Source organism: Cupressus sempervirens, chromosome 8 (genome assembly GCF_028749045.1).
Source record: "Cupressus sempervirens isolate cs-2001-9-10 chromosome 8, ASM2874904v1, whole genome shotgun sequence".
NCBI classification, from domain to species: Eukaryota; Viridiplantae; Streptophyta; class Pinopsida; order Cupressales; family Cupressaceae; genus Cupressus; species Cupressus sempervirens.
The window spans coordinates 168,721,200-169,009,557 of record NC_143125.1 but is presented as its reverse complement, the minus strand read 5'-3'; the positions used below and the strand labels follow the sequence as shown (position 1 = coordinate 169,009,557).

General features: G+C 36.0%; 2 protein-coding genes across 3 annotated transcripts; one reads left to right on the top strand and one right to left on the bottom strand.

Annotated features, from left to right (window-relative positions):
• Window positions 1-47,758: 47,758 nt before the first annotated feature.
• Window positions 47,759-280,863, bottom strand: TTN1 (ARM repeat superfamily protein). 2 transcript variants are annotated; one of them, XM_089797137.1, is made up of 17 exons: window positions 280,558-280,863; window positions 279,357-279,910; window positions 260,548-260,650; window positions 259,722-259,898; window positions 222,771-222,953; window positions 219,977-220,093; window positions 219,521-219,625; window positions 218,786-218,956; window positions 218,440-218,655; window positions 205,035-205,233; window positions 172,937-173,142; window positions 172,465-172,692; window positions 171,798-172,361; window positions 142,186-142,455; window positions 114,531-114,578; window positions 48,619-48,804; window positions 47,759-48,429 (listed from the first exon to the last, which is right to left on the bottom strand). In XM_089797137.1, exons 1-17 carry the CDS (start codon window positions 280,741-280,743, stop codon window positions 48,139-48,141), a joined length of 3,804 nt encoding a protein of 1,267 aa, XP_089653263.1. In that variant the 5' UTR covers window positions 280,744-280,863; the 3' UTR covers window positions 47,759-48,138. The 2 variants fall into 2 exon arrangements, with proteins under 2 accessions (XP_089653263.1, XP_089653264.1); XM_089797138.1 differs by having other exon boundaries at window positions 142,207-142,455; window positions 280,558-280,835.
• On the top strand, window positions 102,671-103,780 carry LOC149542088 (uncharacterized). Its single transcript, XM_089797139.1, has 3 exons — window positions 102,671-102,992; window positions 103,102-103,289; window positions 103,386-103,780. The coding sequence occupies exons 1-3, from the start codon at window positions 102,769-102,771 to the stop codon at window positions 103,775-103,777; spliced, it is 804 nt and encodes a 267-aa protein (XP_089653265.1). The 5' UTR covers window positions 102,671-102,768; the 3' UTR covers window positions 103,778-103,780.
• Window positions 280,864-288,358: the final 7,495 nt, after the last annotated feature.

Below are 288,358 nucleotides of genomic sequence, written 5' to 3'. Positions count from 1 at the left end.
CGAGCCCCTAGTGACTATTACTTGGGAGAAGAAATAGTGGTCTTTCTAATAGTGACTATTGTTTGGTTTGCACAACAATGCCCACAACTTTATTCTTGATTGGCATGATTGGAAAACATATAATTTATTTTTGGCAGGGAACTGCATATTTTGATCACTCCAATTAAAAATATTCTACTATAGAATTTGAATTTTAACTCAGAGTCACACACTCACATCCTTGAGATTGAAGAGGTTGAAGAGGCTCTAGCCATCCTACTAGAAATGACGTTGGAGGTAAAGGACATGCATCTTTCCTTAAAATGTGCAAATATTTCTCTTCTAACATTTCATCCATTAGCTTTAAAAGCTTTTTGCTATCATTGCTTAAATAAAGGTTGTCTTGATTTGTCATAATGGGTTGATAAAATAGATGACTTGCTAGTGAGAGACCATCGTGGTGGGCATGAAGTGTAGAGCATGGACATGGCAGATGAAGATGATGATGATGTTATACGAAGCCTCGCCATGAAGGATGAAGGTAATAATCATCTTTATACTAGTAGTTTGGGGAGCTCATACTTGAAGGCTGTCAACCTTAGAAGACTATAGTTGTAATCAAATTATCTTAAAATTGAGTATTTGGAATCTTTATCATTTCTTATGTCATAAGAGACATATTGAATATACATTTGTCATGAATTCATATGTTTGATTGTGAGGTTGAATTGAATCCCATCATTGCTACACATATCAATGTTTGACACTTTTGTGTGACAAGGAGCTCATCTCTTACTAACTTAGTTTGATGTTAGGCTAAGAAGATCCCTTGATGTTTAAATGATTCTTTGTGAATGAGTGCATTTGAGTATGGTTTGGGAAGTTTGATCATTCCCTATCAATTGTTGGCAATACATTCCATATGAATATTATCTATTTAAAGATGTTGACTTCTTATCATTATATCCATGATGATTAAAATTCTTGTGAAATATGATGTTAAGGAATGCATAAGAAATAAAATTAACACAAACTAATGATTGAAAAACTACCACCAGTTAAGTCAACATGAATCATTGGATTTGATAGAGGTACAAACAATAAAAATTGAGCCTTAAAAATATAGTTAGACATTGCAAAGAGGACTCCTCTACAGATCATGTTGAGCTCATAGAAGACTAATTTAAATCTAGGCTAGGGTCACTAAGCTTAGACCTCATAGCAGTGCAATATAGTGTTGCACTCCAAACCTTTACATAATAAGTTGTAGTACAACTTGATGTTGGCAGAAACCTTAAATCTCTTAGATGAAAAAGTTTCTTATGCTCGCATGGTAGTAGACCTATAATCTTGGGAATAATAGATTTGGTGGTGTAGAGGATTAGATTTTCTATATTTAATGTCTGGAGAGATACCTTATAAGACATCACAAGAGTTGAAGCACATTCAGTATTTGGGAATGGATATTGATTGTATTTGGAGGTCTGCATTGCCATGTTATCGTGGAGATCACAACTTGTATTGTTTATGCCTCAAATGGAACTTCCAAATAATAAGCAATGACTCTATGTTGGAGTTTGGAAGAGATCAAACACCAATGACAAACTTCCACATTGAGGTGTGGTAGAAGTATGTAAGGCACAATGAATCTACAGTGAGTAGATCTTAGTTGACTCCATAATGAATGCAAAGGAAAAACTATGTAGAACTATTCACTATGGTTACTATGAGAACATCACATCAAAGGTGAAGGTGCAAGTTATTTGAAGGACTACAAATAGTTGCTTGTTATGGAATGAATTACTTATGTTGAATCCAAGAAGGCATCTAGAAAGAGATCAAATTTATCTAATGCATTTTTAAAATAAGGTCAAAATCAAGAGATGGAGGTGTTATTTTCACAAGGTGTTTTGCCCTTATTAAAAGGAAAAATGACTCCATTCTTGGATCAATATATCTCCCATGATCATGTAAGCAAAGTAAGCTTCTATGAAAGAGTGAGTAACTAAAGGATCTACTTCAGTTGACATCAAAAGATCTTGAACATTTTTCTTTAGAGGGATTAGCTAGAGGAGTTGACTTCAAGGACCTTGGTCTCAAAGGAGTAGACCATGAAGAGATAGATTCTTTTGTGATCAAGAAATGGTAGTAGTCAAAGGACTATAATTCATGAGATGAAGTGAAAGGTCTTCATGTGAATGCATAAACCATAAATAAAAACCTAGAATGCTATTCCTTAATACTGAAGCATGAGAGACCAATATTCTCATCAAGCTAGAGTGGAGTTGGTGCATTTCTTTGAGACAAGCTTGAACTTTTAGAAAATGAAGTCCTTAATGAGAGGGAGTCTCATTGATTTCTTGAGATATACCTTAGTACATTCTTTTCTGAGAAAAAATTGATGTATGAGCTCTTGCATTACACTCTTCTCTATGAGAAATAATTTTGATGTGAAAATCCTTATTTCACCTTTTGGGAGTAGCTTTGGTACATCGACCCTCTGATATGGCTCATGGTGGATGTCATGTGTGACACCATGACAACACCACATGAGAAAATCTGTGATGACTTCATGCAAACTTTTGATGTCATGTGAATGGCTCCATGGCCCTAATGTACATTATTGAAAGGTGATGATTTTTTTTATAATATACACTTGTAATCAACATTGTAAGGTGACAAATTTTACAGTATTCACTATCATGATGAAAATAATGCTAACTTGATATTCATGGAAATGTCTTGTTATATTTCTTAGACAAATTCATCAATACCATGCTAACTTGGTATCTTTTTTATATCAATGTGGTCTTAATGAGATCATCATAATGGAAATTATGTGGTGTAATGTCTGTGGACATGCCATGACATGTTATGGTAGACATCATGTGACTTGGTGTCAATACGCATACTAAAATTAGGATATACAAATATCATGCTAACTAGATATTGTGTATACTCCTCGATATAACATGTTGGGTGATATCTAAACCTATTCATACTTTGTTATCTTCCCCATCTAAGAGGAAGTGTTGAAGAAATATACCGCCGTTCACAATTCAAATAAATTTCAATTAACAAAATATATGTGTTTGTGTGTACATGCATATCAGTTCACCATGTGAACTAATATACATTCACACACATACACATTTATATGATATGTTGTGTTATTAAACTCTGAGATATTTCCTTGAAACTAATCTGATCAAATCAAGTATGAATATTTGATTATCTTTCTCTTAAAATCAGGTTGCAAATTCCTAATTATTTTAATCTTGAATGCATTTATATGGATCAAGAAAATGATCCTATTTAATCATCATATCAAGAGGCTAAATGATTATCTTATTGCACATTAACATGCCTAATAATCACAGTGATTACTAGTTCACTTGGTGTATGATCACACCCGATCATAATTGGATCATTTGAATTAGTTAATTTTAGACATTGTGTCTCTTCAATGAAACTCTTCACCGAATTATCATGTATGTTCATGATTAAGCCACTTTGGTACTATATTTATGTTGGCCAATTGTAAGAGGAAAGACATCAAAATTGATAAATGATTACATCTCTGCATGTTGGGAGATCAAGATCATTGATCAAATTGTATTCAGACTTAACTAATAGATTTCAGTATTGATTTCATTCATATCCATTATGTTTTGATTATCATCTGCAAGATAAATATAGATTAGTATTCCCTAAATTTGCAAATAGCCATTGCTATTATAGTCTGATCGTAAGTTTAATTAACAAAAAATAACCAGTTCTTCAAACCCCAAGGGTTAACAACAATTGTTAAACAAAAAATAGATAGTTAGATAGCAACTAAAAGTTTTCACCTCCACCCATCCTCCTAGAGAGGAGAGTGGTAGTCCATTCTTCCTTGAGGAACTTAAAGACATCATTCTAACAGTCATTCATATCCAACTTTTCTCCATCAACCCACTCCTATAGAAGATAGAGAGTCAATAAGAAAACATGGATCACCTTCATTGCAAACTTTTAGGTGATCTGCAAATGCTTCCTCAACCCAACAAACTCCATTCTCAACTCATTAGCACTATCATCCAGCTTCGTAAGATGCCTGTCGAAACTTCCCACCAATCCACCATAATTTATAGTGTTATTCATGCCAACTACCTCCTTATCATTAATCTACATGGGGGAGTTTCTAGTGGGGGTGAGGACATGGGTTTGGGTAGGTAAAAATGTAGGCAATGGGGATAGAGAATGAGGGGTCACTTTAATGACCTACAGGGGGGAATCATCCTTGCAACAAGAGGAATGCATTATTTGAGGTGTCTTCAGAATCTTTAAAGCTAGTAGTATTGGCCTTTTTAAATTTTTTCTTGCATCTTTCCTTAGCCAACCTATTATACCTATGGACATTAGGAGTCTTGACATAGTCATCAAAGTCAACACTATAAATGGTTTTTTTTCCTTTTTTGAGGGGCCCAGACATAGAAGGGGAAGTAAAAAGCCTTTTTTTCTTGGTGTCACTTGATTCTAGAGGGGAAGGGGTTTTTCCTTTGCATGTGGTTCTTGGGTAATTTTCCTTGTTGGTAGCAACCCTAGATTTCTTGTATCTTGGGAGGAACCAGTAGGGACATACTCAATTTGGGGCATAAGTTGGTCATAAACATCAATAGTGGGACATAACACACAATAGAAATTGTAGAGTCTAAAGATTAACACTTGGTGCAAGCTAACATAATCTTTATCAACTTCCTTAAATTCCCTAATATACCCAACATTTATTTCAAGAGAATGTAGTAGAAAGAAAGGAATCAAAATGAGATCATGAATCCTTAAATGATTTAGGAACAAGAGTTGGTAAAATAAAAGATATTAAACTTACCCTCCAAAGTAAAATACTTCATGATAATGTAGCACATGTGCTTCTAGTTTCTCAAGAGCACCTTATGATTGTAACCTCCCTATTTTTTCATTGGTTATTCATTGGGGACACAAAAAAATGATTGAGGCCATCAAGTTCTAAAGTCTTTCTTCTTCTTTTTTCAATTTTTGAACTGGTGTGGAAACCCTAGTAGCTTTGGCAATGATGTCTTTATTGATTTCAAAGACAATACCATTAATGGTCACTCTTTTCTTGTTCTAAGAAGAGACAAACTAGCAAGACACTGACTCATTATATCTCAAAGATATACTCTCCATCAAGGGAAAAAGCCCCCTTTTCATAAACATGCATAATTGCAACATTGTTCTTTAGGTCGCCCTCAATCTTTTTGGGTTTGATTATGAGTTTAGCAACTCCCAAGGTAGAAATCCTTAGATGAAAAACAAGCTTAACCCATAAAATAATAGAGGAACAATTAAAATTGTGAGGCTTTTTATGTTTAGTTTTAAAATCATCTCTAACATGTTGTCTTAACTCATCATAATTGCAAACATAATTATCTATACATTCTAGACTCTTCTTCTCCTTCCTATACACATGAGATACACCATTCAAAAAGGTGGAGGCTTTCTTATTAATCTCATGATCATTTATTTTAAAATATATTTTCTTAGTAATGTTGCTAAAGAATTTATAATTGAAGTGACACTTAAAAGGCTTGTGAATAATTGAGAACTTTTTTGTTAAAATCTGATTGAAAAGATCGTTGTTGAAGAAGGCAGATTGTTGATAAAGAATGTTTTCAATCATTGTTTTGTCACTGATGTCAAACCTACTATTTTTTGGAATGACAATTGCTTATAAGATCCAAGTACTATCACTTAGTTGATTGATGAAGAGGATTTAATCAATAAGATGTAACAAAAGCACCTAAGGGAAAGGTTGAGTTATGGTTTTGTAATGAAGTACAAGGATCAGTTAAGACAATGGTAAAATGATTTATTAATAATACTCTTGAAGATACAGAGGTTATATGCACTTAGAAACTCTAGAAGAATAATGTTTAACAAAGGTATCTGCAAAGCTTGACTAAATTCATTAATGGGTGTTGAGCAAGTTAGTTCATGTTGAGCAGATTATCAATAAGTGCTGAGAAAATGTAAAATCTAGTGTGTGTCGAGTGAAATAGAAGGTGTCAAGCAAGTTTAGGTGCCGAGCTAGATAGAATGTAATAGGTGTCGAGCATCAGTAAAACTTAGTTTATGCCAAGTAAGTCCATAATAGGTGTCAAGTAACACAGTATGTGTCGAGCATCAAAAAGTCAACAATGTCAAGCTACTACATTATTTGAAAAGTCAAAGATTTGCTAGATTTGAGCCGACAAGTTTGTTACCTTGAATTTTGTGAACTAGATAGAAGATAAGGATGCTGAGCTAGTGGCACAGAATTCTAGGTTAATAATTTTAGGTGAATACAGGTGGATTCTACATGATGTTTCTAGAAGAAACAAGATAAGGGGTAGATACATCATATCTTAACTAATCCATTCGAGAAAAAAAATAAGAGTGGGAAAATTAGAGTAGGAAAAGTATTCCAGACTTCTATTGAAGGAGTTATTGGTCAAGAAGCAAGAGTGGTTGGTTTGAAAGAGCATGTGGTGTCAAGGAGAAGACATTGAAAGGGATGAACAAAGTATAGAGACTTTGCTTTGATAGGTGACCACGGAGGTGATTTCATTGGCACAACGAGCATGGAGATTCAAGGAGACAAAGCTTGAAAGGAGGACAAGCAGTTAGAGTTGCAGAGACTAAAAGCCAGGCAATTTTGTGAACTGAATTGAGATCTAAAATCTGCAAGTTATGTTATGAGTTATATCATAGAAAAAGCCCTTATTGTTACTCTCTAGAAATTATATCAGTTAGGGAAAAATCCTATGGACTTAGGCTAGTTTAACAACCATTTCGTAAATCCTTTAATAGAGTGACATTCCAAGCGAATGTTCTAAAGTCCTTTAACCAGGCCCACTTCTAACAGGGTGGTTGAAATCCTTTAACCAGGTCACATTTAACAATATCTTTTGTAGCCTTTAGTAGGGTAGGCCTTTTACAGGGCATCACTTCAAAAGAGTGAATTGAGTAGCATGTTATTGGTAGTTTTTTCCAAATTGGGTTTCCACATAAATCATTGTGTTATGTGTTGATCTTTCATGTCTTATTCCTGCATGTTGATTTTTCAGTAACTTGCTAAGAAGAATGTTTAGCTTGGATGCATGGTTAGTTTAAATGGGCTCACTATACTTAGTGAAGATATTTTATTAGGACATTGGGACCTTGAAAAACTGATTCACCCCCCTCTCAATTATTCTAAAGCATTTCTAACAATTGGTATCAAAGCCATCTAGTGATTTAGTTTAAAGGTTCTAGAAGTAGAACGATCAAGATGTCCAAGAGAGAAGTTCCCAAGCTCAACAGAGATAACTTTGTTGCATGGAAAAGTTTAATGGAGTTGCACCTTGGCTCAATAGGTGATCATGCGCAAACCTCAATTGAAGTGGAACATGTTGATCCAACAGGTGTCCCTATTACAGAAGATATGAAGAAAAAGAAGGAGCACAATTAGGCAATGCTAGAGATTGCCTCTACCCTCAACTATGATGAATTTCATGACATCAAGGGATGTACCTCTACATTCAAGATGTGGAAAGCCTTGTCTGATATTTATGGAGGAAATCAAAATGTCCAAAGAGAAAAAAGAGAAAATCTTAGAGGAAAGTTTGATGACATGGGAATGGAGGAAGGTGAGAACATTGCTCAATATAACTCTAGAATAAAGGAAGTAGTAAGTGCAATAAGAAGTTTGGGTGGTCATTTAGATGATGAAATTGTTAATAGAAAATTCTTAAGAACCTTTCTCCCCATATATGATATTAGAATATCATCCATCAAAGAGTTGAGATGCATACCAGGAAACAAACTAACTCTTGAAGGTATAGTGGGAAGACTTACTGCATTTGAGTTATCCAACTATGACAACTATAGACGTGAGAATCTTAAATCTACTTTCAAGGCCAAGTTGTTATTGAAAGACACTGAAGAGGTGAAATCAAAAAAGAAGAAAAGAAAGATAAAATATGTATCCAGTGACAGCATCATAGATGAAGAAGACGTGGAACAATTGAAAGCATTGCAGGTGAGAAGATTTCACAGAAGCAAAGGTAAATTCAAAGGTAAGCTACTTATCATTTGTTTTAATTACAATGAAATGGGACATATTGCTACAAGGTGTACACAGAAGAAGAACTATAGAGAAGGTAACAAGTACAAAAATAGAAGAGAAGATAGCAGAGATTACAAAGAAAAAGGCAAAAAATGCTACATTGTTGAAGAAGAGGATTATGATGAAAATGATGATGAGGTAGTCTATGTAGCCATGAAGGATGATTAGATGAAGATGAGGCAACAACACTAGTAACTTGTGTAAACAAAAATGACAGATGGATCATAGATAGTGGGTGCTCACATCACATGATAGGAGACAAAAGTAAGTTTGTTACTTTTACTTAGTATGATAGAAATAGTGTTAGATTTAGAAATGATGCTTCATGTCTAATCAAAAGAAAAAGTTCCATTAAGCTTACAGAGAAAATTTCATGTGATAATGCATATTATGTTGAAGGATTGAACTACAATCTGTTGAGTGTGTCATAGTTAAGAAATGTAGGATGCAAAGTAGAATTTGAAAACAAAACTACCAAAATCTATGACACTGATGGAAAATTGATAGGAAAATGAGACCAAATTAAGAGTAATATGTTTTACCTAGATATAGGATGCAGCATGTCTTATTGTAAGATTTGATGATGTGTTGCTATGGGATAAAAGGTTATGTCATGTCAATTTTGATAATCTGATTAGTATCAACAAAATGAAGAAAGTCAGAGGATTGTCTAAACTAAAGAAGCTTGACAATACAATCTATAAATAGTGTCAGCTAGGAAAGATGACCAAGTCAAGTTTCAAGAGCAAAACTTATACTTCCAAAGAAGTACTAGAGTTAGTCCATACTAATTTATGTGGCCCAATAGAAGTGCAAAGCTACAAAGGAGATAGATATATAATCTTTTTTTATTGATGATTACTCTAGGATGATGACTATCATGTTCTTAAAGGAAAAATCTGATGCATTTCAAATGTTTAAGTGGTATTTGGCCAGGGTTGAGAAAGAAATAGTGAATAGTCTAAAATGCCTAAGATCAGACAGAGGATGAGAGTTCACAACAAAATAATTTGAGCTTTTTGAAATGATAAAGGAATTAAGAACAAACATCAGCACCTAGAACTCCCCCATAGAATGGAATTGCAGAAAGGAGGAATAGATCAGTGATAGACTGTGCCTGAACATTAATAATGGAAAAGAATGTTGCTCTAAAGTACTAGATAGAAGTTGTAAGTACAACTATTTACACCCTAAATTGAGTAAAAATCAAGAAAGGTACAAATGCAACAACACCTTTTGAACTATGGTATGGTCACTCACCCAATGTCAAACATTTCAAAGTAGTGCTATATTCTTAAAGATACTAGAAATGGCAAGTTTGATGCAAAGAGTGATGAAGGCATATTCTTTGGATACTCCACTAGAAATAAAGCATATAAGTGTTTAAATACTAACACTAACAAAATTTTGGAGGGTGCAAATGTAAACTTTGATGAGCATATAAAAGTTCAAGTTGATGAATCCAAGAAACTAGAAGAGTGCAGATCTTTTGTATACTTCTATGAAGGAATGCCTACTAAAGAAGAAGCTGCCAATCAAGTTGTGAATCAACAACAAGTTTTAGTATCTACTGAGTCACAACTAGTTAATGTCAAACTGCATTCATAAGTCAAGTTACAAAATGAAGATAATGTCCATTCTAATTCTAAAATCAATACACATGAAAGAGATGATGAGCTACCTGAAAGAGTTGTGCACAATGACTCTGAAGCTAAAAGATTGAACGTGGAAACAAGGAAAGAACCAAGGCTATCCAAGTATGTGAGAAGACATCACCCTGCTAAACAAATCATTGGTGACAAGGAAGCCGGACCGATGACTAGGAATAGACTAAGAAGTGAATCACATTTGTTAAGAAAGATTGAACCCAAAATAGTGAAAGATGCACTACTAGATGACAATTGGTGTAAAGCTATGGAAGAGGAGATTGATCAAATAGAGAAGAATAAAACCTGGACTTTAGTTCCAAGACCTACTGATAAGAATGTAATTGGTACCAAGTGGGTATTTAGGAACAAGCTAGATGAGAATGGTGAGATCACAAGAAATAAAGCCAGACTAATTTGTAAAGGTTATGCACAAGAAGAAGGACTGGACTATGGGGAAACATTTGCCCCTATTGCAAGGACAGAAGAAGTAAGAACCCTACTTGCATATGCTGCTTACAAAGGTTTTAAAGTCAACCAAATGGATGTCAAGTCTACTTTTCTGAATGGTATACAGAAAGAGGAAGTCTATATAGAACAACCAAAGGGATTTGTTGATGACAATAACAACGATATGGTTTGCAAACTGCATAAAGCACTCTATGGTTTGAAACAAGTGCCTAGAGCATGGTATGAGAGACTTCACAAATATCTTGTGAAGATAGGATTTGAGATAGCAGATGACAACAACAACATGTACATAAAGGTAGAAAAAGGTAAAGACATTTTGATATCTAAAATCTTTTTTGATGATATAATATTTAGAGAAAAAGATGCCCTGTGCAAAGATTTTGTTGATTAGATGAAACATGAGTTTGAGATGTCAATGTTTGGGGAAATCAAATTCTTTATTGAATTACAAGTACATCAACTAAAACATGGCATATTTGTGACTCAATCAAAATATATCAAGGAGATTCTCAAAACATTTTTCTTAGAGAATTCAAAACTAGTCAGTACACCAATGGTAACAGGACATAAGTTATCCAAGAATGATGAGTCAATTGAAGTAAATCAAACAATGTACAAATCAATAATTGGAAAGTTACAATATGTTGTACACAATAGACCAGACATTGCATTATTTGTTGGAATAGTGGCAAGATTTTTTGCAAACCTAAGAGAAAATCATCTTATGGCAGTAACAAGAATAATAAGGTACCTAAAAAGAATAGATGACTTTGGTTTATACTAAAAGATGATTGAATGCCTACATTGATGCAGCTTGGGGAGGTAATATAGATGATAGAAAAAGCACCAGTGGAGGAGCAATTTTCCTAGGTAAAAGATTAGTCACTTGGACTAGCAAAAAGCAAAGTTTTACCTCACAGTCCATAGCTGAAGTTGAGTATGTTGCTGCTGCTATCAACTACACCAATATTGTATGGATCAAGCACATGTTGAAAGGTATGAAGGAAGAGATAATTGAACCTATGATACTCTATTTTGATAACACAAGTGCCATAAACATATCAAAGAATCCTATGATGCATGCTAAAACAAAGCACATTGCAATTATGTATCACTATATAAGAGAACTGGTGGAAGACAAACAAGTGAAGATGGATATGTCAACTCAAAGGAATAAATTGTTAACATCTTCACAAAACCATTACCTAAAGATGCATTTTGAGCATCTTAGAGGTAAGTTAGGGGTGATACCCCTATCTAAGGCTGCTTAAGTAATAGCAAGACAACCCTGCATTAAATGAAGTTGATTGTTGAAATGATATAAATTGATGCACAGGATACTTACTTTAGGTTTTTCCTGAAGTAATTAAAATACTGAAACTCCAAATAAGTCGCAAGTAAGGTGACAAAGGGAGAAATTGGAGTTCCTAAAAATGCTATACTTGCATGATAAGATGCTGAAATAATGTCTTTGGCATTGTTGTCAAAGAGGGAGAAATAGAAAAATTGATCAAAGTGGAAAGCTACAGAAAAGAGGGAGAAATAGCAGAAACTGATCAAATCTATAGGATCAAATGTGTAAAGGGAAATAGCAGCTAAGAGAAAGAAAACAACACAAACAAGAATCAATCAGGATGACAAGATCAGAGAGGGAGTAGAACAAAAAGGAGAAGACAGTGTATCAGCAAAAGAAAGATCCCTAATACTTTGAAAGAGGGAGTTATTTACAGAATTCAGAGGGAGTCATAAGAAATTCAAAGTTACTGATAGAATGAACAATTTTGGATACAAAGTTTTCTTTTTGGCATTTGACTTACTATTTTGACCTAGTTAGCATTTTAATAACTTGGTTGATCAGTTTGGTTTGCCATCAATGCCAAAGAGGGAGATTGTTGAAATCTAATTGAAAAGATCATTGTTGAAGAAGGAAGATTAAAGGAAGATTGTTGATAAAGAATGTTTTTGATCATTGTTTTATCAATAATGTCAAACCTGCTATTTGTTGGAATGATAATTGCTTATAAGATCCAAGTACTATCACTTAGTTGATTGATGAGGAGAATTTAATCAATAAGATGTAACAAAAGCAGCTAAGGAAAAGGTTGGATTATGGTTTTGTAATGAAGTACAAGGACTAGTTAAGAAAATGGTAAAATAATGTATTGATAATACACTTGAAGATACAAAGGTTGGCTGCACTTAGAAACTCTAGAAGAATAAGTTGTAACAAAGCTGTCTGCAAAGCTTAACTAAATTCATTAGTGGGTGCCGAGCAAGTTAGTTCATGTCGAGCAGATTATTAGTAAGTTTCAAGAAAATGTAAAATCTAGTGTGTGCCGAGTGAAACAAAAGGTGTCGAGCAAGTTCAAATGTCGAGCTAGACAAAATGTAATAGGTGTCGAGCATTAGTAAAACTTAGTTGATGCCAAGTGAATCCATAGTAGGTATTGAGTAACACAGTATGTGTCGAGCATCAGAAAAGTCAGTAGTGTCGAGTAGCTACATTATTTGAAAAGTCAAAGATTTGCCATATCTAAGCCAACAAGTTTGTTACCATGAATTTTTTGAACCAGATGGAAGACAAGGATGTTGAACTGGTGGCACATAATTCTAGGTTAACTATTTTTAGGCAAATACAAGTGGATTCTACATGATGTTTCTAGAAGAAGCAAGATAAGGGGTAGATACATTGTATCTTACCTAATACATTCGAACCAAAAATAAGAGTGGGAAGATTAGAGTAGGAAAAGTATTAGTCAAGAAGCAAGAGTGGTCGGTTGGAGAGAGTGTGTGGTGTCAAGGAGAAGACATCGAAAGGGATGAATAGAGTATAGAGACTCTTCTTTGATAGGTGACCATAGAGGTGATTGCATTGGCACAATGAGCATGGAGACTCAAGGAGACAAAGCTTGAAAGGAGGACAAGCTATCAAAGTTGCAAAGACTGGAAGCCAAGCAATTTTGTGAATAGAATTGAGATATGAAATCTACAAGTTATGTTGTGAGTTATATCAAACCAAAAGCCCTTATTGTTACTCTCTAGCATTTGTATCAGTTAGGGAAAAATCCTATGGACTTAGGTTGGTTTAATAGCCATTTTGTAAATCCTTTAACAAGGTGACATTCCAAGTGAATGTTCTAAAGTCCTTTAACCAAGCCCACTTCTAATAGGGTGGTTGAAATCATTTAACTAGGTCACATTTAATAGTGTATTTTGTAGCTTTTAATAAGGCAAGCCTTTCACAGGGCATCACTTCAGAAGAGTGAGAATTGAGTAGCATGTTACTGGTGATTTTTTCCAAATTGGGTTTTCACGTAAATCACTATGTTATTTGTTGATCTTTCATGTCTTATTCATGCATGTTGATTTTTCAATAACTTTCTAAGAAGAATGTTTAGCTTGGATGCATGGTTAGTTTAAATGGGCTCACTATGCTTAGTGAAAAAGTTTTATAAGGACATTTGGACCTTGAATAACTGATTCACCCCCACTCTTAGTTATTCTAAAGCATTTCTAACACTTTTCTTTATAAGGAATAATCCATGCCATCATTGTTAGGCTCCACATGTACCATGTGATCCCCAAATTTGACCAATAATCACATTTTTCGCAATCCAACTCAAATTCCTAGGCAAACATATAAAATCAAGGAGCATGTGTCCATGAGATGTGTATACATGTTTTCATGCACAATTGACATAAGTGTGGATGTGTTCCTCTCACTTAAGGAGGCTCCTAGTATTCTTTGGTAGCTAATCAACAACTCTCCAATTCAACAAACTATCTTACAAAACCCCCACTGTAGCCAAGGATTCAACAACCTCATTTCCTTCACGATATATGATGAATATTATATCCATTTAAACAAAGAAGTTGCAAAAATCAGAGAGTATAGCTTTCACCCACCAATCCTCCTAGTTTTATTCTTAAAAACTTCCACAATAATCTTGGAGTCACCTTTGATCTCCAAATGAGCGATACCAATATACGATCCAAAATTAATACCCCAAAGAAAGGCAATGTCGTCAACCTGGTTGACAATATACTCCCTAAGGGGGCTAGCATAGGAAAAAATTAGCAACCCCTAACTATTCCTTTGGACTCCTCCCCCAACTCAACCTTTGTTATTGACAACACCATCAAAGTTTAATTATGACTAACCAGGGGGTGGGGAAGTCCATAAAGCCATCTCTCTAGTAGCCATTTTGGTATTGTAGAAACCAGAGATGAGCTCCCAATTTTGAGAAATGCAAATTTCTTCCATACATGGGGGGTTGGGGGGTGGCAGGGCTTTTCTAGCTACAGGTAGCAATGTTTTCCTAGACTAGCTTTAGACTAATGAGGAGGGTCGCATATGAAAAAAAATTCACCTCTAAAAATATAATTATTCCTTTCTTTCTAGATGCCCCAATAGACATGGGTAGGGACCGCATTCCAAAGAATTTGGACCAGGGGGTGGCTACAAGTGCTCTTTCAATGAATAAACTATCTGATATCTGCATTAAGAGCTCAATTGAGGTTGGATTTTATGAGGACATGGTGTGAGATGGAGGTTGTGAACTCATAATGGATAAAAAAGGTGGTTGGTGTTTTCCTCATCCTTCTTCCACATAATACCCTTGTTAGCAAAGTTAAATCCTCTCCTGCAAAGGTTGTCCAGAGTAAGGATTTTCTCGTACATCAACGTCCAACAAAAGAAGTTGATTTTTGGGTCAAAACTTTAAACCAATCAATTGGGTCTCTGATAGAGGTGATGGTCATATCAAATGTCAATTTGACCGAGAAGCTACCAATTTGAGTGAGGGAGTGTAAGATCTTATCATTTTGGTCAAAAATTGGGTAAGATTCTACCACCTCCCTAACTTATGTAATCAACCACTCTGTGTCCAATAGTAGGGGTTGGAATTTGTGTGCCTCAGTACTCAACAATTCCAACCAAGTATCCTTCCATAATCTATTATGTGTACCATTTCTAAGTTGTCACCTTAAGCCTTTCCTAAGAAGTGCCTTGCATTTGAGAATGTTGCTCCAAATTTTGGAACCCTGTGGTTGACTTCCTTCCACGAAATTTACATTGAAAGGATCCCAGTTAAGGTATTTGGCACACATAATATTGCACCAATCTTCCTTACCATCAATGAATTTTTAGGTAATTTTTCATATAAGGGCTTTATAAAGGATTTATTTTCCATAATCCCTATCTACCATACTTTTTTGGAGAGCACATTGTATCCTAGTTAAGAAGAGAAAGTTTCATAATTTCCTCTGCACTATCCCAAAGGAAATTCCACTATATCTTTTCTAATATTTCTTCCATGACACCAAAGATTTTAAAATGTGATTGGAAGTAGACCAATATACTCTATAAGTAGGAACAAAGGAGTTGCAATTGCGAGGCCTCACCAAGACCCATCATAGCATAGTTGTTTATTTGCATTTCAGATACTTTATATTTTGAGACCTTGTTATATGTTGGATTATTTTGGATTGATATTCAGACTATTCGATACTACGGGACACTTTATTTTATGGTGATTATTTATGATGTTAGAACTTATTGATGATGCTTGATGATTATTTACATTTATGTACTTGGTTGGTGATTTTATTAATGGGTAGGAAAGTATGTTTTAATGCAAATATCAAATGGATTATATATGTGAAAATCATGATATGTTGTAAAATAGTCATATCATGTTTAGTTTGATTATGTTAGTATTATGTATGCTCAATAGCTTAGAAATAGAATATGTTATTTGAAATTTAATTGGTAAATAGTTTATGTTTGATTAAGTTATGAGTATAGATCTGATTTAGGATTTATATATGCATACGATTTATTTATCTTGGACTACCGATATGTGGTTTGAGTGTGCAGGAAATAACCATGATAAAATGGAGAACCAAGACTGTACCTTTGTATTAACTAAGAATGCCAAGGTTAAATCTAAAGAAGAGATCTTAACCTCGTCATTATGTATTTTACTTTGTGAATGTAATAAGAATGAGTGTTTAAGATTAGATTCTTTTTTGTGAAAATTGATTTGCCACTCGTAATGTTAAATGTATATTTTATAGTGTCACTTGACACTTGTGTTTTTATTTGTTTAAGTGGCAAGTCAGGTTGAGATATTGGCAAAAGACACCCAACCTTATTCCTAATTAGTTAGAAATGTTTAAGCTTTTATCCCCTTAGATAAAAATATCTTATGAAGGCTTTTGTTAGAATAAATTCGGATTTTAAGTTTAAGGTGACTTTAGAGGGCTTTATTAGAGTCGCAAGGTGTTCTTTTGGTCAAATTAAGTTACCTACATGTTAGTACTATATGTTAGGACTTTAATTTTGAATTTACTTTAGTTTAAATCACTTTTCTAATCTTTTTAAAATCCCATTCTTCAAGTATTATGAAAATGAGAAGAAATCTTACCCAACTTCTCTCTTTATGTTTAGAGAGTTGGAGTTCATATAAAATAGGGAAACTTAGGTGGAGTTAAAGTGTTTTTTTATCTTTCATGATGGAGAAAAAGAAGGAGTTTAGTTTCTTATTAAAGGGAAATTTAAAAATAGAGTTTTCATTCACCCACTCTCTAGTTTTAGAGATTTTTCTTTTTTTTTTGAAAATTTGATCAAGAAAGGATAGAGAGCTCTTCTCAATTTTCCATAGCTTGGAGAAAGGTTGGAGCTTTTGCCATGTTTTATGAATTTTCTATTGTATTATATTATTGAACAAAATTTATGTAAATTTGGCTACAAATGCATATTTGTATTTTTCATGTTGTATTGTTGGGTGTGAATGAATTTCTATTGTTTTTCTTTTTTCTTTCTCTTTGATTTTGAGAGTATGATGTTATGGGTGTGAAAAGAAATTACTCACCCTTGGGAGGGAAGAAGTGGCCTTCGGATGAAGGGGTTAGTTGGGCCTTTCCCTTGAGTGCGGAGTCTCTTCCCTAGAAGGAAGAGGGATATGCACATAGTATGGGTTGCATGTGCCAATACAATATTGTTATGCACTTTGGGGGTGATAAGGGGAGAAATTTTGTGAGAGTTGGTAATTAATCTGTATGCCTTGTGAAGGTAGATTTGGTTTTATGTATTTGACTTCTCCTCGGGGTTTTAGGCACACCTTCACCCATTATGTTGGTTGCTATGGTAACCTATTGTGTAAGCTCAAAAAGGGTGTTAAATATTGTATCATGTAATTACTGTTTTATGTGGTTGTGCTTGAATTTTACCCGATTGGTCTTTTTTTTCCAAGCTCGGTGGGTGGCCTAGGTTGGGAGGTGAGCTCTCCATAGTTTTTTGTTGTTTTCTATAGGTTTTCTAAATGGATTCTTGTTGAAGAAAAGCTTGGAAGATTTCATTTTCTGTTGGAGATTTCAAGATGATTTATTATGGATATTTGTAAAAGTGTTGTACTGTAAAAGATCACATGTAGATCTTCATTTATGTCATTTAAATTTGTTGTAAAGATCCAATCGGGATTATTTGAAGAGACATTTCAATGTTGTGAATACATTTAACTTTAAATATTTCCTTGAATATGATTAAGAGTAATTGAAATTTGTAGCAATAATCTATTAATGATTTGATATGATTTCTTAAAATGTTTCAAAAAATTAGAATTGAATAGTATGTGTGTGTCTATTCAAAAATTGGGCATGACAGTAGTTTTCCCACATTATTGAGGATCTTACCCTTCCACCCCATGAGTTTATTTTGGGTTCATTATAGGATACTATTCCAAAATTTCACTTTCACATCTTTGACCATGAGAGGTAAGCCCAAGTAAGTGGAGGGGAGGACATCAGACTGAAAACCAAGAATCTTGATCACCTTGATCTAGATCTCAATAGTAGTGTTGAAGAAGAAGATTATGCTTTTATGGAAGTTGATACATTTTCCTAGAAGCTTGAGCATATCTATCCGGAAGCTATTTCCATTCTTTTTTGGTTCCACCATAGAAGATTACCAAAGAAGTTGTCATCCACAAATTGTTGGAGAATTGAGGGTGGGAGGGTTGAGGCTAGTCTGATTGCTTTGATTATCCTTTGATCAGCAAGGCTTTGCATGTTCCTACCTAACACCTTAGCAACCATAATGAACAAGTATGAGGATAAGGGGTCCCCTTGTCATAACCCTTTTCTCATGGGGAAGAAAACACCAAGGGATCCATTAACAATAATAGAAAACTTAACAATTTAAATACATTCCTTTATCATTTTCATGAAATTTTCAGAAAAGCCCAATCTAGACAAGACTTTGTGCAAGAAGATCCAACTCATTTTATCATAAGTTTTTGAAATATCAAGTTTAAGAGTTGTACTTGCATTTTTATCTTCTATTTGTGGAGGGGGAAAAGCCCTTTTGGTTATGACTTACAACTTTCTCAAGAAGTGGTTTGACCCTGTTCACCATCACTTTGACTAGGATCTTGTAGAAAGTGTTGTAGAGGCTAATAAGTCTACAGTCATCTGTGGTGGTAGGATTATTGTGTTTAGCGACAAGAATGATATAAATTACATTGTGTTGTCATAGAAGCTTTCCCATTCTAATAAAGTCTATGATTTCTCTGGTGACATCAACCTCGATAATGTCCCAATATTTTTAGTAGAAAGTAGTGGGAAGCCATCTGAGATTGGAGCCTTGTAGGCTCCCATGGAGAACACGGCCTTCTTCATCCCCTCATCAAAAACTCAAGTTAAAATTTTGGCATTATCACCATCAATGATGGCATTGGGGAGGTGGTTTATTAAGGTCTCCTATAGGGTTAGGTTGTCACCCTCATTGTCAAGTAAATGGTGTTCATTTTTTATTTTATCGCCCACCATATTAACCAAAGAATCAATAGTGTTCTTGTCTTATGATTAGTATTTGATCTATAGAAGAAAGAGGAGTTGTGATTCCCCTTCGTTGAGCCATTGAACATGGTATCTTTGCTTCCAATAGACTTCCTCGTTGGCTATGAGTTGCTTCCACTTTTTATGTAATTTTCCTCCTTGTTTTGAATATCAATAGGATGGTTTCCATTGGCCATCTATTTCAGAAGATTGTCCAAGGTGATAGATAATTCGTTCTTTTAAGTCAATATGTCCCCAAAGTTTCTTTTTCTCCATCCCCTAACCTCTTTTTTGAAAATGTCCAGCTTCATGTCAACCTTGTACGTGGTTGTCCTAGTAGCTAGAGTGGACCACTACCTTTGGATCATTTATTTAAAAGTGATGTGAGATGCCCACATGATCTCAAATCTAAAAGGGGGTAGCCCTTGCTTAGGGGAGTACAACCATTTAAGGAGCGAAGGGTTATGGTCAGAGGTCATCCTGAGTAGGGAGATTAGGGAGGTGGAGTAGGTAGTATGCCAAGCTTGGAAGAGTTATCATTGATTCATAAGCTATAGTTTTAGAGTTATCATTGTTTTATAAACTAGAGTTTTACTTACATTTTATAGGCAACAAATATACTTTGATGAACTTTACTTGTAATGAGTTCTATTAGCTAGAGTTTTAGTTACATTTTCTAGGGAACAAAACAACATTTTATAAGCTACATTTTTAGTTACATATTCTTACATTTACTCTATCATTATTTTATAAGCTATAGGTTTAGTTAAATTTTATAGGGAACAAATGAACTTCAATGATATTTATTTGCAATGAGGTTTATGATCTAGAGTTTTATTTTGTTTCCATTGTTTTCATTTTATCCAAAAATCTCAAAAAAATTATTATGTCAAATCAGGCCACATGTGGAGTCATTGTCCCTATGGTATTCCTTCATTTTTCCATGGTTAGTATGTGTCAAAATTATGAATTTTAATTATTTTTAGTACAAAAACAAGCAATTGAACATCGAGTTTCCTGTCTTGAAATGGCCATTCATTCATTCAAGTTTTGATGGTTTTATGTTCTCAAAGCCTCTAGTTGTCTTCCAACTTTGTCCTACATTTCAAATTTTCAAAATCAAATGCCTGAGCCAAAAATTATGAAACATTAATCAAATCCTCCAAAACACATATTTTCAATCAATTCATTAACCCAAAAAGTTAAAAAGGTTAATGAATCATTAAAAAATATGAACAATTTAATGATTCATTAACCTCATTTCTGATTGTTAATTAAAATATAACTAATATGATTAATATATGTTTGTAAAATGCATTAAACCTTCTCAATTAAGCAATTCATCCAATATGTATTTTAAAGAGGTTCATCAACCTTTCTTTAAAATTATAACTATCTTTAAAAACTTTCACCCAAATGCAAAATAGAAGGCATAGTCATTTTCCATGCCTATGCTACATATCTATACCATAACAAAATGGAATTTCAAAACAAGAGCATAGGTAGTGATCGTAGGCAATACCATGAATACAAGGACACCCAAAATGGGCTTGGCAAGGCATTTTAAAAATATGTTGATTGGTTGATGGAATGTTAAGACTAAAAAAACCCATGAAGCCCTTCAATGGAACTTGATCCCAATGTTTGCAATCAATTATTTGATGTACGATGTGTAATTGTGGAGGAGGCTATAAAAACTTTGTTGTGGAAATATTTTTCCATGCAGAGCTGAAATTCCTAGCCGTTGCCATCATCCATATTTCCAGCAAAGCGTTGGAAAATAAAATTATTTTTCATGTTGCTGATAATAACCATGGCATTGTAGTGGGCATATCAGATCAAAGTATGTGATGTGTAAATTCATTGAAGAGCTTGCAAAAGGAAAATCATTATATGTTTAACAGAAACCCTCAAAGAAACACCATATTTGGAGAGGTCATAGGCTACACATAGATGTTGTACGAGACTTATTTGATAGAATGTCACTTGTCAATAAAGTAATGAAATTGCATACGAGGTGCATGACAAGTGTAAATGATTAAATGCTCACTTCATCTCAAGTAGAAAGGTAAAAAACAAAGCACATAAACTAGCAATGGTGTCTATCTTTGCTTGATAAGCTAGAGTTTCAATTGCTCTAGAGAACAAATAAACTTGATGATATTTCCTTGTTTGATAAACTAGAGTTCTACCTACATTTTTCAAGCTTGAGTTCTATTGTTCTATCAAGATTTGTTTTATCCACTTTTGTATGAGTTCTAGGTGCTTCAATTTTGTTTGAGTTCTAGTTTTTTTAGGGAACAAATAAACTTGATGATCTTCACTTACGATGATATGTCCTTTTTCAATAAGCTAGAGTTCTAGCTACATCTTATAAGCTTGAGTTCTTGTGCTCTATCAAGCTTTATTTTATCTAGTATTTTTTTTAATAAATTAGAGATATAGCTACATTTTCTTTATCCAATTTTGTTAAACAAAGCTTTGTTTAATAAGGTAGAGTTCAAGAAACATTTTCTCTATCAAGCTTTACTGTAATGTAGAATTTTATTTATATTTTATGTAGGGAACAAATAAGCTTGATGACATTTACCAGCAATAGTATGTCTTTTTTAGTTACATTTTCTTAGGGAACAAATAAACTTAATGATCTTCACTAGCAATGGTCTATCTTTGTTCTAGTTTTATAAGCTAGATCCTAGTTCTCTTTGTTCTCATTTTATAAGCTAGAGTCCTAGTTTCTCTAGGGAACTAATAAACTTGATGATCTATACTTTTAATGTGTCTTTGTTTACAAGTCTTTGTTTTATAAGCTCTAGAGTTGTTCTTGATAATTTTTACTTGCAACTGTAAAGCTTTGTTTTATAAGCTAGAGTTCTAGTTGCACTTTCCTTGTTTTATAAGCTAGAGTTCTACTTGCTCTTTTTTTAATAAGTTAGAATTACTATGGAAAAAAATAAGCTTGATGATTTTTACTTGCAATGGTTAAGCTCTATTTCACAATCCATGTTTCTAGTTGTTTATAAAGCTTTTTCTTATAAGCTAGAGTTATAATACTCTATCAAGACTTATTTTATAAGCTAGAGTTCTAGCTGGTCCAAGGAACAAATATACTCGATGATCTTTACTAGCACATGTTTGTGTTTGTTTTATAAGATATAACTTCTCTAAGGAACAAATAAACTTGATGATCTTTACTTGTAATAGTCATGTTTTGTTTTATAAGCTAGAGTTCTAGTGCCCTATCAACCTTTATTTTATAAGCTAGAGTTCAAATTCCTCTAGGGAACATTTATAAACTTGATGATTTTGGGAACAAATAAACTTGATGTTATTTACTTGCAATAACCAGGCTTTGTTTTATAAGCTAGGGTTCTAGTGATCTATCATGCTTTTCTTAATAAGCTAGAGTTCTAGAATTGCTCTAGGTAACATTTCTAAACTTGATGATTTTTACTTGCAATGGTTTGAATTTGTTCCTATTTTCACTCTATCAATCTAGTTTGGAGGTGAATATAGATCCTCCTGAGATGTCACTAGATTCATTTTTAGGTGACATTTTTTCCATATTTGCAAAAGAAAAAATGTGATGATTGCATCCTTTGACACAATCTCGAGAAAAATGACCGTATTTGTCAAGTTCATAACATTTAATGTGAGAGTAACCCTCCTTTTATTTAGGAGCTAAATAAAAATTGTTGTCTCTATTCCTCTTGAAATTTCCTTTTCTTTTGAATGTATGAGTAGAAAGAACATAAGTTTCTTCATTATGAGAGTTGTTTTCATTCCTTCCTGATATCAACCTAGATTCCACTTGAATGTAATCAAATCTAAGAAAATCAAGCTTGGGAATTTCATAGCTTCCACAAATGCTTTAAATGAATGACTCCCATGATTGAGGGAGACCATTCATTGCCAACATAACTAGATGCCTATCTTCAACTATGTCTCCAATGACATATAGCTGATCTTTTAGCTCAACAATCTTCACAAAGTAGGAAATGTCTAACTCTCTTGTAGCCATTTTCATATAATGAGTTGTGTTAAGGAATGAACTTTTCTAGTATTGTTGATTGCATATAGATCTTGAAGAGACTTGAACATTATTCTGGCTGTCCTTATATTAGATCTAATTTACACAAGATGATCATTTATATAATCTATCAAAAAAAATCTAGCCTTAATATCATTCTTCTTCAATTGAGTTTTCTAACCCTCATCTGTTCGTTTAGGCACCTGAGGCTCTACATATCTTAGAATATCATTTACTTATAATGCAATGAGAATTCTGAATTTCCAAGATGTAAAGTTTGATGAGTCATGAAACCTATCCTCAATCTTGTGACAATTCATCATCTTAGATGATGAGAAAAAAAAAATTGAACAAGAAGAAAATAACACTTTACTGACTTTGAATGAATCTAATCTTGGGTTTGATTGAGCCTACTCTGATACCATGTTGATTTTAACTCAAGAAATAAGAAATGTAGTGAACATAAGAAAACAATAATTACACTAGAAAACCCTCCAACTTGAGAAAAAAAACCCAACCACATAAAAATAGTCTCCTTATTGATAGAAGTTCTCATTACAATGCATATCAGAACTAGATCACTTAAGCAATAATCTGACCATATTAAATGTAGTATATCGACAACACTAAATGCAATATATCAACTCTATAGATAAATAATACTTTAAAAATGAACAATACTAATAAACATTATGATTGTTTAAAAACACACGAACGATCTTCAACAAAATGATAATATCATGATGAATATTAAACTATAATATAATAAACATGGAGTTCTTAGAAAACAACCACCTCTACATGCTTTGTCTATCATGGAAAATGAATTGCCAACAATTACGAAGTAGTTGGTTTTTCAGATACTAGAACTGTAAAACTCTTCATAGTCTTCAATCATTCATCACCAAGGGGCATGACTCTCCAAATTTCTTGAGTCGTTCATAAAAAATAAAAGCTTCTTTGTAGTCTAAAGCCACCCGACCTCAATGAAAGTATAAGAGTTAACAACAACAGAGAATGGGAATAAACATTTACATAGCATCAAAATCAAATTAAAAAACAAGGAAAGATCAAAGCTAAATAGTAGAAGCAACCATCGCAGGTATGAAGAATATTTCCTGAAACTACATGTCACCAACAATGCTTTTTTTTGTTTCACAAGACTTCAAAACCTTCCTCTACTACCAAGTGATGTACTCCTAGGTGGAAGATTAGATTAAGGATTACTTTATAATGTAGCATGTTAGCGTGCACCAGCATTTTTAAACTTCCAAATCAACCCCATCAAGTAAATCTCTGGTTGGTTTGTTTTGCTGATTATGATGTTGTAAAATATGACTTGTGATAAGATAGTGTTTGGAGGAAGCACTGAACCTAAATCCTAAACCTCAAAGTTCAAAAGGTCAAGTTCAAATGTTCAAAGTTTGAGATATAGTTCAGAAATACATTGCACTTGGTTCAGAATCAAACTTAAAATTTAATTTCTGACTTCCAGTTTCAAAACCCACCTCCATTCCCAACTTCATGAGCATGGGTTATCAATTCAAATAATGAGATCATCAAGTATAGAGGTTCATGCACCAGTAATGGTTCAAGGAGGCTCTATATTTCAAAGTTCAAATTTGGAAATTCAAAGTCTATAATTCAAGAGGGAAGATGAATAGGTTTAAGTTAGAAAATTTGGAGGCATACCTTTACAACTTCAAAGTTCAAGGTACAAGATTCATCATTCCAAAAGTTCAGTTCAAATTTGGAGTTTGAAGTTCAGGTTTCAGAATTGAAGTTCATAGGTTCTTATTATGCTCCTATGAGTGGCTATTACAAAATCCTAAAATAGGTCAGAAGGCCATGAAAGTATGGAGGTCTTTAAGGATGGGCCAATAAATTCTATTTTATGTTCGAACTACCCATTATCAAGTTCAGAGTTGAAGTATAATCCATTGGTTTAGATGTGAAAACCCATATCAAGGAATCAAGATCAACTAGTAAAGTTGATCGGTTTGAAAGAGTCCTAATGATTTGCAATATCAGAGAATGACCATGAATCAAAAACCATACTTGATAAAATTTGAAATGGTGCATTCAAATTATTTTACCAAATGCCAAGCACAACATGTAGACCCATGCATAATGTATGAATTGAAATGTATCTTGGTATGGAATTGATCCCAACATCAATAGTCACTGCATCATTGAGAAAAGTTTTTTGACAAGTAGAGAATTGGGAAATGTGGTCACAATTTAAAGCTAGAGGTTGTCTCGGTAGGTGGTTATTTCCACAAATAAAGAAATACTCTCTCAGCCATGAGAAGATGACTAATATATTCCCTATTATTGATGTCAGTTTTATACCACATAACATATTTGCAATTGAATATCTAATACGAAGTACCAAACACAAAATTCCTCTCTTGAAAATTTAATGCACATGGGAAATGAGAATAACTCCAATGTTCCTTGCACCTGTGGATACTCACTCAGTTTATCAATGTGATTTGCTAGTAATCACGTAGGCAACCTTACACTAATTGTTGAGGATGTGATGCAGAAGCATCCTGGGTTTCCTTGTAATCCTGCACCTTTGTTCTTTCTGCTAGTTGCTACCGAGTTCTAGTTTCCAGTTGCTACCGAGTTCCAGTAGCTTTAGTCACTACCAAGTCCCAGTTTCTAGTTGCTACTGAGTTCTAGTTGCTATTGAGTTCTAGTTGCTACTGAGTTCCAGTTACTAGTTGCTACCGAGTTCCAATTGCTACCGAGTTCTAGTTGCTAGTTGCTATCGAGTTCGTAGTTGAGTTCCAGTTGCTACTGAGTTCATAGTTGTTGTTGTGTAATCCCTTTGGATGTCGAGCTCCTATGGATGCTGAGTGCCAATTTTGGAAAGCTTTCTTTTTCTGAGTAATCTGTGTCTGGTTCCTGTTTGGGCTGGGCTTCTCTATGTTCTAGAATGTTCTATAAACTGTTTTGGCAAGTATAAATAAGATGTTTAGGCTTAGAGTTAGGGCAGATTTTGGGAAAGAAAGAACAGGATATGAGTCTGGAAATGCGAATTTGAAGCTAGATCGTGGATCTGGAAGTTGTATTTTATATCTGGTCGTAACCCAGAAGGCCTTACAACTAGGCATGTATGCCGAATATTTGATGAATCAATAAAAGATATCTTGTTCTCTCTCCTTAGTGTTGTATTTTTGTTGTGTTTTTCGCTATGTTAACTCTTGCAGGGTGGTTAAGATAGTTGGGTGAGCCTTTGGACCTAGTTATTCCTCCTCTTGCCTGTGTCAGTTGGTATCAGAGCTTGAGGTTCATCCTTGTAGACATTGGGTCATGTAGAACCATATTTTGGATTTGGTTGTAGGGTGGCAGAGCTGCGAATTTGACCTATAACTTGCAGAGGGTTACGATCTTGTAGGAACCTTATTTGTAAAGATGGTTTGTGGTAGAGGAAATAATGTTGATAATGCTATATTGGATCAGTTGAGACAATTTGCAACCAGATTAGATGTTGTGGAGATAGCCTAGAGGAGAGGAGCAAATCTTGATGATGTAAGTGATGATGACGCAACAACACCAAACCCTAATCAAGAACCTGAAGAAGACCAAGATGAAGCAAGATTGTTGAGGGTATTGTCTAGAGAAAATTCAAAGACTTTTGTAGAAGTTGTTCCTTATGATGGAAAATTGGACACCACTATTGTGTTGGATTGGATCTCTGATATGGAGAAGTTCTTTGAGTATGAAAATACTCCTGATAATAGAAAGGTGAAGATTGCAGTCACTAGGTTGAAAGGTCATGCATCACTATGGTGGGAGCACTTGCAAACTGATAGACAAAGGAGAGGAAAGATGAAGATCAAAACTTGGCCAAAGATGGTGAACAAGGTAAAGAACAAATTCCTTCCTGTTGATTACCAAGTTAGCTTGTTGAGAAAGATGCAAAATTTGAAGCAAAAAGACATGATTGTGAAAGAGTATACTAAGGAATTCTATAGACTGGACATCAGATCTGGACATGTGGATGATGATGTTGAGAAAATTGAAAGGTACATTAATAGATTGAGATCTGGAATACAAGATGAAATAAGTTTTCTGAAGCTGGAAAGTGTAGAAGAAGCATATCAATATGCCTTGAAAGTTGAGGAGATCTTGACAAAGAAGCTTGAACAAAGACAAAGAGGTAGAGGTGGCAGATTCCAGAGAGGCAGAGGTAGAGCTTATGGTGAAGGTGACTGATTTGAAAGTTCTGTGTAGGATAAAGGCAAATCTGAATGGAAGAATGATGGCAATGGCAAGACCGAATGGAAAAGTGGTAATTCTTATCGAGGAGGCACTAGTTCTTATCAAGGAAGAGGTAATTTCTATTGTAGAGGTGGATTTCATGGTAATTGTTTTAGATGTGGTAAAGAGGGACATAGATCTTTTGAATGTAGATCCTCTAAAAGTAGGCAAGGTAACAGAAATGTTGCGATTTAAGAAGATGATGAGGGTTCACCAAGTGGACCTAAGGATGGAGAAAATTTGATGGTGAGAAGAACCTTATGTAACAAGGGAAGTGATGAGGAACCTGTTTTAAGGAGAAGTCTTTTCAAGACAAGATGTAAGATGGTTGGAAAATGCTACAAAGTGATCATTGACAGTGGAAGTTCTACAAATCTAGCATCAGAAGAGCTGGTTATGAAGTTGCAGTTGCAGAGGCTGAAACATCCCAAACCTTATCATGTTTCATGGATCAAAGATGAGCATAAGATATTGGTAAGTAAGCAATGCCTTGTGAAGTTCAAAATTGGACATTACTTTGATGAAGTCTTGTGTGATATTATGTCCATGGATTGTTGTCATATTTTGTTGGGTAGACCTTGGCAATATGATAGATATGTTGTACATGATAGAAGATTGAATCAATATACGATTTGGGTAAATGGGAAGAAACAAACATTGTTGCCTTTGATCGAAAGTCGAAATGAGGTTAATTGTACTGCTATAAAAATTTGCATGGTTAATGGGAAACAATTTGAAAAGGAAGTGAAGAAGAATCAAGTTTGTTTTTTTATAATTCCAAGAAAATCGAGTTTTGTCAACGGAGACCGAGTGCAAGAAAATAATGTTAACCAAGTGCCAGCCAGTGGTGACCAAGTGACAGATGGTAGTATTGACTAAGTGCCACGAGAAATTGCAAAGTTGTTGAATGAGTATAAAGGCATTATTGTTGAAGATATTCCTAATGGTTTACCTCCTATAAGAAGTATAATTCATTGTATGGATCTGATTCCTGGAGCTAGTTTGCCAAACAAAGCACCATATAGATTGACACCTTCAGAGAATGAAGAACTTAACAAACAAGTGCATGAATTGTTGCAGAAAGGATTGATCAGAGAAAGCTTGAGTCCATGTGTTGTACCTGCTGTATTAGCACCTAAAAAGAATGGAGAATGGAGAATGTGTACTGATTCCAGAGCCATTAACAAGATAACAGTGAAATATAGGTTTCTTATGCCAAGGATGGATGACATAATGGATTGTTTGAGTGGAGCAAAGTATTTTACCAAGATTGATTTGAAGAGTGGCTATCATCATATCAGAATTAGAGAAGGTGATGAATGAAAGACTGCTTTCAAGACAAAAGATGGTTTGTAATGGTTGGTTATGCCTTTTGCTTTGACTAATGCACCTAGTACTTTCATGAGGTTGATGAATGAAGTTCTAAAAAGATTCTTGGGTAAGTTTGTGATAGTTAATTTGGATGATATTCTGATATTCAGCAAGACTAAGGAAGAACATCTTGAGCATATTAGACAAGTATTGCAGAGGTTGAAAGAAGAAAAGTTGTTGATTAATCTGAAAAAGTGTTCTTTTATGCAAGAGGAGATTGTGTATTTGGGATTTGTGATTGCAGCTGATGGATTAAGGATGGATCTCGAGAAGGTTAAAGCAATTTTGGAATGGCCTAAACCTGAGAATGTGGGTGAGGTAAGATCATTTCATGGTTTGGTTGGTTTTTACAAAAAGTTTATAAAGAATTCCAGTGTTGTTTGTAATGCTATGACTGAAACAATGAGGGGAGATAAAAAGGAATTCAAGTGGACACATGGAGCTGATAAGAGTTTTGAGACTTTGAAAGAAAAGGTTGTTGAATTACCTGTATTGGATTTACCTAATTTCAACAAAGTATTTCAAGTTGAATGTGATACAAGTGGTAATGCAATAGGAGCTGTATTAAGTCAAGAAGGTAAGCCTATTGCTTTCTTTAGTGAAAATTTGAATGATGTTAAAATAAAATATTATGTGTATGATCAAGAGTTTTATGCTATTGTTCAAACATTGAAGAAGTGGAGACATTATTTGATGCCTAAGGAATTTGTGTTGTATACTGATCATAAAGCTTTACAATACTTGGGAAGTCAACATAAATTAAATCAAAGACATATGAAGTGGGTTGAGTATTTGCAGAATTTTACATTTGTGATCAAGCATAAGAGTGGAGTTACTAACAAAGTTGTTGATGCATTGAGTAGAAGGCATTCTTTGTTGACTAAAATGAAGGTTGAAGTTCTTGGTTTTGATGAGATGAAAGAGTTATATGATGCTGATCCTGATTTTTCTAAGGTGTGGAGAGAGTGCAAAGCACCAAATCTGACAAATCATATAAGTAAGTATGATGAGTATTTCATTCAAGAAGGTATGTTGTTCAAAGATATTCAGTTGTGTATTCCTAGAAGTCCTATAAGGTTGAATTTGATTAAGGAAAAGCATAGTGGTGGATTAGCTGGACATTTTGGAATTGATAAGACATTGAGTTTGCTAAAAGAGAAATATTATTGGCCACAAATGTTTAAGGATGTTCAGAAATTTGTAAAGAGTTGTGGAGTTTGTCAAGTTGCAAGGGGAGTGAGTCAAAATACTCGTTTGTATACACCTATTACTGTTCCTAAGAAACCTTGGATTGACATTAGTATGGATTTTGTTCTTGGATTGCCTAAAATAGTGAAGGCGTATGATTCTATATTTGTTGTAGTGGACAGATTTTCTAAGATAGCTCATTTCATACCATGTAAAAAGACATCAAATGCTGAGCATGTTGCTGAAATTTTCTTTAAAGAGATTGTGAGATTGCATGGATTACCAAGAAGTATTATTTCAGACAAAGATAGTAAGTTTGTTGGTTATTTTTGGAAGACTTTGTGGAAGAAGATGGGTACTGAGCTGAAGTTCAGTTCTACATTCCATCCACAAACAGATGGATAGATAGAGGTTGTGAATAGAAGCTTGGGTAATTTGCAGAGATATTTAGTTGGGAATAAGCTGAGTAATTGGGAAATGGTATTGGCACAAGTTGAATTTGCATATAACAATTCTGTGAATAGGAGTACAAGGAAGACACCTTTTAAGATTGTTACTGGAATACATCCTAGAGGTATATTAGATTTGAGAGATGTTGCTAGTGAAGAAAAGAGAAGTGTTGCAGGAGAAGAATTTGTTGTTTTCATGGAATCTTTACATAAGGAAGTGAAGTTGAGGTTGGAACAAAGCAATCAAAATTATAAGGAGAATGTTGATCAGTCTAGAAGACACCATGATTTTCAAGTTGGTGATGAGGTGATGGTTCATCTAAAGAAAGGAAGATTCCCAGTTGGAACATATAGCAAGCTAAAGATGAAGAAATTTGGACCTTGTAAGATCCTGAAGAAGTTTGACAATGGTAATGCTTATGAAGTTGAGTTGCCTAATGACATGGATATATCTCCTATATTCAATATTGCTAATTTGTATAAGTATCATTAGTCAAATGATGAATTTTTTGTACCTGATGATTATCCTAAGAAGAAAATTGAAGAGGTTGAATAGATACTGGATCAAAGAGTTGGTAAAAGTACAAGAGGAAAAGACTACTACAAATATTTGGTGAAGTGGAAGAATAGACTAGTTGAAGATGCTACATGGATTTCTCAATCTAAGTTGGATTCAGCTTAGGTTGTGACACTTGCATGATTCAGGAAAATTATTTTCTCCAACCATGGTTGTCTAATGCAGGAGCATCCTAGGTTTCCTTGTAATCCTACACTTTTGTTCTTTCTGCTAGTTGCTACTGAGTTCCAGTTTCCAGTTGCTATCGAGTTCCGGTAGCTTTAGTCACTACCGAGTTTCAGTTTCTAGTTGCTACTGAGTTCTAGTTGCTACTGAGTTTCAGTTGCTAGTTGCTACCGAGTTCCAGTTGATAGTTTCTACCGAGTTCTAGTTTCCAGTTATTACCGAGTTCCAGTAACTTTAGTTGCTACCGAGTTCCAGTTTCTAGTTGCTACCAAGTTTCAATTGCTACCGAGTTCTAGTTGCTACTAAGTTCGTAATTGATTTCCAGTTGCTACCGAGTTCATAGTTGTTGTCGTGTAATCCCTTTGGATGCCGAGCTTGCATGGATGTCGAGTGCCAGCTTTGGAAAGCTTTCTTTTACCGAGTAATCTATGTCTGGTTGTTGTTTGGGCCGACTTTTCTCGCATTTAATTTTGGTATAGCTAGTTATATTTGCTGAGAGCCAACTTGTGGCTTCTCTATGTTCTAGAATATTCTATAAACTATTTTGGCAAGTACAGATAGGATGTTTAGGCTTAGAGTTAGGGCAGATTTTGGGAGAGTTTAGAAAGAATAGGATATGAGTCTGGAAATGCAAATTTGAAGCTAGATCGTGGATCTAGAAGTTGTATTTTATATCTGGCCGTAACCCAGAAGGCCTTACAGCTGGGCATGTATGCTAAATATTTGATGAATCAATAAAAGATATCTTGTTCTCTCTCTTTGGTGTTGTATTTGTGTTGTGTTTTCCACTGTGTTAACTCTTGCAAGGTGGTTTGGATAGCTGGGTGAGCCCTTGGCCCTAGTTATTCCTCCTCTTGCCTATGTCAAGATGACTTGGACTTTAGTGAGATGATGGAGATGGTGATTTGATGTGAATGCTAGATGATGTTGGTGGGAAAGTGATGGTGGTGGAGGGTGAATGGTTCTTATGACTAGTATCTTTCTAACTCTCTTCTTCTAAATTCTAAGTCCTAAACTACTTGCTATCCTCTCCTACTCCTATGGATGGAAGATTAGCAAATGGAATGGGATTGAATCTAATGAAAGTTAACTAGTGGCTCCATCTCCATAGGTTCAATGATTCAAAAGAAAATAAACTAGTTTACCACACAAGGCTTCCCAACAAACCACTAGGATGCTAGTGACCTAGTATTGATCCCTATCAAACATCTACTAATGCTACCATGCAACTATCCATCTACTTTACTCTTACTTAACAACTTGAAATGCAACCAACTTTAACAACTTGAAAGGAAATTTTACTCTTATTTGGAAGTAGAAACCCTGCAATAATACCAAAGGCTCTTAATCACCATGCAAGTCACAACAATGAGAAAGAAATAGTGAATTTTGGCATTATCTTTGCAACAATTTGCTCTAACCATTACAAATGAGAGCAAATGGCCTTATATAGAGGCCAAAATGTACAATCGACGGTAAAGATAAAGAGGCAAAACTAACGATCCAAATTGAATCCTAAAACCCCTAATTAGGGTTGCCACCGCATCAGCCGATGAGAAGATGCCACCTTGTCGACGAACCAATAAAAAAAGTGGAAAAGTGGCAACCAATGAGAAGGCACCAAAATGGTGGCCAATCAAAATTAGACACTTGTCATATCCTAGAAGAAAGAGAAATTGCCACTTGGGCTTATATCAAATAATCTTCTAATATAAATCTCCCTTCTTTTTTCATTCTTTTAGCTAAGGCGATGAACCTAGCTAGCCTTTCGTTAACTTCTTCCATGGAAGGATGAGGTGTATGCTTTATCTTGAGCTTAACCAATCTCACCATGCCGCTTGCTGCCTGTAGTGTCTTCTCATGGTCATTCTCATACTCTTGCAAATCCAATAAATGCATTGAGGGAAGAAAGGGTGCCCAAATGTTTCTTCTTGAATATAGCAACCTTTCCTAACTCATCCAATCTTAATCCAAGTCTTGTCTCATCAATGTCCTCTTCTCTGATGTCCTCAAAATCAAGTGCCACCCCAACATCGCTCATCATGGTTGAAATGGAAGTGTCGACGCTTGGGCTATGTTTTGCAACTGCCTTCTATATCTCCTCAAGTGTTCTCAATCTAGTAGTCAAGGTAGAAAACCAAGATTCAACCATACTCAATCCCCTCTCATCAACCAACTTCGCCCTCTTCAAATATGCCTCTAGAAGCCCTATGAACGCTTGTAGCCTAGGAATAGCCAAATCCTTGACTAGAAGGAAATCCTTCCACTTCTCTTCAAATATTCTGAACTTGTTTCTAATCATCACAAATAACCAAAATGTCGAGATGAAGGAAGGCAAGAAATTTTGCCCATCTTGGATTGTATCATGGATCCAATCCCTGACTTCATGTAGCTGAGCTGATATTTCTTCTAGGTTGCTCCCACTGTCTTGAGGAGGGCTACTTGGTGCAACTATTGGATAGGTTGGCAATCTCTCCAATATTTGTTCTGAGACTCCAACTTTATGATCCTTTTATTTTCCTTCCTCAACCTTTCTCTGATTGAATCTATACCCTCCTGGATCTCTTCACATTCTGTATCATTTGTGTTTCTTCCCAAGTTGTGTTCCACTGTCTCATATTCCTAGGCCACAATCTCATACACTACCTTATTGACTGTTGGTATAGCAATCTAAACCTTTCGGTGACCATCATTGTTGCTCCTAATTACCTTTGCCACCGTCTTCACTATTTGTTTATGGTTCTCACTATCACCCTTTTTTATTAATCCTTGGATGTCTTCCATTGTTTGGGTAGTTACTACCTCACCTCTTGGCTTAAGCATTTTCCTTAACCATAGTGGTGCGATGCATCTCCCTAAATCTGGATTTGGTTTGACTAACAAAGCATCACCAATAGCCTCAGGCACCTGACTTATTTCCTCAATAGCAATCGGCCCATCTTCTTCTCCACTAGTAACTGCCATGTTATCTCCTTGTTGGTTTTCTGAAAAAGGGGAGTACTTGGTGCTCTCAGTGTAACCACTTGATTCTGAATTAGAGCTCACTCTACTGCAACCCCTTTATCACTTTAATTGACCTCTTGGCTTCTAGCCTCAATTATGTTTTCTCTTGATGGTGCTATGTGTTGTCTCTTGGCTGGAGGTCCTGGATGTTCTTTGCTCTTCTCAACCTCCAAAGCTCTTTTCTTGCTTCTAATTGTTTCCTATTACCGACTACTTCCTCTGTCCTTCTATCCGACTAATTCTACTGGACCTTTTTTTGGCTTCATCTTCTCATAAGTAAGGGGAATCCTTTGACTCTATAGCTTCCTTAATCTTTCATTATACCATAACTCAGTATGCAAATCAACTGCTCTTGTAACTGCCTCCAAGGAGGGATCTTGATGGTCATCTCAATCTACTAGATTCAATTATGTTCCTTCTACTATATTATAATCTTCTCTCAACACATTTCCATCATCCTCTAGTTGATCAAGAATATCAAGGCCTCTCCATTTGATATCTCTCATCATGTTCACTGACAACCTTGACAAGGCTAGCATTCTCACATGAAAGTCATCCTTAGCATTGGCCCAAAAGTTCTCTATAGTGGGAACATGTTTAAATACATTTTCATGAGATACCTTGATAAGACCATTAGGATCGAATCCTTGCCTTTCTCTATACCATCCTAGATGATACCATTCCAATTCCTTCTCTACAGCTGCAAAGGCGACCCGATTGGAGCAACTATCATTGCCAAGTCTGAATGAGAAGGTAATCAATGTCTTACCTTTTTTTCTCATTATTCTGTCATAGTGCTGAAGTTGCCTAGACAATTCCATCAAAACTACCTTTTCGGGTGGGTATCTTGGAAGCCTCTTGGGACAAATTGTACTCCCTGCTACTCTAATGTATGTGAATTGCAAAAATTGAATGAACCAACTCTCATACTTCTTTGTCTTTGCTTCTGCTTCCAATGAGAGTCTCTTTGTAGGTGTCCCTTGTAATACCCTTATTATCTTCATGGTGAAGGCATCACAAAACATCTTATAATCCTTGGTGTTGTGCAAATGAAGTTGTGGATAGAATTCATGCACCAAATATTGCCCTAGTCCATTACCAACTTCTCCTAAGGCCTTAAGTCCCAGACTCTTTTACAATCTAGCAATTAGGTAAAATGGATAGGATCCCATTTAGAATTGTTTTTGGTTTTGTACAGTTCGAAGTTGCAACTCTAGGTTCTCGCTTATGATCCTAGCCCAATCAAATCTTCTTTTTCCTTTTTCAATTTCATCAATAAAGAAGTACATCCAATTTTTGAATTGCATACCTTAAGCTAGGCCCATGATCTGGCTGAGAAGCACAATGAGATCTTGATATTCTGATTTGAAGTCTACCATTATAAGCCTTGATGATATGGTTACACGTTTCTTTCCCTCGTGTAGCCAATCTTATTTTAGATGTGTGAAATAAGCTTCCTAGTTATCCTGAAATGATTTATCTACCTGATCCATCATCACCACTGTCATGCTCTTGTATTAGGGAATGTTGAATGCTACTTCAATCGCTTGTCCCCCAATATTGGCCAACATCCTCTTCCCTTCATCAAAAATGATGGATTTACTGATTAGATAAAACTTGGATGCGCACTCCATAACCAATTCTAGACAAGGCAATGTAGGAGGAAAAGTTGTTGTGTATACAATTTCACTCCTGTATATCTTCTTTGTCAAGGGGGATTGTCCTTCCTTTAGTCTGTCCTTTACCTGTAGCATATTTATTGTTCCAACATTAGTATCAATTATTTGCCTCATATTTTAGAAGAAAGTTGTTTTGGGCATCATATCCTCTTTGTCTTTCTTAGTTTTTGTTCCCTTGGGGTTCTTGCTTGCACTAACATCTACCATCTTAAACACTTATTTCTGTCTATTCGTTCTAAGTGATACGGACTACCCTTATCGATCTCCAACCTTCTTTCTATCGATGGATTCTACACTTAATTATGACTTGCCAAATGCCCTATCACCACACTTATCAATCTTCAATCTTCTTCCTAGGTGTGGGACTACCACTTATTTCTACCTTGCCTTTGCCTTAGGATGGACTACACTTATATCTCCCTCTCCAATACCTAGGGTGGTCTACCTTATTTCTGTCTCTTTGAATGTCCTATCATGGATTCTAAACTTATCAATCTCCAAACTTCAACCTATGATGGGATGATGAAGTGGTAGATGATGAATGCAAGAATAACCAAGGGAAACAATATCTAAACAAGAACGAAAGAGAGAAATCAGCTTAAGGACCCCTTTCAACTCTAAATGATTTGAAGTTACCTTTACTAATAGCCGGGTTTTCTTTTTAGAATTTAGGATTAGACTTAAAGAATTTCAAGTCCCTTGCAAATCTTGAGGTCCTAGCTAGAAAAAATCAGAATTTAGTGCTCTCAAAATTGTCCACCATTTTTTCAAAATCAGACCTTTATCACGTGTTTCTTCCTCCAAGGAAAATCATCCAAGCTTGGGAGAAAATTGTAGCCCCTCAACAAAAATCAGAATTTGCAAAAATCGCCTAGCAAAGAGAAGTTTCAGATCTGCCCTAGAGAAGCTGCCATGCATGAGAATTTTTCCCTAGGAAAATCGCCAAAATGAGGGTGCTTAAATATGATGGATCTTGTTGCCTTTGGATACTGAAAATTGCCAAGAAAAAGTGTAGATCTACCTTCTAAAAATTGCGGAACATGGGGAAGAAGCTCCAAACTATCTTTAAAAAATTGCCAACAAAATGCTAATCTACCCTAGCTAGAAAAAAATGCCCAAAAGGATGCCAATTTGCCTTAGAAAAAATCGCTCAAAGAGGAGAAAATATGCCCCTAACAAAAATTGCCCAAGCACCAAAGAGGAGTGAGGAATGAATAAATAAGGGGGAAGAGTTTCCTCTTATACCCCACTTGCCTCTCCCTTCCTAGCTGGCCGATTGGGACCTTGGGAGCAAACATAAATTAATTAGAACACAAAACTGGCCCCTTGATTAAATGCTTAGCCTAAAATTAACTTTGCCAAGATGAAATTTACTTTTTTAAATTGTCAATTAGACCAAAATTGCAAAAAGAAAGTAAATAATGCCTTGGAGATGCTAAATGTTTCCATTTAATGATGATTTAGCAATTAAGATGTCATTAAAATCGGATTTTGGGTAGCGAAAAGCCTTTTTTTCAATATTAAATTACCAATTTCATTAAAGGATTAAAAATTTCCAAGGCAATTTTAATCCATTTAAAGCAATTTTTTTGCAATTCAACTCAAATTGATTTTGCCAAGTAATTTACTTTTTTTGACGAAAATAAAATCATTTCTAAACTATAAAATTGATTTTGCAATTTAATTTCATCTTCACAGAAGAAATTTTTTTCTCACCAAAGAAATTCAAGATTTTCCAGAAATCTAAATCTAACGAAAATTCATTTTTTGAAAAATTATTTAAATTTACACAAATATATCGAAATTTTCAAAAGAAATCATCTAAGTACAAAATCTACAATTTTATCTTGCCAAGTGTTGCTCTTTCAAATTTTGTCGGCCTAAAGATGAAATTGGTTGTTATGGAAAATCAAATTGAAACCGAGTGAAAATAAGTCTAACCTTCCCCTTTCTACCCTGAAGGTGTCCAAAACTTTAAAGTTTTCAAAAATAAATCGAATCAAAATTTTGGGACAACTCAAAAAAAAAACTCCAAGGCAATTATAAAAAAGGGATCCCTAATGTTTTAGGGCAATGGTGTGAAAACCTCACAACACCTACTTGATGATCAATATAGATAAATGGCCACAACACACATCGAGATACATAAAAAATTCAATGACATAAATGGTGTTTGTTTAATGAGACAGGGTCCAGGCAAACTATTCGACATCATGCATGTTGTTCATTTGCTCGGTAGATTGCATGTCTTGGAAGATCAAGCCACAGATAATTAATACAGTCGCGTTTCAAATTTATTTGACCTGGAGATAATCCATATTGTTGAGTGCTCATGGTGTTTGTGTATGTATAAGAGCCAGCGGAGTGTGTCCTGTGTTATATATGAATAATGCAAACTTGATTGAATGCCACAGGTGGCAGCATAGAGCATTTTCTCAAATCTCCATTCCCCTCCATATCTTTAAAAGATCCAATTTTCAAGCACAATGATCATATGGAAAAGAACCCAGGGAGTTCATGCAAACTAGTTGATGAAATGTGCCGAACACTAGTCGATTGGAAAGTTCCTCGTACAAATTCAATGGCCTCTGTCGGCATGAGCACGAACCCAGAAAGTTCGAAAGGATTTGATGAAGCACTAGTCGCAATTGAAAGATAAGAATGTTGAGTCACGAACTGATGGAATCTCATGAATGACGAATTTCGGGTTCCTAAGATGCTAATGGTGGAGAATGAAAGCAGACCATATGACAAAATGTCCACGCAGTGAAGGGAACGCATACAGAGGAAACGTGTCGAGCCAAGGACCTTCATTCGGATAAAACAAGAGGTGAACAATGATGTCTTATACAGATGGCCCCAATCACCTCAATGTGAAATATAATCATTATATGTGTAGAGGTATGTGTGAAGCCGTCAAGGAAAGAAAGAAAAATGGGAATTATCTTGACCAAAACCCACAAACCGTTTGACAGAATGCCAATCCATAAAACCATATTATTGGCAAGTTTTTGGGTTCCATTTCATGAGAGCCCCCGTGAAAGTAGCGGCATTGAATCATTGTATTTATGATTGGTGGCAAGCCCAAGCCATAATTAGAGGGTGAAGATATCAAATATTAAAGGGGCGGGATCTCAAAGGTAACTCCGATCGAATGCAAGATAATCGGCCAAGTATCATCCTCAGTAGGCCACTCCAAATACTACGCCATCTTTGAAGACATAAAACGGTGGCAATTAACATTTGATAAGATAAAAGAGTCCGAATAGATCATTAGATATGAGAAACATAAGGCATCGAATTGGCTCCCAATCATGTGACTCGGTTGTTATTACCTATCAATTAAAAAGCAGAAGTTATTACGACACATCACAGATTACTTATCACAAGTGTCTAATCGGTATTTGATTGTGTATCAAATTTAGAGTTTCCTTCCCATATAAAGAACATCATCCACAATCCATTGGAGTGAGGAATATGAATCACCAGGAATAGAAAAGAAGTAAATACTCGACCATATTACCAAAAGAATTGACTCCAAAGAATCAATTATGTCAGCAACCGAAAGGCCATGGTCAAAGAAGATGTTAAATAGGAAATTCAATGAAGCAAAAAAGGTTCTTCTTTTCTATGGGAGACAGAGAGCTGGAGTAGGGGAGGAAACTTTATTTTTTATGCATTTTCATTATGCATGTTAAGAGTTCGAGTTTTTGTAATAGATTAGCATAGGTTGTGAGCAAAGAAAAATCTGAGCATTCTTATTTGTGATGTTCGAGACAACAAGGGTTTTATTCTAAACCAAAGCATTTAGCTATTTCTCCTCTGATTATAATCAGTCAAAGTATTGTTGTATTTGGTTTTGGGCATCATCTTCCATATTGTGTTAAGTAATGGATGGGTTGTAGATCGGAGTATTTGTAGACATTCCTATTATAGGAATTGAGATTATTTAGCTTTCTTTTTCATTTCATTTTGCACTGCATTTGCATAAGTAGTGTTCATATTGCATTACCAATGTCAGAGAGTCATAGGAAATGTGAGTTCCTAGAGTTGGCTAGGTTTAGAACTAAATTTACTGCCTGAGTTAGTTCTGTCTAGAGCTAGCTTGGTTTTCCTCTTCTATTCTCAAGTTAAGAATGTACCCAGTTAGTTTAGAAATAAAACAAAATTCATTGAGTATCATTCATAAGGGAGTTGTACCTTTCAATTCAGTGGAAATCTATCAACCGTATGATAGATCATCCAACTATAGGTATCAAATTGTTTCTCAGAGATTCGGGCATTTAAGAGTTAAATTGAAAAGAACAATTTGTTTACCAACATAGCCCAACACTCAAATCTAGTCACACAACAAAAACTAAAAAAATAATACAATTAACAATAAAATTTACTTATTCACAAAAATTACAATAATCCACTCATTTAAATTTCTCTCTCGAAGCATTACAATCAATCAACTACGGTAGATTCATAACTGACCCCCCTGCTCCACAAACACCTCAATTCACATATAAACTCTATCCTCCTCATGAGTGTCACTTTAATCTTCATTCTCTTTCTACTTACCTTATATGCACAAAAATTTGACATTCTTAAGGAGTCTAAAACTAACAAGATCTTCTATGTGATGACAACCTAAGGTCCTGGGAACAAATGAGGTCTTTATATGATATCCTTGTTTCTCATTAAAAAAAAAATATTTAATGCTTGTAAAAGGTTTAGATACCTTATTTCCTAGTGAAAGGATTATAGTTTCAAACCTAGTCAATAGGATTAGGTGGAAAGATGGCTCTAAACTTCAAAGAAGTTTCTAAACTTCAAAGAAGTTTCTCTCAAGAACATATACTTGATGCTTATTGAAAGGTGCTCAATAGGCTCAAGCAAACCTAGAATCTTAACTGGTCTCAAATCATGTAGTCCTATAAGTTGACGCCTACCTAGAAAAACTTTGTTGAACCCAAAAAAAAAAACATCTATTTTGGTTGGCTTCTTATTCTTTAAAAGCTTGTTGCTAATCATGTGCTTCCTATCTATGGTTCACCCACTACTGAGTGATGCTTGTAATATGCTTAGTACTTCATTGTTTTCTTGCATTTGCTATCCATGTTTGGTCTTTGTTCTTTGGGTAACCAATTAAGTGAGACCATGTGGTAAAGCAATCCATAATTTAATCTTCCACCTGGTACTGTATCACTTGGTTTTAGAGGAAGAATTTGAAGCCCTGAAAAAAATTGAGTATAACGGAACAAGTTTTGACTCTCGAAAATAAGATATCATCTAGCATTGAGTTGTTGGGCACAACTTATTAAGGAAGCAATTGTATTTGACATTAAGTGGCTTCGAGGATTACAAATGTGAAATGTGGGTTTGAATGTTGATCAAACTCATTAGCTATTTGGCATGCCTAGAGGTAGTCTGATCCATATTTGTTACTTGTTCTTTGAGAAACCAGATAAGTGGGGCAAAAAGATTAGCTTTTCATTGCATGAAATTATGTCTAGTTATATTGATGTTTTTAGTTAGCCGATAGGCTATTATAGGTGGGCATTTCAGCCTAAACCTGTCCGTTCAAACAACATGCCATTCATTGTTTTGATCTCTATTGGAAACCACTCATCGAGCAATAAATGTAGATCTATGTGCAATCTTATACAACACCGACTGAATCTATGTTAGCTGGATAGATCCAAACTAATCTTTTCATGATCGATAAAATCTTTAGATGGATTGTGTTTTAGGAAGATATTTATGATGGTTTAAGTGTGTATTGGCAACATCGAACAGATTTTCTTCTGCCTACACCCTCTATCTATTTTGTGATGTTCAAAATAGCCCTGTGGTTGCAGAGGCTCCAAATGCTCTATAATGTTGAGAAATGTGTTGGTGTCTTAGAAGAAAATGGCTTGAAGCAAGAGAAAATTCCAGAGATCATGAGGACCATATCAACACATCTGATTTCAAGATGTGAGGATGCGAGTATAAGATTCTTACATTTGGTTTCAACCCTTGCTTCCCCTTTCCTTTTGCATTCTCGCCCTGTCCTACCTCTTCTTCTTCTTCACTACGCTGTTTTTTGGAATTTTCTTCCTCCTTATCAACGGGCTTTCTTAATGGGGTGACTAGAAGAGATGGAATGTGATTTATGGCATTATTGCAATTGGAAGGAACAAGCAGAGGAGAGGAGAAGATGTTCAAGGAAGCAACAAGAAGCATTTTTGCTCGTTGCACTAATAGCTCTTTGTTTCAGTCCATACCCTGCTCTACTTACATACCTCTACTATTTGCACAAATGAGAATAGTAAATGTTTCCTACTCTGGCACAAAGCCTGCAACCTTCATTTCTTTAAACACTTGGGACAATGTTACATGCATTCCATTTGTCATATTTGTGAATTAAGAGGTTTATTTATTGGTGGTGTATTTGTGTTTGTGCATTAAGAGGTACTGTTGGTGCAAGTTGAAGAGAAGAGTTGTCCTTGGCACACATCCTTCTTTCACTATTGTCGGGTTTCAACCACCATAAGCATGAATACCAGAGGCTTGTATTTATTGTTAGAAGAAATACCAACATTCAATGTTGAGTGTGAACTTGGCAATGGTATCATATTGAATGTGAACTTCTATCTTGGACATTGAGAAATGGCTTGGAGTTTCTACATGACAAAGTCCTTTCCTTAGTGGTTGGCACTCTTATTGCTATCATAGTGTGATCGGTATTTTCAAACTACATATATTATATTAAAGAAAGAGTTCATATTCCAATTTTATGTCCATTGTATTAAGCTTTTAGACATTTTCAATTTTAGACTTGTTATTATTGAAGATAGCTTTGTATTCTATTATTGTTGAGTGAACAATGTACTTCATATTAAATTACCTTGATTGGTATCTCTACAATGAGTCAATATATTGAGGATAGAAAAATATTCTAGAATACAAAAAGTTGTTTGTCATAATTCTTAAGAGGATAAATATGAAAATTTTAGTAGATGCTCTATTATTTTTTAGATTGTGTTTTTTAGATTGCAAATCACATATTCCATTACCACCAAATCTCTATTTTTTATTACACAAAAAACACCTAAGATGCTCTATTATTTTTTAGATTGCAGAGCACAAATTCCATTACCACCAAATTTCTAACTTTTATTACATAAAAAACACCTTAAATTCAATGCTATTAACTTATATTTTTTTTAAACAACTCCAACTCCTAACCTACGTAGGAAGAAATTCAAGTTTTCTAACACTAACAATAGTCTACATTCTTCGAGTAGAATAAAAATGCCAATTGCTACATGCTCAATCACTTTGAAATATGGTAATAACAATGTAAAGACTATATGACTCAAAATAGTAATGAAACAATTTTTTCATTCATGTACCTATTAGTCACACTTTATATTTTTGATAGACATCTTGAATTACACTCAATGATCTACAATCAGAAAGAAAGGTGTGATAAAAACACTCCCTAAAAGACAATTATGTACAATACTGAAAATGTGATATTTTGAAATGTGTAGATCATCATGGCAATCAGATAATGATAAAACAACATATGAAAGCTTCGTGTATTTTCCCCCGATCAAGATAGTCTCTCTTGGAGAGTACTGATGACTTTTAAATTAGTTGTTTGTATATTGGTTTCCAAATGTGACTAGTAAATCAAATTTAACATAATTACATTTGCCCTTTATTCGACAGATCTGATATGAAATTAAATGAAAATAATGTAATAGTGAAGGTTCATTTGACAAAGTTTCTACTTTTAGGGAGGGGGTTTCTACGTTAAAAAGGGAAAAACATATCTAAGGCATCAAAGTTTTTGGCCCCATGGAAACATGCCTTATGAAGGGATGCAAAAAATATCGAAGGATTCAAGCCACTGAAGATATGCGACAAATAAAAGAAGCTCAAAGATTAAAAGATGTTTCCAAATCTCTGGGTGTGTGCCTAGAGAACATGTCTTTGTAAGGGGATGCAGAGAAATGTGCTTACCCAAAGGAGAACACGATCTCATTTGGCTTTAAGATAACCCAAATTTTGTGGGATTGTTGACCATAAAAGCATTGAGCTAGTAATTTCAATTCCATTACATATATAAATGTATTGTCTATGCCTATTGGGAAAATTGATTGAAATTCACTAAACAACTTTGATGTTTCCTTGGGAATAGTTGAGTTGGAGAGGAAAACATTGTTCTTTACCAAGATTAAGAAATCATTTTTGGTGGTTGGAACTTCCCTTTAGGTATATGCTACTTTGGTAGTGTATCCTTGCTTCATTTATCTTGCGAGTTGAAAAGATATTACAGCCCTAGTTAATTTCTAAACATAAAAGTTAAAAGTACTTATAACATTGACAAATAAGTATGACTTGAGTACCACTAAGATTAATAGGCATGTTTTGTGGCTTCATTATAATAATAAACAACTATTGTATTCATTCATATAACATAGTAGCCTGTAGTATTTTCTTTCAATTTCTCAATATGTGATGGCCGAAAGCAAGGATTCAAATATAGTTGGCAATAATTTGGGAATCAAATTGGCTATAATGTACAATATAAATAAGGGGTTAATTTCATTGGTCAAAACCTTCATAATCTTTATAATATTGTCACAAGAGTTGAAAGCCCTCTTATTTTAAAGGGTTAACAACCATAGTGATTTAGCTATAAATTAGATGATCATGCATCCTCACATCAATACAACCAATACAATCAAATTAGCTTGTTGCTCTTGTATTAGAGATGGAGCAAGTTTCAACTTAACTAAGTTTCAAGAGGTTAATATTTAGTAGTGTAGGCATGATAAGAATTGGTAGAGATTTGAGCATAACCACAAGGGTTCTATAAGATGAAACTCAAGGGAAAGACACGAAGCCATGCAAAATGGGCACAACATACTCCAGCTGAGAAAACATACAACCATCTAATTTAAACCCATCATTTTTTTCTATTCGCATACCTCTTGCACCTCCTTTGGGTGCAAGTGCTAGTTATGATTTGAACAAATCTTAGCTTATGTTTACTAATGAAGTCTTGTGCATTCTAGGACAAGAGGAGGACTCTTACAAAGTTCAACAGTGAACTCTCCTTTCTATTAGATTTTAAATTTCAATTGCTATGGAGATTTTCAAATATAGATTTGTGATTCTACTTAAGAATTAACACTAGTTTGTAAATCAGAGATCAAGCCATCTTGCATCTTCCAGCAAGGCAAGGGCGAATTGAATGAAGAACTCAAGTTGCTAAATATGTATTTGGAGGGGAAGAAGATAACCAAACTCGACCCTGCAAAGTTGTTAAAGATCCTAAAGATCTTTATGATTTTGTCCTAGTATGATTGTGGCAATTGTTGACAATTATTATTGTGACAAGGTAGAGTGTAGTGACGAAATAATAAGAGGTAGGGATTACATGTCACATAATATTAGGATATGGTACTACAATTGATGCAATGAGAGCTTTTGATCTTTTTGCTTTATGATCTCGACGAAAAGAGTGTAGTGACAAAATAATAGGAGGTAGGAATTAGATGTCACATAATATTAGGATATGGTACTACAATTGATGCAATGAGAGCTTTTGAACTTTTTGCTTTATGATCTTGGTGGTGTGCTTGTGTGTGCATGTGTGTTTGTGTGTGTGCATGCGTGTGTGTGTGTGTGTGCGTGCGTGGGCATGTGTGTGTGTGTTTGTGTGTCTGTTTGTCTCTCTGTGTGTGCACACGCGCATGTGTGGGTGTGTGCGCACGTGTGTGTGCGCATGTGCATGTGAGTGTGCACGTGCATGTGTGTGCGTGTGCGTGTGTGCGTTGACCATTACTTTCTACCTGATGAAATAGTTCTATCTCAGAATTTTGTTCCAATTGCTGATCACTACACTCTACTTGGGGCGATGACTTCATAGAACATATCTCCAATTCTATAAACCACATTCAAATTATTTTTGAACGCCAGCAGTTTCCTTGGAGAAGCAAAATTCCACCAAATTGATCTATTGAGCACATAGAAAGGAAGAGAAACTACCACAAGTTCACAACCTCAACCAAATGTTCTAACCTCAAATTGTCCAAAGATGATGTCTTGGATATCAACTCAATACTAGTGTTTAAATTTTTTGGCCTTGATAATGCTAAATTGTTTCTAATCAATACCTTCTAGGGCTCATCACCCTCTGAGGCCTTAAAGACCCACTTCAAAGCCAGGGCTTGCCCTTGAATCCTTAGATCCTCGAGTTCGAACCACCTTTTCATGTTCCCCTTATCATCCAACTGCAAAAACTCCCTTGACATTTTCAGAAGTTTCTCAAATTGCACATTAGCAAATAGCCATGTAGAGGAATGATATACAACATGAGATGTAATAACCTTTTGAACCACCTGCAAGAGACAAAAGGTGGGTCTGGCATCTGGTGTGTTTCCTCTCAATCTTACAAGAAAGCCAATATCACATGTTTTTCAAAGGATAGATTGCAAAGAGAATAACCAAGCACCTTACAACCTTAATAGAAGCATTCTATTGCCACCCCTTGGCTACCAACTAATTAGGAGGGTTTATAGACCAAGTAATATCAAAATTAGCCTCAATGAATAAAGAAGTATTGCCAACAAATTAGGCATTTCGGAGCTGCCCTTGGTTAGGATGAATAATGCCCTTGATAGGTGGAACAATCAAGTTAGATCTCAAGATAAAGTGCAAGGCATCAGCAATGATAATAAAAAGGGATGAAGCAATAAGACAACCTTGATGGATGGATCTTTGCAAGAATATAGGATCAGGAAGCTCACCATTCACATCTAATTGTGTGTAAGAATCAGTTAAAAGAAATTTTATACGTTTGCAGAACTTATGAGAAAACCCAAAGGCTATCAACATATCTAGAATAAAGGGTCATTCAATTTTATTATATGCCTTTTCAGAGATTAAGAGAACCATGGCTACATTTTGTTTATCATGTTTGAACTAATTCATCACCTCCCAACAAGTGATTAGATTCTCAAGGATATATCCCCCTTCTATGAAACCAGTCCGAGTAACAGAAACTATCCTCCCAAAAATTTGAGCAAACTATGAGCTAGGATTTAGGCAAGAATTTTGTAAGAAATATGGAAAAAAGTAATAGGCCTCAGCCAATAGAGAAATTCAAAAATATCATGTAATGAATAGTTTGTGAGAGGAAGTTCATTTAATATGTCCTAATTAAAAGTTTTAGCACTGGCTATGCTCTATAGACAGAATGCACCAAAAGTTTTTTTAACAAATCTTCAGATCTCTGAAAACAGTGATTTTTTTTTTCTCAATTTTTTTGCTGTTTTTTATTACAAATCATGAAGAACAAATGCAGAAAATTTCAACAAAATCTGTTGTATTTTTTATTTCTTCAATTTTGGTCAAAGGTGCATTTTGTCTAGAGGATAGCTGTGTCCAAAAAATTTAAGGTTCTTCACTGATGCAAATAACATCATAACTAGATTCAGCTATGTTCCAATTCTCCCCTGAGACCCTGCTTTAGGAAATAATTAGATCAAAGGCAACAAATCACATAGACAACTAACAGTGTTGTTCACAAATTAGTTGTATTAAAGTAAAAATAGCTTAAGCATCATGTTTGTCAAAGAAAAAGTACATATGACAACTCTAAAAATCTTGAATCAAGAAAGTCCATCCACCCCTAAAATGTATGACATTACATAAACCAATGTAAGTGGAAGATGCATTGGACTTGGACAAAAGTTGAAGAGAATAAAAGCGTGGTATGCCCAGTTTTGAAGGAGAAAGAAAGTTCAGTTCACAGTTTTGTATCTCCATGCACAAGTAAACTGGTGGCTTAGAAGCAATTAATTCCGATGTGCATAAACCGCAAAAACACTTTTATGTGCCATGTAAATGAAAACAGAATTATGAGAGCAATGTTTAAGGAATAAATCATGAAAACTTGTAGTCCACGAAATAAAAGGTAAATAATCATTTCCCAACTTCTTGATCAATACAAACAAAGCACAAGGTGCATATTTAGTGACAAATTTTGTTAAGTGTTTTGAGTTGGGGTACAATCAATATTTAGTAGGAGAATCTGCAGGATGCTTCCAGCATGCAGCATGTTGGTAATAGCAGGTACGAGACTGACAAAACAAAAAGGGTGAATGGAAGGTTGAACTGAGAGACAGAGAAACAGGGCAAAAAGGCGCATGATCTCCTGCAAATGAAACAATTCTCAACAGTAGACAAACATGCAAATCAAATTTGGTGTCCGGGGATGAAAATTGCTGATGCATATATATCATAACAGTTGTGTTTTGGAAACACTTGAGTGATTCAATAATTTGAATCAATCAAAGATGCATAGGATGCATTTTCATCAGATTTTTCTGCCTTCTGTTTTGAAACCCATTTATCTGATTTGTGAGATGCAAATTGTGCAGAGGGAACTTTAAGATTAAAAATGTCAAAAACTTTAAGCTTTTGTACGTTGGTTTCCTCTCTAGGGCCTTCCCAGCAAGTCTCACTAATCAACTCAAGAGCTTTATTCATTCCATCATCATCCAGCAGTTGCTCGCCCAGTTGCATAAGTAAAAGATACACCTGATCTGCACATGCCTTCCTTACCTACAATGAAGACATAACCCAGAAGAACACTGTCATCTAGAACTTCAATAGAGGCTAGCTGCAACGAGAGAGTAAAAAACTTGAAAGGATAGATTTGAAAATGAAATAAATATTCTACAGCTGCACAAGTCGTACCCTACAAACTGTTAATAGAGACATTATATAATAGCATAGAGAGATATCACACACCTTAGGGTAAGGATGACTAAGAAATAAGAAAAAATGAGGTAGTGCTTCATTCCGTATTGACTCTTGCATTGTACAGAGATGCCCAAGCACATTAACTCCAGTGAGTAGCTTTGATACATCCTTTGATCCCTTAAGTTCAATTTTAAGAGAATTTAGAATCCCTAAACCAAAGCTTTGTGCATATTCCTGCATCACCATTACATAGTTCGCTTAGTTACTGATACCAGAGCAATATATAAATATGAATTTCAGTAACAAAGAGGAGAATCTACGTTGCATAGTCAAAGATTTTGTCAAACACATGCAAGATAGTGGAAATATGCTCCTGTTGTAAGCAAAGCTAACATATTAAAATTAAAGGTTTAGATAGCATAGTTGAAAAGATGCATTTTGATTTAACCTTGTTTGTTACTTGGCATTCTACATTGTAATTGGCTATAATATAAAAATCTAGGTTGCGTAGTAAAAGATTTTGTCAAATACATATATGATACTTGTAATGTGCTCATACATCCTGTTTCAGGCAAAGCTAGTGTCCACAATTGAAGGTTTGGAGAACACAGTTGAAAAGATGCATTAAACCTTGCTTGGAATTTTGCATTCTGCATTGCAGCTGGTTACAAGCTTAATTACAATTCTGGTTATTTTTGTGTTCACTAATTTCATTTAGAAGGGAAGGCAACGCTCTACAAGGTCAAAACCAAATACTATTTAGTCTACAGTGACAAGCAACAGGTCACACTCTACAAGGTCAAAGCCAAATACTATTTAGTCTAGGACGAAAACCAAAACAAGTATGTTTGCACCTCCACTAGTCCCTAACTTCATCACCTCAAGCCCAGTATGTGGTAAAACAATGAAGAAAAGAGGAAGGAAATCTCTGAATGAGCTCAGGAAATTAGATGGGGCTGCTGATAACAAAACAAAACTTCCTTACACTTTTTCAGGCTGGGAAGGGAGGTCCTTCCCACAGCCCAATGACACTCATTGCATGGAATGTTAAGGGCTTAAACACCCCTAAAAACATCCCTTGTTAAAGTGGAATATAAATATAATAGACTCTGAAATTATCTTGATACAAGAAACCAGGCTAATTGACAAAGTGACGAATAAGAGAATTGGCTTATGGAAAGTAGAAAGTATATATGGTGAAGGTGCTCCAAGAGGTTTGGCAGTGTTATGGAACCCCAGGAAAACTGCTTTCGAGTTAAACATTAAGAGATCTAATTGGATACATGGATGGGTACAAAGTATTAAGACTTTCTTATGTTTCTACTTAATTAATGTATATGGTCAATTAGTACAACCAGCAAAAAGGATCTCTGGATTGAAATTGGTTCTAAAAATTTCATGGAGATAGAAAATATATATTAGGTAAAGACTTTAATGCAATCCTAGATATAAGTGGGGGTATACATAGAGAGTCACAATCACTAAAGGATTTTAGAAATTGGACAATCAGCAACAAATCTGATGGATATCAAAATGAACAATGGTACCCTCACAAGGACCAACAGAAGGGAAGTATTAGTAACATCAAAGAAAAATTAGATATACAGATACTTATTTTTCAGGGAGACCTTGGTTCCTTCAAAAACACACTATCATATTCTATACTAGCAATTTCTGTCTCTGATCATTTCCCAATTACATTTAGACATTACGGAAGACTATAAGCCACCCAGGAACTCTTTCAAATTTGAAAATATGTGGTTTCGGGATTAAAAAAATTCTAAGTTAATTAGAACAATGGTGGAATGAGGTATGCTTTTAAGGAACAAAAATGTTCCTTGTAGATAAATTGAAATTTCTAAAATTAAAAAATTTAAACTGGAATAAGGAACACTTTAAGAATACATTTGAAGATAAAACGAATGTGAAATTAACATGCAAGAATTAAATGAGTAAATAATCAGGAAAGGTATGTACAAGGATAATTATTTTAAAAAGAAAGAACTACTTCAGAAACATGAGGAACTGGTAACCAAACATGATTTTTTTGGAAACAAAATTCTAGAGAAACTTTGCACTCTAACAGTAATAGAAATTTAAAAAATCATAATAGTCTTAAATATAGAAGAAATATTAATAGGATATTAATAATAAAGAACGAAAGAGGAGATGTTATTGAAAATCGTTAAGACCTTCCATCTGAATTTGTTAACTTTTATCGGGATGCCTTAAGACAATTAGGAATATTTTGATCTCCACACTCAAAGGCAGTTGTTAAATAACATCCATAAACTTATCACGGATGATGAAAACAAGATCCTTTGTAGTAAATTACCTTTGAAAGAAGTCAAAACAGCATTCTTGAAACTTCACTCAGATAAAGCACCTGGTCCTAATGGTTTTCAAGTTTTCAGGCTGGTTTCTTTAAAAAAATTGCTGGTATTTTTTAGATAGTGAACTATGGGAGACAGTGAGAAACACTAAAACGTCAGGAGATCGTCTAAAGGAAATCAATAACACATTTCTTACCCTCATTCCCCAAAATACTAACTCTGGAGAATTAGGTGATTTTAGGCCAATTGATTTATGAAACGCAATTTATAAAGTCCTTTCTAAAGCATTGGCCAACAACATTAAGAAATTATTGCCTCACATTATCTCAGAAGAACAGACACGATTCATTCCAGATAGATCAATCTTTGTCATAATGCAAGAAATTATACATTCAGTCCAAACTCCAAAGTATAAAAGACCCAAGCATGCTAATCAAGTTAGATATTCAAAAAGCTAATGATAAAGTGGACTGGCGCTAATGTTTAAATATCTTGAAGCCTTTGATTTCTCCAAACAATAGATCAAATCTTATTTTTAATTGTATCTCCTCTTCTAATACTTCTTTGGTGATCAATGGTACACTTGAAGGTTTTTTTTTGATATATCTAGGGGTTTGGGACAAGGGGACCCCACATTCCTTTTCCATTTTATTATATTGGTTCAAACTTCAACACCAATCTTAGGTATTAAGTTACCAAAGGAGTTCCCAATCTCACGCATCAACAATTTTCTGACGACATTTTACTTTCAGGAAAAAGTGCTATCACAGAAGCTATACATTACAAGGATATCTTAAATAAATAAATGAAAGCTTCAGGAAAAAAGGCTTAATGCTGGAAAATCTGAAGTTTTATTTTTCTGAATACAGACTCCAAGCTTGAGGATAAGACATGTCAGATTTTAGGCATCAAGAAAGGAAAATTCCCTTGTAGATACTTAGGAATGCCCCTTGACAAAGAGAATATAGCTTCTAAACTTTGGGATCCCATCTCAAAGAAGATGGATCCAAAAATAGAGATCTGGAAAGGAAAATGTCTATCAAATGTAAGAAGGGAAACCATGCTCAAATCGGTCTTATGTGGCATTCCAACCTATCCAATGTCTTGTTTGCCCCTTACACAAGGTGCTCAAACCAAATTGGTAAAAAAACTAAGACTATTTTTCTGGTAAAGTGTATCAGAAAACAAAAAGATGGTTTTAATTAAATGGGACAAGATATGTAGACCACTTGAAGCAGAAGGGTTGGGTGTGAAGAACATGAAATGGCAAAGTTTGGCCTTAGGAGCCGAATTGGTAGCGAATATTTATCAGGAACGTAACACGAAAAGGGTAAAGATCCTCATTAAGTACTCCAAAGACAACGATTCCATTAACATCTTCAGAACAAACAATCCACCTAAAGGCTCTAGAGCATCAAGCTTCATTTTAGAATGCAGGGCTATCATTAGAGACAGGCTTATTTGGGATATGCGTTCAGGAGAATCAGCACTCTTTTGAGAAGATTCCTGAGGAGGTTATGAACCTTTAGTGATATCCCCTAGAACCAAAGAAGTTTTGACCTAGCTATGGGGAAAAAAGTTGAATGAATCTAGAGAGCTACCCTCAGGGCATCCTATCCTAGGGTGGAAATGGAAGTCCTTAGAAGATATTCCATTATCTGCAAATGAGAAGGAAGAATTGACTGAGATTCTGAAACCTAGATAAATAACCATTAAAAATACAGTAGACGAACTTATCTCGGTAGGTTCTAACACTGGGAGATACAATGCTAAAGATGGATACAAAGAATTAGTTAAATCCCAACAATAGGCAAGAGGTGGATCTCCCTCTCAATCTATGTTGGGATAAGGTTTGTCTCCCAAAAGCAGGCATTTTTTTATGGGCAGCCCTGCAGAAAAGGATCCTCGCTGCATAATGGTTTAGAAAAGTTGGTTTTGAAGGCCCTTCAAGATGTCCCTTATGTGAAAAGCACTAAGAGACAGTAGGTCATATCTTATTAAATTGCCCATATGCTTTTAAATCTTGGCAGTGTTTGAGCAAAACACTAAAGTGGAAATCTGCTATGGCCAATAATTTTGTTGATCACTTAAAAGCATGGCCATCAATCAATAAAAAGAGCTTATACAACATCATCTCGAAAATAGGACCATCAAAACTAGTATGGGAACTCTTGCAAGAAATAAATAGAAGATTATTTTAGGACAAAAGATGAAGAGGAAATGCTTGGAATATAAAACTGCGGCAAGTATAATTAAAATAGTTAGCAACAGACTAAGGAATATGAATCATATTGAAGGTAATTTTTCATATTGAAATAGCATTGTTAGAAAGGAAGGTTTGGTTTAATTTATCCCCCACAATTTGGAAAGGATGGCAAGAAAAGGAGGAAAGATAGAGAGACATGTATATTTGCTAGCTCCTTAGTATGGCTGGTTCAAACTTAACTTTGATGGGGCATTTAGGGGAAACCCTAGAAAATCAGGTATTGGATGTCTAATTCATAGGTGGATGGCAACATGTGTGGCAGAATGGCTAAACCAACAGGGATAACATCATACAATATTGTAGAAGTTGATGCTTCAATAGAGGGATTATTATTTTGTAAAGATTTGTGGCATATAACGTTTTTTAACTAAGATCATTTTTTGCAAATGTAGTAACACTGCCATCATATTGGTGTCTTCCAAATGCAAAATTAAATGTCATATAAGTATGAGAACATGTCTCTATATGGTAATTTATAAGTTAATCATCATTAAACAATATATATAAGAGTTTGTCTAACTGATGATTAACTAATGACCATAGAAGAATTATCTCTAGGTCCATTCAATCCAACTAAAGCTACAACATTAACACTCCTTCTTAGCTAGGGAGGATTGTTATAGAACACATTATGTTCTCAAGCATATAGAGAGATATCCTCTCAATATGATACTCTTCAAATGACATATTTAAGGATATCAACATATATCTATCAACTTAGGTGTTATATTTCGATATCATCTGAAGCATGAATCAACAAGAAATATCAATCACAGTTATATTATCTTGATATGTGCACTGACATCATTTTAATGATGCCTACCAAAAGAATATGCTATATCCTAGAAGGATATGAGTTATCTGATTTCCTGCTCTCCGGGACAACAACTTAATGTAGTCTATCAAATTAGTAGTAATCGAGGTGTTGTGATCACTATCATGACAAGTACCATGACTTCTAGCACAATCAAGGACAACAACTTAATGTAGTCTATCATGATAAATTCGTAATCATGATTTCCGGCACTCCGAGACAACAACTTAATGTAGTTTATCATGATAATAGGTCAAGCTATTGGTAAGATCGTCACCTTTCATGACATAATCCACATATGCAAAATAGTAACTCATATGATATCCACCATGAACAAAGTCAGAGGGTAGATAAACATAGCTACTCCTAGAGAGTGGAACAAGGGTTTTCACCTCAGACTTCTCTCCCACAGAAGAGAGTACATTACAAAGAATTTCACTTCAAACTTCTCCCTTATAGAGAAGAGATCATTAACAAGGGATCGCACCTCAAAATTCTCCCTCTAAACAATGATCCTGGGAAGTCATTTCCTCTAGTTGAAGCTATCTTCGCCTGTCAAACTTTTGAATTTGATATCAATCTTCCGACTTTCTAGTGATAAATGTTATTTCCTCATGATGTACATAGGGGTAGGCCCATCAAAATCATGCGGTTGGACACATGTATATTTAGACTCCCTCTAAGTATCAATATTTTGAGCTCCTACGTTGCTTTTGAAGAACTGTCAAACTCCCTCTTTATATAGAAAAACACTCATAATCTCAATCATCAAGGATATTTTCTTCAAGAGCCTTACTTTGTCCAACGTGATCATTAGATGACTAATGAATTTCAGATCTCAACTTCTTTAGAGCTACTATCATAAGATTAGGTCTACACAATATTTGGTAGCATGTGTAAGGTACCAACCTTCTTTTCCTGCAGTAACATCCTCGAACATAAAGGAAAAGATCAAGGAAAATAACTCTTATAGTATGTATCGTACTATACAATTACAACTAAGTGAGACTACAATGAACAGATAAATGTAATATTCAAAGATAATAAATACTTATCTACACATCAACATCCTTGATATAAATGCTCCAATGAAGGTCCATATGCATCAAATCAGAAAATGGCTCCATATATAAGCATTTGTCAAACAATGGGAATGGAACATTGGTCCCCCCCCCGCCCCTCCCCCCCCCGCCACATAGTAAAATTCCCACATACTCCAATTTATAGAATTTTTAGTCCAATGAGAGAAAATCATGACATTATTTTCTTCTTGCCTCTTCAATGTTTGTTAGTCTACGAACCCACCAACAAGGATGCATGCCCTTTCAATTTCATACAAGCATGATTCACTTTCTTCAAAATTAAAGTTCCTCTCAATTTCAAAAATCTAATCCAAGAACTTCCAATATAATTTGGAGGATCAAAACAAGGTCGCGTATTGACTTTGGCTATGGTTTGAACGGATCTTTCTTCTCCTTGGTTGATCCTAGATGTTATTAGTTCTTCCACTAAGGATGTAATGTCCTGTATTGGGACAACTTAGCATTTGACCTAGTTTCTTTATTTTACAAGTTGATTCTTTCTTTTTGTTCAATATTTATTGGTAATATTTTACCAATCTCATTTCATTGTATCATGTCCTTTGACAATGTTCTACATATACACCAATGTCTTTTCTTACTTTGAAATAGAATAGAGGATGCTACCTTATCTCATATGTACATAAGTACTTGCTTAAAATAGCCATAGAAATATACTATCATTTTCTTCATTATATGTATTTGTAAACTTAAAAAGATCATGAACAATTCCTAGCGCTGCCCTAGCCTTCACTTCTTTAACTTTCTTCAATATCACTTCTAGTAAACGCTTCCTTTGACCTCAAACCACTATTGACCACATCTTGTCTCCAATTCAGCTTTAGACATTTCCTTTAATAGTCAATTAGTTACAATTTATTGAAAGTCATCAAAGTTTTGGTCTCCTCAACATTGAAACTACCTAGGCTACAAACTGAAATCTGTGCTATGATTCATATTTTCTATGCTTGATCTTTTTCGCTTCTCTTGTGACATCCTACTTGTTGGAAAAATACCAATGAAGATGAAATCTGTGAACTCTATCAGCCATTTTGAACTCTAACCTTGTCATTGCTTGCAAGTTTTGGAGCTCTCTTCCTAATAGAAGCTTGTCCTAACATCAATCATATTTTGTAGTTTTGTCTTAGAGGTCTATGTAGGTTTGCATGACATCTCTTGTTGTGTGGCATCTCCAGTGAGAATGGACTCTTTATACGTGACTAAAGTATTTCACAATGTATATTTAAGTCATTCAATTCCTTCTGCAAAGTTTATAACCCATATGAGAACACAAGAAAAAAGTCTTCCATTGCTTCTTATAAGTCTACAAATAGATATCTTTATTTGGCCAAAATCATTGCTTGTCTTTTATTGGACCACATTATCGCCATATAGTGACGTACAGAGGTTTCCAATGTCATTTGTCTCTTATTTAGATGGCTTCTCTTACATACACTAAAATGTTATTATCATGGCCTTAAGCTTCATATTGAGGCTGGCAAATACAAACCACTATGTATTTTTTTGCTTTAAATCATTTCCCCATGTTGTCCTCAATTTTGGCTTCAGAAAATTGGGGCAACCCTACCCAATTTTCTCATGGATTTATAGGTGCATCCTCTTGTTTTAACGCCTTGATGAGGCATCATGAAAACAAGTCATTATCTCCAAATTGTTCTTTGTGCAGTCTTGTCTATATGTTCTATTGATGGCTTTCTCTCGAGATTATCCCCAATTGTTTGTCAGTATGAGTTTTTCTTCTTGCACTGTAAACACTAGATTTTTGGTAAACTTTAAGGTCTTTTCTTTGTTTTTTTGTGTTGTAAATAGTTTTTTTTTTTGTTTTTGCCTTAGGTGAATAGCCCTTGTAATTCTGCTCGATTCAACCTAACTCAGGTCCAAATCGAAGATGTCTAGCTCAAGTTATAAGGTAAACGTGGGATTTTTTAGGTCAACTGCATATTTGTATTAAATACCTCATAAAAGTGGGCTTTTTATTGGTAATTACACAATATTAAATTATATTTTAAAATTTTAAGTGGATTTTGAAGTCTATTTTAATATTTCAACTCATTCTAAGTTGATTTGACCATAGTTTTTTATGTTTTATGAAAATAGCCTACTTTAAGATGATTTTTCATGTTACTTTATTAAAGATTATAGTTAGTTATTAAATATAAATACATGAGACAACTTAAGTGCATAAGAGGGGGATTTTTATTACATATTGCATACATCCATGTGCAAAATACTTCATGAAAATCCACTCCCAGTTAATTATAAGTCCCACCATTAAATTAAATGAACTTTTTATATGTAATAACACATTTTAATGTGTATAATGGGTTTTTAATATGCTTTTGCATATTTACAGCTTATTAAATCAATACAAGTGGAGATTTTGAATCCATTTACACACGTTGTTGCACATATAAGTTCATTTTAATGTTTTAATGCATTTAAGTGGAGTTTTTCAAATCTATTACATATGCATTTTTAAAATTGCCACTTAAGTGGACTTTTGAGATCAATTTACATGCTATTATAATATGTAAATACATGTTTTAAGTGAGTATTCACTTAACTAGACCAAAAATGGTGTTTTTTGACCCTATTGCATATGTTTTTGGTAAAAGAAAACTGATTCCTATAAGCCAAAACAAGAAGTAGTGAATTTTGACCCATTACATGTGTTTTAAATGCTAAAAGAGCATGTATATGCATTGAAAAACCCTATTTTTCGCTAAAAGATCATTGTTAAAGCATGTAGCTTCAGTCTAGCAACAACTCTAATCTAGATCAATATATACATTTGTGTATATATATATACCAGTATGATGTACATACTAATACATACATACATACATACATACATACATACATACATACATATATATATATATATATATATATATATATATATATATATTGGCAGTATGTGAAATATATACCAATATGATGTACATATTGATATATATACATCATATTGGTATATATTTCACATACTGCCAATATATATATATATATATATATATATATATATATATATATTGGCAGTATGTGAAATTTTGCATTTGATCGATACAGTGGAACCAATGAACATATATATATTCTTTGAGATTACATCTCACTCATGATCGAAACTTATTCGAATTCCTTTGATTTAAAGATCATTATTGGTTTATAATATATCAAGCTGCATATGAATTGAGTTCATAATTATCAGTTATACTTGGTTAACACTTGTGTTAAGTCTAATTAAATTGGTTATGATAAACTACCACCAAACCGGTATGATGGTGAATGTTCATGTCTCCAATTGGAGACATGTCCATTCACCCTCACACCCCTCCATGTGATACGTATACTTGATCTGCTCAACATAACAAGGCATCAAAATCAATTAATGCAAGCACATCAAAGGATCGTGAGCATCTCAAGTTCAAGAACATCTTTGTTATCTTTGTTATTTTTGTACTAACATATACAGATTCTGAAGCAAATTGAATTCATTAACATCAGTGTTCAAACCTGCAATCCAAGTTGTGAATCAATCAGCCTCTTAATGAAATCTGGTAAAAAACTTTACATGGTATCAAAGCCTTATTAAGGGGAGATCTCATTAAGTTTAAGAGATCAAATTTCACATTAAGTTCCAGTCACTTATTATTCTTCAAGATGACAAACATGTTAAGATTCAAACACCACCTTATGTAAATATTCTGCTAATTCTATGTTTTTTATCAGACTTATCAACAATCCTTATGTGGTGAATAATGAACTTCTCAAATTGTGATGCAAGGAGGAATGATCAACCTTTGATCTGATCTAAAATGGAAGTATCTCTGCAATATATATTTGTTGGATATTGTTGCTTGAAGGAGCAGAATGGAAATGTAATTGTGTGTTTTTCAAACTACAACAATAACCTACCTGTATATCATCACTAAAGGGCATGTCCCTTTAATGGACATGTCCCTTCATTAATCGACATTTATCTCCTCTCTAGAAATCGGCGATCTGCAAAGAAAATCATATTAATTACTTAAAAAATGTGTTAGATTAGTAATGAATATTAAACAAATCCTTTAGAAACTGATGGCTCACAAGGAAAGTATAAAACTTAATGCCAATCATATGATATTCAAGGTGAGAAGATCAAGTGTGGTCTGCACATTCAGACCTATAGGATTATCGGGTTACATACTTAACACTCCCTCTTAACTTGATAATCATGCAGAGAGATATTATATCTAGCAACAACAATAGAGATGAATAAGCAAGAATTAATACTCTATATCTGTCTGAATATTTTTAGTATGTGGTATTATAGAACACATGATACAATGTCATATTACTAAACCTATGATATGACAAATCACTATCTAGTAGTGATAATATACAGGATAAATCTGAAGAGTAATTTGATTTCTTCATTTATCCAAATTGTGACTCATAGATACTGGTATTTCTATATCACAATCATGGTCCTGACCTTAAGATCTACCAGAAAACAGGATAAATCTAGAAAAATAATAAAATTCTTCCTTTATCCAAATTGTGACTCATTGAAATAATAATGTCAACATCACAATATGATCTTAAACTCATCTAGATCTTATAGTAGAACTCTACTGTTTAGCACATTATCTAAGAGATTGTCATCTCTCATTATGTCTTTTATACAAGTGTTCATTATCTCAAAGATCATCACCTCTTAAATAATGAATACAAATGGTGGAGCCCATATTAGTCAATAGCCTAACAAAAAAAAAATATTTTATTAATAATTTAAAGAGTACAAATGGATTACAACTCAACCATACCAAGTCTCCTCCTAAAGTGTTCTATCTTCACTCTAGATAGAGGTTTGGTGAGTATGTTTGTTGTCTAATCTGCAGTGCAAATGTATTCTAATTTTACCAAATTCTTGTCTACCATATCTCTTACATAATGGTACAGAATTTCAATATGCTTGGATCTGTCATGAAAAATTGGATTCACTAAAAGCTTGATGGAACTCTAATTATCACAATGAATAATCGCAGGATTCATGGCATAGCCCAAATAATCCCACAAGTAACTTCCTTAGCCAGACTGCTTCTCGAGAGGCTTGTTGGTCTGATTTTTTGCATGGTAAAATTTCCCTAGCCTAGGTACAAAAAATCAGATTTAATCCATTAATGGTGAATAGGGTTTTTGGTTTTTAGTCTTCCAAATTTTGTTTGCCTTTGAAAACATTTCTTAAACCCTATGTCTCGTTCCTTTTAAAATCTTGGGCGTGAAATCTTTTTAAACCTTTGCGAATATTCTGTATTCTTTTCAAATTTCTCCGTGCCCCCAAAGTGGTCTTTTCTTTCATGTTCCTCGCCGTTTGATTCTGGTAAGATCTACGAGTCTCGCTATCTCGCTATAGAAAGATGTGCGCTTTTTATGTATAGTGAGGTAGCAAATACCGCAAAATTTAAAGACGGGACCGTAAAGTGAAGGTGTGGCAATCAGAGAATGTGTTGCGGCCGAAGTTTTAGTCACGTGCATTTTGTCAGTATTGTCAGAGCAGGAAAAGGAACCCAGTAAAAGACGGGCAAAAGAAGTCGCCGAAATAATGGTTTCTCCGATGATTTGCTACTTCGCTATCGGAAAAATTGAGCATTTCGCCATTAGCAACATAGCGAATAGTCAGGAAGTATATGACACAATGGCCTCCAAAATTCCCGGTGACTATAAAGATTTCCAAGTTGCAATGGTGAGTAATGACTGTTATGTCAAAAGCATTTAATAGGGGCGATTGTGACTTGATGTGCCTTTACTCTTCCGGCGCCGAGTTTTGTATAGTCACCGAAGCTCGCTACTTTGCTATCAGAAAAATTATGCATCTCGTCGTTAGCGACATAGCGAGCTACCGTGAAATGAAAACATAGTGGGACCCAAGCAACGTGGAAAGGTGACTAGGATTAAAATATGGTTTTATTATGCCAGTTGTACAGAATTTCTCACATCATCAATATCCTGGACTCACACCCCATTCATAAAACACGAGGTATTCTGATCATCAGATCAAGATGGGATCAACGATTCTCGCTATCTCGCTATAGAAAGATCTGCGCTTTTTACTCTATGCGAAAAGGAATATGGGACCCACCACATCTTAAGAAGTTCATGCAATTTCCACGCCATCCGATCAAGTTCAAATCTACGGCCGTCACTATCTCGCTATAAAGAGTTGTACGAAGTTTATGTATAGCGAGGTAGCGAATGAGGGACCCACCATATTTCTCTTAAGAGTTGTATCAAATGTCTTCCACATGATCAAAGCTGGATCAACAATTCTCGCTACCTCACTATAGCAAGATGCTCGAAAGTTATGTATAGCGAAGTAGCGAATTGATGACACGTGTCCCCAGTCATCAATGGGCCCAGACTGGAACGCGAACATCGAAGGAAAGGTACAGATGGAAGCGATTCATTGGTTTGACTGCCAGCATGTTAAGAGGAAAGAGGAGTCAGCTTTGTTTTTATCTCTGGATCGTAGGATTTTTTAAAGATCGACGACGCAAATTTAAAAGAAAAAATAATGCCACTCTGTGCATTTATGAAGCTTGAAAGCTTCGAATGTGAAAGAAAACAGAGTATAATACAGAAGATTGTCTCAGTCTCATCCCACACGAACAAAGATTCCAAGCTTTTTCCTGAGCAGAAGCCATTACTGAGAAGATTGTGAGCTAGACAAGAATGTGAAGCAAATTTCAAGTGTTCGTGAAGACATTACAAAAGTTACACAGAGAAATAAGCAAAGAATCAAGTAAGTACTTACACTGCAATCTCTATAGTGTCTCAATTTTGCAAATTACAATTCAAAATGCCTCCAAAGAAGGGATTTTCTAGTCAAGAAAATTACTTGGATAAGAATGTCCATGATGACTTACCTGAGCTACTTCCCAATTCCACTACTGAAACTGTGCAAGTAAAAAAGCTCACTACATTAAACCCTAGGTTGAAAATAGCAGATGGGTTATATGACAAGGGAAATTGGGTTCGAGATGCCAGTACCTCTCAAACCGGTCTGGATTTGTTTAAAAAATGGTTTTCAAAGAGGAACCTTTTTGCCCCACATGCCAATGTCTAGAATTTTGAATTAGGGAAGCTGGTGGTTCCTAGTGTTTTCATGGACTATGATCTTCTTGAAGCTGTGGCCAAGAACTACGACCAAGCCATTAGAGTTGTGAGAAGAACTGATGGCCAAGTCCTACTTACAATCAGCCCAGATGAGATTAGGGAAGTTTTTGGTTTAGGGCCTCTCACTGATTGCCAGGTGCCCATTGATTTGGAAGGATTAGAAAAGGAATACAAATCCAAGAAAGATATCATTAGGCAAGGTGCATTGAAGGCACATATAGGTAAAATTGGAACCCTACTAGCAATAACAGTAGCCTCTGGGGAACCTTTCAAAGGGACATACTTCAATTCCAGGGCTACAGAGATATATAGGACCCTATGCAAAGTTTTTGGGAGAGATGAAGAAGAGTTTATGCTTGTGGATTTCATGTATATGGTTGTTCATATTTCATCTTTTGGTGTGGACATCATTTTTTATTTTGCTTCTTATTTAGCTGAAGAAATTCACAATGGATTAATTGGGATTGCCAAGAGTAAGGTAGAAAAAACTTTTGGTCATTATTCTTTATTGATGTATATGTTTTTGTTTAAAGGAGCTTCATATTTTGGTAAAGAAATGAACTTAAACAGAGAGGAGAATGGGGAAGCACTGCTAGTGCAAATATGACTTGGGATGCAGAGAATGCTAGTTTTGTCAAATTTGACAGGCATTTCACTTCCAAATTGAGATGCCTTTTATTGAGTGACAATCCCAAAATCCCCAAGGCATTAATGGGTCTCATTAGGCCTATGGATAACCCTAGTGGTTTGAAAGTTTCACATAATTGGGGGGATATCATCCCATACTCTGTTTCTATTGTATTTAGAATTTATGGTTTTAAGGGAAGTCCTCATGTATTACCCTACCAAGTGCCCTTGAAGGTAGGAGTAGCTAAGTTTTTGTGGCAGTTGGGAGGAGTAGAGAAAACATTTTTGTTGAAAAAATCAACAGGGTCAATTTTCCCCACTTGCATAGTAGCCCATCATTTTGTAATCACAAAAGGGGGATGGCTCTCTTTGAACAAAATTTTGAATCCTTACAAGATGGCTATTTCTCACCCTCGTTTTTCTGATTCTGAGGGATTTTTCAATTTGACCCTGAGGCGTAGAATTAAGCTTGGACAAATTGACCATGAATTTTACTTCCCAGAAGATATAATAAGAAATGAGTACTCCCTGTAAGAGCAGGAGACTAGGAAAGAAAAGTGGAGTCTTTTCTAAAATTTTGGATTTCATTCATTGTTTTGATCCAGATTATAGTCCTTTGGATGATGCAGTTACAAATGTAGATAAGATAAGGAAACTTATAAATACTTTTCCTGAAATAATAGAGGCAATGAATGAAAAGAAACAATTCTTTATTAGATTTCACCCGGACAAGGCCAGGGAAGTAATGAGAAGATTGGGTTTTACTCCCAATATAGGGGCAGGTCAATTAACTGTCCAGAAAAGGTCAGGGTACACAGTCATTCAGAATAAAAGGCCCATTGTGGATAAAGGAAAACAAATTGTGGGGTCTACCAGTACTGTTTTAGAGGAGAGACCTCCTGAACCTTCTCCTAAGAGGAGAAAAATAATAAGAGAAGAAGGTCCTCATGTTGAGGAATACTCACCCTCCCAAACCCCTTTGAGAATTGAGGAGCAATTCACTGATGAGCAAGTTGAGCAGATAGGATCACAAGGGGGAGTTTTTGTTACACAAGAAGAAATAGATGAAGGAAACCCCCAGGAGCCTCCTGTGCCAAGCTTTGAGTTAACAGTTGTAGACTACAGGAGAAGGGAATTGGACCCTGTGTTGGAACAAGCAAGTCATTAATTTTTGTCTGATGACAGTTTTGTGAAATCAAGGGCTTTCCAACAATTTGCATGGAGGGCAAATATGAGCAATTTTGAGGAAAGATGCAAAAAATTGATAGCAGAGCATCCAGAAATGGATGAAGCCTCCATCCAAGGTCAAATAAAGAAACAAATGATTCAAGAGTTCCAAAATATAACCCCTGAAGAGGGGAGGCAGATGATAAAGGCCTCAAACATTTTATTATTGCCCAATTGGGATATTGCTAATGCATTAATTTTTAGTTCTATTTCTAATAAATTGGAATTACAAGACCCCAATAAAAACGAGTTTGCAGGGACTTCATTTTGTGAAGAGCAAGCTGCTATGGTCGTGTGGTCACTAAGAAGAGGATCTAGGGCTGTTTCATCACAGCCAGATGAATCAGGACTGACAAGAAATATCATTGTGAGGAGGGTTGCTGATACCTCTCATGTGTAGGCAGCACATTGGAATGTGGATTCATCCCAATTTCTTTTGGCTATTGCTAAGAAGGAAAAATAGGCCATGTTTGAATTACAGAGCAAATATGAAACAATTATGGAGGCCTACAATAAAGAGGTTAAAAAGAGGATTGAGCTTGAGAACAAGTTAATGGGGAGGTCCACAAGGCCAAGAATAACATACCCTCGCCCCCCAGTTGAACCTTTCAAATCCACCCCCCTCATAGAAGTACCAGATACACCCCTAAGGCCGAAATACTACACAGCAAAAGATTTTGAAGAAAAAAGTAAGTTGTGAGCATTACATGTGGAGTTGGATGCAAAATATGAAGATAAATTAAGAAAGGCTCTCACATATTTGGGGTACAAAATTGAATGGCCGCTAGTTTATGATCAGTTGGCTAAGGTGATCAGTATCTGGGAGAAACTGAAAGCAAGTGATGAGACTTTGAAGCCTATTGTGAATAAGTGGGTGGGAAGGAGGAAAGAGATGACATTTTTATGTTATTTTGTCATAAAAACGTCCTATGATCAAATTGAAAAAACTTTTGATATTATTTCTGATCTTTCTAATTTTGACAATAAGAGAATTCATTTGCAAAGAATAATAGTTGGCTACTTGAACAAGTACAAGAGCCAAAAGTTTAGTTTGTTTCCTCGTGCCCTAGATAGGAGAAATAATTTGAAAAACAAAGATGAATGGGCCAAAGAGCTTGATAATTTATTTTGTTTAAGGATGAAAAGAATTATTAATGAAACAGGGCATGCATGGTGGCTACCACAACTGAAGAGACAGTGAAAGCCCAAATATTCTTTGATTCTTTGAAACAAGAATTTGTTGATATTAACAGGGAGGCAGAATATGTTATCAAAAGGCAACGAGATACTCTGCAGTTTGATTGGCCGGATGACACACTGTTTGACAAATGCATGGCTGATATAGCTCCTGATGAACAGTTTGAGGAAGTTGAAACTGACAATGATGAGGTGCAAGATGATGAGATTCAAACCATTGACACCACTACACAAGGCCAACAGGAAGAAGACAATAGAGGTGACCAATTAGTTTCAATTGCAGGCCCATAGTCTCAAGATGCTAACACAACCAAGGATAGAGAGAGAGTAAAAGTAACTCTCACAATACAAGATGAAGATAAAGAAAACCCTCGAGTAAAGATTAACTTGCAATCATCAGAATACCGTTCATCATTGGCTAGCTTGGCAATTGCATACACGAAGGAATCAGAATACTAGTCAAATCAACAACATATGAGAATGTAATAGAAAGGGACCCACCAAAAGGAATGTTTGATCTAGAAATCTTTCTGTTACTCACAGTTTTGTCTTTTTGTGATAGGTGTATGTAAATATCTCTTGTAAAGGACACCTGTCAATTTCTCTATGCCTGAAGCTTGTTGCATCTCACAGTATATAAGTGAGATCCCAAGGCTAGAGAAGGGTCCGATTTTCTAATGCATTTAAGTATTACACTTAGGATGTGTTTGGTCCAGTAATTTGAGCAGGTTTTATGATATATCTTCTCTGTAAGTTTTCTGAGAATACATTAATATGGAATGATCTTTGTGTTTCTTTCTAAGGTCATTCTGAGTTTACTGCAAATGTATACAATTTCCAAGGAAAATGAATACAAATTATGAGCTGTCTCCATATTAGTTCTTTCTGAATTTTGTCTCCTTGTGATTACTTAGTTATCTTGATGTTGTATGAGTAAAGCTTGTGCAATTGAATGCAATCCATTTAGGTTGTATGTCTTTTCATCACTGCTATTAGTTCAACGAATTAAGTAAAAGCTTTGATGAACTTGATGAGGTTGCTGTAGTAATAGGAAGGATGTTTTGACTAATAAATTCCAGTAAAAATTGCTGATGATATTTGTTGTAAGGCAACAAATCAGATCCACAGAATTGTAGTAGACTCTGAATCCCAATGGATTAAGCACTGGTCGAATTAATTCAGTTAAAAGATAGATGGATCATAAGATGAGCATCAAATGCAAAACTACAATCAATTTTACTTTTCTTTCCTGAAGACTTGCAAAGTTGGTCAATACTTGTTTGCCTGGAACACTTTAGCCTTAGGTAGCCACTATTGTTGATAGTGCCTACAAATCTACAGAAGACTTTATGACCAAATCTGCTATATGGGATGTATCTTGTTTAAAATATCAGAATTAGGTGTGTGTTGAGAAGTGAAGATGAAAATCAGAATGAAACTAATATAATACTCATATAGTATCTTCCAGTCTTGAATCATCCCTAGGTATACCCACCCTGGTTTTGCAGAGCCTAAAAAGTAGAAAACCACCCTTGGTTTTGTTGAAGTTGGGTCTAAATGGTTTACACATGTAATTGCTAATAGGAATTGGCTAATCCTTAGGTTATGTGAGTAATACCAATTTGGTATTGAACTTTTGTTGTTCAGTAGTTTTAAAACTCCAACAAGGCCATCACTGTTGCAATGTATTCGGCTTCTGTGGAGCTCTGAGCTACTGAAGATTGCTTTCTACATACCCAAGATATCATCACTAATCCTAAACTGAAACAGCATCCTGAAGTACTTTTTCTATCTTTAACACTTCCACCCCAATCTAAATCAATGAATCCATGTAAGTCCAAGCTAGCCTTCTTGTATTTGAGTCCAAAATTAAGAGTGCCTTGTAAGAATCTCATAATGTGTTTAACTGCAACTAGGTGAATCTCCTTTGGTTCACACATAAACTGACTTAAGGCATTAACAGCATAGCAAATATTCGGTCTTCTATTTACTAAGTACATAAAGGACCCAATCATCTCTCTATAGAGAGTAGAATCTATGGAAGGTGATTTTGTTGTTGCTTCCTTAAGTTTATGTAAATTAGTCTCCATTGGAGAAGACATAGGCTTGCAATTCCACATTCCAAATCTCTTCAAAATGTCTGATGTATAGTTCCCTTGATTAAGTATGATACCGTCAAAATTTTGTCGTACTTCCAATCCTAGGAATGAAAGAATCGCAAATCTTTCATCTCGAATTCTCTAGTTAGATCTTTCTTGCACTGATCTATGAGATAATCATCACCCATTATTAGTAAATCATCAACATACAGTATCAGAATTACCATATCATCTTTGTCTTTTATAATATAAATTTGGATCAGCTTCATTCTAGGAGAATCCTAAGCTGGTGAGATACTTATCAATTCTTTCATACCAGGCCCTAGGAGTCTGTTTAAGCCCATAGAGAACTTTCTTGAGCTTGCAAACAAAAACATTAGGATTATGAGTTTCAAATCCTTCAAGTTGCTCAACATATACTTCTTCTGCAATCTTTTCATTTAGGAATGTTATTTTTACATCCATCTGATGTACTTTCCATCCCTTCGATGCTGCAATTGCTAAGACTGCTCTTGTGGACGTATATCTGGCAACAGGAGCAAAGGTTTCTTCATAATCAATCACTTCCTTCTGAGAAAATCCTCTGGCTACAAATCTAGCTTTATACTTTTCAGTGCTATTGTTTGCAGCATGCTTTATTTTAAATATTCACTTGGAAGAAACAACAAATTTTCCTTCAGGTCTAGGAACAATTTCCCAAACATCATTTTCCATAATAGATTGGTATTCTTCTATCATAGCTTATTTCCAAGTTGTATGTTTAATAGCATCGAAAGGATTGGTTGGTTCTGTTTTGGATAAATCACTCATGTTTGTTGTATAACTAGAGGATCTTTTAAGTCTTTTGCTTTCTCCGATTGTTCCGGAAGGTGCAGCAAAGTCTTGAATTGCCTCAACTATTTTAATGGCCCAAAGTGGTCTTTTCTTTGAATTTTGAGTTTCTTCAAGTTTCAGATTTTGAATTTCATCTTCAATTTCTTCTAAGTTCTCCCTCTAGGACCTAGATTCACTATTTCTTTCAAAACTAGATAAAGGAGAAGGTTCTTCAAAACTTAGGGCTCTTTTGAAAGCAAGATCTTCTTCAAAAATCACATCCCTACTCAGTTCAATACTTTTCTGTCCAGGTATGAAAATCCTATATGCCTTAGAGGTTTCACTATATCCTACAAAAATACCTTTCCTCTCAGAGGGTTCCAACTTGGTTCCCTTTAGTTTTGGAACAGATATATATGGGGAACCCAAAAAATCCTAAGATGACTTATATTAGGTTTGACCTTAGTAAATATTTCTTCAGGAGTTTTATCTCTAAGGTAAGAGTGAGGGCTTCTATTTTGAATATAGATAGCAATACAAAAAGCTTCTGCCCAAAGATAATATTCTAGATTTTGATCAAAAATCATAGCTCTAGTAGCTTCTATAATTGCCGTATTCTTTCTTCCAGCTACCCTGTTTTGTTCTGGATTATAAGGAACAGTGTATTCCCTCTTAATCCTTGATTCTTTACAAAAAAATTTAAACAAGTCTTAAGTATTCTCTCCTCCATTATGAGTTATAAGGGTTTTAATTTTATGCCCTGAAAAGTTTTCGGTTAATGTTTTGAATTCTTTAAATCCCCTTACGATTTCTTCTTATTTTTTACATTTTAAGAAGTAAATCTATGTCTTCCTAGAAAAGTCATCTATGAACAAAATATAATACTAGAATCCTCCAAGAAAAGGAACAAACATAGGTCCACATAAATCTGAATGAATTAAATTCCAAAACCCTTTTTTTTTCCTAGTGCTGTCATGAAATGGACTTCTGGTGTTCTTACACAGAGCGCAGCCTTTGCATATGCTTGAGTGGTCTTTATTTAGTTTAGGTAATCCAGTAACCATCTTCTCCATAGTTGATAAGGTTTTGAAATTTAGATGTCGTAATCTTCTATACCATATTTCATTTATGCCTGCAACTTCGTGAACTAAGGCTTGAATAGGTCGACTAGATTCTGCATTCAATTCATACAAATATCCTTTTCTCTAACCAATCAACTTCACTTTCTTGATTGAGGAGTTCTTTGCCCAACTTAATACTTTTCCATCCACGAATGCAACATTATGCCCATCATCTTCAAGCGTTGTAATTGAGATTAAATTTTTTTTAATTCCTGGTACGTAGAGTACACCTTTGAGAAGGAGAGTATTGCCTAATTTTGGTTTCAAGGTGCAATTTCCAATTCCTTCAATGGAATGTGTTGAATTATCACCAATGGTAACTTCATCATTAACGTTCTCTGATAAAGAATCTAGCATTTCTTTGTTTCCCGTTATATGTCTAGAAGATCCACTATCAATTACCCATGCTTTACTTGAAATTTCATTTGATAGTGAGGAGTACAATACATGATTCTCAGGGTCATAGGTATCTTCTTCCCTAGTAACATTTGTATAGTTTGCTTGTTATTTAGAATTTTCAAGACAATTTGATCAGTAGTGTCCAAATTTTTCACATTTGAACCAATTTATTTTAGATAGATCTTTCTTGGATTTCCCATTCTTTTGATTTCCCTTTTTCTTCTTGAAATGCTTCTTCTTACCATTACAGGAGTTTATATTAAGAACATGAAGTTCTTCATCTTCTGTTTTCAGTTTCCCTCCTTTCTTTAGTTTCCTAAATTCTTCTTGAAGACAATCATTCTTAAGTCTATTTAAGTCAGGAAGATTATCTCTGACACTTGTTCCTTGTGCAAAAGTCTCCCATGAATCTAGTAATCCATCTATGGCCATTAGTGTTAATTATGTGTCACTAATAATGGTTCCTATACTTGACAGGTCATCTCTAATGCTGGCAACCCTTAGGAAGTAAGAATTCATTGATTCTCCTTTCTTTATCTGAATGTGATTTAGTTGCCTTTTCAATGCGAGAACCCTAGTTGCATTGTTGACCTCATATGCATTTCGTAATGCTTTCATCATATCAAATGCAATTTGATGCTTTGTAAACATGGGTATGTTGTCATTTTTTACTCCATCTAAAATGATTTGAATGGCTTTACTATTTCCTTTGCTCCAGATAGATTTATGAGGTTTAACTGGAGGTTGTTTGGATGCTCCATCAACAAATTGTCTTACATCATTCTCTTAAAAAATCAGCATGATTCTGAATTTCCAGGCATCAAAGTGTTCTTTCCCATCAAACCTGTCCTCGAATCTAATTGTGTATGCCATTGAAGATAGGAGATAGTTGCTAGATATATATGAAGTCTAATAACTAAATTTTGCAGAGCCTAGGTTCGACTATCAGAGCTCTGATACCATGTAAATATTCTACTCATTCTATGCTTTTGATCACACTTATCAACAATCCTTATGTGGTGAATAATGAACTTCTCAAATTCTGATGCAAGGAGGAATGATCAACCTTTGATCTGATTTGAAATGAAAGTATCTCTGCACTATATATTCGCTGGATATTGGTGCTTGAAGTAGTAGACTGGAAATGTAATTGTGTGTCTTTCAAACTACAACAATAACCTACCCATATATCATCACTAAAGGACATGTCCCTTCGTTAATCGGCATATATCTCCTCTCTACAAATCGGTGATCTAGAAAGAAAATCATATTAATTACTAACACACACAATATGTCAGATTAGTAATGAATATTAAACAAATCCTTTAGAAATCATCGGCTCACAAGGAAAGTATAAAACTTAATGCCAATCGTTTAATCTTATCAATTTTTGAAATGTCCTTAGGATGGAACAAGAAGCATAAGAAATTGCATTCAAGGGAAAGAAAAGTTAATACTTCAAGTTATGAAGCTGAATTTAAGATTCAAATCAGATTCAGAGGGAGATTGATAATCTATTAAAGGAAACCATGGACGAGAAGGTTAGGAGGTTGATGCATTTACGTGGAGCTTCAAATAGAAGCCACATTATCATGAATGTTTGGAGTCACCAAGCCTGGGGATAAATCCAAAGCTTATTACATTCACTCATGTTACTATGGAATCAGACAAGTAAATTTGTGTATGAAAAGTAATTGCCATGAATAATGTTGCGATCAAAACAAAGGGAATTGTTAGAAGACCTGCCAAGTGGATCTTTGAAGACTTTGATCATAGTGATTCATGGAAGTAGACCATGGAGATGATTTCTAGACAAGGTACATTATCATTGAAGAACAAGTGGCTGATATTTTCTCACCAAGTCTCCTACCACAATATTTTTTGTGCATTTTGAGACTAGCTTGGAAATTGTCGAGAATGAAGCTAAGATTGGATAGAGAAATGTGGCATATCATCTAAGACTGGATGATAAAGTGATATGTTGATTCTAATTTTTTATGTTGATGACCTTCTGATTACAAGAGAAGACCATCTCATTAATCAGTGTAAGCAAGAATTAACTTCTGAATTTGACATGAAGGACTTAGGGATTCTTCATTACTTCCTTGGATTGGAAGTTCGTCAGAAGTCTGGGAAAATCTTACTACATCAAAAGAAGTACACTGTCGATATTCTAAAAAGATTTAGAATGTGGAACTGTCGACCAATGTCAACACCTATGGAAATCAACTTACATAAGCTAAAGGAAGCAAGTGCTAAATCCAGACTAGTTGATCCCACGTTATACAGACAGATAATTGAGTCTTTGATGTATCTTATAAATACTTAACCTGATATTTTCTATGTTGTGAATGCATTAAGTCAGTTCATGTGTGAACCTTGTGAAATTCATCTTGTTGCCCTGAAGCATATATTAAGGTACCTTCAAGGCACTATTGTGTATGAACTCAAATATGAGAATACCAGCTTCGAGTTACATGGATATATTGATTTTGATTGGGCTGGAAGTGTAAAAGACTGAAAGAGCACATCGGGATGTTGTTTTAGCTTAGGATCAGCTATGATCTCATGGATTTGTAGGAAACAAGCTTCAAATGCTCAGAGTTCTCTTGAGGCAGAGTATATTGCAACAACAATGGGAGCAAGAGAAGCAGTGTGGCTTCGAAAATTACTTTCTAGCTTATTCTGTGAGCCTCTTAAACCTACCATATTCATTGTGCTAACCAAAGTTGTATCAAGTTATCCGTAAATCCGGTATTTCATGATAGATCCAAGCATATAAAAATTCCTTACCACTACATAAGAGACATGGTGAAAATAAGAGCTATTCAATTGGTATATATTAATACAGGTGATCAAACAGCTAACATTCTCACCAAGGATCTTCCCAAAGTGAAGGTTGATCATTTCAAAAAGAAACTTGGTAGGGTTAAAATGTAAGTTTATGAGATTGAGTCTCAACTTTGTAAATTTATATTATTTTTAATAATGATGTTTAAAATGTAAACTCTTTTGTCATATGTGTGACTTTATGACTTATGGGCCTACCCTATGTACATTATAAAAAGGTGACAATCGTTTATAATGAAATGTTAACTCTAATATTATAAGGTTACGACTTTATAGTTATTAGATTACTATCATGATGAATATCATGTCACTTGATATTCATGGACAACTCATGATAGCTAAAAGAACACGTTAATAGATATCATGTGACGTGATATCTTTAGAAGATCAATATGTTCATTTTTATCATGGTGAATATTATGTGACATAATATCTATGGATATACCATGATCTCTTATGGTAGATATCATGAGACTTGATATCTGTGTATACACCATAATTAGAACGAATATCATGTAACTTGATATTCATGGACAGATCATGATAGTTAAAAGACCATGTCGATAGATATCATGTGACGTGATATCTATAGAGGATCAGTATGTTCATTTTTATCATGGTGGATATTATGTGACATAATATCTATGAATATACCATGATCTCTTATGGTAGATATCATGAGACTTTATATCTGTGTACACACCATAACTGGAAAGAATATCATGAGACTTGATTTTCTTAAGTATATCACTATCTATGTGATAACACTTTCCAAATAAGGAGAACTTATATATATGCACTTTGTCTTCCCTAGCTAAACGGGAGTGTTAAAGCATGTCGCTTCAATCTGATAATAACTGTAATCTAGATCAATATATACATATGTAAATATATATACACCAGTATGATGTACATACTATTATATATACACACATATATATTGGCAGTATGTGAAATTTTGCATTTAATCGATACAGTTGAACCAATGAACATATATATATATATATATATATATATATATATATATTATCTGAGATTACATCTCAATCATGATCTAAACTTATTCTAATTCGTTTGATTTAAAGATCATTATCGATCTATATTATATCAGGCTGCATATGAATTGAGTTCATAATGATCAGCTATACATGGTTACAACTTGCGTTAAGTCTAATTAAATCAGGTATGATAAACTAACACCAAACCAATATGATGGTAAATGTTCATGTCTCCATTTGGAGACATGCCCATTCACTCTCACACCCCTCCATGTGATATGTATACTTGATCTGCCTGACATAAGGCATCGAAATCAATTAATGCAAGCACATCAAAGGATCGTGAGCATCTCAAGTTCAAGAACATCTTTGTTATCTCTGTTGTTTTTGTACTAGCATATACAAATTCTGGAGCAAATCAAATTCATTGACACAGTGTTCAAACCTGCAATCAAAGTTGTGAATCAGTCAGCCTCTTAACGTAATCTGGTAAGAAACTTTACAATCATAAGTTGTGATTTTTCATGCAATAACATGTACTTTTAAAAATGTTTTTCACTTCTAAAAATGCATTAAAGAAAGAGTGGCAATATTAAACCCATTTGCATAACATTTAAACATGCAAATGGCTTCTAAAAACCAATTTTTATGGCTTGTAGTGCATTAAAATCCAAAGTGGCAATTTTTCCTAGCCATTTCATATGTTTTGAACATGCAAATACAACAAAAGTGTGTTTTACTTCATAATATGCTGTTTTTCAACCAAACACCTCAAAGTGGTGATTTTTAGCCCAAAAACACGTTTTTGGCTCTCAAAACTTCATTTTTCTGGGTGTTTTTCTCCAAAATCCGGTTTTCCAGCCTTTGAATGCTCATATCTTGAGCATTTCTTGGATCGTTTTTCATGATCTATAGGTCATTTTTGCCTAAAATAACCCAAAGAACACATTGGGTTAATCAAAAAGGGAGTTTGTTGATTGTTTTCTTCATTTCTCAACCCATCTAGAACACATTATTGCTAAAATATGCCCTAGTTTTGAGCTATTTGCACCATTAAAACATCAAGTGTTTGAATCAAGGTAACTTTGAAAGCATTTCCTATCCTTCCTCGCTTGCATTCAAGTCTTTTAAATCACTTGATATTTTTTGGACGCTAGTTTCCAAATTCTTTGCATGTTGCACATTGCTTGGTCAAAACGGTTGCTAAAATGATGTGATTTTTTCTAACTTCCTACACTTTGCAAGCTATGTATTTTGACTCATCTCTGGCAAGGATCAAGTCAAGATTCGAAGTCTATTTAACACTTCATCTTACAATCTTTTTATATCCAAGAAATCTCTTTGATTACATTTTCAGATTTTTTACAAGTGTTTAAAATGATTTCTTCTCTTGCCTCTTAATAAAAGGGTATGATTCCTTGTTATTTTTCATAAGGTTTTTGTTGTATATATTTGTTATTTTGTATATGCAAGTCTCATCATTTCCATTTTCTCATTTGCATTTGTTTTGTAATGTCAAGTTGCTTCTTCTATTCTTCCATCTACTTCTTCAAGTTGCATGTGCAACGTCCCATTTACTTGCATATACAATCAGGGTAAAATCTCATTCTAATATGGAAGCAAGTCCCTTATTTACCCTCATGAGAATGCAAGTGTAATTCCCACCAATATGCATTCCATGAACTTTCATATGACTACCCTATGGTTGAAAAAGAATTTATGACATACTTGTCGGATACATAGCATGACTTATGTCTATTAAAGCATGCTATGTTTCCATTTCATTACACTTTACTCTTTATTTGCACCTTTTAAAGCTCATTGTCCACATATTCAATCCACTCCAAAAAAATCCGCAATCATCCCACACACCTTCCCTATTCATACTTTGCCCAAATCCATGTTTTTTCACATCAAAAGCAAGAAATGGACCCATCTATGCTTGAAAGAACCTATGTTTTTTTTTTTTTCTGGAAACTCAATAACAACAACATGCATAACCCTAAACATGGAAAGAAGAAAGAGTGATCACATAATGGAGCTTGCAATGAGATGAGAGAATGATTGAATGGATAAAATGTTTTCAAAATGGAGATGAAAAGAAACAAATGTGTTTTTCAAAAGACAATCACCATTACACTACAGAGCAAGCAAGGATGCAAATTCATGTTCCAATTCAAGAGCTTCCACCAAAATCAAGCACGTCGACCATTTAGCATCCTATAGCAACATGTAGAAACAAAAAGGATGGTTTAATAAAAAGTTGTCTCTTGTCAAGCACTTGGATTATTTTCATCACGTATCATGGATTTGTAATTGACATATTACATGTAACGGAAAAACAAGATGTAATTGCATGTGATAGTATCACGTGCAAAGTTGTAACATGTAATCAAGATGCAATTGCATTAGGCATGCAACTTTGGATACATCAAAATAGTTTGTTAGAGAATAACTCAACGTGGTTGATGATTTTCCCTTTTCCCTCCACCTTTCTCTCTCCTATTTTCCTACATAAAGGAGAGAGCTCACTATAAATAATCATCTTTTGGAAAGGCAAGAAAATTCTGCCAGTTTTTTTGTACACTCTAAGGCTTTGTGCTTGGATGTAAATCTAAATTGATATCAATAAAAGAGGCAACTTGCTTTCAAACTTTGTGTTGATTCAAGGTGTTATGTGACGACATTTTCTAAATATTGATTGTGAGTTTTAGAGTTTTGATCAAGAGGGATTTGAATTTAATTGTGCAGACAATGAATTGCCTATTGCATTCAGAGCCAATTTGAACTTTTGAAGACTTTGCACTGCAAGAGGACAAATTGTAATAGATAGTAGTGGTTGTAACTTACAAATTTGAAGACTTTGGGCTTCAATTGTAAGTGTTTTTATTGAATTTGAGAGTATCCAGTAAGAGACTTTGTGCCTTACCGGTTAATCTGCTTGAGTCTTCATTCGAGACAAATGCAAGAGACTTTGGGCTCTTGTTTTTGTTTCACAAAATATAAAAAGTGAACTAAAGCCCCCGGTGTTGTTCTTAGATCAATTCCAGGGTCACCGGTATTATCGTTGCAATAAGACACTTTTTGTTACTATGGAAGAGTTGTATGTAAATCATTTCTGAAAAAAAAATTGATCAAGAGAACCATCCTTTTTGTAATTTCAGTTAAGTTTTGTGTAACACGAGGATGCATCCCCCCACCAAAATCGGGCTGCACCCGAGATGAGTACACACCCGAGACGAGGGGACAACGTCACGTCATCTCGGGCAGCGCCACCTCTGCCGGAGATGGCAAGACATCTCTGAGACGGCGAGACATCTTTGAGACGTCTTCACATCCCTTGTGGGTGTAGGGGGACGTCTCCGAGACAGCAAGACTTCCAGCCTGCAGGGGATGACCATTGATCATTGATTTGGCATTTTGATTTGGACTCTTGGAGACTTGTAGTTTTTGTTTGCATTATATACTTATTTTGATATCATAATTCATGCCACATGACACTTATTGTAATCATCTTTATGTCATGACTCATGATCATTGATTACTATTAGACAGTAGAATCTAGATACTCATACTATTGACCTGAAGACTAATATATATTATAAATTTAAAATTATATAAATTGACACTCTTTCATTTGCTGATGTTCAATGTTCATTGTTTATCATTTGATCATGAATCATGATATTTAAGTTTTTTACATCTTTATATCTTATATTGTATAATTGTGGTACATCTTTTCATAACTAGCATTTTAAGTACCATATGTATAGTATATACATCCCTGCTCCCCCTGCCACCCCTGTCCCTCGCCGTCGTCCCCAAATCAAGGCCCATTTGTCCCCCCATCTCGGAAACTTGTCCCCCCGTCCCACAAGGCGATGCAACTATGGTTAAGTTCCTATTGAAGCCACCTATGGTAAGAAGAGAGCCTCTCCTATTGCTGAGAGGAGAGAAATCTCGTGAAATGTTTCCTAAACTCACAATTTTGTAAGTCGTAGTTAGTGACGTACAAAAAATTTAACCAACACCCTGATTTGTTGATTTAATGAACACCGTCTGCAATGGACAAATTAAGTCACCACCATAATATGTTTAAGCATCAAATTTACATTCATTGTGAATTTCTGAAGTTGCAGTGTTGACTTAATCACTGATCATTATTATTGGTTCTTTATGCATAAACATAGCAATTTACACTTTCATCCCTTAGGATTCTTCATCTGTATAATCAATGAATCACTTGTCTTCATGAACATGTCTCCTTAAGAAAGTTGCGTTTTAGTGTTGATGGTAATCCCCTCTTGATTGGCTTATCTGCCTTCCTTCTATCTTTGCTCCCAAGGTATTTTCATTCATTGTGGAAAACTCGTCACTGTATTCAGATGAAACACAGTGATTATACTATGACAGAAAATAAAATAAAACATCATGATAGATTCCATTGAATGTTTGTAATCATTTAGAGTTCTTTGCAAATTATCTAGCAATTGGTGCATACATCTTGTGACATTAATCTTCATAAAATGACATTTCTATGAGACTTAATCAACCGATTTTCTGCCAATGTTTCCTCCCATATTTGAAGCCTCTCCAATGCTTCCTGTATTCTTTAACTTTTTGTCAATCCATTAATTGCCTAGCATTTTCATTTGCTCCTAACTGCGCTTTACATCCAAGGACCTATTTCCATCATCCATGGGCATTAATATGACACAGTTATTTGTGCAGGAGCTTTAATGTTCTGGTCATCTGTAGACATCTAAGATAATCTGATTATTTGTGGACATCAATATTATCCATTTCTTCCTTCAGCAATTTAGTATGGGAACGATAACTTGATTACTTCATGCAACTCAGTTTAGCTTGTTTCTTTCTGACATTTTTGTGGCTTTAAAAACCAAAGTGAAGCATAAAGAAAGTGCGGACAGGGCCAGCTTGATTTGGAGAGAAGTGCAACCCTCACAAGCAAGCTCATCATAAATGATACAAAGCCTTTTGGTCCTTTGTGCTTCCATCATTCCACTACGACTACCACTGCCGATAACAGGGGGAGATGTTCTAGTGTTTTGTAGCAACCTGCGTAGCTTGACTTCATTTTCAACTGTCATTTGAAATTTTCAAGCCAATTTAATATTATCACTCCTACATAATGCAGGCACATATGATAGGATTAGTTGAATAATTCCAATGTTAATGCATTCTGAAGGAAGCATTCCATATCTTTCAATTTTTCTTTATACTTGCAGCTGAGCTCTGCTACCAAGTTGATTCACTAAGATTGTTTTGTGCAAATGTAATAACACTGCCATCATATTGGTGTCTTCCAAATGCAGAATTGAATGACATATAAATATGAGAAGAGACATGTCTCTATATGGTAATTTATAAGTTAATCATCATTAGACAATATATTAACAATAATATACATCAACATACATATATACAATGTTAATGCATTTTGAAGGAAGCATTCCATATCTTTAAATTTTTCTTTATACTTGCAGCCAAGCTCTGCTACCAAGTTGATTCACTAAGATCGTTTTGTGCAAATGTAATAACACTGCCATCATATTGGTGTCTTCCAAATGCACAATTGAATGACATATAAATATGAGAAGAGACATGTCTCTATATGGTAATTTATAAGTTAATCATCATTAGACAATATATTAACAATAATATACATCAACATACATATATACAACATATATATATATATATAAGAGTTTGTCTAATTGATGATAATGACCATAAAAGAATTATCTCTAGGTACATTCAATCCGACTGAACCTACAACATTAACATAAAAAACTAGAAGTTGATGGAGACTCCCAGATTATTATCAATGCTCTTAAGACTGGTCATACACCAAATTGGAACTTGAATACAAGGTTGGGAAGAGCTATTGGACTGCCTAGCCATTTCAGACAAACGAAATTTAGCCACATTTATAGGGAGCGAAACATGGTAGCTGATGTTTTAGCTAATACAGGTGCTGATGGAGTTTGTGGAAAAAATTGGTAATTTTTTATTTAATCGTTGAAGAGCATTTCTCTCTTCTTTGTTTATGAATGTTTTATCAGATATAGGATCTAGATATATTTGGGTTGATGCTTGTAATGTCCTTGCTTCCGGATTGACTAGTGAAGAATAAACCTATAGCAATTTGTTAGTACATGATATATATACATGAATATGAAATCAACTACTCATAAAAATTTGCAATAGACATTAGTAGATAATGAGATAAAATCATTAAATTAACAATTCACTAACCCACCTAGTACTTAGACGAAATTCTTCTCACATTTACCTAACTCTCTAGTAAGAATAGTTCTCAATTAGGAAACTGTCATATCAAGAGTGCCTCTCTAAGGCCTCTGGGATCTGTATTAATGAGCGAACTCATTAACAACAATTACTTGGTAGAGATCCCACCTCCTACCAAGGATCTGATCTCTAACATATGTATATGATTAACTGCTACAATATATATTGTCTCTAGAAATTCCCAATGAATCTCTGTCTAGATTCCAATTTGGATTCTCAGCTTTCATATAGAATGCTCTCTAATCTTTGAGTTCTCCTTTAGAGAAACTCGACATTCAAAATGAATGCCCTCTAGTCTCTAAGTTATTTTTCAGAGAAACTCAACATTCATACGAATGTCCTCTACCAAGATCTTCTTGAACTCAATGAGAACTACAAAGTTCTATTGCAATAATATTTAATTGTAGATTTCTCTATATTAATATAAAAACCTACCTCTGGTTCTCTCTTGATATCATACCATATAAATGTTCTTAGAATCATATATTATTAATTGTTAGTATTCCCTCAGTTATTTCTCTTTCCTCTATTACATCAGTTCTTTTCCACTTTCTTAAATATTTATTGTTTGTTTTTCGTTTTAATTCACTCAATTATTAATCTCAATATATTTGTTGTCTTACCTCTACACTTTTTTTGTTATTTAATTTCTATGATATCGTCGTGTAATATCTTCTAATACTCACTTCAAATTCTTTGCTGCTTACAATGACTCCATGCCGGCTCCTTATAAACTCTATCTTTTGTCACCGCTATTGAAATTTTTTATTTTCACCCTTTCCTTTGTTTATTCTCCGTCTTCCTTGCCACTCACTCTTTTTAATTGTTGTTTGTTTCAAATCTCTCACTGCTTGCCTTTACCAACCCATGCAGTCTCCTTAACTTGGAGTTGGCGACTTACGTGGGTGGCAACCATGGTCGTTGACCAAATGTCGTGACCTTTGGTCTAGTGACGAATGGTCACTATTATGTGTTATTGTTGCACATGTTATTAATAAATTTATTAATTTTTATTAATAATTGTCGCTGCATTATATTTAGTGTAGTTTATGTATATTTATTAATTTTTATTAATATCTTTATTATTTTTTATTAATTATTATTAATAAATGTGAATTAAACAATTATTTATTTAAGAGATAATTGTGTATATATAATGATGCACATATATATTTGAACAAAGATATAATTAAAAGATAATTGCACACATTTTGTTTATTATTAAAGAATTATAATAGATTCATTTAGGGGTTAGTACAATCCCTCCATCCCAATTTTGCTTGTCCTCAAGCAACTTAAGAACCTCTTCTCCTTCCCAAGTATCATCTTCATTTGGTAGTCTCTTCCATTTGATTAGGAGTTCTCTCAAAAATTTATTTCTGTGTTTTTTCCCTAGTATCAAGGATTACTTCGAGTTTCAAAACGAGTTGCCCTTCATCATAGAGTGGGATAGTTATGTGCATGACACTGCCTGCTAACCTAAAACCTTTTGGAGTCTCGATAAGTGGAATGCATTGTGAATCTATTTGTTACTAGGGAGTTCCAATTCATAGGCCACCTCACCGACTCTGTTTTATCACTTTATATAGTCCATAAAATCAGGATTTAAGTTTCTTTGTCCCATTTTTCTTAAAGGATGATTGTTTATATGGTTGTACCCCTAAGAACACTAGATCTCCTTTCACAAATGATCCTTCCACTCTATTCTTATCTGCATAGAGCTTCTGTTGATTTTGGGTATTATGCAAGTTCTCTTTAATGCTTTCATAATGTCAATGTTTCTTTGGATAAATTCTTGTGCACCAAGTACGTGCTTTCTGGAATGATCAATCCTCCGAAAGTGGTAGCTTCATACACATATAATGCTTTGAATGAGCTCATCTCTATGGACATATGATGTGTGATATTCTAAAAATATTCTCCTAGGTGTAGCCACTTGATCCAACTTGTTTATTGTTTGGTGGCATAGTTTCTTAGGTACGCTTCTATCTATTTGTTTACAATCTCGATTTTCCCAACAGTCTAAGGGTGATAACTAGTGCTAGGAGTGAGTGATGTTCATGTTAGTCTGAATAATTCTTGCCAAAATTTGCTAAGGAATTTACTTTCTTCGTCACTCACAATATTTTGTAGTAACGCATGAAGACAAAAAAATTTTGTAAAGAATATTTCTGCTATTTTGGGTGCTTTAAAATCAATTGAGAGTAGAAAGAAACGAGCAAATTTTGTGAGTCTATCCACCACTTCATAGATACTATCTTTCCCTTGAACCTTGGGTAACCCTATTATAAACTCCATGGATATGCTTTCCCATGTTTGGTTTGGGACAGGGAGTGGCTGTACCCACAGGGAGCACCAGTTTGGTCTTATTTTACTAGCAGATCATATATTCTTGTACATATTTTTGTATGTCCCTTTTTAAGCCCTTCCATGAGTATTTCTCTCTTATGTGTTTGTATGTTTTATAATATCCTGGGTGGCCTACCAATAGATTATCATGGTATTCCTTCATAATGATTCCCTTCATCTTAGATTGTGGAGTCAATTATATCCTTTATAGAAAATGATGTCATTTGAAACTCGGAAGTCTTCATTAGGTATTTTCCCTTCCAAAACTTTAGTTGCAAAATGATGTTTGGCATAGTCCGCTAGTATATGATTTTTCTGATTTCCTAAGATACTAGAAATAGTGTTGATGTGGGGTTGCCTTGAAAAGGCATTTGCTGCTCCCTAATTTACACCTTTCACATATTCTATATTGATATCATAAGCTTGACTTTTTCTCACCCATTTTTGTTGTTTGTCATTTAGATCCTTTTGATTTAAGAAGAAATGTAGACTATTATGATCTGTTTTAACTATGAACTTTCCACAAACTAGGTATTGACTAAATTTTGCCAAGGCATGCATTATCGCCAACATCTCAGTCATATATAGAATAATTTTTTTTTGCTTCTGTGAGTTTACAACTTTTGAAAGCTATAGGGTGTTTCTTTTGCATCAGTACAACTCCTATTCCTTCTCCGAACACATCACATTGCAGTCCAAAAGACAGAGAGAAATCTGATATAGCTAATTATGGGCATGAAGACTTCCTTAAGCTTCTTGAAATCTTGTTGTTTTTTATTGTTCCAAGTGAATGCTCCCGTTTTTGTTAGGTCTATAAGGGGGGTTGCAATCCTAGACAAACCATTAACAAATCAACGAACATAACTGCATAGCCCAACAAATCCCCTACGTTGGGTCAGGGTCCTTGGTTTTGGCCATTCTTTTGATAGCCTTGATCCCTTTTTCATCCACACTCACTCCCTCTTTGTTGATTTATGCCCAAGATAAACACTTTGAAATTTTTGCATATAGTGAATCTCTTTCCAAAAGACTCAAAGCCTCCTCGATATGTTTTAGATGCTCCTCCCATGTTTTGCTATAAATAAAAATGTAATAAGAAAATATGAGAAGGAATTACTGTAACCATCATCTAAAGGTGTGATTCATGCAAGATTGAAAGGTTATTAGTGCATTTTTTAGTCCAAAAATTAAGTACTACGAATTCAAAGTGTCCATAATGACATTTGAAAGTTGTTTTCGTGACACCTTCTTCCCTCAATCCAATTTGATGACATCCTAAACTTTGATCAATTTTGGAAAAATAACCCTATGTAATTCATCCATTAATTCATCAATTCTAGGGATAGGGCATCTATTTTTTATCATTATTCTTATTTTATGCCTTGTAATCGATGCACATTCACATCGTTCCATCTTTTCTCTTAACAAATACAACTGATGAGGCAAATGGACTACTACTAGTTTCAATATGTCTCATTATTTGATATTTTTAGGGATGTCTATAAGGTGTTGTGATTACAGGTTTTGCACCTTCCGCTAACTCTATGACATGTTTAAAACCCCTTTTGGCAGGAGGCCTGATGGGATATCCTTCAAACACTTTTTTGTATTTGTTAAGGATCGGACAGATATCTACATATTATGTTTGTTCTTTAGTGGGGGTTTTATCTATAAGACCATATGCCAGGGTACCCACTCTCCCTAGTCATGCCTCAAGATCCTCCATTTTATTACATGATACGATTTTGGGAGTACTGTCAGACATTCCTCTTAATCTTATTTATTTTCTTCACATTTAAAGCATATTTTGAGATTAAGACCATCCATGATAAAATGCCCTAGAGAGTTTATCCATAACATTCCTAAGATGATATCATTTTGTATGTTTGCCACAGAAAAACATCTCTTAATTATATGTCCTTCGATGGTATTTTCAGCACGAATAACAATTTCAGTACACTGGTCTACGAATCCATTGGCTAATTCTACTCTAAAACCTTGAAAATCTTGGATCTTTAGTCTCCTCTTTGCTACCAAGAGCTTGCTAATAAAGTCACAAGAAGCTCATGTATCCTCTAAAGCAATCACCTTCTATACTTTAAGCCTGCCTTTAATTCAAAGGACCCAGTTTCATTTTGAGAGATAACTGCTAAGGTCCTTTGCTCTAATTCATCAATTTGGTTTACTTTCCCTCTTTTACATCGATGACCACGTTCCCAAGGTTCTTTACATTTGAAACATAAATTCTTTTGGATCAGTTCTTCCCTTTGTTGACATCTATGTCCTGTCTTCCATGGTTTTTTACACAAATAACATGGTTTATCTTGGTTATCCTTCCTTGCTCCTTCACATTGATGGAATGTTCTAGAAATGATATTTTGGACCTTTCCCTAGCATTATTAGATTCAACCTTCCTTGCCTTCCTGATAGCTTCTTTTAGGGTATGTGGTTCCATGGGTTTCAAAACATTCTTTGTAGATTTTTTTAACCTTCTATGAACATATGAGTCGGTCTCTTTTGGGAGAGATCAGGAGTCATTACTGATAACCCTTGGAATTGTTGTACAAATTCATCCACTATTCCATTTTGTTAAAGATGTGTTAATTCTTGAAAGTACCATTCTGTATATCTTTCATTAATTTACTAATAAGTTTTTGGGAGAATTCTCCATAAGAGTTTATATTTTAATGTCCTAGGGAGATAAGTTTGTGGTGCCACCATTTATGTGTTGCTCCTCCTAAGTGATGTATTCCAAAGTGGAGGGTGTCTTCCTCTATCATGGCACTTAGGATGAAAAATGTGTTTAATTTCTGTAACCATGCATGGGCTGTGATGTTTCCTGATCCATCAAAGTTTGCAAGTGTTACCTTGTTCACTTTGTGTTTGAGTTCTTTGTTTATATGCCTCTTGGGTGTTTCCCTTCTTTTATCTTCGCATAATTCCATAAATGATACCACATGTCTAATATGAGGATCTAACTCAGTTTAGGTCATTGGTTGTTCTATTCCTTCCTTTTCACTTGGGGACCCTTCTCTAGGTACAAATCAGGGTTGGGCAGTTCTAGTGTCAAAGATCATTTTATTGTTTTTTGAATGATTTGAGCCGGTGTCTCTCCCTTGGTAGGGATGACCTTTTAAGTTATTGATTACATTTCCCATGTTTTGTAGAACTTGGAGGAGGGCCTAATTTGATTTTTCCGTTTGGCTTATCAATGTTTGGATTGTTTGCTCCATGGAGGATCTCATCTCATTGGCTAATTCATTCCCTGTGTGTTTCCTTGCATAAGTCTCTACTCACAGAATGGCAAGATCATGCTCTTATACCAATGTAATGTGCCCGCTTCCGGATTCACTAGTGAAGACTAAACCTGTAGCAGTTTGTTAGTACACAATAATATGTAAGTGCTGGAAAGTAGAAAGTAGACAATCAAAAATTATTTGAGTTATTAGATTTTTAGATTGACTAATATAGGAAAAACATATATATTTAACTTGATAGATGAGGAAAAATAATATGATTCTATCTTGGAATAATTTGTTTTGACTGTAAATTTTTTTTTTTTTAAGTTATAATATAAGAAATAATAAGTAGATTTTAACTTTCAAATATGTTAAAAAACCTTAAAATACATCATTTGTAATTTGAGAAATTGAGTTTTCTAAAATACAAGCATTTATATTAACGAGTATGTATATGGACAAATTTACATATTTATATATCCCTATTATCCCATATATATATATATATATATATATATATATATATATATATATATATATATATATATATATATATATATATATATATATATTGATTGCCAGCATGCTTACATATTTGTATCAAGCGTCTAATTTATATATGTTTATATCTCTTAATACATTTGTAATCTTTCTTTGCTTTGGTTTCTCTTCTTGGCTTTTGGTCTTTCTTGGTTTCTTTTTTTGTCTATTTTTATTTTTATTTTTTTCGGTTTTATTATCTTATTTTATCTATTATGCAAGCTATTCCAGAGACTTGAGATGATGGGTACTCCTATATGTATGAAGGTTAGGAAAAGTGAAATGTCATTCCACAGTGAGGTTACAGAGGACAAAATGGAGAAAATTATGTCATGTCCCCTTTCTAGCGACATAACTTCTACCGGGGATTTGCCTATCATTGACTCTCGTAGGCAAATAATTTTGGAAGAGAGAGTCATTCTGTTGACAAATGATTATATTCTTGCTCTCAGGAAGTTATTACCCAATAAGTGGGGCCTACTTGTCTTAATGTCAAATTGAGATTGTACTTTAACTTTATAAAGTTATTTATTTAATTTTATAAAGTTAATTAATAATAAAATACATTATAATAAGTTGTTCTGGAAACTTCCAGCGACTTCTCAAAAAATGAATAAATAGAGGACAAGAGGCAACCATTTGGACAAGCGGTTTTGTGGATTCAACTTCTATTTCAGTTGGAGCAATTTGTAGTCATTTGTTCTGCAAATTCTCGAGTTATCTTTGGGAACGAAAACTCCCATTGATAAGCAATTTTGAGGGTGTGGAATATCACCTGAATTATTGCACAACAGCAAGTGACATTTCAGTCATTTCATCGGGGCAAAATCTGTGGCCTAAGGCCAAGTTGGAGACTGTAATCAGTGAAGAATTGTTGAGGGAAGGAAACCGGGCTTATAAGAATTTCTTCATATCAAAGTCAAGGTAGTGGAAGTTCTTTGAAACATTACCTAATAACATCGCCAATTTTCCATGAGGGTTGTGGCGCTTCTCCTTGACATCAAGCCGTAGGCGGATTCGATTCAAATCAGTAGACGCCGTTTGAAGGATAGGATTTATATATTGAAAAAAAATTGCACAAGACTAGCGGGATTTGGCAGGCCGGTTAAGATTATATTTGAGACGCCCAGACCACCAGTGTCCATCACATATTCGGAGATTATAAGGAAATCGCAAGGATAATTTTGCAGGTGACGATCTAGCTTCTTAAGAGGTTAATTGAGAATTCTTTAAAACCAGGCGAGGAGCAATCTGTATTAGGTGATAGCTGGGAACGACTTCAGTTTCCATTCCGATTCAGCCAGGCCAGTTCACCATAATAACTGGGTAATATTATAGCAATTTGAGACGGCATCAACACATTTTAGATTAGCAGACAGGGACCACCCGAATCCATCAATAAACTCTATCCGCAAGCTTGCAGACAGACAGGGAGAAAAGCATTCATGTTCCATGGAAAACTCTCAGGTTCTGGATATTGCTTCATTGTATGAAAACTAAGTATGGGCACTATTATCCTTTATTTTCAATTGTTCCAAATAATGTAAGACTTTGCTATTACTAAAGTTCGTCACAGATCTGTTCTGTTGGGTTTTCTTCCGATTATCAGTACATTGTTATAGCCATTTATAAGGTGAATTTGTTTAAGATTTAACAGTTACATAATAAGTTTTTAATGAATTTGCCATAGCTCAGAATTAGGGTTTAGTGGCCTTTATAGTAAGGGTCATTTCAGTGGTATCAAAGCAGTGTTCCTGCCATTTTGTTGGGTAGGACATCTTATGCAATCATATTCCAGATATTATATTCGCAGGAGAACAATACTTAAGGGCAGTAATATGGGTGAAAGACAATCACAGAGTCCACCGAGATTTCCCAGAGTTGATGATGATGAAACCAGAGAGTTTTACACAATCATGACTACCAGACAGCAAGAAATAGCTGAGTCACTACAAGCTTTGACTACCATAATGGAGAGAGTTGTTCAGCCCAGGATTCAGGAACAAGGTAGAGGTACACCTGATCATGATAATAGAAGTGTGGCAGGCTCACAGGGTGCTCCTAGGCACAGATCATGGACAGCAAATAGGCCTACTCGTCCCACCTTCCTAAGGGAGGAGGCTCAGGAGATAGGAGAAGATGATTTGCCAGATGATTTCCAGGATGATCTCAGAGCTGCTACTGCAGAATGGCAGGCATTACCCCCGCATGTGCGTGAACTATTGAACTTTGATCGCTATCTAAACCAAAGGAGAGAGCATATAAGGAGCAGCCGTCAGAATAGGAGGTCTAGAGGAGGTCATGATACTGAGTTGCAGCGAGCTGTTAGCAAACTCACTTTACCATCTTTCAATGGTAGTGGTCAGATGACAGCACAAGCTTGGGTTCATAAGTTGGATACATTCCTGGCATTGAGGCCTATGTCAGAAATAGATGAAATCAGATATGCCACTTTGCATTTGGAGGGAGCAGCTCATGATTGGTGGTCACACGGGATGGTTACGTTGCAACACAACCAGGTGACATCTTACCAGGACTTTGTGGACAGATTGGTTGAACGTTTTGATAAAAAAGATCCAGAGATTTATTTTCGCAACCTCACTCAGTTAAGACAGTCAGGCAATTTGGAGGTTTATATTAGTGAATTTCAGAGGTTGTCAGTTATGATACAAGATGTGTCTGAGAGACAGTTGGTTATCCTATTCACAGGAGGATTGTCTGAACCCCTTAAGGGGTGGATTAAGGCATTTGATCCACCAACACTTCAAGAGGCCATGAGGAAAGCGCAGAGTATGGAGCTAACAGCATCTTCTAGTAGGTTCACTACCAGGAGTACTACTTCTTTCAAAGACAATAAGAAGTTTGATAAGAATAAAGGGAAGAGTATTGAAACCAAAGGAAAATCACCCTTGGATGCAGAAGCATTAAACGATTTGCGCAGAAAGAAACTATGCTTCTATTGCAAAGGCCCATATGACAGGGACCATGATTGTCCTCTGAGACCTAAAGGAAAGGCCAACAAAGTTATGTGGGCATATTATGAAGGGTTAGATTCCAACAGTGCGGCAAATGAGGATGATCACAGTAGTTCAGAACTTGAAGGAGAAACAGGAAATTCAGAACAAAAGGAAGAAATTGAGTTACATTTACAGCAGGGGCGTTTGTCTAGTATTCAGCAGGAGGGATCTTTTAGGTTACGTGGTGTTCTAGCAGGACAGAAGGTGATCACATTGGTTGATTCAGGTGCCACACACAACTTCATTGATGCACGATTGATTGAGCACCGTGGAATCAAGACAGAGGAGTTTGAGGGTCTCCGAGTACAGGTTGCCGATGGATACACTCTTAAGTGCAATAGAATGGTCAAAGACATGCCTTTACGTCTGAATAATTATGAGCTTAAAGAAGATTACCATGTGGTCAATATGGGCGACTTGGATATCGTTTTGGGTATGGCATGGTTACGTTTATTGGGCGAAGTCACTTTCCGTCTCAAGGACATGGAGATCAAGTTTGAGGTAGATGGGAAGCAGCATGTGTTGAGAGCTATCAAGAATAGTGATATCCGAACTATTTCTCTCAGAAGATTGGAAAGGTTGGTGAGGCATAACAATATTGAATGGGCAACCGTGTGTACTCTCATGCCTACAAAGGAGGAACAACAAAAGACGGAATATCATCCAGACATCCAAATATTGAGGGAAAAGTATAGTAAGGTATTCAGCGATATTCCACCTGGAACACCACCTGATAGAGGGATTGAGCACATCATCGAATTAGAAGAAGGTGCTAAACCAGTTATGATCACTCCATACAGACATCCAAAGAGGCTCAAAGATGAAATAGAAAAAACCATCAAGGAGCTTCTCGCAATGGGACACATTAGACCTAGTAAGTCTCCTTTTGCTTCTTCAATAGTTTTGGTAAAAAAGAAAGATGGTTCTCTATGGATGTGCATTGATTACGGAATGTTGAATAAGAAGACCATTAAGAATAGATATCATATTCCACAGATTGATGAGCTGATAGATGAACTACATGGGGCATGCTACTTCAGTAAGATAGACTTGAGATCGGGTTACCACCAGATCAGAGTCAGAGAACAAGACATAGAGAAGACTGCCTTCAGATGTCATTGTGGACACTTTGAGTTTGTAGTGATGCCATTCGGGTTGACCAATGCACCAGCTACTTTCCAATCCACCATGAATAAGGTCTTCCATCATCAACTGAGGAAATTTGTGTTGGTTTTCTTTGATGATATCTTGGTATATAGTCGGACATGGCGTGAGCATATGGAGCATTTAGAGACAGTATTGAAGACCTTGCAGGCAGAGCCTTTGTATGCCAAAGAATCCAAATGTGATTTGGGTATGACCAAGTTATTATACTTAGGTCATATTATCAGCAGAGAAGGAGTACGGATGGATCCTGATAAGATTCGTGCTATTGTGGAATGGCCAATTCCTGAGAACCTGACCCAGCTAAGAGGATTCCTTGGTTTATGTGGCTTCTATCGCAGATTTGTTTGCGGATATTCGCGACATGCGGCTCCTATGACAGATTTGCTCAAAAAGGGAGCTTTTGTTTGGACAGCAAAAGCACAGGCTTGTTTTGATAAATTTAAGGAGATCATGACTTCATGCCCGGTACTAGCATTGCCCGACTTCTCGAAACCATTTGAACTTTAGTGTGATGCCTCAGGAGGTGGAATTGGGGTTGTTTTGATGCAGGACAAACACCCTATTGCATATGAGAGCAGGAAACTCCGTGGGCCAGAGAAATCATTCAGCATTTACGACAAGGAGATGTTAGCTATCATGCATGCATTAGCTAAGTTCGGGCAGTATTTAGTAGGTGGTAAGTTTTGTATAAAAACTGACCACAACAGTTTGAGACATTTTCTTGGGCAGAGAGATCTCAATGATAGACAGCAAAAATGGGTGAGTACGCTGCAGGCATACGACTTCGATATATCATATGTTAAAGGCACTTAGAATGTTGTAGCAGACGCCTTGTCACGCAGGCCACATCTTAATGCGATGATTGAGATCTCTGAGGATTGGAAGCATTTGATTGTTGTCGAATATGTTAAGAGTCTCTTGGGCATCTGGGATAGTTGATGGGACAATTGTTGACACTAGGTATTCACTTGTGGATGACTTGATCATTTACAAGAGCAGGATCTTTTTAGTCCCAGGATCGAAGGTGAAACGGTCTATTATACGGGCTCTTCATGATTCACCCATAGCTGGTCATCCAAGGTACTTTAAAACATATAGACAGGTGCGAGAACAGTTTACATGGAAAGGACTCAAGAAGGATGTGTTGCAGTATGTTCGTGAGTGTTCTGTTTGTCAAAAAAATAAACAGGAGCACACCTTCCCAGCAGGACTCTTACAGCCACTTTCCATCCCGAGACAGAAGTGGGAATGCATATCCATGGATTTCATTACAAGATTGCCCAAGGCGCAGGGATGCGATTGCATTTATGTGGTGGTGGATAGAATAACGAAATATGCTAACTTCTTTCCCATCACCACGACTTATACAGCAGTACAGGTAGCTGAGGTATTCTTCAGAGAGGTTCTCAGGTTACATGGGATACCCCGTAGTATTGTCAGTGACAGGGATAGCAGATTCTTGAGTCATTTTTGGAAGGAGGTGTTTCGATTATGCGGCACTGAACTCACACCCAGTACTAGTTATCACCTGCAGACTGATGGACAGACAGAGATAGTAAACAAGTGGGTGGAAGGCTACTTGAGGAACTACGTGGCTGATCAGCAGAAGGCTTGGGTAAGATGGATTTATTTGTGTGAATATTGTTACAATACCACTTTTCACATGTCAATTCAGATGACACCTTTCCGAGCATTATATGGGTATGATGCACCGAGCTTTATTGATTTGCTGATGGGGGATGTCCGGGTTCCACGTGCCGGGGATTTGATTCAAGAGAGTAAAGACATTATTAGCACTCTTCGGGATAACATTGCTCGGGCATAGAATCAATATAAGCAGTATGCAGATCAGAAGAGAACTGAGAGAAGCTTTGAGGTTGGTGACATGGTTTACCTCATGCTTCAGCCCTTTCGGCAATCCACTCTTAAAAGAAGCAGGTCAGAAAAGCTTAAGCCTAGATATTATGGGCCTTTCAGGATCACCAGACGAATAGGGGAATTAGCTTATGAGCTCGAGCTTCCAGCAGATAGTAGTGTGTATAATGTGTTCCATGTGTCACACCTCAAAAAGGCGCTGGGACAAAATGTGGAACCTTCTACAGTATTACCTCTTTTGGATGATGAAGGGAAATTGATCTTAGTGCCGGAATTAGTATTACCTCCTTTGGATGATGAAGGGAAATTGATCTTAGTGCCGGGATTCATTTTGGAAAGCAGGGAAAAACAGCTCCGCAGAAGGGTAATCAGAAAATATTTGGTTAAATGGAAAGATCTACCAGTTGAAGATGCCACTTGGGAAAATGAAACAGTTTTGCAGCATCCAGCTTTGAGATTGCTTGAGGACAAGCAATTTCAGGAAGGGCGGACTGTCATGTCCCCTTTCTAGCGACATAACTTCTACCGGGGATTTGCCTATCATTGACTCTCGTAGGCAAATAATTTTGGAAGACAGAGTCATTCTGTTGACAAATGATTAGATTCTTGCTCTCAGGAAGTTATTACCCAGTAAGTGGGGCCTACTTGTCTTAATGTCAAATTGAGATTGTACTTTAACTTTATAAAGTTATTTATTTAATTTTATAAAGTTAATTAATAATAAAATACATTATAATAAGTTATTATAATAAGTTGTTCTGGAAACTTCTAGCGACTTCTCAAAAAATGAATGAATAGAGGACAAGAGGCACCCATTTGGACAAGCGGTTTTGTGGATTCAACTTCTATTTCAGTTGGAGCAATTTGTAGTCATTTGTTCTACAAATTCTCGAGTTATCTTTGGGAACGAAAACTCCCATTGATAAGCAATTTTGAGGGTGTGGAATATCACCTGAATTATTGCACAACAGCAGGTGACATTTCAGTCATTTCATCGGGGCAAAATCTGTGGCCTAAGGCCAAGTTGGAGACTGTAATCAGTGAAGAATTGTTGAGGGAAGGAAACCGGGCTTATAAGAATTTCTTCATATCAAAGTCAAGGCAGTGGAGGTTCTTTGAAACATTACCTAATAACATTGCCGATTTTCCATGAGGGTTGTGGCGCTTCTCCTTGACATCAAGCCGTAGGCGGATTCGATTCAAATCAGTAGACGCCGTTTGAAGGATAGGATTTATATATTGAAAAAAATTGCACAAGACTAGCGGGATTTGGCAAGCCGGTGAAGATTATATTTAAGACGCCCAGACCACCAACGTCCATCACATATTCGGAGATTATAAGGAAATCGCAAGGATAATTTTGCAAGTGATGATCTAGCTTCTTAAGAGGTTAATTGTGAATTCTTTAAAACCAGGCAAGGAGCGATCTGTATTAGGTGATAGCGGGGAACGACTTCAGTTTCCATTCCGATTCAGCCAGGCCAGTTCACCATAATAACTGGGTAATATTATAGCAATTTGAGACGGCATTAGCACATTTTAGATTAGCAGACAGGGACCACCCGAATCCATCAATAAACTCTATCCGCAGGTTTGCAGACAGACAAGGAGAAAAGCATTCATGTTCCATGGAAAACTCTCAGGTTTTGGATATTGCTTCATTGTATGAAAACTGAGTATGGGCACTATTATCCTTTATTTTCAATTGTTACAAATAATGTAAGACTTTGCTATTACTAAAGTTCGTCACAGATCTGTTCTGTTGGGTTTTCTTCCGATTATCAGTACATTGTTATAGCCATTTATAAGGTGAATCTGTTTAAGATTTAACAGTTACATAATAAGTTTTTAATGAATTTGCCATAGCTCAGAATTAGGGTTTAGTGGCCTTTATAGTAAGGGTCATTTCAAATTATGACAGCAAAACATAGTTTTATTATAAGGGTTGTGTTATAGATCATCGATAAGGAATTTTCACTGCTTATAGATAGGCCTTGAACAAATACTAAGGTTATTGGGATGTTTATAGCCACAATCCTTCATGTAGATAAGGATAAGTGGCCTTGAGCAAACTCTGTAGGAGTTTTCATAAGAAATTCCTCCTAGAGGAGCTAGATGAGGTTCTAGATAACATTTATGATAACATGTTTATCCCCAAAAGGAGTTTCTATGGGATTAGGATTCATCTTGTCTGTCTCTACGTGATATTGATTATCAACAATTTCAATTCCTTTAAAGAAAGGAAACCAACTAATATCAGGAACATGATTGTTTACTAACCATTATGCATATTCGAGTGGTTAAAGAATGGAAGGGGCTAGAATGCTTCATAACAAAAAAATAAAGATGGCCACAACGATGATGAATAGGAGGATGGACTTTCTAAGGTACATGTGGATTCTTCCAACCTAAAGGCGGTCCAACATTTTAATGACCTATACTTTAAGTGTATAGTTTAGACTACTGTTTCAGGACTTTGTGAGTCCGAAGTAGAGGCAGCCTTTCCGAGGCAAATGGCCTCTGGACTCGGACTCGGTTGAATCCTAGCGAGTCCATGTGAACTCACTGAATCCCGAGCCCAGGACTCAATATCAACTAAGGCCAAAAAAGTGAAAAGTTTATAAAAATCAAACATTTAACTTGCATTTTTTTGGTTTGTATAACATCTATTTGACCTAAAAAGGCCATTCCACCCTTTGCTTATGCTTGTGATAGAGAGGAAAGAGTTAGAGAAGAGTATTGGTGTTTTGAGAGAGAAATTAGCAAACCAGTTGGCTTTCCCATATCAATTGTTGATAGTTTGTGCAACTTTGTAGCGTGCACTTAAGCATTGAGACGAACTTAAGGAAGCATTTGGAGGAGGCTTCTACTAAATTACTTGCATTTCCATTGTTCATGAAAATTTGAAGAGGTAAGCAACAAGTTGCATTTCCTTGTGTCGTATTGTAATATGTTTTATATTCATATTTTTTACTTTCCATTTTGTTTACATTTGTTTTAGTCTCTACTTCTAGTATCTACTATTTAGATTTTTTCTAATTTATCTTGATGACAAACTTTATAAGTAAAAAGGCCCTAAAGTTTAAAAATTTGATTTGATGCTAACTTCTTTCTATTTATAATAAATTCATATTGCAGCAGCAAACACATTGACATCATGCCTCAAGGTGAGCCTTCTGGAAGTGGAACTAGGGCTGCATTTAACCCTGTTGCATGCCCAGCTGCAATTGCAAGGGATAGGGCTTAGAAACATGCCATCCCGGGCCACAAAAAGGGAGTTGTTACATGTTGGCATTGTGGTGTAATATATAACGAGAGAGGCATAAATAGATTGAAGTATCACCTAGCACATATACCTAGCCATGATATTAAAAAATGCAAAGTACACCAAGATGTTATGCGAGACATACAAGCTCTTCTACAGGAAAAAATGAAGAAAAAACAATTGAACAAGAAGCATCAAGAAGAAATGGCACAACTAGCCCAACAGGGATCTTCTAGTTTTTGCTCTCCATTATCCCCTACTCCACCTACTGCTGCTACTGCTTCTATGAGTGTGATTATTGGGCCTCGTATTCGTAAGCAAAGATCGACACTTGATTCCATCTTTGTTCTACACACAGCTCCAGGTGCACAACCATTGCTTGAGAGCATGGGTTAGAATAAGGGGAAGCATGATAATGCAAAATTGGCACTTGGAGAATTCTTCCTCTACAACAACATTTCATTCAATGTAGCACCGTACATATTTATTTAAATTTTAATTTATGTCTTACTTCTCTTGCTTTCAAGTTTCAAGAGACAATAATATGTTTATTTTGTTTATTTTAATTTGTTTTCAAATTTAATAGTAATAATATAATATACTAATTTGTTTAGCTTTAAATTTTATTTTATTTGTTTTAGGTCCCCTTATTGACAAATTGCAATCGATGTTGTTACTATTTGTGCTCCGGGTTTCAAATCCCCTACTGTCGACGAGCTAGGAGGCCCTATTTTGACCCAAAGGGTGGCTAATGGAGAAGGTGCAATCAAGGAGCAACGTGAGGTATGGAAGACGAAGGGTTGCACCATCATGATGGATGATTGGACTGATAGGAGTAGAACACTACTCAACTTTAGAAGTAGAACTTGTACTTAAGTGATTAAGTTATTAAATTATGAATTTATGATTGATCATTGATCATTATACTAATTTTTTTTCTTCGGTGCCACGGTTTTTTTGAAATCAATTGATGCCTCAGGAAAAACAAAGAATGTAGAATATCTTTGTGAGGTAACATATGAGGTGATAAAGGACATGGGTGAGGAGAATATGGTGCAAATAATTACAAATAATGCAACAAATTATGGTGTTGCAGGAAAGCTTCTTATGGAGAGACACCCTCACTTATTTTGAACCCCTTGTGCTACTCATTGCATTGACTTCATGTTAGAGGATCTTGGTAAACTTCCCTTGATAAAAACAATTATAGAGCAAGGAAGGAGTGTATGTGAAATCATATATAATCATACATGGGTCCTCAACCTCATGAGGAAATACACTGACCAAAAGGAGTTGTCTTGTCCAAGGTCACTAGATTTGCAACCAATTTTTTCACATTGCAATCTTTGCTTAATTCAAAGAGAGGTTTGAGACGCATGTTTGTAGTGAGAAGTGGATTGCATCATCATATTTAAAGACCACTGCAATGACTGATGCAATTGATCGCATTCTTTATGAGGCTTCCTTTTGCACATCGATTGCTAATATTGTGATAGTAATTTTCCTTTCTGTCCTCATTTCAACTTTTTTGTTTATGAAATTATGTTATAAATTATTGTTCATTTTTTTAAGAAAAAACTTAAAGCTGATTGTTTCTCTTCCAACTTTCACAATGATTGTAGTTCATAAAGCCACTTCTTGTTCTTCTACGAACTGTTCATGGAGAGAAGCCCTCAATAGGCTACATTTATGAGGACATGGATAGGGTGAAGGAGGTCATTTTCCCTTTTTTTGCAAGGAATCAAGATAAGTATGGACCTATATGAGATGTCATTCATAGACGTTGGCACAATCTACTTCACAGGCCTATACATGCAATGGCCTACTTCCTTAATCCAACATACCAATTCAACACACATTTCAAGGCTAATGATGAGGTGTGGAATGGCCTCTATCATGTCATAGAGAGAATGTCACCCGATTCAAGAGTTGGAACAATAGTAGTCCGTGAGATTGAGAAAGCTCAAGGGGACTTATTTGCACGGGAGTTATGCAAGAAAAATAGGACACAATTCATTTCTGGTAAAAGTCTTTGATTCTACATCCTAATTTCTAATTCTATTACCATTATAATTTGATAAAGTCAAAGTTATTGAATTGATTTAAAATTTTCTTGTTTCAAATGCATAGTGGGAGATGTTTGGCACTAAGGTGCCAAATTTACAGAGGATTGTGATTCACATCTTGAGTCAGCCATCTAGTGCATCAGGATGCAAATGTAATTGGAGTATATTTGAGTATATACACTTGAAGAAGTGTGATAGGTTGGCAGTGAAAAAATTGAATGATCTTGTCTTTGTTCACTACAACCTTCACCTTCACCATAGACAGAACTTGGGCACTGATACATCATGACTGTATTAGATAATGTTGATCCACATGCAAAGTGGAACACAAAGATTTTTGATATTGTCTTCAGTGATGAAGACATGGAGTGGGTTGATCAGGTGGATTGAGAGGTTGAGGCAGTAGCGATGGCAATCGAGGAGGTTAGAGCGCAAGGAGATAGAGTGCAGGACCTTGAGGAGAGGAGTGATGGATCTGAGTCTGATGATGACAATCACGTGGGTGAGGATGAGGATGACGATGATGATGAGGTTCAGCCTCAAACTCAATGAGAGAGGATGGCTCTACAATCTTCCATGACTTATCTTAGGCATACTCGTAGGACATAGGCTACTATGAGCCTTAGTCTTCTACTATTCTACATTCTAGTTGTTATTTTGATATATGTTTTGAACTTTTGATACCATGATTTCGTACTCCATGAATATTTTAGACATTTGACACTGCAGTCACACTATGTTTATTACTTTATATTGCGTTATTCAGATTTTTTCCTTCAAAAAATTGTTTTTATACTTATGTGATCTATGCAAAATTGTGTATGTGTATTAAGTAGCTTCTATTTATCTCAATTATTGTGTATTTAATGTTAATTGACTAAAAGATGCATGAAAAAATCTTAAAATCCTTAAAAATCTTTGAATTTCACGAGTTTTCCAATTTTCTGAGTCTTTGCTGAGTCTGGTCGCAAAGTCCGAGTCCGAGTCGGATTTTGACTTTCCAAGTCAAAGGAGAGTCCGAGTCCCGCAAATAATATTGTTTAGACAATATAATATTGTTTATAGTTGATATTATAGGCAGGTAAAGATACGGGGTTCATCCATTTTGCCTTTCAAGGGTGACCAAAGATATATGACTTGATTCTAGACTACTGGCTCTTACATATTGTACTATCAATAGCTTATGGACTTATATTGGATTTAAGTAATGGATTATACTAGTTCTATATATATGTTTCTTTTTGCACTCCTATTCATTTGATCTCGGTTTTATTATATTTCTCTTCATGGCTTTATGTTTTTTTTTAATTGTTTTTAATAAATACTTATGTGTGTGTGTGTATTGTTGTATATGTTGAGGTATGTTGCTTCTTTGTTCCTAAACTAGTTGTACTTTTCTTTTCCCTCTTTCCTCCTTTTTATGTATATATTCAATTATAGTATTTGTTGCTGATAATAATTGTGAAGTCTTCAAGAATATTATTTGATTATGTGTTAAGTAATGTCCATTATTGAAGGAAATTAGAACATGGTGGTGCAGTCACGACCCTTCAGCTACTATATGTACATTGTCTTGGACAGGAATAGAGATCATTAGAACTCTTGAGAGTATTGCCATTTGATGTAATTGAATGAATATTAATAAAATGAGTACTAAGGTTTCCCAAAACATTGTGTTATCTTATTTTAGTGTTATGCTTCATTACTTTTCTAGTATGCACTAAACCAATTTACTCGTGATGGTAAACATTTGGTGTCGTTGCCAATTGAATCTGGGAAGCAAAGAAGGGAATGGAATATGACGGATAGATGGGAATATTTGTTCCTAACAATATCACAACCAATGATCAAGGAGTGATAGAGCTTTTTGAAGGCAAACATGCTCTAATAGAGAATTTTTACATTTTGTTTCAGGCGACAATCAAAATATTTGTATGAAGGGGGGCTATATGTGCTACCAAAGACACTTTGTGGGACGCCTTGAACATGAGCCCCGCAACAAACAGGATGATGCATCACCTTCCCCGTCTACCTGCCCAAGCATCCATCGCACAAACGACACGAAGGAAGGAAATTGAGCAAGAACAATGCCGCCAACAAATAGTACGAAACTTTGCTGAAAACAACCGTCTAGAAGAGAAAGAATGTGATGGGACCCGGTGGAGGACTAACCCATGAGCTTTAAGTCGTGGGAAAGAAGAATAAAAGGACACTTGTAAATCTGTAATGAAAAGGTCGCAGAGTCCACCCATGTTGTACGGAGAAATGTATTAATAAAAAGTGTTTTGTTTCATTGTTATGTTTTGTTTGAATTGATGCCCAACTTATTAAAAAAAATAGAAATAGGAAGGAACAACCAAATGCTCTGCAAGCCACACACCAAGCTTTAATACTTGCACAACAAGCCGAATGGAGACGAAGGCTAAGACAACTTGCCAACGAACAAATAGTTGAAGGGTTGTCCGAAGGGGACCACAGAGGAGTCACAGAGGGTGACCATGTGGGTGCCACAGGAGGTGCGGTAATGTAATGTATCGATCCCCGTAGTGAAGACGTGAATCCTCTGTATACCCAATTTTGTCTCAGTTTGAGGGCATCAAACTGGAGGCAATGTACGGCTTAGAGGGAGAGTGTCTGAGCCATATGGTAGTAGGTCGTACAATAAAGGCTAAGGGGTTGTACGATTAAACTGGGAGGTCGCACGGTACATGCTAGGAGGGCATACAATTGGGATAGGGAAGTCGTATGGTTGATACTGAGGGTTGTACGGTTGAGACTGGGAGGACTATACGGGGTGATTGGAAGGCCGTACGGTAGTGTCTATAACATAGATGGAAAACTCGCCGAGTACTCGGCGAGTTTTTAAAACTCGCCGAGTTTCCTAGCTCGGCGAGTTTTTAAAACTCGCCGAGTTTCCTAGCTCGGCGAGTTTTTAACCAGTTAACTCGCCGATTTAAAAACTCGGCAATCTGGTAAAAACTCGCCGAGTAATCGGCGAGTAGTCGGCAAAAACTCGGCGAGTTTTTCCTAAAAACTCGCGATTTACTGGTGAACGCGGCCTGTGACGGATTTAAGCGGCAGTGAGCGTGTTTTTTTCTCATTCTTTCTTGTATTTGCATTGTTTAGAACCTTGAGGAGTGAAGAGAAGAAGGTTTGGAGGCATTCTTGGCTGATTGCAAGTGATTCAAGGCGGATTTGAGTGGATTGTAGAGGATTCTAACCGATTTTAGAAGACAAATTTCTTTCCAGGTATGTTCATCTTATCATAGTTTGAAAACTTTTTATAGTTTTATAACAAATGTTCTTTTGTTTTTGTTGTTTTTTGTAAATGTTTTCAAATCATTTAAAATCATTTTGAATCATTTGAAACCCTAGCTTCTAAGGATATGGTTGAAGTTTGTTGTTTGCTAAGGATATGGTTCAAGTTTGAAGTTTGAATCATTTGAAACCCTAGCTTCTAAGTTCTAACTTTGTTTATTCATTTCTCTATATATTTATGTGTAGGGCAATGGTCAACCATTAAAAAAATGACAAACCCACAAAAAGAGTGGCCACAAACACCATGCCCATCTGGATATATAGGCACTCGGCCTAAAAATGCAAGAGATAAGGCATGGCGGTATGCCTATGAAGCTCCAAATCCAAATGCTATTGGGAAGGTGATATGCATTCCCTGTGAGAGAATTATTTCTGGAGGCATAAACCGCCTCAAATACCACCTTGCAGGCATAAAGAAACATGACTCAAATCCTTGTCTCAAGGTAACTGATGAAGAAAAAAGATTCATCCATGCCCTACTTGCAGCTGCTAAAGAGAAAAAATTGAATAGGGAGAGGGCAAAAATAGCTATGAGGGCAGCCATAGCTGAATCTAAAGGAGCTCCTTTTGATATGCAAGAGGAAGAAGAAGCACTTGAGAACATACCAGGATCTCTTCGTGGCCCACGGATCCGCAAAAAAAATTTCTCTTTTACCGGTTCCACTTCTTCTACATCTCCTACTTCTTCATCATCACCATCCAGATCCCCATCAGGGATAGGTGGTTATTTTGTGCCCAGGAACACACCTGGAGCACAGCCATCATTAGAGGGCACTGCATGGTTTAAGGAAGTGCATGAGCAAACTGATATTGCAGCAGCTGATTTTTGGTTTTTCAACAATATCTCAATGAATGCCGCTGATAGTCCCTATTGGGTCAATATGGTGAATGCAATGACAATATCAGGCAAAGGGTACAAGCCGCCTAATCGCAAGGATATGAGTGGAAGGTTAGTATTTTACTATTTAGTAATTGTAAATAATTGAGATTCACTTTAGTTCATTGTTATATTTTAAATCTTAATTGTTATAACTTATTTCCTAATTTTTTACTAACACTTACACTTTATTTAATATTACACTTAAATTTTATAGGTTGCTTGACAAAGCGGTTGGTAGGGCAAAATTGTTGATAGAAGACCAAAAGAAAGAGTGGAAGAAGTATGGCTGCACCATTTTATCTGATGGGTGGACAGATGGAAGAAGTAGAACCATTATTAACTTCTTGATTGCTTGCAAAGATGATGTGGTGTTTTGGAAATCTGTCGATGCCTCCAACAAAGTGAAAAATGCAGCCACATTGGTTTTAATGTTGGAGTATGTTGTCATGGAGGTGGGAATAGAGAATGTGGTGCAAATAATCACAGAGAATGCAGCAGCATATGTGGCAGCAGGTAGATTTAATTTTTTATATTTGAATCAATATGAATCATGAATGTAATGCTATGGTATTATTCAATTTAGATTTGATGTAATTTGTAAATACTAAATATGGAAAGTTTGTTACTGATTATTGATTTTTTGCTAATCTTTTAGGTAGAATCCTCCAAGAGAGGCATCCCACACTTTTTTGGTCACCTTGTGCAGCACATGTCCTTGACCTTCTTTTGGAGGACATAGGAAAACTTGATTGGGTGAGTCCAGTTGTGGAAGATGCTAGGCGAGTCACGAAATATATCTATAATCACCCATGGGTTCTCAGTTTGATGAGAAAAGTCACTAAAGGCAAAGATTTGATGAGACCTGCTATGACAAGGTTTGCAACAGTCTTCTTGACGTTGCAAAGTATTCTTGACCACATATTGGCTTTGAAGCAAATGTTTGTGTGTGCTGATTGGGTTGCTTCACCTTACTCAAAGAAGCCCGAAGGAGAAGCTGTGGCACGAATAGTCTTTGATGATATCTTTTTTGCAAAGGCTAAGGAGATTGTGGAGGTAACTTCATTATATTTTTAGTTTATTCAAGTTTCATTTTCAATTCATAACTTACTATGTTATTAACTAATTTGTATTTTTCAAATTTCAAATGTAGATGTCTCTGCCCCTGGTTCTAGTCTTGCGCACATGTGATGGGCAGCAATCCCCAATGGGAGGTCTTTATGAGGCCATGGATAGGGCGAAAGAGGCTGTTAGAAGTTACTATCACGAGGACAGTCTCAAATTTGACCCCATTTGGGAAATAATTGATAGGAGGTGGAACAATATGCTCCACCAACCTATTCATGCAGCAAGCTACTTCCTCAATCCCAAATTCAGGTACTATGATAATTGATTGTCCTTGAAGTTGGGATTTTAATAAGTCTTTATTTTACTTTACTTTTTAAGGTTGTGTAGTAGACTTGATATCAGTTTCTATTTCTTTTAGGGCTGATGATTCCTACTCAGATCCTAATGGAGAGGTCATGGAAGGTCTCTCTAAATGCATTGAGAGAATGATATCAAGTGAAGAGGAGAGAGACCTTATTGTGACCGAACAACAAATCTATGTGGAATCAAGGGGTCCTTTGTTCTCTTCTATGCTAGCAAAGAGAGCAAGATCTACTCAAACACCAGGTAAAGCGTCAAACTTTAAAACTTTTGCTAATTGATAAGTTGTGCTTCTGATTTTGTTTTTTATTGCTTTATAACTTTTTAAATTTTGTTTTGCAGATGCTTGGTGGGCAAGTTGGGGTGGCAATACCCCCAATTTAAGGAAATTTGCTCTCAAAGTCCTATCCCAACCTTGTAGCTCATCACATTGTGAGCGCAATTGGAGCTTATTTGAGTCCATCCATACAAAGAAAAGAAACAGAATGACTCAAAAACGGCTTAATGACCTTGTTTATGTGCACTATAATCTTAAGTTGCGCATAAAAAAGTCACAGCTCTTAGAACTACCTGGTCCGCTTGATCTAGATGAGATAGATCCTTATTCTGATTGGACAGCACAGGAGCCAAGTCCATTTTTTACACCAGATGAGATCGCTGATTTGGAGAGGCAGGCCATGGAGGGGGAGGTTGACACTGATTTTCAGTTCACTATGGATGACATTGAGGATTAGGACGAGGATGATGATGCTTCAGGCGAGGATCAAACATTACCATTAGGAGGAGATGCATCCTCTTCTAGGACGTCGAGCCAGTCAGTAGGGACGTCGAGCGAGGGGGCACAGCCACAGAGTTCACAGTCACGCAGCTCACGCCCTATCCCAGTGCGGGGCACTTCTTCTAGGACTAGACCCCCTCGCTTTCCTGCTAGTTCAAGTGGAAAGAGGAAGATGTGATTGGCATTGTCACATTGTATTGATTTATTTAGACTTTTAGTATTTACTTCTAGTTTGACAGATTGAAACTATTTAGTAATTTACTATTTTGCTTCCTACCATGAGCATTCTGCATGAGAATGCAATTTTGTACGCATTATGCATTTATATATATCTAAACTTTGTTTCTTTCTTTTGTATTGTCTTTAATTAACTTATTAGATGCATCTTCTCATTAAATTTTGCAAAATAAATGTATTTTTAATTAAATTTCAGCGGTTTTTTAGGTTCCCGAGTTTTTCCCGAGTTTTTTTTTTTAAATCGCCGAGTTTTTCCCGATTAAACTTTTGGGGGGCTTGGCGAGTTTTTGCCTTTGGCGAGTTTTCCAACTATGGTCTATAAGGCTACACGATGTGGAGAAGGTGGCATACGATGTTGGAAATGAGGCGAACGGTGAGGAGTAAGAAGTCATTTGGTGACAAAGGTGGTGCAGTGCGATTTTGTTTTTCCGATTCACTATGGCTAAGTCGTCCAAAATAGAATTGACAACTTCAAGGAAGTAGTAATAAAAAGACACCACAATATATTGAGATAATAACCAATAGAGACAGATATATATATCCCAAACTAAAATGGTGTTCCACATTTGCCAAATATGAAGCAAAGAAGTACAATGGACAAAATAGGGTGAGGGTTGATTTGCACCAAAACTGTAAAAGCCAAGTAGGGAAGATCTTTCACGTCCGAAATGGCAAACAATACCGAACTCCAACAGGAATTCGCAATACAAAGAAATGATCCAAATCGCATACCAACTACTACCTACATCTTGTGCTTGATACCTTTCGGAGGAACTTTCTGAGGGTTTACAAAGATAGCAGACGGCCACACCTACGGAAACAATTAAATAAAAATGGGTCTGAAATATACTAAATCAATCGGCCCATATACAAAGGTTTGATTAATTATTTATTTTATGATGAGAACATTACAGTCCTCCTGTCCCAAAATTTGCTTGTCCTCAAACAAATGCAATGCTAGATGTTGCAGAATGTGTTCACCTTCCCAAGTTGCGTCGTCCAACAAGTGCTTCTAGTGTACCAAGTATTCCCTCAGGCTACGATTCCACAGTCTTCTAATGTACATCGATGATCTCAATCAGTTCCAATACGAGCGTCCCTTCTTCATTAAGTGGTGGAAGATCTATGGTTACTACAATGTTTTGTCCCATGGCTTTCTTCAGGCAGGAGACGTGAAAGACGTTATGGATGCAGATTCCTTCTGGAAGTTCCAGTTCGTAGGAAACTTCGCCAATGTGGCAGGCTATACGATAAGGACCATAAAAACATGGCTTCAATTTTTCCTTCCCTTTTGCCTTCAATGAGGATTGCTTGTATGTTTGGAATCTATGATAGACCAAGTCTCCCACTTAGAAACTTCTCTCGATCCGATATCTATCGGCATACATCTTTTGTTGATTCTACGCCTTTTGTAAGTTCTCCTTCAAGAATCTCATGATGTCTTGCCCTTCTTGAAGCTAGTCCCTCGCCCTTGGTGTACAACTATCACCTAGTACCATGTCAATGAATGAAAGGGGTTCATACCCGTATAGTGCTTTGAAGGGCGTCATTTGAAATGACATGTGATAAGCGGTATTGTAATAGTATTCCCCTAGATGCATCCATTTGACCCATGCCCATTGTTGTTCCAAAACATAGTTCTGGAGGTAGCCTTCTGGCCACTTGTTCACAATCTTCGTCTGTTCATCTATCTAAGGGTGGTAGCTAGTACTTGGCGACAATTTTGTTCCTATCAACCAAAACAATTGTATCCAGAAATTCCTGATAAACCGACCATTCCTGTCACTAACAATGTTTCAAGGTAACCCATGCAGACGAAAAACTTCTCTAAAAAATAAGTCGGCTACCTATGCGGCTTGGTAATCTGAGGAGATGGCGAAAAAGTGTGCACACTTCGTCAATCTGTCAACCACCATAAAGTTACAATCCTTCCCGTTTACCTTCGGAAGTATAGTGATGAAGCCCATAAAGGCACTTTCCCACTTCTGTTCAAGTATAGGCAAGGGTTGCAATAACCCGACAAGTAAAGTGTGTTCAGATTTGTTTTGCTGACAGATTGCACAGTCCCGTACATATTGCAACACAACTCTTCTAAGTCCTTTCCATGAAAACCTCTCCCTAAGCTGTCTATAGGTTTTGAAAAAACCCAGGTGTCCAGCCAAGGATATGGCATGTATTTCCTTCAGGATTTTCTGTTTCAGTTTGGATTCAAGCACCAAGTATACCCGATCCTTATAGTAAATGATCTCATCCACCACCTTGTATCGGTCATCCTGAGTGTGGTCGTCCATTAGCTTACATGCAAATGTGTTTCTAGAATATTCCATCAATAAGTGTGCCTTCCAATTAGCTGAAATCTGAGATAACAACTAGATGGCAGGTTTTCTTGACAGGTCATCTACAAGCATATTGTTCTTTCCCTTCACATATTCAATGTCGAAATCAAAAGCCTAAATCTTACTTACCCATTTTTGTTGTCTCTAGTTCAAATCCTATTGCTCCAGAAAATATCTTAAGCTATTATGATCGATACGAACGACAAACTTGGCACCTAATAGATAATGTCGGAACTTTGTCAGTGCATGCACGATGGCCAACATCTCTTTGTCATAAATGGAATATAGACGCTCCACTTGTGTAAGCTTTTGACTCTCATAGGCTATAGGGTGTCTATCTTGCATTAATACCGCACCAATGCCTTCTATAGATGCGTCAAACTCTAGAATGCATGGTTGTGTGAAATCAGGTAAGGCAAGAACCGAGCAAGTGCTCATTTCTCTTCTTTTAACTTATCAAAAGTGTTTGCGCTCTTTCATTCCACTGGAAGGAGCCTTTCTTAGTCAAATTTGTTAATGGTGCATTGAGCTAAGAGAAATCGTTTACAAACCTTTGATAATAACTACATAGTCCCAAGAACCCTCGCAACTCAAAGAGTGATTTTGGTAGGGGCCAATCCAAGATAGCTTGAATCTTCTCTTGGTGGACCTGCACTCCATATTTGATGACAACATCCCTAGGTATAATATTCCTGTCATTTCAAATTCACACTTGGATTGCTTGACAAACAAGGACAAAGCCTTCATAATCCCTAGGATTTCATTCAAGTGTCTCAGGTATTCTTCCCAAGTTTTCTTGTGAATAGCAATATCATCAAAGAATACCAACAAGTACTTAACTCAATTGTTTGTTGAAGTTGCAGTTCATGCAAGGCTGAAAAGTAGCTGGTGCATTAGTTTTAGTACCCAATGTGGTCACAAATTTAAAACTTCAAGTTCAGAGTTTTTGAACCACTTCGAACTGAAGTTCAAAGTAGTTCAAAGTAGTTCGATGCTTCAGAGGTCCAAAATGGTTCAATACTTTGAACATGCAGATTCAGAGAAAGGATTCAGACTCAATGACTTCAAGTTCGATGATCAAGTGCAAAGGTATAGAGTGTTCAGAGTCAGACTTCACAAGAAACTTTGTCAAATTTATCTAGATCCTTTTTGGGCATATCAATTCAAATTTCAGTATTCAGAGGCACGTGGAGAATCACGAGTCTTGAATGTGACAGCATAGAAAGGATGTGCTAACTGCTAGTCAGAATATCTATCAAACAAATGAGTGATGTTGAATAGTTCAATAGAATGTTGATGTTGTGGTGGCTACCCTCTCTACATGAGATGCTCAAATCTTCTCACAAAATGTCTGCTACATAATGGAATGAAGACGGCATTCAAATTGAAAGATGAGAACAAAATGTGCATATGAACCATTCAGTGGATGCTTAAATTCATCTAAATTGTAAATCTGTATGCAGGACACTAGAACTGACTAAGAGCTAGCCACATTTAAATTTTATGGAAGGAACATACAAGGATGTTTCGAAGGAAGACTGCACTCACTCCAAAGGGAAAGCAAAACCCGAATACTCTTCTTATTAGGTATGGAGTGAATTCTTGTTTGTAGTAGCAAATTATTATGGAGAAGGCCAATCACAATTCAGAGAAGAATCGAGTTCCTCAACTCAAGGGCAGGGTACATGCAGAAATTGCATCCTTTGGAATCGGCAAATCGACAATCATGGGGGCCAATTCCATTTTTGTGTGCCATTTATGAAGTAAGTGAACGAGTCTTACTGTGCTATCTTTCTATATAACATTTTTTTATCAAGTTGTATCATTGCATTCCCTTTATGTGGATTGTTAAGACATATTGAAGTGATTGTGATTGGAGATGAAGAAAAAGACAGTAACATTTGACTTTGGGAGACCTGAATGCTCGAATCTATGCACAAAGTACTTCAACCGGATTGAAACAAGGGCACAAGCATTAACGGGTTTATCTTCACAGGAAGTCACAGAAGATAGTATGAGCTCCAAATATTGAATCATCAGCAAAGTTGATGAAGCGAGTAAACCTAATCACTTCACCATGTTCGGGTAGCTGGATATTTGCAATCTATGCAGTCAGTGTCTTGTCCTGACATAAAGCCATAAAGAAATGAGTGCACACAGGTCGAAACAAGTGAAGATCCAAGCCCACGGGCCCCGTGGCAGTCTGAGGGAGTCAGCTAAATGGAAGGCGGCATATTATGTTAAAGATGATGGATAAGATCTTCACCATAACCTTATGCCCAAACAAAGCCTTCGTGCTTTCATGTTCGGTAGAGCACCAGTCAAAGGGTCAACACGAGCATTCAAAACCATATTGAAATGATTAGGTTTGCTGATGAACATAGCGGTGAGAATGCGGGACTCTATAAATCTAATTACGAAAGCATTAGCAACTGTTGGTTGCAAAATGGAAGTCATACCTAATCCAACAACCATTCATTACCATTTGCCAAGAGGACTTTCTGTTCATGTGCACAGAGAGTTTGAAGATTTTCTTGTTGAACCTACTAGTTATTTTCCTCATGAAAAGGAAAGAATTTCCCAATTCTACAATGAATGTTGGAGGAGCTGCAATATTGAATGGGATGAGATATGAGCACTGTTATAGAGAGGCCTAAGGCGGTAAAAATATAAGACTTCATTGTTGGATAATGCACAGACTCAATAAAGTGCCTTCTAACCGAGTTTATCTCTCCAAGTGAATAGCAAGCCGTCGCAACCAAGGTTTCATTCTAATAGCTAAGCAAAGATACACTTTCAAGCAATATGAGATGCCAAGCCCGATATATATATATATATATATATATATATATATATATATATATATATATATATATATATATATATATATATATATATATATACATAAGGAATTAAAATCATTATCCAATGATTAACCATAAAGATATATATATCGTAATGTTTGATTATAAAGAAGGAAAAACATTACGTTGCTGAGACAAGGAAAGTAATATAAAAATAAAGAAAAATTATACATTTCCTTTCAAGAATCAATTACCCGAAACAGAACAAGAATCGACAACGGAGAAGATAAAAGGGAGTGAAGGACTAAAAAAGGGGAGGGGATTCTTCCTTCTTCCAGACTGCAGACTTGGAGCTACAGGCAAGGAGGAGAGTTTGGCAAAACTGTTCTATTTTCTTGAGACGTTGTGAGAGGCAGAGCATGGGTTATTTCCTTTCTTTCCTCTTTTCAAAACAGGGTGTTTGAGATAGAGTTAGGATTTTGATAGTTGATGTAACATGGTGAAGGGAGTTTCTGTCTTTATTGAAATAACGATTTGGTTGTCATGTGTAGAAGGTACTTTGCGAATCTTTTACAGTCAGGGAAGGGAGACTGGAGGTTAATAATATCATAACTTTGATTATGGTGTATTTTCCTTCCACTGGTAATGAACCTTGAGTCATTTTCAGTTTTCTCTGAGTTACATTTCAATACTGTTGTTTTCTTGTCACATCATCTGTTCAAATACCTTTAAAGGCTCTAGTTTTTATTTCTCTCAAGCGAACAGAAAACATATTTTCATTTTCATTACACAATGCAGTATTCAGCAAATGAACTTTGTGTCACCTTCTGTTCTTTGCTTTCTTTGCATGCAGTAGTATAAGTTTACGCATCTACACTGTATTTACAAGTAGATGTTTGATATCCTTTTATGCTTTCCGGTAAAAGGATTCACATTTAATTCATTGAATATTTCATACGGGGAGCTCTACCCGATAAAATTCAGAGGAAGGTTATCAACCCAATGATAACCTATCCAACTGTTGGTGATAGTTTGTCTTTTCACTTGGGCATTCAGGGTCAGATTTGCAAGCATTTTCTCAAAGGACAATTTGTTCACTAACAATTAATTAATCCGAACGGCATGACCAAGAACTCATAATGCCCATAGTGACAACGGAAAGCCATCTTCTCCATGTCTTCTTCCCGCATGCGGATCTAATGTTATCCAGAACACAGATCTATTTTAGATAGATAAACCACACCATGCAGCTCATCCAACAATTCATCGATCCTGGGAATAGGGTATTTGTTTTTTATTGTCTCCTTATTCAGCGCACAGTAGTCCACACACATGTGCATCGTCTCATCCTTCTTTTCTACCAATACCACTGATGATGCAAAAGGGCTAGAGTTGGGAGGAATCCATCATTTCTGGAGAGCTCTTGAATCCATCATTTCTAGGAGGAATCCATCATTTCTCTTTCAGCTATAAACTTTCATTCATATCCATAGGCTAGCAAGGTCTTTAGCTTTGATACCTCTCTAATGTTCTAATCCCCATAGTGAAGACGTGAATCCTATGTATACTCAATTTTGTCTCAGTTCGAGGGCATCAAACTGGAGGCAATGTACAGCCTGGAGGGAGAGTGTCTGAACCATACGATAATAGTTGCTAGGTCGTACAGTGAAGACTAAGAGGCCATATGGTTGAACTGAAAGGTCATATGGTTCAAGTTGGGAGGTCGTATGGTCAGGACTAGTAAGCCGTATGGTTGAGACTAGGAAGATTGTACTGTTGAGATTGGAAAGAATGTACGAAGTGATCGGAAGGTCGTACGATCGTGTCGGGGAGGTCGTACAAGGTGAAGAAGGTGGTGTACGATGTCGGAAATGGGGCGAACGATGAAGAGTAAGAAGTCGTACAGTGACAAAAGTGGTGCAATGTGGTTTTGTTCTTTCGATTCGCTACTGCTAAGTCCTCTAGAATAGAATTGACAACTTCAAGGAAATAGTAATAAAAAGACACTAGAGTATATTGAGATAATAATTGATAGAGACAAATATATATTCCAAGCTAAAATGGTGTTCTGAATTTGCCAAATCCAAAGCAAAGAAGTACAATGGACAAAATAGGGTGAAAGTTGATTCATATTGAAACTGTAAGAGCCAAGTAGGGAAGATCTTTCACTTCTAAAATGGTGAGCAATACCTCACTCCGACAAGAATTCAAAATACAAAGAAATAATCCAAATCGCATACCAACTACTACCTACATGTCGTGCTTAAATACCTTTCAGAGGAACTTTCTGAGGGTTTGCAAAAATAGCCAACGGCCACACCTACAAAAACAATTAAATAACAATGAGTCCAAGATATACTAAATCAATCAGCCCATACATAAAGGATTGGTTAATTATTTATTTTATGACGGGAACATTAGAGGTAACCGAAGGTGAACTCTATGGTTCGCTAGAACATTGACAAATAAGTAGTGAGGAGTTGCTTGAAGAAACACGATAGAGGTTGAATTTGATTGAGGAAAAGAGAGAACAATTCATAAACTTATCTTGCACCGCATGAACGAAAACCCAATGCAGGGGTGACGGGAAAACTGAGACAAAGGGAGAGAAGAGGCAAGGGGAGAAGATACCGAGGCAAGGAGTCTCAGAGTGACAGTACACGGTGGTCAAGGTAATCCGCCAAGATCTAACCCTACTAGTTCAAGGACACAACAGACTGGTCCACAATAGACAACCAGAGGAAACATGTCCCAAAAACAAAAATTGCTAAAATTCACTGGCGACGGGAAGGAGGATCCGATCACACATTGTTGTACGTGTGAAACTATCTAGACGGCGAATGGAGTAATAGATAAAGATGAGTGGGTCCAACAGTGCCTTGTGACCCTTCGAGAAGCTGCAATGGATTGGTACTCGGACATGGACAAGGCAAAGCTGAGTTCATGCGACAATCTACGAAAGGAGTTCCAAGCAAAATTCAAACTGTTTCGAGACAATAACATAGTAGCAGAAATATACAACTTGAAGCAGGGGAAGGAGGAGACAATATGTGGATATAATCGAAGGATCAAAGAGTTACTTGGGAGAATGGCAACTCGGCAAAAAGAAGGTCCAAATGACTACATGCGACCCCAACCAAAAGGGACCACTGAGAAAAAGGAGGTGATGAGCTGATTAGCGGGTCATCTCAATTGGGAGCGAATCTGCAAAGTATGGTTCCAAAGACTTGAAGAATATTGGAGATAGAGAGCTAGACACCGTTGGTCGGTGTATCCGAAGAAAGTAGAGAGACACCAACACTCCCTAAAAAGGCAATGGAACCTCCTGCGGATCTCGTAGTAAATGGGCCAGCGGAAGATGAAATGTGTCTTAGTCTCAGTCTCACCCAAGTCGTAAAAGATGGCACAACCAATCCTCTTTGTTGATGTGGTGATCAGTCTGCATGTGGAACTTATGTGACCCAACTCTAAAAGAGCCCAAAGAGGTGTGGATTGCGCAAGTCCAACGCTAAGAGAGGTATGAAGGACTGACAATGATCCCATCCTAAATGTCCATAAATTGCTCAAAGTAGAAAGCCATCCTCGGGTGAAGTATCTCGAGAGGTTTACCCAAGTGGTAAGAATATACTAACTGTAAATATCCATCTTGACATGTTTGTTCAACTCCTACCGAGAGGGAAGCAGGTGAGTAGGGGCATCCAATGAGTACAAGAAGGGAGGGAGGTGGTCAATATCAATCCCATGTTCCACAAAAGAGTAGCAGCATGAGCGTACCAATAGCAGCACCGACTAACTAAGCTATCCACCACAAACATCTCCAAGGAGCAGTAAGCTAGGCAAGAGTATCTGTAACAATCCTTGTCCAAGTAAGCAAAGCACAGAAGACGATGGAGGGTCCAAACAAGATGAAAGATGGCACCAAGTATGAAAGGATGAGCCCTGCAATTGGTCAAGATGATATTGATAGAAATATGCTGGTGGCACCAGATGAAGAAATATCTGGTTTTGAATTGATTGTTGATGTCTTAGACTGGATGACTTAAGGAATATCTAACTTTTGTATTCATCAATGATCTAAAACTAGTATATGATCGAACTTCTATATGCTTAATTTTTATTAATACAAAGTCTGATCAGATCTTCTCCATACAACCCTCTCATTCAACTTTTCCATAATTCCTTATATTCCCCAAAGGGATGATTCCTTAGAGTTATCTCTTTCCATCAGATATCATAAACTCAAAGACAGTTGGCTCCCTTTAACTTATTTAATATTAACATATTTTAACATACTATTCAAAGTTTAGTTGTTGCTTTTCGTTTTAACATAAGTCACTTGTAATTAGATGCTTCAATAATAAAACAAACAATTTGTTTTAATCGCTATTAAGGGAGCATTGTCTTGTCAAAATTATTCACTTTGTGAATTTCTTGTCCATGTTTGTTGTTCATTAAAGCTGTAAATGGCTGTGTAACTTTGAGAAAGTCAGCCACCTTTATTAACAGTTGTGTGTCTCCAACATTAAGTGTTGCCACAATTTCTATTGTGGCTGCAACCGAATTTAGGGCTGTGACAAATTTGTTGGAATTTATTGCCATAGTATTATGCATATAACATACATTTATATGTAAGTATGTAATCTGTGGTGAGATCCGATCATTGTATTTATTCCTTTTAAATGTAACAGGTGCACAGTATCTATGCTGACATGGACACGTGTGTACACAAATGTAGGTATGCAAGATAGATATTTGAATTGGAGAAGAGGCCACATTTGGCTTTATACAGCATGTAAATAAATATATGCAAGACCGTTGCTTGAATGACAAAAATCCCATTTCTAGCATTGAATATGTTAATTTCCATCAACGAACTTTAACTGACTTTGACCCAAAATTATTAAATGTGATGAGGTGTGGGCAGCAAGGCACAAGTGGTGGGCTGAAAAAAAAAAGCTCAAAGAAGGAAAATATGGAGGATCTTCATTGTGTTGTAACAATGTAAATACCTTCCAATTTTTAAAAAAGGAGATGAAATTTGAAAAGTAAAAAATAATTTGAATCTTTCATCACAAGGCAAACTCACCATGCTACTTTTTCTTGCTGAAACACCCATCTTCAAAACAATAAAAATATGCAACATTTTGTTTCTGCCATTTTTTCTTTAGTAAAATCTCTTTAGGTTAGAAAGCTCTAAGGCTACTAACAGTGGACCCCAAAATCCATGTGAACAATCATATCAAATATAAAAGCGTGCCCTAGAAAGGAAAAGTACCTAGCCGTGTCTCTGTTGCCTTAAAAAGCACAAAAGCTAAATGTTTAACATACTCACCACCTCCATGAGCAAGAAGATCCCTTTACTGAACAGTATTTCAACTGTCTGCAAGAAAAATGAAACATCAGATCAAAATGCAGCATATGCAGGATGTGAACAAAATTCCAAGTCTACAGCAGTGACAGAACTAAAACTCTAAACAAATTGCTGGGAACTATAACACTTTATGTAGGTATAAGAAACTGGCACCCATAAGGTTCCTTGAAAATATATAAAACTTACATTACTCGCCCTGATAGGAGAAACAAAGAAAACAAACAGAAAACAGATTGAAGAAATGTGAAGTTCATGACTACGCAGTGATTATGGTGTACTGCAAATATAATTACCAATACATTTCATCTAAAACTGAATTTAGGAGATAACATCAGCTGTAATGTCCCTAACAGAAAATTTTGTATAAAATGCAATTTTCTTGTGCTTTTTATTAGTGCAAACTGAAATAAATATTAAATATACAGTATAAGTGTCAAACTCCAATGACCAAATGCTAATCGGCAGTATTTTGTTGTAGCAATAGATTCGGGAAACACTCATTTATCAAAATATCATTAATTTTGCAGCAGTTCCAACAAAAAGTAATATTGACATAAACATGGATATCCATATATGTCAGACAGAATCAAAATGACAGAAAATCTGAATCTTAATAGCTCATATAAACATGACAGAAGTGTTGGATTTGCAGCATCTGTTGGATATCTTCTATCTGATTATTGCTCAAATGGAACCACAGATACTCTAATAAATATACACGTGTGTGTGTGTGTGTGTGTGTGTGTGTGTGTGTGTTTTAATTGACTATATTAAACTAATTCAATCTGTTCAAACCTAGTACACATGCAGCGATCATATCACAGTATAAATGTGATTCCGTTATTCACTATTATCGTGAGCTACTTCATTGTGTTATATCACTGATTGAGATCAGAAGTTATGAATTGCTAAATACCGATCATGATCAGATTTCTTGAAGCACCAAATGTGATTTAGTATAATGGATCCTAACTAATGATTAAGGATAATTGTTAAGGGTTGGCATGATCATTTAGAAACACATCAATATAACACATGCTATTACTAGCGATCTCCATACTCATATCCACCTGCAATTAAAAGAAGAAAGCATCAGCATTATTCATTTAAGGATTCAAATACAAGTAAGATATCAAGATTCATTTCGTGAATAGTCTAGTTATATCCTCACTGTTATAAGTATCAGAATTAGAGCAGTCAAGTCTGAACATAATTTAAAGAATAAAGTTCTACCTCTGATCTCATTTTCCTTAACAAGAAGATGCAAATAGTAGATATAATTATATAACAGCTGCAAAGTATGAAACATGTCATGAATGTTGAAATCATTTCTGGTGGATTCACGGGCTGACGTGGCAATTCAAAGTCAACTCCAAGTCACAAGTTTGACTTTTAAGAGGAAAAAACACCAAAATTTTGTCTCTTCCCATTCACGCGGCAAGTTTGTTTTGTATTTCACATGGCAAGCATTGAAACATGTCAAGAATGTTGAAATCGTTTCTGGTGGATTCACGGGCTAGCATGGCGATTCAAAGTCGACTCCAAGTCACAAGTTTGACTTTTAAGAGGAAAAAACACTAAAATTTTGTCTCTTCCCGTTCATGCGGCAAGTTTGTTTTGTATTTCACATGGCAAGTATTCTTCATTTCACATGGTTTGACAGCTTCTGCAAACAACTCCTTGGCTCCTTGGACCGATGGCTCCTATGCAAACTATTTAAGGAAAAATGGAACAATATTAACTCGATATGGTTCTTAGGAACAGCCTTTCTTGTGCAGACTATAAGGGGCAAATCGAAGGGCTCCAATGAAAAGTGACAAGCTTTTGCATTCACTTGGCGATGACATCCTACATTGACATCCTCTTGTGCATTCACTCGACCTTTGACATTTAGGTAGAACTGCGATTTTCTTATTTTCCAAAGTTTTACACTAAAACACTTTAAACCAAAGTAAACTTAAAAAGGTTAAAACTTTTATTTCTCAAAAAAATTTAAGTCTTTCGTGTTTTTTTTATTTCCGACTATATAATTTTAAATTGATAAATGAAACTAGTTTATAATATAAATAATAAATTTAAATGGTAAACCTAGAACTAATTTGTTTGTCTATTTGAGCATAAAAAAATAATATTTAAATATCACATTTAATATCAATTAATCATTAGGTATAAATATTTAAGTTTAATTAAAATTATTTGTTTTAAAAACTTTTCTATATAAATTTTTGGGTGGAACTACTCCATTCACTGTTGACCCAACTTCACCACTATTGAGGCATGTGCAAATATTAGAGTATGTTCCAAGTGGAGGGACATGTATTTGGATGTTTCCCAATGTGACGTGCAATATACAAGTTCCTACAACAAAGTCAAAGAGCATTCATGTGAAATTCCAAGAAAGGGAATCAAAATTTGCCTAGAAAAAGATGATGTACATATACAGCTTCTAGAGTAGCAACACATATTAAGGAACAAGAGGAAGTCGATGCAAGGGTTGAAAGTAGGTTGGGGCATCCATTGCTTAAAGAAAGGGGCTCACGAAAGTCACATGGTTCATCATCTCATCATCATACACCTAGTGTTGCTCCTGATATTGTGATAAAAAGTCATTCCCATATATGAGAAGAAATCTAGATGAGGCTAGTAATCCAAAGAGAACAAAAGGACCATTCAATAGGGCATTTAATAATGATCCTAGACACATTGTTGACAAAGTGATTGCTAGGTGCCTCTATGCAAATCATTCAATGTTGTTCAATCACAATTTTGACAAGACATGGTTAAAAATATATGAAGATCCAAAGGGGTATACAAGCTCAGGATCTCAGAAGGTTCATACCACATCATTCACAGAGGAGATCAAACATGTAGAAACTTCATTATCTCCAATTAAGGCCTCGTGGAAAGAAACAAGTGTATCAATTATTTCTGACGTGTGGAAGGATGCAAAAAATAGACCCTTAATTAATGTGATTGCAACGTGCCCTTAAGGGGCAATGTTTCCAAAACCTACTGACAATGACAGCCAAGTGAAGGATGCATAGTTTATTGTTGACATTCTTATACACTGCATTAATGAAGTAGGTCCTCAAAATATTCTCCAAGTTGTAACAAACAATGCAAAGAACTATAGGTATGTTGGTTGAGACACAATTTCCACATATAGTTTGAACTTTGGACATCTTGTGTCATACATTCACTTAACCTAATGCTACAGAAGTTGGGTACTAAAATAGCTTGGATTAAAGAAGTGTATGATGAAGCTCATGAGATCCAAATGTTCATAGCAAACCAACACTTCTCACAGCTATTTTTGATCATTCTCGCGGTTAGAGCTATTGAAGGTAATTCAAATTTCAAACACTCTAATTTTATGTTTTACTTTTGAGATTTATTTCAACAAAATTATATATCACACACATATTCTTCTTTAATTTTATTACATTTTGTTTTTTTCAAATAGGTTGCTAATACTAGATTTGCATCAAATATATTAATCTTGAGATGACTTGTGAATGTCCGAGAGGCACTTTCAAGTATGGTCATCAACCAAAAATGGACAATATGGAGGCAATCCAATACTGAGAGGGGAACAAATGTCAAGAAAAGGATTTTGGATGACAATTAGTGAGGATCGTGCAGAATACCTTATTTTCACAAAGCCCATCCTAGGTATGATATGCTTTACTAACATAGATCAGCCATGCTCGGTGGATGATTGAGAATATGAGATCCATCATGAAATGCAAAAGAGCAAGACCCCGAAGAAACCTTCTTCAAAGAGGTGTGATCAATTTGTGTTAAGCGATTGAACAAAATGACTACCCGACTCCATCTTCTTGGCTTCACATTGAGTTCCAAATATAATAGCAAAGAAATTCTTGGTATGCAAACAAGGGTGCCACCATATTGTGTGTTGGAAGCTACAATTGGAGCAATTGTTATGTTGTCATTAATGTCAAACCTAAGGGTAAGGCAGAATGTCAAGCCGACTAGAGAGACATTCACTAACAATGTAGAATGCCATATCATTTGATTGATGAAGAGGATTTGAAAATAAGAGATAGCAAAGTGAGCTAGTGTTGATAAGTAATGAGAAGTTAAGCATTATGAAAATACAATGGGCACTTGATTAAGTTAGTCCTTGACAAGATAATGCATTGTTTAATCAATACATGAAGTGAAGAAGATAGTTGAATGAAGCTTAGAGTTGGAACAAGTCAAAAGCTTAAGCTTGAACAAGTATCACCATTATTCGGTCATTAGAGCAGCTAAAGCAGAAGATTAAGGAACTTAAGCAAAAGCCGAACGAACCAGCTCAAGCTGAGTGATAGTTATTGCCGAGAAAATGTATGAAGAAATGTTAGTAGCAATCAAGCATAGTAATGGCTAAGTGAGTCTGTTGATGCCAGGCGAGACAGTATAGTGTATGTCGAGCTACATAGTGATGACCGAGCAAAAGAACACAGTCACTCCTAATAGGGTGATTAAATCCTTTAACAGGGTCACATTTAGCAGTGTGTTATATAACAATTAATAGGGTTGGGTCTTAACCGAGCTCACTTTAGAAGAGTGAAAAATTGGAAGCATGTTAATTGGTGGTTTTTCCCAAATTGGGTTTCCATGATAAATCTTGGCGTCAAAGTGTTATTTACATGTGTGGATGTTATTGTTATGCATGCTATCTTTTTACAGTAGTTTACTTACTGGTAGTCGACACATATAGGAAACAATAAGTCAAGTAGTTGCATGAAAAGTTAAATTTTTATGATATGCTACATGGATAGAGCTGATTTATGAGATTGATTAATCTGTTTGAAATTACTAAAAATTGAATTGGTACAGTAATTCTAATGATCATGATGAAGTTGCTTATGTTGCAAGGAAAGATGATTCTAATGAAGATGAGAAAACAACATTGATTTCACATGTGAGTAAGAATGATAGTTGGATAATTGATAGTGGTTGCTCACATCATATGACTGGTGGTACAACTAAGTTTGAGAAGCTAGAATATTATAATGGAAGTAGTGTTAAGTTTGGTAACGATGCACCATGTTATATGAAAGCTAAAGAATCAATTAAACTAAATGATATGATCACATGTAACAATGCATATTGGGTTGATGGTTTGACATATAACTTGTTGAGTGTGGCACAGTTGATAAGTTCAGGCTACAAAGTTGATTTCCAGAACAAGAAGCGAAATATTTATGATGCTAGTGGTGAATTAGTTGGAATGGAAGAACAAACAAGAGGTAACTTGCTCTATCTAGACATACATGGAAATACTTGTCTATTTGCACAATGTGAAGATGTTTGCCTATGACATAAGAGGCTATGTCATGTTAGCTTTGATGATTTGGTAAGCATTATTAAGATGAAAAGAGTTAAAGGGCTACCAAGACTAAGAAAACCTGAAGTGATGTGCAAACAATGTCAAATGGGTAAAATGACAAAGTAGAGTTTCAAGAGCAAGACCTATTCTTCTGATGATATTTTGGAGTTGGTTCATACAGACTTGTGTGGTCATATTGGAGTGCAAAGTTATTATTGGGACAAATATTTCATTTTGTTTGTTGATAACTTTTCTAGAATGATGACTGTGATGTTTCTTAAACAAAAATCTGATGTATTTCAAATGTTCAAGTGGTATTTGGCTAGTGTTGAAAAATAAATAGAATGAGTCTAAAGTACTTGAGATTAGATAGAGGTGGTGAATTCACCTCAAATGAGTTCAACATATTTTGCAATGATAAAGGAATCAAGAGAAAAATGAGTGCACTAAAGACTCCACCGCAAAATGGTATAGCTGAAAGGAGGAATAGATCAATTATGGACTGTGCAAAAACACTAATGATGGAGAAGAATGTTTCATAGAAGTAGGGGAGAGAGGCTATAAGTACTACAGTCTACACTCTTAGTCGAGTGCAAGTGATGAAAGAAACAAACAAAACACCCTTTGAACTATGGTATGGTTATACACCAAATGTGAATTACTTTAAAGTTTTTGGAAGCAACTATTCCATATTGAAAGATGCAAGAAAAGGTGAACTTGGTGCAAAAAGTGATGAAGGTATATTTCTAAGTTATTCCACAAAGAGAAAAGCTTATAAGTGTTTGAATTCTAACACTAACAAAATTGCGGAAAGTGCAAATGTTAGAGTTGATGACTTTGCAGAAAAGAATGAAGCAAGAAAGAACCTAGAGACTATAGAAAGTTTGCCTATATCTATGAAGGCAAACATAGCAACCTTACCTAAACCTAGAAAAGGTGGTTGTCATGTGTCAGCAGTCAGGCACTATCAAGGTTCTGCAGCAGAGTTTTGTTGAGCATCAATAGGTTGTCGAGCATCAAACTACAGGAGCCGAGTTGCAGCCAGACAAAATAGAAGTTGAACATGCAGAATCTAGTCAATAACAGCAAGAAGAAAGAAGACCTAAACCTATATTGGCAAAGTATATGAGAAGACATCATGCACCAAATCAAATCATTGGAGACAAAGATTCAAGAGTCATGACAAGAAGAAGATTGAAAAACGATACATGCTTATTGTGTGAATTTGAGCCTAAATCTATCAAAGATGCTTTGGAGAATGAAGATTGCATCAAGGCAATGAATGAAAAATTTGAACAAATTGAGAAGAACAAGACTTGGACATTGGTACCAAAACCAAAGAATAAGAAGGTGATTGGAACTAAGTGGCTTTTCAGAATCAAGCTGAATGAGAAAGTTGAAATCACAAGAAACAAGGCCAGACTAGTTTGTAAGGGATATGCACAAGAGGAAGGAGTTGACTATGGTGAAAGTTTTGCCCTAGTTGCAAGGTTGGAAGGAGTGAGAACTTTGGTTGCATATGTTGCTTACAAAGGATTCAAAGTGTACCAAATCGATGTAAACTCTGCATTTTTGAATGGTATTTTGGAGGAAAAAGTCTAGATTAAACAACCTGAAATACTTGTTGATCCAAGCAAAAAGAATATGGTATGTAAGTTACACAAAGCTTTATATGGTTTGAAGCAAGCCCCTAGAGCATGGTATGAAAGGTTACACAATTATTTGGTGAAAATTGGTTTTGCAAGAACTAATGACAATACCAATTTGTATCTGAAAAAGTGAATCTGAACATAAGATATTGCTAGCTGAAATTTTTGTTGATGATATCATATTTGGAGGAAAGGATTCATTCAGCAGGTCATTTGCTAATCAAATGGAAAAGGAGCCTGAAATGTCAATGCTTCGACTTTGTTGGATTGCAAGTGTATTAGACGAACAAAGGTATTTTCATTACTCAATCTAAATATATCAAAGAAATTTTGAAGACTTTTAGTATGGAAGACTCAAGACCAGTTGGAACACCTATGGTGACTAGACATAAGTTGTCAAAGAATGATGATTCAACTAAGGTGAATCAAACATTATACAAGTCAATTATGGAAAACTACAATATGTTGTACATAGCAGACCTGACATTGCATTAGTAGTTGGTATTGTTGCTAGATTCTCTACTAATCCTAGAGAAAACCATATGATGGTAGTAAAGAGGATATTGAGATACCTAAAAGGAACAAAAGATATTGACTATCATTCAAGGAAAGTGACAAATTTGAGCTAAAGGTTTATACAGATGTTGATTGGGCAAAAAATGGTGATGATAGAAAAAGTAAAAGTCGAGGAGCTTTCTTTTTAGGAAGAAGATTGACTTCATGGACAAGCAAGAAGCAGAACTGTATTTCACAATCGACAACAGAGGTTGAATATGTTGTTGTAACAGTGAATTGTTCAAATATTGTATAGATCAAGCAATTGTTGAAAAGAATGAAGGAAGAGATTGCTAAACTTGTTGTGATATACCGTGATAACACAAGTGCTATAAATATATCAAAGAACCAAGTGATGCATACAAAAACTAAGTATATTGAGATTAAGTGTCATTATTTGAGAGAGCTGGTACAAAACAAAGAAGCAAGATTGGAATATGTGAATACAAAAGAACATGTAGCTGACATATTCACTAAGGCACTACCTAAGGACACTTTTGAGTATCTAAGAGGTAACTAAGGGGTCATTCCCCTATTTGTAGAAAACTAAGCAGAGATGTTGCATTATATCAATTGTTATGAGCGGAATATCTCACAAAATGATGCAAGGGGTCACACTTTAGCAGCTGCCTTAAGGTGTGATAAGAAAGACACTGAACTATGAGCAGATGAAGTTGCAAAGAGCTAATGTTGAAGTGACATTTCTATGTTTGTTAGAACTTAGACATGAAGATGTATGTGAATAGTTGATGTCTTTGGCTTTGTTCTCAAAGAGGGAGAGAATGATTAAGTTACCATACAAGTATAGATACAAAGAGGGAGATTTATGGCAGTAAGCATTCCTATCAGATAAAGAGGGAGAGAATGATCAACTTACTAGGGATAGAGTAATTGTTGTCAACAGGGAGACATATGTTGTTAAACTTAAGAGGTGTTGTACTGAAATGATATAAGGCGAGCATCTTGAGCTTGCATTGATGTGAATTAGAATCAAACTAAGAAAGAGAGAACACAAACACAGAGGGAGCTGACAATACAAGTATTAAAGATTATGGATTGCATGGTAACTAGTGAGGTGTGTGAGGTGTTGCGATCAATGCCAAATAGGGAGATTGCTGGAAACTACAATTGGAGCAATTGTTATGTTGTCATTGACGTCAAACCTAAGGGTAAGACAGTATGTGAAACCTACTGGAAAGACATTTACTAACAATGTAGAGTGTCATATCATTTGATTGATGAAAAGGAATTGAAAAGAAGAGATAGCAAGGTGAGCTAGTGTTGATGAGTGATGAGAAGTTAAGTATTATGAGAATGCAATGGGCACTTGATAAGTTGGTTCGTGACAAGATAATGTGTTGTTTAATTAATACATGAAGTGAACAGTTGGATGAAGCTTAGATTTGGAACAAGTCAAAAGGTTAAGCTTAATTGAGTATTAGCATTGGTCAGTCAATGAAGGAGTTGAAGGAGAAGATTAAGGAACTTAAGTAGAAACCGAACAAAATAGTTCAAGCCGAGTGATAGTTATTGTCGAGAAAATGTATGAAGTGTTACTAGCGATCGAGCATAGTAATGGCCAAGCGACCCTGTTGATGTCAAGTGAGACAATATAGTGTATGTCGAGCTACACAATGATGACTGAGCAAAAGAACACAATGATTGCCAAGTGACAGAAAAAGTTACAGTTTGAGAAAGAATTGAATCTGAGGCTGGCACAATTGGAATTTTGAATTAGTCAAAGCGCATGGAAGATAAGGACTGGTGACCTGGCTTATTTAATTAATGCACAAGGATAGTTTGTTATTCATTCAAAGACAAGGATTTGATCAGAAGTTTATAGAAGGAGAACAAGATGATGGAAGGATTCGATGAATCTGACCTAACCCTGAGATCAATGGTGAAATACCTATTTAAGGAGGCATAAGAGATGTTTTCAAAGGTTGGTTCGTGGTTGATTAGCAATCTTAAGGTGAAGTTGCGAAGAGCAGAACAACAAAGGTAAAGTGTGAAGAGTTTGGTGAAGAGTGATTGCTTGAGGAGATGTCAAGCAGTCAATGATGAAGATGACAATGGAGGCCAGTCAATGAACCAGTAGATGAGCAAATGGAGATTTGAATTTGCAAAGTGGGTTGTACTTTACATATAAAACCTATTGTACATTATGAACAATGTATCAGTCAAAATCGTTTAATCAAGAATGGCCTAGCAGTCATTTTGTGAATCCTTTAATCAAGGTGACATTCTAATGGAATGATCCAAAGTCCTCTAACAAGGCCACTCTAAATCATTATAACAATTGTGACGCAAAAGTAGGTGAAGGATGAAGGAGTGTTGTTACTAAACTTTTCCCTAATACTAAAATGGAAGATGCAATTACAAGTGAATTTGTTGTTTTTGCATCATCCATTGGTCATTGTCCTAATGCTCTTCGTGACAAGTATAGGAAGGATGCTCACTCTTGGTGGTACCTCATGTTGATTTGTAGCTTTGGTCAGACAAGTCCAATCGATGAAATTAAATACTTAGACTACTATTATCTATCCTTTCCTTATTATTGTTATGCGAATTATCAATATATAGTTGTTATATTATATATATAATAAGATATATAAATATATATATACATGTATATTATACTTGCATTATTGCTTATCTAATAAATTTATGTTACCAAATCTGATGCGGATCCAGAAGCTGATGTAGAATTTGTTTCTTGTACGGATGTGTTTGGAAAGGTCTATATATATTTTTTAAATATATATATATATATATATACACACATATACATGCAAAGAATTTAAGAAATTAATAAATACAAGAAGTTAAAGTTTGAAACTTAGAAATATACAAATATACATCATTTGAAAAGAGTAAACCCAATTGCAAAGAAAATGAGGATTGAATTGTTCAAAGGCCCCTATTAGGGCCGTTATAGGGTTTGGCTCAAAAAAATATAATAAAATGTGCAAATAAGCACATTTCTTAAATACTTTTACATTTCAAGAGAAAATGCCTTTTTTTTACTTTTTCTGGGCGTCAACCTATGAATGCTCTCAGGTGCCCTGTTCGTGCCTCCCGGATGACATACACAAGCATCTAGATGTATCTAGATGCCTGAAACAAGCATTTGCCCGCACAGGGGTGCCTGTAAGTGGCATCCGAGGTGGCACTCATAGGGCACCTGTCCACCTTCGAGCATTTATGCGCATCTGCTTCCAAGAAATTGGTAAGTACTATTACAAGTCATATGCAGAGAATAATATATATCATTCCTACTTACCAAAAACAGTATCATACTGATCAAAGACCTTGTTCTTATGTACAATTCTACAAAACAACAATCACATTAGTTTGAAAGGAGATCAATTCAATAAGACATTTTAGTCACTACATATCAAAAAAAGAAATAAAATTAAAATTCCTCTACCTCTAATCCAATTGCTATTATTAGCAAGGTATTAGAGTTGGCACAAAGAAAAGATCGGATCAGATAATTTGGAAACAAAATTTAATCACCATTACAAGATTCATATAAGCAAAAATGATGACCAAAATTAGATTCGAAGATAGATTAGAGAGAGCCTCTAATTTCATCTCGTGAAAACTCAGAGTAATGATGGTAGTAAGAGAAAACGAACTAGACTCTTTTGCAGAGAAGGCCATTCCTATACCAAATGATGATAATGATAAACTTCTATGGACAAAGAACAACAACAAGAGCACGAAGATTCTAGTGGATGCATTAAAGGACGATATATTTCTAGTTATATCAAAATTCGATACCGCTACAACATGTTTATATAATTAAAAAATGTGTATGAGATAAATAATACAAGTAGAGCCCTTGCCTTCAAACAACAATTGCATCATGTGAAGATGATTAAAGGTTAAACTATTACATCATACTTCATGAGAATAATGGAGTTAAGGGACCACTTATCCACTATTGGCCATTTAAATTGACAACAAAGAATTAACGATGTTGGCCCTCATCAAACTCCCTACATCTTGGGAATCCTTCATACAAGGAGTAAGTGATCGATCCAAACTTCCAAAATTCTATCGATTCAAGACTAACTGTATTCAGGAAGAGTTAAGGCTAATCACCAAAGGGCTTCGATTAAACAATTCCAATGGAGAGATCCAAGAATTGAATACAAATTCGCACAAGAAATGGAAGAAAGGAAACTTCAAATGAAAGAAATGAAAGGAAGTCAATAGAAAACAATCATTCAAAACAAGGACATGTCTAAAGTACAGTGCTTTAAATGTGACAAATATGGAAACCTTTGTAATGTTCCTGTTATAAAATAAATCATTTATCAAACTATTGTAATAGGCCGATTGATTTAACATATCTCGGACCCATTTTTATTTTGTTTCTATATATTGTGTCACTGTCAGCTATCTTTGTACACCCTTGGAAAGTTGTCCCCGACAAGCAATTAAGCACGCATGTAGGTTGTCGTTAGGTATGCTTATTGGATTATTTCTATGTACTGTGAATTCTTGTTGGAGTTTTGGATCATTCGCCATTTCAAAAGTGAAAGATCTTCCCTATTTGGCTCATGTGGTTTCGGTGGGAATCAACCCTCACCCTATTCCGTTGTTACATGTAATACTTCACTCGGATCTGGCAAATCAAAACACTATCTTATTACAGATGCGTATACTTACATCTCTAGTAAAAAATTGAATCAGTTGTTTTGGTATTAATTAGCAAATGCATTGTTTTGGCACTAAGCGTAGATCCATTCCATATTCCGTATAGCTCACTACCTATCTGTGATTCCTAGCGGCATCCACTGTACAGTACTAGTATTCTTCCTCACGTAATGTCATCCTCGCCTTCCCTCCCATACGACCATTTTTCCATATGCACAGTATGACCCTCAATTCCAACCATATAGCCCTTTGTTTCAACATTACTTTGTCACCATACGGACACCTTATCATTGCATCGGCGTTGGACTCTATACGGCTTGCAACTTGGTCGTCATACATCACTTTTTTTCCACCATACAGCCTTCTAGTTATCTCCTCCGTATGACCTCTTCTTCACCCTCATCGTACAGCCATTGCTTCACACAATATGGCTACTCCCCGGCCTTTCAGTTATACCCCTACTGTGCACATTACCTATTCAATTGACATCTAAGAAATTAGCATCCGAAGCGCACATATAGAAGAACAGGATCTGGAACATTACAATGATATCAAAGCTTCGATCCTACCAGCCTATGGACAGTGAATGAGAGTTTATAGTCGGAAGAGAAGGACACATTCTGTTGATAGAGTGGCTGCCGAACTGGAATCAGTAGCTGCCGAACTTGTGGTACTATTGAGAGAACTTGCCAAGAACCAAGCACAGATCACTGATACTCAACGACTCATAGAAGAGACTCTCAAGAAGTTGGCAAACAATAAAATATTTGGAGAACATAATGGTCACAGCGCGGACTCAGTGTTGGTAAAACAAACCCTCATCCAGCACGCTCTCGACCTCCCATGTCATCTTTTCAGGCACCATACAAAGTGAAACAACCAACCTTTGGAGAGATGCAAGGACAACTGAGAAAAGACTGGAAGAATGCAAATTTTGAGGAGGATATATCCTACAAAGATTACACGGATCTTAGAATGAGATATTCGGAAGGCGGAAACCGAGGATATTTTAACAATGATCTCAGAAGAAAATTGAGTAAAGTAAATTTGTCTCCATTTGACGGATTCGGATCCATATCTACGCAAGCGTGGGTAATGAAGGTCGATACTTACTTCCAACTGAATCCTATGCCCAAGAGAAGCAATCAAATTTGCGGCGCTGCACTTGGAGGGAGATGCGCATGAATGGTGGTATTACGGCACCATCACACTGGGGCATGATCAAATAACTACTTATGCGGAATTCACTAAGAGATTGATAGATCAATTTGATGATAAAGATTTGGAACTCAATTTCAAAGATTTGGCACAACCGAGGCAAACTAAATTGGTCGACCAGTACATTGCGGAATTTCATAAACTTTCTGTGTTGGTTATGGACATTTCTGAAAGAAGACGGATAGTGCTCTTCATGGACGGACTAACAGAACCATTGAAAGGTTGGGTAAAAAGATTCAATCTTGCCACTCTGTCAGAGGCTATTAAGAAGGCATGAAGCATGGCATCATCATCGACGTCATCCTCTCGAAGTTACACCATAAACCATCGGCATTTCCAAGGGAGAAAGATAATAAACCTCCGCCGAGGAAGTCGTCATTGGACGAAACTACCAAACAGGAACTCTAAAGGAAGAAATTATGTTTCAACTACAAGGGACCGTGGGAAACTAGCCACAAATGCCTCAAAAAAGGAAAAATACACTACATTTTGGTTGTGTCCGATGATGAGGATGAACAGGAGGAAACGCTTGCCGAAGACAACCAACATCAACGATGACACCAACATGGTTAGTTTGAACCGTACGGCAAGAATTGTAGCTTTGGTATGACATGGAGGAACTATTGCCTTAGCTGGTAGCCTGAGGTGCACAATTTTTCATGTACAAGGTACCCTTCAATGACAAAGAGTTACAGTGATGCTAGATAGCGGAGCCACTCTAAATTTCATAAAGTCATCTCTGGTGAAGTGAAGAGGTCTACCTACGGAAACACACACAAGATTTCAAGTCAAGGTTGCCGAAGGGACTCTTCTACCCTGCACACAGCTTGTTCCTCAATTAAGTATCACAAAGGAATTAAGTGTTAAGAAAGAGCACCACGTCAGAGGTGAATAGTAGGAAATAAGATAAATTTTGAAATGAATTTGAAGTTTGGCACAATATCCGAGAGCTCTTTATTAACAACAACCAATATGCAAGGGCACAATCAAGGAATAAAGAGAACTATATTTTATGGCTAACTACCACACCAATCAATGATCGATACTTGGGGTACATAAGGAAGACTAAAAGAAAAGACATATAATTGGATCAACACACCAAGATTAATAATCGAATAAGGAAAATCAAACTAATATAAGAAAATAATGAGGGAAGTCAAAATAATGATTGAATTGGTACAATCGTACCCGTTGTTGATGACATCATCCATGCGAGTTGCCAAGAGGCAAATAGAACAACCGCTTATTCATTCAATCTATTCGAAAAACAAATTTAATGCGCGCATCAGAAAAGGTTATAAGTGAATTATATTACCCTTCTAGCTATCCCATGTGGACCCATAAGGATAGGATGGAACAAATAAGGAACAAGAGAAATAAATCAAATGGGAGCATCAGAAAAGGTATTTAAAATGAAGCATATGAAAATGGGTGTCACCTTATTTATTCACCCCACTAACATTGGTAAAGTATTAAATATCAAAGATAAGTATTAAGCAACAAATGAATATATTCCCATAAAAACTTCCAATTCCCTAGGCACATGGAAGAAAATAGGAATATTTCTACTTCCCTTCACATACATATAATGCTTTATATCATTGTTGAGAGGAGATGATTATAATCCTATGCAGATTACTTTCCACACACCATATACATCAAACATATTCACCGCTAATCACTACCAAAGATTGCCAAAAGATAAATGAAGAGATGACTACCACATATTCAATACACGGGTCATATCCACGTGACACGATGACATATGTCATTGGCCATGTAAACTAACCTCTGTATATGTTGATTATTAAATGGGCATTTTAATCAAATAAATATATAAATAGAATCATTTTTTCCTACTCAAGATGACAAAAGATGGGAAAAGTAAGGAAAAACAAATAGTTAAAAGACGACAAACACTTTAAGTTTTGACCCACTAAGATATGGAGTGAGTATACATTACCACAAAATCTACGTGCTATAGCAACGGGAGGCATATAATACGATAATAAAGTAACAAATTCAAACGATTATTACTAAAGCAAATAAACCCAAACAGTGATCTATGACTTTGGTGGTTATTCAAATAGAAGAGAAATTATTTTGTTTTTATATAAGAATAATCGTCGATAAATTATTGTTTAAGATTTAAAAGAGACATGATCATACATTGAATAGTCACATCTCATATTTGAATGAGATATAAATGAGATCTAAATATAGAAAGAGATTTTGGGATAGGCAAATGTTGTAAAGCATTGATTCGCCTAATAGGGTATAATAATTCAGAAGTAAAATTTGCAGATCAACTCAAAGAATATGTAGATCAAAGGCAAAGAAAATACTACATAGACATTTTCTAGTTACAAGAGAGTTAGAGAATTATAATTATGATGGAACTGATTAAAAGAGAGACTCTATCCTAACTTTAAGACAAATCAAGTGCTCGACGTGAGATAGATTAATGACGTTATTGATACATGAATTCAGAGAGTTTCTTATGGAGAAATGGCACCACAAGAACCTTTAATAAGCATAAGGAACATATCTCAAAGACTATAATATATGAATACAGATTAACTATCACTTATGGTATTACTCAGATCAAAAATGAGATCTCAAATAGATAAACATATGAAGAATAGAAACATCAACCCTCTTATAGTGCATCTCTATACTAAATAGTATCCTTTTGGATTCATATTATAGAGCCAAGTAAGAAGAAGAAGAGGGAGATTGAGAGGGAGACTGACACACAAACACACACAAGGATCATCCCAAGAGAACTGAATATGAATATAATTCATCTACAAGTGGAAGTGAACTAAACTATTTTATGGTTCAAATTAATAATAATGAAGAATGTGCGAATTCTACATTAGAGGGGGGTGAATGATTATCTTAACCAAATTTCCATTCCCCATTGGAGGGACTTTCTTGTTTGATGTATATGGACCTTCATTGGAGGAACTTGTATAACAAACGTTAATGTGTAGATAAGTATTCATTATCTTTGATTATTATATTTACTTGCTTATTATTTGTAATTCTACACATACTATAAGAGTAAATTGCCTTGATCTTTTCCTTTGTGTCTAATAATGCTCTTGTAGGAAAAAGAAGGTTGGTACTTTACCAAATATAGTGCTCACTCATTCTTATGGAAACAGCTCTAAAGGAGTTATTCATTAGTCAGACTCAAGAAGCGAACATCTTTGATGATTGAGATTATGAGTATCCCTTCATATCAAGAGAGAGTTCAATACTTCATCAAAGACAACTGTATACAAGGAGCTTAGAAGATTGATACTTAGACGAAATCTAATATACCTGTGTATGACTACATGATTGTGATGGGCCTACTCATATGTAAATCACGAGCAAGTAATAACTTGTCACCTAAAGGTTGATAGATTAATATCAGATTCAGAGGGAGTCCGATAGACATCCTTGGGTGAAAAGAGTCTCAAAGGAAGTAACTACAAGACCTGACTTCCAGGATCATTGTTCAAAGGGAGAATCTTTGACGTGCAATCCTTTGTGAATGATATCTTCTCTATGAGGGAGAAGTTCTAAGTAAAATTTATTGTAATGTATTCTTCTCTATGAAAGAGAATTGAGGCGAAGGCCCTTGTACCACCCTCTGACTTGGTTCATGGTGGTTACTATTTCGCATATGATATGTAATGGCAGGTGACGATTTTTCATGTGTGTAAGGTCACTATGGTAAGGTGACAACCTTATCAACAATTTGACCTATCTCCTAGATACACTACATTGATTTGTAGTACTTAAATGTGTTGGAAATCTAGGAGCAAGTGTTATCATGGTTCTTTGTGTCGGATTTTCGCCGAACACTATGATAACCAACTTGTCATGATTCTTTGGGCCGAATTTTGTCAGACAACATGATATAGTTACTATTATAGACCACACTTACAATGGTGTTTGAACTTATATTAAAGTTATAGAAATTGCTTCAATTCCTTCTTTGCTAAAGAGGGAGTGTTGAGAAATTCAGCCTAATAGTGAATTAAAGCCAATTCCATATATAATATATGTTAATATATTTATGTGTGTGTTAATGGATTTATGTTGATATCCTTAAATATGTCATTCTAGGAATATCATACTAAGATGATATCTATTCATATACTCAAGAGCATAATGTGTTCTATATATATGCTCCCTAACTAAGAGGGAGTGTTAAGTTTGTAGTTACAATCAGATTGATACGATCATGAGATTCATTATTGATGATAAATCATCATTAGATAAAGATTCTTATATATATAGGCATGTCTCTACATGAATTTGATTCACGTAGGGATTGTCTCTTCGTGAGACATGCCCCAATTTAGATCAGTCATTTCATAACGACCATTAACAATTTGTTTTGCATGTTTAATGAATCTGTTATGACATCGATGACAACATGGAAAGAAGCACAAGTTTAATGCGGATATTTGATTATATTGCACCGACTACTCCAATCAGTCGATCAGTCATTATTATTGATTTCTTAGATCGATATTCTGCATTGATATAATTCGGTTATAAATTATAATCAATGGGTATTATTATATGATTAGTGTTTAATAGACAAATAGTAACATATATAATATGTATATGTGTGTGTATCATTAAATATATATAGAACAATCTAATAAATATGAATTATTTTATAATAATCATAGCAATAGTACAGAGAAAGGTAGACATCAAGTGTACAAGGACAATAGGCCACTTAAGGATTTGATTTTGTCGATTGGATTTATCCGACTAAAGCTATAAATCATTGATAGAGTAGGACCCATTTGAAGACCTTAGAGTCTATTTGGCAGTAAGTTGTTGAAAGCAATGTTATAGGACTCGGCGAGACTCGAGGCAAGCCAAGCAAAACGAGGCCAATGGCCTCTTGCCTCGGACTCGGCCAAGTCCTAGCCGAGTCAAGGCTGACTTGGCCAACAGTCCCAAAAAGGACAAAAAAATTATTTATTTTTTTAATTTTGTTTTCTTTTTTTATGGTATGTAAATATTCTAAAGCACAAGTTAGACCTAGCAGGATCATTATATCACTTGCAAACACAAAGAATAGAGAAAGAAGAGTTGAGGGAAGAGCATTGGGGTTTTGAGCAATAAATTAAAAAATCGGTTGGCTCTCATCTATTCGTTGATGATTATTTGTGCCACTTTGGAACTTGCATATAAGCATTGAGAGGAGTTAAAAGAAGCATTTGGAGGAGGCTTCTACAAACTTGGGTTACATTTCCATTTCTAGGGCAATATTGAAGAGGTAAGATACTTTTTTTTTTGTTATTTTGCTAAAAAAAAATTACATTTTTCTCTTGTTATTTTGCAGTATTTTTTTTACATTCGTGAATTTTTTTTGTTTGTATATGTTTGGACTCTATAGATTTGTTCTATTTTATGGTGATGAAAAACTTGAAAAGTAAGCAGCCCTAGTGTTGGTAAATTGAGTTTGTTCCATTTTATTTATGGTATATTGCAGCAGCAGCAGCAACATCATGTTTCAACCTAAGGGTAGTGGAACTAGGCCTAAAACTTACCCTGATGCTAACCCTAGTGCAATAGCAAGGGATAGGACTTGGAAACATGTTATTCCCGGGCTTAAGAAAAGAGTTGTGACATGTTGGCATTGTATGATAACATATAATGGGGGAGGCATTAATAGATTAAAATATCACCTTGCACATATACAAAAGTGTGATATCAAAAAATGCGAGGAGGTACCTCAAGATGTTATGTGTGATATACAAGCTCTCTTAAAGGAATCTTTAGAGAAGAAAGAATTTTAAAAAAGCAACAAGAAGAGATGGCACAATTAGCTAGCACTAGAAGTGTCGAGGGTTCTTCAAGTTATCATGGACATGGTCACCCTCCAATTCCACCTTCTTCTATTATTGCACCTCATACTACAAGCATTGGGCATCAGGTGCATAAGCAAAGATCCTCACTTGATTCCATCTTTGTTCCGTGCACAACTTCAGGTGCACAACCATCATTTGAGAGCATGGCTTGGGATAAGGAGAAGCATGAGCAAGCAAAGTTGGCACTTGGAGATTTCTTCTTCTACAACAACCTTCCATTTAATGCAACAAGGTACTTATAATTTTAATTTTTTATTTATATGTCTTCCCTTACTTGCATAATAAATATACTTATACTATTTAATTTGTTTTAAATTTGAGGTCTCCTTATTGGCAAATTGCCATAGATGTTATTGTTTCTGGTCCGGGTTTCAAAGCCCCTAATTATGAGGAGCTAAAAGGTCTTGTTTTGGCCCATCGCATTGCTGATGTTAAAGTTGAAATTGAGGAGCAGCGTAAAGTATGGATCGCCAAGGGTTGCACCATCATGACCAATGGTTGGACTAATAAAAGAAATAGAACACTGCAGAATTTTCTTGTCTGATTGATCATTGTGATTGTACTAAATTTCTTTATTTTTTCTCAGGTTCCACAGTGTTTTTGAAATTAGTCCATGCCTCGGGGAAGACCAAAAATGTTGAGTATTTTTGTGAGGTAATGGAGGGAGTGTTGAAGGAGGTGGGTGAGGAGAATGTAGTGCAAATTGTGACAGATAATGTAGCAATTATGTTGTTACTGGTAAAGATCTTGTGAATAGGCACTGCCACTTGTTTTGGACCCCTTGTGTTGCCCATTGCCTTGACCTCATGTTGGAGGATATAGGTAAGATTCCTTGGATTAAAAAATTTGTAGAGCAAGCAAGGAATATTTGCAAATTCATATATAATCATGCTTGGGTCCTCAACCTTATGAGGCGACACACAAAGAATAAAGAGCTATCTCATCCAGCGGTCACTAGATTTGCAACAAATTTTCTCACGTTGAAATCTTTTCTTAACAAAAAGGCTAGTTTGGAAGGTATGTTTGTATGTCAGGAGTGGACAAATTCGTCATATTCAAAGCTTGATGCAACAGTTGAGGTGGTTGATTGGGTTTTTGATGAGAGTGGCTTTTGGAAACCTACCAATGAGATTATGAAGGTAATTTTCCTTTTTGTGTTCATTTCACTATTTTTGTTAAAGTTTTAAATACTTGTTTATGTTTATTAACATTCACATTATTCATTTTTAAATCGAAAACTTAAAGCTTAAAGTTTTGTTTTTCACAATAGTTGCAATTCATAGAGCCTCTTATTGTTATCCTACGGATTGTTGGTAGAGAGAAGCCCTCAATGGGTTACATTTATGAGGGCATGGATAGTGGAAAAGAGGCCATTTGAGCTTTTTATGCAGGGAACCATGAAAAATATGGTCCCGTATAGGATGTCATTGATAAGCCATAGCACAATCTACTTCATAGGCCTATACATGTAGCTACCCACTTTTTTAATCCAACATACCAATTCAGCCCAAATTTTAATGTTGATGAAGAGGTGTTGAGTGGCCTCTATGATGTTATAGAGAGAATGTCACCCGATGCAACTGTCGGAACAATTATAGTCTGTGTGATAGAGATGTATAAGAAAACGTTAGGAGACCTATTTTCACAAGACTTATGCAAGAAAAGCTGGATAGAACTGATGCCTAGTAAAAATATTTTATTCCAAATTCTAAATTCTATTTTATTACCACTTTAGAATCTAGAATCTAGATTGATAAAGTCAAATTTAAATAACTGATTTAAAATTTTCTTGTTTCAGATGTATGGTGAGAGATGTTTAGCAGTAAGGTGTCAAATCTACAGATGATTGTAGTTTGTATCTTGAGCCAACCATCTAGTGCTTCAGGATGTGAATGCAATTGGGGGTATATTTGAGCATATACACTCGAAGAGGCGCAACAGGTTGACAGCAAAAAAGTTGAATAATTTTGTTTTTGTTCACCAAAACCTTCGCTTCCACCACAAAGATTTTGGGCCCCGACACATCTCCCATTGTATTAGAGAAGGTTGATATACAAGCAAAGTGGAACACAAAGGCTGATGATCCTGTCTTCAATGATGAAGACTTCGAGTGGGTTAATCAAGTTAATCGAGAGGCAGAGGCAGTGGCGATGGCAGTGGAGGAGGCTAGAGCACAAGGGGACTCAATACAGGACCCTAAGGCCAAGAGTAGTGGATCTGACTCTGATGATGAGCATTATGAGGATGAGGATGAGTATGAGGAGGATGATCATGTTACTAAGGTTCAACCTCAGACACAAGGAGAGAGGATAGCTCTAGAGGCTTCCATGACCTATCTTAGACATACTTGTAGGAAGACATAGACTACTATGAGCCTTTCTTTTGATATATGTTTTGAACTTTTGATTCCATGGATATTGTAGACATTTGACAGTTATGCTATATTTCAGATTTCTATTATGTTATTTAGTTTAGCTTTATGTAATCTCTTTCAAAAAATTGCATTTATACTTTACGTGATCTATGAAATGTTCTATGTGTGCAAAGTAGCTTCCATTTATCTCAATTATTGTGCTTTGATGTTAATTGGCTAAATGATGCATGAAAAAAACTTAAAATTTATAAATTTCATAAGTTTTTAATTTGCCGAGTTCAGCCACCAAGATAGAGTCCAAGCCCATTTTGGGCTTGACCAAGTCCAAGCTAAGTCCGCGGCTGGTAACACTGCTTGAAAGTTTGCTCATGAATGTTAAGTTCACTATTTTTCCTGCGAATTCCGGTGTTCTGATTGTTGCCATCTAATTGTACGGATTCATATAATTCTAAACCCATTGAAATGCGTAGATGAACGAATTACCTCTCTTTTGAAGTTGGTTTGGTGTTAATTGGTGGGGTTTGAAGGGTGATATTCCAATCGTTGTGAGACTTGGTCTGAAACCCTATGTCTAACACGGTTTGAGAAATAAAATGCCCTTTCCTTGAGTTTTTATTGGTAACATTTGATGGTCACTGGGGAGAGACAAGTAAAGGAAATGCACTTTGTGTTTCAAAAATATTCATGCAGGAAACTAAGTGGAGTCAGTAGAACAATCGAGCCTAGCCAAGTATCTCCATGTCATTGGTCGTAGAAGAGAGACGAAATTATGTGCAGAATACAAGGGAACATGGATTGGTGCAATTAAAGGGTGGATTAAATGAATTCATGTTGTGGCAGAAATTTTCCAAGTGAAAGTTCAAAGGAGTTAAATCAGATCAGTGGAGCTGCTTTGTAAATGCAACAATTAGTTCTATTTTAGGCCTATTGTGAACCAGTCTCGGTTCAACAAGTCAAAGATGGGACCTAGGTCCGAAACTCAGGAATGTTGAAGCTCTCCGGAAAGGGTATTAGAATCTATAATTAGTTCACATGGATGTGGAAGAAACTAGAATAAGGAGCCAAAAGGTTAAGGAGGGCTTGTTGAAATATTGTCATTGATGTCAAGGGAATAATAAGAAAAGTTGTCATTGACGTCATTGAGATTGTCTGAATGAAGTCGGTCATTAATATGAAGAAGATTAATATCAGGAAAGAGCCACACCTAGTATACATTGATTGCAGTAATAAATATGCATATTGATTGAAGTGAAGACTGCAGTAAACTGAACAACCAATCAGAATACTCATTAAAGATAATAGTAAAATAAACAAACAGAGAATATATATAATCTGAATCAAATAGAATCAGCCAACAGATAAAAGATAATAGAGAACATCAATGAGAGGTCCAGTATGATAGATAACAGATAACAATAGTCCCAGTATGAATAATAATATGAATCGAATTCCATTATATCTACATGAATTGAATAATATCATCAATACTCACAGAGGATGTATACAAAAGAAAATAAAACAAACATCTCTGATTGACTCGACAGAAGTTTGTTGATGAGTCCAAACATTGAGTAAACGTATGTGCATATTCATGGTTATCTTTGGAAGACTAAATATCATTCAACAGAGAGATGTTATTTTCGAAGGTAAATGACTGAGCAATAATGCATTCCATATTGAACCAATCAATCTATTGTGTATCCACCGTAGACAGTTCGAAAAGAGTTTTTGTAGAACGATTTCACATTGGAGAAATGGTCAAGTTTGGAACAGAGAGACAAACAGCAACGTCCAAGCCCTCAAACAAATTTGTCTATCAGAAAGAGTCACATAGGAATGGCAGTAACGATCAAAGCCAAAATAATGGATGGATATTTCAAAGACAACGATTGAGGCAATAGACAAGCTAGCTAAACTGCCGCAGTGGAGATATATTGCAGCCGGCTATGAATGCATCTCTGTTATCACCAGAAACTTATGTTCAAAGATCTTTGACAATGATAATATTGAACACTGCATTGTACAGCATATCAGTAGAGTATGCGTAAAAGAGAAGAGGAGTGTAAGGAGTTCAAAAGTAACCACCGGAGACATAAATCGTGTATCCAACTACTGGAATCAAACAATGATAACAAGCCATGATCGAATCTGGGCTTGAACGACAAATATACAAGTCTCTGTCATTTCTATTGGAATACAAATTAAGAGGAGAATTTAAAGTAAGAGCAGTGATTGGTGACCATTTTTGGGAGAGGTTCAAATGGCAACCAGGAAGACCATAAATATCGAGAGCTTTCAGAGTAAGAGACGGCATCATACAGCAATGGGAAGATGCAATAATGAAGAAATATATTAACATGGAAAGATAAAGAGAAGCGATGACTATGGAGAGATTGAACTGGCAAAGGCTCGTATAGTATCACCTGCTATGTCTTAACTGTGCAGTCAAAGACATCAATCATGACAAAACAATAATATACGTTGAACAGGGTATCCATAGAAGCCATGTAATAAAGAATGCAGAGATACATGACCCTATGAATAGCGGATTCAATCAAAGTCAACCACAGTGATAAACATTTGAAGATAATATAATGATGGCAATTGATGGACATTAACATTGCAAAAGCTTAACTGCATCAACATTTTTGGAAAGAATGAATGCCCAAAAGTGATGTATGTGGAGAACTATTTGAGACTTGCATACTGTGATAAGAGCAGTGTATCTGCATCATTGATAGAATGACAACAATCCAGTATTGAAGGTCTATATCAAGCAAAGGATTCCAAGTCAGCCATGAGAAGACAGTATCAGAACATGCATCTGGTATATGCGGTGACATGTAAACAGGCATGGAATCAAGAGATAAGTTTTTTACATTTTATTTAAAACAAGCAAACTCTAGATACTAATCATTTTGATATTAATCAAAATATGAAAAAGGTGATTAAAGGTTATGCAAGACAATTAATTAAAATAATATGATGCTCAAAAGATACATCTCTTTCCCAGAACACATGACTCTTGTCTAAAGATATATATATATATAGAATGAATTACTCACAAGAAAGACAGCTAGTGCGATGAAAAGAAAAAGCAAGTGTGGACGGTGAATGAAAATATAAAAAGAGTTATAGACAATAGTACATGAGCGTTGAAGAGAAAGTATAAAAACAGAGCAGATTTTGGAAAAAGTTTGCAGTTAATATGTGAGTTGAGTATTTAAAAGTGCAGAATATATGTATGAATAAATTCAGATTTATTTATCTGATTGAAAATATGAGATAAAAGGGGATAGACAGAGTAGGAGAAGAGTGTGCTTTGAAGATAATAAGCTTTTAGACAAAGAAAAAGTATTCCGATTTGGGAAACAAAATGTCCATCATCAATTGAAGTAAGCAACATTGACAGGGTGAAAAATCAGTTTGTGCGCAGTGAGTTGGTGCTCACGAAGACAACTATGGCAGTTGGTGCTTCCAGTAGGTCCAAATTTCCACTGAGTCAGCGCTCATAAAAAAAGGAGTTGGAGCCTCTAATAGGTTGGAGCCTACAAAACATTGTAAAAGAACAAGTTTATATTAAAAGTATTTATTTGTCGTGGTTTTCTCTTGCTTTGGGTTTCAACGTAAATAATTATGTCAATGTGTTCATGCACATTATTGTTTATTTCAGCATTTAAAGCAATTGTTTGGAAAAGTTGTTATTATACTGATTCACTCACCAACTCACCCCCCCCCCCCCCCCACCCCCCCCCACTCTCAATATAATTGTGTGCTCTTGAATTCATATCAAAGCCAGTTTCTTCTCTGAAGCCTAACAGCTTGAAGGTAGATCTCTTGAGCACACATGGGAAAAAGAAAAGGAAATAGGAAGAAGATTAATAACAATGCACCAGGTACTAGAGATGAAATAATTGATATTGAATTATTTCAAATAGGAGTTAACTCTATATGCAATGATGATTGTATCAACATTATGGAATAAAATACATGTGGGAATATAAAGGCTAACATCTTTTATGAGATGACGGTTGGAATACGCATGACAGTAGAAAATGATGATGTAGTGAATCAAAATGACATTATAGAAGACAACAATAATTTAGATACAAAAGAAGTATCAGATGATGGAAAACTCATACAAGGATCGACTACATATACAGAAGGGAAAGAAGAGGCCTACGACAAGGAAGACAATGGTGATATCATAGAAGAACTTCCTTATGCTTACAATGAAAATGGCAAGCTTAAAAAGAAGAATGCAAAATTATAAAACACAAATTCAAGAACTATTTGAAGCCCAAAAAGAGTCAAATAGAGTAATTGAAAATTTGAAAGAACAATTAGAAGATGTCAAACGATTTCAGGATGATACAATGAGGAAGTTAGATGCAAAGGAAGCAGATTATGCCATATTTGAGGAAGAAGTCATCATGTTGAAAAGTGACTTAGAGAAAACCACTGTCAAACTAAATACTAGTCTCAAGTTTGAACCAATTAAACCATTTAAACCAATTGTTTGGATAAAAGTTTTAAAGCAAGTTTAAACCAAGTTTGTGTACAGGGCATTTAGGGACCTCTTGTTCAAGTTTCCCCCCATCCAATATATTGTTTCCTCGTCAGGTGGGCCTCCTTTCATTGTGAGCCTCAATGAAACCTATGAAACCCCCAAAGCACACCAACATGGATTATTTCTTCCCACTCACCAAATGTTAATCATTAACATATTCATAATTGGGCCCTTTTTGGTTGGACATTTTAGCTTAGTCATATAGATAACTTGGACTATGGTGCTAGACACCCTAGTCTAATCCTAGAGAGTTGGACGGGAGGCCAGTAGAACTAGAAAGTCATTGTGCTAGAATTGTCAAACCTTCAAATGAGCAAGATCGGTCAAATCAAGGGACATCAGAAATGGAGAACCAAAGTGAGGATTAGTTGAGCATGCAATTGTACAATGATACAATTTAACAATACATTTAGCCCCCACTTTAGCAGGAGTATGACCTTACAATCATACTTTTAGTAAAGTAAGGAATCAGGATATCATTAAAAGACTTTCACCAAAACACAAGAGAACACAAAGGCCCCAAGGACTCAGGATCTCATCTAAGTGTCAAGATAAAAAGAAGCAATAAGATTGATGCATGTTATCGACACATAGAGCAGACAAGACGAAAGAAAAGGACACATGGCTTTATGGGCTAATGAGGTGTTACTTCACTCCAAAACTACAAGTTTAATCCTTCTAAAAAGATCATTTTTCAAAATTTGTGTAAGAACAATTAAGGAGCATAACAAGTTAGCATGCCCAACCATGTCTCTTTTGGAAAGCCTGGAAATGGGTTTAATTAGTTTGTCACTGAACAAATCACTCATTTCCTCATTTTTCAGAGTTTCTAGGCACATTTTTTTAATATTCTGACTCCACATTATCTTTAAGATTTCATCAGGAAATTAAATCCAGTTAAGTGTCATTTTTCATTTCCTAGCCAAAAATTTCTACTAAGAGATACTCTTTGTAGTTATGAGAGGCTGCTTGTTTGGCAGAAAAATAGACTGAGTCAAATAGACTGAGTCACAGAGGATCCCCACCACAGTCGTAAAGATCTTCAAAAAGTCATCGTGAATGGATTATGATAAAACCAGAATGTAAATGCATGAAAAACTTTGATATCATTAAAGCATCTGTTTAGGAGTTCAACAAGAACTTAATGACACATTATAATGTAGAAGCAAAAGTACTTGACATAATTTTAACCTCACTTGTTTGATGCAAAACCAAATTGATATAATCAGACAACAGAGTTTCTGTCTTTTGATATCCTTTAATCCTCACAAAGCTACGATGAAATAAGACAGCAATTTAATTTATTTTTTAACATAAAACATAAATCTTTCATATGAAATGCCAGAAATTAACCTTTAATGTAGGTATGATCACCCTGTCAACTTTTGGATGGCATTGAAGAATTTGAAGAAGATCAATGCTTAGCCATTTTTCCTTTTCCTTGTTTATCTCAGGTTCTCCATCATTCAACATGTACAGGTAATCCAACAGAGCACTTAAGGATGCTTTGCTCAGAGATTCAGCAAGGCCTCCAATAGCTATAACAAGCCCAGAAAGAACAGCTACACGATACTCACTCAATTGAAGAAGATGGACCAAACGTCGATATGAACTAGAAGGGGCCTGTCCAACATAGTAAGCAAGAAGTCAAATGTAATAAATTAAACTAAAATGCCTTTATGTTTTTGCACGAGTCTAAAATTTTCAAGAAGAATAATTTTTTCAGAAAACTACAAGACTGAAAATACTTTCTAATGAGACTAGTACATTTTAAAACACTGTCGTATGCTAACACCATTGCTGAATTTACAGTTCATTTTTATTAGCATTCCCCTTTTTCACTCTTATATTTTCCTGTTATTATGTCCCAAATGAACTGGCAGTAAACTTGCATTTTGAGAAAGTATTCCACATCTTGGAAAAATCAACATCAGAAAAAAGTCATTGTAGGCATACTAACACTGCCATTATTAGAGTATGAGTAACATAATTCTATAACAGACTAGTGTGTGTAACAACCCCTAATTTATATAACTTACAGAAATGCTAAAAAGAATCTGTAATATTGTAATTAAATACACCTGCCATATGACAACTAGTTGGGCTTTAAGAATAGTAAATTATCTTTAGATCTACTCAATAGCTAAACCATTTTTTCTGCAAACATGCAACTGTTGGCTAAGGCCAAATTATAAATAAGGTAATAGGGATACAAAGGTTCACGAAAGGCCGTGATAAAAAGCAATTAAGAAAACGTAGAAAATGTTTTAGTGACAGCTGGAGATCACCCTTCCAACAAAAATGAAAGGGATCCTACAGGGGTAGTCTTATAATAGATAGAAAAAGAAATTAGTAACATTATTGGTTGGAAAAATGGATATGAATCATGAAATAATATTGACTAATGACAAGGTTCGTAAGGTACAAAACCATGGGAGCAGAAATCTGCAAAAAATCCTGATTATACCTGATTAATCTGTATCCTAGAGCAAGCCAATTTTTTCCCTAAAAAAACCTCCATTCATGAAAAAATTGTTGACCAAACATTAACCCAATTTTCAATGACTTTCTTGCATTTCAAGCGCATTAAAATCATATTAAATCCCTAAAGGTGGTTTAAAAATGTAAAAATCACTGCAAGAACCTACAAAACCCTAGAAAAATATGACAGAATTGATGAATCACTCAAAAATAGGGAGTATACAACGATGTAAGTGAAATCAATGCAGAATCAGAGTAAAAAAAAATTGTAATTTTGTCCCTTAACTTTTCTTTCCAACCTTTGGAAAACCTTAAACAAAGGAGAGGGAGGAGCAATGGCGGTCATCAATGAAATTTGAAGGGCCTCAATTGTCCTAAATTGTGGGTGGCATGTGAGACAGTGTTGAAGCAACTAATGAATTTATTCTAAATCATAGTTTCAATATGACCCAATCTCTCTGCATGCTTTGCCTCATGGATTTTGATGAGATCAAATAAATAATTAATATTATACACTAACACTAAAATTATAACTATTATGTATTATTATAGATAGCCCTTTAACAGGAAAGAAATAGACCTCTATAGTTTATAACTAATATTATAAAAGTATTTAAGTAGTTTCAAAATTTAAATTATTATTGACTATTAATATATATTAATGGCGAAGAAATAGAAAATGGCAAAGATTCATGATTTTACGCAATTTATCAGGGGTTGGCATGTGTAGCGATTTATTCCCCAAACAATTGAGATTTTTTAAACGACTTTCAATGCTTTTTCCAATTTATCAAGGGATCAATAAACAAAAAGTGACATTAATCAAAAAAACTGCGGGAAACTGGCATAAACCCTAAAAGCAATGCTGACGGAAAAAATTACAAAAATGTGACGTGACTCCTTATTAAATCAACGTTTGACGCTAAAGATGAACGAGAAAATTGGTCTAAAGTATTGCAATGTCTTGAAGTGTTACAAAGTTGCAAAGTAACATGGGAAACAGGGGATTACAAAAAAAAATTCTCCTCTTTATAAACTAAATATATCGTATAGCTTGACTGATAATATTTCTTTTTTAACATTGATTTTGTTTCTCTAAATTTCAAATATGTAAATTGTTGCAATATTAAACAAAAGAAGACCGTAACAAATCTGCCTTATTTGTTGTGATCTGATCTAAGAACAGGGTAACAAAATTTGCCTTATTTATTTGGAACTAAGAACGCTACAATGATCATTCTTATGAGTAAACATATTATTAGATATTTAAAACTTTACTCAAAATTAAATTAAATAATTCATGCAGTTTAGCCTTCAAGTTCCACATATATAACGTTGTTTTACTATATACATGTGTATATATCACTTCACATATGTGTATATCATACCAACATTGTATGCAATTGTTAGTTGAGCATAAATAATAAAAGGAACTTCAAAGAATTTCAGAATATGAATTCTACTTATATGAATATGAAGAATTTGTTTTCCTAACATTATTTTGAAAAGAAAGTTTCATCCTGATTTTGCAAAATAATAAAGCCCATCATATTTTGGTTCTACTACAAATCATAGCTTGATTGAGATTTATACAAACAAGATCGATGTTAAAAATTTGAGTCCTCCAAGTTAAAAATATATTAGGAGGAGGCTGCGCAAGTGCTTTGAATCATTTATACAAGTCCTTTATCATCTAAAGTTCCGTAGTTAGAAAAATCTGCCAACTGACCACAGACTTGAATAGACCCATGAGTCCACGAGTGAGCTGAATCGACTTGCCATATTCTCGCACCTTGAGTTCAAGAGAGTAAGTGGATTGAACTCTGGAGTGTTTTTGAAGGACTCAGGAGTTTTTTTTTTACAGACTTGGACATGGGCTCAAGACTCCTAGAACAAGACTCTTGGCCTTTGTTGAAAATGCCCAGTTGTTGTTAAAACTTAAAACATAACAAATATTCACTTTTATGATTTGTTATTGCTCAAAACAGGTCTGTAGGATTTGAAGAAACAACATCAAAGCAGGAAAAGAGATCTTGGAAATTTTGTAAGCATTTATAAACTTATGTTGTTGTTATACATCTTAAAGTTCGAAACTATGAGTATAAATGATAAAATTTCCAATATTGAGCATTTGGAGACCATACAACATATGTAATGTTTCAAATGTGGCTCTTATGTTCCCTAAATGTATTGATTTGTTTTTGTTTTCCTCTAAAACTAGATTTTTTACTTTCACCAAGTTCTTTCTAAGTCTAAGTCCATTTTTTTGGACTGCCAAGTCTGAGCTTTCCAACTACAATCTAAACTTTATCATCCGTTGTATGGAAATGTTCTTTAATTTTTAACATAAAGTAGTTATTGACTGTTTTTCTTCAATTTCTCATGCACTTTCGTAAATCCGATTTCTTCCCGATTTATTGCCAAATTATTTTCTTTTTTTCAAGAAAATTGATTTCTCTAGCTTCCCAATTTATTCTCCAAACGATTTATGCTTCTACATACAAATTTATAATTAGACAATGATATAGTTATAACATCAATTTGAATAATGCAATTGTGATATGAAATAGATGTGTAAAAGCCAATTGTGATACATTTAAGGAAATGGGGGCAATGATTGTAATCTCCATATTGGCAGAATAGCCAACTTCAACACAAACCATTCATCCAGGCTCTCCCCTCTGAAATGTTCACTAAAATGGCCACTCAAATGCACATTCCAACCTACACAAGTTTGGTTGCATACCCACTTTTTCTATTGTGGATGCACCAACATTTGGACCCACACTACTCTTCTAATATTTACAGTGGCATGTCAAGCTCTTCATAGGTAGCATAGCTGCATAACATGAATTTTGTAAAAATAGTAACTATAAAAAGCATCTTTGATAAAGGTATGAGTCAGTGTTACACTACTTGCTCTGTCTCAACAAGATAGGCAAGTCCTCGGGAAAGTGACACTAACTCCTGAGGTCTTGTGACTCAGCTACCAAGTAACTCACAAGGGCTCAACTTAATCGTTGTTGGAGAAAAGGAATTAAAAAAAAATTAAAATGATAAAAAATAACAGTGTTAAAAAAATCAATTTTTTTCAAACAATAAAAAAACCAGCACATTGGTTGAGTAAGAAATGCGATTGAAGATCATTTAGGCAAATTTGAGCCAATCCTTGAAGCATCCAAAAGCATCTAGAGGAGCCTAAGTAGGATTTGGAAGAAACCACCATCGTTTTAAGACTTTGTACCATCATTTTAGAAAAAATTTGAAGAGGTAATGTTGTATTTTGAATTTTTGTTTTTGTTTTCAGATTTTCATTGTGATGCACATTTTTCCCATTTATGATTAAAGCAAAAAAAATAGAAATAAAAAAATATAATAAAAATTGCCATTTCACATATAGGGAAGTCTTCTAGACAAAGACAAGCAGCCCACCACCATTGGGACACCACCTAGACATCTGGGACAATAGGGAGATTAGAACATTCCAATAGTCCCCTAAGCATCCCAATAACACATAGGAGCCTCTCATAGCCCCAACCTAGAAACTCGATCTAAAGCAAAAAAGATAAAATTTTAGTGAAAACGACATTCATAAAGAATGTTTTCTATTGTTTTGGAGACCTTATTTGTGCTTGTCATTCAACCCCTCTAGGGGCTCTACTCCCAAACCTTTACAAGGGATCCTGCCCCTTAACCCCACTAGGTAATGCTACCACCAAACCCCCGCAAGGTGTGTGACACCCTATTGGGAACTCTACCACTAGAACCTCCACACACCATTTGTATTATGTATACAATCATTTCCATGTTTTTTATGTTTATTAATTTAGAACTTTAAACTTCACTTAGTATGCAAAAGTTTCATTTGCAATTCTTAAACTTACTTTCGGTTTGCACTTTGCTCCCAAAGTTCCAAAGCTCTAGCCACTATTGTTAATGTTCAAATTTCAATGCAATCGTTTTTGATGTTTTTAATGTTTATTAGAATAAACTTTACATAGTGGAGGAAAGTTTCATTTACAATTCTTACACTTATTCCACATCTTTTTACAGCTAATTTTCAAGCAAATGTTTACAATTGATTGAAGTAATACCTTGCATGCATATCACATCGTGATAAAAAGTAACTAAACCATGCCCACTCAAGCCTCATTAAATATATGCAAAGCACAAACTTAATTATAACCTTTGAACAACAAAAAGAATCAAGAAAAGGCAAAGGGAAGAAGTGGAAGCCACTGGTGGAGAGACTTATTCCACTCCATTTCCTAAATCAATGAGTAGTGCTAGTAATAGTGGCAATGGTACTCTAAGTACTGAGCCTAGAATTCATGGATCTTCAACTAATTTAGATACATATTTTGTTTCACACAATTCTCTACATACCAAAACATCATTAGCAAGAATGGGTTGGAACAAAGATAAGCGTGATGTAATGTCTCATTCTCTTACATCCTTTCCTTGTGAACCTTTTAAAATAATTTCAATAACTATTTCATGTGAAACATCATGTTAGATGGTTATGTGATTTTCATTTATTTGAATTCATAAATTATGATTATGGTGATTTAAATTTACATATGTAGAATATCAGGAAAGAATTATGATGGATTTTATTATGGATAATCAATGTAAACTTTAATTCTATAAAGATTTATTGTGATAATATTTACAATGATGATGGTATCTAATCCTTCTTCGTCAACAGACACAAAAGAAGATCCATTCTACGTTTAGGGGAAGAGTATCATTAGAGTAAGGGGATGTATACACACAGTGAAGGTTGAGAATGTCATCCGAGCTGTAAATGTTTAACCAGTCATAAAGTCTAGGAGGGGAGTTGCCTTAATTAGGTCTGGATAGTCGCTTTTCACCTGTGTTAATTAAGAAAATTGGACCTTATAATTAATTTGAATGCACAGGATCATTCTTGTCGATTTTAGGGATCAACCATGGTGATCTCTTCTATTGTTTTCATTCAAGCTAAGCGCACGCGCGCACGCACACACACACACACACGTACATGTGTGTGTGTACAATTGTAAATAAATGTAAACATGTATGTCAACAATCATTAGATGTATAAATGCTAACCTAACAATCATGTGAGGATCCATGCATATTGTCGTGCACTAAGATGACAAGTTGTATGTATACTTCGGATCCGGCCGGGAATGGTGCAGAAGATCGACCAATGCATTGGATCTAATCAGACTCAAAGAAGAGGGACTATAATTGTCCCGGCGTAGGGGATTGCGGGTAAGCTGGCAAGACAATCTTCCTCAATGATTGAGAATGTAATGATTTTCTAGTGATACGCTACAAAAGATACATACGTTATTCCTAAAATAAAAACGTATTGAGACAAGCATGATGATCCTAATCGATTTGTAGAACTTATTGCTTCGTTAATGTTTCTAACCACTGCTATAGATTAGCATGTTGGATGTTTCATTGATGGTATTTATGATGGTTATTGTTAAGGTAGCACCAATGATCTTGTTGGCGAATTGAAATTTCATGCTTGAGGGTATGGTTAAGATCCTTGAGGTCTTATGATGTCATTATGGTTGGGAGGGAATGAGCAAGGCTGATTTAGTTTGGTTACATCTTATACTTGCACTTTCCCTTCATTGCGATATTGCTTATGTTATTTTATTAGGATGTTGATTATCATGTTTTAGAGTAGCACGATGTTATGTGAGGTATGTTGATCCTCCTTATGCTTATTGATGCTCTCGAGTGTTTGCTCCTCGAGTTTTGTGGTTTCGGTACACTCCGATGTGGAGGTTTCATCTTTCCATATTTTTTTATGCATTTTTGTAGTGTTGTCAGCCTGATGCTGCGCGGGCAAGGCATTCTCTCATACAACAGAGCAGATTGTCACAAGAGACATGCATTCATTTGCATGGTAGTACAAAGTATCGTATGAGACTCCACCATCTCGTACAAGATTGGAAAGGCATCTCGCCTAGCTTGTGGGGAATACTCCCATGGGAGCCAATCCTAGCACCCACGAGCATTTAGGCTGTTTTGTCACATGGCAAACAGTGAGTTTTTTCATGCACTTTGAGCAGATGCAATTTGACTTTTCGATACCCTTTTGGGAGTTCTTGTTCCCTAGACCTTGACAGTTTGTTTATTGGACATTTGGGATGCAAATGTGATGATGTCTCTTCATTATGGTGTTTTAGCTTGGTAAATGAACTTTGTTTGGATTACTCACTTAGCAACTTTGGGTTTGGGCTTTAAAATGAAACTCCATTATAATGTTAGACTATATCTTGAGTTGAACCTTGTATGATTAATTCTTGTAGATGGAACTGGCTATGTTTGTAAGTGATGAACACTTGGGGATCTTTGGTTGGCTGGTTAGTTAAGTCTTCCATTGCAATCTCTTTTATGATTGCAGTTGCATGTATCTATGCTTTATCTTAAACAAAACAAATATATGTTTGTCTTTATTTATCCTTGTTTCCAAGGATCTCCGAGCGGAGCATTACATGCAGATCTGCAAATGTAAGTCTGATAATAACTCTTGCTCCCCACAAATGCACTCTTCAAATTCTTAGTATGTCTTCCCAAGAGTGGTGTCTCTTCCATTTGCTTTATTGCTTCTTAGCTAATTTTAATTGTTCTTTATTTCTAATTCAGGTTTATATCAGAGTTCTTCTCCAATTCCACCCTGATTATTCCTAATTTCATTTTCCAGTTTTTCTTGCTCCATTAATATCCCCTTCCAAATGAGCTCTTCTCCTTATATTGTCTTATGTTGAGGGAGCCACAAGTCTTCATTACAAGCCTCTTGACCTTTCATTAAATTTAATTAACTTGCAATTATATTTTATTATTTTTTATTTACTTATATTTCAATGTTATTAACTATTATCTATAATTAAATCCTACTTCAGAAAGGTGACATTACGAATGACGCTAGAAAAACTGCAATTGAGACTTTTGGTTATATTGCACCATTTCATATTGTGTAGCCAAGTAATTATTATTACTTTATTTCAAAAAAAAAAGTTTGGTTTTTGTGTCTCATAAAAATTATTTAGGGATTTGCAGCATTATGGATTTTTAAGTTTATCTTTCATTTTGGAATTATTGTTTTATTTGTTGAGGCCTTCGACAAAATATGATAGATATTCTTTTGTGAAGAGAAGTCTAAAGTGCCCAATGGTGAGAAGATGATGAGCTCCACTAGCTAATGTGTAAGTCAGAATTGACAAGCAAAATGACATGAGGAAGAAGGGTTGCACCATCATAACTAATGGTTGAACAAATGGGAAAATTAGAACATTGCTAAATTTTCTTGTTTCTTCCTTAGGTGATTGTGCTTCACAAGAGGAAAACCCATCCATTTAATGATAGACTCTTAATTTCTAATTGGAATTTGCTGATTTTGTTCTTTAATCAAGTAACACAATATTCTTGAAGTCAATTGATACCTTAAGAAACACAAAAATGTCCTATTCTTTGTATGGCTTTCGATTAAGTCATGGCCAAGGTGGGTAAGGGGAGTGTACGCTAATAGTTATAAATAGTACCTCAAATTATATTCTTACAAGTAGGCTTCTCATAGATAGGCACCATACTTGTTTTGTAGTCCTTGTGTTATAGGTGTTGGTTCCCAAAACCACAAATTAGAAATCCAAGAGCTTTGTCAATTCTCTAATAGGATTACTCCCAATGAACAGGAATAACCTCCTAATTCAATTCCCCTACACTTTAGGCTCGCTAAACCTAGGCGGGTAAACCCTCCTTAAAACCTTGACTTGGTTCAAATCTTTTCTATAGCAACTTTAAACTTCGTGAATTCTTAAGTTGGCAAAATCTTTACACTTGATCAAAATAAAGTTATATGAATGCTTGAAATGCTTGAGCGTTTATATAAGATTTTTTCAATAATTGAGTTGATGCTTGTGTTGCATGGATATTTTGCAACTGCCAATTTGTTCAAATCCAATTGCAAAATAGGTAAACCAGCAACAACATATGAGACAAAATCTCTCCTACCTTACCGGAAAGGCTCCCCCTTCTCAGCTTTCCTTGGATCAACTCAAGGTAAGGAAGAAGTTGAGATATTTTGTAAAGCGTGTTACCAATATTCTTTCCTCCTATCTTTTAGAAAAGAATCCACTTACCCGCGGAGCAAGTAATCAGCAAGATGAAATCTCTAACTACACTTCAATCTAATAGCTGAAAACAGTGATACCAATAAACCAACACCAAATCAAAGGTTGATTGAAAGCATACCAATTTGACTCTAAGTCTTGTTTCAATCTATTTTCTAAGAAAAACCTCTACCATTGGGGCGCAAGAATTCTAACTATTTTTGTGAATTGAGACAGCAATACAAGCTACAGTCAAAGCTTCTAGTCTATGTATCACCTCAATCACTCCTAGTCAAAGCTTTGGCTCTTATTGCTTCATAATTCTCTATGCTCTAATATTAAATAGACAGTAACAACATGAATCAAAGATAATAGACACAAATTATAGTCAAAGCTTCTAAGTTGTACTATCACAATAGCTCTCAATCAAAATTTCAATTCCAATTGTTTCGTTGTACTCATTATTCTTCAAAATAGTGCTATACAATCAAAGTTATGCTTTCACACTTTTATCAAAGCTTTCTTGCATACAATATAAGATGAGATTTAGAATGAGGGGGGGCCCTCCTTATATAGGAAAAGAAAAGAAAGAAAGGAGGAAAAAGTGAGAACGACCAAGCCACCTTGACCTAGTAAAACTTGGAAAGAAGATTTATTGGATTCCATGTACTGAAGGTCTGCATTATCAAATTACATGTAATAGTGATTACATGTAATCTATCTTCAGCAACTACAACAATATGAAGAAAATGTTGGAACTGTTGAATCAATCCTGTAGATTATCAACAAAGGCTTTGTTCTTGGTGATGCAATCGTGGATGTTTGTTGTATCAAGAATCCCTCTATTTTGCACCACTGTTTTCTCTTTGATGAATTGCCAATTCTATATTGAAAACTTGATGTGATCAAGTTGTGAACTCTCCTTTCACAGATTTACACATTCTGGAACTTCTGACACTTTGAGAACCTTTTTAGTGTTGCTCGGATGTAAACCCGGTAAAACCCTCCCATCAACATCCTCTCTCTCTCTCTCTCTCTCTCTCTCTCTCTCTCTCTCTCTCTCTATGTGATCAAAGAGCTTTGGCGCATTTCCACACAAATGTAGGCTCTAGGGGAGCCACTGGGAAATGGAGACCAAATGAATGTTGCTTCTTTGGATTCAAAGCATATCTTCTTCGCAGGATATCTCTACTCTTTGAGAAAATTCTGACATATCTGTAAGCATGTGGAGCAACATGAAGATGAAAACATCTTCCAATGAGATTGGATCCTTGAAAACTTTGGGATTTGAGTTACAATAACGGATTCATGAGGGATGGGTGTTCGAAATACGGATGAGATACTTACTGAACACTTTGGAAGGCTGGAAAATTTTAGGACAACTTGTATTTTGGGCAAAAATGACCAAAATCAAGTTAAGGATAATGAAATATATAGAGACAAAATGGTGTTTTTTTATGGATGGCTAAGAATGCAAGTTAGGATGTACATGGAATGCATAGGATGAGTCTTTATAATCAAAAAAATGTGAATTTTGACCAAAATTGGGTTTACAAGATGCAATTACGTGTAGTAAAAACTCATCATTTACTTAGTGTAAATATGTAATCAGGTTTAGAGAATGTGATTACACATTTGGGAATGTGGAATTTGGATGCATATGGATGAATGATGAACATGGAAGATGAAAGCATGGAGGAGACTTGCACTCTTTTGGTGAAAAATTCCATCATTTTCTTTATGAACAAACCAAAAACAAACAAAACAAACCTCTTGCTTTGACATAAAATGAAGAACAAAAATCTAGGGCTACATTTGAACAAATGGATCATAAAGAGCCAAAGAATGCAACAAACTAGAAAAACAAGCAAGAAATGCAAGCAAAACCGAATTCTGACACTTACTTGGAGAGCAAAGGGAAAAATCTAGAAGAAGAAGTTGGAATGAACTTGTTCTCTCAAAAATCAGGTTTAGCAAGTGTGTTTGCATGTAATGACCAACTGCCTTGGAAAGATTCAAACCTTAGCTTCAAATCATGGTTTGTAGATGCAAATGCATGTGCAAGAGATAAAGCAAATGATCTTGCAAATGTCTTCCAAAGTGCAGCTTGCATTTCTCCAACTGATTTTCATGTTTGAAAAAGTCTCTTCAAGGCAAAATTGGGTTCTCTAAATTGCATTACATGTGGAAGTATTGGCTGCAAAAGCTTCAAAAATTCCCTTTCCTTCCAACATTTTACCCAAAATCAGGGTTAGAATGCCCTATAGCATTGGGTTGCCCCATAATGCCCAAAATCAGGTTCGAAATGCACAAATGCATGTCTTAAATGGGCAAAACAAGCGCATTTAAGCCAAAGTCAGGTTCTCAAAAGGCAAATGCATGTTTTAAAAATGCAATAAACCTAAACATTTTCATTTGAGGGGCAAAATCAAGGTCTTGAGATGCAATTGCATGTCACGTTTTTGGGTGCAAGAGGCAGATCACACTCTCCAAGTGCATTTGCATGTTTTATATATGCAAGGAAAACACATGCATTTGGGCATTTTTGGAGTTGACCACCAAATAGGGATCTCCACACACAAACGCATGTTTTAAATATGCAACATGGATGCATGTAAGTCATATTGCAAGCGAAATTGGGGTCTCCAAACGCATTTGCATGTGCACCAAGCCAAAATCGCACTCTTGAGATGTAAAAGCAAGTTTTAAAAAGTCAATAAACAAGCATTTAGAGCAAAATCGGGGTCTTACAAGGTGATTACATGTCATCTATTTGCCCTTAGGCCAAAATTGCACTCTCGAGATGTCATTGCATGTTTTAAATATGCTTGTATTGTGATTTATAAATCGCACTCTTGGACTACCATTGCATGTAATGCCTAGCATGTGTTTGGGAAAATATACCCTTAAAATGCTTTTACATGCAAGTCTTCGCATGCAAGAGACAAATCGCACTCTTGGAGAACCATTACATGTTTTGAAAAGCATGGAAATAGTCTCTTAGCACAAATCACTCTTAGAGACATTTGCATATTTTCATTTGGCTGGAAAACATCTCCTCAAGGCAAATCGCACTCTCCAAGGGCCATTACATGTTTTAAAATGTTCTTTTGGTTTTAGTTTGCACAACTCAAACATTTCCACCCCAAGAGTAAATCACACTCTCCAAGAGTGAGTAAATCGCACTCTCCAAGGGTGATTGCATGTTTTAGTATTGCCTTTACATGCAAATTGCACTCTTGGAGTGTGATTACCTGTATTAAAACATGCTTTTACAGGTCTTTGCATTTGGACATCCAAGGTAAATTGCATTCTCCAAAGGCACATGTTTTAGTTATTTGCATTTGCTTACAAGAGCTAAATCTCACTCTCTAGATGCATTTGCAAGTAACATGTTAGACGAAAAGACATGTTGTTGAGTTGCATCACTTAAGTGATCTATTTAGCACAAGTGAAATTGATTACCAAGCAAATATCACTTAAGGGCCCAAATATCATATTTACACTATATATTTTACATATAAAGTGCAAATATGTTCAAGAAGTAACATTTCACTTAAATGTTTTAAAATAAACCATTATAGTAGATCTCAACATCAAATTAGACTATAAAGTAATAAAGTGATTTTAGTGAAATATTAAAAAGCAACTCAACATCAAAATATGACTTAAGTGATAAATTTAAGTTATAAAGTATCTTAAGAACATAACATAAAGTGAATTTAAGTTATATTTTTCATAAAGTGCAACTCAACATTAAAATATAATGCTAATGTTTTTAAATATGCAGTTGAGCTTGGAGAGTGCACGTTATGGGCACTTAAATGGTTATATCTTTTAACTGACAACTTCGATTAAGCCCTAAGATAATACCAATTCGAAGGGAATACCAAAAGCAAGAGAGAAAGAAACAAAAAGACTAAAACCAACTACACAAGCACTCAAAATGCAAAAAGGGAAGTTGAAGGCCTCTAAAATCAAGTATAAGGTAACAAAATGAAAAAATGAAAAAGAATTGACGAGAACCATCATTAAAACATTTCATTGAATTGGTGACAATTGTTTGATCAATATTCGCTAATAAATTAATAAATTACTTTAGAGAAATGCAAAACTATAGGTAAATTAAAGGTAACAACTATAGGTAAATTAATAATAAGCTATACATGTGAGTTGAGAAGACCATGCTATTCTAGTTATTATTCTCATTATGAGAATGGAAAAGTTTGGTACTGTTATCTCCATTTTGTAATGGAAAAATGGAGAACAACTTGCAAGAAAGAAATAGAAAAAATAATCATTGACTTCAACTATAAATCCAATGATTGTATTTCAATCATTCCAAGGACCAATGCCTTGTTTATTTGGGCAATAGAAAACCACAATGAAGATTCTTCTGTACAACTTTATAAGACGATATACTTCAAAATATCATCAATTATTGTTATGCTCTACATGCAGAAGATAAATCACCTATGCAATTTGGTGCTAGTTCAAAAGTGTTAAAACTGTAACTTGGATCCTCATACTATTATGAATGTGCAGATCGCACAAATCCTCTTCTTATAAAATACCATTTTATTGGTAATTAATAACTTGCACCTTTCTTAGGCATAATCGGGGATCCTTGGTAAATGACTGTTTCTTAGCTTTAACATTAACTAGACTAGTTATGTTAGTTAACATTAACTTCTTCTTGCTAGACGCCGATAATGAGAAGGTGTCTTGGGCCGACCTAGATAGGGTCATGTCCCTTTAAAGGACATGCCCATTGGTTATGGTATATAAGGGGGGTGAAGTTGTAGTTAAAGGACACACAATTGAACACCAAATCTACTCCTATAAACAACTCTGCCTCAAATCGATACTTGTTGCAATAAATATATTTCAGAAAAGACAATCAATATTGTTATCCAATTTCAAGATTAGAGTTGAAGGAAGATCATAATAGAAAGCTTAGTAAAGGTATTACCACAAATCTGATCATTAGACTTCAAAGAAACTTTACATGGTATCAGATCTCTAGTAGTTGAACCTAGGCTCTGCAAATTAAATAATCATACTTGATATATATCTAGCATCATTATCCTATCTTCAATGGCATACACAATCAGACCCGGGGACAGGTTTGATGGGAAAGAACACTTTGATGCTTGGAAATTCAGAATCATGATGATTCCTGAAGAAAATGATGTAAAACAATTTGTTGATTCAGCATTCAGACAACCTACAATTGAACCTCATAAAACTATCTAGAGTAAAGGAAACAGGAAAGCCATATAGATGATATTAGATGGAGTGAAAAAATATATAGTACCCATGCTAACAAAACATCAAACAGCATTTGATATGATGAAGGCATTACTAAATGCATATGAGGTTAACAATGCAACTAGAGTTCTCATGCTAAAAAGGCAACTAAATCATATACAAATAAAGAAGGCAAAATCGATGAATTCTTACTTCCTAAGGGTTGCCAGTCTAAGAGATGAAGTTGCTAGTATAGGAGCCATCATTAATGACACGGAGCTAAAACTGATGGCTATAGATGGATTGTCAGATTCATGGGAAACATTCGCATAAGGATTAAGTGCGAGAGATAATCTTCCTGACTTCAATAGACTAAAGGGAGATTGTCTTCAAGAAGAATCTAGAAAACTTAAGAAAGGGGGAAAATTGAAAACTAAAGATGAAGAATTTCATGTTCTTAATACAAATTCCTATAAAAAGCAAGAAGAAGCACTTCAAGAAGAAAAAAGGTAATCAAAAGAACAACAAACCTAAGAAAGATCTATCCAAAATAAAATGTTTCTGATGTGAAAAGTTTGGACACTATAGATATAATTGCCCTGAGAATTCTAAACAGCAAGTGAACTATACAAAAATTACAAGGGAAGAAGATAACTATGATCCTAAGAATCGTGTATTATATTCGGCCCTATCAAATGAAGTTTCAAGTGAGGCATGGGTGATTAATAGTGGATCATCTCGACATATTATAGGGTACAAACAAGCACTACACTCTATATCAGAAAAGGTTAATGGCGAAGTCACCACCAGTGATAATTCAGCAGCACATTTCGTCAAAGGAATTGGAAATTGCACCTTGAAACTAAAGTTGGGTAATTCTCTTCTTCTCAAAGGAGTACTCTATATACCAAGAATAAAAAAGAATCTAATCTCAGTTACAACACTTGAAGATGATAGACACAATTTTGCATTCATGGACAATAAAGTAACAACCTGGGCTAAGAACTTCGCATTTAAGAAAGCAAAATTAATTGGTCAAAGAAAAGGTTACTTGAATGAATTAAATTCAAAACCTAGTCGACCTATTCAAGCCTTAATTCATGAAGTTGTTGATAAACGAAATATGGCACAGAAGGTTAGGACATCTAAATTTCAAAACCTTATCAACTATGGAGAAGATAGTTATTGGTTTACCTAAATTGAATAAAGATCACTCAAGCATATGCAAAAGATGCACTCTGGATAAGAACACCAAAAGTCCATTTCATGATAGCACTCGAGAAACTAACAATGTTTTGGAATTAATCCACTCAGATTTATTAGTACCTATGTTTGTTCCTTCTCTTGAAGGATTTTGGTACTGTATAATTTTTATAGATGACTTCTCTTATCTTATCTTATCTCTAGAAAAACTTATCTTATTCTGGTATTTTATAATTTTTATCTTATCTTATCTCTAGAAAAACTTGGATTTACTTCTTAAAATGCAAAGAATCAAAAGAAATCCTGAAGAGATTTAAAGAATTTAAAACCTTAATTGAAAACTTATCAAGACAAAATTAGAATTCTATCATGTCCCCTTTTTAGTGACATGTCATTTTCAGTGAATTTGCCTATCATGGACTCTCATAGGCAGATGATTTTGGTGAGAGTCATTCTGATGATTATTTGGGAATTGGATGGTCTATTTTGCTCTTGGAGAGATGGGGTTTATCATATTTTTATTTTGTGTTATGTGGGACCAAAATATTATAATTTTGTGTTGAGTTGCATTTTTTATTTTATAAAGTTAATTTTTATATAAAAGTGCATTATAAAGGAATTTCATAAGAATATTTTATGGATACTTCTAGAAGATCTTAATAGCTTCTTAGAAAAGTGAATAAATAGGGTGCTTGGCCTCTCATTTGGACATCCTATGACTTGAGTTTACACTACTTTTCTCTTTGAGCATTTGTGACGCCATCTTGGTCTGCAGATTGTCATTTGATCATGAGGAACGAAGTCTCCTAAGGATTTGCATAACTGAGGAGGTGAAATATCCTTTAAAGGGTTGCACTTTGGAAGTGGTATTCAACTACTTCAAGTTGGGCTTATTTGGACATTTCCAACAAGGTTCGATTTTCAGCCTGGACATACATTTTTGCTCATATCTCACTATTGGCTGGGAGTTTGATTTTTATTTTCTAGGAGAATTTTCCTTGGAGCCTAGCGATTATTTTCATAGCATTTTCGGCACCTTTCAGCCTAGCATTTATTTTTGCCAGGTGTCGTACCAGTTCGTACATGTACGGCTGTACCTACAAGCCATACGGCCAGCAAGTTTGAGGGCAGGTTGGAGTTGAATTTTCATCATTTTGTCTCCGGCATTTAGTCTCCAACATTTGCTCAATCCAGGTTCTTTCATTTCAGTTTGTAGTTGCAAGAAATTCTCAGTTGCATTCAGTCAGTCAAGGTTTGTTTGTAATGTGCCATGTTGTAATGCTTTGAGTTGAAAATCACATATAATATGTAAAAGCATTTGGTTATCATTGAATGAATAAATTGGCGCTATATTACGTCAATTATTTGAGTAGACTTGTTGCACAACAATTTTCTTTATTCAGCATTTTCCTTTCAACAATGTATTTGTAGTTTGCATGCCAAGTGTTTGACGAAATTTCACAGTTCAGTATTAGTGGCCTATTGGCAAGGGCCATTACAGTGGTATCAGAGCGATGTTCTTGCCATCCTGTTGGGTAAAGAATCTTTATGCATTCTTCAACTTTGGGGTATCACAAGTATTATACATGCAAGAGAGGAGCACCTAAAGGTGAGCAGGAATTCAGAGATATACTTATTATGGGTGAAAGACAGTCACTGAGTCCGCCTAGAGTCCCCAGGACTGATGAGGATGAGGCTAGAAACTTCTTCCAGGCTATGGCTACTAGACAACAGGAGATAGTTCATTCTATACGTGCATTGACCACTATGATGGAAAGAGTTGCTCAGCCGAGCAATCAGGAACAAGGTAGGGGGACACCAAAGCAGGATAAAGTGTAGCAAGTTCACAGGGTGCTCCTAGGCACAAGTCATGGAATGCAAACAGGCCTACATGTCCTACATTCCTTAGAGAGGCGACCCAGGACGCAATAGAGGACGATATGCCAGAGGACTTTCAAGATGATCTTCGAGCTGCAGATGCAAAATGGCAGGCACTACCTCCACATGTTCGTGAGTTGCTGAATTTTGATCGCTACCTGAGTTAAAGAAGAGAGCACATGAGGAGTAGCAGGCAGAACTGGAGGCCTAAAGGAGGTCAGGATAGTGAGTGGACAATGGAGTTCACCTTACCATCTTTCAACGGCAATGGACAGATGACAGCACAAGCTTGGATCCATAAGTAAGATATATTCCTAGAATTGAGGCCTATGTCAGAGACGGATGCTATCAGGTATGCCACTTTGCATTTAGAGGGTGCAGCACATGATTGGTGGTCACATGGTATGGTCACATTGCAGCATAATCAGGTAACATCCTATCAAGATTTTATGGATAGATTAGTAGAGCGCTTTGATAAGAAAGACTCGGAGATCTTCCGTGATCTTGCACAGCTGTGACAGACAAACAGTTTGGAGGTCTACATTGGTGAGTTTCAGAGATTATCAGTGATGGTGCAGGACGTCTCTGAGAGGAGATTGGTTATACTGTTCACAGAGGGGTTGTCTGAACCTCTAAAGGGGTGGATCAAGGCATTCGATCCCCCTTCATTGCAGGAGGCTATGAGGAAGGCACGGAGCATTGAGCTCACATCACCCTCCAGCAGGTTCACCTCCAGGAGCACTTCTTCATTCAAGGACAATAAGAGGTTTGATAAAAACAAGGGCAACAAAGGTGACACCAAGGGTAAGTCTACTACACCTTTGGATATGGAGACACTGAATGACTTGCACAGGAAGAAGCTATGTTTTTATTGCAAGGGTCCCTACAAAAGAGATCATGATTGTCCTATGAGGCCTAAGGGGAAGGCCAACAGGGTTATGTGGGCTTACTACGAGGGTTTAGATTCTAATAATTCTGGACATGAGGTTGATCATAGTGACGCAGAGCCCGAGTCAGGAGCAGAAGCTCTAGAGACTAAGGAGGAGCCCGAGTTGCACTTTCAAGAGGCACGCTTGTCTAGCACTCAACAGGAAGGATCTTTTAGACTGCGTGGTGTTCTAGCAGGGCAAAGAGTTATTACTTTGGTTGATATAGGTGCTATGCACAATTTCATTGATGCATGTTTTGTTGAACGTCATGGAATTATGACTGAGGAGTTTGAGGGACTACGAGTACAGGTTGCAGATGGTTACACTCTTAAGTGTAACAGGAAGGTTAGAAATTTGCCCTTACGCCTGAAAAACTATGAGTTCAAGGCGGACTACCATGTTGTCAAAATGGGTGCTCTGGATATTGTTCTTGGGATGGAGTGGTTGCGCTCATTGGAAGAGGTCACCTTTAGATTGAAGGACATGGAGATTAAGTTTGAAGTGGATGAGAAACAACACATTTTGAGAGCCATCAGGAATGGAGACATCGGGACTATTTTCTTCAGACGGCTGGAGAGGATAGCCAGACATGATGACATTGAGTGGGCAGCGGTATGTACTCTCATGCCTACACAGGAGGGACAGCATATGACAGAGTATCACCCATACATACAAAGGTTGAGAGTGAAGTATGACAGAGTCTTCAGTGACACCCCACCTGACAGACCTCCAGACAAAGGTATTGAGCACATCATTGAGTTGGAGGGTGCTAAACCCGTGATGATTACACCATACAGGCATCCTAAGAGGTTCACGGATGAGATCGAGAAAACCATCAAGGATCTTCTTGCGATGGGTCACATCAAGCCTAGCAAGTCTCCTTTTGCTTCTTCGGTTGTGTTGGTGAAGAAAAAAGATGGAACATTAAGGATGTGCATTGATTATAGGGTGCTCAACAAAAGGACAATCAAGAACAGGACCCCATTCCACAGATTGCTGAGTTGATTGATGAGCTTCACGATGCATGTTACTTCACGAAGATTGATTTGAGATCCGGCTACCATCAAATCAAAGTTAGAGAGCAGGATATTGAGAAGACTGCCTTCAGATGTCATTGTGGTCATTTTGAGTTTGTGGTCATGCCATTTGGGCTGACCAATGCGCCAGCTACTTTTCAATCCACCATGAATAGGGTCTTCCATCACCAGTTGAGAAAGTATGTGTTAGTCTTCTTTGATGATATTCTGATCTACAATCGGACTTGGCAGGAGCACATAGAGCACTTGGAGACAGTTTTGGGGATCTTGCAAATGGAGTCCTTGTACGCCAAGGAGTCCAAATGTGATTTGGGCATGACAGAGCTATTGTTTTTGGGTCACATCATTTGTGCAAAGGGAGTAAGGATGGATGTTGATAAGATCTGTGCTATTTTGGATTGGCCTACTCCAGAGAACCTGACATAGTTGAGAGGGTTTCTTGGGTTGTGTGGTTTCTACTGTAGATTTGTCAGTGGGTATTCACGCCATGCAGCTCCTATGGTAGATTTGCTAAAGAAGAGAGCCTTCATTTGGACACTTGAGGCACAAGCTTGTTTTGAGAGATTCAAGGAGATCATGACTACATGCCCTGTGTTAGCATTACCCGACTTTTCGAAGCCATTTGAGCTTCAGTGTGATGCATCTAGAGAGGGTATTGGTGTTGTTCTGATGCAGGACAAGCACCCCATTGCATTTGAGAGCAGGAAGCTCCGTGGGCCAGAGAGATCATTTAGTATATATGCCAAGGAGATGTTGGCTATTATGCATGCGTTGGCTAAATTCAGGCAATATCTGATGGGTGGTAAGTTTTGCATTAAAACTGACCATAATAGTTTGAGACATTTCCTTGGACAGAGAGATCTCAATGACAAGCAGCAAAAGTGGGTTAGTAAACTGCAGGCTTATGATTTTGACATCTCCTATGTGAAAGGGACTCAGAATGTGGCAACTATTCAAAGAAAGCCTCCCGGGGAGCAGATGCATTGTCATGTAGACCACATCTCAGTGCTATGATTCAGATATCAAAGGATTGGAGGCACTTGATCATTGCTAAGTATGCTAGAGATTCATGCGCATCCGAGATTGTTGATGGGACAATTGTCGATACCAGGTATACACTTGTGGATGGTCTGATTATCTACAAGAATAGGATATTCTTAGTCCCAGGATTGAAGGAGAAGCGTATTGTTATGAGAGCACTTCATGATTCACCTATAGCTGAACATCCTAGATACTTCAAAATGTACAAGCAGGTAAGGGGCTCAAGGCAGATGTGTTGCAGTATGTTAGAGAGTATCTTGTTTGTCAACAGAACAAACAAAAGCACACCTTTCCAGTAGGGCTCCTACACCCACTTCCCATTCCTGACAGGAAGTGGGAGTGTATATCCATGGATTTCATTACGGGCTTGCTTAAGGCCCAAGGGCGAGATTGCATCTATGTGGTGGTAGACAGGTTGACAAAGTATGCACACTTCTTTCCCATCACTACTACTTACACGGCAGTACAGGTGGCTGAAGTCTTTTTCAAGGAGATTTTCAGACTACATGGGATACCCCGGAGCATAGTGCGTGACAAGGATAGCAGGTTCTTGAGTCATTTTTGGTAGGAGGTGTTCCATTTATGTGGCACTAAGCTCACACCTAGCACCAGTTACCACCCGCAGACTGATGGGCAGACAGAGATAGTAAATAAGTGGGTGGAGGGATTTTGAGGAACTACATGGTTGGCCAGCAAAAAGCATGGGTTTGATGGATTTATTTATGTGAGTATTGTTATAATACTACCTATCACATATCTATTCAGATGACTCCTTTTAGAGCACTATTTGGCTATAATGCACCGAGCTTTGTTGATTTGCTTATGAGTGATGTTAGAGTTCCTTGTGTTGGGGATTTGCTTCAGGAGAGCAAGGACATTGTTGATGCTCTTAGAGATAATATTGCCAGAGCACAGAATCAGCATAAGCAGTATGCAGACCAGAAAAGGGCAGAGAGGAGTTTTGAGGTTGGTGACATGGTTTACCTCATGCTGCAGCCTTACCGACATTCTACTCTCAAGGAAAAGAAGTTAAAAGAGAAGCTTAAGCCTAGATACTATGGCCCTTTCAGGATTTACTTCTTAAAATGCAAACAATCAAAAGAAATCCTGAAGAGATTTAAAAAATTTAAAACCTTAATTGAAAACTTATCAGAACAAAATTAGAATTCTATTATGTCCCTTTTTTAGTGACATGTCATTTTCAATGAATTTGCCTATCATGGACTCTCGTAGGCAGATCATTTTGGTGAGAGTCATTATAATGATTATTTGGGAATTGGATGGTCTATTTTGCTCTTGGAGAGATGGGGTTTATCATATTTTTATTTTATGTGTTATGCGGAGCCAAAATATTATAATTTTGAGTTGAGTTGCACTTTTTATTTTATAAAGTTACTTTTTATACAAAAGTGCATTACAAAGGAATTTCATAAGAATATTTTATGGATACTTCTAGAAGATCTTAGTAGCTTCTTAGAAAGGTGAATAAATAGGGTGCTTGGCCTCTCATTTGGACATCCTATGACTTGAGTTTACACTACTTTTCTCTTTGAGCATGTGTGGCGCCATCTTGGTCTTTAGATTGTCATTTGATCATTAGGAACGGAGTCTCCTAAGGATTTGCATAACTGAGGAGGTGAAATATCCTTTGAAGGGTTGCACTTTGGAAGTGGTATCAACTACTTCAAGTTGGGCTTATTTGGACATTTCCAATAGGGTTCGATTTTCAGCCTGGACATACATTTTTGCTCATATCTCACTGTTGGTTGGGATTTTTATTTTTATTTCCTGAGAGAATTTTCCTTGAAGCCTGGTGATTATTTCCATAGAATTTTCGGCACCTTTCAGCCCAGCATTTATTTTTGCCAAGCGTCGTACATGTACAGTTATACTTGCAAGCCGTACAACCAGCAAGTTTGAGGGCAGGTTGGAGTTGAATTTTCATCATTTCGTCTTCGGCATTTGGTTTCCAACATTTGCTCAATCCAAGTTCTTTCATTTCAGTTTGTAGTTGCAAGAAATTCTCAGTTGCATTCAGCCAATCAAAGTTTGTTTGTAATGTGCCATGTTGTAATACTTTGAGTTGAAAATCACATATCATATGTAAAAGCATTTGGTTATCATTGAATGAATGAATTGACGCTATTTGACATCAGTTATTTGAGTAGATTTGTTGCACAACAATTTCCTTTATTCAGCATTTTATTTTCAGCAGTGTATTTAGTTTGCATGCCAAGTGTTTGACAAAATTTCACAGTTCAGTATTAGTGGTTATTAGTGGCCTATTGGCAAGGGCCATTACAAATCCTTAGGACTGATAATGGTGGGGAATATATCTCAAATTTGTTTAAAGAGTTTTGTAAAGAAACAGAAATTAAGAGGGAGTATATCGTTCCTTATAACCCACAACAAAACAGGGTAGCAGAAAGGAAGAATAGAACCATTATAAAAGCTGCAAGAGCTATGATATTTGATCAAAATCTAGAGTATTATCTTTGGGCAGAAGCCTTTTGTACTGCAGTCTATATTCAAAATATAAGTCCTCACTCCTACCTTAGAGATAAAACTCCTAAAGAAGTCTTTAGTAAGGTTAAACCCAATATAAGTCATCTTAGGATTTCTAGGTGCCCAGAATATATACATGTTCCAAAAGAAAAGAGAACTAAGTTAGAACCCTTCCAGGAGGAAAGGTATTTTTGAAGGGTATAGTGAAACATCTAAAGCATATAGGATTTTCATAGCTGGTCAGAAAAATATTGAACTTAGTACGGATGTAATTTTTGAAGAAAATTTAGCATTCAAAAAAAACCCCAAGTTCTGAAGAACCCTCTCCCTTACCTAGTTCTCAGGGAAATATTGAATCTTAGTCTCGCAAGGAGAACATTGAATTAATTGAAGATGAAATTCAAGATCTCAATCTTGAAAAAACTCAAAATTCTAAGAAAAGACCACTTTGGGCCATTAAGACAATAGAGGAAACACAAGAGTTCATTACACCATCCGGAACAGTCAGAGAAAGCAAAAGACCCAAAAGATATTCTAGTCATGCAGCAAACATGAATGATTTGTCTAAATCAAAACCAACCAATGTTTCAGATGCTACTAAACATATAGCTTGGAAGGGTGCTATGACGGAAAAATACCAATCCATTATGAAGAATGATGTTTGGGAAATTGTTCCAAGACCTGAAAGAAAAATTTTTGTTTCTTCCAAGTGGATATTTAAAATAAAGCATGCTACTGATGGTAGCATTGAAAAATATAAAGCCAAATTTGTAGACAGGGGGTTCTCTCAAAAAAAAGGGATTGATTATGAAGAAACCTTTGCTCCTGTTGCCAGATACACTTTTGTAAGAGTAGTCCTAGCTATTGCAGCATCAAAGAGATGGAAAGTACATCAGATGGATGTAAAAACAGCATTTCTGAACAGGAACATTACAAAAGAGGTATATTTGGAGCATCCTGAAGGATTTGAAACTCATGATCCTAAAGTTTTTATTTGTAGGCTCACGAAAGCTCTCTATGGACTTAAACAGGCTCCAAGGGCTTGGTATGAAAAAATTGATAAATATCTCACCAGCTTAGGATTCTCCAAAAATGAAGCTGATCCGAATCTATATTATAAAAGGGATAAAGATGATATGGTAATTTTGATATTGTATGTTGATGATTTACTAATAACAGGTGATAGTCATCTCATAGATCAATGCAAGAAAAATCTAATCAGAGAATTCGAGATGAAAGATTTGGGACTCCTTCATTACTTCCTAGGACTAGAAGTACAGCAGAATTCTGACAGCATTATACATAATCAAGGGAAATATACATTAGATATCTTGAACAAATTTGGAATGTGGAACTACAAGCCTATGTCTTCTCCCATGGAGACTAATCTACATAAACTTAAAGAAGCAGTAGGAGAATCACTTTCCATAGATTCTACTCTCTTCAAAGAGATGATTAGGTCCCTTGCGTGCTTGGTAAATACAAGACCTCATATTTGCTATGTTGTTAATGCCTTAAGTCAATTTATGTGTGAGCCAAAGGAGATTCACCTAGTTGCAGTCAAACACATTATGAGATACTTACTAGGCACTCTTAACCTTGGGCTCAAATATGAAAAAGTTGACTTAGATTTACATGGATTCACAGACTCGGATTGGGGTGGAAGTATTAAGGATAGAAAAAGTACTTTAGGATGTTTCAATTTAGGATCAGAAATGATATCATGCATATGCAAATAGTAGTCTTCAGTAGCACAAAGTTCCACAGAAGCCGAATACATTGCAGCAACGATGACCTCTCGGAAAGCAGTTTGGCTTAGAAAGTTACTTGTGGGATTATTTGGTCAAGCCATGAATCCTATGATTATTCATTGTGATAATCAAAGTTCCATCAAGCTTTCTCTGAACCCAGTTTTCCATGACAGGTCCAAGCATATCGAAATTCCTTACCATTATGTAAGAGATATGGTAGACAGGAATATTGTAAAATTAGAATACATTTGCACTACAGATTAGACAGTAGATATTCTCACCAAACCTCTTTCTCGAGTGAAGATAAATCACTCCAGGAAAAGACTTGGTATGGTTGAATAGTAATTTATTTGTATTCTTTAAATTATTATTTAAAAAATTTTATTGTCAGGCTATTCATTGTTATGGGCTCAACCATTTGTATTCATTATTTTAGAGGTGACAATCTCTGAGATAATGAAAACTTGTATGAACGACATTATGAGGGATGACGATCTCTTATATAGTGTGCTAAACAGTAGAGTTCTACTGTAAGATCTAGATGAGTTCAAGATCACATTGTGATGTAGATATTGCTATGTCTATGTCACAATTTGGATAAAGGAAGAATTTTATTATTCTTCGCTTCATTGAGCATCCTAAGTCTTTTCAACAAATCATGACTTTGCAAATCCTAGGCACCATGCTTTGGTGAGCGTCCATGCCTTGAGACAAAACTCCCATATCCATGCTCGACATATGCCAATTCTTATAGAAAACCCACCGTATTGGGGCAAGAAGGAAAAACGTTAGCAACGACACCGAATAGCGCTTTACTTATGCAGATAGGAGCATCTTTTAAATTACCAAAGCCTCTTCAACAAATCGATTCAATGCATGTCCAAACAATGATCACTAGCAAGTACCATGGCTGAGGAGAATATAGCACAAATAGGCCCCTTGGATGGTGGTGTCATCAAAACAAGCAAATATTGTAATGCCCCGCCAAGGGATCCAAAGAATTAACCTAGAATTTCACTAAATTTGGTAGCAATTTTTTTTTTTTTAAAACATGAAAGTAAATACCAAAATAGATTTAATTAATAAATTAATTATTTGGAGAAAATTAATATAATATCATGATCTTTGATATTTTGACTATAATTAATTAAATGAGAATTAATTGAGAAAAAGAATTAAATAAAAGAAATTAGAAATTAAAATTATTAATAATTATAAAATAATAATAATGTAATAAATAAATAATAATAATAAAAGTTATAAAAATTAAAATGAAAGTTATAAAAAATTAAAAATTAAAGTTATAAGCTTGCCTAGGAGTTAACGCACCTTTTTATTTCTCATATGTCAACAACATGGAGGTTAACGCACAAATTAAGCACATGGTGTCTACCACCTTATGACTCATCTAGAAAGTTGGAATAGACTCATGCTTAGTTGTCAACACCTTCTAGTTGTTTCTAGAAATATTCTAGGTGCTTCCAGAGAGTTTTTTATATTCAGGCACTCCTAGAGGCTTAGGGAGAGCGTTTGGAGAGCTTTTTTGGAGCGTGTTGGAGGACTCTGGAACGTTGGAGAAGGGAGGAGCTTGCTCTACGGTTTACTGAAGAGAAGCGAATTAGCATCAGAATCCGGGTGGACACTTGTGATTTTGCTTATGTTATTTCCGCATCTTGCACTTCCTGTCTTCTTCATGTCTTCCATATGCTTTCTGAGGGTTTTTTCCTATTTTGGTTGTATGCATTCTTAATATGGGTAGTAAAATTTTATTTGGGAAAATCTTATATGCGTAGATCTGAAGAGATTACGGGGCTAGGGTTTAAATTATAGCCAAATCCATTAGAAAATTTATTGGGTAAATTTGGAGAACAAATATTTTATGAAATTTCTTAAAATTGAAAGCCTTTAAAATTGTGTAGATATAGACATGTTTCAGATCTGCATATATATATGTGTGTGTGTGTGTGTGTGTGTGTGTGTGTGTGTGTGTGTGTATATATATATATGTGTGTATATGTGTATATATATATATGTATATATATATATATATATATGTTATGCTTAATAAATCTTTGCATATATTTATATATATATATATATACATATATACATTTTGATATAAATATACATATATATATATATACATACATATATATATTATAATAATCCGCATGTTAAAATCGCTGCGAAAATTTACCCTTTTTAAAAATTCGAATCGCAGTGATTACAAACGTTATTATAAAATTTATTTTATACTGTGACGACAGAGGGTACACAGTACCCGCTATTGCCGCAGGCCCTACGACCGCAAGGTATCGCGTGCCGACAGCGATGTTAATATATATGTGTATGCATTTCGGTGGTTACGAAATCGGATTTCTCCATTTCGATTTTCTTAAAACGTTTTTAATATTTATCATTGCATATTAATAATTAAATATATATATTATATATGTATGTATATATATATTTATATATAAATATATATATATATATATATATATATATGTATATATATATTTATATATAAATATATATATATATATATATGTATATATATGTAAGTATGTGTGTATGTTGTTAGTAAATTTAAATTATTAGAATTGATAAATGATTTGTATTAAAGGTTCATCTTTTATAATAGTGAATTACTTGGTAATATTACAGTTTAACTATATAGATTTAATTAATTGAATTGAATTATGAAAAGAAATGTTTATGGAATTTAATTGGAATTTTGATGAACGTTTTCAATATAACATTATTTTAATAATTGGAAGATCGATTTTTAGAATTATAAAGGGAAACCTTTATTTACCAAACATATACATGGGTTAGAAAAAACGTGCAAAACATTCTTCCATTCAATATCTAAGATTGGAAACAAAAACTGATACCTCTACTCTTAATTCAACTATGTGATTTTAATAAACCAAAACATGTGCTTGCATTGTGTTTTCTCTATGCTATTTGTTTTGGGTTTTGGGTTGACTAATGTTGACCAGTTATAGGACGTATACCAGAGGCTCAAGGGTTATGATTGTGATGTCATGATGATGTCTTATTTTCGATCTTTATAAACCCAACCATGGTTATGTGATGGAATGCTCAATGTAATGTATGAACATTGGACTTATCATTATGATTTCATGTGGTTGTGGTATTAGATGGATTCAATAATGTTAGTTGATTTAGATGTAATTCAACGTAAAAGGATCCATGAAGAATGTAACCTATTATGTATGTTATGTTTACTTTTAAATGGTTATTGTTATTGCTTCCGTTATTGTGTATAAGTTATAAGTGGTATTTACTTTCATGTTTTAAAAAGAAAAAATTGCTACCAAACTTAGTGAAATTCTAGGTTAATTCTTTGGATCCCTTGGCGGGGCATTACAAATATCATGTTTGCATCATCACCCAAAACCTATTTTATACACCAATGCAGAATTTTTCATGATGTTGGAACAAGTGATGCAAGCTCCACCATCTTATTGGCAATGTGAGCTGCAATGTAAGTTATGTTTTTAACCTTTAACCCTTAGATCTAGAGTCTTTTTCTTGGCAATGCAAGCTGCAACATGAGCTACTATATTTTAAGAGGAAGCAAAATAAGGCAGGCATTGGTACAGGTTGTGAGGGGGCATGGTTGGGAAGATATTTTCTGATCTGCAACTTGACCAAACAGCACAAAGCTTGGTTTTTGAGGTAATCAAGGTGTACCCAAGTTAATGAAGAATCCAACTGCTCATGTCAAAACGAAGCATATAGAAGTTCATCACTATTAGTTATGCTAATTTGTCGATGATGGATACATTTTTCTTTATTACCTTCTTGCGTAGGAGATTACTGGTGTACTGGCTAAACCCTTTTGCAGAGACGAATTTGCCAAGTTTAAAGATAAACTCTGAATTCTATCAGTTCAGTCATTAAGGGGGGCTATTAAATAAATCAGTCCATCTTAGGCTATACAGTACAACAAAGAACTGTTTGTCTGGGCTTAAATTATATGGTTTGTTTAAACATAGTCCCTATTGTTATTTGTTATTCTGAAGCAAGGGTCGCATGGCTTTTGTATTTCCATGCTTTCCCCAGCTTATTAAAAGTGCTATCATGTAACATTAACATCTTGTGCATTACTTCATAGAGTTTCGCAACAAGATATACAAGGAAGAATTAGCAGACTATCAATTGTGACCTGAAATAGTTACGTAACATACAATCACGCATTATTGAGGTTGACCGTGACCATTTGTGATGATACAGAATCATGTGTTGTTAAAGTAAACTACAAACCCCCTTAATGGCAATCATGTGCTTTTTAAGTAGAATATGACCTTTCTCTCTGAATTCAAGGGTATGTCTTTGTTCTTTAATGAAAGTCACAGTAGATCTCCAATATTATGAATTCGTATGACTTCAATGGACCCATATCTCCAATGTTTAAGCATCAACCAATCACTTATTAATTATGTCTACCTTATCTAATCAAGTAATACACAACCCTGTTTTACTCAAGGGGATAATCTAAGTAACTTTACAGTCTTTCTTTTATATGTGCCATTTTTCTCATCTATCCATGAGAGAAAGATCCAGTGTCTTTCTCCTAGATGCCAGTTTTCTAACCTATTTATGCCAACTATTCACAACAAATGCAAAACAAATCAAGGCTTTTGACAAAAGAAATGATTATACAACATAAAAAGTGAAATTAAAAATATAATCACCAAATAACACAGGCTAAATCAGAAAATAGGATCAGAGCTAACATACAGCCCAGTTAAAGGACATGTTGCGAGGCACAATAGCTTCCAGTTCATGTCTGTGTGGTATGGATGGAACAAAAATATGCTTATTGTATAGGATGCGTTGAAGAGTTCTTCCAGCAATGTCTCTAACTTTATCAATTTTTTCTACTGCCTGTTTCATGATACCACCCATTAATCGTCCTGCAAGATTTGAATCGAAGAAAGTAGTTTGTTCATGTTCGACAGATATAGAGCCCTCATCCACAGTACATGTTTGCATTGCCTTGATTTCATTGCCATCACTGATGGTTAACCTTCGACAAAGGACATAAGTGCATCTTTCAAGCGCTTCCATGGCCGCCTCCCGCACCCAAGAACCCACGTCGCCTCTGTTGTCAACAGAATAGTCATTGAGAGCTTTAAATAAACACTCTACTACATCATTCTTAATGACACTTAATAGAGACTCCTGACTGATTGCATCAGAAATTCCTGAGACTTTGTCTGGGCAAGTCAATGTTTCACAGACTGTTGCAAGACCACGAACAGCATTAACACGTGTTTCAGCATCTCGATCATCAGGATTGTCCTAGAAGCACACAGAATTAGCAAAAATTTGAACTAAGGTTACTTCCAGCATAAAGACAATGCTTGAGCAATAGCAAAGGGTTTAGCACAATGCTTATTCTTACCGGCACAAGACAAGCAGCACACAGTGTCTTCAAAATATTTGCCCAATCTGGAAATAAAAACTCATTTGTCAAGGCACTCAATGCTAATGCAGATCCCCGCTTTGCTGCCACATTAGGATCATTTCTCAAAAGTAACAAATATTGGGATGTTATATCTTTGATGAGTACAGCATCTGCCGAAATCAGGTAGATGTGAAGGAACTGCTTTAGAGCTTTTACAGCACAAACCTAAGATATGAAAGGATAAATCAAATTCAATGAAGCAACAGATATCATTACGCTAATTACAAAACATTTCACATACTGATCCAACAAAAACCATTCGTTCAGGCCCAAACATCAAAGTCGATAACTCATTAAAGGCTCCTGATAAAAAGAAGAAAGTACTTAGTGGCACTACCATCACATCCATAGTCATCTAATTACCACTGGCTTTTAAATTTCAATGAAAATAACAAGCTACTATCAATACCTGAATTTGCGCATTAGGATGCCTCAAGTTCTCATTCAAAGTATCAAGTAAAAGTTTTTGGGTTTTTGATGATAATGAAATCCGTGCAACCGAGATACATTCAATAAGTCTAGAAACAGATGCACGCATGATTTCTCCACCCTTACCACGGTATAAACGAGCTTTCTCTATTGCTGGAACTATACCAGCTATTGCTTTCTGTTTATCTGCAAAGTGGCAAAAATAACTAGACATCAACAAGATCAATAAAGATGACCAAGTGAGCTTGCATATAGAAATTGACTTACACTAACCAGACATTTTAGACAACAGAAACGATTGCCAATCCCAGATTAACGAATCTAAACCTTATATGATTGTCTCCCAATATGAAATGTGAAATACATATCAGAAATATAACACAACAAAAACTGACAGTTAGCTTCAATCTGTAGGATGACTTACCTATATGCTAATACAGCAAAATCAAATGCAAATCCATAGCTGACATTAAGGATTCTAAAACTTTTATTGGTGTCTCCTAAAAATGATATGTGACATCTATATCAAATCTATAATATAACAAAATTGAGGGTTTGCTTCAAGTCATAGTATGATTTCCCTGTACGATTATATATTATTCAAGTATCCTTGATTATTGACCTAATCATTACTCCTAAGAAGTTTAAATCTTGTTACATATGATGTAACTCAACAAAGACTCTCTATACTACAAACTTTTATAATAAATATCGGTTATGGAACAAATAATTCAAGACAACTAGTCATCATTTCAAAATGATCACCAGACAACTAAAAGAGGTAAGAAAACACCAAGAATTAATGCTACTGGGGTCCAGGAAAAAGGATTTGTAGATCTTCAAGGAGATACGTGACCCTTAATTTTAACCATTGAATACTAGATTTAGGGCATCAAATACATTTTTCGTTTCTCTCTAAAAACATTCATTAGAATGAAGGTCTGAAAGTTCTATGGAAGTGATAGACAAAACGCAATCATTCATCTAAGATTTTTGGTTTTGTGATAAGTGCATTCAAATTTGCGTATTTCGGTGCAATGGAAGGGTTGTTTTGGTCATGAAACCAAAAATATACAATTTTTAAACATTTTTCTCAAAAATATAACTAAAATTTAATAATGTTTGCCCCCCTCCAATGAATTTTCAGCTGTTTTTAGTTGCCAATTATATCTCTAATAATTGTAATCTATTTCTACTTTTGTTCTGCTGACTCAATCCCAATTCTAGGTAGTGGTACAATGATCAAAACAAACTTATGTGCTCTTGCAATTCTGTCCTTATGTGTCTCACACATTATTTATGTTCATTCACTGTATTTATTTTTCATATTGTCAAGTTTAGATACAAAGTCAAAATTTTAGGATGTCAAGTGTCTGCAAAGTTCTTTTGAACTGTGCTTTTACAACTTCACCAATTTCACGTTGCATTGAGTACTTTCTCTGGGGAGACTACTTTAGGATGAAGTTGTAGGATGATTTTGTTTGTTTTCTGGTTAGTGTTTAGGCACTTCCCATATCTTAGAATGTGTTTACACTAGTGCCTCTCTATTATAATTAATGCATTTTCAAGCGATACTGTCCAACGCTTGATCATTTGTGGAATTCAATATTCTGAAATTTAATTTAAAATGTACCTGAAAATACAATAATTATTTCCTATTTGATGTCCATCATAATTTCCATGTTCAAAAAAAGTGAGATGGTGTGCATGCTGTTGGCAACTGTAAGAACCCTTCAAGGCCCTAACTGCTGAACTGTGCATACTTGAATTCGGTTTTTATTGTTTTTCATTTGTTTCGTGTTTTTGAGCTGGTTTGACATTAAAAGCAATACATATGCTGAAATTAAACTTCTGAAATTTGTAAATTAAATACTAGGGAACGAAACAAAACATATTAATTATTCTTCTTCATTATTCATACTACATAGAGAAAAAACTTATTACAATCAAATGGCATACCGAGATAGTGGAAGAAGCCCTTTTAACAAATGTTGGCCAAAAAAAGCAAGTCAAAAATATAAGACCCTTCATTAGTCAGCAGCAAAAACTTCAAGAGATGATGCCAAACACTGTTGTAGCCCTAGGCATTTTCCTTCTTATATTTTTTATTGAATATTTTGGTGCCTCTTTAATAAAAATTAACTGTATATGAAAGAGTAGGTAGGGCAGATGAAGAACTAGCAAAAGAGGAATGATTTTGAACCATTATAAACAGCTAATAGCTTCACAATCCGATGTCCTCAATCTGCCATAAAATATGCCTTCAATCCAACAATAAATTCTGAAATTTATTTCTCCAATCAGTGCAATGCTGACCTTTGTATGAAGCCACCCCAATAAGTAACACTGGATGAGTATTTCACACCCTCTAACTGCTGCCACAAAGAAGAAGTAATGCTCTTCACTGCCGATAAGCTCAAAACTCTATTGAAACCCTTGATCTCTCACAAACTCTCATGTTCCCAAGAAGAAAATACCAATTCAACAATCAACATTATAATAATAAGAATGAGCACTTAACTCCTTTTTATTCTATTCTTGTGAGAGCTTGAACACTTTCCTGGTCAATGTGGGACAAAAGATATTCCCACTTTTAATTTTTTCGCTAAAAACTCTATAGTTGGTGCACAAATAATTTGTAATGTCCCAAATTTAGCAGGTAACAGTAGCTTGGCATTGTCAGTTCATCATCGCCACCCTCATGAGTTGACACTATGATTTGAGGATATCAGTAGAATGACTTTCTATTTATAATAAGTCAAATGAGCAGAATTTCTATTTTTGGCAGTGCAAGTGTAGCACCCTGAGTCCAGGCTTCATCGCTACAAGATTGGGTTTTATTAATAAGTTGCACATTCCAAGTTATTAATTAAGCATAGGTTTTATTAATAAGTTGCACATTCCAAGTTATTAATTAAGCATAGCTTAATGAATAACTTTTTTAGTTCATTGTTCTAATTTGATGGTGTGAAGACGAAGCTTCCTTAGTGATATGAGTCTTGAAGAAGCTATTGGGCGTCTAGTGTGTTGTTGAAGTCTTGGTTTTCTAAATGTTATAAAATTCCTTCTTGATGCATATCGATTGATATCATTATTGCATTTTGTTTTCATGAAATTGAATCTACAAGGGTTTGGACGTGAGTCTAGAGGAAGTCTAAATTTTCCTCTCTAATTTGATTGCACTCTAAATTGGCTATCAATGCCAATGAACTGTGCTTGATTCTACTGCTGGGAACTAAAGGTAATTGTCTATAGATTGAATTATTAAATCTGTATGTGTTTCGGCTGTCAGTTGTTGATTGCATTGATGGCGAATTGAACAAACTATAGGTCGATTACTACTGGCAAGCAATCTTCTGCAAATACTGGCAACATGGGAAGTTTGGGACTGCATATCCAGTGACTGCAACTAATATTTCAGACCTGTGTTCTACCTTATTAAGTTGCATTGGGATTTAGAGGCAGCATTAATGATACACATATTGTCATTGATATCAAAACATATTGTTGAAAACCTCTTATTAACGAGGAAGTTGTTAGAGTGACTAATGAACAGCTGATGTGATACAAGATGGCCCAAGAAGAATGATATAGCTTAATGCCGTTCATGACATAAGGAGAGATATATTAGACACAACATGCATGAAAGGAAACGAAGATCACTTACAGTTCGATGATCTTACATCAGAACTACAGCAGTGATTCAGAACTTACAGGGTCAAGAAAACATACTTAGAAAATGGCATATTTGTAAAGAGAAGCAGCGGTGACATGATTAGTTACTGACCAAAGGAGTCTCGTCATATATCGAATCTGAGATTGAACAGTCATAATCTGGAGTTATATGTATATCATATTGTAATAAGATACGATAGGATTATATTTTAAGGGTCTTGTTATTCAGTAACCAAGAAATGCAGAGCGGCGGCAATGAAGAGATTCCGTCAGAATGAGATGGAGAATTTCAAACAAATGATGGAAACAAAAATATGCATTAAATAATAGCCCTATCTATATTGACATAAGGAAAGTACTATGCAGAATTTATGGGACACATCAGATATACCACAATGACGAAGGTTGTAAGTTTGGACACTATCATATGCAGATGCAATCAGTATAAGGAACGATCAGAATATAGAAAGGGCCATACAAACATATTATTTTCAGTGATTAGAAACAGCAACGATTTACACAGCAGAGATATTAGTCAACTATATATACCATGTTGTATTCAAATATTGAAAATGATTACACATAGTCGGGTTCGACATTCAGAGCAGTGGTTGAATATTAAACGGTGGCAAGTAACAGAGGAGTCCGATGTGTACATCAAGCCAGCTAAACATTTGCCCTGTCATCAAATTCAAACATATGTTATAAAGAATTGCAGTCAGGAAATAAACAAGCCAAGTTGATTCCCAAAGACAACAATGGCATATAAAAGATAAGGAATCATTGTTTGTATTTTAAGAAAATAAATATATCGAAGGCCCGAAAAAATAAACATCAAACATAAACGCCTTGGCCAATAGAGGAAGCGATCACGTAAAAATGAAGCGGTATAAATAAGACATTGACAGATACAAAAGAGGCGTTATTGGAGATAATACTACATATAACAACAAACAGAATCCATTTATAGTGTGACATTGAAGGACATTAGTTTAACATCATCGGTTCATTTGTAAGCTGCAGCAATACCAATTAAAGCACAGTAATTTATAGTGTTTGAAAAGTAGAGCTTTGATGATACCAATGATATTGTGCTTAAACTTGTGAAGTCAGCCATGAAAGCCAAATAGATTATTTTTAAAAGGTTAAATGGAGAGATTAAAAGATTCATTGACGGGATGTAGTAGTTTATAATTTAATACAAAAGTTCTGAAGTGGTGCAATTATAATTGTGTACAAGTATAATTAATTTTTAAGAGTTGTGAGTTTTCATTTTTTAAAAGTCACAACCTTATATGGGTGAAGATATAAATAAGACTCCTTTATTCTCAAAAATACAAGTCAGTGGCTTGGATCAGAGAAGACCAGAAATAAAAATATATATTCAGATATTATAGATCTGATATATATTTAATGAGAATTTGTAAAGAAGTGTGAGGAATCTCAAATTATATATCTACTGAAAGAGATTGGCTGATTTCAAGGCAAAAGAAATTACTCAGTTCCATCATCAGTTGTAAAAAAAACAAAGGCAGAGGTGGAGTTTCAGGTTTAACATCAGAAGTGGGAGTAAGTGCTTCTAGTGGGTTGAAGCCTACAAATTGTGAGAGTTGTAGCTTCCAGCGGGTTGGTGCTCATAAAATCGAGGTGGGAGCCTCTTGTAGGGTGGAGCCTACAAATTTGTAAAAAGATCAAAGATATATATAAGAGCAAATATTTTACAACCACAAAAATATAATCATGCCCTGCTGAGTCCTTGGTAATCCATGATGACATCCCACACGGCTTCTCTGGTACAGGTAATGGTTGATAAAACCCCGTATTCAGCTTCACTCCTTTTGTCATCTGAGACATATTCTGCAACTCTGTACAAACTTCTTGATATCTTGTTGCAACTATGGCCAATAATAATTCTCAACAACGAAAGCAATGGTTTTATCTTTACCAAAAGTGTCCAGCCAAACCTACACTATGCTTCTCCTTGATTAGATTCTCTCTCATTGAACTTCTCGGAATGCACAACTAACATCTGTCATCTGTAAATATTGTGTAGCCGACAGGGTGGTGTCATCGGTAAAGATTTTGTAGCCGACGGGTTCATGTTGTCGGTAAAGATTGTAGCCGACGGATAGATTAGTATTGTTATGTAGCAGACGGACCCCTTTGGGAAGGTTTGGCGAGAGGTATTTATACCCCGTCTGGGATCATTGTAAAGCATCCGATCTTATGAAGCATAATGTAATCTCTTGGCATATGCAAATGATAAAAGAAGTACTGTTGTTGTTCTTCTTGTTCATTGTCTGTGTGCGTTAATCAATTAATCTATGCGGTAAACAACATCCTTTGAACAACATACCATCTTAGATTATGAAATACAACCACTTTGTCCTGTCAAGTGTAACAGGTTTTGTACAAGCCTTCCAAGCATGGCCAAAATTAGGATCCTCGGGATACAAATTCTTTAGTTCCTTGAACCCAACAACCTCAATATGCATTTTCGTAAGCAAATGTTGTCCTCTACTAAGAGCATATGTAACTCTATTAGACTTTCCACTCCTGTGTTTCAAAACAAATGTACAACTCTGCAAAAACTCAACCCACTTCAAATGCCTTTGGTTTAATTTCCTTAACCATTCAAATATTGCAAAGCTTGATGATCGGTATACAAAACAAACTCCTTAGGAAGAACATAGTGTCTCCACTGTTAATGTTTTAGCGTCAAAAGAAGCAAAACATAAAATTATTTAATATACTGATAATTACTGCAACTACATGAATGTCAGCATATATATATATACATATATATATATACATATATATATATACATATATATACATATACATATACATATATATACATATATATGTATATATATATATACATATATATGTATATATATATATGTATATATATATATATGTATATATATATATGTATATATATATATATATATATATCCTTATGTTCTTGTAGTATTATGATATGGATTATCGGCAATCACTTAATATACTGTGACCAGATTTCATTGATTATCGGCAGCCTCATATATTGTGATCGGGCTCCTTAATGATATCGGGAGATATTCATATTATCATGCCACATTATAATTTGGTTATTGGGCACATACTAATTATGTAGGTTGTTTATTACTATGAAACATGCCTCCGAAGAGGCATGCCTCTACATGGCCTTTGGGCCATGTAGAGACATGACTCTTCGGAGTCATGTGTTTTGCCCAAGTATATATATGCACTCTGATCGTAGGGAAAGGCAATCAATCTACGGCATTCCAGTACCTGCGGTTAGTAAAAGGACATTTGATTAATATCGCACTTTGCAGATATATATCACCTCATTCATAACAATATACAGTCAAAAGGAAGGCAAGCTATAATCGTTGGCAAAGAAGGAAGAAATACTTTCAGCACTATTCAAGTAAGATATTCTCTACAGACACTCATTTTGTAAATGTTTTTATCTATCAGAGATCCACAAATCTTAACATGGTATTAGAGCTATACTGATAGGAAAACTATTGCAAAGTATCTATTCAATCTAAATTTCAAAAGCTAAAAGAAAGAGGTTTTAAAAACATATTATTAAAATGGTGAATCATGTAACGATAGAAGATAAGCTGGATGGAGCATCAAATTTCTCATCCTGGAAAATTAGATTATTAATAGAATTAAGAGAAATGGAATTAGAAAAATATATTGAATCAAATTTACCCATGCCTGAAAATCAATCAGAAAAAGTAACTCGGAAAAGGCATAATAACAAAGCAATGAAGATTATTATAGATTCAATAAAAGATCATATTCTTCCATCTATAGCTAATCTTCAGACTGCATTTGAAATGTTCTCCTCTATTCAAAACACATTTGAAATCAACAACACTAGTAGATTATTAACTTTAAAACAAGATCTACTATATACAAACATGAATAATGGAGAATCTATAACTTCATATTTCTTAAGAATTACTGAATTAAAGGATCAACTCGCAACTATGAATAATCAAGTTGAAGACAAGGAGCTAAGCATGATTGCTCTTAGAGGTCTTCCTCTTTCATGGGAAACTTTCATTTGAGGTTTAAGTTCACGACCTGAACTTCAGAAATTTGATCAATTAAAAAATGAATGTACTCAAGAAGAATCCAAACTAGCTTCAAGAGGACTTATTAAAAATCAAGAGGGAGAACTCAAGCACTGTATACTAAATCAAACAAGAAAAGAAAGTTTAAACATAACAAGAAGGAATTCAACAAAAATCACAAATCTCACAAACAACGTGACTGGTCCAAAGTTAGATGTTTTAAATGTGACAAGATTGGTCACTCCTATAATGTATGTCCAGAGAAGCAAAAAATTCAAGCAGCATTAGCGAAAGTTAAGGATGAAAATATTGAGAAAGTAGAAAAAGAAAATTATGCATTCTATTTAGCTCTCTCAAGTGAATTAAACACTAACCTCAATACTTGGATCATAGATAGTGGAGTTTCTCGTCACATCACTGGATTTAAGGATAAGTTTGAAACTTTCTCTAATCATGCATCAAAAGAAGTAACCATCGGAGATAACTCCTCTTATCCTATTAAAGGAATTGGTTCCTATTCTATACAACTGAATTCTGGAATTACACTTCAACTCAAGAATGTTTTATATGTAGCAAGAATCAAGAGAAACCTTGTCTCCATCTCCGGACTTGCTGATCAAGGATATAGAATTGCATTTCAAGAAGATAGCGTTCTATCTTGGCCTAAGAACTCAACTATTAAGAAAGCCATCTCCATTGGAGTCAGAGATGGGAGTCTTTATAAGCTTTGTAATAATCAAAACCCTAATCTAAACTTAACCATTAGTAATGGGCAGTCAAATTCCTTTGAAATCTGGCATAGGAGACTAGGTCATCTTAATTATTAAGCTTTATCATCTATAGGGAAAATTGTAAAAGGTCTACCCAATCTGAAAACTAATCATTTAAGTATTTGTAAGGGATGTGCATTAGGTAAAAATTCTAAGCATTCCTTCCCTAAAAGTGATCATAAATCCAAATCCATTCTTGAACTTATTTACACAGATCTCTGTGGCCCTATGTCAGTTCCCTCTCTTAATGGGTGTCTTTTCTATATAATCTTTATTGATGATTACTCTAGGAGAACCTGGATCTATTTTCTAAAGCAAAAGAAGTCATCTAAGGTCTTATCCAAATTCAAAGAATTCAAAGCTTTAGTTGAAAACCAATCAGGTCAAAAGATCAAAACCCTAAGGTCAAACAATGGGGGTGAATAAATATCTGATATCTTTAAAAAATTTTGCATTTCTATTGGAATTAAGAGGGAGTTTTTTGTACCTTATAATCCTCAACAGAATGAAATAGCTGAAAGAAAAAATAGATCTATAGTTGAATCAACTAGAGCTATGTTACATGATCAAAATCTTCATTATTCATTTTGAGCTGAAGCATCTAATACAGCTATCTACATTCAAAATCGATGCCCTCACTCCATATTAGAGAATACCACCCTAGCGGAAGTATTCACAAGCGTTAAACCAGATATAAGTCACCTGAGAATATTTAGATGTCCAGTTTATATTCACATGCCAAAAGAGAAAAGAACAAAAGTAGAGTCTTCCATGAAGAAGGGAATATTCATTGGATATAGTGAAACTACCAAAGGATACAGGATCTACATTCCTATGCAAAGAACAATTGAAATTAGCAGAGATGTAATATTTGAAGAAGACACAGCCTTTAAAATTTCTAGTAATAGTGATGAATCCATTTCTGAAGAAGATCAACCTACAGAAAATGATAAGGAGGATAATTCCAATCTCTCTTCCATGTCTAATCATAGAGAGCCTGAAAACATTAGCAATAATAAAAAGAGACCTCTTTGGGCTAAGAAAATGTTAGAAGAAAATCATGTTGAACCAGATGAAGTAATTCAGCAAAGCAAAAGGACCAGAAACCAATCTTGTTATGTTGCATTGCTATCTGAACTCATAAAATCTGAACCTGCTAATGTTGAAGAAGCACTCTCACATCAATCATTGAAGGAAGCAATGAATAAGGAATATAACTCTATATTAAAGAATGATGTATGGGATGTACCAAGACCTAAGAACAAATCAGTTGTCTCTTCCAAATGGTTATTCAAGATTAAACATACATCAGATGGCAGTATTGAAAAATGCAAGGCAAGATTTGTAGCTCGAGGCTTCTCTCAAAAAGAAGGCATTGACCATTAAGAAACATTTGCCCCTGTTGCCAGGTACACTTCAGTCAGAACAATCCTAGCAACTGCAGCATCTAAAAGATGGAAGGTGCATCAGATGGATGTCAAAACAGCATTTCTCAATGGCAAAATTGAAGAAGAAGTTTACATTGAACAACCAAAAGGATTCAATACTTATGACAGCAAAACTCATGTTTGCTTAAAGAAAGCACTTTATGGACTCAAACACACTCCCAGAGCCTGGTATGAAAGAATAGATAAGCACCTATTGAAGTTAGGATATTCCAAAAATGAAGCTGACCCAAATCTGTATTTCAAAACTGATGGTGATGATATAATTATCCTTGTATTATATGTTGATGATTTGCTAATAACAAGTGACGAACATCTCATAAAGAAATGTAAGCAAGAACTCATAGCAAAATTTGAAATGAAAGTCTTAGGGTTACTTCACTACAATCTGGGTTTAGAAGTCTGGCAACAAGACAACTGTATTATACTAAATCAGGGAAAGTATACAATTGATATTTTAACCAACTTTGGGATGATGGAATGCAAACCAATTGCTACTCCTATGGAAATAAATCTACACAAATTGAACGATGATATGAACAAATTTGAACCTACAAATCCCACTTACTATAGACAAATTATTGGATCCCTAATGTATTTGGTTGTAATAGTCTGCCTTGTTCTGCTATTTTAATGTCTATTTCTTCCATTGGAATTTGGTCAAACGATTGGCTTGCAACTAATTTTTTTTAATAGTTTCAGCTTGATGTTGATTAAGGGTTTCTCAAGATTGTTTGTGATTCATATAAGATGCAGATAGGAGGCAACCATAAAACCATATGCAGCTAATAGCAATGACCATTTATTTATTTCTTATTTCCAGATTATCAGAAAGTTACAACTACCATAATAATCATATCTTCTCATTAAACTCAACACATTATATCAATTATAGAGTTCAATGGTGGTCCATACCAATTGCAGCTATAGCCGAGTTAATAGTTCTGAGATTGCTATAGTAACTCGCAGCTACAATGATCCGGACTGCGACAGTAACTTGCTGCTACAGTACCATGCTACAGTGATTCGGCTGCTACAGTACCACGAAACAATGTTTCGGCTGCTACAGTAACTCGCTGCTATAGCACCATGCTACAGTGATTTGGCTGCTACACGAACTTGTTGCTACAGTACCGCGCTACAGTGATTCGGCTGCTACAGGAACTTTGCTGATACAGTACCGCGCTACAGTGATTCGGCTGCTACAAGAACTTTGCTGCTACAGTACCGCGCTACAGTGATTCGGCTGCTACAGGAACTTGCTGCTACAGTACCGCGCTACAATGATTCGGCTGCTACAGGAACTTGCTGCTACCATGTTGAATCTCAAGACCATATCTTTCAATGGCGTCAAGATTTCTAGCTTGAAGGGGTTTCGTCCTTCAAACTATTGAGACATAATCTCCAGAAAATTTTCCAATCTCTTTGATATTTCCAAGCATGAATAAATGAGAGCTATCCTCTTTCTTGTAATCCCTTCCTCACTTGCTCCACGCTTCCGTCTTGCCAATGTGGGATAATACATGAGTTTTAATATTACTTCTTTTTTTCTTTTACAAAGTCCATGTATGTACTCAAAAGGGGGACTCTTGATCTTTCATAAAGTGACTTTATGAAACATTATAATATTTAATTTAAATAGTCACTTTACCGTTGTAACTTCAAACATTAAAATAATATACCAAATAAACTCAAAATCCCACATATAATAGCTCATCAGAAAGAGCCCAACAAAACGCATCTCATCCTATCATTGAAAATTGAAAGCACTGCATTCCCCTATTGACTTACTAAAAATAGTAAGTCTTTCTGAAAACCCAACAAACGAACTCCGTTTGGCCTGTAATTAAATTTGACTAGGCCAAATAACCTCAAGATCCCTTTTGAAGTCCTAGTTAGCCCTTGGGACACCATACAAGAATGGGCTAACGACAACATACCTCTAGACTGGCTAAGTGGGGGACATTACATTGGTAAATACTCGTCCTGACATATGCTATGCTACTCATGCCTTGAGTCAGTTTATGTGTGCACCTAAGAAGATAGATCTACATACAGCTAAATACATATTGAGATATCTAAAGGGCTCTATTGGAATGGGAATCAAATATGACAAAATCAACATTGAACTTCTTGGATATTTAGATTCCGATTAGGCTAGAAGCTCCGTTGAGCGTAAGAGTACTTCTGGATATTGTTTCTGTCTTGGATCTGGTATGATTTCTTGGTCTAGTCGAAAACAAACTTCAGTAGCATTGAGTTCCACCGAAGCTAAATACATTGCATCTTCCTTGGGTGCTAGAGAAGCAGTATGGCTGCAAATGTTGTTATCAGATCTCTTCAAAAGACATTTGAAGCCCACTATGATTTATTGTGATAATCAAAGTTGCATCAAACTTTCATCTAATCCAGTATTTCACAATCGCTCCAAACCAAAGTAACAAGAATCGGAATCGGATCGGAATCGGCAAGGCCGAATCAAATCGTGAATCGGCCATGAATCGGAATCGAATCGGCCATGAATCGGAAAATTTAAAAAACCCTTGAAATTTAGTGAGCAACTTATTTCATAAACCCTTTATCGCTGATTCGATTCAACGATTCACAAAAAATCGTTTGGCTTGAATCGAATCGCCAAATCGCGTGAATCGCATGAATCGCCGTGATTCTTGGAACTATGCTCCAAACATATTGAAATTCTATTTCATTACATCAGAGACATGGTGAATCGAGAAGTTATTCAACTAGAATATATATGTACAAATGAGCAAACAGCTGATATCCTTACCAAGCCTCTTGCTAAAATGAAGTTGAAATACTTTAGAGAAAAACTTGGTATGATTAATTGTAATAATAAAATTTGAAATAAAATGTTTATCTTATTTGAGTTTATGCTTCTATTGGTTACTTAGTAGCATTTGATATGTAATGAAAGGTGACGATCTTTCATGGACATATTCATTTGAAGGAAGTTATTTACAAGGTGACGATCTTGTAAATAATAATCTTGTGTGTGTATTATGAGCATCTCTAGACATTGCTTAAGTGCAAGTAGAGATTATATGGGCATCTCTAGACATTGCTTAAGTGCAAGTAGAGATTATAAGAAAATCTCTGGACATTGCTTAAGTGTAAGTAGAGATCATGAGAGTATTATGGGCATCTCTAGATATTGCTTAAGTGCAAATAGAGATTATATGTGTATCATGGACATCTCTAGACATTGCTTAAGTGCAAGTAGAGATCATGAATGTGTCATGGACATCTCTAGACATTGCTTAAGTGCAAGTAGAGATCATGAAAATTTAATCACTATGGACATCTCTAGACATTGCTTAAGAGCAAGTAGAGATCATGGGATATACTTTGTATTGTTCAGAAATTTTAATACATATTGTGTTGATTACATGATGATTTTGATTTATTGATGTTTTACTTCTCCCCTGCTAAAGAGGGAGTGTTAATGTTTTAGCGTCAGAAGAAGCAAAACATGAATTATTTAATATATTGATAATTACTGCTGATTATATCAACTACATGAATGTAAGCATATATATATATATATATATATATATATATATATATATATATGTTCTTGTAGTATTATGATATGGATTATCGGCAGTCACTTAATACACTGTCACCAAATTTCATTGATTATCGGCAGCCTCTTATATATTGTGATCGGGCTCCTTAATGATATCAGGAGATATTCATATTATCGTGCCACATTATAATTTGGTTATCAGGCACATACTAATTACATAGGTTGTTTATTATTATGAAACATGCCTCCGACTCTTCGGAGTCATGTGTTTTGCCCAAGTATATATATGCACTTTGATCACAAGGAAAGGCAATCAATCTACGGCATTCTAGTACCTGTGGTTAGTAAAAGGACATTTGATTAATATTGCACTTTGCAGATATATATCACTTCATTCATAACAGTATACAGTCAAAAGGAAGGCAAATTGTGGTCGCTGGCAAAGAAGGAAGAAATACTTTCGGCACTATTCAAGTAAGATATTCTCTGCAGACATTCATTTTGTAATTGTTTTTTTCTATCAGAGATCCACAAATCTTAACATCCACTTCTTCAATGCCTAAACTATAGCATAAAATTCCTGATCATAAACAAAATATTTTCTTTTGGCATCATTCAACTTCTCACTGAAACAAGCAACAAGTCTACCTTCTTGGCTCAAAACAACTCATATTGCAGTATCACTAGCATCACAGTCTACTTGAAACACCTTGTTAGAATCTGGAAGTGCTAAAATGGGTTGCTCTATAACTTTTTGTTTCAATAGATTAAAACTCTTATCTACTCTTACAATCCACTTAAATTCTCTCATATCCTCTCTCATTGTTTCAGTCAAGGGTCCACAAATACTGCTAAAACCTCTTATGAACTTTCTATAAAAACTAGTCAGTCCATGAAAAGATTTTACCTTTGTAGCACTCTTTGGAGTAGGCCATTCAAGGATAGCCTTCACTTTCTCCGAGTCCATTTTCAGACCTTCTACTGAAACTAAAAGTCCCAGGTACACCCACTCCTTCACAAAACTGCACTTTTTCAGGTTTAACAGCAACTTTTCTTCCCTTAACTTATCAAACACCTTTCGAATATGCATCAAATGATCCTCCAATGTCTTACCAAAGATCAATATATCATCTAGGTAAACGGTGACAAACTTAACAAGAAACTCCTTCAGTACCTTATTCATGAGCCTCATGAAAGTACTTGGTGCATTGGTTAGCCCAAAAGGCATGACTAACCACTCACACAAACCTTCCCTTGCCTTGAAGGCAGTCTTCCACTCATCTCCTTCTCTTATGTGAATCTGATGGTACAAACTCTTTAGATCTATCTTTGTGAAATACACAGCTCCACTAAAGCAATCCATAATATCATCCATTCGTGGCAATGAAAACCTATACTTAATTGTTATCTTATTGTTAGCTTGGGAATCTGTACAAATCCTCCATTCTCCATTCTTCTTTGGTGCTAATACTGTTGGTACATCACATGGATTCAACTCTCTCGAATCAACCCCTTCTACAACAACTCATGCACTTGTCTATTCAACCCTTTACTTTTTGTTGGTGTCATTCTAAGTGTTGCCTTGTTTGGCAAACTGACTCCTAGAATCAAATCCATCTAGTGATAGATCTTCCTCACTAGGAGTAATCCATCAGGTACAATATGAGACACAATATCAGGAAACTCTCCCAACAAATCTGCAATTTTTGCGGGTATCTCCTCTACATCTTTGCCGTCTTTTGTGATTACAGCAAAACAGATATGTTCATACTTCATACTTTGGAGGAATTCCTTTCCATCAACAAAACATATTCTTGCAGCACTACATACATTTTCTTCTTTCTCCTTCAATGGCTTCAACTTATGTTTCACTCCATCCTTTGTCAAAGTGTAGGTATTTGCTTGCCCATCATGTACAGCATGCCTGTCAAACTGTCACGGCCTACCCACCAACTTATGACATATTTCCATAGGTATGATATCACAAAGCACCTCATCTTGGTAGCTTCCACTCTTGAATTACACTAGGCACTACTCATTGACCATGACCTTGTGGTCATCTGCACCCAGGCAATATGGTATGGATGCAGGTGTTTCTGCCTCTTCAACTTCAACTTCGTGACTGTCTTTTCTGACACCAAATTGTCAGTGCTTCCACCATCAATATCACATCACAACACTTATCTTCACATTTGTACCTAGTGTAAAACAAGCTTCTTCTTTGGTCAAGTTCATTCTCACCACTCAGCAAAACTCTTCTATTAACTAGGACCTCTCCTCTTTTAGCATCTTCAGAATGTAATGATTTGGCATTTTCATAACATGCGCAACTCTGGCCTGGCCTTCTGTTCTCCGATCTGTCCTTCTTTGGCGCTAGGAACATCCAAATGCTTTATGCCCTTCTTCTCTGCAATGAAAGCATTTTCCACAGAAACCTCCTCTTCCAGATCCTTGCCCTCTTCCTCTTCCTCTCTAATCTTTGTTGTTCTGATCATGGAAACAATTGTAATTGTTTCCCCTCTAGTTCTGATTGCTAATACTCACCTCATCCTTGTTCTTTTGATCATCATTTCGACCTCTATAAGACCATCCGCTAGATCTTCCACCTCAACCTCTTCCACTATTCTTGTTATCAAACTTTTTGCTTAGCTTCTTAATTCTTAGGGCAAACTAGTATGCCTCCTCAATACTGGTCATTCGAACTAGCCTTAGCTCGTCCAAAATGCTTAGCCTTAACTCATTTAGATAACGGGCGACTTTCTCCTTGTCATCTTCAGCATGGTCAATTTTGATGAGAACTCCGTAGAAATCGTCGATATACTCCTGAACAGATCTTTCTGCCTGCTTCAACCCTTCCATTTTCTTTAATCCACGAGAATGAACTGTAGCTTCATTTTAGCTATCATTTGATCCCATCTGGTGATTTTTTCCTTCCCTCTTTTATTGCGCTCCAATTGGATCTCTTGCTACCAACTTTTTGTGTGACCCCTGAATTTGACCTTCGCAAACTTGACCCTATCTAGATCTTCATATTCAAAGTATTCTTCCAATTCATTGATCCAATCGATCAATTCCTCTGGGTTAAGAACTTCATCTACTACCGCTAGATCAACATTTCCTTCTTCCCTTTCATCCTCACTTTCATCATTTCTTATGAAAAGATTCATTCCTATGCACACTTGTTCTTGCAATGCTTGCATTTGCTTCTAAAGGGCTTTAAAACCCTCAAGTGTAACACCTACAACTCTTGCATCTTCACGCTTCCGCTGAAACCCTAGCGCAAACTGCCTATCAATCAGCATTTTGTCTACACACTCAACCCAAACACGGTCTTGGTGCGAACTGCCTCATACTTAGCGATCTGTCCACACACTCAGGAACTTTATCTCTGATACCACTTGATGAAGGGTGCTCCCTTTAATACCTTAAGGCTTAAACACATAACCGAAACAAAGAAATAACAACAATTTTGCAAGAACAAAATATAGGCTTATTATCGCCACAAATGCAGAATTACAATATGCTAAACCACATGGACGCCTTCATTACAGCAATCTGCAAGACAAAGTTACGAACTATCACCCAGAGTTGTCCTAGACAATGTTCGGGCATTTCTTAAATAGGTAATTTTATGCAACCCGGGAAGGTTCTAGACACACAAACTTAATACCTAGGACTGACAGACCCTAACAATACATATACAATCAGCCAAATACACCTTTGACATTTATTTTGGAAGTTTTTGTCGGCCCAACTTCGAAAGGCCATAACTTTTGAACTGTTGCTCTAATTGGCTATTATAAGCACTTTTTGGAGTCCTTGACTTCTGATCTATAGGCTCGAATATGTACAAGCGCTCATCCGTCGAGTTTTCAAGTCTCATCCGAACACGTTTAGGCCTTTAACGGTGAGCCTAAAGGTTTTATACCAAAATTGCACACCAAAAATCCACAATAAGTCCATGAATACTCATGATATGGCACTGAGCCTCAACTAGCAAGCTAATATATTCAAGTTGAACATCCACCTTTGAAATTAGAACATTCCAAGCTCGTATGACTGACTTACTAAGTAGCAAGCCACCACAACAAGCAACTCTGCATTAAGACAGCCCTTATTCAAACAACTGAAAAATGAAATATTTTTGGTTGATGAAAGATTGCTTTTACACCCAAGGTGCTCCTACATCAAATGTATTCTATCTCTTGGGCAAATTGTGGTTCTTGGATGCAATTACATTTTTGCATTTTGCATTTATTTGACCAAATCATGGTTTAGAGACTCGTTTACATGTTTTACAATGCAAGTGAAGCCACCCAGCAAGTTGTTTTGTCAAGAAACAAGTGGTTTGCAAACCAAAAACATGGTTTGGAAGGGTAATTACATGTATTTCATTCAAAAATAACATGTAATTGACTTGCATCACTAAAAGATCCTATTTGCAACATGTCTATTTGATTCACTTAAGTGAATCTCACTTTAGAGGGTCCATTACATATTTACACTAACATATTTTACATATTATGTGTAAATATGTTCAAAAAGTCAAATTTCACATTAAAGTAAACCTGAACATCAAAATATACTATAAAGCATAGTTACACCGCCCTAGGGAACGGTGGGACGGCGGAATGAAAGGACAAATTTCCAGGAGGGGGGACATAGGGGCCATAATTTGGGGATGGTTGGGGGATGATAGGGAGATGGTGGCGGGGGACCGAGGGGATTGTATATACTATACATATAGTACTTAAAATGATAGTTATTTAAAATATTGCAATATAAGATATAAAAATGTAAAAGAGTAAATACTGGTACATTACATTGAATTGGAACATCGAACATTGAACATAAATAGTGAAATCAACAAATAGTCAACACTAGGACATCCTCCCTATAATATCCTTCCTTATAATTTCACTAAAAGATGTTGATTTAGTAAGCAAGCATTTTACCAAACAGTTGAGAAACACATTACTGTTGTAAATTAATGATATCCCTATATTGCCGGTTAACAATTGTTTTAATAACAACAAGATGGCTGCTCAAAAAATTGATTCAATGATTTCAATAACTCACCTTAATGGTGCATAAGTATATATAGCAAATTTCAACACTTACGAGTTGTGGACAGTAAGCAGATATTATGTTTTCCAAATATTGAGAGCATCAACGTATTAGGGAAATACATTATACACACGTGCCTGCCAAGAAATGCACATTGTTAGCCTACAAACCCGGTTTCCACTTGGAGAGTGTCGATAGCTGAAGGACAATGTGACCTTGCAGTTGTCGTGTGAGGTCTTTGTCAGACTCTCTCGAAGCTCCCAACAATCATCGTCAATCCTCTTATTTTGGTCTTTCCACTGTCTTCTACCTGTTATCTCTGCCTTGAAGAAATCTCATAAAAGTGTGTTCACTGTGGGTTTAGTTTAGGATTTCAACCACTACTTCCAGCTCCCATGTTAAACCTATCGTCGATTAATGCTTGGACAAGCCAACTAAAGCATGAACCCATGATAATGGAGAGTTAAACTCACACTAAGACTCACCTCTTCTTCCTCGGCTATGTAGTGACTGTCCTTCCTACCTGTCGTCTAGGCATAGTCCGCTAGCTGTTAAACCGTACTTGCTAATAAACTGACTTCAATCTTTTGTTCTTCCTCCTGTGGTTAACCTTCAACTTCCTATAAAGCTCCATTGTATCAACTTCGAACTTCAATTCTGAAAGTTACTTCCAGCTGAAATGGAGTTACTCTACCAACTATACCAAACTGAGAATACAAGTATGCCGTTAATACCTAGTTCTGTCAAATCTTCTGAATTGGCCACCGTCGAGGAACACTTCACAACTCAAGGGATTTCTTGGGCTTTGCGGGTTCTACCGCAAATTTGTGAAGGGATTTTCATAGATAGCAGCACCACTTACAGATTTGACACAGAGAGACAGTTTCAAGTGGTCAGAGAAGGCTCAGGATTGTTTGGACAGGTTCAAGGAGCAATGAGTACATGCCCTGTTCTAGCCATTCCAGATTTCACCAGGCCTTTTGAGCTGCAGTGTGATGCCTCAGGAGAGGGCGTAGGAGCTGTCCTCATGCAAGACAAACATCCCATTGCATATGAGAGTACGAAATTACGAGGTGTTGAGAGAACTTACAGCATCTATGACAAAGAAATGCTAGCAATCATCCACGCACTAGCTAAGTTTAGGCAATACTTAGCAGGGAGCCGATTCACAGTAAAAACAGATCATAACAGCTTGAAACATTTCCTTGGACAGAAGGATCTTAATGACAGGCAACAGAAATGGGTGAGTAAGTTACAGGCTTATGATTTTGACATAGTCTATGTCAAAGGGAAGAAAAATATCGTCGCAAATGCTTTATCCAGAAGGCCTCATTTACTTGTTGTTGGGATAGTCATGGACAATTGGAGAGAGTTGATCTTGGCAGAGCATGCCAAGGATAGTTGGGCATCTAGTGTTATTGAAGGAACTATTCAGGATAGTCGATACACTATTGTAAATGATTTGATCATCTACAAGGAAAGGATTTATTTAGTACCCGAGTCTGCTATGAAGCAGAAGATTTTGAGGGCATTTCATGATTCACCATTGGCAGGACATCTCGGATTCTTTAAGACATATCGACAGGTGAGAGAGCGCTTCACTTGGAAAGGACTCAAAACAAAAGTGCTTCAGTTTGTTAGGGAGTGCCCAGTATGTCAGCAGAACAAACAGGAACATTCATTTCCAAGTGGTTTACTACAGCCCCTACCCATACCAGAGAAGAAGTGGGATAGCATTTCCATGGATTTCATCACAGGCCTCCCCAAGGTACAGGGTCGGGATTGTATTTTTGTTGTGGTAGACAGATTGACGAAATTTGCACATTTCTTTGCGATTTCGTCCACATATTCAACAGTACAAACAGCAGAGCTATTCTTTCGAGAGGTATTTAGATTACATGGGATGCCATGGAACATAGTCAGCGACAGGGATAGTAGGTTTATGAGCCACTTTTGGCAGGAGTTGTTCAGGTTGAGTGGAACAGAGCTAACTCTGAGTACCAATTACCACCCCCAAACTGATGGGCAGACAGAGATAGTGAATAAATGGGTTGAGGGGTACCTTCGAAACTACATTGCAAGAAAGCAGAAGGCTTGGGTGAAGTGGCTGCATCTAGGGGAGTACTGCTATAATACCTCTTTCCATATGTCTATTCAAATGTCCCCTTTCATGGCACTGTACAGGTATGACGCTCCTAATTTTCTGGATTTGTTATTTGGGGACAGTAGGGTGCCTAAGGCCAAGGATATATTGCAGGAGTGTCAGGACATTATACGATCCTTGAAGGAAAATTTGCAAAGGGCACAAAATCAGCAGAAGCTATATGCTGATCAGCACAGGGTTGAGAGATCTTTCGAGGTAGGAGACATGGTGTACCGCATGTTACAGCCGTATAGACAGTCCTCTCTCAAGAGGAGTGGAGCAGAGAAATTGAAACCACGCTACTATGGACCATTCAAAGTAATCAGGAGGGTGGGTGAGGTAGCTTATGAGTTGGAGCTGCCTGCAGACAGTAAAGTGCATAACGTGTTCCATGTGTCACGCCTTAAGAAGGCATTGGGGCATAATGTGCTGCCTTCAGTAGTATTGCCACCTCTCGATGATGAGGGAAAGCTTATCTTGATTCCCGAGGCTATACTTGACTCCAGGGAGAGGGTGCTTCGTAGGCGGACTATCAGGGAGTACCTAGTAAAGTGGAGGAACCTACCAGTTGAGGATGAGACATGGGAGGCAGAGGAGATTATTCAGCATCCTGAGTTGAAATTGCTTGGGGACAAGCAATTTCAAGAGGGGCGGACTATAATGTCCCCCACTTAGCCAATTTGGACGTATGTTGTCGTTAGCCCATTTTTGTATGGTCCCGAGGGCTAACCAAGACTTCTAAAGGGATCCTGAGGTTATTTGGCCTAGTCAAATTTAATTACAGGCCAAACAGAGTTCGTTTGTTGGGTTTTTGGAAAGACTTACTATTTTTAGTAAGCCAATAAGGAGATGCAGTGCCTTCAATTTTCAGTGACAGGATGAGATGCGTTTTGTTGGGCTCTTTCTGATGAGCTATTATATGTGGGATTTCGAGTTTATTTGGTATATTATTTTAATGTTTGAAATTACAACGGTAAAGTGACTATTTAAATTAAATATTATAATGTTTTATAAAGTCACTTTATAAAAATCAAGAGTCCCCCTTTTGAGTACATACATGGACTTTGTAAAAAGAAAAAAAGAAATAATATTAAAACTCATGTATTATCCCACATTGGCAAGACGGAAGCGTAGAGCAAGTGAGGAAGGGATTAAAAGAAAGAGGATAGCTCTCATTTATGCATGCTTGGAAATATCAAAGAAATAGGAGAATTTTCTGGAGATTATGTCTCAATAGTTTGGAGGACGAAATCCCTTCAAGCTGGAAATCTTGACACCATTGAAAGATATGGTCTTGAGATTCAACAAAGTAGCAGTCCAAAAAAGCAGAACCAAAAAAGCAGGCTGAAAAAGCGGGTACGAAAAAGCTGTCCGAAAAAGCAGGCTAAAAAAGCGGGTACGAAAAAGCAGTCTAAAAAAGCAGAACCGAAAAAAGCAGGCCGAAAATGCAGTTCGAAAAAAGCAAAGCAGAAAGGGCAGCATAGAAGAGAATTATTACAGCCATCTACAACCAAGTTCTTTTGTTAGTATTGTTTTTAGAGTGTTATAAGCTTTTCAACTGTAAGTGTGCATTATACCAGCATTATCATTTTGTAATCCATGTAAATGCCAAAGTCTTGGCCATATTTCATGAGCATTGTAATTTTCATTGCAATTAAGAAGATAATAGTTGCTGGTGTCATTAAAGCAATTTAATATCATTATTTATCAGCTAGTTAGTTTGCATAGCAACTGTTTGTAAAAATGCCAGTTGGTTGTAAGTGTTCATTTCTCATGCTTAGATGATATATATGCACTGAATATTGTCAAAATTAGTAGCACACTCATGTTAGGTCATTGTGTAGTCCATTGTAGTCTTCTAGCACAAGATTCTCATTGGTGCAAATTGAAGAAAAAATCATTTGAAGCTAGCTGAAATACTACATCAGTCATACGTCCCTTGCATGTGAATTGTTTGATGAAATTCCTTGAGCTTTCATCAGCATTTTTGAGGGCAGATTTGAGAAGGGTCATTACAGAAAGATAGACCAACTAGGCGCCATTAAGGCTAGCATGGAGAAGGGGACATTACAGTCCTCCCTTCCTGGGATTGCTTGCCCTCAAGCAATCTCAATGCCAGATGCTACAAGATTGACTCGTTTTCCCAAGTAGCATCCTCATAAGGTAAGTCGTTCCAGTGAATCAGATATTCCTTGATGCCCCTGTCACACAACTCTCTCTCTCTAACCTCTATCACCTCTGCTAGAACTAATACAAGCTTCCCTTCCTCATCGAGCAGAGGCAACTCCACAGAGGGTACTATATGCTGGCCAATCACTTTCTTGAGACATGAAACGTGGAACATGTTATGAATTCTGTTGTCCTCAGGTAAATCTAACTCATAGGCGACCTCAACAACCCTCCTAGTGATGCAATATTGACCAAAAACGTTGGGCTAAATTTTTTGAGACCCACTCTTCTTCAAGGAACTCTGCCTATATGGTTGGAGACGAAGATAAACCACATCACCCAACTCAAAACTCTGCTCAGTTTGACGGCGATCAGCGTACATCTTTTGCTGATTCTGGGCCTGTAGAATGTTCTCCCGAAGAGATCTAAGGATATCTTGCCAACCCTATATCCAATCCCTTGCTAGAGGTACCCTGTTGTCCTGCAAAGCTAGGTCTAAGAATGACAACGGCTCGCTACCATAGAGAGCACGAAATGGACACATCTAAATGGACATGTGGCAGGAAGAGTTGTAACAATACTCTCCTAAATACAACCACTTAACCCAGGCTCTTTGTTGTCCTGTTACATAGCTCTGGAGATAACTTTCCTCCCATTTGTTAACTATCTCGATCTATCCATCCATGGGTGTCAACTCCGTACCGGTCAATCAGAACAATTCCTGCTAGAAAGTGCTAAGGAACTTGCGATCCCTTTCACTCACAATGGTGCAAGGAAGACCATGTAAACAAAAAACCTCCTGAAAGAATAACTCAACTACTTGAGAAGCTAACCAATCTGTTGCTATGGCGAAGAAACGAGCAAACTTTGTTAATCTATCCACCACCACAAAAATAGAATTCCTAACTTACACCCTAGGCAACCCCATAATAAAATCCATGGAAATACTCTCCCATTTATGTGTCAGAATGGGGAGAGGTTGTAATAACCCGGCTAGAAACTCACGCTCTGACTTGTTTTGCTGACAAGTCTGACATTCTTTGATATGTCGGAGGACATCGTCCTTGAGACCCTTCCATGAGAATCTTTCCCTAACCTGCCTATAGGTTTTGAAGAATCCTAGGTGTCCTATTGATGGAGAATCATGTAGAGTTTCCATAATCTTACTTTTGAGTTTAGATCACAATATGAGGTAAATACGGTCCTTATAGAAAATCACATCATCTATTACCTTATACCTGTTGTCCTGAAGTTGTCCATCCATAATCTGACATGCTTGAGTACTCTTAGAACACTCAACCAACAACTGAGATTTCAAATCTGCTGAAATCTCAGATATAGCACAACATTATGCTACTAAGGCTCTCCTGGAAAGTGCATTAGGAACTAAATTGTTCTTACCTTTGACGTACTCAATGTCAAAATCATATGCCTGAATATTGCTGACCCACTTTTGTTGTCTCTCATTAAGATCCTTCTGTTCTAGGAAGTAGCGCAAACTATTGTGATCCGTCTTAACTGTGAATTTGCCCCCCACTAAGTCCTATCTAAACTTGGTTAGAGCATGCCTAATAGCCAACATTTCCTTATCATAAGTGGAGTACAATCTTTTGCCATCTTTGAGCTTCCTACTCACAAACAATCAGATGCCTATCCTGCATGAGCACCATGTCAATACCACTCCCTAAAGCATCACACTCAAGAACAAACGGTCAAGAGAAATCCGATAGTGCCAAGACTAGGCATGTACTCATCACTTGTTTGAGCTTGTTAAAGGTCTCCTCTGCCTCAATTGTCCATCTGAAAGCCCCTTTCCATTTGAGGTTGGTGAGGGGAGCCGCTATCTGAGATAAACCTCTAGCAAACCTCCTGTAGTAAGAGCAAAGACCCATGAAGCCTCTAAAATCTAATACATTCCTCAGTGGCGGCCAATCTAGGATTGCCTGAATCTTTTCTTGATATACCTTCACCCCATCTGCACCAATCACGTGACCAAGGTAGAGGATCTCAATCAATCCGAACTCACATTTGGACTCTTTTGTAAACAACGAGAGCTCCTCCATGATACTGAGTACCTCATCTAGATGTTGTAAGTGCTTCTCCAATGTTCTGCTGAAAATTAATATGTCATCAAAAAATATTAATACACTCTTCCGCAACTACTTCCTAAAGATGTGGTTCATGCAGGACTAAAATGTAGTTGGTGCATTAGTGAGTCCAAATGGCATCACCAAGAACTCGTAGTGACCATAGTGACATCGGAAAGTTGTTTTATGCACATCCTCCTTACGAACCTGTATCTGATGGTATCCAAATCTGAGATCTATCTTTGAGAAGTAAATTGGCCCATCTAACTCATCCAGTAGCTCATCAATGCAAGAGATTGGGTACCTGTTCTTGATGGTGCTCTTCTTGAGAGCACAGTAATCAATACACATGCGTAAAGTGCCATCCTTCTTCACCAACACAACTGAAGAGGCAAAGGGACTAGAGCCAGGTCTGATGTGTCCCATATCGAGAAGTTCCTTAAACATCTTTTTATCTCCTTATAATGCCTAGGATGACGATAAGGTGTCGTGATGACTGGTTTGGCACCCTCCTCCAACTCAATGATATGCTCAAACCTTTTTTCCGGGGTAATACCTAGAGGTATGTCCTCAAAAACCCTCTGGTGCTTATCAAGCAATGTTTGAATGTCAATATGAAGCTGTTGTCTTGAGTCTAAGGTAGCCTTAGAGGAAATGAAACAATGTGTTGCCAACTCCATGTTACCATGCCTTATAATGGCCTCCATCCTGTGGGCTGAAATCAACCTGCATTCCCCTTCTGGCATAGCCTTGAGCATCACCTGTTGGCCATCCTGTAAGAACTCCAACTGCATCTTCTTGTGATCAACCGTATATTTGCCTATGATTTGTAACCATTGTCTCCCCAACATGGCATCTAGTCCATCTAAATCCACCACATAAAAATCTACCTCAAGAAGGAAATCATTGAAACGGATCAGAAGTCCTGACACCTTCCTTGCACATCTCAATCTCTCGCCTCCTACCACCCTAACCTCAAACTCAAGTATGTCATAAATTTGTAACCTCCTCTTGGTAACCCATCGTGAGCTTATGAAGTTATGCGAGGCACCTGTATCCAAGAGACGTATAATACATTGTCCTCTAACAATTCCCTTCAAATGAAAGAGGTGTCCTATGGGATCGCTAGAAAGTGATGCTATGATAGGAGGCTATCCCTAGGTACCTTCTTCCTCCCTCTAGGTGGCCAATCCTCGTTCTCCTCCTCATCACTGCCATCAACATCATTGCCCTCCTACTACTCATCCTCCTCCTCTGAAAGCACCTCTACATAATGTATCTTGCCTTTGACAACGCATCTATGATCCGATGTCCATGGCTCTTTGAAAGTAAAGCATAGCTTCTTCCTCCTGAGTTCATTATGTGCATCAAAGTACATCCTAGGAGGTGTAGCCTTATGGTGGTTTTTGTTCTTCTGGAATAAAGTGGATCCCTTATACATTTTCTTTGGGGGTTGTAATATCGAAGAGGGTGACTTTAGATTGTGTGTGATCTTAATAGCATCATCCAGAGTGTTTGGTTTAAGTACCTTAACCAAACCTCTATATCTATCATGTAAACCCTCGGTGAACAAGAATACCTTACGCTATTCTTTCATGTCCAAAACCTTCAGCGAGATCTACTAAAACTCGTCAATGAAATCATCTAGAGATCCACCCTGTCGTAACTATGCCAAATCCCTGTAATAGACCTCTATATCCTTCTTGTCAAAGCGAGTAATCAGCTTAGAGTTGAAAGTCTCATAGGACGTAATGAGACCATGATCCTGGGTGACCAACCCGTGATGCCACTAATCATATGCCGCCCCTTCTAAGTGCATAGTAGCAAACCTGATCGCTTCTATCTCTGACATAGGTTTAAGTGTTAGGTAAGTCTCTAGCTTGTGAATCCAAGCTCTTGCAGATGTCTTACTGCTGCCATCAAAAGTAGGGAGAGATAATTTGTTCATAGCATGCTTTAAGTCTCAGTTTGGTGCTCTAGGTCTCCTATCCTGTTGTTGTTTATCTGACTCCCTTCTTTGATTTAGATATTGGACAAAGGACATATTTTGTTTAATTGGATCAGGAAACAAATCTCATTCATCATACATTGCCATAACATTGTCTAGCAGTAAGTTTGGTGCCGCTAGTGGTGCTACCTCTTCCTGTGCATTAAAAACTAGCATTAAAGACTTGTCAGTGTTTTGTGTCGGAGCCCTAACAGCTCAGGGTGATCCTACTACACTACTACCTCCACTGTGATGGCTCGGAGCTCTCCTGTTAACAAGGGTTAATTGTTGTATATTAGCCGCAAGTTGTTGAAGTGCTATTCTGCCCATCTCTAATAGCCCACAATGTTTCCCTTACTTCTTGATCCGGTTCAACTTCATTACGTGCCATTTGAATGTTGTTTTCTTGTTCAATCTAATCAACCTATATAGCATGTTCAGTTTGTTCACCTGTTCCAAAATCAATTCCTCATCCACTAAATAACTATCCTCAATATCAGTCTGTTTGGAAGACTCTACTTGTTCCAGTTGGAGGTGACTAAATTTATAAAGTTTTTTCCTCATACCCCGCTATCATTTTATTTCCTATTTATCCCACAAGATGGCAGGACCTATAGCTCTGATACCACTGTAATATCCTTCCTTATAATTTCACTAAAAGATGTTGATTTACTAAGCAAGCATTTTAACAAACAGTTGAGAAACATATTACTGTTGTAAATTAATGATATCCTTGTATTATCGGTTAACAATTGTTTTAATAACAACAATAGCTCTGATACCACTGTAATATCCTTCCTTATAATTTCACTAAAAGATGTTGATTTACTAAGCAAGCATTTTAACAAACAGTTGAGAAACACATTACTGTTGTAAATTAATATCCTTGTATTATCGGTTAACAATTGTTTTAATAACAACAAGATGGCTTTTCAGCAAATCAATTCAATGATTTCAGTAACTCACATTAATGGTGCATACGTATATATAGCAAATTTCAGCACTTACGAGTTGTGGACAGTAAGCAGATATTATGTTTTCCAAATATTGAGGGCATTAACAAATTAGGGAAATACATTATACATACATGGCTGCCAAGAAATGCACATTGTTAGCCTACAAACCCAGTTTCCACCTCAAGAGTGTGGACAGCTGATGAAGGAGAGTGTGACCTTGCAGTTGTCGTGTGAGGTCTCTGTCAGACTCTCTGGAAGCTCCCTGCAGTCACCGTCAATCCTCTTATTCTGGTCTTTCCACCGTCTTCTGCCTGTTATCTCTGCCTTGAAAGAATCACGTGCGGGTGTGTTTACTGTGGGTTTAGTTTAGGATGTCAACCACTACCAACTCCCATGTTAAACCTGTTGTTGAGGAGGGTTTAGTTTGGAGGAGCTGACTAAAGCATGAACCCGTAATAATGGAGACTTAAACTCACAATAAGACTCACCTCTTCTTCCTCAGCTATGGAGTGACTATCCTTCCTGCCTGTTGTCTAAGCATAGTCCACCAGCTGTTAAACCATACTTGCTAATAAACTGACTTCAATCTTCTGTTCTTCCTCCTGCCATTTCAGCTTCACCTTCCTATAAAGCTCTAATGTATCAACTTCGAACTTCAGTTCTGAAAGTTACTTCAACTGAAACGGAGTTACTCTGCCAACTATACCAAACTGAGAATACCAATATGTCTTTAATACCCAGTTTTGTCAAATCTTTTGCATGTGCCCGTACCTTATAATATCAGAATCTGTTACTTGCTGTGGAGTCCAATAGACTGAAAATATGTGCATCAATTCACTTTTATCTCTGAAAAAAACAACATGAGTACTAGGTTTGCATCTAGTCTCATCACTTTCCTTAAGGGGTTTTGTCCTTGGGAAAAATTCCAGTCACATTTAAGCAACCTTTCGGATTTATAGAAAATATCAAATATTCGTGGTGTTAATCCCCATTTTTTGAGCACTTAAACCTTAATATCTTTTGACTAACAACTTCAATTAAGTCCTGAGATATAGCGAATTGAAGGTATGAACGAAATCAAGAGATTGAAGGAAACAAAAAGACTAAAACAATCCAAATAATCACTTAAAAATGCAAAAGGGACTTTGGAGGTCTCAAAAGTCAAGTATAGGCTAACAAATTGAAAAAACGGACAAAGATTTGATGACAACCTTCAATTATATGTTTCATTAGATGAATTTGTGGCAATTGTTTGATCAATTTTTGCCAATCAAATTATCCTAGAGAAATGCAAAACTCAATAGGAAAAGTTTCGTACTGTTGCCTCAAAATGAAGGACAACAGTTCCTTCAAAAAAGTGAGCCGAGTAGACCTATCTGTTGTTCGTGAAGGTGCTCTTTGCACTCTCTGTGATCCAGCTACACTCCAATCATCACCCTAATCGTGGTAGTATCTCCTAGGTGCAATCAACTGCTGCAGAGCTGCTGTCAGCTGCTATAATACCCCAGTTACTTGTTGTTGGCCAACCTATAAAATCTCTCAAAGTCTCTCACTTCCGTATCAGGATCTATATCCTCATTTCTCTTGTAATTTCTCTGCGGAATTTCTTCTTCCCTGTCACCCATGGCCGCTAACGGTACATCTGTAAATGGTTGTCTTCTTGCTAATTTTCTTCTAGCCCTATTTTTCTGCGTGTATAGTATCTATGGTGACTTTTCATGTGAACCCTTGACCCTCCAGTATGGCGGAATTAAGGATTTAATACCAAAGTAAGAACCCTTCAAGAATCTAACTGTTGAACTGTCTATACTTGTTTTTGGTTTTTATTGTTTTCCACTTTTTTGTTGTTTTTCAGATGGTTTGACATAAAAAGCAATACATATGTTGAATTAAAACTTCTAAAATTTGTAAATTAAATTCTATGGAACGAAACAGTAGATATCAATTATTCTTCTTCATTATCTCATAGAGAAAAAACTTGTTACAATCAAATGGCATACCCAGATAGTGGAAGAAGCCCTTTTAACAAGTGTTGGTTTCAAAGGCAAGTCAAGAATATAAATCCCTTCACCAGTCAACAGAAAAACCTTTAAGAGATGATGTCAAACCCTGTTGTGGCCCTAGATGTTTTTTCTTATAATTTTTATTGAACTTTTTGTGCCTCTTTCACCAAAACTGAACAGTATATGTAAGAGTAGGTAGGACAGATGATGAACCAGCAAAAAAGAAATGATTTCCAACCACTGTAAACAGCAAATAGCTTCACCATCTGATGCCCTCAATCTGTCATAAAATATGCCTTCTATCTATCAATAAATTCTGAAATTTATTTCTCCAATCGGTACAATGCTGACCTCTATATGAAGCCACCCCAATAAGTTATATTGGGTGAATATTTCACACCCTCTGACTGCTGCGACAGAGAAGAAGAAGCGCTCCAATGCCGATAAGTTTAAAACTCTGCTGAAACTCCCATGCTCCAAAGAAGAAAATACTAATTCAACAATCGACATCATAATAATAAGAATGAGCACTAAAGTCCTTTTTATTCTATTCTTGTGAGAGCTCACACACTTTCTTGGACAATAAATGATATATTCCCACTTTTAATTTTTTGCTTGAAACTCTATAGTTGGTGCACAAATAATTCCTTTAAAATTAATTGTTCAGTTGGCCCCATCTATGATAACTTGACCCTTCACTTAAGTGACTTAAGTAACTTAAAAATACATGATCAAGAGTCAAAACTATTAATATTTATTTTAGCCAAATAAATATTAATATCTCCATTATTACTCATTATCTTTGCACACCATCTGAACTGGGAGACATGATCAAGCCACATATGACCATACACCATTTCTAAAATTAAAAAGGGTCCCTCCCTGAGCCTCTCAAAACTTACTATAAATATCAATTACTACCTACAGAGTCCTTGAGACCTCAAACAAAAGCCAAACTTACAAAATTCTGACCACCGAAGAAGATGCATTCCTCATAGGACCCTCTAACCAACTTCACTAGCCTATAAGGGTCAATGATAGGCTAATCGACTCTATTGATTGATGTCAACTAGAAGGAGACATCACAGCAACAGGCATGGATTGTGACATTAAATTGCATGATTCATGCTATAATTACTAAGTTGCACAAGTAAAATCTCCCCCCCCCGACCTGCAAGTTCGGATCTGATTCGAACTTGGTTCGACCAGGGTTCCAATTTTTGCGATCTAGTTTAAACCAAGTTCGAACTTGGGTGAACTAGGCCAAAAAATCAAAGTAAGTTCAAACCTATTTAGAACCACATGCTTTCTAAGCCCCACAGACGGCAAAAAAGTGTTTTTTTTGCAAAATTTATTAACTTGTTGGCATCCACAACCCTAAAAGGTTGTTGTGAAATGATTTTGGTGGCCTCTCATTGTCATATTTTGTGGCATCTCATTGCCATTTTTTGAAGAATTTGATGCCAACAGCATTGTTGGTGCTGCTGATCCCATTGGTCTTAGCTCTATTGCGGAGTCAACTAATGTCAGAGAAAAAGAAAATGAAGAAGATAAAAATTAAAGAACTTAGAATATTAATAGATTTTTATTCCATTAGTTGAAAAATGACTTTGAAACAATGATAATCGAACTTGATGCTACAATTTATTTTTAATGTTTTGAATTTTTGATGTTGAACTATATGATGGTATGAGCACTATGACTATATGATGGTAAGATCACTATGATTACAAGTTTATGGTGTGTATGTTATTCAAATGTTTTTATGCTACTATGCTACATTCTAATTCTAACTCATACTTCATAAACATGTATATATACATATATTTTTTATAATTTTTATATGTTTTGTACTAACGAACCCAAACGAACCCAAACCCCTTTCCAAAATTTTGACGAACTTGCAAACCGGTTCTCAAACTTCGAACTTGGAACCGAACCCTAACCGGTAACTTAGTATAATTACTGCAAACACTTACTGAAGTTACTTTAGCTGGAAATTTTTGTATGCTATTGTGTATATGTTTCAATGGCTGTGAGCACAAGAAAGAGCAATTTTTTTGCTTAATTCATTGTATCTACACTATCAAACTAACTGGATCGGTTGATGTAAATGGCAACTCAAAGATTACCTGACGAAAATTGATGACTATAGCCGTGCAGTGCTTGAACAATTTCTGCAATAGCCAAGGTGGCTCCATGCCGTAGATTCAAATCAGTAGAAATTGTACAAGGTATAAGCTTGTCCAGCACCATTCCCCCAAAGAAAGCTACGTCATATTTCACTAGAGAAGCAAGAGCCACTGCTGCCAGTTCCCGTAAGCTTTTATCCTAGAAATACAGGAATACCAGAAGCAAAATCAATGCAGGTCCAACATCTATTGAAGCGCAAACCCAAACCATTTCTGCTGCATGATATTCAAGAATTAACTTAATTATTTGTTACACAATTTGGTAATATGCTGATATACATAATTTATTTTTGTTATATTATATTTACACTCAGAAAATCATTATATCAAATCAAGATCTTGAAACTCTGAGAAAAGAATGAAAGAGACATGATAATTGCTGAAACCCTGATTAAAAAACATAATCCAATTTGCTTTCCATGTTCTACTGTTCCAAAATGCAAACAATTTGGAATAGTAAATCTTCCTATATTTCTGGCACTGTTACTGCAATAAATTATCAGTGCCTGCAGATTAGATAAGAGAATATAAAAAAATGAACAAAAATGGGTGGATAATTCATACTGTCTTTACTAAAAAAACAATAAAATGTCATTCTCATTTATCAAAATGGAAAGTAAGAAGGAAAAATAGAAGTCAATTATGTAAACATAACAAGATTGAATAAGAAATGGAGGCAGCATGTGAAAATAAAAAACTTCCAGTGATAAAAAAGTTGTTAGGATTTCCTTAATATGAAGTGGTTTGAACCAACAACTCATTGAAGATGACAATTAATGTAAACATGCAGAGTATCTAAAGTGTTATTTTAAGATAATATAGAATAGAAATCAAAATATTCCACCACAAGAGAGAACATAAGTCAATAGAAATGGGCATATGAAAGTGATAATTGGCTGCCATGTATGTAACTCAAAATATACCACAAAAATTAGCATAGTCAAAAGCCCTTCAGTGGCATCACTTCAAATTCATTATTATCAAAGTATTCCTAAATTCTACTACATTTCATAATCAAACTTTCATATTTTCCTAAAACCAAGAGAACGTCACATGCATAAAACTCAAAACATAAAACCAAAACCCCTTTAGTGGCATCATGTAAAGCCGTGACTATCAAATTAATCTTTAATTGTATGTAGTTTTCACTATCAAGCTTCCTTATTGACTCAAAAGTATGTTATAGCTTCTTATGCTTTTCTTTTAAAAAATTCACCAAGTACTCATTGCATCCTAAACAATCCACCCCAAAAGTAAATTTGGCCTATTTGTAGCTGGAAATAAATGGTAGACTAAAGAGGGAGAACATGACCTGTATGAGGTGCTTGTGACAGTATCACCGTCATGCCTTGTAATGTCCTTTATTGTGGGGGGGCACCTGGACATCTCCAGTGGCAAGCAAAAGAGGCACATGAAAGATTAAAATGTTTAAGGCATTTTTTTCATATTTTAATGTTTCTATTTTTTATTATATTGAGTTCTGGGGCCCATTCCTTCCTCCTCCTTTGTTTAAAAGCCTTCTATTCTTCATTTTTATTCACATTTGCATTTCTCAGTGTTTGCTGCAGCAAGAAGAAGAAGAAGAGTGAAGTGCTAAGATAAGGGTTTGTGTAAGAGTGAAGAAAGTGTTTGCAAGTGAAAAAGGAGAGCCTAGGAGCAAAAAGAAGAAGAAGAGGAGGGTTTGCCATCTTGTTGAATAAGTTTTTCAAGCAAAAGGTGGGGTTTTTAACTTGTTTTTCTGATTTTCAAATGCATGTTTATAAATTATTTCTCAATGTTTTTAGTTCTAAATATGTGTTGTTTCATTTTGTTATAGTTATGATTATCATTCATTCGTTGAATCATTTATAAATATTAAATAATAGATTAAGATTCTTGATGTTTCAATGTTTCATTTTGCAAATTCTTGTTATTTAGTTTCAAATTTTAGAAAATTTAAAGTAGGGCATAAGGTGAAAGTTTGTTTATTTAACTTTATTAAAAAAATTCTCATTTTGTGAAATGCAATGTCAAAATGAGCTCCCACATTAATACTCATAGTGATAATGAGATGGAATTTCATTCAGATAGTAAATGTGAATCAGAATATGAACATGAGCCTGAGGTTGGGGCTGAGGATGATGATGACACCATTCAGAGGGATGAGCATGAGAGTGACATTGGGGCTGAGCCAAATCAGCAAGGGGCCCAAACTAGTTCCACTTCCATGGGTACTAATTTTATACTATCTGGTACTCCATATATTGATTGCCCCTCCCAATCTTTGGCAGAGTGAGCTAGGGGCAAGTTTGATCCAAAACCTCCCTTAAAACAATTTGCCACTAGAATAAAAAGCGGATCAAGAACAGGTGGCACAAGAAAGTGGAGAAGCAATATTTGTGGTGATGTATGGTATGGTAGCATCACTAGAGCGAATGTACACTTCCTCTTTTGGATTGGTAAAGGTGTCTTACCATGTAAGTTTTTTACTGAATCCAAAAACTTGAAGTTTAGAATTGAATTCAACAAGCTTTGGGGAGTTTCAGAGGACTTGGGCCTTCCAGTGCTTACTACCTTGGCTAGTAGGCAGCAGATTCAGACTATACAGAAAGTGCATGAGCAACAAAAACAGGGGCAACAACACCGACACGTGTCTTCTTCTAGACCACAGCACAGAGCTGCATCTACTACATTGCTAGGGGCAGCCTCTGCACCTTCCTCTACTTATAGCTCTATGTGTGTAGCAGCAACCCAAACGAGCAAGGGAAAATGCAAGGCACAATCTAGTAACAACCACCCCATAGTAGATTTGTTTGTAGCCCAAACGAGAGATAAGTTAGATGCATGCATTGGGAGAATGTTATTTGCCAATGGCGTTTCACTTCATATTGCTTAGTTTCCTTATTTTAAGGAGGCATTTCAGAATGTAGCGAAGGCGAGGTTACTATCATATGTGCCGCCAGGTGAGCACAAATTGAGGACTAAAATCTTGGATGATGAGTATTCCAAGATTAGTGAGTCCATAGAGACTATGAAAGCTATTTGTGAGGAATCAAGGTGCAGCATTATCATGGATGGGTGGACAGACATTAGACACTGTCCACTCATCAATGTCATAAACACATGTACATAGGGCCCATTTTTTCTTAGGGCGGTTGATTGTTCAAGGCATCGAAAAGATGTTTATTTTCAGTTTCAGATTCTTCGGAAAGCTATTGAGGAGATTGGGCCACAAAATGTGGTCCAAGTAGAGACAGACGCAGCTTATGTGTGCAAAGTTGCATGAAGGCCTATTGAGGCTACATATCAGCATATTTGGTGGATTCCTTGTGTGCATGCTATGAACAATGCTCTAAAGGACATGGGGAAGATTAGTTGGATAAAGGGAGTGGTGAGTGATGCTAGAGATGTGCAAATGTATATCTGCAACCACCATACCTCAGATGCACTATTTAGGAGCTTCGCCAGAAAGGAGTTCCTGAAGCCAGTTGAGACACGGTATGCATCCTATTTCATTCTCTTGGAGAGAATGCTTGAGTTGCAGGAGCCACTCCAACTAATGGTTATGCTGAATGAATGGAATAGGTAGGATGGTTCCAAGTCAGAATAGGGGATAAGGGTGAAGGAAATAGTTAAGAGTGATGTATTTTGGAGTGATGCAAAATACATTGTCTTTATCATTAGGCCAGTCTTCAAGGTGATCAAGTATGGAGATGGGGATGCAGCTATACTTGGAGAGGTGTACAAGTGCATTGATTCTATGCTTGGGCAAATGAGGGCAATTGTGTGAGAGGACCCCACATTAGCCTTCTACAATGACCTTGAGATAGCGGCTAAGGTTCGCACTGAGTGGACCAAATTTGCTACTCTTAGGGGTTACAAGCAAGCGACAAGGGTAGATATCAAGACTATGGCACAAGAGGATCCCATTTTGTGGTGGTCAGCTTATGTAGTGAAATCTACAACGTCCACACTAGCTATTCGTTTGTTGTCCTAGGTATTTAGTTCCTCAACTTGAACCTATTTAAGTTTTCATTGTTCATTGTTCAATGATCATTTTTCAACTTTGTTTACCATACTGGGGTAAAGAAATTAATGCATACAGGCAATAGATAAGAACAATAGAACTCCTTGTATTACTCGCATATGTCAAAGACATTACATTATGCTTACAATGATTACAATGATCCCGGAGGGTGTATAAATACTTTCCGAGGAACCTTCTCGAAGGGGTTCATCGGCTACATGACAATTATTGAAGGGCCCGTCAGCTTTGTGACAAGAACCTTCCCGAAGGGACCTGTCGGCTACATAACAATAACCTTCCTGAAGGGCCCATCAGCTACACAGTATTTACCAACGACATACATCCTTACCCACACCCTGTTGGCTACACAATCTTTATCGACAACATCATCCCCCCCAAAAGAAAAAGTCGTCTCCGGATGACAATTACAAAATATCTGAGACAGATTAACAAAACGGAGTATTGACTACTACAAAAAAATAGATTTGTTTCTGTCACACCACTTTCACATGCATCCTGTGCCTGCAACAAACTAGTCTCCAAAGCATGTTGCATCTGTAGCCTTTGCTAACACAATATTGTTTCCTTAATCAAGCTGACCTTGATAGCCACCTGTGCTGCTCTCTCTGCTTCCAACTCCTGAGTACCCTGAGCCAAGTGTTGTTGTATTGCCTTCAACTGGATGATCAACTCCTCCCGAGCTCTCTATGCATCCACCAAGATAGCTTCACGTCCAAAACGTGCTCCAAGTGCCTCAAAGCATAACATCCTTCTCGAAATGTTTGCTCCAGTGCTCTCTCCCTTTGGCACACTATGCCTACAACAGCTCTAGGTCTCATCAACTGGTCACACTTCCCACGATTGATAACCGTAACGACTAGGGGCAATGCCCCCAACAGGAACACACTATTTTTGTGATTTTCTTCTAATCCCACACTCTTTATGGCAACCGCTGATGTTTTACTACCTTCTTATGTCTTTCCCTTCCCTTGGGCATCGTCCGTTATGCATTTTGAACATTTTTTATCTGTCGACTTTTTTTTTTTGCTCCTCTATTTCTTTGTGACTTTGTAAATCCAACCCTTGGCGACCAAAATCAAACATTTCTGCCCTAGCTTCCCTTTGACAGAGATGCAAAATTTCTCTAGGACTCCTCTCCTGCACTGCCAATGTACAGCTACACCCTGGATTGCTTTTGCCATAGCCATCTGACTGCAGGGTCCGTACGGATATAAGACTACAGAAGAAGCCGTGCATGCCTTGAAAAACTGTACCTTCCTTCAGTAAGAGATTGCACGAATGCAACAATAAGAATCTGTATGATGATAATGTAAATATCTTAACCCTGCTTGAAAGTCCGTATGGTGGTGCTAATTCGAAAGTGCATCAACCAGAGTAGTTAACCTTCAAATCCGTACAGCAGCAACCAAAACACTTAACCTGTAAATGCGTACGGCAATAGAAAACATAACCTTTGAATCCGTATGAAAGAAAATAGAGACAACCTCGAAATCCATACAACAGCAGGCAGACCATGTACTCTTCAAATCCGTATGGCATGAGGTCTCTTTTTCTAAAATTTAAAAAAAAAAAAAAAAAAAAATTGTATGACCAATGTAACCTCTGTACAGTAACTATCAGGCCATCTCTAGTTACCGTACGATGCAAAGAAAAATGCTTTCGTTTGGTAGAAAGGATCGTACGGGCAAGGGCCATACGGCTGATGCTATGTCTCCTTAAATCACTATAAGTGACTCTTCACACCGTACGGTGATACACTCTTCAAGCTGTACGGCAATACACTTCTTCAAGCGTTATGATGTAAAGATGTACGGTGCAGACACCGTACGGTACTTCTCTTTCTTTCTTTCTTTCTTTTTTTTTCAATTTTTTCTATTGTTTTTCCATTTTTGTTTTTTTTCTTTTTTTCTTCTTTTTTTTAATTTCTTACTTCAATTGTTCGTCGATGGGGGACTATTCCCTTCATGATAGATTTTTAACTCTGACCCATTCATCATGTCCGATACTTCCTTCCCATCAAGCGTCCATAAATTGATCGCCCCGCTATCACCATCTTCCCTGACCTTGTACGGTCCTACCCATTTGACTCTAAACTTTCCAGGTTTGATTTCATTCTGTCCGCTATACTTCAACACCAGCTGTCCCAGTTGAAACTTGTTCAATTTGAGGTGTTCATTATGCCATGCTTTGCGCCTATTCTGTATCACCTTCGTGGCCCACTGTGCTTGCAATCGTCACTTATCAAGTTTATTTAAGTTACACAATCTCTCCCTCAAGTTTTCCATATCGCCCAGTTTGTTTCTGACACTCGGTACTATGAATTCCGTCAGTTGCCACTCCTTGCTGTCAATAACTGTATTCTTGATTTTAGAACCATCACTCCATACCGCTGCAACTTTTATTAAACCCTTCCTCTTTGTTTCCTATGTAGACTGTATGATGTATCTTCCTTGCTGCCGGCACCTTTCTACTATATTTGTGGTTCGACGTAACATTTCCTTTCTGCGCAATCGTACAATGGAATCTTTCCTTTTTCTGGGTTCGTACTATATGTTCTTCCCTTCAGCTTTTGTCATAACCACCTTTCCTTCAACTGCTTCTCTGTATTCCTTCGGCCATTCACTTCCCTCTTCTTTCTCACCTTCGTCAACCATTAGCATATTACAGCTTGGAAAGAGCTTGTCATGTCCCCATTTTGGAGGCAATTTGATTTAATTAATTTAATTAATTAAGTTGTCCAAAATAATGAATATTTTATGAGCATGACTAATTAATTATTTTAATTAAATAAATAAGTGATATTGAGTTAATTATTTATAAAGTTATCAAATAAATAAATATTAAAAGGTAACTTTATATTTAATTAATTTAATAAAGTGACTTGAATTATAAAATATTTTATAAAGTCACTAATAGATAAAATAAAATAATGTTCTAGAAGTTTCTGGAGAAAGTGGAGGAAAAAGAATAAATAGGCACCCCGGGCTTCATTCTAATCATCCAAATTTGTTGTTGTTGATGTTGATGTTTGTTGATGTGCATTGTGGAGCCTAGGGTTTCTACAGTAGTCACAATTGGCCATTGAGAACGAAAACTCTCAATTGGTACGCAATTTTGAGGGTGTGAAATATCACTTGAATTATTGCAGCTGGGAGGAAGATACTTCAGTCTTCTATTTGTGCTACATTGAGAAAAAATATTTGTGGCCATTGAGAACGAAAACTCTCAATTGGTATGCGATTTTGAGGGTGTGAAATATCACTTGAATTATTGCAGCTAGGAGGAAGATACTTCAGTCTTCTATTTGTGCTACATTGAGAAAAAATATTTGAGTACAAAAAGCAGGCCGAAAAAGCAGTTCGAAAAAGAAGGCCGAAAAAGCAATTCGAAAAAGCAGTTTGAAAAAGCAGTCCGAAAAAACAGGCCGAAAAAGAAGAACTGAAAAAGCAGGCCGAAAAAGCAGGTTCGGAAAAGCAATCCAAAAAAAGCAATCCAAAAAAGCAAATTCGAAAAAGCAAAGAAAATTATTACAGCCATCTACAATCAGGGGCAGCAGCTAGAGAGGCACGACTTGGGCACTTGAGGAGGTTATTTTCTGTTCAGTGGTATTGCAATAAACCTATGCCAGGTCTGTTGTGTATTTTCATAGTTGCCTTTCACTATAGAGTGCTGTTGTAATTGTCATTTCGTATCAGACCTATCATTCATTAATAGATACATCATTCATTTTTACATTCCTCACAATGGTATCAGCTATCCATGGCTTTAGTTGTATTTAATCATGCATGTGATTAGCGTACTGCTATAGGGGAGTATTGAAGTTAGATATTTAGTGTTGCATTAGTTTTCATTGGCAGCTGTAGGTGCATATTACGTTACCAGCAATCATCATATTTTGATATCTTTGTAAATGCCAAGAGTCTTGGCTAACTTAGTATGAATATTGTATTGGATACTAATTCTCAATCAAGGAGATACAATTGCTGGTCATTAATAGTTGTCTTTGAGTGTTAATATATCATTTTTTTTATCAGCTAGTTAGCTTGCATACCAACTGTTTGTTAAAATACCAGTTGGCTGTAGGTGATCATTTTCACGATTAGAACTCATATATGCATTCACTATTGCCAAAATTAGTTGCACATTCGTATTAGGTCATTGTTTAGACAATCTGGAGTCTTTTTCTAAGCATTCTATTTGAGGCAAATCCAAACAAGAATCACTGCAGCAATCTGAAAAGTTATATCAGTCAGATGACCCTTGCTTGCAAAGTGTTTGACGAAATGTCAAACAACTAAAATATAAAAAATTTTGGTGTTGGAAGAAGTTATAACCTATTGGGGTTATTACAGAGCTCGTAATCCTCCATCTGCTAGTGGAAAAGGTCATTCAACGAGTCTAGGTCGTCCTCATCTGACCCTCCTTCCAGTCTCAATACTCCCTCTTCATTAGGTTCCATTCTCTTCTTCCCCTCCTCATCATTCTCGCTTTCACCTTTTGAGTCTAAAGATGCTACCTCCTCACCTACCATTTGTGTGTGCAAGTCAACTATGAATCTTCTACCTCCGCGCTCCATTGATAAAGTATTCTTCTTTCTCTCATACTTAACCTTTTCTTGTATAAGCCATCCTCGGCCCAGAATGGCGCCATATCCTCTCCTCTTCAGCAGGATGACGACAAAGTAGAGCAGGAACGACTGTGTTCCGATAGTCACCGGTTGTGCCATCAGGACTCCCAACAGTTTGATCTCGTGCTGGTCTGCCGTTAATAATTGAAACGTAGGTGGCCACAACGTCGGTTGTCCCAACCTCTTCCAAGTATCCTCCAATAACACATTCACAACAAACCCTCCGTCCACAATCATGTCTATTAGAACAGTTCCCAAAATTCCCATCTTGACAACTGCCAAATGTCGTCCCGATGAGAGGGCTAGCAGCATTGGATCCTTTGCACTTGCGCCACTTTCCTTCTCTCTTCTGTCCGTTGTACTTGCTCCACTTTCCTGCTCCCTTCCGTGTTCTCCTAATAGTTTAGCAGTTGGAGCGATGTTTGTGAGTGTCAATCGGAGTTGAGGCATTGTGAGTAGCAGATTGTTTATTTTGACTGGTACTTGAATTTGTAATGTTTGCCATACGATGTTCTGTTCCATAAAGTTCCTTGCTGAGGTACCGGTAGTGTCCTTCAGATGTGTTTTCTCCGCCTGCGTTGCTTTCTAGATTTCTACCCATGCTTCCTCCAGTCTCTTCTTTTCTTTCGTCGAGTCAGGGTATAGTTTTGCTTGCTTCCGTGTGATGGCCAGAACCTCCTCTTCATCCGTCCCAATGGTGATCAAATTTACTCCCGACTTCGAGCACTTGGCACCTTCATGATCGTTGGGTCCGCACCATCTACATAATAATTTTGGTGTGTTTGTCGTTGTACAGTCTCGAGCAAAGTGGCTCCACAAATTACATGCTCGGCATTGAACAATCGATCGGCCGTTCGCATCATACTGAATTCAATTTCTACTGCCATTATTATTGTTGCCATTGTTGTTGTTTTGACCTCGTCGATTATTTTTGTACCCTCCCGACATAGCACCCTCCGTACTGATGTTCCCACTCCCTCCTGACGCAGAAGCCTCTTGTGTCAGGAACACTTGCTGAGGTCCTCTTGTTTTCATATTGAAAGGGCATTCCTTTGTGGAATGTCCCATGATCTGGCAAATCTCGCAGAATTGCTCCTTTGGACAAGATCCCTTCGTATGGCCTTCTTACATTCCGTGCACCATAGGTTGCTTCCCTTCGTTTCTTTCTGCACGTTCTTAAATTCCTTCATCATACGAATCATGTCATTCTGGAGAGCTCGGACCTTCTTGCTGTTGTTTTCATCATCGCTGCTCTCCTCTTGTGAGGATGCGTTGTCATCTGAATCAGACGAGCTACTCTTCTTCTTTTTTGTCTTCTGCTCGCTTTCTAAGTTCATTGCTCAATTGTATGCTTCCATGTATGACGACGACAGCACAATCTCCATCTTCTTTCGCAATTTCGAGTGTAGGCCTTAATGAGCCATCTTTTTTGCAGCCCGTCACCCAACTTATTTTCCATTTTATTTATCAAGTCTTTTAATTTCCTAGCGTAGACTCGGACTGTTTCATTTTTCCCCTGTTTTGTATTGTATATCTCTGCTACGATTTCGTTGTCGTTGCACAATAGTTGAAATTCCATAATGAACTCCTTTTTGATGTTGTCCCAATTGTTTAACTTCTAGGGATCTGTATTGGCGAACCAATCAATTGCAACACCCCGTAGGGTGGCTAGAAACTGCCGAACCCATTCGTTTGTATTTGTTATTCCATTCGCCCTCCAAATTGTTTCGCATGTTTTACAATGTCGGATTGGATCGGCTACTCCATTACCATCAAATTTTGGCAACTTTTCCTTTGGTCCTGCCATTAATACTGGATGTTGTGTAGAGGCACTATTTTGTACTGCAACACTGACATTCTGTACTTCAGCACCAACGCTTTGTATTCCGACACCAACGCTCTGTATTCCAACACCAATGATTTGTAGTCCGGCACCAATGCTTTGTATCCTGACACCAACGCTTTGCACTCCAGCACCAACGCTTTGTATTCTGACACCAATGCTTTGTATTCCGACACCAACGTTCTGTATTCCAACACCAATGCTTTGTAGTCCGGCACCAACGCTTTGTATCCCGACACCAATGCTTTGCACTCCAGCACCAACGCTTTGTATCTCGGCAGCTGTGCTTTTTGGTGACGAAGGGTCTCCGTTAAGTGAATTTGTCCGTTCTAGAAGTGTATCGCGGACGAAGAGTTCACTCCACGCTTGTGCTCCCTCGACACTCCGAGCTATGCGAGTCAATTCCCTTCCGTCTTGATTCTCTTCCCTCAGCGAATACAAGTTCAAAAACTCCTCCCTTGCTTCTTCCACCAACTCCACCCGCTGTGAAGTCTCCTTTAATAATTCCTCAGCACTTCTATGTCCGTCGGTAATCTTCTGGAACCTCCTACGTTCAGCTTGTTGTGCCAGAATTAAATTTTCCTGAACGGTGCATATTTCGTCCTTTTCCTTCAGCTTATTATTTTTATTCAATTGATTCGGCATGAGTCTTCATTTCAGCCTTTGTTCCAAGTCCATCGAGCAACGGCGCCAAATGTTTACTGTACTGGAGTAAAGAAATTAATGCATACAGGCAATAGATAAAAATAGCAGAACTCCTTGTATTTACTCGCATGTGCCAAAGACATTACATTATGCTTATGATGATTACAATGATCTCGGAGGGTGTATAAATACTTTCCGAAGAACCTTCCCGAAGGGGTCTGTCGGATACATGACAATTACCTAAGGGCCCGTCAACTTATAACAAGAACCTTCACCAAGGAACCCGTTGGCTACATAACAATAACCTTCCCGAAGGGCCTGTCGGCTACACAGTATTTACCAACGACATACATCCTGACACACACCCTGTCGGCTACACAATCTTTACCGACGATAAACTTCTAATTCCCGAGTCTCACATTGGCCAATTATTTTTCATCTCAAGTTTCTAGTTCCTCAACTTTTGAGAGGAATTGGTCTATATATAGCTTCATCCACTCTCTTAAGAGGAATAGACTTACCTCTCAGAGAACAGAGAAGCTAGTGTCTATACACAATGTGTTGCGTATCGATGACTGCAAGACACATGTGTACAAGGAGAGCCCAGCATCACGATGGGATGTAGAGCTAGAGAAGCCATCGCAAATTGATGAGGAGGATGCTTTAGATCCGGCCACAGGGCTAGTTGGTGTTCCCTTTTCGGCTCTTGATCTTGGAGAGACTAATAGTTCCAGTGGCGATGAGTTTCAACTTCCAACCTCCAAGGGATGATCATTGATCATTGATCATTGATTTGGACACTTGGAGACTTATAGTTTTTGTTTGCAATATATACTTATTTTGACATCATGATTGATGGCACATGATACTTATTGTAATCATCTTTATGTCATTACTCATATGATCATTGATTACTATTAGATAATAGAATCTAGATACTTATATTATTGATCTGAACACTAATATATAGACTAATACTTATCAATTGCTGATGTTCAATGTTCATTGTTTGTTTGTCATTTGATCATGAATCATGATGTTCCAGTTGAAAACTTCAATGCAATGTTCAATGTTTACAGTTTAAGTTTTTTTATTTACATCTTTGTATCTTATATTGTATAATTGTAGTACATATTTTCATAACCAGCATTTTAAGTACCATATGTATAGTATATACACCCCTGCTCCCCCCACCCCCTGCCACCGTCCCAAAATCAAGGTCCCTCTATCCCCCCATCTCGGAAACTTGTCCCTCTATCCCCCCGTCTCGCAAGGTGGTGTAACTATTAAAAAAATATCTAGTGCGTGTTTTATCCTTGTTTCCAAGGGTTCCCAGCTAGGATATTGCAAGTAAAATATTGATAGCAAGAGTAAACTCTAACATTTACTAATCAAAAGAAAATGTTGTGATATACTGTTAATAGTCAATGCCGAGACACATTTTAGAGGACGGATATGTCCTAATGATGCTGTGGATGGCAATGAGGTGAGTTGAACTTGATACCAAAGAACCAAGAGATAAATATGCATTCCATTTGCATGAAGCTGATAGTGAGCAGTTGGAATTGGGAAGAGATTAAACTGGAAGTTAACAACTTTAAATAGTTTCAGAAGGAAGACTACAAATGTTCTGAAAACAAGTTCTGCTGCAAGCATCACCGTGGAGGATAAGTTTAGCCAAAGAATTTCTGAACAAACTTGTTTGCAAAAGATATACAGGCTTCTGTTGGTTTCTGGAGAAGAAATTGGCTCGGATAAGGACCTCAACTCCCCCAGTCTGCCATACAGGGCTATGAAAGAAGAAAAAAGATGAGAAAATAAAGACCTTTAAATAAGCAAGTTAAAATTTCCTCTCCCAAAAACCAAAATAAAAGGAACCAGAAGTTGCTCCAGTTAAAATCTTCTGAGTTCTCACCTTAAAGGATATCATTTCCAAGAGAGAATCCTTCTATATCTGAAGTCATCTAGATTGCAAACATTGGGGAACATTCTGTTTGTGAATTATTAACCAGGTATAACGGATTAAGATTTTGTGGATAAATCATCTGGCCAGAAGTTAGTATGGCTGATTAATATTTCTTCAGCACAATTATTTAACAAGTTCTATGTTCTTTTTCATAATGGCCTGTTTTTACCATATTAATTTCTGAACTAATTAAAAGCAAAATTTTCATGAAAAAACTGCATAGCTTTCTCTACATACCCAATGACAAATTTTGTTCTGTAATAATTCCTCAACAAATGAAGAGAGATAAATATTGAACTGAGCAATGTACACAGCAACATCCTGATATGAGTTGGAACGAGTTGCAAGTGAAAAGTAGTCTGCCGCATTTACAATATCAATACCATGAGGGAAACTCCCTTGTCTTCCAACATTTTCCTGGAATGCAGCAGCTGCTGCCCTCCTACAGTTGACCTGTCATGAAGCATTATAAGATTTAGCTCCAGATAAACACATACTGTAGAGAATATTTGAAAGATTATCTTTTCACATGAGACACCTGCAGTATTAATACAGAGAAGAGAGAAAAGTATAAGAGTGCCACCTCCCGATCATAGCATGCAATAGTGAGAAGGTGAGGAGCAAGCTCTTCCAAAATGCCCTTCATGACTGAATGAGAATACGCCCGACCAAAGGCCCAGCAAACATAGGCTGCAGCATCTCGCACATGTGATCCAACACTGTGTGGACCTCGCCTGACATCATAATGTAATGCCTACATTCCAATGTAAAGTTATAGAAAGTAAACCACACACTTTGTTTAAAGCACATGCAATCAAGGGACACTGACTTGTTTATAATCAATTTATTGTAATGGTGGGAATAAACATTCAAAGACCAAAGATGGCCATTGTATTTTAAGTTTCATTTCCCAAACTTGTTGCATACTACAAGGTATTTGGCATATAGAAGACCAACTATATAGCTAATACAAAAATGGTCAAGCAATTCAAAAATATCTCAATTGCTCAAACTAATATTTGAACATACAGTTCAAGATCACAAGTACAGGAAAAGTAGAGCAGAGAGCTTGCAGCTTTCAAGAATATTTTGCAAACCTGATTATCACTAGACACCCCAGGGTAATCTATATATAGTATATACACATAAATATTGATACATTTAAAAATAAAATATTGCATCTATAATTATAATATTATGCTAATATCAGTATAAAAGACATCATTTTTTAACTCGTGAACTATTATTCTCATTCTATGCATTAATTGGCAACCACAAAGAATGGGCTGTGGTTGCCAAAAGTGCTATCTCAAATTACCTTTACTATAACCGGAACTACTTCAGGAAGTCGTTCTGGCAAAAGTAGACCCCTACGAGCAAGCTCAGCCAAAGCTAAGCATCCTCCATGCCATGAGCCATCTCCCTGTAAAGTCGCCATTAATAGAAAAAAGTATTACAAATCTTGTTTACTGTTAGCCACAACCTCCCGTAAAAAACAGAATGTAAATAGTCAGTAGCAAGAACTACTTAACATGAGAATTTGATTGAAAAACTGCCATCTGTAATTTAGCATATTACTGCATGTTGTTTTGTTCTTCTCATGCAGAAAGGTTTGAAAAAATGGTATCCAATATTAATATAAATTATAATCCTGTGTCATAATATAGCAGACATGGCAGTTGAATATAACATAGATCATCAATATAAGACCTATGTTAGATAGACAATAATGCAGAGACTAGGATAAAACGAACAACAACGCTAATATGCTGACCTCCACTGGTGAGAAAAGCTCTAGTATAGATGCCAGTACTTCATCAGCCAAAACGGCTGTTAAGCGCCCTGTCACACGTCCAATACCCTTGGCTGCTGACCAACGAACAACTGTGTCCTGCAACTCACTATATTAGAGATTTGGTATTGAGTTGCAATTCTTGAAATATCTTAGCCCTGTACCTCCCTTAAATGAGAATTAAATAAACAAAGCTTTCAAAAACAAATTTAATGGACCAATATCTACAACAAATACCCAACAAACATTATCAGCATTTACAGGTGTACAATGTGTATGATGGATCCAACATACACATAATTAAAACACAAGGAAAAAGGTCTCACTGAATTGTGTAGAGATCTTTGATGAACGATTTCCTTGCTTAAAAAGTCCCTTCCTATGATGTAAGATACATAGCTAAACAATATGACTCATAGCCCTGAGTAGGTTGTTAACAAAGAGGCAATTGATCTTCCATGAACACTTTTCTTACTGGGAAAGTCAATACCTATAATGTCAAAGATATTATCAAAACATTCCAATTCATAGCTTGAGCAGCTTAAAAATACTCCCTAAACATAAGTAAAATGAGTTCAAGTTGTAAGAGCATCAAGGCCTTTACTATGAAGCCCCAGATTCAATAAACATATTAGCATTGAATATATCTAACTCATGGGTGTGGTGTATGTGAACAGGCAAGGCCAACTCAAAATCACAGGTGAATTTGACACATTTTTCTTGGTTGTGACACCAAACCCAAAGGTTACCCAACAAACTGAACTGTGAACCAAATTGTTAAAAGAAAAAATTACTCTAATGAAGGTCATCAGATTCAACATGCGGACGATGTACGTTTCAGTTCTACATTTATCTCATGTACACATGTAAAAAATAATCCTCATATTTTCATACAAGAGTGCCACCTATGTTCCCATTCATTGCGACCATACCTTTACAAACATGAACACAACTAATAAAAATGTATTTATAAATGTACTTATTGTTAGACATATTGAGATGTTGGCATTGTTGTTATTGATGTCAAAACCTCCATATCGGCTGCTTGGCAGTATCGGTTGGTTGTTGACAGTATTGGTTGGATGTTTGTGGTTGTCAATATGTTGTCAGTATGATATCATGGTTTCAGTTATATAAGAACAAATTCAGTACATGCAGTTTTGCTGTATGGTCTCAGGTGTACTTGTTTCTGGTACATCCATATGCTTTTGGAGAGTGCAATCGAATTAAGTTTCTACTGGTAATTGTTGACTGTTGTGCTTACAGTATTCTTCCAGGTGTTCCTGCCAATTGGACATTCTTGCTGTTCAGCAGAAGTGTGGTGTAGTGTTCACATTTTGTTCTAGACAGATTTCATCTATCGGTTGATTCAGAAATTTTGTTGAGCATGACACAGTCCCAGTTCTGGTGTTCTGATAGTCCCAGAATTTACTTATCATTGATATGAAGTGTATATATCTTGAGTGTGATTTGTATTTATGTCCTGTGGTAACATGTTGCAAAGATTCTTAAGTTTGACCCAAATTTAGGCTCGTTGTTAGCATGTTAAATGTAATTGTAATATCTTTGGTGTATGGCCAACATGTATTTTGATTGTGCCAACATATGTAACTACCATGTTGGGTGAATATATAAAGAGAGATGTCTTTTTGTATCCGATGTGTGTGCAAGAATATGTGCAAGCTGGAAAAAAAATATCTTAAGGTATTAGTGTGAGTTTATTTCAGTGGATATCTGGTAGCGGTGTGTAAACAGAAGGAAATTGAGTGAGGAACTACTATGGTACAGAGAGAAAGTCTTACATACTGTGTTGCAGAGGATTGGTATAAGCTGGCAGAAGATCTGTATTAGATCTCTGCTGTCAGTAAATTTTGTGCTTTAAATTGGAATTGTTTCATGCATAGTTAGATACAATTCTCAGTTCAAATTTTGACAGTCAAACATTTTGTAATACATCTTCTGTGTAAGTGTACTTAGCCCAACCGACAGTGAGCCCTTGCAAAAATCACCTTTACTGGTGCCACCTTATCCAGTGTTATTTTCATGAGAATAAGTTTCTCTGCGGTTTTTCCCAATTTGGGTTTCCACATAAATTTTGGTGCTCATTGTGTTGATGTTTTGTGCTCTTTAATTTACAGTATGATTTAAGTGGTCAATGGTGAAGTGGAAGTTAATGCAACTATTGATGCGTGTTTGATTATATCGTTTATGCCTTTTACCAATTCAGTAAAAGTTTTAGAGCTTGTTTGTGAATAATTGATTCACAACCACCACCACCCCCCAGTTATTCGGCATGTTCATCACACATTTCTTATCACTGTACTCACCATCTCATTAGCCTACTTATTCCTGACATTATTAGCCTCACAAATATTATATTTGGGACAGAATTTCATATGCTTCTCAAATCTCTTTCCTAAGACTATTTAACTTTAAGTGGCCGGTTTCCTTGACAATAGATTGCCAGAAGATAAATTAACCATTCGCTTTCATTATCAATCAGGAAGATTTCATTCTTGAAAGTGTCACTCCACATAAGACGTTTAAGTACAAATGACCATCAGGATATGGCAAACAAGTTGGTAAACAATAATATGGAGCATTCTGGCACAAATGATTTGCTTCTAAGTTGAAGCACTGATGTAATTAAGTTATTAAACTTTTTGCCACTGAAAATCATGTGAAGGAAATACAGAGTAGAAACACAGAAAAATTATGATATGAACTACCATACACTTACAGAATCTTAACATAATATTTTTTCTAATTGTTTTACCTTGTCCCTCAACCCAGCCAATAATTGTTCAATTATTTCTTCTATGACTTCAGGCACATCCATTTCTTCTTCTTGTACTCCTTTAACATTTGTAGAGGGCGTCACCTCTGGCACTGTGTAATTTTGATTGTTTCTGGTAGATGCAGCAAAATTTAGATTATGCCCAAGTGAGCTGCGTGTACCCTGTAGACAAAAGAAAAATAAATAAATGTATGTGAAATAACACAAACAAATGAGGGCATACATAATGCATATGGTTTAATTCAAACAAGTTACCACTGTCAACAGTTTGACCACAAAAGAAAATGGTGTTGACAATCAAATAAACGAGGACCATACATAATGCATATGGTTTAATTCAAACAAGTTACACTGTCGACAGTTTGACCTCAAAAGAAAATGGTGTCGGTACTCAAACAAATAAGGACCATACATAATGCATTTGATTAATTCAAACAAGTTACCATTGTCGACAGTTTGACCTCAAAAGAACCTGTTGTTGGCCTAACCTGCTTATGTGAGTCTCAAGCATTACATAAATAAGTTGAGAATACATTTTTTTGTGTGATATCCCTCCTGCATTACACTTCCTACTTTGTTCTTGATGAATATGCCAATAGTAACAAAGCTGTTATCGACAGTTTGACCTCAAAAGAACCTGTTGTTGGCCTAACCTGCTCATCTGAGTCTCTAGCATTACATAAATAAGTTGACTTTTCATTTTTTTTTGTGATATCCCTCCTGCATTACACTTCCTACTTTGTTCTTGATGAATATGCCATAGGCACAAAGCTGTTTTATATACAGCCCACTTATTTTAAATACTAAACATGACATAATGTGTCTTGCCATGATGATGTATGCACATTTGGGGAAACACAAAAGGGTTTTGACATTTTTTATTTCTTGAGCCTGCAGATAGCTGCACTTCATCTATCAGAAATTTAGAATTATTATAGATAAGCACAGAGATTCGTAAGACAATAAAAGGTCATGCTTGCAGCCACCAAGCCACTAAGAGTGATGACTCAAATTGTTGTAACTTATTGCCATTGCTTTTGTTGGTGCATCTGTTTTTCTGTTTTAATTTTTTTCTGTTCCAGCATAAATATACATCTCATAAACAGTTGCCTGTCCACAGTTTTGGGGTGCAAATATTTTCACCAAACAACAAGACATGCAAAATCTAGTCATATATTCAATCTTATGAATGCCTCCCTCAAATTTTAAGATATGCAATTACATATTTTTGGTACAGAGTACAAAAAATATACAATTTTTCATTTTTGCCTAATGTCAGAAATTTTATATGCTTTGTATTCTTTATTTTTATATGCTCAAGGTACTATAGAAGTGGTCGGATCCCATCTTGAAACATGGAATTACAATGCCACAGAAAGAACTTAACAGTGACACAATAAATGCAAAAACAGAAACAAGGGGAGACAGAAGTCGATTCTTTAGCTCTCTTCATCCTGATGATGGACCATAGAGTGTGATCCAAACTTCAAAGCATTGATGTTAATAGCTGACAAATAATCTAATCCAGAAGCTGTTACATCTTAATGTAAAAGTATTCAAAGATGTCCAAGAAGAAAAGAACAAGCATTGATGTACTGTTCAAATTAAATACCAGAAACATCAGGATGTCAATGACATTTTAGTTGCAGAAACAGAAAAAAGAAAAACAACAGGTGAGGAACTGCTTCGAACCTAGGACTTGAACACATGACAAAGTAAGTGAATCTAAATCAATAGACCACGTATCTTTTTCAATTTTTGTAGCTATAAATCTCTGTAAATGTATAAATATAGCCTAGAATACAAACTATGAGTTTAGTTCATTTTTTGAAGTCCTTGACAAGCCTGAAACTTATGTAGGGCTCAGTCAAATTCACTGAATTCAAACTCATCATTTTCCAGATAATACGACTCTCCATCCTTTTGCGATGCATCTACTATTACCCAGTTTCTAAAAGTTGTTTATTCAAAGAACCTTTTCTTTTCTGGACTTGAATACTATGGCATGATAGCTTCACAAACACAAACATATGTTGCAAAATGCGCTCAAAATCATGTTCGCATTCATTGGCTCAAGATGAAAGATTATGCATCTAAGCTATTCTTGAAATTTGTAAAACTAAAGAACTCAAGAGAGCAAATAAAAGCAGTGAAAAACACTGATAGCTGTTATACTTATCTATCTAAAATTTCTTGAGTCCTTCCAGCTCAATATAAACTTGTGTTTCAAGCCCCAGATTATTCAATTAAGTGAGCTCCAGTGCTTCAAGAATTCATGGATGTTTATCCCTTCCAAGCAAAATCCTATAGCTAAAACTTATTATGACCCATCTCTCTATATGTACAAGCTTCACAATGCACTCATGTATTCAACCAATTATAGTATTTTCACTATGCTAGCCATACTATTCCATTGAGGCCGTACCAGTTGAAGCTACTTCTTTCTCGTGAAACATAACGGCAACTTGCATCATTTCTGGATGTACAACTGACACCTAATCTCCCATGCTGAAGAGGGGATGAAGTTGCAGTTGTGAAGGACATACTAACTCACTGGCCATACAAGTTGGATGGATGCATGTAAAGTGGAGCAGTGAATTGCTTCATTTCTGGAGAAAATACCACTGTGTTTGGAGGTGCTTTGGTCAGGTGAACCATGATACACTCTTGACTTTGGCATTGAATGTTGTGCATTTTTTGACCCTTGAGGGGCCCAAAAAAACATTAGTATTGGCTGTACCAGCAGTGAATATCCCAGTTACAGTCAACTTCAGATCTTTTTTTGTTATCGCTTTTTTGTTGCATCATCAACAGTCTTTTTTGGGTGTGTATTGAGGGGCTTGATGTTCCCTTCAGCAGTCAGCAGTTTGGTAGTGTTAGCATGCTTCTAGTAAGTGAGTCTCAATGTAATATCGGTGTGTATCAGACCTGATAAACAGTAAGACAGAAGCAACATAGTGCCATCTTGGTATGCTTGCTTGGGTACATGTAAATACTGTTCTACCTATGTCGTTGGAACAGCATGAGTTGTTTACAGTAGTTTATATTGGCATATATCAGCAAGTTTAATTCTCCAATAATGAGTTCTAATGCATGTCATACTAGCTTGCTACACCCTGGATGGTAGTACCAACAGTGGTCTCATATTGCTTTATTGTATTTGCACTCTAGATAATTGGGTGTGGTCCTATACACTGTATGCTTTCACCTTGCTTATCTCAGTAACTCTGTGATCAAAAAGTGAAAGACATTGTATTTTAGCTTCAATTCAACTAAAATCTTCAAAATAATTGGGATTGATTATCAAATTAAAGCGTTGGGGATTTTGAACTTTTAATTTTGCTTTCTCAAGCCTTTCTTCCAAGGTTTCTTGCTTGATAATCATAGTCTTCCATCTAAAAGATTAGTTGTTTTCAATTTGATCCACAATAATTATAAGTTTCTTCCTCTCTTCATGCCCTTGTGTCAGTGACGTTTGATTTCCTTTCACATACAGAACCAATCAAGACCTTATCTAAGGCAATAAGTTTTCGATAAAATATGATGTCTCTTCCTATGTAGCTTGAAAATTTTTATTTTGAAGTGTATTCAGCAAATGAGGAATTCAAATTTCCTGGCATCACATTCAACTTTGATAGCTACCAACCTATTCTATGCCAACATGCCAACATGTGTTAAAGAGAATCAAACCAAACATAGTGTACTAGATAGCAATCTTGCCGCTAAATTTCAGATATGCAATAAGTTGTGGCCACTACTGGTGTTTATTGTCCCTCATATCAAGCACCTCCTAAAGCAACTTATGACAAAGGGCTACTTCCAAACAAACCCCAAGATTTCCATATAGTGGAGTGAGATCTTTGTTGCCTTCCTCGGGAAGAAGGTGAACTTGCTACCGTTGGTGTCCTCCAACAAAGCATTCTGTTTTTGCTAACTAACTAGTGGATGTCATCAGCATGACTAGAGCATGGAATATTTTATCAAGGTATTGTATTTTGACATAATTGCCTAATGAAAAGTGTTGAGTGATTTCATCCCCTCTTTTTCTTCAATGAGAATGTGGTAGAGGTTGGAAAACGATCATTTGCGAGACTGATTCTATGATCCTTGTCAATCTTCTCAATAGAAAGAACTTTGAGGATAGCTCTAGTGCAAATAATCCGATGAAGGCACAATTTGAGACAAAATGAACACAACAAAAAAGGAAACTTATAGTATCTGAAATGAGAAGCTATTACATGCATTACAGCGAAAACAGACCCAACTACATGCCCTATGGGCTACAGTATTTATCTGATTCTGGAGAAAAACCCTTCTCATGGTACCTTGTCCCAAACTCCGACAAAAAACTGCCTTTACAACTCAAGAATGGCCGTTAAGTAGCCTGTCTTAGGTTTAGGGTGAGGAATACAATTTACATTTTGACATTTAGCAGTCGGTGCCAAAATGGAGGTTCTAGAATTCAAATTAGAAGTTAGTGCAAAAATAGAAGGTTCCAAAAAAAGGTAGTCCAACTTCCAGGAGGCATAACTTTTTATTCAAAACTCTGATTGACGAACCATTTACATTTTTGGAAAGCTCACTAAGCCCTTTATAGCCTTGTGGGCCACTTACCGCCACCCCCATTTTTTGAAGCCATATGAGGTCGTTTAGCGTATCAAATCTGACTTTGAAGTGTTTCTACGAGGTCTCCGAGCAACTAACCATGAAACTTTTAGACATTATTTTTTTTTGAAGCGTTTGAAATTTCAATTACACCCTTTAATTCTTCATAATTAGGGCTCTATAACAAATAACCCATTTTTTTCCATTTGCACAAATCCCAAGTTGTGCCAAAACGCTAACCCAAAAAAGCAACAATGGAAATAGGAGAGTTTGAATCTCTATTTTGCCCAAATGGGTATCCAAAAATACAAACACATCAAACAGAAACTATCACTAAACATATTTTTGGGTGATACAAAGTTACCCTTACACCGTTGGATGCTCCTACATCAAACATCTAGGGTAATTTGAGAAATGGCCTTGTTACGTCTCAACTAGTTGAAGAAAACCCAAACGGTCAACCTCTGCTTTAGATAACCAGGTTTAGCCTTCCACAGGTTATCCTTTCCACTTCACAAGATACTCCTCATACTGCCTATTTCTAGTACTCCTTCCCACACATGTATCCAAGATTTCTTCAATTTCCTCCTTCAGAGGTAAGAATTGGACATGGCTCAAGTATTGGTTCCTCCTCCATACCATCTTCATGATACTCTGTTAAATTTACAACATTGACAAAAGACGAAATGTGGATTCCATTTGGCAATTCCACCTTATATGCGTTCCTCGAATCATGTTTCTTCAAAATCTTGCAGGAACCAAATTTCTTCATCTTTATCTTGTTGTAGGTGCGCATTGGAAATCGCTTTTCTCAAGTACGCCATAACCTAATCCCCAACTTGGAACTCATTATGCCTCCTCTTTTGATCTACCCTAGCCTTATACTGGATGCTCATCCTGGTGATATGCCCATGCACTTCTTCACGTAGGTTCTTGAAATGTTCAGCAAAGTCCTCTGCCTCAGCACTAGTCCTACCTCCTTGCTCCATCTTCCATAATTCTAGTGTAGTCCTTGGACTACTCCCATACACAATTTGTAATGATGACCAACCAATACTCCTATTCACAAAATTATTGTAAGCAAATTATGGTTGTAGTACAATCAAATCTAGTCCCTTGGGTATATCACCTACTAAACACCTAAGCACATTACCTAGACTTCTATTCACCACTTCAATTTGCCCATCAGCTTGTGGATGATGTGCAAGACTAAACTTCAACTCTGTCTTCAATTTCTTCCACAAGGCTCTCCAAAAATACCCAACAAAATTTATGTCTTGGTCTCAAACTACACTCTTTGGAAGACCATGTGACCTCACTGCCTCTTTGAAAAATAAATCTGCAATGTGAACCACATCATTAGTCTTGTGACAAGGAATGAAATGAGCCATCTTTGAAAACCTGTCAATCACTACAAATATTGAGTCATTGCCACTTTGAGTCCTTGGCAACCCAAGAACAAAATCCATACTTATGTCTTCCCAGGGCTTTGATGGAACAAGCAATGGCTATTAGGATAAAACCACAGACAGAAATAACAATTACATGCAAATATAACCAATAACAGAAAATAATAGATTGCACAGAAGAGAACACAAGACACCAAGATTTAATATGGTTCACCCAATCCTTGGGCTACATCCACCAAACAACAAGTCCAATATTATTACGATCCAATGATTACAACTTGATTAGAATCCATAATCCCTTATGGCTGAATACTGTCACAAGAAGCAATTTTCGGATCACACCTTATGAAACAATCCCTAACCCTAAGCCCTTTTATACAAGTATTTTTGCCACTTTAGGGTGAAAATTAGTTACAACATGTCGGCCATAAAATTTTGATAAAAAAGCCCCAAAAAAATTTGCTCAGGGGCTCTGCCCCCCATCCCCCACTCAAGGCCCGGCCCCGAACCCCGCCGAAGAATTATGGAGTATATATAGCACTTCCCTGATCAGTCACCACAAACTAACAATCCCCCACTTGAGGACTGATCAGGCTCCACGCTAAACAACAATCTCCCACTTGGAGACTGATCCTGCAGTTATGCCGCTACTCCATGAGGCTCCCATTGGATCAAACCACCCTGGACTCTGCTGCTGTTCAATTATTTTGTTCAGTCTAGAGGGCCAACTGAAGCTAAAGTGTTCAACTTCTCCCTTGTCACTACCTTTGTAAACATATCCGCCAAATTGTCACATGTATGTATCTTGTCCAGCTTTAACTATCCATCATCTAGAACTAACCGAATGAAATGGTACCACAATTGCGTATTTTATCTTTGAATACAGAGTTGAATTCTTCGCAAGATGAATGGCACTCTAACTATCTGTAAACAAATAATTATCCTTCTATGCAATAAACATCCCAATTCTTCCAAGAAGAACTGATGCCATATCATCTCCTTGGTTGCCTCTGTATCAGCAACATACTTTGCCTCTGTAGTGGATAAAGCATTAACCTTCTACAATTGAGAAACCCAGCTCACAGCTGCCCCACCAACAACAAATACATAACCTGTAGTACTCGGCCCGATATCAATATCCCCTGCCAAATCTGAGTCAACATATCCCTGTAAATCAGTAGTAGAGCCCCAACATATAAACACTTACTGGATGTTCCTCTCTAATATCTGAGAATCCATTTGACAGCATTCCAATGCTCAATTCCTGGATGACTCATATACCTACTAACGACTCCCACTGCATATGCAATATCTAGCCTTATAGATACCATAGCATACATCAAGCTTCCTACAACTGAAGCATAAGGTACCTTGGACATCATATCCTCCTCTTCTTGTGTCTTTGGACACATCTCCTTAGTCAACTTCAAATGACCAAGTAAAGGTGTGCTAACAGCTTTAGCATTCTCCATAGAGAAACACTGCAACACCTTCGCAACATAATCAGCCTGAAATAATGTCAATTTTTTGTTCTTACTATCTCTGCAAATCTTCATACCAAGGATTTGTTTTGCTGCCCCAAATCTTTCATAGCAAATGCATGTGCTAACTAGCGTTTCAGCCTTTTAATGTGATTCATGTTAGACCCAGCTACAAGCATATCATCAACATATAAACATAAAATAGTGTAGCTATCATCATCCAACCTCTTAAAATAAACACAATGATCTAAATGACACCTACTATATCTATGCTCATGCATAAACTGTCAAATTTCAAATACCATTGTCGAGGTGCTTCCTTCAAGCCATATAAACTTTTCTTTAATCTGCACACTAAGTTCTCCTTACTTTTGACCTCAAATCCCTATGGCTATGCCATTTATATCTCTTCATCCAAATCACCGTAAAGGAAGATTGTTTAACATCAAACTGCTCCAAATGCAAATCTTCAGTAGCCAAAATACTTAAAACAGTACAAATAGAAGTCATTTTAACAACAAGAGAGAATATATCATCAAAATCAATGCATTTTTTCTGTGCAAATCCTTTTACCACTAACCTGGTTTTAAATCTTTTCTTACCTCCATCCTCTTCTTTCAACCTATAAACCCATTTATTTTGTAAAGCTCTTTTACTTACAGGAAACTTCCATAAATCTAATGTCTTATTTTTCAGGAAAGAGTCCATTTCATCTTTCATTGCAAACTCCCACTAAATCTTAGTATCCACGTGCACAACTTCATCATAACATTCAGGTTCACTGGCATCTATTAGTAAAATAGAGTACAAAGAAAGCGAAAATCTTTTTGGAGGTCTACTTAGCCATGTTGACCGTCTAACATTCACTGGAGTATGTAGTATTTGTTGTTGCGGTTGATGCACATCATGAGGAATTGTTGGAACATCATCTTTTGGAGTATCATCCAGCAATACATAATCATCTTCTTTCTTCTCCTGTTGCTGCAACAAATTTTTGTACAACACTTTCTCATTGAATATGACATCCCTATTTACAATTTTACGATTTTCAAATTCCCAAAGCTTATAACCAAATTCATCGATGACATATCCAACAAATACACATTCCTTTGACTTAGCTTCCATCTTGGTTCTATTTTCAGAACCTATATGAACAAATGCTTCACAACGGAAGGTTTTGAGAAAAAGAATAACTCACCTTCTTACTAGTCCATGCTTCCTCTGGAATATCACAGCCCAAGGGACTAGAGGGACCTCTATTAATCAAATATACAACAGTATTCACAGCCTCTGCCCACATGTTTAGGGGCAACCCTACATGCAATCTCATTCTCCTTGCACGCTCCATTATAGTCCTATTCATGCATTCAACCACTCCATTAAACGGTGGAGTCATTGGAACAGTTTTATGTCTACAAATACCATTAGGAGAGCAATAATCTTCAAATTCATGACTCCAATACTCACCACCATTATCAAATCTGAGACATTTTAATTTCTTATCAGTCTCATTTTCAACCAACCATTTCCATTTCTTAAAAGTTTGAAATACATCAGATTTCTAAGGAAATAAACTCATACTTTTCTAGTTGCATCATCAATATATGTAACATAATAATGAGAGCCACCAAGGAAGGATACCTAATTTGGTCCCCATACATCGATATACACAAGCTCTAATTTTTCATTTTTATTTTCCTTCCCAGTCTTCACAAAGCTCACACTCTTTTATTTTCCATACACACAACTTTCACAGAAATTCATATTAACACATTTCAAACTTGGTAAAAATTTATTTGAATTAAGTAATTTCATACATTTCTCACTCATATGCCCAAGTTTATTGTGCCACAACATTGTATCAAAATCTACAGCAACTATTTGTTCTGCCTACTCAACTGCAGCAATTGTTTCTGGACATTCATTTTTCTCTGAAACAATTGAAGTAGAAGGAACAGTATAACCTGTATAAAGATATAAAGTGCCTATTTTCACACCTTTTGCTACTACAAGGGAACCTTTTGAAACCTTCCAATTTTTATCATTAAAAGTAACTACACAACCCTCATCACCGACTTGCTCTACTAAAACTAAATTCCTACTCAACTTTGGAACATGTCTTACCTCATGCAGTAGCTAATGATTCTCATTCTGCAACTTAATCTTAATTATTATCTTTCCAACAATCTGACAGGGTTCATTATCCCCCAAATAAACAAGCCCAAAATCCCCTTGGATATAATCAATGAAATAACCTCTATGAGGTGTAGCATGAAATGAAGCACTAGAATCTAAAACCCATAAATCATCAATAATTTTTAAAGGCAGAAGCAAAGCATCCTCTTCAGATTTGTTACCACATTAGCCTCCTTGTTCCCTTCTAGTTTATCTCCTTCATTTTTCTTTCGAGTCTAGCAATCTTTATTCTTATACCCTTGTTTCCCACAGTACCAACAGTCGTTTGGTCCTCTCGATTGAGACCTTTTCCCCTTTGATTTTCCTCTTGATTTCCCATAATGTCCAAAATTATTTCCTCTCTCAGTCATTCTAGCTCTACTTTGTGCATTCAAAGTACTTCTTGATGTAGATCCACCTGAGGTTTTCCTACGAGTTTCCTCACTCAAAATAACACTCATCACATCATCATATTTTACGGTATTAGATCGAGAAACAAAATTACTCAAAGCCATTACCATGTCATTCTAGCTTTCAGGCAAAGAACACAAAATCAAGAGAGTCCTAATTTCTTCATCAAAATTAATACCCACAGAAGATAACTGACTAGTAACAGTATTAAACTCATTTAAATGATCTGCAACAGATCCACCTTCTGCCATTTTCATATTAAATTAATGCTTCATGAGAAATATCTTGTTTGAAGCGGAGGCCTTTTCATACAATTTTGTTAGGGTTTCCATCAACTCTTCCATCATCTTCGCTTTTGTAATGTTAAATGTCACTAATGGTGTCAAGCATAATCAAATGCTTCCAAGTGCCTTTCTGTCTAAAATCTTTCAGTCCTCATTTGTTATAATTCCCCGGTTCTTAGTTTTTCCTTCCAATGGCTTCCATAAATACTTCTAATAGAGATAGTCCTCCATTTGCATTTTCCATAACTAAAAGTTCTGCCCATTAAAACTGTTAACCATTAGCTTACCCATGTCTGCCATTGCTCCCACTCAACCTTGAGACTCCCACTCAACCGTGAGACTTTCCTGTAGAGGATAACTAAAAAACAACAAAACCTCGCTCTGATACCACTTATTAGAATAAAATCACACATAGAAATAACAATTACATGCAAATATAGCCAATAACAGAAAATAATAGATCGCACAGAAAAGAACACAAGACACCAAGATTTAACGTGGTTCACCCAATTCTTGGGCTACGTCCACCAAACAACAAGTCCAATATTATTACGATCTAGTGATTATAACTTGATTACAATCTGTAATCCCTTGTAGCTCAAAACTGCGGCAAGATACAATTTTCACATCACACTTTATGTAACAATCCCTAACCTTAAGCCCTTTTATACAAGTATTTTTGCCGTCTTAGGGTTAAAATTAGTTACAACATGCCGGCCATAAAATGCTGATAAAATAGCCCCAAAAAAATTTGCTTGTGGGCTCCACCCCCAAACCCCCACTTGGGGCCCGACCCGACACTGAACCACACCAAGGAATTATGGAGTATGTACAATACTTCCCTGATCAGTCATGACGAACTAACAATCTCCCACTTGGGGACTGATCAAGCTCCACACTAAAGAACAATGGCAAATAGAGTCTTGTATTCTGACTAACTCCTTTACTTGTCTAACACACTTGACAACTCTGCACAAACGTCTTCCTATCTTGTGCCAACTAAGCCCAAAAATAATGTTCACTAACAATGCATCTAGTCTTATCTCAACCAAATCAAAAGTGTCATGCCATTCCTCCACTATGTTTCTCTTTGATCAGGTTCTCCCTCATAGAACTCCACGGAATTCACAGTTGACTCCTAGCCAACTTCTCCAATCTAGAGTAACAGGTTCCTTGCAAGCCTTTCAAGCCTCTGCAAAGTCAAGATCCTCAGGGTACAGAGACTTGAGTTCATTAAACCCAACCACCTCAACCTATATTCCTATCAGTAATACGTCTCCTACTTAATGCATCTACAACCCTATTAGATCGACCACTTCTATGTTTCAATACAAATGTATAGCTCTGCAAGAACTCTACCCATTTCAAGTACCTCTAATTCAATTTACCCTAGCTATTTAGGTACTATAATGCCTAATGATCAGTATACAAAACATATTCTTTTCGCAATAAATAATATCTCTATTTCTTTAATGCCTACACTATTGCATAAAACTCCTGATCATAAACAAAATACTTCTTTGCATCGTTTAATTTCTCACTAAAATATGCAATAAGCTTACCTTTCTGGCTCAATACAGCTCCAATGGCACTACCACTGGCATCACAATCCACTAGGAACACCTTGTTGAAATCAAGAAATGCAAAGACGGGTTGCTCTATCACCTTCTTCTTCAGCAATTCAAAACTCCTTGTAGCTGTTGCGGTCCACTTGAACTCTTTTCTATCCCCCCTCATTGTTTCAGTTAGGGGCATGCAAGTACTACTAAAATATTTAATGAACTTGTTGTAGAAACTAGCCAAACCATGGAAAGGCCTCACCTCAATGACAAACCTTGGAATAGACCATTCTAGGATGACCTTCACCTTCTTTATGTCCATTTTGAGACCATTAGGTGAGACAACAAACCCCAAATAAACTACCTCTCTTTTGACAAAGCTACACTTCTTCAAATTACTCAAAGGTTTCTCTTCCCTTAGCTTCTCAAAGACTCTACAAATATACAACAAATGTTCCTCTAGAACCTTGCTGAAAATCAAAATATTATCTAAATAAACAAATAACAAATTTTTCCAAGAATTTCTTCAGTACCTCATTCATAAGCTGCATGAAGGTGCTCGGTGCATTGGTTAGTCCAAAGGGCATGATAAACCACTAATATAGACCCTACTTGGTGTTGAATGCAGTCTTCCATTCATCTCCCTCTTTGATATGTATCTGGTAATAGCCACTCTTAAGGTCTATCTTTGTGAAGTACTAAGCTCCACTCAAGTAGTTCATAAGATCATCCATCCTTAGCAGGGGAAACCCATATTTGATGGTTATCTTGTTTATGGCCCTAGAGTATGTACACATCCTCTACTCTCTGTTCTTCTTTTGGTGCTTGTATTGCAGGTACTGCACATGGACTCGAGCTCTCCCAAATTAGACCTTTCCTCAATAGTTCCTAAACTTGTCTATTCAACTCCTCAATCTCAATAGGAGTCACCCTATGGGCAGCCTTGTTAGGTAAACTAGCTCCAAGGACTAAATCTATTTGATGATTGATTTGCCTTACTAGTGGCATCCCCTCAAGAAGATTATCAGATACGATATCTCTAAACTCATTTAACAGACCTAGAACCTCTACAGGAACTTCTCTACAAGCTTCCTTATCCACTCTAGGAATTAATGCATAACACAAGTTCTGATGTTTGATACCATCCAAAAAAAATCTTCCATCAACAAGATATACCCTAGCACCACCACATACATTTTCTTCTTCCTTCATTAGGAGTTTGAGCTTGTGACAAACTCCACCCTTCATCAGAGAATAGGTGTTTGCATAACCATCGTGTACAACACACCTGTCGTACTGCCATGGCATTCCAAGCAACATATGACATGCATCCGTTTGCATTATGTCCCATAGTACCTCATCGTGGTAGCTTCCAATCTTGAACTTCACCAAGCACTATTCACTAACCTTATGGTCATCCTCCATCCAAGTAATCCGGTGTTGATGGAGATGTTTCTCTCTCTTGAGCTTTAACTTAGTGACCATCTCCTCTACACTAAATTGCCAGTGCTCCCACCATCAATAATCACATCACAACTTTCACCCTCACACTTGCACTTGTTACAAAATAAACTCCTCCTTTGTTCAAGTTCATTCTCACCACCCAGCAAGACTCTTTTGTTATCTAGGACCTCCCATCTTTCAACATATTTTGAATGTGATGACTTGACATATTCATCCACTTGTGCAACTCTTGACTAGTCTTCACCTCCCCTATCTATCCTTCCTTGGTATTGAGGGCATTCATAAGCTCCACGGCCTTCTTCTCCACAGTGAAAACATGTTCCCCAGAAGCCTCCTCTTCCTCTTCCTCTTCCTCGTTGGTCTCCATAATTTTGTTATCAGGAGTAGTTGAAACCCTCATTCCTCTGATTTTGACTGGTACCCACATCTTTATTTTTCTTCCAATGCTCATTTCGGCCTCCAAAAGACCTACCACCGCCCCTTCCTCCTTCGCCATCAAACCTCTTATTTCGCTTCTCCTCAACCCTCAAGGAAAACAAGTATGCCTCTTCAATGTTGATCATTCTAACTAGAGATAGCTCCTCCTAAATACTCAGTCATAACTCATACCTTCTCCTTGTTAGCTTTTGCATACCATGTCCTGATAAGGACTCATAGAACTCCTCAATACATCCCTGAAAAAAAAAATTCGCTTGCTTTAACACTTGCATCTTCTTGAACAAATCAAGCTCATAGTCAACAGAAATGAACTACTTCTTTAGTTTGTCCACTATGCGATCCCACCTTGTGATTTTCTCCTTTCCTAATCTTTTCCACTCCAATTAAATCTCTTGCCACCAAATTTTTGCATGACCCTTCAGCCTGGCCTTCGCAAACTTGACCCTTTCAAGATCCTCAGTATCTTCATTCTCAAAGTACTGTAATTCAGTGATCTAGTCGATCAACTCCTCTGGGTTAGGATTTCCCAAAAATGTGGGGACCTCAATCTTAGGTCTTTTCCCAATCTTGGAAAAGGCCCTAAAAAGTCTTTCCCCCTCTTGGTTCAAAACTTGCCTTCTCCCTCCTGCTCAACATTTCTTTCATATTCGAATTCGTCCTCACTTTCATCTCTTACTGCGAGATTCATCCCTCTACAAATATCTTGTTGCAATGCCCGCACTTGACTCTGGAGGGCTCTAGCCTCAGGCACTCTTTCAGCTGGCCCTTCTACCATGTTCCTTTTGTGGAGGCATTTATCAATCTCTCACAACCCACAACCACAATCTTGGTGCAAACTACGTCACAGTCAATGATCTATCTACACACTCAGGAACTCCTGCTTTAATACCACTTGATGAAGGCACAACTTGAGACAAAATTAACACAATATGAAAGAGAACTTATATTATTTGAAAATATTTAGCTATTACATGCATTATAGAAAAAACACACCTGACTACATGCACTGTGGGTTACAATATTATCAAATTATGGAGAAAAACCTTTCTTATGGTACCTTCTACTAAACTCCACCAAAAAACTGCCTTTACACCTCAACAATGGGCCTTAAGTTGCCTCTCTTAGGTTTAGGGTTAGGAATACAATTTGCATTATGACATTTGGTAGTCGGCATAAAAACAGAAGTTCTAGAATTCAAATTAGAAGTCGGTGCAAAATTAGAAGGTTCTCGAAAAAGTAGTCCAACTTCCAGGAGACATAACTTTTGATTCGGGACTGTCATTGATGAACTATTTATATTTCCAAAAAGCTCTTTAAGCACCCTATAGCTTTAAGGGAAACCTCCCATTTTTCGGGGTTGTATTAGGCCATTTAGTGCCTCAAATCTGACTCTACAGCATTTCTAGGAGACCTTTGACCTAATTCTTTTTCTAGAGCACTTGAGATTTGAATTACAGCCTTCCCTCCAACTTTCACCTTCTAATTCTTCATAATTATGGCTCTATAACAAAATAACCCATTTTCTGCATTTGCACATATTCTCAAGTGTGCCAAAACACTAACCCATAAAAGTAGCACTAGAAATTTGAGAGTTGGAATCTCTATTTTTCCCAAATGGAAATCCGAAAATTCAAACAGAAACTATCACTAAACATATTTTTGGTTGATACAATACTGCCCTTACACCACTAGATGCTCGTGCATCATAATCAGTTTAGACACTAAGTTTGAAGTTATGTCCTTTGTTCATGTTCCTAAGGAAATGAACTGAGTTGTTTATTGCTTAACCAAATGGATGGCGACGGAAGCAACTCGCTAGCATCTCGAAAACTAGGGAAATATGGATTTAGATAGTGCAGATTTTATTCATCAAATTCTTAATGATGATAGGGAGGTACTGATTTCCCCAATCCAAGACACACAACTAAGCAGTTTTACGATTTGTTGCTCTTTTATGCTTTCTACCATGTATATATTTGCTGGCAGTAGATTCATCAATCTGATTAAGTTATGTTTTGTTATCTATGAGGCAATGTGAGGCAGTTGTCAGGAAGAAACAATTGGCAATCTTAACCAACTATTGGATACTATATATATTGTAAGTTGGTACCAAGTGAAAAGTTTATGCAAATTTATGTGATAAGACTGAGATAATAACTTCTATATTGCTTGCTGAAGATGATCTTCCTTCTATTCCAGGCTTGATGAAGATATGTCAATATCAATTTAATATTCTGAAATGTTTTTGTCTCAGCAAGTATTCGAATTAGGCAGGATTGCTTAAAGGAGCAGACGTGTTCTATTTTTGTGTGTCCTTTAACTACGTTCTCACCCTATATAAATATGCAACCAAAGGGCATGTCTCTATAAGAGACATGTCCCTATCTAGGTCGGCTCTGATTAGTTTCCTAGAATCAGCGCTCAAGGAATAAGATCATTAGTTAGTGTTTATCCCAACTGATTCGACAAGTTTAGACTTATTGATTTAATCCAAAGGAGACGTCGATTTCTTTACTAAGACAAGGCAATCATTTATATAGCCTGTCATTAGAAGGGCATAGAATTAATACTCAGATGTGTACAATCTGTACTGTCAGACCAGCATGATTGTTAAGTTACAGAATTAACACCAAGAATAACCTCAAATTGTAAAAACATTAGATAGAACGAAAAGATATCTTTGCATATTCACTATTGCATGTGTTCTATCAGAATTGATATGTTATTTATATTTTGCTTATATTTTCATAAGTCTGAGTAATAAACATACACCCCGAAGGGAGTAAACATTTTGGCATTGTTGCCTGATTGAACCTAGAGAACTAAAGGAAGGAAAACAGGTGGGATGGCGGAATAATTGGCCATGTTCACTCAAGGAGTGTTGGTAACTGATAATGACATGAAAGATAATAGGTAAGAAATCTGTCAGGATCAACTGACAGAGGACTTGTTGCCTGTGTGGGAAGTTTCAGTTGACCAATACACGCAGAGGAAAGCTTGAGAGAGACCTGTCCATGAAAGCACGAGACAAGACAAACTCGTAGTGTTGTCGCCTGTCTATGATCTTCTTGGAAGTATCCCTGGATTAACCACTAAAACGGGGATGTATGGGTCGGTGGTATTTGTGGCATGCAACATGAAGTCCCTAACATACGACTGAATTTTTCTGATTAACCCAACAGAATGGAAAGAAACCGCTCTAATGCCATTGTAAAAACCCCAAGTTCTCCTTCACATATATTAATACAAATCTTACATGACATTGTAAACTATAACAACAAACACATAAAAAAAGTTCCGACTTTTCACCATGTAATGAGTCTAAAAAATGTGGATTTTATTTCCCACTTTCTCAATAAACAAAAGACAACCCAATTCATAAAGAGTGATTACATATGTATTACCGTCATACCCATTTTCTGATTTGTCTGATAATGAAAAAGTGGCACTAAATAGCTCCAAAAAGCAACTCAGAAATGATTTCTCCACCTCGAAATATATGTCAAGCTGAAAATTGCAATCGTCTTTATTGAGTTCCCTAAACACTCTAAATATACTCCAATTTGGCACATATATGACTCCTCAATGAATCCATCACTAGTATGTAAAATGCAATGGGTCCTTCACCATTTCAAATACCGAAAACACTATAGAATTGTTGACCTTCAATGCTAATGATGTGCAGAAACTCGTCTCATACAAAATTCCCAGAACATCCAAGAAACAAATCAAAAAGATCATATGCATAATAGGTTTAATTTCTCTCGTTGGTTTTTCCTAGTATTTCACCATGAATCTTCCCACACAAGTAACTTCAATGACTTACAAATTTTATTTTTGTTCTTATTGCATAACTAACATTATTAATAATCCTCCATTTCACATCAACTTTATTTAATCAATTAAAGCTCTAGTAATATCTCATCTTCCCCATTCACTTAATACACTTTATAATAAACTTTATAATAAACTTTGTAATAAATTATTAGTAAAGTACACTATCAATAATTAAACAGCATGCTCTTGAGCCATTAAATTTAACTCTCAGTCAACTACAGATCATGATGTCGACTACATATGCCAAGTGACCAGGCGCTCTACCAAAAATGACAACTCTACGAATAAGACTTACTATAAATAGTAAGTCATAAAATATTTCCTCAACCCAAAGGTGCCAAGGCTCAATATTGCAACATAGTTCATTCACATGCCCTACTATAAATAGAATCCAAACTTTCCTGAACAGCCACTCACTATAAATAGTAACTGCACACAAACTGTTCCAAAAGGAGGAGCAATCCTGAACACTTTTGTCCTCTGCAATGGGAATTGGCCTCCAATTCTTTTGTTGTTTGCTCGCTTCAGTTGGATAGAAGTCTCTTAATATAATCTCAATAATAAGAGGTCGCTGCCATTTGGAAAACACATACCAAGAAGGTAGTGCTATTACATCTACAAGCTATCCTCAGAAAAATAACATGGTATCAGAGCAAGGTGCAAGTGTGAAAGCAGAGTAAGAAAAGAATAAAAGTCAGCATCTTGAGAAGACAAACCTCAACTCACAATGGGAGTCAAACATAAACTCGAAGCAATCATGTCATTCACCAAGGCACTGCCAACTCAGATCAAACTGGGAAAGACGAAGCATAATGTGTACTTGATTCTTACATTCCATAGAGTATGTTGGATTATTTTCACGAATCCCAATCGAGCTTGCTTGAGATTTGCCTGTGCTTTTGTAATTTGAACCCTCCATTTCCGGCAGAGAATGACATTGTTCCTCATCTGTTATCGTGGAGCTCACGATGCATTCTGTCAACATTTCTCATACGCTATGAACATTTCCCAAACATTATTACTCCCGTATCAGCAGAAGTAAATTTTCCACTACTGAAGATTTAAGAAATTGATTTACACCTTATATACTACGGTATGTTTGCTTCAGAGGAATAACCTAATATCATGGATTATATTTTACATGAGAGTCTAGACATCATCGAGGCATCAAATCAAGGGGGCAACTCATTTATTAAGAGTGATAAATATACATACTGAACTTATGGCGTTGTGTTTTAGACAACTATATTCATCGAGGATAAAGGATTTTGAAATATGTAATATGTACACAATGATTGTTGTAAGCATTTTGAGAGATTGTAGCCATTCGCGCTACTTGTGCAAAACTGACGATAGATTGCAACAACCCACAATAAGGATTTATGTCAAAAGGTCTAATATATTGGTTGTTTGCAGTCACGAATAGAGGATGAGAAGTGAAAATTTAACACTTGGAAGAGACTAATAAGGAATAGAAGGAAGTCTATGAAGGAAACAATATATGGGAATGAACCCCTGTGCGTCTCGAGACTCCTAACCATAACACGTTCCGAAAATAAGCAATAACGCCGTTGGGCCCAATTCCATGCCACGCTAGTGTAAGGAACCCACGGGCCACTGTGTATGGAAGTGCTAGACTATGGTGAAATACATAGCAGCAGAGGGGGTCCACGCAAACCTAAGAGGGTGCAGCGACAAGTTCGGAGAATGGCAAGAGACAGGGCCTCATTTTCACAAGTCCACTCTAACAAAAAATTTGCATTGCTATTTAATTTGGTAAACGATGGCAAATAATTGAGGAAATTGTAAATGGTATGAATGGGAGGCATTTTAATAATAAACAATAAAGCAATTGTATCCATTTTATGGTTGACAAGGAAAATGCAATGTTTATATTGGTTGGAAATGAAAAATAAAATTGAAAATGGGAAATTCCAAAGTAGAGTGAACAGAACAAGATTTTTCGATAAAGCTTTGCTATTGAACTATTCCTAAAAAAGTTCATGAAGAAAAGGAACAATAATTGGAGCTTAACAGAAAGGATATAAATGTCTTGATTTTGAGAATGGACAATGTGATTAATGGAAGTCAACCAAAATGAGAATTGTGAATGGTTGTGGATAAGGATGTGGAAAAGAGGTATGGAGTTATGACCAACAATAAAAAAAAAATCTATCAGATAAGCATTTATGATATATTCCGTATTACTTTTGTTTATTTATTTTTGGTCACCTTAGATTATGAGGTATTAATATTTTAAATACAGCAATTATGTTATTCTAAGGAAAGGAAAAAATTTATACTATTATGATCATTACGAATAATTGATTATTGTTAATCCTTGGGTTAGTCGTTCTCTTATTTATATTTTAAATTGTATTTCTATAAGAGCTATGTGCCTTGATCTTTTCCTCCGAGAATGTTAGTGCAGGAAAAGAGAGATTGATACCAGAATAAGAGGAAGTCTGACATTCATTTGAAAAAGCAAATAGAGGATATGTTTTAGTTGATCTTTGAAATTCTTCATCATATCAGATTCAAAGGGAGTATTATACTTCATCAAAGGCAACTTAGGTTGAGAAGCTCAAATGAATGATTTTTAAGAGTAGTTCAAAAGTCTTTGTATGTGACTATATGACCTTAATGGGCCTATCCCCTGTGTACATCATAAGGAAGCGACGACTTCCAAATGATTATCACTTGTATTTGTAGAGGTTATTATAAGGTGGCAATCTTACAATAACTTAATTTTCTATTATGATGGATATCTTACGATGTCTATGCAGATCATGATAGATTAAACTTTGCATGGTGGATGTTTATATGATATGCATTATGAGAATGTGTGAGCACATACCTTATAAACATCTTGAGTACATAGTGAATGTTATGCAAAATGATGTTCAGGAGGCCATTACTCACAGTACTTGGTGAATATCTTGCATCTCGACATTTTCAAGGTCATTACTAAGAGTATTCTATGAATATCATATGTTGATATTCTATAGGCCAATACTCATGATGTCAAATGTGATATCAAACCTTATTGAGTACATGGTGAGTATCATATGTTGATATTTTGCAAGCCATTACCCAAAGTATTTGGTGACTATCAAATGTTGATATCCTAGAAGCCAATACTCGTATGATTTCAAAATGGTGAATATCATGTACTAATATTCTACAGACCATTACTCAAAGTATTTGGTGAATATTATATGCCACTATTGTGCAGGCTAATACTCATGATATCAAATGTGATATCAAAATGGTGGATATCTTTTGATCAAAGATATTACCATTCCTAATATTACCAATGGTGTAATATATGTCTTGTGTTTATCCTCCCTAGCTAAGGAGTGTTGATGTGATAAACTCATGAGACTAAACTGAAGTTGTGTGTGTGTGTGTGTGTGTGTGTGTGTGTGCGCGTGTGTGTATTCATGTGTTCGTTGTTAATTAAATAACAAATTATGTTTATGAGATATTATATATATAATAATGCTCTAAGAATTTAATTGAATAGACATCATGGGACATGTCTCCTCTTAATATAATCACAATAAATAAGAGGTAGTTGACATTTGGAAAACACATACCAAGAAGGCAATGCTATTACGTCTGCAAGCAATCCTCAGAAAAAAACATTTTTTGCTGAATGGGACCCTCTAATCATCTGACTTAGCCTACGAGGGCAAATAACAGACTAATCCAATCATAAACCATATCATCTCAAAAGGGGCATATTATAGTTGTAATGTTCCCATTTTTTGTGAGCATCAGTTGTAAATCCTTTAGCCTGTCACTGGGTCCTCATAGGCTAATAATGATATTTAGAGGGCTCTATTTTGGTGATATCTGGTATCTCATTTGGCAAGTGGCATTGCTTTCATCTCCAAATCCTCGTCATATTCTGAGGAAATGTTATTTAGGGTGTTCTAGATCCATTTTAATATACTTACTATTAATACAATAGTAGATAAAAAGGGACCCTTACTATTTTTAGTAAGGCAACTGGGTGCACAGTGGACACAATGGTTGACTTCCAGGTTCAGACGAGAATGAAAAATAATAATTATTTACGGAGTTATGTAATAGACTAATAATGATATTTAGAGGGGCCTATTTTGGAGACATCTAGTATCTCATTTGGCAAGTGGCATTGCTTTCGTCTCCAAATCCTCGTCATATTCTAAGGAAATCTTATTTAGGGTGTTCTAGATCCATTTTAATATACTTACTATTAATACAATAGTAGATAGAAAGGGACCCTTACTATTTTTAGTAAGGCAACTGGGTGCACAGTGGACACAATGGTTGACTTCCAGGTTCAGACGGGAATGAAAAATAATAATTATTTACGGAGTTATGTAATTATTGATTAAAATGTACATGTCGTTTCTTCCATACTTTTTGGTTTATTTCATCTACTATTTCTGCTTCTTCCAATCATGGGGATCCATACCTTTGATTCCTTCACATTATTGGTTTCTATAGCTTCCAAACACCCCTTCGCCTAAAGGAGGTGACCCTTCCAACAGAATTGACCTGGCATATAAACAGATTTTATTTTGTTTTATTATTTACGCAGGTGGCACTCCACATACACAGGTCAGCCAGCATCAAGGGTGCTATCGCTTCTTCTAAGAGACACTAGCATGGGGTCAGCCTATTAGAATTTAATTCAAATTTATTTATTAACTTCCCGAGGGTTATGAGTGAGACTGGCCCCCCTTGTAATTGACCATTCCAAATCTTAAATATCTTCATCCTGTTCTGCCCCTTGCATTATTTAATCTGTCATGCTTATAAATCTGCAACTAGGTTTAGGACTGCTGCATCTAGGGCTTCAGACTGCTGTGCTTAGGGTTCTAATACTGATGTGGCAAGGGGCCAAGACAACATGTGAAACTTTTCACAATTGTTTTCTTTTTTTAATACATTTTAAATGTTTTCCTTAATCATAAGTTTCTTTTTATTTTTCAATGTTCTAAGCTGAACCCTTACAAAAGCGAAAAATTCTGTAAGGATCCAAACTGATATCTAACTGTAACTGTTATGTGAACTATTTTTTAATTTCTTTTGATGTTTTTCTGATTTTTTTTTGAGTTTTGGATGTAAAGAACTTACTAAAAGGAAATGACCAACATTTATCTAAAATCCACATCAAAATAATTGAAATATCACTAATTCTAATTATTTGTTTGCTCAATCCAAAAAGAGCAAATTTAAATGAACCTGGTTTTTGCAATATTGAATTGTATGACTAAACTCTTGGCACAGACCCTGAATCAGATTATTTGAATATGCTTGAAGCAATCCTGTAGGATGCGATTTAACCCTCCCTTGCTCATGTCAATGCCAAAGAGCCCTTGAAAGCAACTCACAGCTGGTCTATACTGAATGCTGATCTCTTCAAACAAATCGCTCACACCAAACATAAACCGCAGGTTCTTATTGCTGATCGATATGCCTGGGTTGCTCACATAAGTGATGATTGGGATCCCACATCGGCTGGCAACAAAACGCAGGCCCTAATATATATGCTGCCCAGCTCTGAAATCAGATGAGTTTGGTTCAAAACTCACCAAAGGACAATTGCAATGTCAAAACGCTGCCTCCAGATGTCAACTAGCAGCCTCAAATGCCACAATTTTGAATTCTCAGATTCCTATCACACCAGTGTAAGAAGGCAATCTGTTCCCTTTCTCAAATCAGTCAATGATCCAACCCAATCTCCAAGCCACAGTGTAAACAGTAAGAGAATATGCAGAATTGTTATACCTAAGCAACGATTTGCAATAAACCTTCAGGACAATTCTCAGAATTGCTCAAGAAACCACTCAAAACCCTCAGCCAGTGTTCACAATAGATTCAATATAATAATCAAGATGTCTCACATTCTCCCAAAAAGCCATTTTTATAATGCAATTTGAGTCATTTAGCTTTTCACCCACACACCTTTCACTTTTAAGCAACTTTTATAATATAAATACTTGACACTTTATAATATAAAGCACAATAATAATTAGTGTACATTAAATATTTATTAAATTCCAACATTCTTCCAAATAAATATGACTTCATCAAAAAAACATTGTGAGATCAAGTACCCAAATGTCAGACAATCACCCAGCTTGAACTGCTCACCCAAAAATAGCAACTAGCCAAAAGTGACTTACTAAAAATAGTAAGTCCAAAAATAGTAATTTCTCGACAAAGACCCTCAAATCTAAACGTCAACTCATGAGGGTCACGATGATGAGCTGACAAATCAAACTCTAAAAACTTGCTAAATCAAGGACATTATAGTCCTCCCTTCCCAAAATTGCTTGTCCCCAAGCAATCGCAATCCAGGGTATTGTAGAATATCCTCGGGCTCCCAGATACCATCCTCATCTGGTATGTCCTACCACTTAACCAAAAACTCACGGATGGTCCTCTGTCGCAACTGCCTCTCTCTAGTATTGATAATCGCCCTTCGGAATCAATTCCAATCTCCCTTCATCATCTAATGGAAGCAATACAAGAGACAGTACCACATGTCAACCCAAAGCTCTTTTGAGGCATGAAACATGAAATACATTATGAACCCTACCATCATTAGGCAAATGCAACTCATAAGCTACCTCACACAGTCGCCACACAATACAAAAAGGACCATAATAACACAACTTAAATTTCTGAGCACCACTCTTTTTGATAGACGACTACGGATACAGCTGCAACATCAAGTAAACCATGTCCCCCACCTAAAAAGTCCGAGCTATTCTCCGTTGATCAGCATACTGCTTTTGTTGATTCTATGCTCTTTGTATGTTGTCTCTCAAAGACCTTACTACATCCTAGCTATCCTGTAACAATTCCCCTGCACTCAGCACTCTGCTGTCACTACATAACAAATCCATGCAACTAGGTGGATCATACCCGTATAAAGCCCTGAAGGGTGACATCTGAGTGGTCATGTGATGAGTGGAATTGTAACAATACTCACATAAGTAAATCCACTTCACCCAAGCCTTCTGCTGAGAAGAAACATAGTTCCACAGATATCCCTCAACCCATTTGTTTACTATTTCCGCGTAACCATCTGTCTGCAAATGATAACTAATGCTAGGGGTCAACTCAGTCCCACATAATCTAAAAATCTCCTGCCAGAAATGACTCATAAATCTGCTATCACGATCACTCACGATGGTTTTGGGTAGACCATGCAACTAGAATATCTCCCTGAAAAATAACTCAGCTAACTGCACAGCTAAATAGGTAGTGGTGATAGGGAAAAAATGAGCATACTTCGTGAGTCTGTCTACTACCACATATATACAATCCCGTCCTTGAGCTCTAGGCAAGCCCACAATAAAATCGATGGAAATCCCCTCTCACTTCCTCTCAGGAATAGGAAGCGACAGTAATAAACATATAGGATACATGTGTTCATGTTTGTTATGCTAACAAACCAAACACTCTCGAACATAGCGATGAACATTAGCCTTTAACCCCTTCCATGTGAATCTTTCCCAAACCTTGCTATATGTCTTGAAAAACCCTAGATGACCAGCCATAGGAGAATCATGAAATGCTCGCAGGATAACCCCACGCACATCTGACTCTAGAATCAAATATATCCTTCCCTTGTAGATAATCAATTCACCTAAAAGCGAATATCTATCATCCTAAATGCTACCATCCAAAATACCTGAAGCTCATTGATCCCTAGCGTATTCAGCTATAATTAAATGTCTCCAATCCTCTGAAATCTCAGTAACTATGCACAGATGAGGTCTCCTCGAAAGAGCATATACAACAAAATTTTGAGTCCCCTTGATATAGGAGATATCAAAATTGTAAGACTGTAGCTTGCTGACCCACTTATGTTGCCTCTCATTTAAATCTCTTTATCCAAGAAAATGCCTCAAGCTATTATGATCAATCTTAATGCAAAACTTGTTGCCCACTAAATACTACCTAAACTTGGCCAAAGCATACGTGATGGCCAACATCTCCTTATCATAAATACTAAAAAACCTCTCCAATCCCCGCAATTTCCTGCTCTCAAAACAATGGGATGTTGATCCTAGGACAAAAGTGCACCAATACCCTCTCCTGAAGCGTCACAATGCAAATCAAAGGGCCTAGAAAAATCAGGTAAAGCCAACATTTGACATGAAGTAATGATAGTCTTAAACTTCTCAAAACACTCTTGTGCCTAGGCCGTCCACTGAAAAGCACCCTTACGAGTCAAATCTATGAGGGGAATTGCAAGTCATGAAAATCCTGCCACAAACCTACGGTAAAAATCACAAAGACCTATAAACCCTCTCAACTATGTCAAGGACTCAAGTGTAGGCCACTCTACAATAGCACGGATCTTATCTAGGTCCATGCGAACTCCATCAGCACCAATAATATGCCCCAAATAAAGTAACTTTGTCATAACTAGAGCACACTTGGACTCCTTGGCATACAAGGAAGCCCGATCCAATATACCCAAAACTGTATCCAAATGGACAACATGATCATCCCATGTCTTGCTATAAATCATAATGTCGTCAAAAAAAACTAGCACAGATTTGCGGAGCTAGCTGTAGAACACCCTGTTCATTGTAGATTGAAAAGTGGTAGGAGAGTTGGTAAGGCCAAAGGGCATGACCAAAAACTCAAAGTGCCCATAGTGACACCTAATCGTTGTTTTCACTATATCCTGCTCTCTAACCTGGATTTGATGATATCAGGATCCCAAATCAATCTTTGAAAAATACTTTGCCCCATGCAACTCATCAATGAGCTCATCATTCCATGGAATAGGATACCAGTTCTTAATAGTCTTCTTATTCAACATACGGTAATCAATGCACATCCGAAGGGTGTCATCCTTCTTCACCAAAACAATTGAAGAAGCGAATGAGGACTTACTCGACTTAATATGCCCCATGTCAAGAAGCTCCCGGATGGTCTTCTTAATTTCATCTTTCAGTTGTTTCGGATGGCAATAGGTTGTGATCAGAATAGGCTCAGTGCCCTCCTCCATCTCTATGATATGCTCAATCCCTCAATCCGGAGGCCTACCAAGGTGTAAATCATATAACACTTTAGTGTGTTTAACTCTCAACCACTGGACATTTGAATGATAATTTGACTCCTCAACACTATTCAAAGTAGGCATAACCCTGCACACAACTACCCAATAAATAATATCCTCGTGACGTACCAAATGCTGCATGCATCGAAGGGAAATCTACTTAAGCTCATCATTACGGATTGCTTTAAGAATCTGGGGCTGCCCGTCCTTGATGAACCTCATCTCCATCCTCATTGTGCTCAAGTAGATATCCTTAAGCGTGTGTAACCAAGGCATACCAAGAACTATATTTGTCCCCAACATATCTATCACATAAAAATCAGCAATGAAAGCATATGTATTAAGTCTCACAAGAAGATCTAGAATTATCTTGTTATACCTCAAGGTGTAACCATCAGCCACCTATATCCATAGGCCCTCAAAATTCTCCGTCTACATACCTCTCCTCTTAACCAAACGAGCATCTATAAAATTATGAGTAGCTCCAGTATCAAATAATGTGATAACACTCTGTCCAGCTATATGCCCACACATCCTAAAAGCTCTTTCCTTCATGCTGGATAAGCAAGCTACCTTAAGGTTGGAACCATCCACCTCATCCTCATCATCATCAATCCTATGTTGATCATGATCATAATTCCCAGACTACTTCTAAAAATCAGCCATGTCCTCATCATCATAACACCACTTCATCATTCTATTTTTGCCCTTAGGCTTCATAGGACAATCATGGTCAACATTGTAGGGACCCCTGCAGTAGAAACACAACTTCCTCCTCAAATCATTAATCGTCTCCCGATCTAGAGGATCTGTAACAAGATGCTTACCCTCAAGGTTCTACTTTCTCTAAGGAGTTGTCCTATCGTTGGATGATGTAGCAGGCTTCGAGGCAAACTTGCCTCTAGATGTAGAAGCCTCTATGTTACGAGTATTCTTCATAGCTTCCTGTAGTGAGGGGTGGTCTAACAACTTAACCCAACCCTTGAGTGGCTCAACAAGGCCCTCAATGAAAAGCATAACCGTCCTACTCTCTATTGTGTCATATACCACCATTGACAATCTCTAAAACTCACTGATAAATGCCTCCAAACCAACTGTCTGTCGCAACTGATCCAACTTGTAATGTCCCCTTGTTAGCATTCATAGCATGATGTTGTCGTTAGCCTATTTCCCCACGGTCTCGTAGGCTAACCAGAACATTAAAGGGGCTTAGAGGCTATTTGGCCTAGTTAGTTTCAGTTGCAGGTCTTTTTGAGGGGTTTTGAGGCAACTTTGGGCATACTTACTATTTATAGTAAGTCATCTTGGATATGGTCGGACATCCAGTGGCAGCGGTATGTTGATGTTAATTGTTTAAAATCGGCAAGAAGACTTGTTTATCATTGATAAATTTGTTATGCATTCATAAAGCTATTTTATAAAGTTAAATTTAAATATTTAACTTTATTAATGCATAGACTATAGTTTGTGGGAAATATTTAAATTAAAAGAGTCCCCTTTATTTTATAACACAGTGGAGACATAAGTTACATAAAGGGAGTGATGTTTTATCCCACATTGAGAAAATGAAGGATTGAGCTCTTGTGAGAACATTATAAAAGAAAGAGAAGAGCTTCTTTTTCGTATGCTTGGGAAAATCAAAGAAATTGGGAAATTTTCTAGAGATCATGTCTTAATAGTTTGAAGGACGAAATCCCTTCAAGCTGAAAATTTTGACGCCATTGAAAGATATGGTCTTGAGATTCAATAGGGTAGCAGTTTGAAAAAAGTAGATACGAAAAAGCAGCCCGAAAAAGCGGAACCGAAAAAGCAGGCCGAAAAAGCAGTCCGAAAAAGCGGAACCGAAAAAACAGGCTGAAAAAGCAGTCCGAAAAAACAGTTCGAAAAAGCAAATCGGAAAAGCAAAACAAAAGGGGCAGCATTGAAGAAAATTATTACAGCCATCTACAACGAGGTTCCTTTATTAGTATTGTTTTTTTAGGGTGTTATAAGTTTCAGTTGTAAGTGTGCATTATACCAACATTATCATTTTGTAATCCATGCAAATGCCAGAGTCTTGGCCATATTTAATGAGCATTGTATTTTTTCATTGCAATTAAGAAGATAATAGTTGCTGGTGTCATTAAAGCAATTTAATATCATTATTTATTAGCGAGTTAGTTTGCATACCAACTATTTGTAAAAATGCCAGTTGGTTGTAGGTGTTCATTTCTCATGCTTAGATCATATATATGCACTGAATATTGTCAAAATTAGTAGCACACTCATGTTAGGTCATTGTGTAGTCCATTATAGTCTTCTAGCACAAGATTCTCATTGATGCAAAATTGTAAAAAGAGTCATTTAAAGCCAACTAAAATACTATATCAGTCATACATCCATTGCATGTGAATTGTTTGATGAAATTCCTTGAGCCTTCATCAGCATTTTTTGAGAGCAGATTTGAGGAGGGTTATTACAATGGTATCAGAGCTTGCTTGCAAAGTGTTTGACGAAATGTCAAACCACTGAAGTATAAAGATTTTTGGTGTTTGAAGAAGTTATAACCTATTGGGGTTATTACAGTCGTATCAGAGCTATAAGTCCTGCCATCCTATGGAGGTCTTATTTGGAATAGCCAGATAGAGAGAAAAAAATGTTTGACAACATGTATTTCAATCCGGATCAGAGAAAGGAAAGATTCTTACAGATATTAGACACCTTGGCACAGGGACAGCGATTAGCAGAGCAGAGAGCACAGGAACAGAGTCAGAGATTGGAGCTTATGATGCAGATGATGGCTCGTCAAATGGGGTTGAATGCTAATGTGGGTGGAGGAAATAATCAAAATGGTAATAATCAAGATGGGACACGTAATGGAGGTGAACAAGTTGGGAACAATTTCGGTCATGCACCCCAGCAAGCTAGGACAGTGAGTTTGAGGCCCATGATTCCCACATTTCCTCCTAGAGCCCCAGAGCAGCCCGTACTAGAGCCCCAGATCACTGATATACAGAACCAGTTGAGGAGAGATTGGGAAGCCGAAGGTCCAAATTTTACTGCTGCAATTACCTTTAGGGAGTATATAGATGTGCGGATGAAGCATATGTCACGTGGACATGACAGGAACCAGAGTTATGAGCTACGGAAGAAAGTAGGGAAACTTCAGTTACCATATTATGATGGCTCGGGGAAGTCTACAGCAAGAGCTTGGGTTCAAAATCTTGACACATACTTTCAAATGAACCCTATACCTGAGGAAGAAGCTATTAAGTATGCAGCAATTCACCTGGATGGGTTAGCACACGAGTGGTGGCATCATGGTATGGTCACTATGGGTCATGCACACATTACCTCATATGTGGAGTTTAAGGAGAGACTGATTGAACATTTTGATAAGCCTAAGGATCGTACCTTCCTTATGACAGGCAGAAACTTGTATGAGGAGTTTAACAGACATGCTGATTCGATACAGGGAGACATTAGCATATCTTCAGGTAATGGTTTATCTACATCATCTTCACAGGTAGAAGGGGTTACAGACGTTGTGCAGGTTGAGCTAGAAGGTGATATCACAGGCACACCGGATTGTGCGATTGACACAGATAGTGATTCCAGTATAGTTGGGCTGGATGAAGTTACAACAGTTGAGGATACTATCAAGTTTGAGGATAGTACAGTTGATCAAAAAGTGAGCATTCAGGACTTTACAGAAAGTGAGTATTAGGCACAGTTGGATGCTTCTTCACATGAGATAGAGGCTAGTAGCTCTTTACTTGGTTTGGCATACCAGCTGAAGACAAGGGACAAGAATATTGTCACGGCTTTATCTCATCATGATAGGATACATGGATTGATTGAGAATCACATTTGGATGATTCAACTGCAGGAGAGACAAAAAGGAGTCACAACAGGTTCTTCTTGTGACGACTTACAGCAGATCAACGAAGGCATGGAGGCAATGAAGTTGGCTCTCCAGGATTCTGAGAGACATGTGGACGAGCGTTGTCTTGAGGTGAGTTCAGTTCAGGAGTTAGCGCATATAGCAAGGACTCAGTTTCCTTTTACAGTCGAGTCACATATTGATGATGATACGAGTACATCTAGCATTCACACTCCGGATTCAGAGACTGTAGACAGGTGCGTGAAGTCAGTTGGTATTGTACACATTACTCAGGTGAGAAGTTTACTTGAATTGCTAGTCAATTTTCGTTCATGGATTAGATGTTGGGATCCTTATCTTAGTACTTGGGATCATTTTGACCGGAGATATTTATCATTCTTTGGTAGTAGTATCTGTTGCACCATCATGGACTTGATTAGTAGCTTGCCAGGTGTAGTTCTCATCCATGTCAGCAGCTTGTTTGATGCTGGAATTAGTTTTTACACACTTTTGTTGGGCATTGTTCATGTATCCAATCGACCACTCTTGTTGGAATGGGTTGATGATCTCTCAGATATGACAAAGTTTATAGAAGAGTCCCAGGATTTGATTATTACAGATGACACCCAAGGGGATGTTGTGGACAGTTTTGAGGACTTAGTCTCCTCAATAGTTTCCTTTGATACAGAGGTTTATGTTGATGCCTTAGTCACTCCACTTGATGAGACAAGTTCAGCAGTTGGACTGCAAAATTTGGATGGCAGTATTACAGATCATAGCCATTCTGAGGTTACTCCTTTGGAAAGTGTACCAGGGGTAGAGTATAGGAGTTTGACCAATCAGTACAATCATGTGTCTAGTCAGCTAAGAGTTTGCAAGCGAGACATTTCTATCGCTTAAGAGCATTTCGATGCTGCGCGTCAATTGTTAGCAGTTTATGGATGGGGTTCTCCTGCTAGTAATGAGCAGGGAGGCAGTTATCTTTCCTTGACAGAGATCCACTCTTTATGGGAGGCTATCCGAATTCTGAGACAGAATTATATGCAGTTGGTAGCCGATAGAGATTATCTTATGCAGTGGGGGAGTACAGCATATGACGCATTATTGGTCAAGGAAGATGAGGTGAGTAAGCTTACTCAGCAACTTGAAGTGACTTCTGAGTTTCTTGAGAGTACACAGTTGGCTTTCAAGGAGTCACAGTTTCACTTAGCTGAGGTGACCATGGAGTTGGAACGACTTCAGTCTTTACTAGATTCTGTACAGTCACTGACCGTGGTGTCTAGTGATCTGAGGATGTCCATGTTCGAGGTTGATAGAGGCAGTGGAGATGAGGATATATCTATCCATGACACTAGTATTGGCATATTTGGTCCATTTCCACTGGAGGCAGGTTCAGCTGAGTTGGGCGCTGCAGCTGAGCATTGTGGTATGTTTGACTTGGAGGGCACAAAGACTAGTGATGTTGTTGTTGATTCTGCACTCTTGGCTATATCATCCTCTGACTTAGCTGATGATCAGTCACAGTTGGTTTTATCACGTTTGCAAGATGAGTCTTTGACTGGGATTGGTTCTTTTTATCGGCATTATACTGTAGGATATGTTCATCGGTTTGCTTTTGATCCATGTGTTGAGGAGTTGATAGCAGACAAGTTTGGTTTGGGCTCACATTTTTGCTATCTACGGTGTAATGACTATTCACCATCAGCAGTGCATGGGTGTTATGGTTATGAGACAGTGACCGGTGATCTGCAGAGTTGTGTTAATTGCAGTAGGTGTGCAGTGTGTGGATTCTCTGTGTTTGGTGCAGTTTCATGTGGGAGTATTCATCATTGTTGCAGAATTGTATTGTACATTCCACATAGGCTAGTGGGATGCGTTAATGGTATTTACTATGTTGGCAGTTTGGGTTATCTACTCTACTTGGGTTCTGATATTTCGAGAGCTTGTTTCTCATGGGTTCCTGACTTTGGAGTTTGGGTGAGTTGTATTCGCCAATTTGACTATGGATTCCTCTTGGTTAATTTTCAGAGGTTGTTGCAGGAGCCTATCTTGACTGACAGCAGTATAGTTCATGACTACATTTGGGATCCAGGTTGATTGATTGGGTTGTTGTTCGACCATTGCTTGGGGACAAGCAATTTTGGGAAGGGCGGACTGTAATGTCCCCTTGTTAGCATTCATAGCATGACGTTGTCATTAGCATATTTCCCCACGGTCCCGTAGGCTAACCAGAACATTAAAGGGGCTTAGAGGCTATTTGGCCTAGTTAGTTTCAGTTGCAGGTCTTTTTGAGGGGTTTTGAGGCAACTTTGGGCATACTTACTATTTATAGTAAGTCATCTTGGATATGGTCGGACATCCAATGGCAGCGGTATGTCGATGTTAATTGTTTAAAATCGGCAAGAAGACTTGTTTATCATTGATAAGATTTGTTATGCATTCATAAAGCTATTTTATAAAGTTAAATTTAAATATTTAACTTTATTAATGCATACACTATAGTTTGTGAGAAATATTTAAATTAAAAGAGTCCCCTTTATTTTATAACACATTGGAGACATAAGTTACATAAAGGGAGTGATGTTTTATCCCACATTGAGAAAACGAAGGATTGAGCTCTTGTGAGAACATTATAAAAGAAAGGGAAGAGCTTCTTTTTAGTATGCTTGGGAAAATCAAAGAAATTGGAAAATTTTCTGGAGATCATGTCTCAATAGTTTGAAGGACGAAATCCCTTCAAGCTGAAAATCTTGACGCCATTGAAAGATATGGTCTTGAGATTCAATAAGGTAGCAGTCTGAAAAAAGCAGCCCAAAAAAGCGGAACCGAAAAAGTAGGCCGAAAAAGCAGTCCGAAAAAGTGGAACCGAAAAAGTAGGCCGAAAAAGCAGTCCGAAAAAGCAGTTCGAAAAAGCAAATCGGAAAAGCAAAACAGAAGGAGCAACATTGAAGAAAATTATTACAGCCATCTACAACGAGGTTCCTTTATTAGTGTTGTTTTTTTAGAGTGTTATAAGTTCCAGCCGTAAGTGTGCATTATACCAGCATTATCATTTTGTAATCCATGCAAATGCCAAAGTCTTGGCCATATTTCATGAGCATTGTATTTTTTCATTGCAATTAAGAAGATAATAGTTGCTGGTGTCATTTAAGCAATTTAATATCATTATTTATTAGCGAGTTAGTTTGCATACCAACTATTTGTAAAAATGCCAGTTGGCTGTAGGTGTTCATTTCTCATGCTTAGATCATATATATGCATTGAATATTGTCAAAATTAGTAGCACACTCATGTTAGGTCATTGTGTAGTCCATTATAGTCTTCTAGCACAAGATTCTCATTGATGCAAAATTGTAAAAAGAGTCATTTAAAGCCAGCTGAAATACTATATCAGTCATACATCCCTTGCATGTGAATTGTTTGATGAAATTCCTTGTGCCTTCATCAGCATTTTTTGAGAGCAGATTTGAGGAGGGTTATTACAGTGGTATCAGAGCTTGCTTGCAAAGTGTTTGACGAAATGTCAAACCACTGAAGTATAAAGATTTTTGGTGTTTGAAGAAGTTATAACCTATTGGGGTTATTACACAACTCCCTAAAATAAACCTCAGGATCCTTGTCAAAACGCTCTATCAACCTGTCAACAAACTCCTGATATGATGTGATCTGATCATGATGAAGAGATACCAAGCTATGGTACCACCAATCATGCGCATCCCCATCAAGGTGTAAAAAACAGCAAATTTAATGACGTCCTCCTCATTCATAGGACGCAAAGAGAGGTAGGTGTCGAGCTTGTGGACCCAAGCTCTAGCAATCACTCTTACGCTCCCATCGAAATGAGCTAGTGTCATCTTACCAACCACCTACTGAATCTCAGTGTACCTGCGCTGATGTCTGTCACTAGCAGGCCTACCCCTAGAATGCTTACATTTTTGTGTCAAAACTCAAATTATCCTTCAAAGGATAGAGGAAGAGCATCCCACTCATTAAAATGAGTCAGAACATCATCAACAAACGGGGTTGCATCAGAAGTGGTACTAACTGCATATAACTCAGGTCTCAAAAAAGTGGGTCTATGTGGCCTATCTTGAGCACCAATATAACCTATCCTATCCACCCTATCGTCCATCCTAACACGATACTTGATCCTCTGCCTGCTATTAACCCTGGGCCCCACATCCACTTGTGACCTATGGGAACCAACTTTAATGTCTCGAACTCTCTCTCTACCCTAGTCTCGTGGCAAAGCTAACTGTTGCAAGGTGTCAAACAACTGTTGTAGTACACATGTCATCTGTTGTTGTCCGACTGCAATATTCCTAAATGTCTACATGGCTTCCTATCAACCTCAACATCTGTGGCCCGAAGTCCAATGCCACCAAAACCACTCGGACTACCAACCGAACCAAACTGAATCACAAGCTCTCCTCTGGGAGGAGAATTATGTCCCCTACGGGTATAGTGCATACCTAGCACAAATCTTCGTTCACTGTACATGCCTCAAAATGTGGAACCAAACAATATAATCAACTTTTGAACTAACTGAGCCCAATTCCTGCAAGCTAGCAGGAAACTGCTTTGGTACCACTGTAAAGATCCGAACTGATCTCTAACTATAATACTGTTATGTGAACTCTTTTTTTATTTGTTTTGATTTGATGTTTTTCTTTCTTTTTTTTTTTGAGTTTTGGATATAAATAACTTTCTAAAAGGAAATGACCAACATTTATCTAAAATCCACATCAAAATAATTGAAATATCACTAATTCTAATTATTTGCTTGCACAATCCAAAAAAAGCAAATTTAAACGAACCTGGTCTTTGCAATATTGGATTGTATGACTAAACTCTTGGCACAGACCCTGAATCAGATTATTTGAATATGCTGGAAGCAATCCTGTAGGATGTGATTTAACCCTACCTTGCCTCCACATCAATGCCAAAGGGCCCTTGAAAGCAACTCGCAGCTGGTGTACACTGAATGCTGATATCTTCAAACAAATCGCTCACGCCAAATATAAACCGCAGGTTCTTATTGCTGATCGATATGTCTGAGTTGCTCACGAAGTGATGACTGGAATCCCACACGACTGGCAACAAAATGCAGGCCCTAATATGTATGCTGCTCAGCTCTGAAATCAGATGAGTTTGGTTCAAAACTCACCAAAGGGCAATTGCAATGTCAAAATGCTGCCTTCTGATGTCAACCAGCAGCCTCAAATGCCACAATTTTGAATTCTCGGATTGCAATCACACCAATGTAAGAAGGTAATTCGTTCCCTTTCTCAAATCAGTCAATGATCCAACCCAATCTCCAAGCCACAGTGTAAACAGTAGGAGAATATACAAAATCTTTATACCTCAGCAACGATTTGCAGTAAACCTTCAAGACAATTCTCAAAATTCCTCAAGAAACCACTCAAAAACCTCAGCCAGTGTTCACAATAGATTCAATATAATAATCCAAATGTCTCACATTCTCCCAAAAAGCCATATTTATAATGAAATTTGAGCTATTTAGCTTCACCCACACACCTTTCACTTATAAGCAACCTTTATAATATAAAGTCTTGACACTTTGTAATATAAAGCACAATAATCATTAGTGTGCATTAAATATTTATTAAATTCCAAAATTCTTCCAAATAAATATGACTTCATCAAAAAAACATTGTGAAATCAAGTGCCCAAATGCCAGACGATCACCTAGCCTGAACTGCTCAACCAAAAATAGCAACTGGCCAAAAGTGACTTACTAAAAATAGTAAGTCCAAAAATAGTAATTTCTCGACAAAGACCACCAAATCCAAACGTCAGCTCATGAGGCTCATGATGATGAGCTAACAAAACCAAACTCCAAAAACATGCTAAATCGGGGACATCACAAATTCCAACAAAAAATGCCTATTCTGAATAAGCCAACCTTTTAATAATAATAACTATGCAATTACTAAAACTGCAAATTCTGTAAGAATTTATAGGCATACAAAACATACAGCTGACAATGTTGCTCAAACCACATTCCAGCTCAACCAATTCACTTTCCATACATTTATTGCTAAACTGCATAAAAACAATCACAGATATGTATAACAAAGTTAAGCAACAAATCAACTTGTGGTATACATACACTCGATACCAATTTAATTTAGTTTTATATGAAGACTGTGTTTGAAATACACACCACCATCCTGAATGAGGAAATAATGTCATTGAAGTAACCATATTATGGCATTGTAGGTGATATAGGATCTAGTGATTTAACAAATTAATTTCTCTATGAAAATGAAGGACTCCAAAAAGGTGCAGTAAAATTTTACCACATAACGCCACACAGGAACTCGTGGAGGCAAGTATGTGAGCCCAATACGCTGAGTTAGTTTGATAAGCAATTTACGGAGCAGTGGACTTCGACCAGCAGCTGCTGACTTCATTAGTTTACAGGTTTCTTGCCACATAACTGATGCTACATCAAGCAAAACATCTCGACCACCAACCTTGCATACAAAATAGGTCTAGATTCAGTCTTCGGCCAAAATCAACATAACCCTAAATAAAATAAAATTATAAATTGTTAAAATTCATTTATTTCATCTCCAATAGTAGGTAAAACTTATTTGCTAAACAATATATATTAGTAAATTAATATACACAAGAAAAAATCCAACCTATGGAAAAAATATTCACTCCGAACATTTGAAATGTTTTTTGGTTTATTCATTACATAATACATTATCAATAATTCTCATTACAAATTTACAGCCTCAATGAAATGGCAGATTCTTAAATTTTCATTTATTTGATGAAGAAAATGGCACTACTCATATATCCACAGTTATTACGACAATTAATTTCATGTCAATAGAACTAATAAGAGTAGATATCCATGATACACAGTTTATACCCTCATTAATTTTGTTAAATTTCATAGATAAAGCAAAAAGAAAACAAGGGAGACTCTAGTAAATTTAAACCCTCACATTTAAGCTAGTCATGCTGTTCAGACAAATACCTGGTATGTAGCAGACACAAAGACCCATAGAAATATTTAGATGATCAATTTCCACCCTCACAAAAAATATGGAAAAGTAAATGAACTGAAGATGTATTAATTTGAAAACTGAATCAAATTTGAGCAATCCAAACCTTAAATATTGCTGCCATTGCCTCTACAATACCAGGTACCAAAAAGATATCAGTCGTATCTTCTATCGAAGCCCCCAAAGCTTCTTGCGCCCATGTTGTGAAACTGAAGAAAAAATTAAAGTAAAATTTTAAGCTTGCCTGTTCTTCACAAAATAAAAAATTAATTTGACCACTATCACATCATTTATTATTGTATATTAAATGACTTTTCCAAAAACTTGTCACCTTTACAAAAGCAAACTAACTACTTCCCATTTAAATTGTACAATCAGAAAAAAATGTTTAAGTTTTATTGAATTCTATAATTCAATAAAAGCTTAAAACGTAAATTAAATTCAACAACAAAACACCAACCCAAATTAGTATACAATTCCATTGGATAAGATTTGAGAAAGTCAAAAAGTAGAAGCCACACAATCCATCTCAACAAAAGGAGGAGAAAGGAAGTGTTCATTCTAACAAGACCGTTGAGAATATTGTAAAAGATAAGATGAAATATATCATTCAGTCAGTCAAAACAAAAGTACAAATTGTCAAAATTTAATTGTGTGATGTTAGAAGGAACAATTTTGATACTATGATCATTCTAAGACAGTTTCATTTGCAGTTCACTTGATATAATGTAGTAATGTTATGTAGGCAAGATAACCCCTTGTCAAATAGGGTTCTCAAAAAGATGGCAAAACAGCATCAAAAGAAGATGAATTTTTACTGACAAACCATAAGAACCACATTAAAGACTAAAAGACCAATCAGAAGATAAGGGCCATTTGTGGAGAGACATGGAACAAAATTTCATGCCCCCAAACTAATAATAAAACAGAAACTATGTTTATATGAATAAAATTGGGCAAATACCTGTTGAAGGCCGACTTAGGATAAAGAAGGGGAGTTTTCAGAGATTTATTCGATAGAAAGCCAACTAAGTAATAGGGAAAGATTGAATTAAATCAATATCTTGGCCCACCTTATTATATGTTAGCCAATTTCCTTAGGAGCAATAAAAAGTATGTATGTATGTATATATGTATGTATGTATGTACGTATGTGTGTGTGTGTGTGTGTGTGTGTGTGTGTGCAGATATATATGTGTCTACATACATATATGTATCTATGTGTCTATATATATGTGTGTGTGTGTGTGTGTATGTTTACATACATGTATATATGTATATATACATACATATGTGTGTGTGTACAGATATATATCTATGTGTCTACATATATATGTATATGTATACATATATGTACATGGATACATACATATATAGTGTAAGCTAGTATAAGCTAGTGTAAGCTAGTAGAATTTTAATAAGTAGAAATTTGCATTAAGGCGGCGCTTGATTATAGAAGACTAGAGATCAAGTCATGAAAGGATGCCTCAATTAGAGTTGGTGTATAACTTGAAGAGTGATGACCTTTAATCTATTCTTGACAGAATATTCATAGTGGGTCACTTCACTTGAAGGAGATTAACCAAGACAAATCGGGCAAAAAAATCAGCAATTTCATACATCGATCAAGAAAGTTCTTGTCTAGAAAAAAACAGGCAAATTTTGATTTTAATAGGAGTCAAGTAGTCCATATCCATAACATGGAGAAATTGTAAACAGCAGCCAGTATTATTTAATACCATAAATGGGCAAGAATAGGTTGTTTTAGCAGCCCTAAAAACTATAGGCCGTGATTGTAAGGAAGCAAGAATTTATCAATTCAGGCATGTTTATTAAGAAGAGATGTGAATCTTAATAAAGGTATCTTTCTTAAAAGAGACATCTCCCTTCATAGGGGATAAGACGATATAAATGAAAGGAGAATGTATTAAAATAATAATGTAATGTTTCTAATGGTCATCTTTAGTGAGTTTAGTTTTATTGGGTAGTTTCTATTTTCATATTCGATTATTTAGAAAAAACATCTTCTACTTTCCTATTTAAGGAGACTCTGTCTCCATTGTTTAATATCTATCAAGTTTTATAGCATGGTACCAAAATAGGTTTGGGTTATGTGGGATGCACGTTGTTTGTGTTATGGTATATCAATGGCGTTGTAGTTGTATTAAACAAAGGAGATGAAAGCTCCTTATATAGATTTACAAAGACGATGTTTCTAAAAGAAACAATCGTGAAATAAAGACAGAAATAGAAACTATCTAGTAAACTAAAGACTAAGATGCACATTAAAGAAACATTAAAATATTCTAATACCCAAACTTAATGGTCATTGTCTAACTACTGTCTTTTGGTCACAAATTCTTCTGGATCTGCAAAATGTAAATGACCAAGAAGCCAAAATCCACCCAAAAATGAATTGAGAAGGGTGTCCACTTCTTCAAAAAATACTGGGATGGGTGACCTCTCAAGAAGTCCTAGTGCTTCACCTCTGTGAGCATCACCTAGATCTAATGAGTGCTAAGTGTTCCATTTATTCTCATGATAGATGGATTCATGTGAATCACAACTCATGAAACATGAGTCAATGAGTTTGACTCAAAAACTACACAATTGAATCCTGAAAGCAATATCACAATTTTACTTTTTGTGGAAAAATATCTCCTACTTATCAATTGATAAGCCTAAGGGGTTTTCTAATGGAACTACCTATTCATCAATTTGAATCGCCTTGTGGTCGAGAGCCTCCTTCGCCTTTGATAAGGCATGAAGATGAGGAGTCAACCTAACGATCTAGCTCCTAGAGTCAAATCAAATTCAGTTACATATGTCTATCTTTGATTAAAAGGATGTAATTGATGCTATAACTATCTTAGCAAAACGATGTGATTTAGAAGGTTTGTTTAGATACTGCTGTTATGAGGGGTTTGGTGCCTATACTTGCCCATCTCTTAATTTGACTGAATGTGGATACTTTGGTGTAGTTTGGTTGGAGCCTATAGAATTCAAATTTGCTTTGTAGTGTGTTCAAGAAGATTGAAGTTTCGTCTGTATGGGATTTGTTTAACATAATCTGAATTCTAAATAACATAAATTTCTGTTTTTACCATTCTTTTGTTTGGGCCACCTGTGATTTCAATTAACCCCTTTCTATATTGCTTGTTGTCTTTAGATTTAATTTCTTGTAACTTAACACACATGGGCACATTCTACAGTATATTTCAATTTTCAGGAAAGGGTATTTTAGAATCAAAATGGATAATCTAGTGGCAGGAGTGTCTAGAGGGTTTGAAGGTGAGGTGCCTATTTATGGGGCTAGTGTTGGCAATTTCCCTGGTCTTCTTATGTTCGTTTTGAGTCGTTGTAGGCTTGATTCCGAACTATATTCTGGGATATAATAAAGGATTAAGTTGTCTACCAATGGGGTTTGAAACCCAATTGCAAATCATCATTCTTTGTTTAAAAGCTTGCAATATGGAACTAAAAGTTCAAAAGCCTTCTTAAGTCATTTAGTTAGACTTTTTGTGAGTCGTTGCAAATTTTTTGCGAAGCATTTACTTGTGATGATAGATAAGTGTCCACAAATGCACTTACTATAACATTGTTAAAGGAAAATCTATCATTTAAAGAAAATGTTACATTTGTAATGGAGCTTTTAAAGCCCGATTGCATGTCTTCCCTAATCATAAATACTTGTAAGTAATATTTTCAAACCCAACTTTTCTCATAGTCATCATTTTTCAAAGGAATTGCAAGGTGTTTTAAAAACAATGATTATATGTAGTCAAAAGTTTGAAGCCTGACTACATAATATCGATTTGAGATTAAAACAATTAAAGAACTCTTGTAATGCAGCTACAAAACAGTGATTCCTATTTTATTGTTTTATTTTGGTTTTCGGACTTTGTTCTTTCCTTGCAACATGGGTTAAAAACCCTGACCTTAGCTTGATGGAATGATGCCCCTATATTGTCAGGTTTCTTAAGTGCAAATACAAGTCATCTCTTCACTTGTAATGCTGCTCCCAAAACATGACAGCATCTTATCGAAGAAGTAAAGATGTTAATAATGTCCTACATGTGGTCAGGCTTTTAAAGGCTAACTACATTGTTTTTTGTTGTTATTAAAACATTAAATATACTCTTGTTGAAGCAGCAATAGAACACGACTTCTTACTGGGCATTTTTTTTTTCATAGTTAAGCGCACTTGAGCTCAAGTAATACTGGGATGGGTGACCTCCCAGGAAATCCCGATGCTTCACCTCTGTGAGCATCACCTAGATCCAATGAGAGTTCAGTGTTCCATTTATTCTCATGAGAGATGGATTCATGTGTGAATCACTACTCATGATTCATGCATCCATGAGTCCGACTCAAAAACTACATAGTTAAATACTGATAGCAATATCATAATTTAATTTGTTGTGGAAAATATCTCCTACTTATCAAATTATAAGGCCAGAATTTAATTAGAGTGGCCTGCAATTTGGACTGGGAGGTTGTAGGAAGGTGGTGAACTCAATCAAGAGCCTTGTAGTTGGAGTTAAAAGTGTCTGCAATCTCAATATCACATTCTCGAGCTGAACAGCATATTGGTCAATTCTAAATTTAACATCAACTGTAAACAGGTTCTTTATATGTGATTTGTATTTAGAATAAGTTCATTTCAAGACTGTATTTACTTTTATGAAATAAATTGGCAGAATTAAGAATTGTCTTGGCATTGCATTTTTCCCTATCATTATTATCCAAATTCAAAGAGAAGAATTAAACACAAGCAGAACTCACATTTGGCTACATCAAAAGAGAACCTTAAAATATATTTGCATTGATGAAGAGTTCATTTGCCAAGTGTTTGACAAAATAACCAACCATCTGAATGGTGTAAAAATTTGGTGAAATCAGAGTTGTCCAAGTTGTAACCAGGTCAGGGTTATTACTGTTAAGGTTTGAGAATCACTCCAAATGTAATGGCAAAGCCATATTTTGGTATATATTTTTCAATTGCAGCAATCAATTATATTTATATGGAGAAAAAGTTATAAATAGACATGTCTATTCATAATAATAATCATTATAATTATATGTACACATTATATATCTATATAGACATATATATAATCTCTTTCTCTAATATATAAATAATAATGAAATGTGTGTGTGTGTGTGTGTGTGTGTGTGTATCTTTAGTAGAATTTATCCGACAAAAGCTACAAAACATCAACACTCCCTCTTAGTTAGGGAGGATAAAGTTATAAACACATGGTTAGGTAAAACCTCAATGTAATATGAGAATATCTGTGATCAGAAGATATTCAACATTTTGATATCATAAGTATTGGCCTCCAGAATATCAACATATGATATTCACCAAATACATAAAATATTCATAAGGTATGTACACACTCATTCTCAATGATGCTTACCATATGAATAGTCATGGTTTATTGACACAAGGAAGGATTGAAAAGCCAGGGCCATAGGCACACCTAACCATCCAAACACTTTGTTGAGTAATCACAACGGAAGCAAGCACACAAATAACAACACCAAGTAGAGAAGGAACAGCAAATACTTTATTGATTCATCAAATTATCACCATAGATGCTCAGTTGTAAGGCCTTATGGGTTACGGCCAACAAGATTTACAAAATCTCAGATTTAGAATTTTCACAAATCCTTGATTTAGACTTCCAACTCCCTCAACTTCACACTCTTCCTCTCAACATGCCTAGCCTAACCTAAACACCCCTATTTATACTTGCCTAAACAACTTACAAAAGATTCTAGATTATTACATAATAGAAGGTCGACCTTAAAAATGGTTTGCACAAATCCCAAGACAAGATCCACACATTAAATTCACGACTCAAATTAATTACATAAGTCGACTCACACTAGGAACTAATCACAGACAAACTCGGTCAAAGAAATAACCGACCATCAGCAAATATCAGGTTCACTCGGCACATGAAGGAACACTCGGCCACCAAAGCACTCGGTCAATACTGAACAACTCAGCAGCAACTGCAGCTCGGCAACCATTGGAACTTGGCACTAACAGGCAGAATGAACAAAGATGAGCAGGATAGCAAGGCAAGCCAGGATGCTCCTGCAACATCTATTTAAGGAACTTAATCCACCATGCAAGTAATCTTCAATTGTGATTTGCTTAGACATCACACAATGTCCATCACAATAGAAGGCCATGGTCTGTTTAACCATTGGAACTTGGCACTAACAGGCAGAATGAACAAAGATGAGCAGGATAGCAAGGCAAGCCAGGATGCTCCTGCAACATCTATTTAAGGAACTTAATCCACCATGCAAGTAATCTTCAATTGTGATTTGCTTAGACATCACACAATGTCCATCACAATAGAAGGCCATGGTCTGTTTAAGGAACTTAATCCATCATGCAAGTAATCTTCCATAGTGATCTACTTAGACATCATAAGATGTTCATCGTAATAGAAGGTCATGGTTTGTTTAAGAAACTTAATCCACCATGCAAGTTATCATCTATCATGATCTGCTTAGACATAACGAAGATTTAAGTTATTGAAATATTTTCACCTTTCAATGACTTTTACAAGTGATAATCATTTGGAAGTCGTCACTCATGATGTACACTGGGGGTGGGCCCATCAAAATTATGCAGTAACCCACATGGATTTTCAAGCTCCCTCTGAATATCAATCTTCTAAGCTCCTCATCCAATGTTGTTTCTGATTAAGTGTCAGACTCCCTCTGAATCTGATATCAATCTCCCTTTTCCTGTACGAACATCCTTAGAGAGAAAAGAAAAGGTCAAGGTAAAGAGCTCTTATAGTTGTTGTCATGATTTCAGTCTCCCTATATTTGTGAAATTCCTAAGATTAGGGTTGAGTCAATGTGATGTCATATCTGTGTCTAGATTGCCCTTAGAGAACTTCTCTTCTCATCGAGGTGGGCATTCAAAAGAAAACTAATGCATTCGTTCATATTAGGTGATTAGGAAAGGGAGGGTAAGTCTATGCATTTCCTAGATGAGAAGGAAGTTGTTCAGAGACCCTAATTCTATGATCAAGTATTTCATTGAAGGCATGATCCATCTAAAGGGAGAGATCACACTACATTCAGAGTAGATGACAACTAAAAGCATCAAGATTGAAGCTCAGGACCAATGTGCAAATCATAGGAACATCATAGGAGCAAGAGATCAAATTGAATGCAAATGAGGCAATAGAAGTATTCAGAAATGCTCAATCTGCTCAACAATGGCAAATTCCCTGGTCAAAGGTGTCAAGAACGGAGATGGAAATCAAATTAGTAATGCAGAATACATATGGGGGTCCACGTTACTAGTTGAAAAGTCAAATTGTTTTAAGAGATGGATTCTTAACAATCGGATCAATGCTTTTCTCAACGTTACAGGCTATATTACAGATATGAAAGATAAGTTGCGAAATAACAAAAAGACCTCCATCGCATCCTCACAGGTGGCAAACAGTTAAACCTTTTCAACCTATGAAGATGCGAAAATGGCAGCAGCGGTTAAGTTAAACGATATCGCTTCGTCGCAATCAGCAAAAGGTTCACTTTCAAGTTGCGAGCCTGCGAAAAGCTAACAGTTAACCTAATTATGACTTCGCAAATGAAATAAAGATTAAGTCAAAGAAGGTGGCAAAGTTGTGACACAAGGAAAGACATAAACATGGTGAATTCCTTTGTTCGCTGAGTCGTAGCATTTAAGCCATAAAATGTCAGATTAGCGCAACTTGGCAAATATGAATACTGAATGCTTAAATTTCTTCATTCGCTTGGTCGCACGATTTAAGTAAATGAGAAGTATTATGTCAATGACTGAGCGAAAGCAGTTAAAGGTGAAATGATTGCAACATTGCAGGAGAAAGAAATGTTAAGCCTTAAACCACAGCGAAGATGCGAGATGGTCAATTTAATAGTCATCGCTAGATCAAAGCTTGTTCTAGTCAAAAGAAAATAAAGAAGGTTGTCAAGATGCAACAAAGAAAACAGAATGACACATGTTCACATGGGCCCATCATATTAAACAGTCACCAAACTCTTCAACCAATGAAATAGCACCACTTGTCGGTCACGATGTACACAGTTGGAAGATGGACCCGGACTACAAAAGTGAACAAGAGAGTTAAGACTTTCTAATCTCAACTATCAGATCTTTAAGATCAATGCTTATTGCGAGTTCGCAAGTGATTAAAGGCAACCCGGAGTCAACACAGCGAAGCTGCAAAAGCCATTGATCGCATGCTCGCGGGTTGAATGATGAGTTGTGATTTTAAGTTGCGACCTGGCAAAAATGGTAACAAATAACTCTAAATGGTTATCACAACATCGCAGGCAATTCAAGTTAACCTGAACTTAAAGTGGCGAAGCTGCGAAAAGTAATCCAGGGCATTCAAATATTGAACAATCGCATGGTCGCAATGGGTTAATCATAACCTGGGGTGAAGGCTGCGAAGGAGCGACAATAGGCATTCGCATGTTCGCAAGGGGTTAAATGAAACCTTGAGTTAACACAGCAAAACAGTAAAAATCAATCGATCGCATTGTCGCATCAAAAGAAGGTATTGTATGAATGATAGAGGGACCCACGGAGGAAGTCACAAAGGATAAATAAAGAGGATTATTAGGTTTTGATTGTGATTGTTGATAGGAGATTGACAGTGGAGATTTAAACCTGTAGTGACTGTTGGGATATGAAATACAAATTTTGGCGCCAAGATGGATGCTACAGATCAGAGAGGAATATGAACCATTTTTGAAGGTTTCTAATCATTTATGCTTTCTTTCTCTGATGTATTGAATTGTAGTCAATGATTATTGGATTTTTGAGCAATTCAAGTGCTCTATTAATGTAAATGATGAATCTGTACTAGCTAAGAATCCTAAGAGGGGGCCTTTATATGTAAATTTCTAAGTTAATAGAAAGGATCAACAAGTTTCATGCATTTTCTCCCCTTGTAGCAGAGACTATTGAGTGAGAATCGAGAGGTATATGAAATTAAGGATTAGATTGATGCCTGTAACTAGGTAATATGATGTTATAATTCCACTTAGAACTAGCATGCCTAGGTTTCTTTCATTGTCTACTTCGGTTGAGTTAACATGCATGTAGATTAGATGAGTACAGTGTTAATAGTATGGGTAGTCAGAGTGCTATTTTTCATAGGTATTCCTGCTCTTTTACAGAGCTGCATAACATCCTACATTTGTGATGCGAAGTTAGGATTGAAGTGTGTTGGCAGTTTGCCACTGGGTAACCTTGACTGGTCAAAGAGCCACTTAGGGCCATGGATGTTCTTTTTCCATTACATCTCTTTGCATCCCTTAGTCTTAGATGCATTTAGGAGTAGAGTTAGTGTTAGACTTAAAACCTCGCCTAGGTTGCTTATGTCTATGAGTAATCTGGTTAGCCTCTTTGCTCTTAGGTTAAGAGCATACCCCTGGTTACCCTTTTGATCACATAAAAACATCATTTTAAGTATTTTTTACATATAGGGGAGCTGTACCTTTCAATTCAGAGGATTAGTGACATAGGAGTACACTAATCCAATCTGTTAGAGATAGCTTGGTTCTCATCACCTCAGGCATAAGGAGTTAGTGTAAAACCAATTCAAGGTGAGAAACAAACTGTTTACCATCAATAGTATGTATAGAAATACAATTAGGAGAAAGACTACAATGAATAGATAAATAAAATACTTAATAAATATTCATCTATACAAGTTGCTCCAATGAAAGTGTTTTGGTAATAGACATCTCTAATGTCTTTTAAGAAAACTTGCCACTTCTTTAAACAAATTGTGTCACTTAATGTTTATGCCCCATTAATAAATCGTAATATATTTGAACACAAATCTATGTTTGAATTTGTTTAAAGACTGTCCCTACCTTTGGACAAACAAGAAAAAAAATTCATATCAGCTGATATGAATAAAATAATAGATTGGTCTCTTATGTGGCATTAGTTTTATGCGCATATTATAAATATGTTTTAGTGCCATTTGAACCATTGATATAGTCGCTGAAGTAGTAGTATTTCTCTAAACGGACGCTTTAGAAATCAGATGTTTAAGGACTTTGAATGCTAATTTGGAATGTAAAACCCGGTAACCACATATGACGTTGACATTGATTTAATCTGGAAACAGTTTAACATGTTTAATGAACCTGGAACACGACATATTTCGAAGGAAGGCATGATGATGCAGACATGCCAACTATCATGTCAAATGTCACATATTATTTTAAAAAGTTAGAGGTTTTTCATAATTGTTTTCTTTAAAATTGTCTATAAGGTTTATATTTTTTTCCTCATAAATCAAGGGTTTGCTCCTACATACCCTGGTCAAGGTTTTCGCCTAAGTTCCCAATGCTGGTTCTGATGCTGATACGGATGCGGGATGCTAATATGGGTGTGGGGTGCTGATGCACAATTTGGGGGGATGATTTTGGATGCGTTTGAGTGTGTCCATATATAAATATTTTTTTTTTTAAATATATATATATTTTTTTAAATATATATATATATTTATATATATTTAAAAATATTTATATAGCTAAGTCACAAGGTTCGAATTCGAATTCGAGTTCGGGAACTATAAAATTCAAATGAAGTTCGAGAAAGAGTAAAAATTCGAGGAAAAGTTCGAATTAAATTCGCCTTACACAATTTTAATTATTTTCTAGATGTATGTAATATATCTTATCAATTATCAAAAATAGTAAAAATTGCTAAATAGATCTCACAACTTCATAAGCTTGATGAGACATTTATTAAGTACAAAACATAAGAAACATGTGAAATCACAATAGCAAAGATATTATTTTGTTGCGAAGGTACAATCAAAAGTCAAGACTTCATAGCTTCAAGAAAGCTCGAAGTCATCAAGAGCACTTGGCTCAGATGGTGTAGCATCATCATCAATATCACTACTTAATTCTTCCTCAAAAAAGTCAGGCTCATCTGCGTCTGGTACTACTGTGTCTTCTAAAGTTTGTTGTTGTGAAGATGACTCATTTGTTGATTTGTTCATAAGCAATTTTAAATTGCTGCGAACATAGACAAGATCTCCCAACTTTCCAGACAACAACTTGTTCCTCTTTTTGGAATGGATGTGGTCAAAGCAGCTCCAATTTCTCTCACAAGCTGATGAACTTGCTCCTTGACTCAAAATTCGAATGGCAAATCGCTGAAGTTCAGGAGTTTCTGCCCCATAGCTCATCCACCATCTATAACTAGGTACCTCATCTCGTGTCATATCATATTTGGCTGCTCCTATTCCAAACATCCCTTCCGCTTTTCTGTATTTCCAACATTGTTCTCTAATTAGAGATGCAATTGCTGGATATGGTTCAAATCTACTAATGGCTTCATAAAAACCTGCCATAATTTCAGCATCACCTTGTCTATCAATGTGAAACAGTTTAGGCTCCAAATAGCAAGCTGCTGCATGTAAAGGAGTGTGCATCATTTTCCATCTTGAATCAACAGTCTCCCATATTTCTATGTAGTCTGCTTCCACATTATTTAGTGCTCTCTGAATTGCTTCCTTGCAACGGTCCATGCTTTCATAAAGCATTCCAAGGCAAGGAGTGTCACCATCAACTATGCAAAGCACGTCGAAAATTGGACCGCATATATTTAAAACCTTTGCCCCACTTTCCCAAAAGCTACTATTTAAAACAATTTGCTCTATAATCTTCCCCTTACCACTTTTTGAGAGAGTTGAATTTTCCCACTCATTGGAACAAATTACAGATCTTAACGCTGCTTTCTCTTCAACCACTCTTCTCAAAGTGATATAAAATGAAGCAAATCTTGTATCAGAAGGCCTCAACAACTCTCTAGATGCATGTTGCCTGTAAAGGCTCAATGTGAGACGATGATTTCGTATGAAATTCACAACTTCTCTTCCTCTATGAATTACTTCATGTATCCAAGGGAATTTTGCCAAATCATGAAGCAATAAATCCAAACAATGAGTTGCACATGGACTCCAATAAATTTTTGGGTACTTCTCTACAATCAGCTTGCCAGCTCCCACACAATTTGTTGCACTATCAATAACCACTTGAACCACATTTGCAACCCCTACTTCAAGAATTGCTTCCTCTAATATCTGAAATATATATTCAGAAGTTTTTTTATGATTCATAGTGTCAATAACCTTCAAAAATGCAACACCTTCAGGACAAGCCACTAAAACATTAATCAATGGTCTTTGACAAATATCTAACCATCCATCACTCAATATAGTGCACCCCGTTGCCTTCCAAGAGGCTTTGACCACAGCTAATTTATCAGTCACTCTTTCTTTTGACCTCTCTAAGAGAGTTGTTCTCAAAGCCTCAGAAGAAGGAGGTATGTACCCTTTGCCAAACTCTCCAACCTTTTGAAATACAACACGATAAAGTGGATTTCTAGCTACATTGAATGGAATTGCACTAGTATAGAATAAATCAGCTAGTAAATCATCAACTACTTGTTTCTCACATGGTTTCCAAAAGCTATTCAGAGTTCCACTCTCTTTTGTTGGCTTTACAACCTGCGGTAGACATGAAGATGAAGGTATAGTGGATGTGAATCTAGGGACGTCTTCAATTCCTTGTTTCTTTTGTGCCGTCTTCGTCTTTTGAGAAATAGAAGATGAATGCTCTTTCTCCAAAATCGCTCTAAGCTCTTGGGTCACACCTGGACATGCAGTAACACCTCCACCTTTACCTGCCGTAATACCAAGCAAGTGATCCATGACCCTTATTAAACTTCCAGTAATAACTTTTGGACATAGGTTACACTGAGCTTTATTAGGACCACTTTTAGTCACATGTTTCCACGCCTCCGAAGTTGATTTGTTCGGGGCCATATTACAATTTGTAGAATTAAAAATAAAATAATATATTATTATTTCAAACTTTAAAACAAAATAATTCAATAAATAATTTTAAAATGTTAATTTAAAATTAAACATGTTAAAGGTCAACTTTTTACAATAATAATTATATCATTTAAAAATTGAAATATAAATTTATAATTTATTAAACATAACAAATATATCTATTTATTTATTAAATTATAATAAAAATTATGAACTTACAAAGCAAAATAAAATAAACATATTAATATATATTTGATTGACTCTAAACTCTAATATTTTAAAATATTTCGGAATTATGTTAATTAAAAATTAATATATCAATATTTTAAATCAATTTTTAAAAATAAATCAAATATTAAATTAACTATTTTTTTTAATCGATAATTATTAAATTAACTAAGTCTATTACAAAATAGATTACAAAGAATTTAAAAAATTAAATTGATTACAAAAATTATATAAATTGAAATAAAAATTTCATACAAATTACATTATGTAAAAAACTATATACTAATTATATGTAAAAATTATATAAAAAATCAAAACAAAATATAAAATTAATAACTATATGAAAAATTAATTCTCTATACATATTAGAAAATACAAACTATGTAATTTGTAATACAAACTATACGATTAAACTTAATACATATTACAAACAAATAACTATACAAATACATAATAATAATACATAATACATTAAGTGTAATACATATTAAACTTAATATGTAATCCCCTACAGTTCTGAAAGTATCCAAATGCGAAAAATGAATCTGTGGCGTGCGTTTAAAATGAAACTATACAAATCAGAAAAATGAATGTGTGGCGCCACTTTACACAAACGTTGAAGATGTTGCCACTTCGAGCAGGACAAAGGGCCGGGAGAGGGATTTGCAAGGTAGGAAAACACTGAAACTTTGCTCAGGACAAAACTGCTCAGGAAAACGCTAAAACTTTGCTAACTTTGAGAGTTCGAAGAACGTTTTATAGAGTTTTCTACACGACAAAACCCTAAAACCTGTGCAAACGGCAATTTCTAAATGCATTCGACTCTGAATAGGAAGTCCATTTTTTACGGCCGAATCAATAGCGGATTTTGGCGATTTTTTTAGGCAAGTTTCACATTCGGCAATATTTGAATATCAAGCTTGATATTCACCGAACCTTGTGACTTAGGTATATAGTGTATGCTATAATTTATGTATGCAAAGAAATATACAAAAATAAACCCTTCCTCTTTTCGGGCCATTTTAGGGTTTTGGGGCATGGTCTGGATGCTAAGTTATTTAAAGAAAATCCAAGGTCTAGAAACACATCGCTGGCCCAAGCTAGTCGTAGAGGAAAAACTTGTCAAGCAAAAAAGCACATGGATGAAGCAAAATGACAAGTGGATGCGAAAATGGGATATGAACATCCATACTTGCCCGGATAACATTAAAGAAATAACGAAGTTTGTCATGGAAAAATTTCGCAATATTTTATAGACAAGGCACATAGGGCAGAAAAAAATCTTATTACATTAAAGAATTTAACCCCACTTCTAGTCATGATGAAAAGGCCTATATAGGAGCACCTATTAATTGGAAAGCAGAAAATGTTGATGGCACAACTCAAAACTAGTTCACACCAGTTGCGATGTGAAACACGTAGATGGCAAGTTCCAAAGGAAGAGTGGGCAGACAGAACGTGTTTATCCTGTAATATGGGAGCAGTAGAGACGGAGCAGCACTTTGTCAAGGATTGCCTAGCATACAGTGACATCAGATCTGGTTATATAGAGATATAGCAGAACAAGGACTTCAACTACTTATTCGAGGAAGATCAAGTGAAGAGAACAAAGGCTTTGATTATCAAACTTCAGAGAAGGAGAGACAAGTTAACCAAAACTTTGCAGCTCAATTAGTTCCACTCCTACCTTGGGGGGGTGATCGCCTTGGGGGGGTGATCGCCTTGGGCCCATAGGCTACTTTAGCCTCACGAACGTCATTAAAATCTATCATATCATATCATATCAAAAGGAGCAAATATATAATTTAAAAAATCAATTAAACGCTTGTTTTTTAAAGTCACTCAAGTGAATGGGCATTGAAAAAGTCTGGATGCTCTCCAAATGCACCCGGATGCTCTCAAATGCATCTGCAGGCGTTGGACAAGCTTCCAATGAGCACTGATGCAGCATCCAAACACATCCACGCATCTAAAAGCACCAGAATTAGCATCCACTAACTTCCTGGATACACAAGTAACTTAGGTTTTCGCAACTTGAGAGGGCTCTCTGCTTTCTATTGGATTGTAATAATTTTTTCCTCAAAATATTTTGTTTGTATTATCTGATCCGTTTCTCGGATTCTATGTTTGGTTCTGATCGATTTTTCACCATAAAAAATGTGTTTGGTTGGTATTGTTGGCTTTGGTCAATTTTTCTCCTCAAAAATCAATTCTAGTTTTTGTATTTCACAAAGTTTGTGTGGGATTTTATGTCAAAAGCTCCTATTTTAGATTTTTTACTGTTTTTTCTGGAAAAAAAATGCTTAATTAACTTCAAATCATGTCATCTTGCAATTTGTTTTGGGGTATCCATCTCATCTACAAACATTTAAAGGATTTCCCGATTTTTCCTCAAAATTATAGCAGTTGTTCTTGGTGTGTTTCTATCTATAGGTGAGGGCATCTCAGTTATCCAACATCAAGATGGACATTTGAGAATGTTTCTAGTCAAAGGTTTTGCAAATTCTGGAGGGTTAGTGCAAGATTAATCTCAGTGATAAAGTCAATGACAGGCTTTTATTTCTTCATGTGGAGCAATCTAAAGAAGAGGGCACCCATCTCTATTCTTTTCTAGACAAGTTTTGGATACTAGTGGTCATTGACATTCTGCAGATCCAAGGAGGGTCTCAACAATAGCAGAATATTCTAAAAAAATTATGACTACAAGATATGTACAGTCTTCTACAATGTAGTTGATAGAATGACCATTAGGGAGGGGATTAGATTATCTTTAGTATCCTAGTTTCTTGTTAAATTTAGTTCATTCTTCTAAAACCTTAGTTAATAATCATTTAGGCTTTATTTTGAGTTTTCCTTGTTTAGTCTGTTTTCAGACATTGTCTTAATTTAGACAACTTACTTTTTGGTTCATGCCAGTATTAGCATCTATAAAATTCTATTTAAATGTGCACTGTTAACACAATTATTTATTAACTATCCCATTTTTTGAAGTTTCAGCTAGTTCCTCTGTTGCAAAAAGGAATTTGTCCCCATACAACTTCATCATTAAGAGAAAGAGGCTTAACTCTAGACAAGAGGAGAAGCTAGGATTTGTGAATAGTGCTCACTGACTTCAAGGTTGTCCAACTCTAGAGCATTGGAAAAATCTAACTTTAATAGGAGATGTTGATCGTGACATTGCTATCAAAATTCAACTATGTAGTTTTTGAGTCAAACTCATTGACTCGTGTTTCATGAGTAGTGGTTCACACGAACCCATCTCTCATGAATCTTTCATAAGAATGAATAGAACATTTAGCACTCATTGGATCTAGGTGATGGTCATAGAGGTGAAGCACCGAGACTTCTCAAGAGGTCACCCATCCCAGTACTACTCCACCTTGCGTGCACTTAACTACGGAGTTTACTTCATGGCTAAACCCACTCTGCTTGCAACCCATTTGCAAAATCTTTACTAAATGTTGTGCCTTATGAACCATTCATTAGAAAACCCCTCAGGCTTCCAAATAAATAAGTAGGAAATATTTTTCCCCAAAAAGTCAAATTGTGATATTGCTTTCAGGATTCAACTGTGTAGCTTTTGAGTCAAACTCACTGACCCATGTTTCACGAGTAGTGTTTCACATGAACCCATCTCTCATGAGAACAAATTAAACATTAGCACTCATTGGATCTATGTGATGCTCATAGAGGTGAAGCACCGGGACTTCCCAAGAGGTCACCCATCCCATTACTACTCCACCTTGAGCACGCTTAACTACAAAGTTTCCTCCATGGTTAACCCCACTCTGCTTGCAACCCCATTTGAAAAACCGTCACCAAGTATTGTGCCTTATGAAGCATTCATTAGAAAACCCCTTAGGCTTAGTAATTGATAAGTAGGAGATATTTTTCCACAAAATGCCAAATTGTGATATTGCTTTCAGGATCCAACTGTGTAGTTTTTGAGTCAAACTAACCGACCCACGTTTCATGAGTACCGGTTCACATGAACCCATCTCTCATGAGAATGAATGGAACATTAGCATTCATTGGATCTACGTGATGCTCACAAAGGTGAAGCATCGAGACTCCCCGAGAGTTCACCCATCCCAGTACTACTCCAGCTTGAGCACACTTAACTATAGAGTTTTCCTCTATGGTTAAACCCACTTTGCCTATAACAACCATTTGAAAAACCTACACCAAGTGTTGTGCCTTCCAAACCATTCATTAGAAAGCACCTTAAAATTATCAATTAATAAGTAGGAGATATTTTTCCGCAACAAATCACATTGTGATATGTTGATCTCCAAGAAACCACCTACATTGATGAGGCACGGAAGGAATTGGTTGGGACTCTACGAGATGAGGTAGACCCTCGCAATGGTATTAACACAAAGGACCTTAATTGTGATGCATTGTTGAAATATGAAGTTTTGGGGCAGCAATATACTTTCGTTTTTTGTGTTTTTGTATTGTATTTGAAAGTGAAACTTGCTGCCTTTGGGCATTATAAACACAATTAAGTTTTGACATTTGCTACTTCATTTGACTCTAATGTGAAAAGTCAAATCAACACAAATGTTATGAATTAAGGATCTATAATATATATAATCAATACTCTGTTGATGTTTTCATATGAACATTTAAAATTTCCCTTTTCTAGATAACCATCTTTTGTCGTCTCCAAAATAGCGAAAAAACTCACCATCTATATAACTCATCCCTCTATCCCTGTCCCAAATACTTGGGGTGATGTATAGCTAAAAACATTGCAAAAAGTTACAAACGCTTGCACACCGCCATTTCAAATCACCAACAGCAAGTTGCAAGACAAAGAGAGAGGAAGAACAATAAGAATGTTGAGTACACTATAAAGGTGGTTGTTATCATAAAGGCTTGGCCTTGGTAGCTTGGGTTCGATCATGATCCTACACCAAGAATGTTGTCACCAAACCCCACAAGGGGTACTGCCCCTCGACCCTGTGTGATGCCACCACCCCTGGCCACTGTTTTGGTTTTAAACAGCAAAAGATTAAAAATTGTTTTTGACTGTGCCAAAACAAATCTCAAGTAATTGATCTCATGTATATTTATGGCTCAGTGAATTTATATCAATTATGAGTGATGCTACTATCGTTGCAATCAAGCGGTTTAGAAGGTAAATAATGATCTTAGTGACGATGATTGGATTTCATAAATGTAAATTGGCAAATTTACTTGGTGTGAACCTCTTTGTCAAGTTACGTTCTCTAGTGAATTCCTAACTTGGAAACAAGTTAAATTTTCCTAAGTGATATTATCAAAGAACATTTGGCTGGCATTCATGTCTTCACTTTTATTTATTTGAGTAATAACGCTGAATCCCAAGTTTAATCATATTTAAAAACAAAAGAAGCAGAAATGGTGCCAAAATTTGCTCAGAATGTTAACACCGTGACTGACATTTTTGTTTGGATTGTAAGCATGACTGACATTGTCACGTCAGACCGTAAAAAAGATGATAATAAGAGTCTAACAGTGGAATCTTAATCAATGGTTCAATTTCCACACAAGGGTAAAAACATATTAAGATTAGTTCGAAATGAGAAAAAAAATTAAAATTGCCAATGTTCATGCGTAATTATATAAGGTGCGCCATGTTAATGTACATTATAATAAATCCTATTTTAGAGCCAACAAATAGACTATAATACATACATTTTTTATTTTTAACTGCCAAGATTTTCTAGCCATTTTATCCTTGTAAGAATTCTCCATCACATACAATTCTCCTTGTTTGCAAATAACAGATCTGTAAATGTACCTTTTTAAAGCAGTTTTCATGTCAGGGCGAGTTACAAGACGAGAAAGCAATACTCCAGCCATCTTCCGCATTGGACCAGGGTTTGACAGATAATCCTTACAGACAGTTATCATCCTCTCAACCAATGGCGGTGGCGCATCTTTACCTGAGTAGGCTTCTGCCCCTGCCAACGCTGTGTCCACAGACGACATGTCAAAGGGAATCAGAACTAAAATTGAAAGCCATAGAAGCATGATGCACTTGGTCTCCATTTCGCCTGTGCTTTCTTGTCTTAACGAGCTTAAGACCATTGATGTCCCGTGGCATTTCTCCAACAAAGACACTGCAAGCTCCAGATCAGACACCTGGTGAGGGAAAAATCTTATTACCGTTTTATAACTGCAGACTGTAACCAGAGTGTATATGAGTATGCACAGAGGCTTAATGACCTCCATAATGCTGTCAGATTCAAACCCTAATTCGATTGTTTTTGCTCGAACAATGGTCATTAATGGCGAAATTATACTCTCAAGGTGTGGTTCGAGAAGCTGCCCCTGTTCTTGATACTTATCCATCTGCAAACAACAAAATTAATAATAGAGAATTCAAACTTCTGCGATTAAAATTTATTAGAGATAGAGCTTCTGCGGTGAAAATGAGTTTGATCCGGCGGATCGTCAGTCAAAAGGTGACCACAAATATCGATATAAGCCATTTTTCTGAAAGGAATTTCATTATATTTTTTATATAAAACGGACATTATATTGCCAGAGGACATCAAAACTAGCATGTCATCGTATCAGAATATATCTACTCTGGTTTCATAATTAAGTTTTATAAAAATTTCAAACGTGTAAAAGGAGGGTATTATATCTAATGTGTAGACAAACTCACTGAAGGATGTGATTATTTCCTTAGCCTGCAACTACATGTATTCATTTTTCCAAGACAGAAATCAACAGGAGGCAGAGGAGGGTTTTTTTCATGTCCGCCAACGAAAATAAATAATGGTGTTCAAGACACAATCCCAAGGACAAGATGCTGGATTTTTTTAACACTCAACAATACCATCAAATAATTTTAGAAAGGTTTCTTCTGCCCTTGCAAATAAACTTCATCAATTTTCTGTATCCGAAAGTGGAGGAGGGCTTCTTGTTGCCCTTAAATTTGAACCTGAACTAGGTATTACTTGCTTAGATGATCGGAAGAGATGATTCCTTACGATTGCTTGAGCTCTCTTGACGGCAGAGATTTCCACTGCGCCACCATTTGCGACAATGGTGGTCACAAGATCTTCCAGTATTTTCCATTCATGCACAAATGACTTGCGCATTACTCTTTCTTTCGAGGAACACAACTCATCGTCTGAATCTGAATCGGGCACTGCCACTGTTGCATCAGAATTCATGGCTGGTAATCGAGACCTGTTCGCTTGCTTGCTTCCTGAGATGGAACACAACTCACTCCCTTGTTCCTTCCCGCCGTTTCGACAAAATGAACGATCCAACGGAAATTAAAAATATTTCATGTGCACAATTATGCAGACATTTATATTTAATATTCAGTAGTCGTGCACAGAATTATAAAACATTTAAATTTAAATGATGAAATTTGTTTTAATCCGAGATGGAGAGTAGTGAATGAAATTGAAGGAATTTTAAGGATAGAGATTGGAAAGATGAAGAGTAGTGAATGAAAATGAAGGAATTTTAAGGATAGAGATTGGAAATTTGGAAGTGTAAGAGATTAAAGGATCAATTAATGTGTATGTTAAACTTTTTTTTTTAATGTTGTTAGTTTCGTCTATGAAAGGCGGAGACTAAAGTTTTCGATTTCAAATTAATTAATTTATTTCTAAAGAATCACATAGTTTTTATCTATATTCTATGGTCTAAACAAATTTCTTTGTTAAAATGAAATTTTAAATTTTTATATCTATTTTCTTATTGGTTGTCCCCATTTTTCTCAGTGGTCTTTTCCATTCTCGCTTCAAAAAATTAGTGAAAAAACTACATTTATGTTTTGAACTTGGACAAGTGGCTTCTTTCTAACAGTTCTGTGGTTGGCATGTGCTTCCATTGTAGGGTGACATGTTTGCATCTGGTGGCAACCATAAAATGATAAACATGCCTAATCTGTATTTCCACATTTGACATACATGCCTGCAATATCAATTTGTACATTTTACTTTGCATAAACATATTCCATATTTGAACGGGGACTCCATAGGACTGAGCACATTTCTTGAAGGAGGCAATTAGCAGGTGCAAAAATTCATCACAAAATCAGAAATCTTGACTATTGATTGAAGGAACAATTGCAACTAAAAATAGTGGATTATTATTTTAAATTTCTATTCATGAGAAGGTGTGTTAGGGTTATCAAAATCTTATATTGTTGGGTCTCAGTTTTGTTCATTGTTCAATGAAAAAAAAACCAAATTTGTAAAAAAATAATTCAATTTTTTTTGTTTGTTTTTTTGGTTCTTTCTTGAATGTGTGTGACGGTGTAGATATCAACAACAAACCATCTATGGCCCCTCAAGTTGTAAACATAAATAAATAATTAATCATCCTATAATTTCCAATTTATTTCACTTTTTCTTTCAAATTCCCTTTGTTCCTTTCACAGGAACTCATCATGTAATGATGTGAAATAAAGGGGAAGATGTACCCAATATCTTCTCCCCATGTGCCATATTCTTGTCATATTCTTGTCAAACAGTCATGATGCTTCCATCGCTAAGTATGTTACTTCTGAATACACCGCTTCTTTTAACACTTTTGTAGTGGTATCTCACACTTACTCATTATTCATTTCGTTTCCTTTTCTTTTTATCTAATATCTTAATGGGAACATCTTAGATTAATTGTAATTAAGATAAGTTTTACAATCAATAGCATTCGTCAATGTTTTTTTTCCCTAAATTATGTTCCAATGTTTAGTATAAAAAGTTGATCACTATTAATTAATAAAAAAAAAAAAATTGAATTTCTTTAGTGTATGAGCATTTTCTTTTCTAATTAAAATTGAGTGCATGACAATTGAGGACTGTTAGCTGGGATATAATATTGTTAGCCATTTGCTTAATTGTTTTCGGTGTTGGGTAGTTTACTATGGAAAAATAAACACATGGGGTTACAGGTGAAATAGACAATGATAAATAATATATTTGTAACATGTAGAGACACAGGCGAATGCCATTGTATTTTTATTCTCTCACACTATGCACTCTTTTTTTTTATTGTAGTAGCATGTATAAACATCAATGACAGGTGTAAGTAGCAGGTAAATACTAGACCACCACCCTAAAAATGACAAGGCCACAAGAATGATGCCATAGATTTGCAAATTATTTGTGTGTCAAAAATGAGTAATATTCTAGGATTCTATCATCTTACTTTTTATGATATTAATAGGTTAGGTCCTTTTGATTTTAGTATTGTAGTGCTGTAATAGAAATCTCTTATGTGTTTCATTAGTTTCTTCTCAAATTTTTAAGTAAAGTTTCTTCTACTAACTATATGCAATGCAGGCTTGGCATAACTCACCAGTTGCAATGGAATTACAATGTATGGTGAGTAGCTAACTATTCTAAATATGGTTAGTAGGGATCTACATGGTTTCAAGTTATTTTCCATCATTTTCTTTCTATAAGATCTATTGAAGATGATATTATATATTTTGCGACTTCTTTTCCTCTTTTGGTCTTGCTTGCCACTAATATCATTGACCTATCCTTCCTTTATCGAGTTTGAAAATAGATTTCAGTCTAAAAATTTCTCAGATTTACCCATATGTTTATCTTAATGTTTCAAATGGACAAGAATGCAGACCATCATTTATTGAGTCTTCTCAACCAAAAAACATTATAGCAAAATACTTTACCTCAATTTTTTTTACACACATTCAAACTAAACAGTTAAAGACTTAAAAGACTTAAATTTTTTATGAAATTATTTTGCATTGAAAACTATGTTGATTTTACTGTAAATCTTTATTTCAGAATTCCCCCCGACCTCTCTTCTTCTCATCCTAATTTTTTTCAACTCATCTATATTCTCACCTACACATCTTGGTGAAACATTGTACCCCAAATAACTCACATTCAAACAAAATGTGCTCTCACACAACTCCAAATAGTATGCATGACCATTTCCAACTCTTGTATTTCCTAACCACCTTGCCACTTCATAAATAATCAAATTATCTAACTCTTTATAATATCTCCCAAATTGTAAATGTGTGGTATGTGGAGATATGCGAGACAATAGAACTCTACAGAGTTCCTAAGGACTATATGTAATCTGCAACATTATATTTCATGCAAGTGTTTCTAGAGAAATCATTTATCTATGTTGTAGAACTGATTTATAGAATTGCCAACCCAATCTATTTCTACTAAGATCAATGGAGATAATTTTTTAGGAGAAAATTCTCTACATATATATATATATATATATATATATATATATATTTTTTTTTTTTTTGTGATGATTCATTCATCCACCTACTTTATCCATCACGCATTCCTTACCATTAAAGTCATTTTTTCATATTTTGACAGATGTCATCAAAGTCAATTTCTCATCTTTAGACAAATGACTTTTTTTTCTTTTTTTAAATTCTTTTTGGTAAATGGCAGGATGACGGGACTCTTGTTCTTGCATGCAACTCTTGTTTCTTATAGTGCGGATGTGATGTAAGAAAGTTGCAATTTTGTCTTTGAAAAAGTTTATTTAGTGATTAATCATTAAGTTGTCTTCGTATTATATCTAATTTATTTATGATTCATTTATTATTACTATTAAGATTAATTATTAATATGTGTTATTATCGAGTATATTTGAATCCAATACCTCTCCAATGAGAGGCTCACAATTTATCGTTGCATTGTAGGCTCTTGCCTAGCATTCTTGAATATTTGTAACACTCACTTTTTTATCTTCTTATTAGCAATTGGGCACTCATGGAGATTTGTGTTACATTTGTCCATCCACTTGTTGTTTTGTTCCTTCCATATCTTTTTCTACATTCTAACTCTTATTCAACCACCATCTTAGACAAGGATGCTTATCCATATTTCAAACCTTTTTTTTAACTAACTTAGATGAATGATCATTGAGGCCTCGACTAGAAATATACTAGCCACCACCAAGAGGATTTCAAAAGTAATCATTGACTTCACCTTGAGGTTGAGTGATAATGTAAGGTCCCCAATTTTATGAGCATCAAATTTGAGAGGATTAGCTTATTTGTTGACCCTCATATGTTAATGGAGTTGTTTAAAGGGTCTTAGTTGGTCAATCTATAGGCTATTCTCCTACTACAATGGTCAAGGATATTCAAGATTTCTCTTTGTTTGAGTTAGATTGGCACATAAACTATTTATAGTAAGTATTTTTTCTAAGGAAGTCAAAGTTTTTATCTTAAGCAAGGTACCTAAATAGTTTGGTGACGCTATTGAGATTCAGTGTCATTAACTAGAGCAATTATTTAGAGACCTACTATTTATAGTAAGTCATTGTTGAGGAGTTGTTAAATCTAGAGCAGGGGCTCTCAGACTCATGGTATGTATAATGATTGACTCATTCATCAATTGGCTCAATTTGAGGGATTTGTTATTTATAGTGAGTCAATTATGCCCATGATGCTATATTGAGTAGGACTCCTAGACTAGCCTTAGTTGTAGTAATGGCCACTGACACCTTTGAATTGATTAGTTTTGGAGATTTAGTAATTATAGTAAGCTTGGGATTGATAGAGATGTTTGGGATTGATAGAGATGGACACTTTATTTTTAGTAAATGTACAATGGATGTAGTGGTTGATTCCCTGATTCAGATGGAACTGAAGAATAATGAGTATTATTGGAGTTATGATGTTTTATTAACAAATAAATTAACACTTCATTAATAATTATTTATTTACAAGACATTATGAAACAAGGTTAAATTGTACTTTAATGAAAGGGTCGATTCATTATTGAAATGTAGCCAAATGACGTGGTCATGTACATTTAAATGTTGTTTATCAAAAGGAGACGCATATATTATTAATTCCCTAAGTCAACATCAACACATAAAAATAAAACATTTAATATATTAAATAAAAGGAAAAAGACATAAAGGGAGTTATAATTTGATTATGAATACACTTTCCATTAGAAGCAATTTTTTTTTTAAAGTTATGCGAAAAATAAAAGAGAAGTTACTTGGTCAATTTGTGAAGAAGAAATACTATAAAAAGTGCTCATGTGACAAAAAAATGAATTGTTTCATAATTGGCTATTTGTTTTTGTTTGTTTAGAGAATAAATTGGAACAAGGGATTCAACTTTCAAGCTTGAAGAATTGTGAATTCTTCCAAGTTATTTCAGTATAATGAATTAGTGAAACACCCAAATGACTTGTGCAATTAGAATGACTTCAAGCAAAAGTTGGGATTGAGCTTTATTGGATAAAATTGGTGTGAAATTATTTCAAAATTGTAATGTTCATAAGCAGTATTAGATTTCAACTTCTAAGGGCAAGGATTAATCATTCCCGGTGGTTGAAATTAGCATTCAATTAGCAGTCATTCCTAAATTATACTAGTTGCAGGTTATTTATTGTTTCCACAAGGGTTTTAGAAAGTGACATGAGCTATAAAGGGATTTTTTTGGCATTTGGGGTCCCTAATATCTTCAGTTGTGTGCATTGGAAGGGATTGTTATTTGTATGCAAACAATTTTATGAATGTTGAATTAATAGCATAACCCATTCTTACTAGGTTTAAATTATATTACTTGCTCCATAGTCTAAAGTCTCCATAAATTGTAAATTGATTTATTATAAATTGAAATAACGTACTTCAAGTGTTTATAAAACCATCAATTGGTTATAGGTGTACATTTTACATGTAGAAATCACATTTGTGCATTCAAATAGATAGAAAGGATTGCATTTGCATTTTAGTTCTTTGCTTGGAAATCTTACTAAAATAATGCAAGCATTAAACTTCATTTGAAGTCATTTCAAGAAGACAAAAATGATCTAAAAGTAAAAGGTAGCAAGATAAAGCTTGCATGCAAAATGTATGACAAAATGTTAAACATTTAAAAAGTAAAGCAATTTAGTATTTGTTAGAATTAGAACCTATCAAAGTTATTGCAATGGCATCAGAGCAGTTTCTTGTCATCCTATGGGGGAGTTATTGCATTCAAACAAAGGGTTTATGTAAAACATAGTTGAGACAAAATTGATATAGATTCTTATGCCATAACTCATGCATACCTTACAAAATTATAATAATGCCTTTTAGGATTATAATAGAGACTTATTTGGGCTTTTTCAACATCCTGAGATTCTAGACCCTTGTTTCAGAAGAAGGAAAATGCAAGCTCTTGTTCAAATGATGTTGTTTGTGCAAACGAAACAATGGAAAGAAGAAGTGGTTGTGGAAGTTGAGCCTTTACTCAACGAAGCAACCATCAATATGTCTTATACACATGATAAAGGGGATTCTTCATAAAGGCATGATGTTATTATGGTTTTTTCAAGGACAAGTGCATTAAGTCCAATTATTTCATGAGAAAACTAATGAAATGATATCCACCATTTATGAAAGCCCTATGTTCGTTGGTAGCCATAATGATAAAGATACTAATTTTTATGACAAAAATTCCTTGTTTGAGCCTAATGATGATGTTAATATCAATGAAAGTGTAGAGGATGTTTTAGGTGTCACCTTAAGTCTTGACTTGCAAGATGGGAGTGTCATGTATTAGGATTTCCTAGAAAATACATATCATAATAGTTTTTACTTCTATGACAGTGGCGGATTTTGTTTGCATCACCATGAGCTAAGAGGATTTAATAGTGGATGGTGTTGATACTTATGATTTTGGGTAGTACTGATGTTATTTATGAGGAAGAATCATGCTACAATAAATCTGATTTTTCATATTAGACTGTGGAAAATGAATAAAGAATTCACTGGTTGGCATTAGGTCCTCAAATTGTTACTTACAAGGACCTACAGTTACATTGGAAGTAGAAGTGGGCATAAAGATGATGAGAACAACAACTTCCACTTCACTAGTTGAGCTGTCTTCTAAGGTGCATAGTAATATTACCTCGGTTAGTGATATGTGCATTGATGATAGAACACATGTTGTTGATCACATGGTGGGCATTGGGCATACAACATCCTTTCATAATGCATATTTTGATTCTATGAGCTTGCATGATTTCCATGAATTCTAAAGGCATCAATTAGTTAGCATGTTAAAAGTGAATAATAGTTTGATCACCGCAACTATTGAACTTTTTGATGTTGCTAGTTAGATGTTAACCACTTATGGTTAGAGAACTCTTATGGCATATGATTACTATGGTAGTAGTCTTTCCCTTACAAAGTTTTAGACACTTTGATAAGTCATCAAAATAATAAAACTAAACTATTTATAGTTATTAGATGATAGAGACTATCTTTTGTGGCGGTGTTGCACTTATTATGATGCACAAGGTGGAGGGAAGATGAGCTTGATGATCCAATACATATGGTGGGACTGAACAGGGATTTATCAGAGAGTATACAATTGGCCTTTCACGAGTCTCAATCGTGGATTGAAGGCCATACCATAGAGTTGAGTTAGGCATAGTCTTCACTAACTATAAGCACAATTTAGTTCTCTACAGTATAAATTGGCGACGACCTTACATCCACAGGTTATAGTTGTGAGCCAACTGAGGATATAACCAATGTTATCACAATTACTTGTGTAGTCTATATAGCCAGGATGAGTGCTTACATTGAGAGTAGTGGAAAACCTCACATTACATCAAGTTCTATTGTGGTTATATCCACTATGAGAGTTGTTGATGACAAGTCAAATGAGAAACCTTTTATTCAAAACTATGGCAGTTAGTGTTTGGCCAAGGAGGGATATTTTTTATCATGACTACATAGGGATGAGTAATCATCATGACTTCTCATATCTACATATAAAATATTTTATGATGCATTGATGTGTATTAGCTT

Excerpts from the sequence above, each read along its gene's own strand:
- LOC149542088 (XM_089797139.1), top strand. The coding sequence starts at position 102,769 with ATGTCTCTGCCCCTGGTTCTAGTCTTGCGCACATGTGATGGGCAGCAA. Across the intron at positions 102,993-103,101 it reads TTCCTCAATCCCAAATTCAG|GGCTGATGATTCCTACTCAG; the intron begins GTACTATGATAA and ends TATTTCTTTTAG. Across the intron at positions 103,290-103,385 it reads AAGATCTACTCAAACACCAG|ATGCTTGGTGGGCAAGTTGG; the intron begins GTAAAGCGTCAA and ends TTTGTTTTGCAG.
- TTN1 (XM_089797137.1), bottom strand. The coding sequence starts at position 280,743 with ATGAATTCTGATGCAACAGTGGCAGTGCCCGATTCAGATTCAGACGAT. Across the intron at positions 222,954-259,721 it reads TTCCTGTGTGGCGTTATGTG|GGTACACGCAGCTCACTTGG; the intron begins GTAAAATTTTAC and ends TTTTGTCTACAG. Across the intron at positions 48,805-114,530 it reads TCTTCTTGCTCATGGAGGTG|GAATATGCACAAAGCTTTGG; the intron begins GTGAGTATGTTA and ends ATGGTGATGCAG.